Source organism: Lutra lutra, chromosome 11 (assembly GCF_902655055.1).
Source record: "Lutra lutra chromosome 11, mLutLut1.2, whole genome shotgun sequence".
NCBI classification, from domain to species: Eukaryota; Metazoa; Chordata; class Mammalia; order Carnivora; family Mustelidae; genus Lutra; species Lutra lutra.
Window position 1 is genome coordinate 69,154,978 of NC_062288.1, and position 288,358 is coordinate 69,443,335.

The 288,358-nt window shown below is 36.0% G+C and overlaps 1 protein-coding gene and 2 pseudogenes across 1 annotated transcript; all 3 read left to right on the forward strand.

Moving 5' to 3' along the window:
• Positions 1 to 4,543: 4,543 nt before the first annotated feature.
• LOC125080514 (V-type proton ATPase subunit E 1-like) lies at positions 4,544 to 144,671 on the forward strand (annotated as a pseudogene).
• Positions 144,672 to 194,409: 49,738 nt separating this feature from the next.
• On the forward strand, positions 194,410 to 195,992 carry LOC125081419 (TATA box-binding protein-associated factor RNA polymerase I subunit D-like). The gene has a single exon (XM_047696063.1). It carries the CDS (start codon positions 194,559 to 194,561, stop codon positions 195,366 to 195,368), a length of 810 nt encoding a protein of 269 aa, XP_047552019.1. The 5' UTR covers positions 194,410 to 194,558; the 3' UTR covers positions 195,369 to 195,992.
• On the forward strand, positions 195,913 to 196,014 carry LOC125081550 (uncharacterized; annotated as a pseudogene).
• Positions 196,015 to 288,358: the final 92,344 nt, after the last annotated feature.

Here is a 288,358-nt window from a genome sequence, read left to right on the forward strand (position 1 = left end):
ATTATGACATTAGAAAGTAGGAAGGTCATAGCTATTACATTTCAATATTTTTATTTATTTGTATTATTCCAAAAAAATGGGCATAAAGTTTCTGAGGCAGGGACACATTATTACTCATAGCAGTAACTGCATTAGTTCATTTTGTCTCATTTTTTCCCTTTCTTGGGTCATGTGATGAAAGCCAGATAGATGTGACTTTACATGTACCTGGCTCTCTACTCTAAATGAGGAACCCCCAAAATATGAATCTGAGTGTTTATATAGGAGGACAAATATTTCTCTTCTCCTGAGAGAGGAAAAGTAATCTTTACTCCCTCTTATATATACAAATTCTCCTTGGAAAGAGAAGGCAAACCTCCTAGGTTCTTACTCTTTGGAATGCGTGGAAACATCTGGAGGTGTGGGAATGGGATTAAGCAGACCTCTCCCAGTTTACAATCCCCATAATATCTCCATAGCCAAGGTTGCATTCCCCTTTGATAGACAACACACACTTCTAGGGAGATGACTCTCAAATCCTCCCTGAGGTAGTTCGTTTATTCAGTTATCTTTGTACTTCCAAGGCTTCTCCTTAACTCAAGTTGCAGTAAAACATGTTTCAAAAACCATAACATGAACATACTCACTTTCTGACAATGCCCTTAACCTAATTTTAACCCTGAAATTTTGCAATCTGCTGATATGTTTTACATATGTTTTACATATGTTTTACATATGTATTTTTCACACAAAGTCCTTTTATACAACTTAAACAAAATAATAGCTTTTTATTGAAAGGACAATTCCATTACAAATGTCAAAAGCTATTTATATTTTCCAAGAAATAATAGAAAAGGTTTGTGGAGTGATAGTTTAAGCTTCTAAAGGGTTATTATATTTCCACTGTGTATTATGCCATAATGATTGTATTAATGGAGAAAATCGATAAATGTACTCTAGTTATGGTATTATTTACTATATTAATTTTATGTTCATGGTTATGTTGGATTAACAAGAAAGTCCAGTAACTCTACATTTTCAGATAAGTCCTTTCTATCTCAGGGAAAGTTTGTATATATGCTTAATACACATTGATCATTAAAATTATTCAGTTGCTTTTTGAATAGCTTTGGATAGGTCTATGCCACAGTGACTGAACTTATTAATAAAAAAATTCTGTAATCTTTTCTATAAAATGTTTGATATCACATCTGAAACATGACTTATAAGATTATATCTAAGAGAAAAGCTATATTTATTTCCCCATAATGTCATATTTGATGAGATTTTCCCTGAGTATGAATTCTTTGATATATAATTAGTTTTGATTTACTGTTGAACACATGCACACTTTCAAATGTTCATAACATTTCATTCTTATTTTAGTTATCTTTTGCTCATGAGTGCTTGTATTTTGGTTCTTGAATTCATGTGCATTATCACAGATATGATGGAAGTCCTCTAGGCCTGCAGTCTACCACCCCTTCTCTTCTCACATCCAGGATCATCCTGCACTGTGAGGGGCATTTTGTGAGGGTGTGGGGCACCTCATCGTGTACAACCAAGCTCATTCCTATGCCCACTTCTTGTGTAGCATACAAGCTGAAGTGTTAACACACTTGCTGATCAACAGAGGACACATCTGAGGAACAGGCTCATGCAGGCCCTCAAATTGGTCCCAGGGCTATTTGGACAGGCAGTTATGAGATCTGGTGTACAAGGAGCATATTTAAGCAAGAATGCCATAGGGCTTTGGGTGGGTCCTTCTTTTGGTTCTGGACTTAGTGCCCCTGTGGAGAGATATGGCTTAAAGAGGGCCAGAATGGGTCTTTCAAATGGTTACACTTGAGAAAGCAATACCAGTTTCATAAGTCTGAAGATATTGGTGTGAGCGTTCTGGTAAATACTGACATGGAAATTTTTGCTGAAGGCGTTCCGACATTTAATGCTTATATCACTTTTCTTCCCGATGTGTGTTCTCCTATATAAAGTGACATATGTGTTCAAATTAATTTTTATAGTCATAGGTTTCTCGGTATGTAATAAAAATTGAGAACTGACTGCTGGCAGATTTTCCCATATATATCTTAAATTCATAAGGTTTCTCCAATTTGTGTTTGCTAATTTGTAGTGAGATGGGATTCCAAATGGAAAATTCTCAGGACTTTGGGAATTGGTTAAAAAGGTATTGAGGGACCTGAAAAACCAAAAGGGAATAGTGACATACCACAGAGATAATAGTTGTGGGAGGAAGCTCTCAGCTCTAGGACTGAGAACAATGAGAAGAAGATGAGGATAGATGTCATGAGTTAGAAATATGAAGGAGAGGCCTGACATATCTGAGGAGACACTTTTGCTGCTGGTGGTATATCAGATGGACTGTGATCAAGCTGGTCCTGAGAATGCCGGAAGAAATCAAGGACTGGGAACTAACTATTGCTTCTAAGATGAAGAACCGTGGTTGGCATGAAGCTGACTGGAAGAGGGAGCATTTAGAATTGATCACATCCCTTTTCTGTCCTCTTAAAGTGTCCTTCAAATTATAGTTCCCCTGTTGGTGGAAATCATAGTTTCAACATCAGGTAGCAAAGCGCAATGTGAACAACCTGTCAAAAGCTATCTGGCCAGTCCTCCAGCCACATTTAAGGAGAATGGTAGTTTTGGTCTCTGATGTTGATGAATTAAGTACCCAATAGTAGCAATAAAAGGATCAGATGAGGGGAAGTACATTTTTTGACTCATGCAGATTAGTCTCATTGGCACTTTTTATGTGAATCCATGGGTAAGACTGACAGGAATAGAATATGCTGTCCTTTCCATCTGATATTTGAAATTGTCCTCTACAATGAATGCCCACTGATGAACATTAACATGAATACAAAGATATTCATATTCTATGCACATTGCAAAAGTTCCTTTGCATATCTCTTCTCCACATATTCTTCTCACCAATATTCCAGTTGTTTCCATGTCACTCTAGATCCACTCAAACCATTGGCCACTGCCAATGTATCAGGAGCTATCTCTTAGTCCAGGCAAAATCAAATGTATTGTCTGAAATTCTTCTCTTGGGAGAAGTTCTCTTCAGTACTATTTTTCAAGAGCGTTACTGAATAGAACCGTGATGCTACAAAAGGCCACTCCTTGGTTTCAAGAATATAGTGCAGAACCATCTATAAAAGTCTGTTTTTTTTTTCCTCCTCAGTCAACTTGTCAATGGCATTTTCCATGAAGACATAGATGTAGCATGAGGGAAAATAGCCAGCATAGGAGGAGTTGTCAAAAAATAATTTTCTGGGGGCGCCTGGGTGGCTCAGTTGTTAAGCCTCTGCCTTCAGCTCAGGTCATGATCCCAGAGTCTTGGGATCGAGCCCTGCATTGGGCTCCCTGCCCTCTCCCACTCCCTCTGCTTGCATTCCCTTTCTCACTCTCTCTCTCTCTCTCTTTCTCTCTGTCAAATAAATAAGTAAATAAATCTTTTAAAAAAATAATTTTCTGCATAAGAGAACCATGGAATAATGCTTTGACTCTCAAGCCCTGTGTATAGAAACTGCATTTCTCCTATTGGAAATTGCCAGAACTGTTTATAATATTCCCATTTTAATATTTTTCTAATTATAATTCTATAACTTTCCCAGCAGACTGGCTTGCATTAAAACCTGGGCCACTTCAGGCTCCTCTGAAAACTTAATTTTATGGGTTTCCATAAATTAGTAAGAAAAGCACACTCCAAAGTCGTGTACATTGTCTCAGGAATTCAAAGAGAACTCCAACTACTGTACTTGTTTTTTAGTAGTAAAAAAGTGAAAATGAAGTAATTTACCTTTCACTTTGGAGGGAATGTCACAACAACTAGATCCCAGAAACATGACCAAAGTGATTAGCCCTTGAGTTTTCACAGGATTTATCTCTCTCATCTTTTGGCTCCTATGTATCTTATTGGATCATCGAAGACAATCCCTGGCTCCTGCTTATTTGGTTTAATTTTCATGAAGCCACCAATGTAGGGGAAGAAATGCCCTATTTTATAGGATTTTCTATGATGCAAACCTAAGCAGACTAGAGTTTGGTAGAGAAATGGAGAGTTAATTTGGTTCTAAACAACTTTCAGCTATGTTAGGTAAAAGCTGACTTCTCTTCATGTTTTTTCAAATTGTTAAAGAGGGAAAAAAAGCAATTGTCCTATTATTAGCTGTATACCAGGTACTCGCACCGTTCTGCAAAAGCCTGTTGAGCCTCTCGACATTCGCTTGCTCAGGTCTAGCCGTGCGGGCAAGTGCAAAGACCACGACCACAACACCTGTGAGCAGGGCAGCCCGTGGCAGGAAGGGGCCAGGGCCTCTTCCTGCACAACTTCAGTGGGAGGCTATGGGAGCAGTTCGCCCATTTTCCTGTCTTGCTGTGCGCAGACTTGGACTTGCTCTTCCCATGGGAAGCGACCACGCCGCACCTGTGCCACCTCGCCATGGTCACGTGTCACTGCTGTGACTCTGTGTGGGTGTCCATCTCCCCTTCCGAGGTACTTCCACAGCACCTCCATTGGCCTTGGCGCTGCTTAGCCCGGATGACCGACCAGCAGCTCCTCAGTTCTAACCTCAACACTGACAGTAACTTCGCATTACTTGTGGAGAAACAAGATCAAGCAAGAAATGGAGACTCTTCTGGAAAAGCTCTAGCGGAGTGGCAGAGGTGAGGATTTGTAACTCATGACCAATATATATTTAAATCAGTGGATTAAATGTCAGGGGGTGGAAAGTGAAGTTGACAGATTTGGAAATGAGAATACCGTAATGGTTATGAAGGAGGCAGTATTCAGTGAACACCTACATTGATCTCCTCGTCAGCCCTTCTTTATTCCCAGCTATGAAGTCCACGGTCCTGGACTGTGCCAGCCTGCCTTACTCGCTCAAGGGCAGCCTCCTCTGCCTTTGACAGAATATTGGCTATACTTGATTTAAACTCTGGGTATATCCGGTTTCTAGCAGAAGATCAACTACATAGCAGTGTGCTATTAGTAATCTTTAAAAAAACAGAAAGCAGAAGGTGCTAGGCCAGCTGTCTTCTGGACTGCTGTGGGGAGAGAGCAGGAATATGATAGAGTGTGGCCCAGGGGTCATCCCTGGCAAGGAGTCTGGCTCTGCCCCAGGAAGCCACAGGGCCTTGGAGGCCCTCTGGGACTGTGAGGAGTCAGGGCACCAGAAGAAGCTGGTAAACATTTCTTAGACAGCAGCATGACGCTCTTGCAACTCCCTCATGTCACTTGTTCTGTTGCCCTCAATGGCTTCATGCATACCCACTGTCCAGATGCTGGAAGAAGAATGCAGAGAAACTCGCTCATACCAGGTATCGGTGGCTTTGCTAATTTGTTCTTTAAAGATACTGTTTCTAAACTAGCAGCTGAAATTGGTGGAATCACTTGATTGAGTTTATGGCTGTACATAGTTACCTGCGGAGATCCACCTGTGTTCTGCCGGTGGCTCTTACTCCCAGCTTCCCTGGGTGCTTGGTGGAGGGAGAGGAGGTTCTGTGGGAGTCTCCTTGGTCTTGCCTTTCATAATAATAGCCCATATTCCATGAGGTAGGAAGCCAGTGTCTGCCAGTTGTTAAGTATATCTGCTCACACTATGCACCTGGGAAATGGGAATATAATCACAGGATGGGTCCTTAGGCCCACTGAGTTCACTGTGATACAGACTTGAATGAAAACACCATTTATCATATTATCACTATATGCTCATTTTGACTTGCAGAATATTGTGGCATTTTGGGGCCTTCAAGAATGAATACCAATTTTGAGCCTGTATTTAGTACCTTTTTAAAGGCATGGCTGTCTCCTCTTTCCCATGTACCAGTCACCAAAGAAAATGGTGGTAAATACCTTTGGGAAGACTAGGAGAAAACTTTACAATATGTGTGGCAGTTATGCAGGGTCATTCCTCCACGGGAAGTAGCCTTCCTATCAATCACAATTTGCATCTGTGAACTCTTGAATCTATAAATACTGGCTAAGCAGCTGTGACTTCAGTTTTGGTTTCTCAATTCTGTTTGGTCACCAGACCTATTTTTTTTTTTCCTGCTACATAGATAAAGTAATGTCTTATACCTGGGTAATTTATAAACAAAAGAAAGTTATTTCTCATGGTTACGGAGGCTGGAAATCCTAGATCAGGGTGCCAGATGATTTGGTTCTGGTAAAAACCCTTTTCCAGTAGACTTCTCATTGTGTCCTCACATGGTGGGAGGAGTGAGGGAGCTTTCTTGGGCCTCTTTTATAAGGGTATTACTGTCATTCATGAGGGTTTCAGCCTCATGACCTAATCACCAAAGGCCCCACATCCTAATATCATCACATCGGGCGTTAGGATTTTAACAGGTGAATTTTGAAGAGACCCAACAAATAATTAATATTTGCCACCCAGGCGCCCCATGGATTACTTCCTTCTGATATTAAAAATTGCTCCTCTGAACTTTCTTGCTTAAATTTTTTGTATACTTATTCATGTATCTCCTTAAGATATATTTTTAGTAATGAAATTTCCAGAAGAAAAAGTGCCTTATTTTCTTACTGATACTATGTGGGATAGATACTCTTCATGCTGTTTCTAATGCTAGGTATTTTTAGTCTTCATATTTGCAGGTCTAGAAGAGAAGAAGTGGTATTTTATTTTTTATGCTTATTAATTACAGATGAATTTAAACAAGTTCAATTGTCCTTGATGTGCCTTTTGGATTTCCTTATTCTTAAATTTCTAGTGATGTCCTTTGCCCAGGTGTCTCTTTTTAAATGACAATCTTTGTTAGATTCTTCCACTTGGCTCATACAATGATCCCCTGATGCTATAGTGAAAGAATCATGCTTGTAGCCAGACTCTTTTTTTTTTTAATGTGCATCTTTTTTTTTTTTTTTAAAGATTTTATTTATTTATTTGACAGAGAGAAATCACAAGTAAGCAGAGAGGCAGGCAGAGAGAGAGGAGGAAGCAGGCTCCCTGCTGAGCAGAAAGCCCGATGTGGGGCTCGAACCCAGGACCTGGGATCATGACCTGAGCCTAAGGCAGCGGCCTAACCCACCGAGCCACCCAGGCGCCCCTAATGTGCATCTTTTATGGGCATTTGGAGGCCTTGGTTCTGCAACTGATTGTCATTAGAATTTTGCCTTAGTTTTACCCTTCCTATTCTTCCCAGGTGTGTGAGAAAAATTAACTATAGGGGTGCCTGGGTGGCTCAGTGGGTTAAAGCCTCTGCCTTCAGCTCAGGTCATGATCCCAGGGTCCTGGGATTGAGCCCCACCCACATCGGGCTCTCTGCTCTGCGGGGAGCTTGCTTCCTTCATCTCTCTCTCTCTCTCTGCCTACCTGTGATCTCTGTCTGTTAAATAAATAAATAAAATCTTTAAAAAAAAATTAACTATATCTCAGATTAGCCATGGTCTTAAATACTAGTATAGTTGTATGGGTTATGGGATAAAATAACCCTGTGCTCCGTAAGGTATGTAGGAATGACATGTAGGGTTTTTGTTGGTTTGTTTCTTTTGTTGTTGTTGTTAATCTTTTTTTATGTTTATAGGACATACAGTCCATCTCTGATACTGGAAAAAACCTGTATTATTTCAGTTATTGATCTGTGTCTTTTGCTGACAGAATATCATTAATATTGAATGGTCCATAGAAATCTATAAAAGTATTTATCACAAATGGAAGTCTGTTCTGTTTTCATGATTTAACCTTTACCTATGGAACATAAAAGTGAACATTTTTAAATAACACTGTTTTCTTTTAAAAATAAGTCCTTGTTCTGCTGCAGATAGTTTTCACATTTTTGAAATTCAACTTTTAGCTTGCCAGATTAGTTTACTGAATGTACCTCCATGGTAAACCACACAGTATTATGGTGGTGGCTTTGAAGAGATGACTAATAATTTAGCAAGTATATTGTATCAGAGTTTTGGTAAAGAACTAATCTGGTCAATTTCATTCAAAATTATGAGACTTCTTGCTCACTGAGCCAATAAATATGATAGAATAATGGCTGATGTCTGATGCGAATCACATACATAGGTGTCTTCAGCCATCGTTCTGTTTCCAAAAGAAGCAGCTGTATCTTATTAACTCAGGGGATGGTTCTTTCTGTGCATTCCAGTTCACTTTAATGTATGTATCTTGCTGAAGAGAAAATGTTTTTTCTTTAAGATTATATTGTGGTCTCACATGTATTTACTTCCATTATTTAAAAACAACAAGGGCTTAATTTCTTTGGCACAGCCAAAGAAGAAATGTTGTGGGGTTTGATGTAGCTTCCTCATATGTATTATACTCTGATTCGTATAAAGGTCAATCTAATTCGACAATAAATCCTCGGAGATACTGCATTTTAGCAATTCATGTGAGTAGACACAGATTTGCTATGGCTCATTTAGATACCTCAGTTTCAGATATTAGCAACTAGATAGTATCATCCATCTGCATTTCCTCTACACTTACAAATAATGCCCACAATACTTTTACAAAATGTTTTTTTCTTATGGTATAGATTTACCTCCCTTATGTATTATACTTATTTTTGCCAGACCTAACTTTGATGGATTCCTTCTTATGTTTAAACACATATGGTGCTATTTTGTCACATATTTTTTACCAAGTATAACAGATGACTAAATTGGACAACTTATATTTAGGGAAAGTGACATTTTCATGTTGTACACTGTAAAACACATATTGGTGGCCTGTGGGAACTTTGGATAAAACATCTTGAGAAAGATCATGTGATTCCTTAGTCGACAGGAGGAAGTAAAATGTGTGTGTCTGTGTGTGTGTGTGAGAGAGACAGCCAGTGAGAGACCAGATGATCTTCAAGATATTTTTAAGTACTAAAACTGTATAATTCCATTATAGTACTCTAATCTCCAATCCTTCCTAGAGTTGGACCAAGTCATCTTCCTGTGGGGCCCAGGTACTAGTGATCAGTCATAGCAAAGTCTCCATTTAGAAATTGTGAGTTTTCTTAGAAACGTCCAGAACAGCCTTACTAAGATTCTCTTTATACTTCATTCTCTTTCCTATAAGAGGTGATACCATCTTAAGAGACGTATATAGGGTAAAAACCTGACAATTGGTTATACTAAGATGAGCCAAAGAGATGTGTTTGCTCAAGCTCAGATTCTTAGGCACAAGGCATGGTATGTTTCCAACTCCCAAGAATGGTATATAGTTTGGAAAAGAGTATAAAGGGAAGGTGTGAATTAGTACCATGTGGAGTGCATGTGTGATTACACACACACACACACACACACACACACACACACACGGAGAGAGAGAGAGATGTGCTTCCTACTGAAAGAACATAAACCTTTCTTCATGTGTCTGTGGAAATTTTACAAGAATATATGTCATCATCTTCATTATAAAGTAATCATAACAAAATTTTTAAAGCAGCGATCTTACAGGTGGCATTTTTATAATTCAATAAACATACATAAAACATACATCCATAAAAATGAAATACATGTTTCTCTTTGCTCACTTCTGAAGAGATTAGAATAGTAGGACAAATTAAAACATGAAGTCTTAAGGGAAGAAATAAAGCCCAAAAGTTTTAGATAGTAAAATAGGTATTTATAGCTACAGAAGTTATTAATGAAAAGTGTATACTCAGAAACAAATAGAAAAAAATTGAAAAAAATAAACTACCCATAAAAATCTTTGTACAGAGATAGGGCAAAGTGATCAGAGATGTAAGAAAAGGTAAATTCATCCATGTTAGTATGACTGAAACAAGATAATGTGAAACTCGAAGGAAAAGCAGCTTAGGTTAAGAAGGTAAGCAGGAAGAAATTTTGGAAGATTTAACTCATTGTAGAGCTCTTGCAGACACAAAAGTAAGAATATATATATTTTTTCTTTCTGTGGGATCAAGGCAAGGATTTAATAGGATAGCTGTCTGTTTTAACCAAAGGGTGAAGACATAGACAATTTAATAAAAGATTTTATGTCTCAGGGTTTGAGCCGTGGGAGATAGCTGTGGAAAGACCATGTGGGGCTTAGAGGTTCTGGCCCCACTGCAAAGCTCTATCCAAATCATAAGGCCTGTTGGGACAGACCTTTGACTGCCTTCTTCAACAGCACATGGGAGAAACGTGCAATTTCTGGCATGATAAAGCAAAGTCTATTTAACAAGGCATGGTATTTATATTTAATAATTGTGATAGAAAATATTAGAAACTAGGTCACTTGCATTTTTAGGGAGGTATTAAAGATTTTTCTAGAATTTCTCTTAACTGACACTGGGGGAAAGAGATGAGGGACTGACACAGAAGATGCAGTTCTTTTTAAAAAATATTTTATTTACATATTAGAGGGTTTGTGAGCTGGGAGAGATGCAGAGAGAAATAGAAAGTCCTCAAGCAGACTCCCTCCTGAGCACGGAGCAGGACATGGAACTTGATTCCAGGACCCTGAGATCATGACCTGAGCTGAAATCAAGAGTTGGACCCTTAACCGACTGAACCACCCAGGCGACCCAGAAGATGCACTTCTTAGGACAAATCAAAGCTCTGTCAAGGGAGAGAATTAAGCGGATGTTTACTATGCTATTTCAAGAAAAATAAACCCTGAGACTAGGGAAAAAAAAAAAAAAAGCAATAACTATCAGAACTGGGTTTTTTTTTGTTTTGTTTTGTTTTGTTTTGTTTTTGACAGACCCTTGAGCGTCATGTGGAGGGTCCAGGCCTTTGCAATAAGGCTAACTACCTCCCTAATCATTCTAGGAATCTACAGTTGCATCTTCTGTTTTGAAAATTAGTTTTCTTATTCACCATTATGTCTTTTGCCTCTCTTTTGCTCCTACTTACTGTGGGCATATCATTGGCTATTCTTGGGACTCAAAGGAAAAGCTCTTTTATAGACCCCCACCCAAGTACTAGGAGTATTGTTGGTTCTAGGTGGTGAGGTCTCCATCCATATCATTGCTTAGATGTACTACAACAAAACGTGACTTTTGATGAGCAGTTACTATGTTCCAGGTGTGATCCTAAGCATTTCATGTACAACATCTGATTTAATCCTCATGTTCCAGGGTATACTGTATCCTCTTATTTTAGTCCTTGTATATATTGTAGAATATAATTGCAGAATTAGAAGGTAAATTCACAAGAAGAAAGAAAGCTTGGTCTGACTGATACAAAGTTGTTTTTAGGGTGTGATGTTTTGGTTTTCATTATTAAGGCAGAAAACTTATGGCAGTGATTGCTTAAGTTCACATTCCTTCTACTATTATTGAAATGGGAGAAGAAAATATTCTACTAAATGGAACATTTTACAACAAAAAGCCAAACTATGAAAAAGACATTATAAGGATATTTAATCCTGAATGATTGAAAAGCTTGAAAAGGAGGAAAGTTATTACCCAGAAAGATGTAAAATATGACTGTGCTTATAAATAAGAAAATAAGTTTTATAAATGAAGTTATTAAGATATAAGGCAAAAATAATAATAAATTAATAGCCACTATTTGCTGAGCACCTACTGTGTGTACAACCTTACTCTAATATTTTTATACGTGCTATTTTACTTAACCTTTGCAATATCCCTACTAGGCAGGTACTTTTAAGGGCACTAAAATAAAGTAAATATTTCATGTGTGCTGTTTCCCACTCTGAGCAGTGGGTGAAGGTAACAGAAGTTTTGGGTTGAGAGCACAGTCTTAGCCTAAATGAAGGATATAGAGGGGAGATGACACCATGACATTTAGTATCTGACTTTGCTACTTCAAAAGGCTTTTAAAGGCTTTTAAAGCCAACTATCCGAGATCATGGAGAAAATGTGTAAATTACAGTTCTGGGAAAATTTCTTTGATTTCATGAAAAGGGAAGGGTGAGGAATGAAGAACCAATACTTTGAAGATACACACTCTGTCCAGTAGCAAAATATATAAATCTTATGAATATGCAATGACCTCTGCAGAATGGTCCAAAAGGTAGAACACATTATGTAATAAAGGAGGATGAAATAGATTATGGCAAAGTAATGAAACAGGTCTGTGTTGAGTTAATTAGAAACTACTGTGCAATGTTTGGAGGATTTGTATTGATCTTTGTTGGAGAATCATTAATATGTATTATATGTAAATAAATTTAATAATAACTTGTGAGAATCAAATGAATGATGGACATGGAGAAATTTGAAATGATATTAAAGCACTAAATAGATGTAAAGTAATTTTAATCCCCCTCTTTAATGAAATCAGTTATTTGATTAGATATTGCAACAGTTTTTTTGTTTGTTTGTTTGTTTTGTTTTGTTTTGCTTTGCTTTTTAATCAGTTCTACGTTTTCTTTAAAAAGACCAAGACGTGTCCAGCAGGATATGTGTGTGGGGTGGGGGAAGCGACAGAGAAAGAAACCAAGAAGGGAAAGGCTCTGGGCTCAAACTTCACTAACTAGTTGTAGAAACTTGGTTATTGCTCTCAGTGAGTCCCAGTTACCTCAATTATTGGAGAAATAAACAGAACTTATGCTTAGTAATTGTTTTGAAGATTAAGAGAGATTATCTTTGTAACGACAGTGCCTGGTCGTATCTTCATTTCTTTCACACACCACACGTATCTTGTATTGCATTATCCTATTTTATTTTCATAAATTTATGTTCACAGATGACATATATATATATATATATATATAAATTTTTTTTAAAAATGAGACTGGTTCTGAAAAACTGAAATAGTGAAGAAAACTGTGCTGAAATACAACAAAGTTTTCAGTTCAAAACATCTATTGGGTACTTTCCATAAGCAGGTTTTTACCATGTGTTGCATTCTGGCTGGGGATAAAAATACATGTTGTTATAGTAAATAATAGTAATATTTTATCAGTGCCATTAAATCTGGGCCAGAGGAAGCACATAGAGTATTGAGAGAGAAAATACTTTTTTTTTTCTTTTAGAAATTAAGGTAAGGCTTGATATGGAAATTAATGCTTGAGTTGGCTTTGAGGAAATGTAGGATTCTTTTCTTTTTTCTTTTTTTTTTTTTTTGGTCGAGATATTGGTGGGTGGACAATACAGTTTCAGGTAAACATTGCCATAGAGGAGATGTAGAAAATGTGGGATGTTTTTAAGGAATGGCATTAATTTGGTAGAATAATTAGTATCTTTAGTATCTTGTTAACTCTCATTTCTTTGTTCCTCCTCATAATCAAACTTCAATCTATTTATCTATCTATATTTATTTTTAGGTGGGGGAAGGAAGGTGGGAGGGGCAGATGGAGACGGAGAAAGAGAATCTAAAGCAGGCTCTATGCCGCACTGAGCCCAGTGTGGGGCTTGATCTCACAATACTGAGATCGACCTGAGCTGAAATCAAGAGTCAGACTGTTTTTTTTCTTTTAAACATTTATTTATTTGAGAGAGAGAGAGAGCATGAGAGGTGGAGGTAGGGGCTGAGGGAGAGGGAGAAACAGAATCTCAAGCATACTTCCCACTGATCAGGGAGCTGGACTCGAGTCTTGATCTCACAAACCTGAGATCATGGCCCGAGCCGAAATCAAAGTTGGCCACTTAACTGACTGAGCTACCTAGGCACACAATCTTCTCTCTTTTAATTTATTCTCCAGAAAATTTAAATACACAGCTCAGAAAGCTATTTTACCCATCATCTCTCAGATCACTTTTGCTGTACTTCCATGAAATCCTTTTTTTTTTTTTTTAAAGTAAAACCTTGTAAATATAGTGAAGAAACTCAGTTCCTCTTTCATATTCCTTCTCTTTCTTTCCAGGAGTAATTGCTATTCGGACTCTGGGATTTGTCTTTCCTAGTCCATATTTTTAAACACTTGTCACATACATGTACATTCATAAATAATACATAATATCGTCTAGCATTGCCCTTTTCGAACAATGTTTGGTACTGTGTGTTTCTTTTGCCTGTGGTGCCACATGCCACACCTTACCAACACACTATCAATGCCTTGTCAACCTAAACGGATCCCTTGGTCCTCCAGCCGTCAGTGCAAACACACCACGTAGGTCTTTCACTCTTCCAGGAGCTTTACTTAGTCAGCTGACAAGGAAACCTTTGTAGTAATCCTGTGAGAGCTTCTTTAGAGTTTTAGTTTCCTTAACTCCATATTCTATTAAATTCTGTAGCCTTTTTGTAATAACTTCCATTGGACATTTATTTAAATTATTTTGCCAAATATTTAATTGATGATTTGGTCTTGATTCTACCTACCTTTGTCAGACACCAGACCAAACTCATATTCTGGTTCACTAGGAAGAGACATTTCATGCCATCTTTTTCTGCTCATTATTTGTAATTAAATATTCACAGCTGAAAGCAATTTATTTTAATAGTGAATAATCCCTTCTGAGGGATATTTTCAGGATATCCTAGGGAAAAAAGAATGGGAAGTTACCACTTGAGAGTGCTGAAAGGCCTTCCTATAAACTTTTGAAATTATTTCCCCTGGCTGATACTGCCATAGGGGCTGAATTTCCCATGACTGGCATTTTTCCTTATAGATCCTTCCAAGAATCTATGTATATTTCTACCTGGCTAAAGCATGATGCTTTCTGGAAAATGAAGTATACTGGGTACCATTTTAACATGGGGAGATTTATAAGATTAAATAAACTTTGTATAGGTTTTTTACTGAAAAATGAGAACCACCTACTGGCTAAATTTTAGCAGAAAAATACATATTAAGCAAACTTGAGACCTGACAAACATATTTGAAAAGCTGTTCATTTTCATTCTTTTCATTGTTTTTGGAAAAATTTCACTTAGTACTTGACCATGTTAGGGATAATATCTGTACACATGTTATACAATCCATATGTTAATTTGAATTCTATCAAAATGGAAAAATCACAACCATAAAAGAATTGCTCATGTAACATAACATCTTTACACTATACATGTTTGTGTATCACACACATAATAAGCACATACACATGTATATATGATTGAAAGGTAATTAAACATGAGTTTTATATTTGCAAACTCAGATTATTCCTTTGAAGTCCATAATTTCCGAAATCTTTTGTGTAAAAAAATTTCATATTGAGTTATGAAACACATTTCAAAAGGGGTTCTGATTTTGTCACTGTGCCACCAATGAGTTTTTGTTTCTCTGTCCTGAAAATATAGTGATGAGAATTGGCAGGTAGAGTCTGAGTGCTAAGAGAAGGAACACATCATGTGTTCTTTTTCCCCCCATTTTCTTTTCAGTGTTCCAAAATTCATTTTATGTACCACACCCAGTGCTCCATACAGTATGTGCCCTCCATAATACCCACCACCAGCCTCACCCAACCCCCCCCACCGACCTCGTCCTCCAAAACCCTCAGTTTGTTTCTCAGAGTCCACAGTCTCTCATGGTTTGTCTCCCCTTCTGATTTCCCCCATCTCACTTCTCCTCTCCATCTCCCAATGTCCTCCGTGTTATTCCTTATGCTCCACAAGTTAGTGAAACCATATGATAATTGACTTTCTCTGCTTGTCCCATCCATGTTGATATAAATGTTGGGTATTCATCCTTTCTGATGGAGGCATAATACTCCATTGTATATATGGACCATATCTTCTTTATGCATTCGTCCATTGAAGGGTATCTTGGTTCTTTCCAGTTTGGCTACTGTGGCCATTGCTGCTATGAACATTGGGGTACAGATGGCCCTTCTTTTCACTACATCTGTATCTTTGGAGTAAATACCCAGTAGTGTAATTGCAGGGTCATAGGGAAGCTCTATTTTTAATTTCCTAAGGACTCTCCACACTGTTTTCCAAGTGGCTACACCAACTCACATTCCCACCAACAGTGTAAGAGGGTTCCCCTTTCTCTACATCCTCTCCAACACATGTTGTTTACTGCCTTGTTAATTTTGGCCATTCTAACTGGTGTAAGGTGGCATTTCAATGTGGTTTTGATTTGAATCTCCCTGATGGCTAATGATGATGAACACTTTTTCATGTGTCTGTTAGCCATTTGTATGTCTTCTTTGGAGAAGTGTCTGTTCATGTCTTCTGCCCATTTTTTGATGTGATTATCTGTTTTTTGGGTGTTGAGTTTGAGGAGATCTTTATAGATCTTGGGTATCAGCCCTTTGTCTGTAGTGTCATTTGTGAATATCTTCTCCCATCCTGTGTGTTGCCTCTTTGTTTTGTTGGCTATTTCTTTTGCTGTGCAGAAGCTTTTGATCTTGATGAAGTCCCAAAAGTTCTTTTTCGAATTTTTTTCCTTTGTCTTTGGGGACATATCTTGAAAGAAGTTGCTGTGGCCGATTTCGAAGAGGTTACTGCCTATGTTCTCTTCTAGGATTTTGATAGATTTCTGCCTCATGTTGAGGTCTTTAATCAATTTTGAATTTATCTTTGTGTATAGTGTAAGAGAATAGTCAAGTTTCATTCTTCTGCACATAGCTGTTCCAGTTTTCCCAGCAGCATTTATTGAAGAGACTTTCTTTTTTTCCACTATATATATATTCCTGCTTTGTTGAAGATTATTTGACCATAGAGTTGAGGGTCCATATCTGGGCTCTCTACTCTGTTCCATTGGTCTTTGTGTCTGTTTTTGTGCCAGTGCCATGCTGTGTTGGTGATCACAGCTGTGTAGTAATGCTTGAAATCAGGCAATGTGATGCCCCCAGTTTTTTTTTTTTTTTTTTCAACATTTCCTTAGCAATTCAGGGTCTCTTGTAGTTCCATACAAATTTTAGGATTGTTTGTTCTAGCTTTTTGGAAAATGCTGATGGAATTTTGATCAGGATGGCATTGAAAGTATAGATTTCTCTGGGCAGTATAGACATTTTAACAATGTTTATTCTTCCAATCCATGAGCATGGAATGCTCCTCCATCTTTTTGTGTCTTCTTCAATTTCTTTCATGAGTGTTTGGTAGTTCCTTGAGTACAGATCCTTTAACTCTTTGGTTAAATTTATTCCCAGGTATCTTGTGGGTGTTGGTGCTATAGTAAATGGAATCAATTCTCTAATTTCTCTTTCTATATTTTCATTGTTAGTGTAAAAGAAAAGAACTGATTTCTGTACATTCATTTTGTATCCTGCCACATTACTGAATTGCTGTATGAGTTCTAGTAGTTTAGGGGTGGAGTCTTTTGTGTTTTGCATATAAAGTATCATGTACTCAGCAAAGAGAGTTTGACTTCTTCATTATCAATTTGAATATATTTTATTTCTTTTTGTTGTCTGACTGCTCTTGCTAGGACTTCTATGTTCTTATGTTGAACAAGAGTGGTGAGAGTGGGCATCCTGGTCGTGTTCCTGATCTCAGAGGGAAAGCTTCAGCTTTTCCCCATTGAGGATGATAGTTGCTGTGGGTTTTTCATAAATAGATTTTATGAATTTGAGGAATGTTCCCTCTATCCCTATACTTTGAATTGTTTTAGTCAGGAACAGATGCTGTATCTTGTCAAATGCTTTTTCTGCATCAATTGAGAGTGCCATGTGGTTCTTCTCTCTTATTGATTTGTTCTGTCACATTGATTGATTCACGAATGTTAAACCACCCTTGCATCCCATATATAAATCCCACCTGGTCATGGTGGATAATGTTTTTCATGTACTGTTGGATCCTATTAGCTGGGATCTTGTTGAGAATCTAGCATCCATATTCATCAGGGGTATTGGTCTGAAATTCTCCTTTTTGGTGGGGTCTTTGCTCGGTTTGGGGATCAGGATAATGCTGGCTTCATAAAAAGAGTCTGGAAGTTTTCCTTCTGTTTCTATGTTTTTGAAAGAGCTTCAAGAGAATAGGTATTATTTCTTCTTTGACTGTTTGGTAGAATTTTGCAGAGAATCTGTCAGGTCCTGAGCTCTTGTTTTTTGGGAGGTTTTTGATCACTGCTTCAATCTCATTACTAGATATTGGTCTTTTTCATGTTGTCAGTTTCTTCCTGATTCAGTTTTGGAAGTTTATAGGTTTCTAGCAATGCATCTATTTTGTCTAGGTTGCTTAACTTACTGGCATATAGTTGTTGATAATAATTTCTGATGATTGTTTCTATTTCCTTGGTGTTAGTCATGATCTCTCCCTTTTCATTCATAATTTTATTAATTTGGGTACTTTCTCTTTTCTTTTGGATTAGTTTGGCCAGTGGTTTATCAATCTTACCGATTCTTTCAAAAAAAAAAAAAAACCAGCTTCTAGTTTCGTTGATGTGTTCTGCTGTGTCTCTAGTTTCTATCTCATTGATCTCTGTTCTAATCTTGATTATTTCCCTTCTTGAATGTGGGGTTGGCTTAATTTGTTGTTGATTCTCCAGTTTCTTGAGGTGTAAAGAGAGCTGGTGTATTCTGGATATTTCCGTTTTTTTGAGGGGGTCTTGGATGGCTATGTCTTTCCCCCTTAGGACCACCTTTGCCATATCCCATAGGGTTTGGACCAAAGTGTCTTCATTCTCATTGGTTTCCATGAATTGTTTGAGTTCTTATTTGATTTCCTGGTTGATCCAAACATTCTTAAGCAGGGTGGTCTTTAGTTTCCAAGTGTTTGAATTCCTTCCAAACTTTTTCTTGTGGTTGAGTTCCAGTTTCAAAGCATTGTGGTCTGAGAAATCTGTCTTTTGGTATCAGTTGAACCCTGATTTGTGGCCCAGTATATGGTTGTTCTGGAGAAAGTTCCACATGTGCTCGAGAAGAATGAGTATTCTGTTATTTTAGGGTGGAATGTTCTGTATATATCCATGAGTTCCATCTGGTTCAATGTGTCATTCAATGTTCTTGTTTCTTTATTGATTTTCTGCTTGGATGATCTGTCTATTACTGAGAGTGGCATGTTAAGATCCCCTGCTATTAATGTATTCATATCAATATGACTCTTTATCTTGATTAACAGTTGTCTTATGTAGTTGGCTGCTCCCATATTGGGGTCATAAATATTTACAATTGTTATATTTTCTTGGTGGATAGACCCTTTAAGAATGAGGTAGTGTCCTTCTGTATCTCTGACTACAGTCTTTAGTTTAAAATCTAATTTATCTGATATGAGAATCACTACCCCAGCTTTCTTTTGAGGCCTATTAGCATGAAAGATGCTTCTCCATCCCTCCTCTTTCAGTCTGGATGTATCCTTAGGTTCAAAATGTGTCTCCTGTAGACAGCGTATGGACAGGTCCTGTCGTTTTATCCAGTCTGCAGCCCTGTCCCATTTTATGAGTGTTTAGGCCATTCACGTTGAGAGTGATTATTGAAAGGTGTTTTTATTGACATCATGTTGCCTGTGAAGTCCTTGTTTCTATAGATTATCTCTGTAAATTTCTGTTCTATGAAACTCTTCAGTTCTTTCTTCTTTTATAGAACCCCCCTTAATATTTCTTGTAGTCCTGGCTTGGTGTTCACATACTCTTTTAAACCTTGCCTGTCTTGGAAGCTTTTTATCTCTCTATCCATTTTGAATGTCAGTCTTGCTGGATAAATTATTCTTGGCTGCATGTTCTTCTCATTTAGTGCCCTGCATGTCATGCCAGCCCTTTCTGGCTTGCCAGGCTTCTGTGGGCAGATCTGATGTTATTCTGATGGACCTCCCTCTTTACTTAAGGGATCTCTTCCCCCTAGCTTCTCTCAAGAGCTCCTATCTAAAATTATGATTCATCAGTTTCATAATCAGGGGTCTTGAGGTCTTTCTAGATCCTATGATCTTGGGGGGGGTGATCTTTCTGCTTCTGGGACACAAATGCTGGTTCCATTCACCAGATTGGGAAAATCTTCATGGAGAATTTGTTTAAATATATCTTGTAGTCTTCTTTCTTTCTCCTCCCCCTCAGGGATCCCAATAATTCTGATGTTGGAATGTTTCATGTCATCATTTATTTCCCTAATTGTTTTCATGGATTCTAAGTTGTTTGTTCCAGGCCTCATCCTGAGCCTTCTTCTCTCTCAGTTTGTCCTCTAGATCACTAATTCTGTCTTCTGCCTCGATTACTCTAGCTGTTAGAGAATTTAGATTAGAATGGATCTCATTGATAGCATTTTTAACTTCTTCCTGGGCAGCTTTCACTTCTGCCCTTATCGATTCCATGTTGTCATTAATGGTTTTCTCCAATCTAGCATTGCCTGAATAATTTTTACCCTGAATTCCCTTTCTGATATACTGTTTATTTCCATATCCAATAGCTCTGATGGAGAGGACACAGTCTCTGAATTTTTCCTCTGTTGGCGTTCCTCCTGCTAGTCATTTTGGTGAGAGGTTGTTGAAGGGATGTGTAGCTGAATGTATCAACTGCAATCTAGGCAAGGTGCACCCTGGAACACTTCTGAGCAATTGGAAGTCACCACCAAAAAGAAAGAAAAAAGAAAAGAAGAGAGAGAGAAAGAGAGACAGGAAAAAAAAAAAAGAGAGAGAAGACCAAGCCAGGATGGGCCATAAAGGTAAGATTTTAAGGTATATACAAACAAAAACAGACAAACAAAAAGACTGACAAAAGTAAATGACAAGGAAAAAAAAAGAAGAACCTAGCCAAAAAGAACCCCAAGGATAAGATTTATATACTACCAGAACAAAAACAAATACACAGAAACACTGACAGAAGAAAAAGATGGGAGGGTGGTTATAAATCCTCAGTGTGGGCAAGCAAGGTTATTTTGATTCTTCCTGGGTATATCTTGATATCTTTGTTGAAGGACTCAACTTCCCAGAGATAAAGGGAGATTAAAACTGGTATATATAGGGATAGTATTGATTAGGGAAAGAGGATTACCTTGAAGCTTATATCTATATGTGTATTAAAAAAATAGAAAAGAAAAACACAGGTATCTGTATGGAAAAAGTTTAAGTTAAAAGGTTATTATGGAATATGTTGTATTGAACCTCTCATTGCGATGTTACATTGTTTGAAAAAATTAAACAGAACAAGGATAGTGAGAACTAATTAAAAATAAAAATAAAAGTTTTAGCTATGAAATATACAGGTTTTAGGGCAATACTGGGAGCTTAATATATTGTTTCCCCCAATATTGGGGTTTTACGGGGACCCTGTGGTCGTTGTCCTCTTGTTCTTTTGGCTGGCTTTCTGGGGTTGGGGCCTGCCACATTGTTTTTCAGGCAGCCTCGCTTGGGTTGAGTCCTCCTGCCTCCGTCAAGGGGCTCTAGAAACCGGTTTTTCAGGCTTTGTTCTCTGAAGTTTTTTTTTTTTTTTTCTCTTTTCTTTTCTCTTTTTCCTTTGGCGGTGTTTTGAGGCATTTTGGAGGTTTAGAGGAAAGCAAACTGCACCGAGACCTCTGTTTCAGAGAGAAGCCTCAGTCTGCTCCCCTCTGTGTGGCCCAGAACACAGACTCCCTCTCTGCAAACTCCGCTGAGCCGTGCAACCTGCTGCGGGCAGAGCACACCCCAGCCGCCATCTCAGGGGTGCCCCCAGCTCCTGCTTATCTCTGCACCCCTGTGCCTAAACCGTGAGCAATACTGATCCAGGGAGCCCGCTCCTGCTGTCTGTCTCTTCCGGGACTGCAGACCTCAGGTTGCCGACTCTTGTGATTGCGCTGAGGCTGGGAGAGTCGCAGCCCTCTGCCTGTCCTAGAGACCGCATGCTAGGACGGAAGGACCAGGATGGCCCTGTCTCAGGGTCACCAGGGAGTGGGTCACACCTGCGTAGTGTAGTGAGTAAAAGTTCTAGGGAGCACAGGCTAACACTGTCATCAGATTGCCTCACGGGAGGGCTAGAGTGAGCCCAGCCCAGCCATGAAAAAAGCCGGCAAACCTGGGGCTCAGCTGTACGCTCTCTAGCACGGGTGGTTGCTGGCGGTGGCCATATGGGTCCATGGGCTTAGGCCCATCCCCATGACCACTTGGTTCCACCAGTTTCCCCTTAGGATCTTTTGCTCTTTTTGAGTGCTTTTAACCAGACTCCAAGGTAATGCTGGTCCCCAATCGCAGGGCACTTTCATATTGGTGTATTACTTTCCAGTGGGTCACTTCTGGTGGCTCCCTCCCCCTTTTATTTATCTTCCGATATCAGTCTGATCATTCCCAGTATGATTTACCTCTCCACTGGTGTCTTCTGTCCCCGTAGAGATCCAGAAGTGTGTAATCCCACGTCTCAGGCTGAGTTCATGGGTGTTCAGAGTGTTCTGGTAGATAATTAGCTCATTTTAGGGGACCGGTTGAAACAGGGGCTCCTACTTCACCATCTTGCCCCTCCTCTCCACCTCTATTCTTAATTGCTGTTTGCTTTGGTAGGTATTTTGGTTGGTGAGACAAGAAAGGTCAAGTATGAATACAATGGATATTCTGGGATCTAGGCCTTCAGTAACATTCTTTAGCTTTGGGGATCATGTAAAGACACTTTTTGCAATAGACCTGTGGCCTTTTTAGTAGATTGCTATTTCATATATTCATTACTAATACAATATGTTAACTGATACCTTTGGGCAACAAAATATCTTTTTTACTCACATATCTCTTCTGTCTAAAGGAACAAAAATTACGTACAAGGTTATCAAAATTTCAGTATTATTTCTTATTAGCTAGGGGGAGTGCTCTCAGTTTCTCTGAGTATCACTCATGGGGCCTAAATTGGAAGAGTAAAGTTTATGTTTAGGTATGTAAGCTTTTTCACTGAAATTAGGAAGAAAAAAATAGTGGGAGATTTCACAAGTGTGAAGATTTGCAGACATTTCAAATTATGGTTGATTAATAAATAACACATGGAAAGCACAATAATGAATAGAATATTCTCTTATAACTCACTGGAATCATGAGTTTGTATGGGTGGTATTGTAACATTTCATAATTTTTTAAAAAATATTGCCATTATTTCTCAAGTTATATTTTATATTAATTTAAGCATCAACTATGGTAAATACAGCACAGTGATAGATATGTTAGTTATATGGCCTTTTTTTTTTTTTTTAAGATTTACTTACTTATTTTTAGAGAGAAAGCATGAGCAAGAGAGGCAGAGAGAGAGAGAATCCCAAGAAGACTCCATGCTGAACGTGGAGCTCTACTTGGGGCTTGATCTCAGGACCCTGAGTTCATGACCTAAGCTAAAACCACGAGTCGAACAGTTAACCAACTGAAACACCCAGGTGCCCCATGTTATATGGTCTTCTTAAAATTTACATTAACTTTAGGTTTACATTGAAATAAAACTGGAGGACAGACACTCCGGTGTTTCACAGTTTGTGCTCTTGGCACCCTTAGGACAATTCATTGCTTATTAACCAGCAGCTACATAGTGGTCAACTTATGACTGTTCACTAATGAAGCAAAGTTATTTTGCTGCAACTGATTTTTATTGAAGAAAAGCCTAGGGGTCATATCTACAGTGGGTTAAAACTGACTGAGATTAATTTAAATTCATTCAGCCGTCCAGCTGAGACAACTCTGGTAAGGTGGTAGTCATAATTTATCTGTCTGAAAATGTTCTGACCTTATTTGCTTCCCAAGCTATGAATGAATGATTTTTAAATGGCTCAGCATTCAGGATGAGTGTTGGCAAGTAAAAATCCCATAACCCAAGAGGAATAATGTGACAGCAGAAGTTTAAAGCCTAAGTCCACAGCAGGGACTCTCAACATGAAATTGCCTCTTTCAAAGCATTCATGTTTAAATCTCTTCTCTAACCTCTCTTCCTCCCTCCCTTTTCCCTTCCTTCCCTCCCTCGTCCCTCCCTTCTTCCCTCTCTCCTTCTCTCTTTCTAGAACCAACTTAGTGTCTATCCTAGAAATGATTTGTATTTGTAAACAATATGCAAGAATGATTTCTATTTTAAAGGAATCTGCATTTCTAAAATAAGCAGAACAAGAGAACTAGCTCTGGACAACATATGAAAAAACTTGCATTTTATTTTTTCATTTAGTAAGTTAGTTTTGTTTCTTTTTTTTTGTTTTTGTACATTAAATCTCATGGCCATCTAGAAACAAAATTGTAGAATAGATGGAATTTGCTTTTCTTCTCCCTGAGAAGAGACCCTCTTCCAGTTTCTGTGCTCCCCTCCCTGAGCAGAGACCCTTTCCTGCTTTTCCTTATTTTGATATTTCAAATAAAGCTTGTGTGTATGGAATATGAATCTATTCCCTTTCCATCTGAAGACAGTTAGAAAACTAGTTAGAAAACTAGAGCTTACATGTTGATGGCACAAGTAGGTTTAAGAGTACATTAACTTGCATTATTAAATGGTATTTTCTGCAGCCACACCACAATGTAGTTAAAATGACTTTGTTAACTTCCATACATAATGAACCTTCAGAACATTTCTGAACCTTGGTTCAGAAAGGTCAGGGGACATAAACAATGCCAGTCAGTAAGTGGCCATGGCAGAACCAAAACCCCGGTCTTCTGTCTTCTGACACATACTTCGGCATTCTTTTTTTCTTTCTTTCTTTTTTTTTTTTTTAATTTAAATTCCATTAGCCAACATATAGTACATCATTAGTTTCAGATGTAACGTTCAATAATTTATCAGTTGCATACTTCAGCATTCTTTCCATGGCTTTACTTCAGAAAGGTATTGGATAGTTAAATCTTATGTGGTATTTATGTATGGTAAAAATGTCCTTCAGTTTTTATCCTAGGATACATTGTATTGGGGACAGTTTCTAAATCCAATGAGAAGAACATCAAGTGGTAGAATTTCGGTCACTAGCAGGAGTGTATTAGCTGTGAAAATACTGTAAGAAAGGTCTTTTTGGTATCTGCTCACCAGATAAGCTCTAACTAACTTCACCTGTATATAAAGCTGAGCCTTGCAAATCTGATCATTTACTTATACCACTTTTTGATAGAAAATTCAAATACTGGCAGTAGACATGAACAAGGAAATTGTAGACACATAGCACAATTATTTAGAACACAGGCTTTGATATGAAACAGTGGGATGAAGTACTGATTGTATCTTACTACCTTTATGACCAAGGTTTGGTTAATTAACCTTGCGCAATCTTATTTGCCTTAGTGGAAAATGGGAATGATTAGGTCTAATACTCAGCTTTTATGTATATGACTGTATTGATTGCTCACTCTTCAATTTTTTTGAGTCATAGTGACTCTTAAAAGTTATACCACTTTCCAGATGACTGCTTTTAGTCTAGTACTTTTTCAACCTACAACTTAATAAATTATCTACATTAAACATATTGACACTTAAGTTTCAGGCAGAAACATATTGACTAATTTTTTCAAAACATTGTCTTTTGGTTAGAGAATATTCTACAAAATGATTTCCAATCACTGTGTTAGCATGTTTGTGTGCTTCGAAGTGAAAGGTATAAAGAGGTAGATGCTTCTTTGACATTTCAGTCTGTTGTGAGCACACACTAGTTTCATTTATTTTGAAGTGCTCTCAGATTTTGTCTTTATTTTGTGCTTCAAGTTTTTTTTTTTTTTTTTTCCTGTGCTATAACTCTTTTCAAGTGCAATTGGAGTTTGAGTGCGGAATAACCATGTACCTCCCAAAAGGCTTACCTGTCTGAAAGTCAATCATGTGGCTCTTTCCTTTTGTATTTCCTTTCCTGATGTGATGTCTTTGTGCCCTTTTCCACCTACCTCTGCCTGCTATTCAGTAATTTTTTTTCCTTCTTTGGTCAATATAATAAGTTATCATGGTATTGCATGATTTTTTAGCTGTTCCAGTTTTTCTCTTTGAACATTGTTTGGGTGTCTTGAGTTGGGATGAAATGCACCATATTTTTTTTTCCATTAAGATTAATGGAACTATTTTTATTTTATTATTTAACAACTTTGCAATTAACAGCATGGTTTTTATAAACACATTAAAGTCATTTCATGAGGGATACCAGTTGGTAAATAATGAATGCTTGGAGTCCTCTAAATGCCCCCACTACTATCCTGGCTACGTGAGTCTTCCCCCAGAATATCCTCCCCAGATCTTCCCCAACATTAGACTGGACTCAGAAAAAATCCTTCAGAATTTTACTCCATCATTCATGCTGGCTTACATTCTGAATGGTCCGCATTCTTGCTACTTATTGCTTTTATTTAATATTGTGAAAATTCCTTTTAGTGATGACAATAATGGAACCTATCACAAAAGGTTGTTTTAGGAATGAAATTCTATAATTCAAGGAAAGAACTAATATAATGTTTAGTACCCCGTAAATATTCCATGAATATTAGCTGTAGTTGTTACATTATTATGATAATAATAATTTGAAAAAATCTGTGTATTTGTTACAAGTAAACACTTCAAATATATCAATTTTATAAACATGTGGTAAGTATAAGCTTCTATAGTGTCTTCAGCTATATTTTATCAGTGAGGAATAATATATTTCATTTTGAATTGGATATCCATTGGATTGTATGAAATCCAAAATAAGTGACACATAGTTAAAATTAGAAATCCTTGCAATTGGTTTATTTTTTTTTAAGATTTTATTTATTTATTTGAGAGAGAGAGAGACCATGAGAGGGGAGAGATCAGAGGGAGAAGCAGACTCCCAGCCCAGCAGGGAGCCTGATGTGAGACTTGATCCTGGGACTCCAGGATCATGACCTGAGCCGAAGGCAGTTGCTTAACCAATTGAGCCACCGAGGTGCCCCTGTAATAGGTTTATTAAAGAACCTAGGTCAAATATTAATGCAGAAAAATCCTCTGTATAAATATGTGTATATGTAATCAAACATCCTTCATTATAATCAATGCAAGATTATAAGTTTGTTGATAACATTTTCATGGAATCAGTATATGACTCAAACCTAGGTACATACTGGTTATCATGGCTGATTTAATTTATATAATGCTTGTATTATTTGTGTCATATTCACACAAAACATGTGAATATTTTTCTTTTAGTCCTCTGAGAGATAATTGGCCATCTTGAACTATGAGAAAAGCAAAACCAACCAATTCTGCCTGTTTTTAAGTTACATTCTTAACTTCAGCCACTTATTGCATCTACTCATTTACTGAGTATTCACTGAACAAAGAGTACCTATTAACCCTTGTAGACTACACGGGAGGGTAGGCATAGTTTTGAGCATCTTGTGTGTGCAGCCTCTGAATGGAGGCTCTCTGGATCTGATAGGACCCTGGGTTGGTTGCATCAGTTGAGTGACCCCTGAAGAAGTTACTCATGCTCTCTGTCAGTTTTATTATCTGTATAAAAGAGAATAAAAATAATATATACCTTATAGTGTTGTAGTGAATACTTAGTTAACACATTCAAAACTTTTAGGATAGCACCTGGCAAAGAGCGCATATTCTATTAAAGACCATTATTTTTTAAAATAACAGTTGTCATGTTATAGCCCATTGAGAAGAATTAAGTGATGTCAGTTTAGATATTGAAGAATATACTGAATATGTGTTTCTGATGCCGATATTTTTATTTTCATAAAAATAAATGTACTGTTAATTAAAAAAAAAGGCCCAATATATGTTGTTTAGTGTTAACTAGTATTATTGTTGAATGTAAAATAAATAAGAAACTCCTTATTTAGGATTATTCTGGGCATGAAAATGAAAACAGTTAAGATGGGATAGGGAATTATTGAAGATAGGACATATACCATAACTTTTAGATTGATCTTAAACTCATTAACAGAGTTTTAGAAATGGAGAGAAAGCTCAAATCTCTGAAATGTAAAATATTTCTGTGCAATGCATCTCTTCTGATGGCTGTAACAGATGCAATTACATGTGGCCTCTCAAAGAGCAGGAAATCAAATTAGGGTTGTACTTAAAAAATAGAGTTTTTGAGTATTGAGAAAGAATGAGCTCCAGTGTAACAGAAAGGGATACAAGATAGAGGAAGAGTTGCGAGTTCTGCTGAAGAGTGGGATACGGAAGGAACAAGAAAAAGATGTGACAAGTAATGTGGAGGATGCCAGAAAAAATGAAAAGTATCATAGGAAGGGTAGATGAGGAAGGATTCATAAGAACGACGCCAAGAAGAAATGAGAAAGAGGGTAAGGATGGAAGGAGAGTTTGCAGAACCTATGGGAATAGAAGTTTTATAGCATAAGACATTGATAAAGCACATGGGTGAGCCTCAGGCATAAATGAGTATTTTCTGAAAGAAAAAAAAAAAAGATAAAAAATCAAGGAAGAAAACAGAGAAAACTATAAGGAAACAAAGAAATGATAAAGCAATGACATTATTGACATCTAACTGTTAAATGTCTGTCAGTGTCTACCAAAAGCTTAGGTTCTGTTAATATTTCGATAAATTCATTACTTGGCCTTTAAGAATTATGACATTTATTAGCATTGTCCACCAATTTTCTAGTTTGAAAAACATTGTTCCTAGCTTAATCTATTGTTTATTTGTTCAAACACAACACTAATAAACAAGCAATTACTCTATTATTCTAAATAAATATGTTAATCACTTTTAAGGTCATCTTTTCAGAGTATTACTAGGAGTGATTACAAGATTAAAAAATGAAAAGAAATGATGCCAAGAATATGGAAATGAAATTTACATTAATTGCCTTGCAATGACAAGGATGAATGGTCTTACTTTTAAATCAGGAATCATTCCTGAAGTTGCAATCCACCATTGACACTTATTGTCGTGGTACTTCTAAAATGACATTTGAAAAGATCACTCTTATAATGTGTATTCTTTAAATGTACACACTGTATTAACTCAACCTTCCAAAATAATCACACTTGAAATGATATGCCTACAACATGTATTTGCATTTATTTTGTTGTCTGTGTATTATTTGAGGCTATAAGAATACAAAGACAATGAGACTAAGTTACTAATCCCGATAAGCTTCTGGTTTAATAAAACAGATATCTAAAACAACTTTAGCAAAATATATGTATGTGTTAGAACAGTTTGGTGAATGTGAGGCAAGGAGAGATGAAAATAAAGAATTAAGAAAGTCTCCCTGCAATGGGTGTTTTTTTAGAGAGGGTCTCAAAATACATATATGGGACCACTAAATTATTCCTCCCGAAGGAAGGGTCAGGCATGAAAAAGACAGGATAATGTACATGTAACAAGTGGGTCAAACAAAGACAATGGAATTCTTATTTTTTGAGGTAAATTATCAAGATTCTGAGTCTTGTTTTGTATCTATGAACGTTTATATCATGACCCAACCTGAAAAATTAAAAGGACTGGTGACCTAAGTCACTAGTGGCAGTGCAATATCATGACATGGCTTTTACACCTCTTGAAGTTTCACTGGTATCTCTGCATATTAATGGTAGAAAAGATGCTACGTCTGGCCAATACCTATGTGCTCTATGCTTAAGGGAAACAATCACTTCTAGCATTTTTTAGAAGATTTATTTGTTAGAGAGAGAAAAAGAGCATTGGCTGGGGGGGTGGTGGGGAGGTTGCTGCAGGGGGAGAGAGAGAAGCCGACACCCCGCTGAGCACGGAGCCCAACCCAGGGCTCAATCCCAGGACCCTGGGATCATGACCTGAGCCAAAGGCAGATTGAGACAGTTAGTTTAGCATTTTTTTAAGGAAATTTAAAAAAATTTTTATGTCTAACTACATACATTGCTACGTAGTTGTAATTGAATCAAATTATAATTAAATCTAATTATACAGGCCTGTGGTCAAATTGACAACATACACACAAACCATCTCCTGTATAAAAACTTTCACTCCAAAGAGAAAAATGAACCTCTTCAAAAATGTTTTTGTTCAACATATGGCTATTGAATATCTGGTAAAGGTGCTTGTCACTGATAGATGCTAAAAGATGGGCATAAACTTGGATAAGATGCTATCCGTTTGCATTTGTCAAAGAGTGCATAGAAAGCAGTATTAGGAAAAGATGCATATATATGAGGAGGATAAGGATAATAATCTAGTTGGAAAGGGAGCATCACTAGGTATTATTTCTAGAACTGTATTTGCATGGGAAAACTGTCATTCTTATATCGTATGCTTATTTGGGAGAGGGAAATTTGAAAAGGCTGATGGAGGTTTACGGGGTTGAACCATCCCTTGGTAACATCACTGACTATGACCAAAACAATTAGTTGGGGAAGAAACATTAAATTAAAAAGTACACTGGAAAGTCAACAGGTCTAAGACAAATCCAATTAAAGGATCCCATGGTGAAATGTTGGCTAGGCAAAGCACAAACACCTAAAATAATTCCACTAAAAAAGGCATTAGTCTGGACTAGGAAACACAAATGTGCAGCAAAATTATCACAAGAAGAGAAAATAGTATCAATTTTTTGGGAATTCCTAGGAGCAGAGGGACTTCTATAAATAAATGAATGATATCCTGAAAGTCACTTATCTTTCTTTATCTAAGAATCATACAGAAGATGTCTCACAATTAAAGCCCTTGAGTAGAGACCACAAATACAATTTATTGTGTACAGTTCAAAAGTATTATTCAAAATATGTGAGAAAGGGTGCCTGGGTGGCTCATTTGGTTAAGCAATTGCCTTTGGCTCAGGTCATGATCCTGGAGCCCTGGGATCGAGTCCTGCATTGGGCTCTCTGTGCAGCAGGTAGTCTGCTTCTCCCTCTGACCCTCCCCTTTCTCATGCTCTCTCTCTCTCTTCTCTCTCTCTCAAATAAAAAATAAAATCTTTAAAAAGAATATGTGAGAAAGATAAATTATTCTAATAAACCAGAGATGGACCTGATACAGAGGTAATATATTTAGTAAAAATATCAGAGTGGGCAGAATGAATTTTGCAGAGATCAAGCCATGCTGAATATTAATCCTAAAAGCTAACAGAAAACTCTGCCAAACTCCAGTGTATTTGTCAACTGTGTACTGTAGAGGAACTGAGCAACTGTCTTGAAGGAGATAGAAGTTTTCTGCCTCCATTCGCACATGCAGTAATAGCTAACACTTTAATCTTAGTATTAATCTTAGTATTTTGGTGCAGAGATACTTTCGTAGCTCTGCAGCCATTGCAGTCCCTATCTAGCACAGGATCTCTCCCCTTAGATCATTAGAATAGTATGCATACAATTTAGAGTTTAAAAGACTAGCAGAAACTGAGGAATTGCAATATATATCTTTTGCTTGCATTTGCATTGCTTCTCACTGAAGAAGCTAATACACTCATTAGCAATCCAACAAACAGAGTTTAACAACTGTTCTATTTAGGGGAAAGTAATAGAATGGTTAACTAATAATAGTATTGTTGCTAGGAAACAAAGAATTATTACCACATTAGGTTTTAACATAAGAGTAGAGCCCTCTAAGTCTACAGTGAATTCTTATTAATGATCAGATAGTTTTTGTTTCTTTGGTTGTTCTTGTTTATTCTTCTTCAAAGTAAATCTATCACTTACGTCTACCACCTGGACCATAAATACAATGTCAGGTTTTTGTTTTGTTTGTTTTGTTTTTTAACTGAGATTGAATTGGCTTTACATATGTTCTAATGCTCATCAATATTTATGAAAATACATAACACATTTTCTGAAAAAGACTTCAGTTTAAAGTTTAGAAGTACTTCCTGCCTTTAATTATTCTTTAGAATCCTATTTGGCATTCAGCAAACATTTATCAAGTGGTTACTGTGTTCCTTGTACTGACCTAAGCATTGTAGGGGAGTACTGTAGTTTCTGCTTTCATCTGAATTTGGGAGATAAGACTTGCCACCTCAGAGAGTCAAAGGGTTATGGGTATTCACAGGAGGGAGAGATTACTTTCAGTTCAGAAGTCAGGAAAAACTTTAAGGAGGATGTAGCATTTGTGTGGGATCTAGAAGGATGAGTAATTTGGGGTATTTGGAAAGATGGAGGGGTTGGGAGAAGTACATACATCACAAGTAGAACAAATAATATAAAAATAGCTCAAATAGAAAAAAGACAGGAAACACAATTTCTGTTCTCAAATTAACACATTTTAGATTGCCTCCCCACTTTAAGACTCCTTCTTTGGACCTAGAGTCATTTTGTGGGTTGGTCACCTGTTAATAGTAGTCTGCCTTTCAAAACTTGGAAAAAAGAAACAGAAGCACTGAGGTACAATGATAGAGACAGGTTCATAGAAATATAGCATGGAGTCAAGACAATGGAAGATATAATTGGTAGATTTGCTCCTGAGAAGCACAGAATGCTTTAAGAGATTGCTTTAATCTGTAATAGTTTCCTAAATTTCATCTCCACACTTCATGTGATTTAACTCTGTTTTGGTCCTGTTTAAAGATTTTGTGCCCTTTCTGTGCATGCAAACATTTATAGCAGCAATGTCCACAATAGCCAAACTATGGAAAGAACCGAGATGTCCATCAACAGATGAATGGATAAAGAAGATGTGATATGTACACACACACACACACACACACACACACACACACACACACACGAAATGGAATACTATGCAGGCATCAAAAGAAACAAAATCTTGCCATTTGCAACAATGTGGATGGAACTAGAGGGTATTATGCTGAGCGAAATAAGTCAATCAGAGAAAGATAATTATCATATGATCTCTCTGATATGAGGGATTTGAGAGGCAAGGCAGGGGTTGTGGGGGGTAGGGAAGGAAAAAATGAAACTAGATGAGATCGGGAGGGAGACAAACCATAAAATACTCTTTTTTTTTTTTTAAAGATTTTATTTATTTATTTGACAGAGAGAGATCACAAGTAGACGGAGAGGCAGGCAGAGAGAGAGAGAGAGGGAAGCAGGCTCCCTGCTGAGCAGAGAGCCCGATGCGGGACTCGATCCCAGGACCTTGAGATCATGACCTGAGCCGAAGGCAGCGGCTTAACCCACTGAGCCACCCAGGCGCCCCCATAAAATACTCTTAATCTCACAAAATAAACTGAGGGTTGCTGGAGGATGGAGGTATAATGATAGGGTGGCTTGGTTATGGACATTGGGGTGAGTATGTGCTATGGTGAATGCTGTGAAATGTGTAAGCCTGATGATTCACAGACCCGTACCCCTGGGGCAAATAATACATTATATGTTAATTAAAAATAATGATATTTTTTAAAAAAAGATTATATGCCCTTTCCATAGAATCTTCTTTATTTGGACTAGCTTGAGTTGGTTTCTGTTTCTGGAAGTCAGAGTCTTGACTAAGATATTATGATCACATGGTGAGTATAGATTGATTTGTGCCCATAGTACCTTAAGTGAATCAGAATGAACTGCTTGTGAGGTTAAGTGGGGCTCAGATTATGGAATTCCCTGATGCCAGTAAATTTTTCTACCCAGGGAATAGTAAAAGAAAGTTTCTAAGCAGGATGGTGGATTCATGATTAGAACTGTATACTTGAAAAGTTAACTCAACTTCAGTGTGCAGAGTGAATTGAAGGAAGAGTCAAGTAGACAAATTAAGAGACTAATTAGGTGGTGTAATTGTGGGCAAAGTGATGATAGTGGGAATGAAAAATAATTTGTGTAAGTGGAATTATCTCAGTGAGGCAACTGCTTGGATGGCCAGGGTAAAGAGAGAGGAATAAAGAATATCTCCAACAGTCTCTGCTTAAGTGTCTGCCAGAAAAGGAGGGACTTAGGACTGTACATTTAGAAATTAATTCCATGGAGGTAGTAATTTTGAATCATGGTATGAGAAGAGATCAATATGTGATGTAGTGTAGAGAGTTATGGGGATAGATGCTTAACAGCAAAACCTGCAACCTTGAAGAATGGCTATATTTTAGATAAGGATAAGAATGAGAAAATAGATAGTAAAAAGATTTCCCAAAGGAAGAAGAGTTAATGACATGAGGTTTATATAAGATAATTTCAGTATATTTTGCAGCAAGGTTAAGAAGAGAAAAGGTCAAGGACTGGGATGAGTGAATCATTGGTGAAACCGTATCAATACAATTTCAAATGAAGTGCATGATGGTGAAGGCAAGGCTCCCCCCCCCCTCAAAATATTGATAGCAGGGAAAGGAGAATTATTGCTTGGAGGGGTAGTAAATTCAAGAAGAGATTTAGGAGATGGACATTTGGGCTCTTTCCATAATTTGCTTATTGTACATAATGCTGATATAAACATCGGGGTGTATGTATCCCTTTGAATCAGTATTTTTGTATCTGTTGGGTAAATACCTAGTAGTGTAATTGCTGGATTGTAGGATAGTCCTATTTTTAACTTTTTGAGGACCCTCCATACTGTTTTCCAGAGTGGCTGCATTCCCACCAACAGGGAGTTCCCCATATTCTACATCCTAACCTGATGAATGGTTAAAGAAGATGTGTAGTATGTGTGTATGTGTGTCTGTGTGTGTATGTTTATATATGTTTATATACATACACAGTGAATAATACTCAGCCATAAAAAAGAATGAAATCTTGCCATTTGCAGTGTTGTGGATGGAGCTAGAGTATTAAGCTGAGCAAAATAAGTGAGAGCAAGACAAATATATGTTTTTACGCACGTGGAATTTAAGAAACAGAACAAATGAAGATGGGTGTAAAAAAAACAGGGAAACCAAGGAATACTCTTTTTTTTTTTTTAAAGATTTTATTTATTTATTTGACAGAGAGATCACACATAGGCAGAGGGGCAGGAAGAGAGAGAGGAAGGGAAGCAGGCTCCTTGCTGAGCAGAGAGCCCGATGCGGGGCTCAATCCCAGGATCCTGGAATCATGACCTGAGCCGAAGGCAGGGGTTTTAACCTGCTGAGCCACCCAGGCATCCCCAAGGAATACTCTTAACTGTAGAGAACAAACTAGTGGTTACTGGAGGGGAGATGGGCAGGAGGATGGGTTAGATAGGTGATGGAGATTAAGAAGGGCACTTGAGATGAACATCAAACATTGTAATATTGAATCACTAAATTGTATGTAATGTTAATCACACCTGTTGCACTGTATGTTAACTGGCTGGAATTTAAATAAAAAAGTGGAGGAAAAAGATTTAAGAGAGAAAAAACTGTATTGTGCAGGGAGATAGTATGGAAAGACTGAATATTCAAAAGCATAGTGAAAATAATCTTAAAGCATAATGATTGTGGAGATGACAGGAAAGTTGAAAGTAGTGCACAAGTATCAGAATTAATCTTGTAGACTGAAGGTAAAGAAAAGAGAAAATGTGAAAATACAGATATTTTAAAACCAGAAAATGGGATAAACAATTAATTCTGGATGGCCTCCGAAAATAGTAGACAGGATTTTTTGCTGAAAGGAATTGGGAACTTAAAGTAGAAAAGGCAATCAATTGGATATGAATAAATCATTGATGAGTTAGCAAGAGTTTGCAGTAAGACCTATTTGTCTAGTTTCATGACATATTCTATTAATTTGAAGAAAATAAGGGAAATACTAAATTGAAAGAATAGAGAATCCTGTGTTCTTTAAGTATAGAACTTCTTCTTTCAATACGGTGACCTAGATATTCTGAAAAATACTACCATTATAAATCATGTAGGTGCAGAAAAATTCAAGCAAACAGGCTATAAAGTTAATAGTTGAGCTTAAGCAAATTGAAAAACATAAACTAAAGAGTAAACAAATAGGGAATCTGTGGTTGCTTTGGGATCTTTGATATTATTAGGAACTAGATTTGAATTTTAAAGACTCTGTGGTGAGGGATGCCTGGGTGATGCTGTCAGCTAAGAAAGCAACTCTTGGTTTTGGCTCAGGTCCTGATCTCAAAGTCTTGAGATCAAGACCCGTGTCAGGCTCTGCGTTCTGTGCTCAGAGCAGAAACTTCTTAAGACTCTCTTTCTCACTGCCCTCCCCCTGCTCTTTATCTCTCTTCCTCTCCTCAGCCCTCTGTAAGGAAATAAATAAATCTTTAATTTTTTAATGAAGGCTCTTGGGTGAAACTAATATAATATCTAGAGCTCTTACAAAATTATGTTTGGAATTTAGACCCACATATAAAGCAAGAACACTTGAAGAGCTGCAGTATCAAGGAAGAGGTGATAGAAAATCTCTAAGCAAAAGAAGATGACAAGATAATTTGTCTATTTTTGGCACATTCAGAATGGGAAACCAAAAGACTCTTGTTGAGAATTTATAACCATAAACCTTCCTCACATTAATTGTAATCTAAATATACTCTAATTTCAAGGTCCAAAAAGTTCTAAACAGAAAAATTGAGGAAGAGTTGTTATAGAACTAGAAGATATGTGACAGATACGTAATCAAATAATCTTCCTTAAGAAATCCTAATATGAGTGCGATAATAAAGTTTAGCATATACATAAGAAATAAAGCCCACATGAATTAAACAAATAACAAACAACATATTTAGATTTCTAAGAACTCTTGATACTGAAATTAATTAACGTAGTATATAAAATAAACGCTTTTAAGTGGCCTGAAGAATTAAGATATAGATTTAAAAACCATAACCAAAAAAGGGATAAGAAACTAAAAATTATCAGACCAGTTATAAAAAAGAAAAAAACAATAAAAAGATTTGGAAATGAAAGAGATTATCATCAAATTTTAGAATGCAATTGATGGGTTAAATAGAAAATGACATAAAAAAAGAATTTGTGAAGTTCTGTGATCATTTGGCAGGGCAAACGTCTACTATTGTAATTGTTCAAATATAATATGAATAAACCCTGGACTAATGCAAGAAACAAACTAAAAAAGAAATACAACTACTTGAGGACTCCAGAGAGTGAACAAAAGCAGACTCATTTTGTTAAGAAGTTGAAATTTGAAGAAAGATACTGGCATAGATGATTCCCATTTTTACCATTTTTATGGGTTTGGTCTTGAGAGTGGGGCATACTCATAGCACAGGAAAAGACAACTGAAGCTGTAACAAAAAACCCATGGCCTATGCTAGAAAGTGAGAAGAAACTCCTGGAAAGGAGAGTATATAGTGTTCTGTGTTTAATCCCTACCTAAGTTTCTACCTGATCTATAAAGAGTACGTGCAAGTAGTGCAAGTAGCTTCGCTGAAAATCATCTTGAGAACTTGGTTGCTAAATTGCAGTTTGAGCCTAATCACGTGAATTGTTGGCTAAAAATAGATCAAAGCTTTTTAGTGCAATACGAGAATATCAAATTCACCACACAATTTTCACAATATCCAAAATAAATTCCAGAATTACTTAATATAAGAACCCAGAGGAGCTTATTTCTCCTTGCTAAATGAGATGCTGCCCAATTCATGAATCATTGAATAAAGCCAATAACAAGAAGGAGAAGGAGAACCACCACCTTCACCAGAAAAAAGTGACTGGGAGCAGAAAATCAGCTGAGACCAGCCTTAGATATCCCAGATGGTAGAATTACAAAAGAACATAAATTGAGTATGCTTAATATGGCAAAGGAAAATGTGCTTGTAATGAGTGAATGGATAGGAAATCTCAGCTGAGAAACAGGAATCATAATAAAGAAATCATAGAAAAGAAAAACATTTTAGGATTAAAAAATATATTTGATATTAAAAAAAATCAGTGGGCATAATAGAATAACGGAGATTACAAAGAAAAGAGTCAGTGAACCTGAAGATAGATAAACAGAAATTACCCAATTTGAAAAAGATGGAGAAAAATGTTTTTAAAAGGAATTCTAACAAGACTAACCTAAAAAAAAAGAAATCACAAAAGTTTCAAATTTGAAATGAAAGGGGGATATTATTGCAGATCCTATAGATATTTAAAGGATAGTAAGAGATTGTTACAGTTAGTTTTATGCCCTTAAGTTGAACTTGGATAAAAATGGAAAAATTCCTCGAAAGATACAAACTAGCCAATTCTAATGAAGATTAAATAATGTGAATGGTCTTATGTCTATTAAATCTGATAATTAAATATCTTTCAATAAATTAACCTTCAGGCCTAGATGGTTTCACTGGAAAATTCTAATGAACAGTCAATAAAGAAATATTACTATTTCTACATTAACACGTCCAACAGTAGGAAGGGAGAGAACACTTTCCAATTAATCTTTTTTTTTTTTTTGAGGCCAAAACCTGAGCGAAACAGAGAAGTAATACAAGCCAATGTCCCTCATTAACTTAGGTGTAAAAATCCTTTGCAAATACTAGCAAATCAAATTGAACAACATATAAAAGGATAATATATTATGACAAAGAGGGATTTATCCTGGTAGTTTATCCAGGTAAGCCTGATACACATCTCAAAATTATAATATCAACATGTTAGAGAAGAAAAATCACATGATATATGAAAACCAAAAATTTGAGTTAAGTTGGTTATAAGTTTTAACTAAAATGTTTGATAGAATTTATTACTGAAGCTATCCATTGAATGAATAAATCTTGAAATGTCTCTGTGGAAAGGGTTTTATTTATGGATTCTTTCCCTTAAAATTATGAAACATCTGACTTTCTACTTATTTTTGTTTTATTTTTAGTGTCTTTCTTGGAATTTGTCTACTTTACCAACATTTTATTTATTTTTTAATTTTCTTAACTTTTTTTTGAGAGACGGAGAGAGAGAGCAGGAGCAGGGGTAGAGGGATAGGGAGAATCTTAAGCAGGCTCCACGCTCAGCACAGAATCCAAAGCAGGGCTTGATCTCAATGATCCTGAGACTGTGACCTGAGCTGAAATCAAGAGTTGGATGGTAAGCTGACTGACCCATGCAAGCTTCCCTACTTTATCAACATTTTAAATATATTGGCAAAAATATTTATATAATCTGTATTAGTTTGCTAGGGCTGCCATAACAAAATACCACACATTTGGTGTCTTAGCAGAAATTTATTGTCTCACTTTTCTCCCTGCTAGAAGTTCAAAATCAAGGTATTATCAATATTGGTTTCTTCTGGGAAAGAATCTGTCCCATGCCTCTCTAGTAGATGCTACTGGCCTCAGTTGTTTTTTGTAAATGACATTCTCTCTCTTTCTTCACATCATTTTCCCTGTATCAGTATCTTTCTCTGTGTCCAAACTTACATTTCCTATTAGAACTTCAATAGTATTGTATTAGGGTGCACTATAATAACCTCATTTGACTAGATTTGCAAAGGCCTTTTTTCCCAAATAAGGCCACATTCTGTGGTATTGGAGGTTAGAATTTCAGCATGAATTTAGGGGGATATAATTCAGTCTATAACAATGTTATTTTTTAATATATGTAGAATATCTTTAATAATTACTTTTCTTAACATCTATAAGATGTACAGAGGTATCTCTCTTTTATATTGTAAAGTGGTTTATTTTTTACATTTTACATTTGTATTATTTACATTGCCACAGGTTTTTCAACTTCCTTAGTCTTTTCAGAGAACCATGCTTTGGCTTTGTTCCCTCTCTGAATATTTGCTTTCTAAGTTATTGATTTCCACTTGTGTCTTGTGCCAGTTTGCTTCTTTCTCTAGCTTGTTGATTTGATTTTTGAGATTTTTACCTTTTATTCTTTATAAGTATATCCATTTGAAGGCTATATATTTGCCTCTGAGCACAGCTTAAGCTTCATCCCTCAAAATTTTTCTTAAAATGTCACTTGAAAAATTGTGGAGATAGAGGCAAATTTTAAAAAATAGTTCAAGAAATAGATATACACATTTATAAATCGTTAAATTTTTGCCTTATTTGTGCTCTTTCTCTCATTAGTAGATGGAGGTGTATTTTCTGAACCATTTGAAAATATTTTTAGTATCATGGGGTTTTATTTTTAAATCATATATCCAATCTGCTTTCACACACCTACATACATTGGAAAATGATGTAAAATTTGGTTAAAATAATTTTAATTTTCTAATTCTTCATTGTCTTGGCTTCTTTAACCCAATAGATTATTTAGAAGTGCCTTGCTTATATCCACATTTGTGACTTATTTGACCTTGTACTTGGTCAGCATTCCTTTAAGTGGTTTCTGTTTCCAGAGAGTCTGGGAAATAGTTTGTATATTCTCAATCCTAGAATGACAGAGCAGAGTATATAAAATTGTCTTTTGGTAAATAACCAGTCTGCCAGGAAAGTTTTTTTTTTTTAAGATTATTTATTTATTTATTTATTTGGCAGAGATCACAAGTAGGCAGAGAGGCAGGCAGAGAGAGAGGGGGAAGCAGGCTCCCTGCTGAGCAGAGAGCCTGATGCAGGGCTTGATCCCAGGACCCTGGAATCATGACCTGAGCCAAAGGCAGAGGCTTTAACCCACTGAGCCACACAGGAGCCCCAGGAAAGTATTTTTTGTTATTGTTCTTTAATATTTCCCAGTCACACAGCTACACAGGCTATCTATAAAAACTCCATCCTTGACCTTTTATAATAAATGAACCTCTCTTAATCCCTAAGCAGATTTTAATTTTAAAATATTTAGAAGTACCTACTATGGTCAGAAAACTGTGTTCTGTGCTAGGCAAAAAGGATTTTAAAGATAAGCTATTGATTAAAAATGATATTTTAAATTTTCGTTCATCCCATAGTTTAATCCAAGTATCATGATTTATTCCCTATAAAACACAGCTACTGGGGAGCAAACATCTTAAACTTTTAAATTTTCATTATTAAATTTTAAATTTTCATTATTTTCCTAAATTAAAATAATGCTTTATGAAATACTTTTGGAATCCATCACCCTGAATCTAAAATAAAATGTGAAAAGTTTTTTCTTTTTAAAGATATTATTTATTTGTCAGAGCACAAGCAGAGGAGTGGCAGGCAGACAGAGAAGAAGACTCCTTGCTGAGCAAGGAACCTAATGTGGGACTTGATTCCAGGACCAGGAGATCATGACCTGAGCCAAAGGCGGATGCTTAACCGATGCTCACCCAGGTGTCCCTAAAATACGAACACTTATAATCAGACATACTTTGATACCAGGCAATATATCTTTGAAAATAAATGTTTTCCTAATAGTAACATAATTTCCAGACAACATTATAAATGATGAGGGATTGTGACAATTTTTCTCACTTTGATTGCTCAAGCATTGACACTTGTTCTTAATTGATCTCTCTGTTCTTGTTACTGAAGTTGCTTCCTTTTAGACATATGCAGTAGGAAATATAATTGCGACTTTATTTTGCATGAGATCTCAAAATTCTACTCATAAACTCATTCAATGAATGAAGAGACTTTGTGATTCTTTTATAAACCAGAACTTGAAGTCAATTAGAAATACCAATTTAAGTATTGACTGTTACTAAATTAAATTCACTATTCTTAGCAGTAGGGAATACAAAGGGATAGGATATGTGACAAATAAATAAATATTAAAGTGGTACAGAAAGTACAATAGGAAAGTATGAACAAATTGTCATGTTGGTCCAGTAAAATGTGATATTTTACCCATGTGTGAGGAAAAGAAAGACTTGTAGGTCCACTGGTTTGATGGAGGGGGCTGTGAACTGAGAGCTGCTGTGAAGCTTCACTTAGCAACTGTCATAAAATATGAGCCTAAGGAAAATAAATGCTCAGAGAGTTCTAATTTTATTGAAATCACAGAGCAAAGAGAAGGAAAGAGCAACAACAAAAACCTAGGCTAATTTGCTACTATAGATTTTTTTTTTCCCATTTGCAGGTGTGAAAATTTATTTTATTCATTAATATTTACCTTTGAAGCATGTGGATACTTCAGCTTTTAAAATTTTAGTTAGCATGCTATGAATAAAATATTTGCCCTATCTTCAATTTTATCCTGTACTGTGTCTCTAATAGGATAACTAATTTGGAATTTTTTCTTAAATCCAGGCTCCCCTATATAGTATGATTTAAAATCCCTTACAAGTCACTTTATAATTTCCAACTCTTTCATGTTCTAAGCAAATTTTATCCTGTTCTTCTTTTTGTTTGTTCCTTACACTTGTAAAGAGCATGAGTTATCCCATATTTTAATAATCTCTGTTCTTAAGCAATTATATGTAGCAGAGTGACTTTAACTTAATAACCTTAAATGATACTGCTGAATGGAAAAAATGAGAGACTCTTTAGAAGGATTAATATCTAGTTATAAGTGAAAACAATGATATTTAAACTTTACTGGCATATCTGATTTTTTAAGTCTTAAGTTTCAATATAAAAATATTAATTATTATGATAGAAAGATAGATTGTTTTTTAAATATGAAAAATTTCAGTATATGAAAATTTTTATATTCTCTTCTCGTTTGAGGTTTATAAAGTTAATAATGCCTTTTTTTTTTTTTTTGGTTGCTTCCAACTTTGTAATTTTTTTTCTTTTCCATACTTAAAAAATTTTAGCTAAGCTCGGGTTTGTTAAGTGGTCATTCTGATGACAATGAGGAAAACAGAAGTTCTGGTAATTATGCATCACCGTGTTCACTGCAGCATTATTTACAATAATCAAGATATGGAAATGACTTAACTGTCCATTGATGGATGAATAGATAAAGATTTGGTATATATATGTAATGAAATACTACTCAGCCATAAGAAAGAATGAAATCTTGCCATTTGTGACAACATGGATGATCCTTGAGGGTATTATACTAAGTAAAATAAGTCAAACAGAGAAAGACAAATACGGTATGATCTCACTTATATGGGAAAATCTTTAAAAAAAAATTAAGCTCATACTCATAGATACAGAGAACAGATTGGTTGTTGCCAGAGGCATGAGGTGGAGGGGTGGGCAAAATTGGCAAAGGATGTTAAAAGGTACAAACTTAATGTTATGAAACAAGTAAGTCATGGGAATATAATATACCATTCCCCATGGTCTTTCTGATGACAATGAAGAATATAGAAGTTCTAGTGATTAGATTACACCAGAGAGCAGTTTTTCTGCTCTTCTGTATGAAATCCATCAGAAGATATTTGCTGAAATGACCTTAAAAGTCTGTCCTTCTCGCAAAAAGTAATGCTGGAATTCATAAGATCTTTAATCCAAAGGTGGAATTATCCTTTATGTCTTTGATATCTGTTAACAAACCTTGAAATATATTGGTCCTAAAAGGGGGAGAATATGAGAAGTCGGTGAGAACCTAGGGATATAGGGAAAACTATGCAACATCTGTGAGTGAAGAGAAAGAAACGTGCTGTGTGGGAGTAGCTCCAAGATAAATTAAGATTCTGTTGGAGAAGGAAGGAAATAATGAACTAGCTTCATTTATGAACTTCATTATTTTTAGAAACTGTGTAGTTTTTCAGATGTTCAATCTTGAATATTCTTCTCTAGCTACTATAATATAAACCTATGGAAAACTTTAAACTTTGAACATTTTGTACAGATATATAAGACAGGGCAGAATTTGCTAAAAGGAATATAGGGAGTGGTATGGGGTTGTGGTCCACAAAGATAATGCCCAAAGTGGAAGTGAATATTTAAGGTATATGGAAAAGCAGAGGAAGGGGGATAGGTTTTTAGTGGAACATAATGTGTAAGTACATGGATTTTGAGTTCAGCTGAGAGATTAAAAGAAAAGATACTATAGTTGACCCTTGAACAATATAGATTTGAACTACATGGGTCCACTTATATTTGGATTTTTTTCTATAAATTCAGCATGTGTATATATATATATATATATATATATATATACACACACACACACACACACACATATATATATTTGTATAAATACAGCACTATAAATACTATAAATGTATTTTCTCTTCCTTATGATTTTCTTAACATTTTCTTTAGCTCACTTTATTATAAGGATGTAGTATGTAAAACATAAGATATACAAAATATGTGTTAATCAGTTGTTTATGTTATCAGTAAGTTACCAATATAGAAGTTGTATGTGGAGATTTGACTGCAAAAGGGGTCAGTCGCCTTAACCCCTGTATTGTTCAGGGATCAACTGTAGTTTGTCTGTTACATAAGCATGAAACATGCTTCAACAAATTCTAATTGAAAATTTCAGTTCATTTTCCATATTATCAGGAGTAATTGTATCCAGGAATGACAGTACCTATTGTATTGTAGGTACATTTTTTATGACTTCAAAATCCTATGCTAAATGGATAAAATTCGCTTACTCATAGTGATGCTATTTACATTCATCCAACATATCATTACCTTTGACCTGTAGCTTGTCCAAATACTTGAAGGTTTGTGTTTGCTCCTAATTTCCCCCCTTTGGGGTCAGTGTTTATTAAGACCGATCTTCCCGCCCCCCCCACTGGGCTTTCTCATGACGATTCATCTACATATCCCACATCACTTCATATCCCACATCACTTCATTTCTATGTGCTTGTGTGGAATCTACATAGCATCGGTCACAACTGAACTCTCAAAATGACCAGGATTAGACTAAACTTTCTCTGTTGTACCCCTCAGTTGCCTATAGACATTGGTGAATGTTCAGATGCATATCATCTATCATTTTGTAAGATAATGTGTAATTCTAGGGATATTTGTATCAAGAAGAATATTGGTAGGCATTTTTCTATTTTCACCTTCCCTTTTCCCAAGCATTATACTACTACATATATTTATATGCAAATTCTGAATCATTAGAAAACTCTTCTGTGAGCCATATACACTAACATCAAACCTTTTTCTTCGGAGAAGGACTATGAGTTTACCTAAGGAAACTAATCCTGATAATAGAAATTGTAAAATTTTTAAGAATTATTTAAGTCGTTGAACCTGATCACAGTAGATAGAAATTACTCTATTAATTTGGACTAGTATTTTTTTTTATGCTTCTTAAAGTACATGTTACCTTCTCTTTTCAATTCTTATCAGCAAGTCATCTGTTAAATTCTTGAATTCTTTCCATAGAAATTTCATGGGAATATATAGAAACTCTATGGAGAGAGATGAATCATTTTAATAAAAAATGATGAGTACAGGGGCTCCTGGGTGGTGCCATCAGTTCAGCCACTGACTCCTGGTTTCCACTCAGATGGTGATCTTAGGGTCTTGAGATTGAGCTCTATGTCAGTCTCTGTGCTCTGCCTTGTCTGTTTGAGATTCTCCCTCTTCCTCTGCCCCCTTCTTCCTCAAACAAACAAATAAATAAATATTTTAAAAATGATAAATTCAATGATATGTTTTCATTAACTGACAGAAAATGGCTTCTTGATATGTTATAATGTGGTATAATGACACCTTATGTTGTATGTATGTATATGTGTATGTTGAGGGGCAGGAGGGAAGTTGAGAGCAACCACTTTAGCATCCAGTTCTATATAACCATTCCCACTGAGAAATTTTCACAGGTTTCAGTATTACATGATTTTACTTCAAAAAGCTCTGTAATATATCTGTTTTCTAGACTGATGGGTGTGGAATCATCAGTGGCATTTTACTATGATTTTAAAATGATAAAATGTAGTAACAATTGCAGTGATACTCTTTTCTTTATAAATGCCATCATATTCCTTCCTTTCTTTTCCTTGAGTCTCTATTTATCTCCGCTGTATTAATTTTTATTTCAAGAATGGAAAATATTTAATACAGCTTTTTTTTTTAAAGATTTTATTTATCTACTTGACAGACAGAGATCGCAGGTAGGCAGAGAGGCAGGCAGAGAGAGGAAGGGAAGCAGGTTCCTTGCTGAGCAGAGAGCCCGATGTGGGGATCGATCCCAGGACCCTGGGATCATGACCTGAACCGAAGGCAGAGGCTTTAACCCACTGAGCCACCCAGGCACCCCTACAGATTTTTCTTTTTTTTTAAGATTTTATTTATTTATTTGACAGAGAGCGAGATCACACGTAGGCAGAGAGGCAGGCAGAGAGAAAGGGGGAAGCAGGCTCCCCTCTGAGCAGAGAGCCCAATGTGGGGCTCGATCCCAGGACCCTGAGACCATGACCCGAGCTGAAGGCAGAGGCCCAACCCACTGAGCCACCCAGGCACCCCTACAACTGTTTTTAATAGAAATTTTTATTAGCTGGATCAATAGTACATGACTGACCTGAACTATTATCCAAAACAATGAAGGAAGTCAGATGAGTAAGTGTTCACTAATATTTTCTTGTGGTGAATGCTAGTTCAGTTAAGGTCTTTCACACATTTATACATGTATTAATGTATAAAAACAACATAATTACAATAATTAGTAAGATGCATATTATTTTAGAAAATTTCTCAATCAAGCATCCTGATATCTTAAGAGGCTACATGCTTGCATTTATTTTCTAATACTATTGTATTTAAAAATCTCTTTCTAATCTACCTGCTCTAGACCAGACATCTAAGGCAGGCAGACAGAGCAACAGGTGTGGAATTAAGGAGAAATGGAAAGTCAGAGAATTTTAAAAGAAAAAAAAAAATACAGAAAGAGACTGGAGCAAACAAGAAAAGAAGTCAAAGGAGGAATGAAATATTCCCTGGAGAAAATGTGAAAGCTGTGACAATCATCAATTATAATTATGTTACTTTGAGAATGTGTAAACCTCATGTGCCATCTGTCACTGCCCGAGCTATCACATCAGTGAGCTGATAGGTACTGCTGTTCCCCCAGGGGGGGTTTCCTTTACTAACTCATGATAAAAGGATATGGTGGGGTATTTCCAGGGAATAGTGGATATTTGGGGGGCTTTTCTGTCGATCAGTGGAACATGTGGTTTCCAGCATCTCAGATATATGTCACTGCTCTGTAAGGAGCAAGTAGAATTTGATTATGTCCCATGCATTAGCTGCTGGTTTGAGTTTAGGAAAGTAATGCCATTGAAGGAATGGATATATATTATTATATTTATTTACATATAATTCATTTTATTATATATATATAATTTATGATTCTGAAATACTTTCATAAGAACATTATTACCAACATTATTACCATTATTGCTGATCCTGATTTCCTTTTTTTTTGGTTGTTGTTTCTTTTTCATTCTTTATTTAAATTCAAATAAGTTAACATATACTTCATTACTAGTTTCAGAGTTAGAATTGAGTGATTCATCAGTTGCATAACACCCAGTGTTCATTACAGCAAGTGCCCCCCCTAATGCCCATCACCCAGTTATCCCTTCCTCCTACTGATCTTCCCTCCAGCAACCCTCAGTTTGTTTCTTAGAGTTCAGTGTCTCTTATGGTTTGCCTCCCTCTCTATTTTCATCTTGTTTATCCTTCCCTTCCCTTCCCCTGTGTAAACCTCATTTCTAAATATGTTGACTAAGCAAATTTTACCTGTATTATAAATTATAACTGATAATAATTGATACATGGCACACATTATCTTAATAATGAGTGAACTAGGTTATTTTAATGAACTAGGTTTCTATGTGTTGATTAATATGCTCTTACTGTTCTTATTGTTCTTACTGTTTACTTATTGTTCTTACTGTTACTGTTTAATATGCTCTTTCTGTTCTTACTGTTTATAGTGCTATGAATATTTTTTCTATGAATATTTTTTAAAAGCATTTTGATATCTAGTTTTTGATAGGCATGAATGCTTTTTTGTTTTTAATATTTTTATCTTAAGTATATTTTGTTGCTAGTCATCTGAAACTACTTTTTAATAGGATGCTAAGATTGCTTATTTCTCACTTCCCAATAAATTTTGGAAATGTCTCTAAAGAGCAGGTCCTCCTGTTAAAAACAAAGGCAAAAAAGCTTTACGTAGAATGTCTGACCCATAAAACTACTAATTAACCACTACTACCTAACCACTAATTTCACATGAACAGATATTTTCTAAATACCACTATAGACATAAAGTTTTAGTCTTTTAATTTTCTTAACTGCTTCATGAATGTACTTTGGATCTCCTTATGGGAAGTATAAGCATCAGGAATGAGTCAGGAAGAGGTCAAGACAATCTCATTCAGTATCCCATTTTTGCCCATATTTTCTCATTCAGCCTTTAACACATATTTGCATCCTAAGTTACTTTTAATTTTCTGTATTTGCTGTTGCTCATTTGGTGTTTGCATACATGTATTTATGTTAATATATGTGACATTCATACATAAATTCTAAACTCTAAGTTATTTTAGTAGATAATATTTTACGATGCTTGGGTTTCTTTCCTCCACACTCCCTATACCTATTACTTTCCCCCTACTATTAATTTGGCAGTGATTACTTTTCCTAAGCTCCGTTGTGAGTTTTAAATGGATACAGTGTAAGACGAAGAAGTCAACTGCAAAATTTATATTAAAGAGCCTGGTTGTGAAAAATAAGTAGAAGTCTCTAAATCCAAAATCCAAATAATTTTGAAACTGATTTTTTTTTTTTTAGGAACAAAACTTGACCTAATTTAATTTATTTGGCTTCAAAATTTGACTAGAATGACACTAGTTTAGTTTTAGTCTTTATTTATCTTTCTTGCTCTGAATATCCGTAGAATTTCCTATAACATTATTAGTGTGTTTGATTTTGGGCTGCTACCCCAGATTCTGCTAGGATACTGTTTAATATGTAATAGTAAATGCATTTTGTTACCCTTTTAGTATTTAGAAAATTCTAATATTTGAAAGCCCATTTGACCCTAAGAAGTTCAAATAAAGGACAGTGGACTGAAAAAAATCTGGTGAGAAATATCAGCAACATATTTTTAAATTGAGTATTTAACTCATGCAACTTTAGTGTCTCAATGGAGTCAAGTCAGAGCTGTTACATCTTGTTTTTTTACACTACTTATTTTTTTCCTTCTTATTTCATAATAGGTAACATCTCAGCAGAGACTGTAGAGAAACCTGTTGCCTAGTGGAGAAAAAGGAGATGGAATAGAACACTCATTCTCTAGAGAATAAATTATTTTCTCTTTATTTATCCTTTTCTTCCTGTGTAACAACTTTTTATATTTCATGAAAAGAGTGTCTGGAAACAGCACTGTCTGAGATTTGATGATATTGTAACATATTGCAATTTGTGTTACAAAAAATTAAAATACTGTAAGCTAAAAATATACTTAATGTATAGTTTGATCAAATTAAGTTCAACAAGCATTTCCAAGTACCTATGGACCTTTCCTTTGAAAAAGTGCATGTGTTTGCATGAAATTTTGCATGCATTAAAAATTAGCTTCACTGAATCCTTCCAAATAATCTATAAAGAACCTTGGTCCTTTAATATCCCTGGTATTATGCAAAGGGTCAGTGTAGTTTCTTTATCATGGTTCTTATCATTGAAATGTTCCAAGTCTAATGAGGCTACAGACAGTTGGACAAATTACTCCAGTGCAATACAGCAATTCTTATAATCAACATAACTGCAAAGTGATATTGTACTGTAGAAGAAGGAATAACTGGTGCTTTACAAGGGCGCTTTGCTGGAGATCACATTTTAGTGAACAATCACAGAGGAACATTATAAAGAGATGTGAGAGAGGAAATCTGGAGGAGGTTGGAGAATAGTGGAACTAAATAACATTGTGTACTGTCTCCAAACACAATGTTCTAAATTCCCTGATTGCATTCACAGAAACAGAACAAAATTTTAGTTCTGAGTCTGGTTCCCAGGAATCTATGCACTTGTTCAATAAATATTGGCTGAATATATTTCCTGTTCTCTACTAGCTTTCAAAATATGGAGCAAAGTGGCACACTGTTTATTGTTAAGGAGCTCATTGTCTCATCAGAGAGGCAGGCAAATAAACAGCCATTGCAGCAGGATTATAGGAAGTGGGCACTGTGGTGACATTTTGGCTAATGAGCAGTGCTGAGCCATCTCCTAAGATTCCATTGAAATAGCCTTGGAAGAAGATACACAAATCCAAGCAAACAGTGCTATAAACTGAGGGGAAGAGCTAAGTTAGTATCTGGAGAGAATTACAGACATTCCTGTGCTATACCTGCTTCACCTTCTGACCTAGAACATTCCAAATTGCTGTCCCTAAATCTGGGACTCACGAATTATTATCAAGCAGAATTGCACAAGAACTCTCTGAGCTGTCCAGAATCAGGCTCATTCATTACAAATCTCTCTTTCTAGCATTTCTTGTTCTATAATGGTTTTAAGACTATAAATCCTAGGATTCAACACCTCTCAGTGTTCTTAGTGGCAAGCAAAAGAAATAATCCTCTTGTCTTAGGCAAAGACATCCTGTATAGAATTTTCTAGAAGGCTGAGAAACTTAGGAGATAACAGTGCTCCATGCACACTTCCAAAGTGCTGCTGCTACCACTTAGCACTGGACATTGGAGCTTGTACCCCCAACAGTAATGAAAAGGGGTAGTGGACACCAGCTCTAGCATCACTAGCACTGTAACCCACACTGAAACCCACAGAACAGCCAGAAAGTGTTCTCTGTGGTCCAGTTCTCTCTTTATCATGGCAACAGCAACCTTTCCAAAGTCCATATTAAGTGCCTATCAATGATGAGTCCTGAGACACAGACCTGCACCCCAGCTACAAAGGAGGCTGAATGGGGTAGTCAAGGTCTAGTTTGTAAGACCAAGAAACCATTTGGTCTTAAAACATTGTGGATCGGTAATGTAGGTGATAGAAGAGCTGAGTAGCCAACTGGAGGACTGTTAAAACCATCCAGAGATTAGCAATAAGAGGAAGCTATTAATACTTCTGGGGCTAGAGCAGAAATGAGTGTCACCAGAGCTCAGAAGAGAGGGAGATTTGGTTGGAACCAAAAATAAATTAGAAAATGCCTAGAGAATGTTGGGGCCATGAGGGAGAATGTGTCCCAGGAGATAGAGTCATGGAGGACATGGAACACATGCTGCCTGAGACAGAATGAGAGAGATCAGTACCATGACTACCTTCTCCAATCCTATGTATCAAACACCCATCACTGCCTTCCATTGATCTAACCTCTCCAGAAGTCTATTGTAGTTTCCTGTGATACAGAACTGAGCTGAGAAGGGGAGAAAAGAGGGAAGTTGTTAATGGAGGAGTTAATGGGGAAGCAAGTAGTTAATGGAGGAGTTAATGAGAAAGCAGGTAGCTATAACTGTCAACTTCAACAGAAATTATGAGCTCCGCCTATCACGAGGATTCGAAAGATGGGGGATTTCCATTCCAAAGAGTTGTTTTAGGTTCCATACAATAAAGGAATAGTGTATATGTACTATGCAAACCACCAAGAACAGAAATAGGTATTAATGGAATGGCAACACTTCCTAGGAGAACAAGTGAACACAGGGAGAACCTTGTCACAAAAAGTCAAGAGGAGTACTTGGAGCAGTATGTTTTGGTGTATGTAGTTCTCAGTTCATACAGAGATGAATTACAGACTGTATCTGATTCACTAGCTTGCTTTAAAAATTTCAGTCAGAGGTTTACTGAGCATTATGCTTCCACTCAAGGATTCAAACTGAGAGTGGAGGCTGCCAAGGCCAAAGTCTACAATGAGGGGGCCAGGGAATCCTCATCTTTCTACTGTCATTTTCTGCACCTCATTGCAGGATTAATTAAGGAAAAACAATCATGATTCTGTAGTACTAGTGAAAAGAAGCATTCCAAAGGATTTAAATGAAGAACAAACCTGAATCAAATAAAAAAAAAAAAAATTCTAGCCATTGCCAAATCCTAATATCACTTGTGGTTATTGAAGCTCTTTATGTATTTGTGTCTGTTAATCGCCCCTTTCTTCTTGAAACTATTCCTGATACCATGCCTCAGGCATCTATTATTTATTCTTTTTATTTTCTGAACATTTTTTCCCTCTGATCCTTAATTTGTGGTGTTCTTCAGATTTCTTTTTTCTGTTCATTGCCCATCTCATGTGGCATGCAGTTGTTGAAAGATAGAATTTACTATTCTTTTTAATGTTCGCAAATATTCAAGGGACTTCCAGATCTACATACTGAATCTTTCACCTGCTATTCTGAAGTTCTGCGTTCACAAGAACTTGTTTAACATCATCAGTTCTGTCCCAAATTCTACACATCTTTTCTAACACTGGTTTTTCACGTATTCCTCCATTCATTTGGTGATCTCATTATCTTCCATTCAGTCTTTCAACCTTCATGTCTCCCATCCCCAAATCCAATCATTTGTGAACTTGTACCACTTAACCTCTTCAAACTTATTTTTCCTATCCAATTCTAGTTCTAGGCCTTTATCATCTCTTACTGGATAATTGTTATAAACAACTAACTGGACCCCCCTACCTCCAGGCTCATTTTAGTCAAGTATATTCACATAGGTGCCAGAAATCCATCTAAAAGTTTTGTATATCACACTTTTTTTTCTGAAAACCCTTCAGTTGTTACTTGTAACATGCCACATAAAAACCCAATCACTCAGACTCCTCAGTTATCTTAGCTCTCCAGCCTGTCCACTGACACTTTCGGTTTCACACCTCTTTCATTATTTTGAAACTGGGTCTATTCCCCTTGCTGCACCATGTTGTTTTTACTTTGGGGAAAGAATCTTCTTCTTCCATTTCTATAGACTTTAGGTGATAGACTCCTATTCAGTCTTCAAGACTAAGATGATTGTTTTTACTAATCTTACCAGACCAGGTCAAAATGAATTAAAAGCTCCTACTATTTGTTCCCACCCAGAGAACACTAAGCATAATTCTGTGACGGTAGATTGTGGGGTCCTGGAGGGAAGACATACCTCATTCACCTTTACATCTCCAGATCTTAGCAGAGAGTGGTGCGTATTGAAAGTTCGAGTCTCAAAACCTGCATTTCTGTTCTTTTTCTGATATTTATCAGCTCAGTGGCTTTAAGAAAAATAATATTTGCTTTTTATAATCTCAGTTTTCTTATCCATAAAATGGTGTAATAATAATATCTAATTATTCCTCTTACGTATGTTATCAAGCTCAAATGAGATGTTATAGATATCTGTTCTATACTATATGAAATATGCATATATTGGTTGTTTTAACTAATAACAGATTATTAAGAATTTGAGCTTAAGCACAGCTTTTTAGAAAAATAGCATAAGCAGACATTTAACTTGGTATGAAAAACAAAAGAAATTTTGTTGTTGTTATTGCTATGATAAAGAGAATTACCAACAAAAAGTTAATAAATATAACTGATTAAAAAGTGAATATGAAAAAACATACTTTTAGATCTATATAAGAATCCTAGAAAATTCATGACAGAATACAATTTATAACTTGGTTAATTTAGATTCTAAGGAATGATTTAATTTTTCTTGAAATAATATGACATGCGACTTATGAAAAAGAAGCCAAAATGAGAGAACAAATGGAGCCAACAGCATTTTGTTTACTTGACCTAAAGACTTTGATATGAGAATATCATTTATCATAGTGATGGTCAGAAATTAATTCAGCTGTCTATTTACATATCCAAGAAGTCAGTTAGAGTCTTTTTAATATGCTTTTTGTCATCCATTTTATTTCTTGTTTGTACATAAAATTGCATGAGTAATTTAGGAGTGGCAAAATATCCAGGGCATCATTTTAAGGAATTAAGCACTCAAAATTTATCAATTAAAAAGCAAAATAAAATTTTTAAAGCTATTAAAAATAAAATGTACATTTGTCCCATTTGCAACAGCTTTAACAGGGTAAAATAGTATAATTTCAGGGGTGATTACTATTAAATAATTGGGGAATTTTTGTTTTCAGAGCCCCAGTGGACATGTTATAATTGTGACATCCTCAGCAAGCTATTTTTGCTGAGGTTGTGCAGAAACAGATTAGCAAAGAAAAAGAAACTTTATAATTCACCAGTTTTATCTGGTAAAATAAATAAATACATACATACATAAAAAGCCAGAGTTTTATCTTGAGTAACTAAATAACAGGCTAAAAAGCCAGAGTTTTATTTGGTTAAATAAATAAATAAATAAATTAATAAATTAATTAATTAATTAAAAAAATAGGCTAAAAAGCCAGATTTGCCATTCCATTTGTATTTTTTTTTAAAGATTTTATTTATTTATTTGACAGAGAGAGATCACAAGTAGATGGAGAGGCAGGCAGAGAGAGAGAGAGGGAAGCAGGATCTCTGCCGAGCAGAGAACCCAATGCGGGACTTGATCCCAGAACCCCGAGATCATGACCTGAGCCGAAGGCAGCAGCTTAACCCACTGAGCCACCCAGGCACCCTCCATTTGTATTTTTTAAAAGAATATGGACTAAGGGTAGCAACGTCTTCTCTTAATAAGTTCCACTATTAATGAATTGGTCTTACAGAATATTCCAGAGCAATATTCTTAGAAAACTAGGACAAGGTATTCCTTGGTTTTTCTACTAAGCTACTCTGAAGTCACAATTCAGCCTGAGGAAGGAAAAAGGATCCTATTTTCACTCTCACAAACATTTTTCATTTTACAATCTTCTCTCCCCGTAATAAGGCTTTACAGTGAAATAGGTAGGAAAAGGGAAATAAAGGGAGAAAGGGAAGGTAGAGGGAAAGGAAGAGAAGTGAAGAACTAGAGTGACAGAGCAAGTGGTACCAGGCATGATCTCCAACAGATTATTATCTATGTATTTTTATACACGAATCAATAAAAATAATTGCTGTTCAAACTGCAGCTTTTTATTTTACTTTTTTTGTTATTGTTGTTGATGCTCATGTTGCATGCAAGCAGTGAAGAAGGGGTAGGTAGAGAGGGAGAAGGAGCATCTTAAGCGGATTCCATGCCCAGTGCCAAGCCTGACGTGGGTCTCCATCTCAGGACCCTGAGATCTTGACCTAGAGGTTCTGACCTGAGCTTAAATCAAGAGCCGAATCCTTAACCAACTGAGCCACCCAGGCCTCCCCAAGCTGCAGCTTTGGAATTATGCTCCCCGAGTCTTGCTTATACCTACTGCCTCCATTACCAGTGGTCTCAAGGGCACATTTTTCTTTACATAAATAGCTAAATATGCAAGACCAAACTCATTATCTTGTTTTGTTACTAAACATTCCATTTTCATTCAAACTCATTCTCGTCATACTTATATCATCATGTATGCTTGCCTACTTGAATTGCTGAAATAGTCATAAAAAAGCACATACATGTATTTTGAAGTAATAGCAATGCTATTTGAAGCCCAGTTCCCATAGGGTGGTAGTTATCAGTGCCCCATAGATCACATGGATTAACAGGAGATTGGTCAGGGCAGATAATGCTGTCACTCTATAATAATACAAGGGATTCCAGTGTACAGTACATTAGCTGTTCTACAGTAATGGGAATCATGAGCAAACAGATGGAGTCCTAAAATGACACTGGTAAACAACTGGACCTGGTTGGGAAAGACATTTAATATATTTCCACTTTTCCGAAGCAGAGTACTCTCCAAATATTACCTGATATCTACTTGTTCTCCTGAAAAAATTCTGTTGCTTGGAACCTATTTCTCACGCTGCTCTCTTATTAACTTGATTCAGGAAATGGTGTTCTTGCAGCGGCACAGTCAGAGCTCTCAAGGAGCCCCTGGTGCCTTTTCAATTATTTCTGTTAAAAGTAAGGCTCTGCCTGTTATGGGGAACCGTTTTTAAATTTATTGGAGGGGCACATGGCAGCTGATAAATCATTGCACGTAAAAACAACCATACAGAAACTGTGGCTTAGAAATCAAACAGCCTTTTGAAAAGGAGTTCAATAAAGAACCACAAAAAAGAATCTAATACTTCAGAAGAGTTGACTTTGTCTAAGTCTTACAGATTCTTACTTAGAAAATGAAATGAAAATGAAATACAGCCTTCTATCAAGTCAAGACTAATCTTTTCAATTTGATAATGCTGATGGTCTTTCCACGGCATCGCTGGAAGATGTCAGATAACCTTTGAGGATTAAAGGAAATGTGGCCCGGAACCCTATGTGGGTCTTACAGAATTGTCATTCCACAAAATGCTGTCAAATTACTGCAAGCCATACTATTTCATGAGAGGACCTTTCACGGCCCAACTCCTTCAGCAAGACCCAGAGGGTTTGAGGACCCAGCCCCTGCCTCACCTCTGAGGCACTGGACAGGATTAACTCTGGGGCCAGAGGGCTGGGAAATGGGATGCTTTGGCAAAATTTTACTTGTTTGCCCAGAATACATACTTATGCCACTACATAGAGTCTGGAATTGTGCTGATTTCTAATTGTTCTACTTATTCTTATTTTCTTCTTGCTCATGAGAGCTATTGAATGCTAAGGCCAAACTGGCAGAGTCTTAGGAAAAGCTGGGGTTTTCTTCACTACTGTGAACATTTCACTGTGTCACATTTTCCAAGACCATATCCAAATGGTATTAGTAAATCATAATTCTTTTTAAAAATAATTTTTAAAAGATTTTATTTATTTGAGAGAGAGAGAGAAAGAGATAGAGGGGGAAAGCATGAGCCAGAGGGAGAGGGAGAAGAAGACCCCCCACTGAGCAGGGAACCCAACTCTGGGACTCAATCTAGGAACCCTGTGATCATGACCCGAGCCCAAAGTGGATGCTTAACTGACCGACTGAGCCATCTAGGCACCCCATTAAATCATAATTCTTATAGAATAAGATGGAATCAACATGTTTAAGATATTTTATTGATTTTAGGTGATTTATCTTACGATTACTTTCTTTAGATAATTTAGATATATGAATTTTTGTATCTTCACTGATCTTATCTCAGTGCCTTCATTTGAAAAGCTTACCATTATTCAAATACTAACTTTTTTATAGCAAATGAGAAATTTGAAGTAGATTATTTTTAATAATTCCAAACTATAGTTATGTTTCTATAATGTGATGATATAAGCAATAGGAGATTAATATATTGTTCTTCTATTATTTTAATTCTTCTACAGAAGTATTTGTAAACAAAAATGAGATGATTAACAATTCAAATAGTTGCTTTCTTTTTTTTAATTTTTTAATTTTTTTAAGATTTTTTTTTTATTATTCATTTGACAGAGAGAGAGAGAGAGAGAGAGATCACAAGTAGGCAGAGAGGCAGGCAGAGAGAGGAGGAAGCAGGCTCACTGCTGAGCAGAAAGCCCAATGCGGGGCTCGATCCCAGGACCCTGAGATCATGACCTGAGCCGAAGGCAGAGGCTTAACCCACTGAGCCATCCAGGCGCCCCTTTTTTTAAAATTTTATTTATTTATTTGACAGACAGAAATCACAAGTAGGCAGAGAGGCAGCCAGAGAGAGAGGAAGAAGCAGACTCCCCGCTGAGCAGAGAGCCCGATGCGGGGCTCGATCCCAGGACCCTGGGATAATGACCCGAGCCAAAAGGCAGTCTTTAACCCACTGAGCCACCCAGGCGCCCCAAATAATTGCTTTCTAAAGGGAATTTATAAGATGGTTGAAAAAAAGCTTTTTTTTTTTTTCTTCCTTTCCAAGGGAAACAATTGAAAGGTTTTAATATAAATAAGATTTACTTATAAATCTTAGTTCTCTCTCAAGTAAGCCCCAATAATACATTTATATATTGGGATCTGATATTCTGTTTATTTATTCAGTTAGTTAAAATGCCTGATTGTATCTTATCTTGTTCAAGGGCCAGGCACATTTAAAAGGCTTAGTATGAAAATGAATCTTTCTAAATGTAAAGCTATAAAACATTTATAGAGACATGTTAAACAAGGAAATTTTAGAGTTAACCCTAGTAAACAATCATCTTTATTCACTCATTCAGTCTCAGCATAATACACCAATCAAAGATGGATCATCACTTTTACACGTTCCCTTGCCTGGGTAATTGTACAAGTTAAAGCAAGAAAATTGTTGATAAAGTTAAGACATAAAATTCTGGGGTTCTTAGAATTGTCATGGTAGGGGTGATGGAGGACAGTTCTTAAGCAAAGGAAGAAGAAGTGTTAAAGTAGTCCATCTTCATCAGCCCTGTCTCTCTTAATGGAGCCCCAGTGTCATGTAAAAACTGACCTGTCCTGGGGAATCCTCTCTCCCTCTATGTACTTGAGCTTTAGCACATGATACAGCTCTTGATGACTCCCCACAAGACATTCTCCTTTGTGGTTCCTTACATACCAACCTACATTTCTAAATGGATACCACTAGTTACTCTTTGTATTTATTTTATTTTATTTATTTATTTATTTATTTATTTTAAGATTTTATTTATTTATTTGTCAGAGAGAGAGAGGGAGAGAGAGCAAGCACAGGCAGACAGAATGGCAGGCAGAGGCAGAGGGAGAAGCAGGCTCCCTGATGAGCAAGGAGCCCGATGTGGGACTCGATCCCAGGACGCTGGGATCATGACCTGAGCCGAAGGCAGCTGCTTAACCAACTGAGCCACCCAGGCGTCCCTGTATTTATTTTAAATAGATGGATCCAAGACTGGTCAATCCTTCCTTAAATGTTGTCTTACCTGCCCTTTACTCTTTGGTAATATCTGTGGTTGGCAGAATTCTTTGGTGTCCTCCAGGATTACCACTCCCTGTTATACACAGTCTACGAAATTGCCTCCTCTTCAGAATGGGTAAAACCTGCAAATATAATGAGATATCACTCTGTGACAATATTACTAATCAGTCCACTCTGAGTCAATCAAAAGTGAGATTAACCTGGGTGAGATTGACTAATCAGTCAAGCCCTCTAGAGGAAGGTGAAGCAGAGAGATGCCATCCTGCTGACCTAGAAGAAAGGGGCAACCTTGTGCTGACTTTTTATAAACTTCTTATAGGGAAGGCCAGGGATTCAAGATAAGAAGGTAGCAAACCTGAATAAACTTGGAAAAAACCCACAAGCTCAGAAAGGAATAGAGACAAGCTGACGTCTTAATTTTAGCCTTGTAAGACTGAAAGCAGAGAATCTCATTTAGCTGGACTCATAGTACAGAAACTATAGAAGAGCAAATGGGTGCTATTTTAAGCCACCAAGTTGATGGTGAATTCTTACACAGCAAAGGAAAATTAATATAATACTCCAAGTGTTTGAAAAATGAATTGTTAGTCCCTTTTCTTAGATTAGATTGGCACTCCAGACTTTTCTCTGATATTTAATTTTTTTTTTTTTTCTTCAGTGAGAATTTGAAGTAAATGAGGACTCAAAGCAGATGACTTGTTTTCTGGTGGTCTTTTCCTTTAGTTTTAAATCTCACTTTTATAACTTAAAATTCATGTCAAACCCTGTTTTTTTGTGGCTTAAAATATTTAGAATTTTCAATAGATACTTAATATAGTAGATTATTATCAGAATAGCTCTGCCTTGTTGGAATATCCTAACCATAGTGACAACTAAAATTTTGGTTCTATAAATTTTTCTAAATAAAATGTGCTATAATATTATCCATTAATTTTTCTACCAATGTTCCTTGGAAATAGGGTTTGAGGAATGTGGGTGGCATATGGTTTGTCATATGGTGAGCATTAATATGTTGTACTGTTCTCTTTTTTTCCCCATAATTTTCAAACAATGCTTTTGATAAAATCTCTGATCTTCCAGGAAGCCAATTGCTCCCACCCTTGAGATAAAAGTAGTATCTGCAATTTCAGGACATACTGGTATTACTTGGCATCCTTTTAGTATCACACAGATTCCTCATTTTTGAACAATCCTTTCCTTTTAAAAGCATCTGCTGATGGTTGACATATTTCTAATGCATTCTGCAAAAGCCTGAAATTGATCTTGCTTAATTCTCTAGGGAGTTAACCTAAATCTTCTCATACATTGTCTCTGGATTGACTGTTTTATCTTCATCTGTGCCAGTTGCTAGTTTGACTTAATATTTTTTCTTGGACAAAAGTAGTGAAGTGTAGTGCTTTTGTATAGTGCTTAGAAGGTTCTTCAGTGGGAATAAATGTTGCTGCTTTGTGATTGTGTGCCTGTGTGATCACGCATGCATTTAGATGTAAAAATCATGTTAGTATTCACAAAATCTAGGTAATTGGGGAAGTCTAGATTGTGAGTTTCTGGGTTTTAATTTGAGGATAGCAAACTTGTGGAAGTTGTTGTCTGAATATTTTCAGTCATCACTTGCATTTTTCCACTGTCATTTGTGTGTGTGTGTGTGTGTGTGTGTGTGTGTTGTTTTGTTTTGTTTTGTTTTTACTAAGATATTTTACATATGGATAAAGCCACACATGCCATCCCCTTTTTAATCTGGAAATTTTGTATCTTAAACAGGGAATTAAGGGAAAAATTAACTGTTCTTTTATAATGAGTTGCAAGTACTGATAAGAAGGTTTAGAATTATATTAAATATTGATGTTTTTCTATGCTTCCACAGTGCCAATCCAATGTTCTATTGCAAGCTAATATTGCTCTTGTTATTTTCTTCACAAAAAGTCTTTTCTACATACCTTGCCCTGCTGATCTTTGCTTTTCTTCCCCAAACCAAATTATTTAAAAATTTCCCCTGTATATTTTCTTTATGGTTCTAGGATTACAGTAGCTTTTCAGATTTTGGTCATATATCATTACTCCTAAGAGAACTCACTTAGTTTTTTTTTTTTTTTTTTTAAGATTTTATTTATTTATTTGAAAGACAGAGATTACAAATAGGCAGAGAGGCAGGCAGAGAGAGAGGAGAAAGTAGGCTCCCCGCTGAGCAGAGAGCCCAATGCGGGACTCAGTCCCAGCACCCTGAGATCATGACCTGAGCCGAAGGCAGAGGCTTTAACCCACTGAGCCATCCAGGCGCCCCTCACTTAGATTTTTTTTTAAAGTAATAACAGCTTTAGTATATGTCCATATATAATTTTTTGAGACAAAATTCACATAACATAAAATAACCATTGTAAAAGGAATAATTCAGTGATATTAAGTACATCCTCAATGTTATGCAACTATCACATCTGTCTAATTCAGAACACTTTCATCATCCCTAAATAAATCTTCAGACCCATTAAGTAGTTATATCACCTTCATCTTCCCTTTAGTGTCTGGCAACCAACCACTAATCTGTGTTCTGTCTATATATATATTTACCTAATTTGGATATTTCAAACAAATGTAAATGCTACAATAATGTGAACTTTTTGAAATAGACATGATATTATATTGGTAAAAATTAGGTCTCTCTTATTTCTATATCTTTCAAACAAATCAAAAGCATCAATTTAATTTAGATATTTGGGAAATCAGTATAAAGTAATGAAAAATGATTCATTTTCACCTTCTGTAGATTTCCCTGTGAATCTTATATTATTTAATTTTATTAAATCTGAGGTTATTGGCTGTATTACTATTTAGGATAAATTTAACAGTAAAAATATAATAATAGCTTCTGCCTTCCAGCCATGACAGAACAGTTTATATCATATTAGGTCTTTCACAAAGGTTAACCAGGACAGTGGGATACAAACTGTAAAAGAACTATTTCAATGCATAGGAGATTGACTAAGGCAGCTAGCTAGGGATTTCTTCTCTGCTAGAGAGAAGAGAAATACAATGAATGATTCCTTATTCATATATTCTTTTCCCTTAGGCAAATGATAATTCCTAATGGTCAGTCCAAAAGCATGTTGTTTAAGGTCTGAAGCATTCTTACTAGGTATAGAGGACAGGAACTTGGATTTCTGGGCAGTCAAAGCATCCAGGATTTTCAGGGGTAAAGATCTCAGGAGGAAGGAAACCATATAGAAATGAGAGCAAAATACTGTTCACAATATCCCGTAACATATTTGTTTTCTGCATATGCAAGGGGAAACTATAAGAAAATAAGTAGAAAGCAACAGGTATATGGATAAAGATATGATCAGATATATAAATAATCTCACAATGTTGGTAATATATAAGTTGAATTTCAGGACCATCCGAAATACAGAAGCCCTGCTGAATAACACAGGCTTCAGTTGAAAATGGAGGGCTTTGCTGAAACAGTAACTACTCTGTCTTAGGAATAAGAATAAACATTAATAGTGTGAACTGGATATAGTACAGTCCAATAACAGGCTAAAATCAAGCCTCAACTAGATCAAAGTGATTTCCTTTTTATTTCTATTTCTGCCAGAAGTAAAGTTAATACTAAAGGAAGATAATATCATTAAATATCTCTATAATATTTTTCCTACACAATATTATAGTAATTAAATAAAGAATACCAATAAAAATATTCAGTAAAGAATTATCAGCCTTACCAATAAACAAGACCAAAATTAAAAAGCAAAGAGAAATAAAAAAAAGAGAGCTATAAGAAATCTAGATATTCAAGTCATCACACAGACATTTAATAAAACTATGATAATATATTATAGAAAAGAGGGAACTTTTTTCCAAAGACCTATAATCTACTAAGAAATGAATCAGATGGAAATTCAAATATTGAAATATACAATAAATGTAATTAAGAATTTGATCAAGGAGCTCCAGAGCATATTAGATGTGACTGGAGAGAATAGAGGTGAAAGTTCAGTTGGTAAAAAATATCTAGATTATAATATCTAAGCAACAAAAAAATGAGGAAACAAAATTTAAAAAAATGACATATATGGGACTTCATAAATATTTCTAATTTATATTTGAAATCATAGAAGAAGAAGGAGAGAGATAACTTGACCAAATCAATATTTAATAAATACTGAAAGATAAATTTTAATAGTGATAACATACATCAATCCATAGATACTGGTGTAAACCCTAAGCAGGATAAATAGGAAGAAAACCATATTTAGGCATCCAAAATTTATTAGTGACAGCCAAAGACAGAAAATCTTAAAAACAGCTTGAGAAAAACCTGAAGTATTACTTTCAAAGAAGTAAAATAAGACTAATAACAGACTATTCAAGGTAGAAGATAATGGAATCACATATTTAAGTCACTTAAATAGTATCTAACCTTTAATTCTATTTTCACACAAAGAACAACTGAAAGAGTATAGGCCAGAAGACATGATTGTATTAAATATTAAAGGGATTTTTATTTTTTCAGTTAAGAAAATGAGCCTTTCAAGAAACATAGTAATGTAGTAAGGAATAAAAACAGCAAAAGTAAATACAGGGTTAACTCAAAGTGAGTATTGGCTGTTTCAGACACTAACAGTATGTTTTTTCTGAGTTTAAAACACAAATATAATTAAAATATATGACAATAATAGCAATAAGGCAGAAATTGTATAAATAGTATAATACTCTTACATTGTATGAGAAGTGTTAAAATTATTAAATTAATAAGTTAAAGGTTGTATTCTGAAATATCTACAGCAGCCACCAAAGGAATAATAAAAAGTTGTAAAACTAGAAGCCCACAGAGGGACTGAATGAAATAACAACAGTGATGATGATGATGATGATGATGATCACAACAACTTGATTAATCCAAAATAAGGAAAGGAAAAAAGAAGAGAAAATACGGACATAGAAAACAAAGGATAAAATAGTAAATTTAAACCCAAATATAAAGCCAAATGTATTAGTTATTACATTAAATATTAACAAATTACTTATGTCAGTCGAGACAAAGATTGATCAGACTACAATGAAACACACAAACGCACACATATCACAACTGATGTGACTTACTCCAGTAATGTAAAGTCAATTTAACATTTGGAGACCACTCACTGTAAATCACCTCATTAGCAGAATATAGAAGGAAACCCATATGATTATCTCAGAAGAGGCAGAAAACGTAATTTATGGTAAAATGTATCAACTTATAACAGTCAAACACTTTTTATCAGCCATTTTAATGTGAAGCAAAATAGGATTATCCGATCATATTTATATTAATCAAAAACTTTAGTACCAAAAATTTTCAAGGATACAAGCAATGAAGTGGCTCAGATCAAATAGAAAGAGTAACTTCATGTATTAAGTAATTTTAATGGGCACCCCTCAGAGCAGGAATTATTATTTAGACTATGAAACATCTCTATTTTATATCTCAGAGATTTAGAGCTTAAATGATATTCCACAGGGATCTATGTCTCATAAACTTATAAATAATAATTTAGTTTACAATATGGAGTCTGGAACCAACTTTACAGGATATGTTTATCTATGTAATATTGTTTATTGTGCATTACCCACCCTCCAGGGAATTGGGAGAAAAGTGAATCCCAGAATATTTCCTCTACCTAGTTCCTTCCAAGGGGTCTACCTACAGAATTCTTTGGAAAATTTCCAACATAACAGTGAAATAGTAAGCTTTCTCTGAAGTAATAAATTAGATGTAAATTAGGTAGGAATGTCCACTGTTCCTACTTCTATCCAAAATTATATTGAAAGTTCTAGTCATTGCATTTTGACAAGATAAGAAGTTTTGAAAGAATTTAATAAACTTGTCATTCTTTGCAGAAGACATGATTCTATATATAAAGAAAACTAAAAGAAGCTATAGAAAGATTTAAAGAATAAAACTTGAATTTTACAAGATTTATGGATACAAGAACAATGTAAAAAGTTAAATGTGTTTTCTCTACTGCAACAAACAATAGAAAGTCTGATTTTAAAAATACCAATTATTATATCAAAAAATATCAAGACTTAGGGCTAAAGTGAATAGCAGATGTTAAAACCAGAAAATATTCTTGAGAGAAACTTTTAAAGACCATATAAATAAAGGAATATTTCATTTTCATGGGTAGTAACACTGAATTGTGTAAATATTCCAAATGTTTCAAAATCAAAATATAAATTCTAAACAATTGTAATCAAAACTACAGAAGACTATTTATACCTTAGTTAAATGGGAAAGTCAATTTTAAAGTTTATATGTAAACTCAAGGGGCAAAATGACCATCTTGAAGAAGTAGAACCAAAGTAGGATAATTATATATTCAGATATAACAATTAAAACTGTACAGTGTAAGTATAAGCAAATATACCCCTGGAACTGAATAGAGAGTAGAGAAATAGTCCCACATTTACAAATCACTTGCCTTATCACAGAGTCATCACTACAGTTCACTGAGGGAATGATGTCTGCATTCAATTCACTATTTCCATTAAATTTTACAAAAAAAATCACAATAATATAAAAAGATTTTTATCCACTGAATATTTATAAGAACATTCAATTTAACTCATTCTTACTAATAACATTTTAATTGATTTAATAAACAAATTTCTTTCTAAATTTTATTGGTCTTTACTAGTATCAAAATTCCTATCCAATTAAAAGAGAGTAATGGTTGGACAGATTTCTTTTTGATCAATATAATCATTTTCTCCATTTGAGAAGTTGCTCCAATCTGTACTAAACTATACATTGAAAAATGGGCATCACAAGTGCTTTTTGGGCTGAATTATGTAAATCCTTTCTGGCCCAATTACATATTTGAGATGGAATTGAGGATTTTTTTTATCTGTTTGGTTTCAGTATACCTTACACTTAAGAAAGGAAAACAGAATTTATATTGGGTTGACGTGAATGAAAAGGAGGCAACATCACTACTAATTTCTCCAATTCTCTCATTCTTGAACCCAGAGGAAGATATTATCATATAGTCTCTGTGATATTGGCTGCCATATTAAAGATCTAGGTAAACTGCAGGTTTCATTAATATGATGGACATGATGGATTTCCATTGAAATAAAATAGTCCTAGTCTGTGATGGATTTCCATTGAAATACAATAGTCCTAGTCTGTGTCCTTTTTTTTTTTCCTCCAGGGAAATAACTTTAGCTATGTTATGATATTCTTTTCTCAACTCTGTTGTATCACAAAGGGAAGGCTTATGTTTTATTGACTTATTTTTTTTCCTAAATTGAAAGGAATAGGAGTTTAATTATTATGGCTGTTACTTTATTGAAAAGCAAGTTAGCAAGTGGAAAGATTCTTCTAACCAATTCTGGTCTGTTGTTACAGAGTTATCTCTGTTTTATGGCACATTACATTGTAGATCAAAATATACTGTAAAAAACCTCTGTGTTAAAGTTCTAAATGCAATCATTTTTCTGTAGTGATTGCCAACTTTTTCTACAGTCATCAGTAGACCTTTATGGTACCACCATGCAATCAGAATTTTGTTATATAAGTTGTTTTTTACAATGCAATGAAATGGCTCCAGAGCATGTGGTAAGAGGCCTCTCTCATTTTTTGATTCCACCTGGAGGAAGACTAAACTCTTAGAACCTTCTCTCCTGGGAAAGAATGAATGATACTAGGAGTGTTTTGTACTTGAGAAGAATAATTTCATTTATTGGAACTTCTTGGCCTCTCATTATCCTAAGTATTTCTGTTGATCAGTCTATGAATTCTTTTGTAAGGAAATGAGGAAAGAAAGGATGGAATTGAGGAAAAGAAGGATGGCAAGTTGAGCTCTCTATTATCCTGCAATCCTCCAGTGTCAGATCTTCCCCCAAATCAAGTCTTAACAATTCAAATAGATTTTGGAATATCTTAATATGATTTTTGGTTGTTTCTTTTTGCCAAATACAGTCAATTCTCATGACTCATGGAAGTTTTATTCTATGAAGTCACCAAGAACCCTGAATTAGTAAATATTGAATCATGGCTCCTATAGGAAATTCAGAGTTAAGTTCCTCCTATGGCACCATGTTCATCAACTAATCAATATCGAACTTTGTTTTGTGTGCGTCTGTTTAAAGACACCTTATTTAATATATATTGCTGATTTATTAGTGTCAAACTCACGGCCATTAGTGCTATAATCATGCCTGAAGGAAGCTTATCTAACATGCATATTTTCTCTGTAAAGCACCTCACAGTTTTTTGTGCTTAATAGCACTAGGTGGCAGGTCACCAATATGCTTCATGGTCATTTAAAACAGTGACATTACCAACACAATGCACCAAAAAATGTGAAAAATGTGGCACTAAATAGATTGTGAGAAAGACATTTATTTATAGAATGAAAGCTAAAACAAGAAGGCAGAGTGTTACCTTGTTGGACTTCAGCTAGGAACATTAAACATCAGGCAATTTAAATTTTTTTGCCACTCTGTGTATACCCACAAATGATCATAAAGGTGCCCCAAGTATTGATTTTGGAGTTATAAATAAATTTAGGCTAGTAGGTGAATTCACAGATACGAGATCTGTGAATAATGAGGCTCTACTGTGTTAGAAGCCTTAATGATATATTGTCTACTTCCTCAGAGTTCTGTCCCTTGCCTCCAAAATATTTAAATAAAAGTATAAATATATGTTTTGAAAGTGCTTAATATTTTAGCTCAATATAGGAGCCAGTCAAGTGAGGGTCTTTATAAATTATTTTTATTTCTAAGTTTATCTCTGGAGACATATACAACTAGTGAAAACAAAACTAACTTTATATGTGGAAGTAGAATCCCAACACAGTGCCAAAACTTAAAAGAATTCTGTGAAGTATTTAACCTGGCAGATTTTTTATTTCAACATAGTTTTGTTGAGTGATAAAATGAAGGAATTTTTATAACAGAGATTTTCTCTGGTGACTATCCACTTTTTATTTTCACTCTCTGCTATCAAGTAGAAACGTGATAGTTGTGCTGTGGTTAAATTACTTAGAACTATCATTTTCATGAGGTGATAGTTACCCCCTATTCTTCTCATGATTCCTTATATTAAACATTTCAACGAGACTACCTGTGCCCCAAAAGATAAAACAAATATAATATTGCAAACCTGTCACTCCTACTAACCTAATCAAAATAGTTAACAAATCACTTATTTTCAGTGCTGATGCAGAAAGCATTTTTCCTGTGTCTGTTCACTCTGATCATATATTCACCAAATCCTTAAAGAACAGCAGTACTGGGTTCTGTTTGATGTGTTAGTCACCAAATATAAGTCCATGTTAATATCAGAGAATGTTTTGTGGTTGTCATTTGCTGGTCTTTGTACCTGACTTGAATTATATACACTTTCTGAAATTCCTTGGCATCTCCTCAGCTACTTGCTTCACTTCAAGTGCCTAATCAACTCCTTTGCGCCCACAGATTTCCACCATATTGGTCTGACTAGTCATTCCTTCAGAAATGCTTGGGTATTTTTAGTCATCCCCATGTAGCGACAGCAGCCAGTTACATGCCCAGAGGTTTTGTCACCTTTCACTTTTGAATCTGGATGAAATGAAACACTGTAGAGCATGAAGCCTGACATCTGAAAAGACAGCTTTCAGGGCCCAGCAAGACAACAGGAAGCTGAAGGGAATGACTTCCTGTTGGTATCGTTAGACCAGTGGGAAACAGGAGGATGGGAAATCAGAAGATACAATGCAATTCTCTACAGCACAATTTCTTTTCTCTTCTCATGGATGACTCTGAAGCCGAGTGGATGTCTCTGATGGGTGACTTACTCTGCACTCCTTCATGGCTCACTGTAAGGAAGTAGTCAGTATGGTAGTATATTAACTACGCTTTTTTTCATATCTTCCCCCTACCTCATTTCTCCTTTTCCATAGTCTTCCTGTTCTGGGTTTACACTTTTGGAGTAAAGCATCTGTGCACCCATGTTCCCTTCCAGGTTAGTTTTCCAGAAACCCAAGCTAAGATCATTTTTAAACTTAAAGTTTCAGTTTTTCCTACCAAGAGATAGGACTAATATGGGTTTGTGGTTTCTCTATTTGCTATTTCTTTTAAAAGTGGAAAACCAAATTATGAAGTCAGTTTAGAAGGCTTCTAAATTAATAAGGAAAAAGTTCTCTTTGAAATTGAACGTATGGTTTATATACCGTACTAATATGTATTTCAATTTGTAGGGTTTCTGCTTAGGAATAAAAAAAAAGAGAGGGGCAGTTAATTTAGCTTGAAATGCAGCTGGTACATATGTGGAGTAAGGGCCTTTCATAAGAATTTTAGTGTGAATTGTGTTCCATTCATGTATTATTCAGCACAGCTAATACATAAAATCCAACTCAGGTGACAACAAGTGATAGTCACGCACACTTCCACCTTCTCCCCTGTATCATTTTATGAAATGCTTTTCTTTGAGCTGCGCTCAAAGAAGCAAAACAGCAGGGGCCCCCACTTCACACAAGCTCCCAGAAATGATGTTGTACACTTCTCATTTAGAATAAGGAATTTGGAATAAATCCGTGGAAATGAAAATCCATTAGATAATTGCTGCTAAATGCCTGGCATTTTAATTTGAGGATTTTCAGCATCACGTTGCTCTTGAAATGGCAGTATAGTTTACAGAGCCCTGTCTACCCTCTTGATGGATGTAGCTTTCAGAGTAGTCATCATTGCTGTTTTCCTTGTCATGTAAGTATTCATCCACTCTTCATGCCGTGACGGCCCTTTTGTCAAGGTGCCTTAGAGGGTCGTTATGAATTTTAAGAATATTTAGCCACTGTTTATAGTCGTTTTATAACTAGTGTGCATGAGACTGGAAGAATTAGTGGTGGATCTACAACTTCTGCCAGGACAGTAATCAGTGTTTGGATGAAAACTTTTTCTTTGCTTACAAGTTTCTGGGTTTTTTTCTTGCTAAGACTTCAGAAGTGTATGTATCGACTGCATTCGAGAGTGTCATCAAATTTGGCTCTTCTTGCTTCTGGCAGATGTTAGCTATTCTACTTGCCTCTTTCCATCATGTGCTTGCAGCTCTCACTCTGTACTTGGTTGTCTGTTTCCTACCACACCAAGTGCTATTGCCCTTGTCCCTCTTGGGGAGCGGGGGTTTAACAATATCTATTTCATATTTCTAATTTTTAAAAATACCTTTTTATTTTTTCCACATTCTTGAATAGCTACTCCCAATTTCACCTAAATACATATGTTTCCTCCTGATCCCAAAGCTTCTCTCATTTCCTCTGGCATTCCCAGTCTCATTCACAATTGCCATTACCCTCCTTCTAAATCAAATCAAACATTCTCCTCCACCTTTTAGCCTCCCTCTCATCCTGAATATTATATTCTCTGCCATTTATTTTCTTCAGACACTTTTTAAAAATTAATAGTCTATATTTCTTGGGCAAATGCTTCTGATTTCAGAGGTTTCATTACATTAAAAATGTGATTCATGAGTTAGAGATACGTGTGCTTTTTTCAAAAATAGAAATCTATCCTTATTTTTTTCCCCCATGAAACTGTTACCTCTTTTTACTTTTTGAGACTTTGCTTTGGGAGTCCTGGACTTGAAATATGTCTCTTTTCTCTGTGCTATACTCTGTGGCCATGGGTAGGTTATTTTGCTTGGATTGGATATGCCATCTACATAATAAGGACAAATATTATGTTATCTAGGGTGATTTGGAGGATTAAAGATATTTTCTAAAAATTCCTGTCTGTAATGTGTGGGATCTGGTATTCACTTGAGAAATGCTGACCATCATTCCTGGATAGTATGCCTTTGGGTCACAATTATATAGTTCTATAGGAAAGCTATTTAAACTACACATCTAGAAATCAGATGAGAAGAGGAATTTGGAAGAAGATGTAAATGTGTACAAGAGAAGTAGTATATGGCTGTATACTATGCCCATTTGAAATAGCTATTTTTTTTTTAACCTGATTCCTTGGAGTAGACATTGAAATGTGGTAGAAATATAAAATATTTTGTCATGAGAAGTTTGATAATTTCACTAAAGAACAAAGGAGAAATGTTACAGGAGCTTGTGAAGCAAACAGAGGCAGTTTACTAGAAGATCTTTCATAGTCTCTGCTTGCCTTAATTTATCTTTGAGCTGTGTTTGGGATAGCCTTGATAATAACACTAAAAGATAGAATAAGAGTTATCTTAATTACTTCTTAGAACATATGAGTTAACATGGTAAATGTGTGTGTGTGTGTGTGTGTGTGTGTGTGTGTGTGTGTGTGTGTGTGTTATGTGTGTATATAGACTTGTTTTAGGCCATTAGCCCTACTTCAAGATTACCTGATAAAAATTTTAGTATCAGATGTTATCTGAAAAATCTTTATTGTTAAACCAAAACAAACAAAGCAACACTTTTTATTCTCATTCATTTCCTTTGTAAATTTTAGTCAGTTCTTTAACTGAACTGTCTTATAGCCCACTTATATCTGGACCACAATAAGCAGTGATTTATTTAAAATTACTAACTGAAAGACTCAATTTATTTAACTTTACTACTTTGTTGGCAAACTGGAAGGATGCCAGATGGTAATTTTTTTGCTACTTATTTCCAAGAACATAGTAAATTATTTTTCACTTTTGCAAATGTTAATTTTAATAAGACTTATGATACCTCTTGGGTCCAGGGAAATACTTCCATTTTTTCCTCCATAAACAACTTGTGAGCTAGGAAAATATTAAAAATTGGTTAAAGAAGTCTCCCCAAAGGGCTGATGTTGTTGTAGGTTGTAGCTGTCATTATGTTATGTTTCATGCTGTATAACTCTGAAGGATTCTTGGAAATAGAAAATTCTTTCTCCTTCTCTTCTTCTTCAACTAATTTACCCTTCTAGTCACATGACCATAAGCATGCTCTGAAATCATTTTTACTGTTCTTTCACTATATTCATGACTATCATAATTAATAATTGTGTGATTACCCATTTAGTGATTATCTTATTAGATCTTAAAATCTGTAAGCACAGGGCTCTTACTATCTTATTCAAATCCCTATTACCAATGCCTAGCAAAAACACCACATGTTGGAAGCACAGAAGAGATTATCTAGTCTATCAGTTAATTAATCCATTGACACGAAAAGCATTGCAACACACATACCATTATTTGCATTGTATTTTGTCCCTGTATACCTTGGAAATAATGCTATGATCAGACAGATTTTGGGATGCTTTTTACTTTAGGGGCCAGACTATGGACAGTCTATACTTGAATATTTTAAATTTGTGACAGAAATTTTAGGAATTTGGAGGTATGAGTCAAGGGTTTTATATGTCTTTGAATTTTTTAAAAATTTTTTTAAAGATTTTGTTTATTTATTTGACAGAGATCACAAGTAGGCAGAGAGGCAGGCAGAGAGAGAGGAAGGGAAGCAGGCTCCCCGCTGAGCAGAGAGCCCGATGCGGGGCTTGATTCCAGGACCCTGGGATCATGACCTGAGCCGATGGCAGAGGCTTTAACCCACTGAGCCACCCAGGCGCCCCTATGTCTTTGAATTTTTAATCAAATAATTACTCATGCATAGCCTAGATAGTGCAGTTTCTGTAGTTGGTCCTTTGCACAATGGTAGAAATCTTTAATTTTCTATATGTCATGGCATGATGCTGGGAGCACATGACAAAGGAGGAGGATAGCTGTACTTCGGTTGAGATTTTCCAATCCTGATTCCAAATTGTGTTGAAATTATTTACAACTTCTGCTCAGTGTGAAATCAAATCATCTTGGTGAAAAATGATTACAATTAACTTTGTCTCACGTACACATACATATGCATGTATATCATTAAATATATACATATATACTCCTTTGTGTGTATACGTGCACATGCACATATATGTTTACATGTATATTTCAGAGTATGTGTAGGACTTAGGAGGATATAAAGGTATAGGTATAGAGGTCCAGAAGTTGCACTGCTTCAAGGTTGATTCAGGCCTCAGTGATATCAAGAATCTAGTATTTTTCCATTCTCAATTTAGTCAGTTTCAGTGTTGGCTTTAATTTTAAGTTTGTGGCAAGTTGCTGCATAAATTCAAGCATTAGTTTCAGATATGACAGTTTCTAGAGGAATAAAGTGGATATTATACCCTTGATTTTTACTTAGAAACTACAGAACTTTTTTGATAAACTTGTCAAACTTTCTTTCAAATCATATTGGTCACAATTGGGAAACATTTCTGTTTCATTAAACTTAGACCAACTAGACCCATTTCTCGAGATGTGTAGGAGTTTAGATTCCCATGAAACGATGTGGAGATGGGAGAATATCTGAAAACAAAATCAGATTTTTAAGGAGGAAAAGAGAAAAATGAATGCTTCATAAGAAAATAATAATATCTTTATATGTATGTTTTTCCCTATTTCTGGAATATACTTGATTTAATATTAGATAATTTCTCTTCATTTTGCAAAATTTAGTTTAAATGTCTTTCCTCTGTGTTATCTTTCCTGACTTCAAGTTACTTACTTCTTCCTCTGAGATCAGCTAGGATTTAGTGAATGCCTGTAATAAATTACTTATGTTTAAATGACATTATTTTTCTGTCTTTCCATCATCTAGAAGCTCTCAGAAAGTATCAACTATGTCAATCATCTTTATGTACTTAGCATACAGCATAGTGCCTAAATTTAGAGGAAGAGACATGAATGTTGAACTGGATTTTCTGCAAGATTATCAGTTTACATTGTAATATGTCAATTATAGGTATGAAATCCCTTGGTTCCGCATGCAATTTTTATACTTTTTATATGATTGGCTTTTACATAGGAGATGATTTACTTCAGCATGTAATAACTCAGAACTGAAAAAAAAAATCAGGACCATATGGATGTAAAATATTTCAGTCATCTGGCATACATAATAACTTGACAGAGAAAATGTCAGACAAAATTACCCTTAAATGATTCTGAGTCCCCTATGGAAATCATGTAACTCTACTGCACCTCTTTTAAAAATTCCATGCCTGGCTTTGATGAAATATTTATTACTAAATAAACATCTTATGTAGAATATTACTGAGAATTGCTGAATATATCATACAAATTGAGTCGGAATATAGATGATCTCTTCAGATGACAATTCTAATAGAACTCTTTAGACTTTTAAAATTATTTTAAGTAAAATTGCCTAAAAACTTTCATTTTTAATTTTATATACTCTATATCCACAAAGACTTTGACATCCTTCAAGTAAGTCTCTAAGCAAGAGGTGAATATTTGACTTTAAAGATTACAATCTATACATTGTTTAATGAATACGTAGAGTCATCAGTGAAAATGGCAAGGCAGAGATGTCAGAGTTCACTGCTTTGTACAACAATAAACAAACTGGCAAAAATGGTCAGTATGAGTTGTTAGAGAACTCTAGATATTAACTAAAGGCTTGCAACAACCCAGGAGCACTTAATTTTAAAAATGGTGAATTTTGGTCAAACCAGAGAGTTTTTTGGTGTTTCAACTTGCTAGTCCAATGCCCTGCTCCTCAGCACAGCACTAGCCTTGAAAAGTCAACAGACTGGGCACCTGGGTGGCTCAGTGGGTTAAAGCCTCTGCCTTCAGCTCAGGTCATGATCCCAGGGTCCTGGGATCGAGCCCCATATCGGGCTCTCTGCTCAGCAGGGAACCTGCTTCCTCCTTTCCCTCTCTCTGCCTGCCTCTCTGCCTACTTGTGATCTCTGTCTGTCAAATAAATAAATAAAATCTTTAAAAAAAAAAAAAAAAAGAAAGAAAAGTCAACAGACCATCTTTGCAGTCCTGGAAGGAGCAGTAACACAGAACTCTTTCAAAGCCTTATTCTGAGGAAGGAGTCATTATTTGATCATTATTTGTGGTTCTCTGAAAGATTCCATATGAAAGAACTGCTTTTTTTTGGCCTCCCTTAAATTCCCCCACTGTTAAACACTTCTCCTAGAGCCTTTGTTGAATGTTTTGACATTATAAGCCCTTCAGAGGCATTAGGGCAAACAACGGACTAACCAAAAAGCCCTTGTTGGTGAGGGCTTTGGGAATCCATTCTTGGGAATCCAGGGGCCATGTCTATATATAAGTCTGTATATATGTTCAGGAAATATCTGGGAAGGTTCTAAGCTCTTACTTCTGACTGACCTAAGTGATTTTTAAGAAGCAGGAAGTAGAGGGAGACTAAGAAAGAGTTGTATATTATCTGGGTGAGGGTGGAAAGCGTATCCTAGCACCCACTTAGAAGCCCTTGATAAAGACTTAAGGACTCATTGGTTCTAGATATTTAAGGAAATCTCTGTCCAATTATTAACTGGCCACTAAGCAAGCCAAAGACAGATGTTAGTAGCCATACTTGACATATACAGTCTTTGTACAGAAATGTCACTAAAATAACAACAATTACAATAAGTAGTGACACAAACCAACCTTGGGATGGGGGGATACCTGATGTCCTGAGCTGCCCATTATATTACTTAAAATGCCTAGTTTTCAAGAAAATTATGATACATGCAAAGAAACAAGAAAGTCTGACCCATAAACAGTGTCCCAGGATAGCCAAAACATTCTTGGAAGTAGGATTCACACTTGGAATTTAAAATGCACTACAAAGTTATAGTAACCAAGATAGTGTGATAATAGGATAGACATCATTGCTCAAGGAGTATATAGTGGTACGACTATAGAAAAGTTACATGTGGTTTTACCCTATGACCCAGCGATTCCACTCTTTGGTGTGTATCCAAATGAACTGGAAACAGGTGGTCAAACAAAAACTTATATGTAAACATTCACAGAAGCATTTTTCATAGCAATCAAAAAGTGGAACAGTCCGATACAAATGTCCATCAACTGATTAATAGATAAATGTGATGCATCCAACAATGGAATATTATTCAGCCCTAATAAGGAATTAAGCATTTGTACTTACTACAACATGAATGAGCCTTATAAACGTAATGCTGAGTGAAAGAAGCCAGCCACAAAAAGTCACATGTTATATGATTCTATTTACATTAAATGTGTAGAGTAGTAAATCCATAGAGACAGAAAGTAGATCAGTGCTTGCTGGGGTTAATAAAGGGGGAATGGGACGTGACTACTAATGGGTAAAGTGTTTCTTTCTAGAGTGATGAGAATGTTCAGTTATTAGATGGTGGTGATGTTTAAACTTGCAAATATACTAACAAACACTGAATTGTCTATTTTCAAATAGTAAATTTTATATGTGTATTACATAACGATATGTTTTTAAGTTATAGAGACTTCTGTCTTTCAAAAGTAGCCATATATAAATATATATGTGTGTGTGTATATATATGTATATACACATATATATGTGTGTGTATATATATGTGTGTGTGTGTGTGCGTGTATGTATATCCTAAATTTTTTTCAAGAAAGATTCTTTCTGCCCCATCTAGCTCTTTGACAATGTAATCTAATATTCTAATATATGCCCTTGGTAATATCAAACATCTTGCTGTAGGTCAGTTTGCTGAAAATATATTTGGTCAGTGATTAGTTGACCAGTGTTCAAATGATGCTCACACACAGATTGTAGACAAAGTCCTACACTCATATTGAAGATGGTTTACCACAGTGATTTTGCCACCAGAAGGGAAGATTCAGTTATAGGTATATAAAAATAGAAAGAAATGGTAACATGCTTCTAGGGAAACCCCATCCAACCACATGAAAAGCATTGAATCTGAGAAGAGTTTAGAGTCTAAAATGTAAAATACATGTGAAGTTAAAGTTGAACCAAGCTGGACTGACAAATCTCCAGTTAAGTTATTTTGGTGACATGGATGTACTTGAAGAAAAAATTCAACCATAACTCAGAGACTTGGCCTTCCAGTGAATTGGTTGTTAGCCAAATTGGTGTGTGGGGGAGAGTTAATTTGTGTCTGCAACACAAGACACAGTAAAGTTGTGACTAAGAGCTGAGGCGTGAGTGGATTTCTGGAAAAAAGAAAATTTTCTTCCAAGACGGAGGAGGGTTTGTATATAGAGAGTGAAGTGGACCACTCTTGGTATGGAAACCTAGAGAACACTGTACCCAGTATAATTGTTACTGTTGCGTTTTTAAATTGTTGTTTTTTATATGTCTAAAGAACCTTCATAAATGTTAAAACCAATAATAAACCACTGAGAGCCAGGAATATTCCATAACAAGTAGAGGGACTTATGTTCCCAGTTATGGAAAGCACGGGGAGAGATAATAAAAGAAGTGTGGACTGTCATTTTAAAATTAATACTTATTTAAACAAGTGGGCTCAATTAAAATAACATGGCAGTGGGAGATCATTAATTGTCCCTTTCAAAGCAGCAGTTATCCCTTTGTTTCTAAACAGCTGCATTCTGCCTTATTCACAGAGCCTTCTGTGGCACTTCAGTTCTATTTGTTGTGCTATGGGAGGAAGTGTGGCAGCATGCATAAACTCCAGAGGTCCACAATCTCAAATGGGGAGCAGCTGCTAGGTAGATAAAAGTGTTTGTAGAGCCTTTTGTCTAGGAGCCAAGGGGTTGGAGGGATTATGTCTTTGGCAGAAGGGTGGCAATATAATGCAGGGATATATGCCATGGCATAAAGTTAAGTCAAGATTCACTGCTCTCTTGGTTTAAGTGAATCAATAGCATTAGGCTAAATGTGCCACTTCTTCCTCCTAAAGGATGTAGAGCTGTTGAAAGCCTTATGGTGCTTAAAATATAACATTTTATGCTGAGCAAGTCTAGAAGAAAGAGAGCTGCTATAAAGTATCTTTAACAGATTTTCGGATAAAATAATAGTGGTATCATTATTTTTCTATACGATTTTATTAAATAAGTAGAAATAAAACACACACAAGGGAACTGATTTTTTTTAAATGTCATTTAGCCACAACATCTGAATAAGATGCAAAATACATGGCTTTAAAAGGCTCTTATGAATACCTGATTTCGTATTCACAAGATTCAGTAAATTCTTATAACTAACAAACAAAGAAATTCCTTTTAACTAAGTTTCGTAGGCTTTTTGGAAGAATGAACCTAGAGTAGTCCTTATTCTAGGGCAAGATCCTTCTATCCAAGGCATGACCTTTCTTAACCAACTGAGCCACCCAGGCGTCCCCAAGGCATGACCTTTCTTATCTCTGATTGGCCCATTGTACAACACTGATAATCAGAGGGGCAAATCAGACTCACAAGAAAAGAGATCTCACAAAGTATCAAAATTCCCTAGTATTCTAAAGATACATGTAATGTGAGACATAGATAAAGCACGAGGATGTCTGGGATCATAACAGAATCCCTCAGATCCATTTTTGTACATTAGAATTGCTTTGGCCTGGGTTTTATCTCAAAGGTCTTTGCATAACATAGGCTGAACATCACTTACATAAAAGGGAGTTATTTCAATTATTGAACATCTTCCTTTTATAATTAGATAGCTTGTGTGACATTTGCTAAAAGCCTGGACTCAAATTCTGTTTATTTAAACATTATATAGATAAGGGCACTCCTGCTAGTCCCTACCATTAGTATGTCTCCAGGAGTTCTCTGTTTCCTTTTTTACTAGCCTGTTTGCAGGGAGTCTGAGTTGTTTGGTTTTTCTGTTTGTTTGTTTGTTTTGTTTTTACCCAAGCGTCTTCTAGTAAAGGGAAAGAATAGATTCCAGTCCTGTTCTTATGCTTCCCAGTCTAAACTCTGACCTTTGCCAGTAACTCCTTGCTACATACTTCTCAGGTTTATTTTTACAATTTTTTATACCATTTTCTGAAACATTTTGTGCAAAAGAATAATCTTGCAAATAATCCATTAAAAACTAGTATTAGAACTATTCAATGCAGAGTAAAAATTCCAGCTTAGTTATTTTTTTAATTCTTTTTCTTCCATCGTCCTTAGTTACTAAAAACTATTAGTATGTGTTGTAGCTATTTGACTGTATGTGTTATTTTTCTAAGGATCCTTGGTAATACTTATATCTCCCTTAAATGTATTCCATCCTCATCTACACTTGGTACATGAAAAGGAGCAAATCAAGCTCTGACATTGAGCATGGAGCAGCAGTTTACTTCCTATCATCACCAGGCTACTGTTTAGCTACATATCATCATAATTTATGACTTGATAAAGAACAGAAGCTGTGTTGTTCAATATCTACCATCTATATAATTCACTGGTAATATGTCTCTTGGGTCATCGAGAAAAATCATCGTAAATATAGCCTATAAAATATTTGACTAATGATTGCTGTATTTGGGCACTAGAAGGTTGAATTATTGAAATAATTGAGTCACTCCTCTTCAAATACAACATGTGAATTTTTTTTACAAGTAGATAAGTTAGTAGGAGTCTCGGTCACCTTTTCTGAAGAAAACAGATCTGACATTGTTTTGTTTTGCTTTGAGCTGGGCTAGTAATCACTGCCAGATCTGACCGCTTGCCAAAAGTATTCTCTTACTCTGGAACATGCTTATAGGAATAGTGAGGGCTCATTCTGCCCTAGGGTCAGGTCTACTTATAAATGCCTCTTCTGTTTGCTACAATATCAGCCTATGTTCATTTGACCCACACTTACTCTGTCATGATCAGGTGGTCTGGCTTAGCGTAATGCTTAGCTGTAGGGATTACAGTTAACAGCAGACTCATTATGAGTTCTTGACCTCACCATTGGACTGATATCAGATGCTACAGGAGAAAATTCACAAGATTGTTTCTTACTGCTTGGTGATGGACTAAATTCACCATTTGTCCTAATTTGGTGAAAGGAGTAAAGTTTTGACACATCCTAAAATGCATTACGATTATTTGATGTCAAATTTTATGGTATGAATACTTGTCTGAATCATTTATATTGCCTTCTTTGGGTAACCTGTAACAGACCAAACTAAAGAAAAATTTTATCAGTTCTGAAAATAAAGCTATGCAGTTGGATCCTTCCCAGTCCCCTCATTTCCACCAACTAACTATAGAAACCTTATCAGTGGAGTCCTTATCTTACTTCCCTTTGTATTCAACCTAATGACAATCATTTAAACAATGGAGCCAAACCTTCCATTTTCTTTTAGCTCTAGTTTTTATAACTTTTACACTTGCCCATTTCAGTTTCCATTGAAACCACTTCTCTGATGATGACATGGAATGTGGTATATTTGTATGTTTTATTGTCCATTTGTGTACAGTGATATCAATAAATTATGTATTGTCATCAAAAGTGATACATACAGTTGGACAATACAGTTGTTGCACATTGTGAGCAAAGCCTTTGTAGTCACTTGAACCTAGTGGTAGAAAGGCAACAAAATTTACTCACTGGATATGCCAATTTTCTGATCATGGTAAGTTTGTCTCTTAGTACTTTCAAGCAACTGTTGTGCTAGCAAAAGACAGTAGAGGTTTTCACTAACTTTCCTTCTGCCTAACACACTCTATCTATCTATTTATTTATTTATTTATTTGACAGAGAGAAAGATCACAAATAGGCAGAGAGGCAGGCAGAGAGAGAGGAGGAAGCAGGCTCCCTGCTGAGCAGAGAGCCCAATGCAGGGCTTGATCCCAGGACCCTGGGATGACCTGAGCCGAAGGCAGAGGCTTAACCCACTGAGCCACCCAGGCACCCCTTAACACACTCTTAATATCTGGTAAGCCAGTCCCATGTTTCTAGCTCAATTTCCTCAAAATCCCGTTGGAAAAACTTGTTTCCATATTCTGCCCCTTTAAACAAAGACTTTGCTACTTTAAACAAAAGATTTTGATACTTTAAACAAAGGATATCTAGACAGCCATCCTGGAACAAACGCTCATGTTTTCATCCTTTTCTTCTCTTTGTCGAAAATGTCTGTCATTTCAATTCCTGAGACTGAGAGAAACTTCTGCTTTCAGTGCCAATTGGTGTTAACACAGAGACTGGGTTGTTGAATCAGATTCTCATGGTTGGGAATCTTACCCGACATCATTTTAATCATTTCAAGGATACAAGTACTTGAGAAAAAAAGATAGAGGGGTCCTGGTCTACCAGTGGTGCTCTCTAAATTCTTTCTTGATGCTCAAGAGTACATTTGGAGCTAGATTTAATATACGGAGTCTCTAATCTTCTTAAGGAGAAATTTAACTTTAGAAAAATACAGAAATGATTAATGAAAGTGAAAATAAAATTATTTAGTTAAAAAATGAAGTATGATGTTGGTATATAATATACTTTCTAATATACAGAAAATATCAATTTTATGGGATCTGTTTTATGTGCTATTTATATCAGCATTTGAAAGCTAGTTTGATTTCCTGTAAAACTGAAGCACAGAGAAGTTTTTTTGGAAGACCACTGGGAAGGAATCACATTCAATTCTGTATTTTGTATATGACTTTATTTGAAAATAGCACTGTTATGATAACAAAACTTCCATAAGATTGCAGATTTACCCATGGTAAAGTAAAATGAAAGCTCAATGCTCATGAGAAAAAGAAGTTTTCACTAAATAGATTTTAGATCATTTGGTTTAGAACTACAGTTTATGATACTGAGATGTGTGTGTATGTATGTATGAGCAACTCTTAGACTCAGGGCCTTTTTATTAGATAAATAATCTTCATATAAAAATGTTGCAGTGATACATCACTTATCTTAGGTGCATTCAACAAATGAGCAACTTGTATGTTCCACATGAGACCTTTAAATGCTTCAAAACATTTTATAAACCCTAGAAGGGCTGGTAACCAGGGAAAATGAAAGATATTTTGATATTAGGAAGGCCATCGAGTGATTCAAATGTTTACTGTTTCATCTTAAAGGGAAAAGAACTGACGGCTTCAAGACTGATAAACAGCAGTCCCTTAAATAGCAGATCATAAAGATCAGGTCATTTTCTATCGTTCTCTCAAGAGCCTTGCCTGACTACCTCAGTCCAACTATGAGATCATGTTTTGAAAAGAGAAGGCAATGAAGGCTGCATGCAGTTTCTACTGATTAAGGTTATCGTAACATTTTTGGAGTGCTTTCTAATGCTTTAATTTTAAATCTGTATGCTTTAAAATGTATTATCCCTTAAATAGATGTCATTTATTTAAAAGGCCTCAAAATCTATTTATTAAGGGATCTACTTCATTATCTACATCTCTTGCTGATTTAATTCATTATGGAGCTCTGTGATATGGTTCAAGGAATAATTGAACTTTCACCCAAAATGAGTTTGGGTTCCATATCAGTTTACAAGTACTGTCATAACAAAGTACCACAAAGTGGGTGGGTTACACAATAGAAATTTGTTTTATTATACTTCTGAAGGCCAGAAGTCTGAGATCAAGATATCAGTAAGGTTGATTTCTTGTAAAACCTCTCTCTTTGACTTGAAAATAAACTAAATTCTCCTTGTGTCTTCACATGGTCTTCCCTATGTGTGTGTCAGTGTTTAATATCCTCTTTCTGAGGACAGTAGTCATATTGGATTCAGGCCTACACATCAAGCTCATTTTACCATAATTACCTCTTTAAAGGTCCTATCTCCAAATATAGATACATTCTGAGGTACTAGCAGGGTATGGATTTGAGGAGACACCACTCAGTCCCAAAAAGGTCCCTGTGCTAATTCAGTGGTGTTCAGCAGCCTTTGAGTCTCTTGAGTTCTGTATTTAAAATTACATGCGCTTATGAGATTGATGTCTTCATCCATGGTGAAGTAAATTATTTTATCATTAAATGTTGTGCTGCTAGGGTTGTTCACAGAGACAGAATCAATAGGATGTGTATGTATGTGTAGACAGATATAGATGTAGTATAGCTAAAGATAGATATATAGGTATTTATTTTAAGGAATTGACTCATGATTATGGACACTGGCAAATCCAAAGAGTGCATGATGGGCCAACAGACTAGAGACCTGGGAAGAACCAATGTTGCAGTTCAGATCCAAAGGCTTTCTGTTGCAGAATTCCCTCTTGCTTAGAGGAGATCAGTCTTTTGTCTTATTGAGACCTGTATCTGACTAGATGAAGCTCATCCTTATTATGGAGGGCAACCTACTTTACTCCAAGTTCACTGATTTAGATGTTAATCTCATCCAAAATAACTTCACTAAAACATCTGGAATAAAGCGTGATAAAATATCTGGCATAATTATCTAATCGAGTTGCCACATAAAATCAATCATCACAAATACAGACTCCGAATAGGAGCTAATATTAATCCACTACAATATAGTAAACACTATGCTAAGCAGGTAAGATAGGTGGGTTAGTTGGTTGGTTGGTTTCTTTTTACAGTAGAGATGCCAGACTCTTGAAAACACAGTACAGACATACCACCCTTCCTGTAATACCGATTTCCTACCAAGGCTTATCTGAAGAAACATAACTTTTATATTAAAATAGAAGGGGCTGTATAGTAGAGTGCACTGCAGTGTACATAATTGTTTTAGTAAGCTTACAAAGCCATGAGACCTGTGGTTTAGTCTTATAGCAGTGTCTCAAACTCACAGCTCTTAATACAACATTATGACATTAATTCAGCATTGCTCCTTGAGCTACGTTTGCTCCTTTCCAGTGCTTTAGCATCTGAAAACTCTAGGGAGTTGCAGACTCAAAGAATCATTTTGTTCATGCCACTATGTCTCCATTATCTCTACCTCTGTCAGCTTTTTCATGCCATTCAAAGTTATGCATAATATGCTTCGTACAGTACACTTCATTGTGCAGTTCCCTAAATGTAATGACATAGTATTTCTTTGTTTTGATTGTTTTTCAAGTAAAATACTCCTCATAGGTATTTTATATTTATAAAATCTTTTATTCCTTATAGATCAGAGGAGGTAATAATAAAAAAAGTAGAAAATAGTGAAGATAAAAGCTGATAACTCCCATTAACTAATAATTTGTTATTCGATATTGATGTAAAAAATTTAAAACTTTAAAGAAATTCTGTATCTTGAATTCATTTTAACTCCTTTCAGAGGTCCATTTCCTCTCTTTTACTTTCAGGGGGACCATAGTGGAAAAGTTGGGAGCCTTGAACAGTTTATTCTTCACAAGTATCAGTAGAGAAAGTCATATATATTCTCATTTTACAAAGGAGAACACTAAGTAGTTTTGAAATTTATCCAGTTCTATGTTATTGATAATGCAGCCAAAAGTTGAACTCAAATCAGACTTTTCAGATAATGTTTTTGTTTGTTTTGTCGAACTCTCTATTTGTCAAACCCTATTGGGAGACACAATGGGACCTTAAAGAGGAAAAAATAAACCTATGTCTCATCTTAATTTTCTTCTTATTTCAAACAGAAATTACTTGTTTCTGTTTTTGAATGTGTGTGCGTGCGCACGTGCGTGTGTGTGTGTGTGTGTGTGTGTGTAGCAAGAGAGGTGGAAAGAAATGATAAATAGAAAATTTCACTATGAAAGCATCTCAGTAGTTTTACTGAAATAAAAGTATGTATTGGGGATGTCAGGAAGAAGAACCAAACTATTTTCTAAACTGAAAGTGAATAAAATTATAATCAGAGAGGAAAATTGAAGGAACACCTCAATGTTTCATTGTTCGTAAATGGGAATATTTCAAATTTTTTATTACAAACTAGAATTGTTACTCATTTTTTGTTACCTTAAGTAGTATTTTATAAATTCAAACCATATAATTAATTCAATAGCCTTGTGATAATCTTTTAAAAAATGTTTTTTAAAAATTTTATTTTATTTTATTTCAGTGTTCCAAAATTCATTGTTTATGCACCATACCCAGTGCTCCATGCAATACGTGTGATAATCTTTTTAATGAATTGAAGCTATTTAATGTTTTGTATTCCACCACTAGTCGCTAAGTCGAGTATTTAAATTACAGAAGACAAGACATAGGTGCAGTTCAGATGATGAGAGATATCTAAGATAAGGAAGCAAAAAAATTCATCTAGTCTTATAACTTATGTATTAAGCTTTTAGTTTCCTTGTCAGAAATATGTTTTTGTTAGCACATGAATATTAAGGAACATTGGGAAATCAATAATAATGATTTTTAAAATCCATCTGTTGCAGAAATCCTGCATGAGACTAAACACAAAAAAAGGCTGAAAGTTTCGAGCAAAATGATTCTGTCAGGACTTTGGCACAATTATTATAAATATCTTAAAGTTGTTAGTTTAACTGAATAGTAAATTGTATGGCATCTTATATTTGCCAAGATTGAGTGATAATTTTTAGTTTCCAATTAAAATGTATTTTTTATGATATAAGAAAATACTTGCCAAACTACCTATCCATAATTCAAAGAATTGGCAAAACAGCAATGTGATTTGGGATGTTTACATGGTTCTCTGTCCATTCACAAATTCATGAAGTTCCTCAAGTCATAGCACATTCTCAGAGCTTACTTGCTGAGTGATTATAGGGAGATGTGTCTACAGATGTATCATAGAGCAAAATAGCTCTAAGGAATTATTCACGGTTAAATCATTCTGTATTGACATATTTTATGAAGACTACAAGTACACTGGTGTCATGTTTTAGAGCAAAGGTTATCGAGTGTTTGGCCTATGTTAGTTCAGTTGTCAGTAACATTAGAATCTTCAACCTCACTTAAGATTTCAGCTCTCCGAGTGCTTCAGTGTCACCACAGATTTTGATTACAGATAACTCCCTGCTGCTTCAGTCTCCTGCAGTGGGAGGTATTGAGGAGCCTCCTAAGAGAGTTTGCCATCTCTAGGTCTACTCAATCACTTTGAACTACATCTTCTCCAATGAAAGCATCTATATTTTAATTGATTTATTTCTTCTAAGAGTTATCTTGGAAGTGCAACCATCCTTACTATCCAGCTTCCCTTCAACTATTGTCAGAAGTCTCTTTTATTGTCCATCATTATATGAACATTATCACTGGCCTTCCTTCCCATCCAACTTTCTTCCCTCACCCCCAAATCCTCTTAGGGTTCTCTTTGGACCTATGATTTTTCAATGTGCCTATTTCTTAAATTCTTTCTTTCTTTTTTTTTTTTTTAAGATTTTATTTATTTATTTTTTTGTTAGACATTGAGAGAGAGAGAGAACAAAAGCAAGGGGAGCAGCAAGGAGAGGGAGAAGCAGACTCCTTGAGGAGCAGGGAGCCTGATGCAGGGCTTCATCCCACCACGCTGGGATCATGATCTGAGCCAAAAGCAGTCGCTTAATCAACTGAGCCACCCAGGCATCCCTTTTAAACTATTTCTATTAATATTCTCTTTATCCATATACTATAGTTTAAGTATTGCTCTACTCTCAAGATATTGCTCCCCTGAAATTACTCCTCCCCTGCATTTATCTCAAGGTGTATTTGGGTTGGTTTGTTTTTCACTCACAGCACAATTACTCCAATGCATAATTTGGTGGTAATGAAAAATCTTTGTTCTTCATTGCTGCTTTTAAGTAATTTTTACTCCATACCTTAAAAATCCCAGCTCTTCAAAAAAAGAGCATATTCAAATTTTCCTCTTATTTTCCCTCCTTGTTGCTATCATTTGCACAAGTGTCTTCCTGATGACTCCCTCCCTGCATGAGTTCTCTAGAGAAACAGAACCAATAGAGATTTATTATAAGGAACTGGCTCATGTATTTATTTAAAAAGACTGAGAGGTCTCAAGATCAAGAAATGATAAATAGAAAATTTCACTATGAAAGCATCTCAGTAGTTTTACTGAAATAAAAGTATGTATTGGGGATGTCAAGAAGAAGAACCAAACTATTTTCTAAACTGAAAGAGAATAAAATTATAAACAGAGTGGAAAATTGAAGGAACACCTCAATGTTTCATTGTTTTTTTTTTTTTTTAAAGATTTTATTTATTTGACAGAGAGAGAGATCACAAGTAGGCAGAGAGGCAGGCAGAGAAAGAGAGGGGAGGAAGCAGGCTCCCTGCAGAGCAGAGAGCCCGATGCGGGGCTCGATCCCAGGACTCTGGGATCATGACCTGAGCCGAAGGCAGAGGCTTTAACCCACTGAGCCACCCAGGCGCCCCAATGTTTCATTGTTTTGAAACTGCAATAGAAACCTAGAGACCCCCAGTCTGATGGTGTAGTTCTACTTTGAGTCCAAAGACAGGAAAATACCAATGTTCTGTCTCAGGTACTTAGGCCAGAGGTGTTCCCTCTTAGCTTTTGTGTTCTGTTCAGGTCTTCCATTGAGTAGATGAATCCCACCCACAAAAGGGAGGACATTCTTTATTACTCAGTCTACCAATTCAAATATTAATATTATCCAGAAATATTCTCACTGACATTGAGAATAATACTTGACCAAGTGTCTGGGTGACTCATGGCCCAGTGAAGTTGCTATGTAAAATTAACTGTCACAGTCACATAACCAAACGTTTTAACTCTGGCTCAGTCTTTTTCTAACATTTTCTTGTCATCATTCTAGGTGATTATTCTAGGTGATCACTTTTCCACCAACATACATACATTGCTAACCTCCTAGCTTCTTATTTACTTAATCTCTTTAAGCATAATTTTCTTTCCATCCATTGAACTTTAACACTCCCTGGCCATGTTGATACCTTAATCCTGAGAATTAGATTTCTGTATTCAGATCTTAAGCAGTAGGCAGTGCTGCTCAGACTTTGATGTGTATAATAATTACCTGGGGAGCTGTTTAAAATGTAGCCCAATTTACTGGTCTGGAGTGAAGTCTTAGATCTGTGTTTCTAACAAGATCCCAGATGCACCTGTGCTGCTCCCATGGACCACAGTTAGAGTAGCAGGATGTTGTATATACTAGTAGCTAACTTGATTAAAAAAAAGCCCCAAACCTCCAGTACTTCAAAAGAAGTTATTTCTTTGTCATGTAACAGTTTAGAGGTGGACAATCTAGTTTGGAGGGATAGCACTGCCCATTAGGTCATTCAGAGATCCAGGTTTCTCGATGGTATCATTAGCCATTCTTTTTTTTTTTTTTTAAGATTTTATTTATTTATTTGACAGAGAGAAATCACAAGTAGGCAGAGAGGCAGGCAGAGAGAGAAGAGGAAGCAGACTCCCTGCTGAGCAGAAAGCCCGATGTGGGGCTTGAACCCAGGACCTGGGATCATGACCTGAGCCAAAGGCAGCGGCTTAACCCACTGAGCCACCCAGGCGCCCCTCATTAGCCATTCTTGATAGGTGTCCTGATCCTCAAGATGGGAGCTGGATCTTACATGTCCACCTTGTAGACTTTGGGAATTTAATTTTTGAGGTGGGCAGAATACAGAGTCCAGGAAAGCAGCTTTCTCTTATAGAGATGAACTAGATGTAACACCCATCAATTCTATAGCCACAGGTAGCCTTAGAGAGAGCACAGACATATAATGTGTAGCTTGGCATTCATGTGCCTAGATGGCATGAATCTGTTGCTACAAGAAAGGAGATAATGATTTGGGGGAACTCTGGGTAGTCTCCACCACTTCATTGTGATGGTTAACTTTATGTGTCACCATGACTAAGCTACTGATGCTTAGATAGCTAGGAACACATTATTTTGGGGTATGTTTGAAAAAATATTTCTGGAAGAGATCAGCATTGGGATTAGCAGACCAAGTAAAGAAGATCTGCTCTCACCAATGTGGGCAGGCATCATCCAATCCATTGAAGGCTCTAAAAGAACAAAAGGTGAGGGAAGGGCAAATTCTCTCTTTCTTCTTTAACTGGGAAACTCCTCTTCTGCTCTAGAACATTGGAGGTCCTTGTTCTTAAACCTTTAGACTCTGGATTTATACCATTGGTTCCCCTGCTTCTCAGATCTTCAGACTTGGACTGAATTATACCACTAGCTTTCCTGGCTCTCCAGTTTGTAGATGGCAGAAGGTGGGACTTCTTGGCTTCCATAATGTGTGAACCAATTCCTATAATAAATCTTCTCCTATATCTGTCTCTTTATCTATGTCTTTTTTTTTTTTTTTAAGATTTTATTTATTTATTTGATGGAGACACAACGAGAGAAGGAACACAAGCAGGGGGATTTGGAGAGGAAAAAGCAGGCTTCCCTCTGAACAGGGAGCCTGACATGTAGCTCAATCCCAGAACCCTGGGATCATGACCTGAGCCAAAGGCCGACACTTAAGGACTGACCCACCCAGGCACCCCTCTTTATCTATGTCTATACCTATATCTGTCTGTCTCCTGTTGGTTCTGTTTCCCTCAAGAACCCTGACTAATACAATTACCAGTAACAATACTGCCTTTGACATCTTGAATTCAACCAGTTTAGCACCTCCCATTTTTCTATCTAACTTACCACATTTCCAGTAATTCTCAGACACCCATCCTTGGCCTCCACCATTTTCATTATCAATACCAGCCCCCTCTAAGAGTTCCTAAATTTCCTCCCTTATCCATCATGTATTCTAAAATTCAGCATTATAATTGCTTTCTGTAAATGCTCTTGGTGACTTTTTCTTTTCTCCTGCTGTCAGTTATCTGAAAAAAAAAAAAAAAAAAAAAAAAAAAAAAAAAAGCAAACCAGGTCATTCAGGGCACAGTTGAAATGTTAGCTCATCAGAGAAGTTTTACTTGTTGGCCCAGTCTGAAATAATCCTCCCTGCCATGCATGGCTGATTCCCTAATCCTGCTTTTAATTTTTTCATAACATTTAAAACTCTACATTATATTATATATTTGTGCATTTGTTTGCTTTCTGCCTTTTTCATTAGAATTATAGGTGGATGAGATTTTATTCTGTCGATGGGTATTTCTCCATTATAAAAAATTACCTAGCCTGGAATAATGGTTAGTAAATATTTTTGAATGAATTAATAACATTGTGTAGGAAGGGAAGAAGGTGATTTTATTCAGTCAATTCAATTGCATGTTGATGTATAGTGTATATATACATTTACATATATATGTGTCTATGTGTATGTCCATTTATACCCACAATCAAAGAAAAATAGGGCTAAGGAGAACCTCGAAAATTCCTTTAAACTACTAATGGTACAGTTAAAAAACAAAAAAAAGTTGGATGAGTTTCTCATTGATATTGTTAAATAAGACAACTCTGAATGAAAGGTATACTGTGTTAGATCCTATTTCTTTTTGTGATAGAAATAGTGTAATAGAGATATGAATGTCTTTTGACTGGAATTCTTCAACCAAAATGACATTTAATACTAACCAAATAAGAAATCAAATTATTAAAACATAAAGTATTTGGTTACCTTGGGATACAATATCAAAAGCAACTCCCGGGAGGTAGGAGTTGAAAAACAAGGGACCCAACCAACCAACCACATGTGCCCCAGGACCAGGGAGGCTTCAGGTTTTGCCTCAGTTACCATCAGCTGCCTAATCTCAGTTCATTCATCTTAGCAGAGCAAGGATTTTGTGAACAAATGAGTCTGCTCCTACATAGAGATGGGGTTAATAGGTATTGGAGAACTGTGGCTGGTCTCCATTACAGACCTGTCTCCTCTGATGCTTCACTCAAATACCCTAAAAGACTTCAATTCAATATGAAAACCTCATATTGTAATAAGTATTGAAATTTCAAGGGATCCTCTGCTGAGATATACCTTTATTCTCTTAGCTATAGCCACAAAAGTCAACCTACCAATTTATAAGAAGGGAACTCCAAGGTATATTTCTACTTCTTCTCCCACCCACCTAATCAATATGACTTTTGCTGTTCCCGAAGACATGGTCCATCCTTTTGAGCCTCCATGCCTTTGCCTGGATTGTTCCCTTTGCATTGGCTTTCTTCTTTCACTCAACTTCATATTACTATTTTTTAAATGTCATCTTTTTACACAGAATCCCCAAGTAAAATGATTTGCTTTGTTGTGTTCACTTAGCACTTCTAAATAGACATTGTTTTGTCATTATTTGATTACCATATCTAATTTTCTACCTAGAACATGAATTTTTTGAGGTAGAAACATTATCTTACACTTTTTTTTTTTTTTTTTTTTGGTAGCAGAGCTCATTATCAAATTCCTTCAGTGGGAGAGCTTTCTTTTCATTTTATAATGAGAAATTAAAGAATTAAAAGTGAAAGTCTATTGATTTAAGGCCTAATACCTGTTTGAGATAGAACCTTGATTGGAACTAATTTATAGTGAAAAATTCTCACTTGGTTTCAAGCATGTCCAATTTATCCTCATTAGGAGATCAAGAGGATTCTAGGAGCAGAAGGGCATCAAGGACCAAAATGAGTGGGGAGAGGGCACAGGAGCATGTACTTTATTATACTGCCAGGGGATTATTTTCAGAAATTTGGTTATTCCTACCAAAAGGATTATTATTCCAGGAAGATTTTATAATCAAGGAATTAACCTATAATAGTGATATTGTATTTAAAATAAAGCTTAATAAATTTATCGATTAAAGTTTTAAAAGTGTGGAAGCACATAAAAGCGGGAAAAATAATAATTTCCATAGTTCCACCTCTTAGTCACTGATGTGGGTATTGTTTTTTGTTTTTTGTTTTTTTTTTAACTTTTAGTATTGCCGAGTTCATATTTAATGTGTAAGAATTCCCACTGATAGAACATTGTGAACTAACTTTTGATTTAATTTTGCCAAGTTGTTAAGCTGAATATTGCATAACTTTTAATTGATAGTTATTGAATTTGAATTTTCAATGTATTTTTGTTTGTTTAATTAGATCCTTATGCATACATTGTTCCAAATTATCCTGGTTTTTCAAACTTTTGAATAAGTTGCTACAAAATCTTCTGGTAATAAAACTTTAATTATAAATCATCTGAAATTAGAGTATACAAAACAAAAAGACAGTTGCTTAGAGTCTAGAAATTAATCTAAAATTGAGCTTCACAGAGAATAAAAGTGAAATCTAAGAAATACATATTATAGTGTGTTTGTAAAGCAAAGAAATTAGAAACTTCACCAGGCAATTATGCATTTCAATAATGGAAAAAAAAAATCTTTACCAGATGCCCAGTGGTTTTTTTTTTTTTTTTTTTTTTAATTTGACAGAGATCACAAGTAGGGAGAGAGGCAGGCAGAGAGAGGGGGGAAGCAGGCTCCCCAGTGTGTTTTATCTCCCACCTTTCTACACTATTCCAAAGGCTCGCTCGGTCAGAACCTCCCAGACAGTGTGTTGATTATAGTGATTCCCAAATCCCATTGAGAATCAGAGAACACTTTCTGATTAAACAAGTGAAAATGAAAAGATTCATGATTTCTTATGGTGCCATAAAGGTGAGTGTAAAGCAAGAATGTTCTACAACTTCAAAATCTTAGCCATAGTTTAGTGCTAGAGAGTCCCCTATATTTTCACTACAGAACAAGGAGTCTGGGATTTGTATAACTTTAGAAAGGAAGCACTGTCTCCTAATCCCTAATATAATGAATTCTAATTCATTAGAGGGGATCCTTGCAGATCCCCAGAGAAATAAGAACAAATATCATACCTTAAAATCGAACTTTGGGAGCACCTGGGTGGCTCAGTGGTTTGGGCGTCTGCCTTCGGCTCGGGTCGTGATCTCGGTGTCCTGGGATCGAGCCCTGCGTCAGGCTCTCTGCTCAGTGGGGAGCCTGCCTCTCTGCCTACTTGTGATCTCTCTGTGTGTGTCAAATAAATAAATAAATAAGTAAGTAAGTAAGTAAGCAAGTAAATAAATAAATAAAATCTTCAGAAAAAAAAAAAAAAATTGAACTTTGGATAGTTCCTAAGCAAGAAAGTAACTTCAGAGTCCCAGTTCTAAAACCATGCTGGTATTACTATGTTCAAGTGAAACAGCAAAGCTTTACAAACTATAAAATTTAAGTTTTTCCATGTGTTGATATAAGGGCTCATACCAAAGGTAAAACATATCTCAATTTAATCTTCTGACTTTCTAGTTAACATGGGCTATGTGAATAGTAAATTTATTTCACACATAAAAATAAATATACAAATAATTGATTATACTGGTAGTGCACTGATAATTCCTATAATATTTTTTATGATAGTAATTTTTATGTACCGCAAGTTTTCCTTTCCCAAGCAAAAAGAATCCAGGACCAGAAATTATGTGCCCATTGATGAAATGGTCAAATGTGAATGTACCTATTAAATTTTTACAAATAAACATCACAGAATGACTAATTAGAATATGTAACCCATGTAGTCCCTTCTTGGAAATCTGGATCATGTGAATTCAGGATATTGCTTTCGATGCTGATGTTATGTGCAGTCCTCAAATCATTTGATAATGTAACCATTTTCCTGGTACCGATTATATTCTCTGGAAATTATGTATAAAAGAACTAAAGATCTATGTTACTGGGGGAAGAGGAGATAGATATTTCTTGAATGGAGGGCAGTCTAGGGACTGAGACATATCTGAAGAAATTCCAGGGCAATATACCATAAAAAATTGTGATCTTCCTAGCATAAAATAGTGTTGAAAGGGGGAAGGGCATGAGGCATGGCAGGTGAGGAAAAGGGAGAGAGAATATGAGAGTCCTTTCCATCTTGCTCTGCCTGTCACCCTGTGGCAAGTTAAGTATTAGGCCAAGCAAAGGGATGTAATTGAAAAGCACCGGGCCAGCAAATGTGAACGTTCTGAGCATTAAATGTTGAGAGACCATGCAAAATGGATTGAGGAGAACGTCAACAAGCAGTGTCATGGAAAGATTTGGCAGTTTTTCACTCTCCTTACAGCACTTCCTTGTTGTGTTCATTTTTCACGGAGGGACATACTATTTCCTTGATAAGGTTTTCTGTTGTTTTGTAACCTTTGTGTAATGTTAGAATGCAAAAGCTGTAAGGCTAACTTATGTTCTTTACTCATCTGTTGGAAATTTTGTCTTTAGATTAAGATGATGGTATTTGCCCCCTGAACAACCTAGATTACTTAACAAATCATTCTTTTCTGATACAATCCCTATGACACAATATATGTGTATGGAATTTTTTTCATAATCTTTTCTGTTGCTCATTTCCAAGTGAAAGAATATATTTTTAATTTTCAAAGGCAGGACAATAACAAAACATATGATTTTCCTACAAGGAAGCCATGAATTTCACTGAAATATAGAGAAAGGATAAAAGCAGACATTAAAGTAAAATTATATAAAATTAAACATGGTGAAATAAACTGAGCATAACTGTAATATTCTTGTTTCCTCAAAATTGCTGTGCCTATAAGAAATCTGTCCATCTGCTTAAAGATGCCTTATTTTGCCTATGGTTGGCAAGAAGTCTTTCACAAATCATAGTTACAAAATTAAAAAATATATATATTTGCGGGGTGCCTGGGTGGCTCAGTAGGTTAAAAAATATATATATTTACGATATAGTGAAGACCTCCCAGAGTTACTTCATTTGAAAAGTTTTGAGATTCTTGTATTGCTGATGAGGAGGAGAATCTACTATTTTATCAGTTTTCCTCCTTTTCTCTCTGGTAAAATCTCCTTTATGAATAATTATACATTTCCCTTGCTGTATATTTTTCTGTGTTTCAGTGTGTCACAGACTTGTTTTTCATTTCATAGGCAATGATTATGAAAAAATGAAAACCTGATTTTGGAAAATATGCAAATGTAATAATCCAAATCAATTTAATATTCATGAATGCTGTATATATGTGTGAATGCATATATGTATGTCTGTATATATGTACATATAGGTTTTATATATAACTATATGTATTTTAATTTCTATATATATTTATATTTAATTTATGTATTTTAATTTTGTATATTACATTTTACTTTATATAAATATATATTTTCCTTTTATTGATCCAAACATTTTGTAGCTGCTTTCAGAATGAAAAATAAATTATTTTCATTATTTTTTAGTTAGAGCAAAGTTTTTAATTTTTATTATTTAAAAAAAATTTATTAACATATAATGTATTATTTGCCCCAGGGCTACAGGTCTGTGAATCATCAGGCTTACACAGTTCACAGCACTCACCATAACACATACCTGTCCCAATGTCCATAACCCAGCCACCCTATCCCTAGCCTCCACCCCCCAGCAACCCTCAAACCCTCAGTTTGTTTCATGAGATTAAGGGTCTCTTATGGTTTGTCTCCCTCCTGATCCCATCTTGTTTCATTTTTTTCCCTCCCTACCCCCCATGACCCCTAGCCCTGCCTCTCAAATTCCTCGTATCAGAGAGATCATATGATAATTGTTGATCTCTGATTGATTTATTTCACTCAGCATAACACCCTCTAGTTCCATCCACATGATTGCAAGTGGCAAGATTTCATTTTGATGGCTGCATAGTACTCCATTTTATACAAATATCACTTCTTCTTTATCCATTCATCTGTTGATGGACATCAAGGGGTCTTTCCGTAGTTTGGCTATTGGGACATTGCTGCTATAAATATCAGGTGCACATGCCCCTTCAGATCCTACATTTGTATCTTTAGTGATAATACCCCAGTAGTGCGATTGCTGAGTTGTAGAGTAGCTTTATTTTCAACCTTTTGAGGAACTTCCATGCTGTTTTCCATAGTGACAGCACCAGCTTGCATTCCCACCAACAGTGTAGGAGGGTTTCCCTTTCTCTGCATCCTTGCCAACATCTGTCATTTCCTGACTTGTTAATTTTAGCCATTCTGACTGGTGTGAGGTAGTATCTCACTGTGGTTTTGATTTGTATTTCCCTGATGCTGAGTGATGTTGAGCACTTTTTATGTGTCTGTTGGCCGGTTGGATGTCTTCTAAGAGCAATTTTTTTTAAATATCAAGCTTGTTTCCCAAGATGAACTTCAAGTGGTTTTTCATTGTTAAAAGAAATAAAAATTACATTTAAGTTATGCCATAGTATCCTTAATAATAGTCTAAGAAATGTACTGTAGGTGGTGTAAATAGTCTAAAATAATATTAGGATGTCAGGGTTTGGTCTTGGTTCTGCATTATATTACTTAGCGACTTTGAGTGAGACATTTAACCTCTGCTCTCAGTTTCCTCCTCTGTAAAGACAACAGAAGGTTTAATTAATTTGATCTATGCACCCACTTTCTATGATTCCAGGTGCAGGTATTCCCTAAAAAAAAGTCATAGGCCACATATCATAATCGCATCTTGGTTTTTTATATCCTAAAATGACTGTCTTTCCTTTTCATGTTGTCCACAGATGTTTAAAATTAACTGTCACATCTGTTTGTGTCCAGTGTAGTATATCGTTTGTCTGTGTAGGTGCCTAAAACATCCTGGGGTCATAATTGAATTTTAGTGAATACAGTGGTAATGTTGTCATAAATTACAGTATGCTCCTTCCTTTTTCTAGAGAGCTTTGCATTGTAGGTGTCAAAATGCAGTTTTAAATTAATATTTCTCTTTTGCTAAAGTACCTCACTTTGGTTAAACTGTATATTTTAGTAATCATATAGACCTTCTAATCATCTATGAAATACTCACCAGATAGATCCTTGTCTCTTTGAGAAGATGTATGACCTGCAGAAAATCATTGGTCTACCTTATCATGAAAAAGCAGCACTATTAATGTGAAAACCCTGACAAAGAACACTGGGCTTAAAATGCGGGAATATTTTAAACTCCACCACTTCATCATTCTGCTACTTGTTAGGAATGTGGGTGCCTGGCAGGCTCACTTGTTAAGCTTCTGCCTTCGGCTGGGGTCATGATTCCAGGGTCCTGGTATGAAGCCCCACATTGGGCTCCCTGCTCAGAGGGAGGTCTGCTTCTCCCTCTCTCACTCCCTCTGCTTATATTCCCTCTCCCACTGTATCTCTCTCTGTCAAATAAATAAATAAAAAATCTTAAAAAAAAAAAAAAGAATGCAGAGTTGCAGGGGATTTAGTGCAAGTGTAGCTGTCCCTAAATCCCCTACTTAATAATTTAAATAACTTAGATCTTTAAACTTATTCTAATCTGGAGTACTTCTGTAATAATTCAGTTCTATAGAGACACCTATGTGGCTCAGTCAAGCATCGGTCTTCAGTTCAGGTCATGTTCCTGGGGTCCTTAGATTGAGCCCTGTGTCTGTCTCCCTACTCAGTGGGAGTCTGCTTTCTCCCCTTCCCTCCGGTGCTCCCCCTGCTTGTACTCTTTCTTTCTCTGTCGAATAAATAAATAAAAATCTTGAAAAAAAATCAACTCTATAGCATTACTTTTTGTTCTCATTGCTAAATGGAAATTGGTACAGCTAACCACTGTTCCCCATCACATTTTTTTTCCATTTTATTTTATTTCTTTTCAGTGTTCCAAAATTCATTTATGCACCACACCCAGTGTTCCCATCACACCTTTGCACATTGTTAACAAACTATGACCACTGAAACCAACGGTAAAACTATATAAAGGGCAAAACTTAGATACTCATTTCCCACATATAAATGTTAAATATACCAGAACCAGGGAGTTCAGTTTGATAATATATCCCATCCTTATTTTTAGAATGGGTAAATCATTTTATTTAAAAAACACGGGTACAGAGCACCTGGGTGGCTCAGTGGGTTAAGCCTCTGCCTTCAGCTCAGGTCATGATCTCAGGGTCCTGGGATCAAGGCCCACTTTGGGCTTTCTGCTCAGCGGGGAGCCTGCTCCCTCCTCTCTCTCTCTCTGCCTGCCTCTCTGCCTACTTGTGACCTCTCTCTGTCAAATAAATAAATAAAAAATATTAAAAAAAACCAACAACAACACTGGTACAATAAAAAATAAGCTAGACTGTGAATATCCTATAATTATGAAAGACCTATGTTTAAGCTTTTCACTCTGGAATATCATCTGTTGGTGAGACATTTGCTTTTATGACTGGGAAATAAAAGTTGTATTATGTGGAAATGATATTAAAAATTCATAATGTTCACCAAACATGACTATTAATGAAAACCTTCTGATTCTATGAGAAACTATCAGAAGAGCACTTAATGTAGTTTTCTACATTCTGTAGATGTCTATTTAATTTAGTTATATGCTGTGTCTCACGGGACACATAATTTTCTAGAATGGTGGTCTTTAAAATGATGCATGCATGACTTAGAGACAGAGCAAAGATGTTCCATAAAGTACAGGAAGAAAATATTACAACTTTTCTTTTACTAGTGTTTATTTAAAATTTCTGCTTTTGGAAATCTTTTTGTATTTTATATTCTCATAAGAGCACTACATTTTATTATTTATAAATAATAAAGCAGAGTAGCCAAAACAAAGACTTTTTAGTAATGGGGTGCACAGTCAACCAATTTAGAGACTGCTGTTGTAGCAAATGGGAGATTAATGACATCCCATTTATAAAGGCTAGCAAGTGAGAAAGAGGCTGTCAATGAGAAGTTCATTGATCTGTTTTCCCATGTCTGCAATAAAGCACATTTACCTGAAATGTCATACTCTAGGAAGAGTGCCAATGCTAAACACACATAAATGCCTACCTTGTACTAAGTAGCTGTATTGATTTGAGAGGCTACATCAAAGCAATTGCCTATGTGTAATTATTGTCTTTCTTCCAAAATGTCTAACCTAGCACAATACAAAGTTTAAATACTTGGTGTGTGTGCTTTTTATTAAATATGTTCAATATTGTTGAACCTTTCTTTCTGTGTTTGATCTATAAACAAATGAATAGAAAATGAGCTTAATAAATCATTGGTGGCAGGTTCAAGAGAGTCCTGCTGTTTCTTTGGCTGAATGCTAAATGAATATGGTTTAAAATATAAAGAAGTAGAAAAAGAAGGTGAAGAAGAAAGTGAGGAAGGAACATTAAAGCCATGAACAGTTTGTAACCTTTGTAGTTCTTTAATAAATGTTAATGACAAGGCCATTGCTGTTGTCACAGTGAGATCAGTATAATCAATTAAATTGCATCCGGTTTAATATTTTTCCTTCAGGTGTTTACTTGTGTAGTGCATGATTCACTTTCCAAATACACAGTTGTTGAGAAAACTCTGTTTTGTATCCCTTTGAAGGGGTGATTTTATTGTTTTTTACTTCTCTGTGTTAACATCTTTACTGTAATTCTATCAAATCTGCTAATTCATATGTTTTTCTAAACCATTACTAAAATGTAAATTTTCCACTTTCAAAGTAGCATATATATCAAAGCCATAGTTGAAAAGAATTGCTTCCAAGTCTCATTTCTTTGTTATTTCAAAACGGCATTACATTAAAAAACCAAAACCAAAACCAAAACAAAACAAAAAAAAAAACTGCTTCCCAAATGCCTGCCTTGAAAATTTTAGTTACATAACTTTTTACTTGACATCACTCTTCATTTTTCATTGTTTTGAAATAAAGATTCTGTTTTTATATAGTATTTTGAGTTCTGATTCTCCCGTTTGAAGAAACAGATTATTCATGTTACTTTAACAATATAGCAAGAAGATCAAGTTTTCTCATAACTAGATCTTTAATTATAGATTTGACACTCAGAATGAATCAATTTTTATTAATGTTCAAAGTATATAGACAAAATAAATAATCTGTGATAGTGTGGTATGGTTGTGGGAGCAGACAGTAGGGGAGTGCTTACTGAATTCCATATTTCACTTGAGCTTTAAGGTAGTAAATTTCCAGCAAATGGGACTGGGTGGTGGATGGGGTAGGATAGTATTTCACACTGAGAAAAGAGGACAGAGTGAAACAGTATGAGGCTGATATTTAGGAGATATCACTTAATCTTGTAATCTAGAATATATGCAAAGAGATGAGCTTAGAATCATTTTTGACTTTACTATTTGATGCATTAACATTAGTACTGGCCATAATAAGAAAGTTAAATACAAAGTTAAGTAGAAACAAAGTCAAAACATTGTCATTTTAAAATAAATGATTATTGTTGAAAATTTTGAACTTCTTTATAGATAATGGGGCTGAATAAACTATATATACAAATACAGATATTCATTAAATTTATGTGTGATTGGATCATTGTAAACTTTTGCTTAGTAACAAGTGAGGGGAAGCTGTGCCTCTACAACTATAAACATGAAGAATGTACCCTGCAGATGTATCTATTGGAATGTCTGCCTAATTTGGCATTGAGTCTAGTTAAAGGAAGCAATAAGAAGTTTCCCTTGAAAATTCCCAACAACTAGCCTGTACTTACGCTGCTTTGGGAAAAGAATCCCATGAGCTATGTTGTCTGAAAACCTTAAGCAAAAATTGTAAAGAGGTCCAACATCAACATTTTTTGTAGGCAGCAGGTAGAAGCAAATTAGCACTTTAAAGCTAGTCCTAAAGAAAAAAAATGCCACAGATAAAATTCAAGAAGCATGAAATCACAAGGAACACTAAATATGTGAAAGGACAAGCCACCATGACTAAGAGGAACAGTACCAAAAGCTTTCAGAATCCATCCTACCGAAACTGTGGGTATAGGACAAATCACACATACGTACAGAATGTAAATAAGTAAATTTAATGTGATTAAAATAATAAAAAATAATTTAAGAACCAGAGAATACCATATGTTCAATTAGCTTTAATAGGAAACAACACAGGGCTTCTACAATTTTAAAATACATAATTCAGGTTTAATGGGTAGATTAAACATAGGCACAAAGAAAGCCATTGAATTTTAATGTACCTTTTTATGAAAATTATCCAAACTACAGGGGCTGAGAGATATAAATTAGGAAAGATGAAAAGACATGAAAAATAGCATAATGATATTCTTTAAAGATTTACTTAGATTCTACGACATTCAAGAATATATATAATATGATTATATAAATTGAAAATGTAAGTGAGTTTAGCAGACTAGATATAAGACCCATACACAAGTCAAGTGCATTTCAGTAATGCATGTATAGTTAGAAGATGAAATTTAAAATCTTACTATAAATATAATAAAAAATAGAAAAATGTCCACTATACGATGTAAAAGATACAAATAATTAAAAATATATTGGCATACAATAAAGAAGACCTAGATAAATAAACATTCATGGATATCATGTCAAAGATGAGATGTGGTTGCTTCTCAGCCTTTTGGCTAAGATCAAGTGTAGCAAAAGATGAGATGTGTAAGATCATGACTTTAATTATCATGAATTTCAAATTATTTAGATTAATTAAAAAAATTTTGTTCAACTGGGAAAAAGTGTAAATGAATGGATCATATACCTTCTCTGTATATTTTTAGATTACCTTAAGATTTTTAAATGTAGTCCATTAATTGTTTTTGTGCATTTGTCTCTATTGTGACTATCAGTGTACTAATTTCTATAGGTTTATAAGTCTTGATATTTGGTAGGCCTTGTCTACTTACTTGGCTCTCTGTTAACGATGCTTCAAAATTCTATTTTTTTTTTGTAAGATTTCTTTTATTCATTTGACAGAGATCACAAGTAGACAGAGAGGCAGCAGGGGCAGTGGGGAGAGCAGGCTCCCTGTCGGGGCAGAGAGCCTGATTGGGGCTCATCCCAGGACCCTGAGATCATGACCTGAGCCAAAGGCAGAGGCTTAACCCACTGAGCCCCGAGAAACCTCTGCTTTCAAAGAATTCTTATCACCTTTATATGTCTATATATACACTTTTGAGGTCTACTCATCAGGATTTTTGGAAAAAACGTTTCTTTAGTTTTTCTTTTTTTTAAGTAAGCTAAATAGATACTTGAAATTCATTACAATTGCATATCACCATCTTACGCATTTCATCTTTTGACGTCGTGTCCATGAGAGTCCGTGGCATAAATACATCAGATACCTCGGTTCAAATTAAAGACTCTTTGTCATAGTGAGAACCAGGATGATCTCACATTGATGAAAAAAATACAACTGAAAAATGACAACACTGAGATAATGGAAGTTATCTGACGAAGGCCTTAAAGCAACCATGAGAAAAGAAAAATGCTTCAAAGAACAATTACAAATGAAACGATTCATGGGGAAAGAAGTGTCAGCAAAAAAAATAGAAGGTATAAAGAAGAACCAAATGGAACTGAAAATAAAATAACTGAAATTTTAAAAATAATCATTGGATGAGTTGAACATCAGAATGGATGAGACAGAGGAAAAAATTAGTGAATTATGAGGCAGAACATCAGAAAACACAGAATCTAAATTACCAAGAAAATAGACTGAAAATATAAATGAGCCAAGGCCCAGAGAACCATGGTACTGTGACCAAAGATCTAATGTTTATGTCATTGGAGTCATTCAAGGAGCTTGGTTAAAGACATATTCAATAATAGTTGGAAACTCCCCATATTTGGCAAAAGATAGAAATACAAAAATTCAGTAAGTTTAGAAAATAGAAATAAATGTTATAAACTTATTCTATTTAAAATTAGATTAATATGCAGTTCTAAACAGATAACATCAAGAGATTCCTTGTATTGTTCACCCAGTTTTCCCAGTGGAAAACATCTTTAAAAACTGGTAGTTCATTACCACCACCAGGATAATCACATTGTTGTAGTCAAAATATAAAACATTTCTGACAACACAAGGATTCTTCATATCCCCTTCAATAGCAACATCTAACCCAAATCCCTGGCAATGACTAATGTGCTCTCAAACTCTATATTTCTTTTTTTCATTTCAAGAATGTTATATAAGTAAAATCAGGTAATTATAATTTTTTAGGATTGCCTTTTATCACTCAGCTTATTTCTCTAGAGATTCATCTAGTCTAGTGTGTGAAATAATACAGCAATTATTATGGAGTAGTATTCCGTGAATGAACCAAAGTGTAACTCCTCACACATGGAAGGATATCTGATTGTTTCCCATTTTAATCTGTGATGAGTGAAATTACTATAAATATTCTGTACATGTCTTTATATATGCATAAGTTTTGTTTTCTTTTTTTGAGTTTAAATTCAATTAGTGAACATGTAGTACATCACTAGTTTTGATATGGTGTTCAGTGATTCTTTAGTTGTGTATAACACCCAGTGCTCATCACATCATGTGCCTTCCTTAATGCCCGTCACCCAGTTACCTTATCCCCCAACCCACCTCCCTTTCTGCAACCCTTTGTGCCTAAGTTTTATTTCTCTGATAAATGAAGTGTCTTGTTTGTATAGCTAATGTTTATTTTTAAAGGAATCTGACAAATGTTTTCCAGAATGGTATATTTTATACTCTTACCAGTAAGAAAAGTGATCCAGTTTCTCAACATCCTCACCAGCATCTGATACTGTCACTATTTTTATTTAGCCATTTTGATAATTATGTATATAGGGATATCTTATTGTGGTTTTAATTTACCTTTTCCTAGTGGCCAGTGACATTCAGCATCATTCAGTTTTCTTATTTGCTATCTGTACCACTTCTTCAGTGGAGTTTTTTTTTTTTTTTTTTTTTTTTGGTCCATTATCGAATTGCATGGCGGTTTTTTTACTATTGAGTTTTAATGGCTCTTTGTGTATTCTAGATACTAGTCTTTGTTGGATATGTGATCTGCGGATATTTCTCCATTTCTCCAATTTGTCTCTTATGCTCTTAACAGGGCCTTTCATGTAGTAAATTTAAAAAAAAAATTTTTGATGAAGTCCAGCTTATTAATTTTTCCTTTTGTAGATCCTACTTTTGGAATCAAGTCTGAGAACTCTTTGCTGAACCTTACATCCCAATAATTTTTTAATGTTTTTAAATAAAACTTTTGTATTTTTTCCATTTAAATTTTTATATTACATTTAAGTCTGTGCTTCTGTTTTGAGTTATTTTAATATGTCAGACTTAGTTATCTAATTGTTCTTTTGTTGAAAGAGTATATCGAGTCTCTAACTGTAATTATGGATTTCTCTATTTCTCTTTCAGTTTCATTAATTTTTGCTTTGTTTAATTTGCACATCTGGATTTGGGATCACTATATATTCTTCATAGATTGACCCTTTTCTGTTTATATAATTTCCTTCCCTGTCTCTAGTAATTTTCTTTGCTCTCAAGTCACTTTATCTGATATTAATATAGTCACTCCTGTTATTTTTATTAATATTTTTATGCTATATCCTTCCCTTATTTTACTTTTAATCTGCCAATATCATTACACTTAATGTAAATTTCTTTTAGAAAACATATAGTGGAATCATGTGTTTTAATTCATTCTTCTTGTCTCTGTCTTTTAGTAGGTCTATTTAGACCATTTACAAATTATGTGATTATAAACATGCTAGGACTTAAGTATGCTGTTTTTTATATTTGTTTTCCCTTTTTCATTATTTGAAAACTTCTTCATTGTCATTTTACTCTTAAGAATACTTCACTGGATACAGAATTCTGTGTTGGGTGGGGTTTTTTGGGCTTTTTTTCCTTTTAGCTCCTGAAATTTTGTACCACTTTCTTCTGGCCTCCATGTTTTTTGCTAAGAAATCTGCTATTTCTCACAGCTTTCAAGACTTTTTCTTTGTCTTCCATTTTAAAAACTTTTATTCCAGTTGCTCTATTTATTTCTCACAGCTTCATATTCAAGTTAATTTATCTCAATATATAAATCTTAATTTAAATTATCTTAAGATTAAGAACATCAGCTTATCAAAATGTAATATAAAGAAAGTTTACAAGAAGGGGCACCTGGGGGGCTCAGTTGGTTAGGTAGCTGCCTTCAGCTCAGGTCATAATCCCATGGTCCTGGGATCGAGCCCCACATCAGGCTTCCCATTGAGCAGGGAGCCTGCTTCCCCCTCTTCCTCTACCTGGTGCTCTGCCTACTTGTGTTCTCTATCTCTTTGTCAAATAAAAGAAGTCTTAATTTTTTTTAAATAAAAAAAAAAGAAAGTTACAAGACAAAGCTCAACCTGTGAGAAGATACTTAAAATGCTAATAACTGAGAAAATATTGTACTCCTAATATATAAAATATTCCTATAGATCTATCAGAAAAAGGTAAAGTGACTCTAGAAAATTGATAGGAGGTATAAATAGGAAATTCACAAACTTTAAGAAACAAAGTTTAGGCTTATTAATATTAATGGTATTGATTAATAATGAAAAGATATGATTTTGCCTCACCAGAGTGTCAAAATTTACACTTTTTTTTTTTTTTTTTAAATTAAGTGTTGGTGAGGATGTGAACAAAGAGAAAGTTGCATGCACTGTAGGCTGGGTATGGTTTGTTAGCAGTGTTTTGGAAAACAAATTGTTATTACCTGATTAAGTTAAACATGCTCATATTCTACAACCATGAAATTCCATTCTTAGACAAGTATACCCTAGAGAAACTTTTGTGCATTGTACCAATACACAGATACTGTTCATAGCAGCATAGAGGAGGAAAAAAACAAACTTCACCCAATCAAAATGTCCACTGGCAGAATTAACAAATTATAATGTGTTTCACACAACTGAATGCTATACAACACTGAAAATGAAATGAACTGCATACAACAAGAATGCATCTTAAAAATGTGGTATTGATTGAAATAAAACTAATAGCATAATACATATGGTACATTGTCATCTTTAAAAGCAGGCAAAACTAAATGAGATGTTGCATAGAAACATTTATAAATATGGTAAAGTTATAAAGAGAAGCAAGATATAATTTAACAAAATTCAAAAAGAAAAATGCAATCACGAGGGAAAAAATTGGTATATTTAATACTTGTTTTAATTTTATCATTGTTCTTTAAATGGTCACGATTATTAAGATTTAAATATTCATAAAAGTATAAATTGCAATAACAATCTGAAGATCAAGTGCAGACTAATTCTTAAAATTATTTTCTTGTACCTTTTAATATTTTTGCTATTAGTTTTATTTAGATTTCTCAACAAATTATTTTTCTGTAGCCATGTGTGCATTTCTGTTAATCAAAAGTTCATCCTCCTTTAGCAATCTGTCATTTCTTTTTTTACTACAACAGATGAAATATCTTTTGACTGAATCACATTAGTGGAATGATCTCTCTGTGAAAATCTAACATATTTTCTATGGATCTATAATTCATCTTTTTAAAAACAACTTTGTGACATGTGGCGTGGAAAGGTAGAATAAAAGCACAATTTTTATCTTGGAAGATTTGAAACATACATTAGTGTACTCCTGTAACTTTTAACACTTAAATTCCTTTGCATTTATACCAAATCATATCATTAAATCTAAATTTTATAAAGGCAATGCATTCATTAGAACTTGGAAGGGTATTATGCAGAGGGTATAAAAAATCTAAGCACAGAAAAAGAGGTGATTTTTTTGTTGTTGTTGTGTATGTGTGTGTATTTTTGTTTATTCGTTGGCTGGTTTGCTTTGTGTGCCTGTTTGTTCTTTTCCTGTTCATTTGTGTGCAGGTTTCTCAGTATAGGGCTTGGTTTATTTGGTTGGTTTATTTCTGAATTGCTCCAAAATACTTCTTTTTGTGCATAGTGTCAACAGTGCAATAAGAGAATTTTTAAAATTTTATTTCTTTTAATCAGGAAATTGCATATTGTCACTCTGATCCTTTTAAAGTCTTCAAAACCTCTCTCAGTGGTAGCTGCAAACCAGTGTAAATATTAAATCTAGATTCCATGATTACTTCCTTCAGGTTAAAAGAAATTAGCCTAAGTCCATGTAGTATCAATAAATAGTAGTGCTGGAGAGAAGTGGGAGACTTATTTAATGTGTTTTTCCCCCTCCAAGAATAGATAGAACATGTAGATTTGAGATAAGAATTCTCATTTACTCCTTTCATTATTCTTTGTATTGAGATTTCTTAGACCTTGGAAAAATCCTAACAGATTCAAGCTCACTCAGTTTTTGAATAGAAGTTGCATGTTCAGTAAATTTGTATTCCTGCATTTAGAGTTTAACTTTCCAATACCTTCAAGTATGCCTACTAATTTCTACATTAGTTCTAACTTAAAATCCAAAGTACGTATATCATTTAAAGTGAAAGTTTTAAGAATCATTATCCTCCTGCCAGCCTCTCAGTAGTTACATTTCTGAATGTCCCTTTTTCTTCTCAAATATTAAATTGATTTACATAACTTTGCATAGAATCATTTTTTTAATCTTCCTCCTGTCCATATCACATATTTGATTATTAAGTGTTTTCAAACCATCTAGACATGATTGAGCCTTCTAATGAGCCTTACATCAATTGTGGCAGAATGAGGAGGTACTCATACCTCTGTACAATCTGCCATGGCCCTCAGTCTGGCTCCCTAACCTCCAATCACACATCATCAGAACTAAGATGATTTTGTTGATTATGTCATTCACTCCCATTTATGCCAGTTTTCTCAAGGCGTCAAGAACCCCCAGGTTAATTTCCTCTCCTAGAATGCTATCTCCCAATGGCTCTGTGTACAAGGAGGCATCTCCTGCCCCCATGACCCACTCCCTATTTTTCTTCCCTGTGTTGTTTTTCATTGTACATATGTCCCCCTCTGACATTCTGTGGTTTATCTTCCCATACCACCGTCTATTGGAATGCGAGTTCCAACAGCACAGAGGTATCTGTTTTGTTCCCTCTTCTATCACCAAAGTCTAGTATAGTTATAGACATATTGTAAGTGCTACATAAATATTTGCTAGATGGAGGCATAAATGAATGAATGTATGAAATATAGAGAAGAAGTACTATGCGTTTTTGGCACAAATTTTAAATTAGCATAACTTTTCTTTTAAGCTATTATTTTAAATTGAGGAAAACAATGTTCATCTGTTTTTCCTTGCAAGGGTCCTTTGGTGCTATTATTTGCTCCCTGTTACGAGTTTGTTTTCTAAGAACCAGCTCTTGAAATCATATCATTTACCATTTCGTATATTCTTTAGACAACTCTGACAACTGTAAAAAGACCTATGGTGACTCTACCTTGCATGAAACCGTATGAATGTCCTCTATTGGGTCCCAGGTGGGGGAGTGGAAGAGAAACCTGAAGGGAAATTTGCAAATCTGTATAAATGAATTACTACTGATTATATTCATATAACAGTTGGACCTGATACTGAATTGTGACATTTTAGAACAATAAAGAATTTCCCAATTTTAGAGATAAGAAAGTAGCTTCAAAAGTTTTAATAACAGCCATGAGGCTTAAACAGCTGGTAACAAACCTAGGACGGTCTGTTTTTCTTGACATAAAGTTCTGTCAATGGACCACAACTGTGGGTCTGTTCATTGCTTGAAGAGCTTCATAGATTAATTCCTCCTCCTTAAAAACTCTTCTTCACACTATGCACACTTTTATGTATCCCAAAATGAAGTCTTCTTGGGGCACAGAGGACATTCCAAGTAGGAATTGCTTAGTTGTATGTTCACAGCTCACGTTCCTCAACTAGATTTGAACAGGCCATTAACTTTACATGATTCTCTGCCAGAGCTTTCTGTTTCTGATGCTGTCCAGGATCTTGAGAAGCCCTTGACTCTGTTTTCTTTTGTTGTTGTTGTTGGTTCTTTTTTCTCCACAGGGCTAGTGTGAACTTATTTTCAGCTCTGTTTTTGGTAAGCAGCTTCATTGAGAAATCTGCTTTCTCATTTCTTTACTTCTCACTCCACTTTGAATCCACTAATTTTCTAACATCTCTCAGTCTGAGACACTCTAGTGCATGGGATGCCAAGAGATCTTGCCTTGTATAATTAGAAATATAAATCTTTTTTTTCTTCTGGACTTAACCTTCTCAATGTCATGTGTACATCTCATCAAACCATTTTTTTTTTTTTAAGATTTTATTTGTTTATTTGACAGACAGAGATCACAAGTAGGCAGAGAGACAGGCAGAGAGAGGAAGGGAAGCAGGCTCCCATTGAGCAGAGAGTCCGATGCCGGGCTCAATCCCAGGACCCTGGGATCGTGACCTGAGCCAAAGGCAGAGGCTTTAAAACCACTGAGCCACCCAGGTGCCTGTCATCAAACCATTTCAACATCACTGTGGGATTTCATCAGTTGAAAGTGATTTGGGAAGAGGATTCCTCTTTAGGTAGTGCATGGCGGGGGAGGGGGTGGGTGGGGTGGGGGAGCTCTAGAGTTTAGATTTCTCTGCTCAGGCACCTATTCTATTAAACATGAGAACTAATGACTTTCTTATCCTGTCTGGGGATCAAACCTGTGACATTGGTATTGTTAGCATCACATTGTACCCACATGAGATAACTAGCCACCCTCAAGCATTTTTTCTAGAAGAGAGGACCTACTCATTTACTAATTGGTTAATAATCTATTGTTACTTATGTAATTTTTTCTTCTTTGCTTTTATTTATGGGCCACTATTGGGGAATCATGAGAGCAATTGCAGGACACTAACACTAACAATGCCAAGATTGCAAGTTATCTTTAGTTCATAACATGTTAAGAATGAGGGTCAGAGGCACCTGGGTGGCTCAGTCATTAAGCATCTGCCTCAGCTCATGGTCATGCTTCCAGGGTCCTGGGATCAAGCCTGTGTCAGGCTTCCTGCTCTGCAGGAAGAGACTGCTTCTCCCTTTCCCACTCCCCCTGCTTGTGTTTTCCTCTCTCACTGTATCTCTCTTTCTCTCTATCAAATAAATAAAATCGTTAAGAAAATAAAAAGGGGGCACCTGGGTGGCTCAGTGGCTTAAGCCTTTGCCTTCGGCTCAGGTCATGATCTCAGGGTCCTGAGATCGAGTCCTGCATCGGGTTCCCTGCTGAGCAGGGAGCCTGCTTCCCCCTCTCCCTCAGCTGCTCCCCCTGCTTGTGCTCTCTCTCCTTCTCTCACTCTCTGTCAAATCAATAAATTCTTAAAAAAAAAGTAAAGAAAAGAAAAAAAAAGGAGGGTCACCTATGAACAAAGCCCTAAATCTCATAATAGTGAGGATTTAGGGTACATATTCTACATTCCATCATCTGGAAATAAAAGGTCTAAATAAATGGATAATTGGAAGCAAACAAGGGGTCTAAAGTCCTGATGGCATTGTATACATAGTACATCCCCCCAAATTGTCATGTTCACCATAGAGTGTCCAGAATTTCCTATATGTATTATCATTCAGAGTTGAAAGTAGTGACTCAGAATAGTCTACAGTCACCTTTGAATAGCATGACATTTTCATTTTCTTGTGTAAAGCAGTAATTATTTTTGAGGTATTGAGATATTTTATCTAACTATATCTTTGTTTTAAGAATTAGTGTTCTTAAAAAAATAAATATCTTAACTATGTAAATATGCCTAGTTATTTTCCCTTCAATTAGTAGAATAGAAATCTGTTTCTATGGAATTAGCTTTTCTCTATAACCCTGTCCCTGAAGCATATTTGTATATATTTCCCCAGCATTGAACATCCATCAAATTAATAAGTTGTTCTCAAGTAATTTAGTGGTCCCAAATAGTATGTACACCTACCCCTTGTTAAATGTTACATAACTGTAATTATCATCTTTATTTTACTTCTGGAAGAACTGGAGTTTGTGGTATGTGATTGTTAATTTTCTGTGTCAACTTGATTGGACCACAGGCTGCTCAAATATCTGGTTAAGCCTTATTTCTGCATATGTTTTTGATGTTTCCGGAAGTAATTAGTACTCGAACTGGTGATCTGAGTGAGGCAGATGCTGTTTCCAGTGTGGGTGGGTGGTCATCATCTAGCCACTGAAGAAAGTCTTAAATAGAACAAAAAAGTAGTAGATCTTGGATTTGTTCTCTGACTGATTGCCGGAGCCAGAGTATTGATATTCTCCTGTCCTCACTGCCCCTAGTTCTCAGGCCTTTAGACCAAGACTGGAATCTATAGCATCAGCTCTCCAGCTCTCAGGCCTTCATACTATACAACTGGCCTTTCTGGATCTCCAGCTTACAAGTGACAGATCATAGGCCTCCTTAGTTTCCAAAACTGCAGGGAACCAATATGTTACAATCTCTTTCTAGATCGATCGATTGATCTATCTATCATGTATGTCTTTCTATTGTATCCTATTGGTTCTTCCCTGGAGGACCCTGACTAATGTAGGGCGTATATCATCTAATACAGGACACCCTCATCTAGAAATAGTGAGCATGGGTTGAAAGGGACATGTATTTGCATAGAAAGTGACAGAATTAAGATTCACATGCATTTTTTAGTATTCTAAAAGAGACTGTAAAGCCCTTTTGAAGGAAATTTCTTTTCTTACTGTACACAACAACAGTCAGTCTTACGATTTGTATGTTGTGAGTGCCTTATTAGTGAATGATATGATAATGAAATGATAGAATGTAAGCTTTGGATGCAGTAGTTCAAATGTGCATATGTGTATATATCTGTGTATAATGCATTTATGAATATGCATGCATTTTCATGTACATACTTCTCTCTCTGTCTAGTATTTATAGTACTGGGTCATGATGGTCTTTGAAGGTTGGACTGAAGGGCTCAGTATAGGAATTTAATGTAGCAGAGACAATGCGGGTAGTTTAATACCTGTGTGATATGTTCTAATTTGGCTGAAATAAATGTTCCTTTCTCCCAAATACCAGCACACATAGACCATGTTCTCAGGTTTTTATTTCTATCTACTAAGTACATATTACAACCATTATGTTGTGTGCAGTGCGAAGCTATGAGAGTGATTCCTTTGCCAGGCATTTATTATTAGTAACCTAATGGGTGTTAAAAGTAAAAGAAGTTTTTGAATGTAGGATTTATTCAGTGTGAAAATTCTAGGCCATATAAAACATCTGGATTGATAGCATTGAAAGGGGAAAGGAGAAGAATAACCAAGAATATTGCTATTCTAGTGATCATGGAAATTAGCTTTAATTTGACTCAAGTTCTGACATACCTTGTAGCAACTGAGTAATAGGCTAGGTAATTGGAAGCTTCATTAATTGTCCTTCATATTGGGTATCATTTGTTGTTTGTTAATATTAATCTGGTGCTTAAAACCAGGATACAGATGAGAAAGACCTTGCTTGGTTGTCACCAAAGGAGCTGAGAAATAATTAATATACATCTCCCTCACTCTTCACAGGGCATTTTAATTCAATTTATTTGCTTTATTATTAGAACTATAAGGATAAGGAATTTCACAATAACTCTCAGAAAATCAGTACACTGCGTATACAACCAGTGAAATCTTTTCTAAGCTACTGGTTTGGGGAATTGAGAAATGGATGATTTGGGTAGTTTTTTCTAACAGAGGTTATGCTAGAGAGTGAGGTAGATCTAGACTTGAGTCTTGCCCCTTACACTTATAAGTCATGTGGCAATTGGGCCATTTATTTATTTTCTCCTATACTTACTTTCCTTTCCCGAGAAATGGACCTAAATATTCCTTTTATTTAGGACATTTTTAAGGATATCAGGTGTATTTTATTTATCATCCTTGAGAACCAAGTAGATTCTTATTAGAAGTATTATTACTGAAGTAGATTTTTATTTACTTTGCTTGCCAGTCCTACTTATTGCTAAGAGGCAGTTGTAAATGGTTTATGAATTTTTCTATATTGGATCCCATATATCATATACATTCTAGTAACAATAAATGGCAGTGTTAGAGATTAAATAACAAAGCCCATTTTATTTGATAATTAACAAATATACCTCAAACCACAAGTGAGCTTAAAGTGATTGAATTTAAAGAAGTAGTCACTACTATATTGAAATGTGTCATTGTCTTCATTTTTAACTTGTGTGTAAGGGACATTTCATGACAAACTTGACTTCTAACTAAAAGCTGCCTAAATGAAACTAGATAAATCATGCCCTTATTTTGTGCTTAACAGGAATTAGGCTAAATGCTTTACATATGTTATCTCATTTAATTCTCAGGAAAAGCCTTGTGAGATAGAAGTACTAAGATAAGATCTTGACATATTTATCTTCATGCTTTCCTTGTTTCTAGAACATCTAGCCTCTTCTAGTGTTGTCTCAAGGGAAATTGTCACAGCAAATATGCAATTATAAAGAAACTACTGATATTTTTTGTTTTGTTTTGCTTTTTTTCTAAATCTAATTGAGCTCTTGAGAAACAAAAGAGTAAGCCATAAAGCGATTTAGTAGAGAACATTGAAATAAAACCCCCTGAGAATATGTTGACCCATTCCCTCAATCTGTAGAAAATGAGGGTTGATGAAGTAGAATAGTGAGGAGAAAACAAGTATGGAAACCCCAAGGGCTCATTTCTTCTCCCTTTTAGATTCTTCATAAAAATCAGTCTTAGTAGGTTTGAATCAGCTCAAGGAAGCACTGGCAGATTCCAGTTGCTGATCTGAGAGGCTCTGCTTCTCCAGCAAGACCAGTTTCTCAAACAGGAGCATTCATTATTCTCTGGCAATAAATATGGAGAGTATTAAAATAGTCCCACCCCTGAGGAGCTCTTTCCATAGTATATCCATTACAGGTAAACCCCCCTCAAGCATGCCTCGGTCTGAAAGTGAGAACTGCCATGATGGTCAGTGCAAGGCTACTGTTCTGCTTCTAAATTTTTTTCTAATAAATTTTATTTTACATGTATGCTAATGGCTATAAAGGTTTCTGTCTCTGCACTCTTTACTCAACAAAAAAGGAAAGGGAAAGGGCTTAACTTTGGAAAAGTTGATATTGGAAGGGGGACCAGAAGACCTTGCTAAGTAGAAAAGAGGGGACCATACGAGAATCCTGCAGGGAGTGCTTGAAACCCAATCATGTGCCCGGATAAAAAACCTTTGAGTCTGATCAGCTGTCTTCCTCATTTTTCAGCTGGAACCATTTAAACCACCAGTGGATTATATCTGTCTACGTTTAAGAACTCAGCTGTGCTCAAGTCTGAGTTGTCCACTGTTCCCATGCCCTCCATTCCTCTTCCTAGTCCAAGGCTGAGCTCCTTGGTGCTCAGAAAAGCAGTGTTGGTGTGTAGGATAGATTGAGAAGATTACAACATAGTTGCTTTGGTAGTGATGCACAGTATGGATATCTACCCTCACAGATGCATAGTATGGATATCTACACATTTAGCTATTTAATTATTCCTTTTTCAACCAACAAAAAAAATTGAAGTTTGCAAAGATTAAAAAACTTGTCTATGGGCTTGTGTATAGGATCTATCAGGACTAACTTTTAGACTTACATCTCTGGAATTTGAAAAAATATCTTTAAAAGAAACTTATGTTCCGGGTACTGGGTGGCTCAGTGGGTTAAGCCTCTGCTTTTGGCCCAGGTTATGATCCCAGGGTCCTGGGATTGAAGCCCGCATGGGGCTCTCTGCTCAGCAGGGAGCCTACTTCCCCCTCTCTCTCTGCCTGCCTCTCTCCCTACTTGTGATCTCTCTCTCTCTCTCTCTGTATCAAATAAATAAATAAAATCTTTAAAAAAAAAAAAAAAGAAACTTATGTTGCTAAAAAAATACAAATAATGGAACTGAGTGTTTTATAAATTAATGATAATAATAAAGAAATGGTAAAACTAAAGCTTTAGAGTATAGTAGAGTAACCCACAATTTTCCCACGAGTTTCTATTACATGCTCATGGATTACAACGGATAATAGTAGCAAGTTTTCTTTTGCAATATGGATTTAATTGATGCCCACTTTATCTAAGAAGTTCCTAGACAGTCTGATGGACCAATAAGCTAATGCAGTATATCATTAAAATTAGTATAGTACTAATGTATCATTGGGTGTTACACGCAACTGATAAATTTTTGAACACTACATCTGAAACTAATGATGTACTATGTGTTGGCTAATTAAATTTAAATTTTAAATTTTAAAAATAAAACCAAACACATTTTTATATTATTAAAATAAAAGATAATATATTTTTGTATTAAAAAGTTAGCTAAAATTGATAGCAAATATATAATATTATACATATGCTTACATTTAACATTCCAAGGTAGCATAATTACATTAAAAATGTTTTGGTGTTTATAAAACTGAGGGAAAAGACCATCAAAAACATTTGGATATATATGGAAAGATTATGATTATCAATATAAAATTAAGTAACAGTTTTGTCACTATTGAACATTTCTTAGAAGATTGGTAAAGCCTATGAACACCATTGCCTACCTTTGGCCTAAATAGAAACCATAGAGAGGATAAAGGGAAATAAAAATATTTTTTAAAAGAGAAATAAAAGAACTTAACAGATATATTCAGAATATTCTCTCCAAAAATAGCAGCAAATACACATTGTTTCTAAGTTCACATGGAACAGCATTGGGCTCTGAGCTCAACGCAGAGTCTGCTTGTCCCACTCCCTCTCCCTCTGCTTCTACCCCTGCCCCTGTGCATGTGCAGACACTTTCTCTTTCTAAAATAAAGAAATAAAATCTCTAAACACACACACACACACACACACACGGAGATAAGTGAAAATGAAAACACAATGGCCTAAAATCTTTAGGATACAGCAAAATCTGTTTATAGCAATATTGGACTACCTCAAGAAATAAACAAAAATCTCAAACAAACTAACCTTATATGTAAAGGAGCTAGGAAAAGAAAAGCAAACAAAGCCCAAAGGCAGGAGAAAAAAGTGGCCGGGGCCAGGGGAACCACCGGAGCAGAAATAAATGAAATAAAGACTAAGAAAACAACAGAGCAGGGGCACCTGGGTGGCTCAGTGGGTTAAAGCCTCTGCCTTCAGCTCAGGTCATGATCCCAGGGTCCTGGGATCCATCCCCACATCGGGCTCTCTGCTCAGCAAGGAACCTGCTTCCTCCTCTCTCTTTCTCTGCTTGTGAGCTCTGTCTGTCAAATAAATAAATAAAATCTTAAAAAAAAAAAAGAAAAAAAAGAAAGCAACAGAGCAGATCAGTGAATCCAGGAACCGGTTTTTTTGAAAGATCAACAAAGTCAATAAACCTTTAGATAAACTCATCAAAAAAAGAAAGAAAGGAAGGAAGTATCTGTTGATTGGATATATTTGCTAAGCAGACTGTTCTTCACTACCCTGCTTTGTTTGATCTCTACCTTAAGTAGAGAATATAAGGAGGGATACCAGGAAAGACTCAAGCTTGTTGAGATGATGCCTACAGCCTGTCTTCCTGGTAGTTTGAAACATATGTTCCATGTAAAAATATTAGAAACATTATGACATACAGTTCTGGAAACATTTCCTCTGTGCATGGGGATAATTATCTACCTCTTACTTGTGGGCATTTGGGATCCCCTTTTTTTTTTTTTTTTTTTTTTTTTTTAACAGAGAGAGAAATCACAAGTAGGCCAAGAGACAGAGAGAGCGGGGAAGCAGGTTCCCTGCTGAGCAGAGACCCCAGTGCAGGCCTTGATCCCAGGACCCTTAGATCATGACCTGAGCCAAAGACAGAGACTTAACCCACTGAGCCACCCAGGAGCTCTGGGATCACATTTATAAAGTTCTTCCTGTAGTTAAGAATACCCAAGGTCCATCTAGAAATTTGGTTGCATACAACTAGAATACAAATTTTTTGTTTCTTGTTATTTTCCCAAACCCAGACCAGTTGTTTTGGGAGTTTGCAGAATAAAAGTTTTTCCTCCTCTCTTTTAGCCAGTGTTTTTTTTAGGTAGCAATTTTTGTTAAATCAGCTAGTAGATTTCAAGCATGTAAACTTCTAGTCCTTAAGGTGATGAGACAATAACATGATATGGGTTTTGAAATAGTGAATGAATGGATTTTAACTTAAATCTGCAAAATGAGAGACTATTAAATCAGGGTTCAGGTTTTGTTTGATGAGAGATACTGAAATAATATGAAGCCATGGCTTTGATTTTTAGTTTATTCACTGTGAGGTGATTTAAATAATTATTTACGTTTAACTGTATAAAAGAAGAAAAGGGGGGAAGAAATGGAGAGAAAGTACAGCAACAGAGGATGAGAAAGAGAAGGGCAAAAACAACAAAGCTCAGGCACATTATCATGGATGGGAAGCTTTCCAAGCATCATAGGTACTTCTCTGGATTCTAAGCCCATGAGTATGGCCTTGGACCCCTATTCTACAAGGGTTAGGGAGAAAAGTTATCACAGATTCTTTTCTTTGTACCTGAACACAGGCATAATCTTGTGGTAGTATAACTATGTAATTGTCATCTTGTGGTAGTGTAACTACTACTATGTGGTAGTGTAACTGCTTGTAGTATGTATCTAAAAAGCCCAGGCATCTTTAATTTAAGGCTTCATGTACATGTCTCAAAAATTATTTTTTTGCAATTCAGAATCAAAAGCATCAAATCAATTGTAGGGCATTGTGGTAATTGAACAAATGCTTTTATTTTTACTTTGCAACATTTATTCTCTACGAACTCTGGGATATTCTAAAGGATACCGTATGTGGTTTGAACTAGCAGCTAATGTGTGACACTGATTCTCCCATAGCTAGAAAACACAGGTCTGAGGATCAAGAGCTAGAACCTAAAAAATTACCTATAGAATTGTTGATTCCTGTTCTTCTAGTTTGGGGTTCTATTACTTTAAAAACTACCCTTAGATCAAGAGAGGAAAAATTATATTGTTATTCAATCACTAAACACCTCCATTGAGAACAAAGAGAGTGAGATTTCAGCTTTGATTTTTATAAGTATCCAGAATTGTGCCTGGCACATGGTAGTTGTTAGTACTTATTGATGGAGTGAATTCTGCTCTAAACATAACTCTGTTCTGTTCATAATTTAAATCATCCTCAGATGATCTGAAGTTAATATTTAGCTTACAGTTCTGAGCATCTTATCTTGCTTTGCATCTGTTGTGCAGTTTCACAGCATAACTAATGTGTCATCACATTGTATCGCAGTGTCGCCAATATCATGCCCACATCAACTCTGTGTTGATACCTGCGGACTGGTCTAGAAGCTGAATCTGCCAAGGCAACTGATGTACATATGTTCAGTGCCTTATTTTATCATAACCTCTAAAAATATACATTGAGAAATTCTTGATGACTAAATATTAACAAGTAGTCTCATTTAAAATAAATTAAAGTGAAAAAAGATGACAACAAAAATATACATATAGTAAGAAGCTGGAAAATATTTTTGTGGGAGAGATTAAATAGTTGCTACATTTCAAGTTTACCTCCCTAAAGCAGCTGTCATCATGGATAGGAAGATGAGAATTGCCATAAATCATTTTTAATATTTGTTAAACCTTATATTTCTAGCCTGTAATGTACACTTGAGAGTAATTTAGTTTCTTTGGGAAGTTCCAGTAATTCTTTCAATTCATCATTGAGCACAATAAAACAATAATTTATTAAGTGGTAACTTAATATACTCATATTAGCTGATATTTTATTACTAGGAGTGTTTTTAGAAGCAAATGCTAATTCTTAGTAAAATGTTATTGTCATTTGAAATGATGTAAATACCTTAATTGTTTTAAAATGCATGCTTTCGGGATGTCTAGGTGGCTCAGTCTGCCTTTGACTCAGGTCATGACTCAGTATCCTGGAATCCAGCCCCATACCGGCTCCCCACTTGGCGGACAGCCTGCTTTTCCCTCTCCTTCCTGCCTGTGCTCTCTCTCTCTCAAATAAATAAATAAAATCTTTAAAAAATAAATAAAATGCATGCTTTAATATATAGACTTTTCACTGAAAGTTGAACTACATATTTAAGGTTAGCTGGGAGCAAAATTTTTAAAATTAAGATACGTTTGGTTTTAAAACAAGTTTGGATGGAATACTTCCAATGTTTTCCTATAGCTAAGGAAATTTAGTTTTTAAATAACTGCTGTTATTTGTATGCATTTTGGTAAATATTTTAATTGTACTTGGCCCTAAGAAAGTTCCTAGTACTCTTGGGAAAAAAAAATACTAAGCAAGAAAAAAATTATAGAAACATTTCTGGTAACATGCTTATATTACAGAAATTTTTCACTAATGTAGTTTAATAGATACTCACTTTAAAGAGATATGAAGTATGTTTGGTCTAATAAGATACACTTATTTCAGTAGAAGGTACAAAATCCATACTACAGCAAAGACAGTGAGCAAGAGTGGGTAGGAGAGAGAAACAGAGGCAGGATGAAGCTGCAGAGTTGAATGGGGTCCACCATTATGAGTAGGTGAGGGTGCTGGCACAGCTCAGAGGGGACATACAGGGACTCAACCAGATTGTGAGTGGAGATGAGAGCAGAATTGCATCAGAGCATCTATCTTCTCAATTTTTTTTTTTTGTCTCCAATTGTCACTTGGTTCTTTTATATCCTGTTTATCTTCTTTATATCTCTTTTACTTCTCCCTTTTACCTACCCACCTTTGCCCTATAGACACCTGTTAACTTTGAAGGTTTTTCTGTGTGCACATCTCAGTTCATTAATAAACTCAACAAAGATGTACTGAGCACATATGACATGTCAGACATTAAGCAAGATTCTAGATGTAGAATTACAGAAATGTAGTCTTATCTTCCCTCAGGAAATTACAGTTCAAAGGGGAACAAATAGATAAATAGATCATGATAGTATAATGTTAACATAGCTATGATGGAAAATGATTAATAAAAATGGAAGCTAACCTTTAGTGAGCATATAGTATGTACTTATTACTGTGCTAATTATACACATTATTTCTTATTTAACTCTCAGAATGAGGTAATTTACACTATTGTCTATCATCCTTACTACAAAGTTAAAAACTAAAACCTGTTCATAGAACAAAACAAAACAACACAAAATAATTGGGACAGAGTGATAATTATCAAATTGCAGTTACCGTAAATCATCATTTAAATTACAACAAGTTCTAAATAAATAAATAAATAAATAAATAACCACAAGTTCTTAAAATGTGGATTCCAGAGTTCCCAACACCAGATCTACTGAATTCACATTTTCGAAGAAGGGTTTAGGGAATTTGACTCTTCTCATAAAAATTCTCTTCCTTAAATAAGACAACAATTTTCAAGGCTAAAGTAGAAATTCCCTTAGAAAATTTGGCTGTCTCTTTAGATAATATGTGTATGTGTATGTCTAAAAATAAATTTAAAATCACCTTAAGAAGATGATCATAACTATTATCTAATAAATAATAGAGGGTTTCTTAGAAAATAAGGTTCTATTTATGCTTCTAAGAGTGTATAATTTTATGCTTTTAATATAATTTTAAAATTTCATATAAAAGAAAACAGAAATAAGCTAAACTCAGGTATACCTATTATTTAACAATGTACATTGCATTTTATCTCCTCCCAGTTATTAGGTTATCATTTCAGATTTAGGTTTTGTGTTTGTACTCTTCCCTGATAATGGTCTTTTCAGCATATTCTTGATTCACACATCCCATTTTAATTAAACATTTCCATCTTACATTACATATATTTTCCATTGAAGGATACATGAAAAATCTAATTGAATTCTGTATCAAGCTCTCATATCTTTTCATGTATGTAAATATATATGCAAACTTTGTTTTCCACAAAAGCTTTAAAGCAACTTAATGGTTTTGAGGTAAAACAGATAAAATTTCAGTAACAAAAATGGGGTTAGGAAAACATTATATAAAGAGTTAACTAGGAGTGAGATCCCTTCAAATAATAAAGCAAAATTAAAAAATGGAATATATTTGAGGAAAACCAATGAAAATAAAAGAAATGGTGTCTCCAGCCATTCTTCAAGTAGTTTTGATGAATTTTAGACTAGTTTATTTCAATTGCCTGATACACACTTACTTTTTTCTGTTTTTATAGTATTATTTGCTAGACTTCTGTAAAAATCTATATTAAAAGAAGTAGATTTTTCTCAATTAAATGACTTCCCTTTTTGGCTAATTAAAAATTGTATTTGAATGTAGTTGACACATCATGACACATTACATTCAAATGTAACAACTACATTTTAATGTAGTTGTTATATCAGTTCCAGGTGTACAACATGGTAATTAGACAGTTTATATATTATGTTATGCTCGCTACAAATGTAACTACCACCCATCACCATACAATGCTATTACAGTATCATTGAGTATATTCTTTATGCTGTGCCTCTTATTCCAGTGACTTACTCCTTCTGTAATTGGAAGCCTATATCTCCCACATCCCTTGACCATTTTGCCCATCCCTCCACTCTCCTACACTCTTGAACCGTCAATTTGTTCACCATATTTATAGGTCTGATTTTTCTTTGTGTTTATTTATTTGTTTTTTTTAGATTCCACATATGAGTCAAATCATATGGTATTTGGCCTGCTCACTGTGCTTTATTTCGCTTAGCATTAAGACCCTCTAGGTCTATCCAATTTTGTCGCAAGTGGCAAGATTTCATCCTTTTTATGGCTATGTAATTTTCCATTGCATATATATACCACATATTTTTACCCATTTGTTTATTGATGGGCTCTTAGGTTGCTTCCATATCTCAGCCATTATAAATAATGCTGTATTTTTTATATATATATATATATATATATATGCACATATATATAATATATATGTACATATATACGTATACATATATATGTATGTATGTATATATGTACATATATGTACATATGTACATACATATATGTATGTATGTATGTATATATGTACATATATATTATATGTATATTATATATACAGCATTATAAATAATGCTGTAAACAGGGATGTACATATCCTTTCAAATTAGTGTTTTCATTTTCCTTGGGTAAGTAACCTGTAATGGAATTATTGGATCATGTTGTATTTCTATTTTAAATTATTTGAAGAAGTTCCATACTGTTTTCCAGTGTCTCTACGAATTTACATTCCTACCAACAATGGATTAGGGTTCCTTTTTCTTCACCTCCTTCCAACACATGCTATTTCTTGTCTTTTTGATTTTAGCCTTTCTGACAGGTATAAGGTAATATCTCATTGTGGTGTTCCCTGATAGATTAGTGATATTCAGCATTTTTTCATTTGTCTGTTGGCCCATCTCTGTATGTCTTCTTTGGAAAAATGTTTGGCTAAGTTTTTAAAGCTGTAGATAAAAGAGCAAATGACTACTTAATTTAGTACTTTAATTACACATGCATATTATGACAGTGTATTAATTTGGAAAGTTTATTCTATTCACTCACATGTTATGAAACAACTTAATTCAGACTCTTCCAGTGCATCTTTGACTTCAATAGCTTCATTAGCATATTACAGACACTTCTTGAGTCACCTAATAGAATTTTCCAGGGTGAATTCTCTTTGTTTTCTTCCAAAATGTTTAAGGTACAGTTGCAATGATTTCCCTGGTAATTTTATCCCAAACACAAGTATCTTGTCTCATAACATTGAAAGAGTTGGTTATTTTTTAAAAACTATAGTAATAAATGGGTTATAATTACATCTAACCATTTACTGTATTCTTTAAGTGATTTTTACAAGCTTTGATAAAAACTACATCTGTTATTTCCAATTGTGTGGTGATCATACAAGAAATAAACACTATGGGAATTTTTATTTTCAGCTTTTTTGATTGGGTCCACTGATACCCTATTCACCCAAAATATTGAATGGAGTTTTTTGAGATTAATAACATGTTTTCCCCAAACAGTATTGTATTCCTCAAACAAAAAGTGAGAGACTAGGAATAATTTATTATATAACTGGGAATATTATATATTATATATATTATATAACTAGGAATATGTATATATATATCATATATATTATTTAACTAGGAATAAATTATTGCTTCCCTGTTTTCTCAAACAATTAAAATAATGACACCCTCTCATTTTATTTGGTCATATATAACATTTGAAAGGTAACAGTTTCCTTATTCAGGAAGTATCAATGTGCATAATTCTTAGGACTCCTTTGATTGAAAGGATAATTGGTCAATTCAGAAAAAAATTAAAAAGGGGCAAGATAAAAGGAAGTCAAGTTAAGCTATTTATATCAGAGTAAAGGAAGTACAGAATAAAAGTTTTACCCTTTCATTGTGCTCCTATAGCACCTTCAATAGATTATTATTAGGACCCTTGCTATATTGTAATTGTTCTAATTTTATAAATTTTTAAATAAAAATATTTCAAGCATGAACATAAACAGAAAAAAAAACTGCTGGTCACCTCTAGCTTTGTAAAATCTCAATTTTTTGGTTGCTGTATTTGCTTCTGATTCATTCTTCTAAAGAACAAAACATAGTTTCAGTGGAAATTGCCCATGTAAACCTCACAAATCACATTCCCTTTCCTCTACTGAAATAACACCTGGGTTTGCTGTTGGTTCTATGTATGTTATTACTTCGCTGTACTTTCACTACATATATATTCCATGAACAATATATTTATTTATATGTAATATTATATGATTTTTAAATTTTATATAAATTATACAGGACTGGATATATCTCTCTGAGTTGTGCTTTCATGTCTATCCATGACTACTTCACTACTTATTTATTCATTCATTGGTGGATACTTTGATAATTCCATCCACTTTTAGCTGTTACTATAAACAGGATGTACAGAATATTTTTGTACGTATCTGTTATGTTTTAGGGTATGCATACCATAAATTTTTTTTAAAGATTTTATTTATTTATTTGACAGATAGAGATCACAAATAGGCAGAGGCAGAGAGAGAGAGGAGGAAGCAGGCTCCCTGCCAAGCAGAGACCCGATGTGCGGCTCGATCCCAGGACCCTGGGATCATGACCTGAGCTGAAGGCAGAAGCTTTAACCCACTGAGCCACCCAGGCGCCTCATAAATTTTTATCATTATAAAACTCCTCTTCAGAGCAATCAAAGATTTTTATTTATTTATTTGTTAGAGAGAGAGAGAGAGAGAGAGCGAGCACAAGCAGGGGGAGCAGCAGGCAGGGGAGAAGCAGGCTCCCCAACGAGCAGGGAGCCTGATGCAGGACTTGATTACAAGACCTTGGGATCATGACCTGAGATGAAGGCAGATGCTTAACTAACTGGGATACCAGGCATCCCCTCCTGAGAGAAATCAGTCAAACTTACTCACATGTACACATGTGCAAGCAATGCATTGCCTTACGTGCAACAATGGTTAAGGACAGCTATTGGATTTCTTATTTTTTGTTCACTTGCCACTTATAGGGAAATCTTACTGTCCTTTTAATTTTCATATTCAGTATGGATATTGGCTATTAATTTTCCTTGAAGCACCTCCTTTTTCTATTAAATGTCGTTTTATATATGTATTCTACTATACACACACACACACACACACACATATATATACTCTGCATATAATATGTATTTATATGTAAATATTCTGTGTAACAAAATATAGAACAAAATGAAAAGACAAACCACAGACTGTGGAAAAGATATTTGTAACATATGTAACAAAAGATTAATGCCCAGAAAAAATTATACACATAATATATGCACACTTCCATATTTTCTATATGAAAATATTTTATGTATTCTTTTTTCTGGATTTTAGTATATATGTATATAAATTATAAATGTATATTGCATAATTGCATATGTGAAATATATATATAATTATTTCTGGACATTAGTCATTGTGGTTACACATTTTTCCCAGTTCGTCTTTTCTCTTTTCATTTTGCTGTCTAGAATTTGTATTATGATATAGTCAGTGTATCATTATTTTTCTTTGTAGTTTTTGATTTTCGTGTTTCCTTTAAAAAAATATTTCTCATCCAAAGGCCATTTCCTTTGTTTTTTTACAGTTAGAAATGTTGTTTTATGCAATTAGCTGCCTAATCCATCTGTAATTTATCTTTATCTCTATCAATCTATAGATTGATAGGTTTTATAAAAACCCAGAACTTTGTGTACTCTTCAGTGATGCTATGTAACTTTTTCCATACAAGCCCCACATATTTTTGTGGCATTACCTACATACCATATGCATTATATTGATACATTAAGTGGAATTTTATATATCTCAATGTTATATGTAGAACAGTACTATTATGTTAAATTCCCCATTACTTCTAAGCATTTACTTGTTAATTTCTTACATTTCTATTTAGAGAATCATATCTAATAATTTAGCTAGTATTTTTTTTTAGTTTTTGCCTCTGTTATGAGGGGGCAAGTCTATATAATGAGAGGACATGTCTATAAATTTATACTACAGTATATTAAAATAACATAAGCTACTGATTTTTTTTTTTTCTTTAGACCCCATGACCACTAGATCACTGATGTGACACCAGGTTTCTCATCACTGATAAATTTCTTAATGTCTTTGTGAAGAGTGTTTTCTGTACTTTTAAAGGCATAGTTACGGGCTGTCTGAGCATGTTACTTGTAAAAGATCCGTCCTGCTATATCCACATCCATCAGAGTTTAGACTTCTTTTTACTGTGCACCAAGAAAGTTTTCAGCACTTCAAGCTCATTGAATACAGGTCATCACTGCATCCAGATTATAACAAACTAAACCTACAAATAATAAAAAATATATATATAAAGATAGGTGGGGTTTTTAAAAAAAGCTATAAGCTGTTTACTTGAAAAATATTTAAAGCAAAGTACTATGGTTCAAAAATAAAAGAGTTGGCAAAGAGTTTCTTAGGCACATTCAAACAGGAAGAAGGCAGAAGTTGTAGCATTAATACCACCGAAAGTGGTTTTTAAGGTTAATAGAACTAAACAGGATAAAAGGAAACATTAGATTATGAAAAAGATGGGAAGACATAGCAATTTGAATCCTATAGGCCACCAATAATTTGGCAAGAAAACCATCAGAGCAAACCTATTATAAATGCAAGGAGAACTTGATAAAAATACCTATATTTCCTTTAAATTTGAACAAAACTAGTAGAGATAAAAGCAAGTGAAGGAATAGAGAAATTGAATAACACAATGAATAAAGTTGATTTTCTAAATACATTTAGAACCTCCTAATACTGACAGAAGGTAGATATATTTTTGTTATGTCCAAGGAACTGTTAAAAATTTATGAATGGATGGCAACCTTAATAATATTTTTATGCTTTAAAGTTATACAGTAATGTATAACAATTATTCTCAGTAAAAGTAGAAAACTAACATTTTAAAGTAGAAGTCTTTAGTATATGTATGCTTATCATAATAAAAGAAAATAGATTAAAAAATTAAAAAGTGACCCAAATCTTTGAGTATTTGGAAATTAAGAAATATATGTAGATAAACTTTGGGTTAAAAAGGAAATCAAAACAGAAATCATAATTCCCCAGAAGCACTATGAAGAGCATCACTCTGAAACCTATAAGACACAGTGAAAGCTACTCTAAGCAGAATCTTTATAGCCATGAATGCCTTTTTTAATAACAATAATTTATTAATAATAAAGAGCAAAGGGGAAAACCAGATGAAATTTATATTCAAGAATGTTGAAATGAACCAAAATATATTGGGAAAGGAGAAGTGAAAAGCTGAATCAAATGGAATATAAACAACAAAAAATAATAGAAAGTTTTTTACCTTGAAAGTGAAATAAAACATATAAATCTCTTTCACACTCAAATAAGAAAGAAAGAAGCAGAACACAAGTAGATAGTCTCAGGAAAAGGAGGAATAGCCACATGTACATATGAAAAAATAAACACTTGTAAGTGAATACTGGAATCACTCTATGGCAACACATTTTGAAACTTTAGGAATGGATGCTTTTCTCTCTAGCTGACCTGAGAAGTGAAAAAAATAAAACACCAATTAAGAAGGAAAGACCACTGACACCAGGATAAAAACAAGTTCATAACAGAACTTTCTTTAAGCTTTAATATCAGATAATTCCAATATTACTTTGATTATTCCAAGCAGCTGAAAAATGTGGGAGGAACACTCAGTGAATTTTGTGAATCAAGTGTATTTAATGACAAATTCTTATACAGTAAAAAAGGAAAAAAAAAATATAAACCAGCCTCACTTAAACTGCAAAATTTTAACTGAAATATAAACCATTATATTCTAGTAATGTATCAAAAAAAACATTGTGCTATGACCAAGTAAAGTTTATTCCAAGAATGCAAGTATATTTCAATGTCAGGAAACTTACATAATCCATATATTAACAAGTTAATAATACAAATAACACAATCATATTATTCAGCATAAAAAGGAATGAAATCATGGGGTTACCTGGGTGGCTCAGTTGGTCAAGTGACCTGCCCTTTGGCTCTCCAGTCATGGTCCTGGAGTCCTGGGATCGAGGCCCACATTGGGCTCCCCGCTTGGCAGGGAGCCTGCTTATCCTACTCTGACTCTCCTCTCTCGTTTTCTCTCTCTCTCAAATAATAAATAAAATCTTAAAAAAAAAAAAAGGGAATACAATCTTGCCATTTATGACAGGATGGATGGACCTTGAAGGCATTACACCAAGTGAAATAAGTATACAGAGAAGACAAATACTATATGATTTTGCTGACATGTACAGTTTAGAAAACAACCAAGTGAACAAACAAATTAAAAAAAAAAAAAACAGATCCTTAAATACAGAGAATAAAGTGGTAGTTGCCAGAGGGAAGTAGTTTGGGGGAATGAGTGAAATAGGTAAAGGGGCTTAAGAGGTACAAACTTCTGATTATAAAATAAATGAGTCACAGAGATGTAAAGTGTAGCATAGGGAATATAATCAATAATACTGTAATAATATTGTAATAATATTGTATGGTAACAGATGGTGACTATACTTAATTATGGGGAGCTCTGAATAATTTATAAAATTGTCCAGTCATCAGGAGGTACATCTGAAACTAATAAAATATTGTATATCAACTACACTTCAATAATATAAGCACATAAATAAATAAATGAAGATTTTAAATCTCATCAAAACATCATATCAGTAAATGGTAAAATTAATTCAATGATATTCAGTAACCTTTTCAAAAATAATATACATGTATTGTACCATTTCAATTGGAATACAAAGTAGATTTTCTATGAAAACTGAGCAAATGATTTACAACTTACATAAAATTATAAATTTCCAAAAGTAACTGTGAGGAGTATGCAAATGAACAATAAGAAGGTGTAATTTGACAGATAAATATCACAAAAAAATAGAAAAACCACTATAATCAAATCAAGACAATACTGGCTTAGGGTTAGGGTTCAGAAAAGAGAATTCAGAAATAGATACTATAATATGCACATTTATTAAATGACAAGGATGGCATTTCAACTCAGTGAGAATAAAAGAGGTATGTCATAAACACTTTGCACAATTGTCTAGGTATCTGGAAATAAAGCTCTGTAAAATACAAATTTAAAAATACCCAAATTCTGCAAGAACATGTATATATGTTCAATTCAATATAGGATACAGAGATAAGAAAAATGTTTAACCAAGACTAAAAATTTAGGGACATCTGGGTGGCTCAGTTGGTTGAGCATCTGATTCCTGATTTTCGTTCAGATCATAATCTCAGGGTTATGAGATAAAGTACTTTGTCAGGCTCTGCACTCAGCAGGAATCTGCTTGAGATTCTCTTCTCCTCCTCTTCAGCTTCTCCTCCCACTCTCACATACTCACAGGCTCTCTGCTCTCTAAGATGAATAAATCTTAAAATAAAAAGAGAGACTGAAAATGTAGACTTTATGTGGGAAAGGAGGTACACGTTTGATACATCTTAAGAAGTCATACACAGGGGCGCCCTGGGTGGCCTCAGTGGGTTAAGCGCTGCCTTCAGCTCAGGTTCATGATCTCAGGGTTCCGGGATCGAAGTCCCGCATCGGGCTCTCTGCTCAGCAGGAGCCTGCTCCCTCTCTCTCTCTCTTTCTCTGCCTGCCTCTCTGTCTACTTGTGATCTCTGTCAAATAAACAAATAAAATCTTAAAAAAAAAAAAAGAAGTCATACACAGCACTTACACTATGTCAATCAAGCGCTAGTCGAAGCATGTTCGCAGTATGACTGAATTTTCTTAACAACTACATGAGGTAGTTGTTATCATTTCTCTTTTACAGATGGAAACATTAAGGTTTAGGTCACACAGCTAGCAAATTTTTTTTTTAAGATTTTATTTATTTATTTGACAGAGATCACAAGTAGGCAGAGAGGGAGAGGGAGAGAAGCAGGCTCCCTGCTGAGCAGAGAGCCCGATGCGGGGCTCGATCCCAGGACCCTGGGATCATGACCTGAGCTGAAGGCAGAGGCTTTAATCCGCTGAGCCACCCAGGCGCCCCGTGCTAGCAAATTTTGTAGCAAAAAAAAAAAAAAAAATCGTTAATAAGGCAATAGGCTAACAATAGATATGGGGGGAAATAGCTCACAACACAAAGGACAAGAGAGGATTATTATCAGGTATAGTATAAGAGCTTGTGCCAAATTGTTAAGCAAACAATATGAGGTGAAGCAAGTAGCCCAGCTGGGCATAAAGGACATAAATAGGCACTACACAGAATAACACATCCAAATGGTCAACAAATATAAGCAGAGACATTTGAACTACTGGTAATTAAAGGACTTGCCGATTAAGGTGATAACGAAATACCAGTTATACCTACACAAGTGCTAAATGTTAATAAGAACCATAGTACCAGTTGCCTTTACTTGCTACTGTTTGGATATTTTTCCCAGAGTTGAATTTTCCAGAAATCAAATCTCCTATTTATTCACCATTAATAAGTTTCTACATAGAGCTATAAATGGACACAATATTTCAATAGAAACCCATTAGGCAAGCACATCTAGTGTTTGCTTACTAGATTTGAGTATACTACCTGGCAAATCAGTGCAGTTAGTAACTCTGTTACTCTTTATAGATTCCATTCTTAGTGATATGTAACTTGGGAGGTGCTACCCAGGCATTTAATAGGCACTTTATCATTAATCTTCCCCACAAACTTTTTAGGTGGGTACTGTTTGCAGCTCCCATTTTAACTGTGATAGATATGAGGTTAGAGCTACTAGGGAACTTGTCCTATGTGTCATGCAACTGAATGGCAACCTCAGGATTGAACCCTACTCCATCTGACTTTTATTATTTATTTGTACTTACATTCAGTTAATTAACATGTAATGTATTATTAGTTTCAGAGGTAGAGGTTAGTGATTCATCAGTTGCGCACAGCAACCCAGTACTCATACATCAAGTGCCCTTCTTAATGCCTGTCACCCAGTTACCCCATCCCCCCCCCCACCGCTCATCCAGCAACCCTCAGTATGTTTCCTGTGATTAATAGTCTCTTATGTTTTGTCTCACTTTCTGATTTCATCTTGTTTTACTTTTCCTTCCCTTTCTCTATGCTTCTCCGTTTTGTTTCTTAAATTCCACATATGAGTGAAATCATATGAATATTGTCTTTCTCTGATTGACTTACTTCACTTAGCATATACCCTCCGGTTCTGTTCACGTTGTTGGAAATGGCAAGGTTTCATTTTTATGATGGCTGAATAATATTCTATCGTATACATATACCACATCTTCTTTATCCATTCATCTGTTGATGGACATCTAGGCTCTTTCCATAGTTTGGCTATTATGGACATTGCTGCTATAAACATTGGGAGCACAGGTGACCCTTTGGATCACTACATTTTTATCTTTGGAATAAATACCTAGTAGTGCAATTAGTGGGTCATAGCGTGGCTCTATTTTTTAACTTCTTGAGGAACCTCCATACTGTTTTCCAGAGTGGCTGTACCAGCTTACATTCCCACCAGCAGGGTGAGAGGGTTCCCCTTTCTCCTCATCCTTGCTAACATTTTTTTCCTGACTTGTTAGTGTTTTTTTTTAATTTTTTTTTATTTTAGATTTTTTTTTTTAATTTGTCAGAGAGAGAGAGAGAGCATGAGCAAGCACAGGCAGACAGAGTGGCAGGCAGAGGCAGAGGGAGAAGCAGGCTCCCCCCGAGCAAGGAGCCCGATGTGGGACTTGATCCCAGGACGCTGGGATCATGACCTGAGCCGAAGGCAGCCACTTAACCAACTGAGCCACCCAGGCATCCCTGACTTGTTAGTTTAACCATTCTGACTAGTACAAGGTGATATCTCATTGTGGTTTTAATTATATTTCCTGATGCTGAGTGATGTTGAGCATTTTTTATGTGTCTGCTGGCCATTTGTATTTCTTCTTTGCAGAAGTATCTGTTCATGTCTTCTGCCCGTTTCTTGACTGGATTATTTGTTATTTGGTTATTGAGTTTGTAAGTTCTTTATGGATTTTGTCAACCTGACTTTTAGATCCCAAGTTACACTTCTTGCATGAAACAAGTTGTCAAAGATGAATATATTATCTTAACACTGTACACCTATACAAATCCAGATTTTTTCTATTATTGTTAAATTTTGATATGTTTGCTGCCAAAATATTTTGTCTACTTGAATGAAAAAAAAAACCCACTATCTTTAAAATAAGCATTTCTACAGTTTCTGTTATCAGTAATAAAACTACACTTCATACCCTTAGGGAGAATTTAAGCATTATATAAAGAAAATAAATAGGATAAATGGCTATGACATTTTCTATATTTAGTAATATTTAGAATACTTTTTTATTTTTTAATTTTTTTTATTAGTACATTTTTAGAGGTAACTAGAATTGACAAAGTCTTGAGCTTAACTAGGTAAAAGTCAGAAAGACTGTTTCGATTATATAGTCTGATTTGCCAGAATAAAGTATCTTGGGTGATCATTGCAATTTGAAAAGGGGGGATTTCCAAACAATTCAAAGGTAACATTTTTTATTTGGGCTAGATCATGTGCTTGAGTAGAATTTTCCTTCAATGAATGAAAAGAAACAAAGCAGCAAAGTGAATGCCCTGCTACAAGGGCGAGAGTGAACAGAAGGGCTACACTGGAAGCAGCCTGTGCAGATAAAGAATGCCCGAGTGTTGAAATAGTCACCCAGCAATTATTTAAGGGAGACATGTTTATTAGTGTTTTTTAAAATGCAGATCAAATAATAATTTCAAGCTGTCTCCAATAAAAGTGAAACTCAATAAAAATACATTTTAATTTTCAAATGCGTGTGTTAAATGAATGCAGAAGTCACAAAGAAGAGCCCCAGGCTAAGTGGGAAAGTTACAGCTGTAGAAATTAATTTACATGAAAGAACCACAGAGCCTCCTTTTGCAATGGCTTGCTACCAGAAAACACGACAGAGCCCACATATTCATAAAGAAAGTCGAGAATTCAGACAGGAGGCACTGACAGCTGCAGTCATTTATTTTTCAAACTCCGGTCATGCTACGGCTTGCCTGCTAAATAATGAGGTAACACGGTAAAGGGGAAAAAAAAGAAAGTTGATGAAAGAAACAGCCAGAAGGCCCTTTAACACCTTTTCACAAACCTACTACTGTTCAGATGTCCTTGAATTTAAATCAGAATGTCAATGGAAATTAATTTCTTGTCATTAAATTCCCAAATAAATATTCCCTTTGGTTTAGCCACCTCACCTAATAAATCCTTACAAAGAGAATTTTAAAGTTTGAATTAATTGTAGAAAAGAAAGGACTAATTTCATGATGTATTTGTTAAAAACACTATGGTGCTAAGTGTAACTAGTTCAGGGCCGTTCACATTGTTGCAAATGGCAAGATATATCCTTTAATTCCATTGAGAAGTTGTTAACTCAGGTCCCACTATGTCTTAGGGCTTTGGGGATTACCAAAGTTGAGTAAACCGTAGACCAAACTATCACATTGCTTGTTTTTGCCTTCATTCTTTTACTTTGGTGTAAAATGATGTATCTGAAAGAATTGGTTCCTCAGCTGTACATTTCTCCATAGAAAGAGCTTCCGTCAAGGGTAGGCAGGTTAACCCAGGAAGTCCTAAATATACCATGTCCAAAGAGCTTTTAAGTCCAAGATTCATAACTCTGTAACTCAGGAATGTTTTTCTCAGGAGCATCTTTTAAAAATTCTGGTATTACATGACTTTATCCTTCAGAGACCCATTTGGTGCTAGATTCTTTTCTGGTTTTTTGTTTGTTTGGTGTTATTTTTGTTTTCTCATGACTCTCTTAAAATCTCTGGTGGTGGGGCACTTGGGTGGCTCAGTGGGTTAAAGCCTCTGCCTTCGGCTCAGGTCATGATCCCAGGGTCCTGGGATCAAGCCCCGCATCAGGCTGTCTGCTCAGCAGCGAACCTGCCCCCTTTCCTTTCTCTCTGCCTGCCTCTCTGCCTACCTGTGATATCTGTTTGTCAAGTAAATAAATAAAAATCTTTAAAAAAAAAAATCTCTGTGGTATTGACACAGAACTCACATAAAAATATATGTAAATATACATATACACATATATTTAGATATATATACACACATATATAATTTGTTATACATGTCACTCTATGTTTAAAGACTTTCAGTATTTATAAATTATTTTTTTCTGTTATTTCACTATCTTATCCTGGGTTTCAGTAATCGTCACCTGTTCTTAAATTTCAAATGATATATTCAGCAGAGTATCTGTGTAGGAGCTACTCTAAGACCTTGCACATATGAGATTTTTGTTTGTTTTTAGTCGTGAATAACAACTTGGCTGAATATAGTGCATTTTAAAAAATAAAACTTATCTTTGCTTACCTCTATTATCTGTTGTTTCTTCTCTTAATTGTTTAGTTGTTTAAATATAAAATCTCTGCTGCCTCCTTCTTTTCTTGTTGCCCCAAAGTGCTTTGCCTTTCATCCCCCAGTGGACGTGTGCGATATTGATCATCACAGTTGATTTCTCAGCAATAAGTCCCCTTTCTTTTCATTCAAGCATCATTATCCATGTATATCTATGGTTCTGATCTCCAGTTCTATATCTTCATCTTTTTTTTTCATAATCAATCCCTTTGGATAACCATTATGACCCCAAACTCAGCTTTTGTAAAGCAGATTTCCTTACTGCAAACATCCTTTTCTCAATTAATGATACAAACACTTTCAGTCACCCAGCATGAAAACCTGAATTATTCTGTTTTTCCCATTCCACCCCAATCCTTTACTAAGATCTGCCAATTCTTTAAAAAAAAATCCATTGAAAGTGTTGGGTCCTCCCAAATTGGGTACCCCAATAATGGGTCCGTGGGTTAAAGGAGTGAGACTGATACAAAGCGAAGGTCATGCAAAGCTTTATTTCACGCCAAGCATCAGGAATCATACCCATGGTCTAACAGACCAGTCGGGGCCCCCCCCTCCAGAGAGGACGACCCCTTCCTGCTTTCCAGACTAACTTTTATAGAGCAAAGGCCATGTGGTTGGGCCTGGCCACACACAGGTGGCCAATGAGATTGTAACACACACACAGGAAACTCCACAGTGATGCTAGGCGACAATTGAATTACAATTTACCCTAGTAGACATTTGAACCAGCCTATCACACCTTGGTTAGGATTGGCACCAAAAGGCTCCCAAAGGGCGGGGCCCATACTCCTTGGTAGCTAGGAGACAGTATGCGCCCCCACTGATTGAATACCTCCACCTGGCCTTACCCACCCTTGTACTTGGACTTTGTTACCTGGGACTGATTTCCCGGACTTGCTTTTAAATAAGTTCGCCTGGTGGGGGGCAAGGTCAATTTAAGTTTTACAACAAAATGGCAGTTCACCTGGGGTGGGTCTGCTCTGGCTGAATAGGCCCTTACAAAGCATTCCTTCCTTCCTTTCTCTTTCTTCCACATAGAGATGACACACAGGTCAGACTCTGATCACTTCAGTACAGAGTTTGAAATAGTCCCAAGCCAGTTTGTTGTTGTTGTTGTTTTTTAAATCTCTAGGTTGCCTTTCCCTAATGCTAATTCTCATATGACTGATCACAGAATTTTCTCCAGCATAATATCTTCTGAGAAAAAAAAAGAACTTGCTATGGTTTCTATTTCATATGAAATAATGCAGCCCCAAATTCCATAGCTGGGAGCACAGAGTTCTCTAGAATCTGAGTTTAATCTACCTTTCAAGTAGATCTTTCAATTCTTCCTTCTTCCTGGCAAGTCTAGTCTATTCCGATCTTTCAAAATGTCTTGGACACACTATATTTTAGCCCATTTCTTATGCTGTTTTCCAGATCTATTGGAGGGTGTCTGAAGCTTACTCAATTTTTTAAAAAGATTTATTTATTTATTTGAGAAAGAGAGAGAGACTGTGCAAGTGGGGGAAGGGGCAGAGGGAGGAGACTCTTCAAGCGGACTCCTCACTGGGAGCAGAGCTGAAGTGGGGCTTGACCCCAGCACTCATGAGATTATGACCGAGCCAAAATCGAGTTGGATACTTAACTGACTGAGCCAACCAGGTGTCCCGAAGTTTATTCACTTTCAGGCACAATCTGGATTTCCATATTGTTATTGTTAAGCTTTTCCTAAAATTTTACTTCATAGTGAAATATGCATAATCTGGCATTACTATTGCATTAGTGTCTAATCATGCTGAAAACTAATTTGTGTGTGATCTTATGTTACATATGTATTAAGCCTTGGTAATACATTGCACTGCACTTATTATTACATGTTTTATTTATGATTAACATATAATTTAACCTCATAAATTAAGTTAAAGCTCTTTGAGGAAAGCACTGTAAATAGCTTGTGTGCATTAGGATAGAGCCTTGCATACAGTTGATGCTCATTATATTCCTATTAATGAATAGTTGCTCTGAAATGCATAAAAATGGAAACTATAGGCCATTAGACAGTAGAGTTGATAAATTTGAAAGAAAATGGTTCACTGAGTAGCTCTTTAAGATAATGCAAGAACATAGAAGAGAAAAATTTTCTTGAATTTCCATCAAATGTAAACCTTAATCTTACAGAAAATAATTCTATAGCAGGAAGCTTAGTTGTGTTTTTATATCTAGCAAGAGGAAAAGTTCCTGACTTCATATGTTTTAAAAAAGAAGTAAGGTGATTTTTTTCATGCATTGATTATAGCTATAAAGAAAATGACCTTATATGTGAGCTTGATGATTCTAACTGTTGCTGGCAGCACCAGCTCTTCAGAGAGTGGCTTCTTTGACGATCTCTGAAAGATGATCACCATCATTGCTTGAATTTCTGTCTCCAGAGTAATTTTGAGTTCCTATGTACATACACATACCTATAATGTGCATATACTACAAAAATTTAGAATTGGAAAGAAACCTCACATATCACGTAGCACAATATATGTAACATTGAAGTATATAATTTGATTTCGCTTTGGTGGAAAATTGAACTTCATTTACTTATCAGGTTTTGTTTTAACAAAACTTTCTAGAGCTTGAATGGCTCTGCGGGAGAGAATCCTGTCAAGTCACCCATGCATAAAGATACCATGCTTTGAATTTCATTCTTCTAGGTGTGTCACTGATGCCTATAGAAATAAAGTGCAACATATTTTTAAGGCTTCACACTCCATGGCACAGCCTATAATGTGGCTTCAGTAAATACCTTCTATTAAATAAGATTCTCAAATGAGTGCTGCATCCAGTTTGGTCTACTTTTGCCTACTACATTACTCAGAGAAGATCTACCCAATACAGAAAATTTCTATAAAATTACCTGTAGGGCTTCTTTAATTGAAGGTTGTAAAGTCAAGAACAAAACAAAATTTTTGATGACAGGAATGAAATTTTATATATATGTGAACTATATATTATATATAATGATAATATTTTATGTACTACTAAATATTATAAAATAGTATAATATATAATGTTATATAATATGCATATTTTATACACACACACAAACACACATAGAGGTGTGTATATATATATATACACACAGCTCCTAAATGATATGTAGTGGGGAGAAATATATAAACTTCTAATGCCTCCACACTAATGAACTCTTGAAATGTCTTAAGGAACTAGTCTTGGGCCACCTGAGTGGCTCATCGGGTTAAGCCTCTACCTTCGGCTCAGGTCATGGTCTCAGGGTCCTGGGATCGAGCCCCGAATCAGGCTCTCTGCTCAGCAGGGAGCCTCCTTCCCCCTCTCTCTCTGCCTGCCTCTCTGCCTACTTGTGATCTCTCTCTCTCTCTCTCTCTCTCTGTCAAATAAATAAAATCTTAAAAGAAGAAGAAGTAGTCTTTATTAGGATCTGATTCATATTTCTCTTCTGTTTTTTTTTAAAGATTTTATTTATTTTATTTGACAGACAGAGATCACAAGTAGGCAGAGAGGCAGGCAGAGAGAGAGGAGGAAGCAGGCTCCCTGCTGAGCAGAGAGCCCGATTCGGGGCTCCATCCAGAACCCTGGGATCATGACCTGAGCCGAAGGCAGAGGCTTTAACCCACTGAGCCACCCAGGCACCCCTCTCTTCTGTTTTTGTGGGAATGTATACAATGTATATTCTGGCATTTTCACCCTCTCTCTCACACACACATGCACACACTCAGTCAAGAACTTGATTTTGCAATCAAAAAAATTTTTTTATGCACTTGTTCATTCTGAGTTCTAAACCTTTGTCAAGCTTTGCCATATAATGCATTCTCACTTCCAATTAATAGCAAAATCCTGGCCTTCTTGCTTGGTTCAGTACTACTCTAGGATGATTTTTCTATATTTAGGAAAACCCAGAGTTTCTTGTTTTTTCTCATCTTAGAGTTCTGTGTTATGGTCTGCCTTCTGCATTCTCCGATCTGTCTTGAATCTTTTGTGGAGGAAAGCTAGGCTTCCTGATGAAGATCTAGATTACAAACGATCTTCTACTTTGCTCCCATGTCATCGGCAGAATATCGGATTCTGTGACTCAGTAGAATGTCAGTAAGCTTCCTATTTGGCTGCAGCACTACACTTTAAGATACAAAATTCAGCCATTGTGCCCCCAATGTCACAAAGGCTACAGATGGTATAATTGGTTTAAACTGTAGTCTTCTAATCTCTCCAGCCTTTATTTTTTTAAAAAAGATTTATTTATTTATTTGAGAGAGAGAGAGCTGTGAGGAGGAAGAGAGGCAGAGAGAAAGGAGAAAATCATCAAGCAGACTCCTCACTGAGTTGCAGAGCTGCAGAGCCCAATGGGAGGGCTTGATCCCAGACCCTGAGATCATGACCTGAGCTGAAATCAAGAGTTGTGTGCTTAACCAAGTGAGCCACCCGAGCACTTCCATAAACTCTCCAGTCTTTAAAGGACTTTATAGCAGACATGGTGCTTTTAAGATAGAGTTAGATTCTTATGGGGTCTTCAAACCTTATTTTTATAGCCATCAGGTTATGATTGTAGGTTGTATTGTATATATAGATAGATGGATAGAATACTAACCTCAGACAGACAGTCTGTTTAAGGGACCTCAGTGAAAAGTCTAGTGTGGAAGGAAGACAAAGAACAGGGAGTCTAAGTGGTGCTCTGCTGAAATAGTGAAATTTCATCTGACAGACTGCTTCTGTCACACACAAGTGCTGAAAAGGGTTTGTTTGAATGTGAATCAACGAATACTTGGCTTAAGTTACTGCTGACCAGCAGGGGAGTTTGTCCCAACTGTGGGTTTAGATAGAACCCTATCTCAGGTTGCCTCCATTGATGTGGTGATTGTATTTGTCACTGTGAAAAGATTGAGCCATGCATACTGATGAGACTAAGTACCACACAGAGCATAATTCACAACCAAGTGCACAGAAAACTTTGCTGTTACAGCCATCAGAGATCTAAAGGTGAATGACAGGAGGCCTTGGCTTCAGAGGACCTTGGAGATTATTGGGGAAGAATGATGTGAGATAGGAAAATTAAAAACAAGGTATTAAATGCTACCAGCTCAATATAAACAAAACATCAAAAGACAACAGAAGATTAAAAATCACTGTCTTTGCCTGGTGGGAATGAAGTTGAGAATTATTCTTTGGCCAGACATGAGAACCCAGCTGTTTATAGTTGTGAGTGTAAGAAGGTGTTAGGAACTATAAACAAATATTTTCAGAGAACTCTAGGAAAGTTGTGGCTTGAGAGTGTTAGAAATGTGTGCTGGATGGTGATTTGGGGTAGAAGGTAGCAGTGGGGTTCCCACTGTGTGAATGGAATCAACTGTGTTAAAATGATTTATGTAAGTATAGGAGCCAGCTGAGGATATAGTCTTTGTAAAGTATTTTTATATACAAATTCAGTCTGTATTTCTCTATACCTTTTTATCTTTTACCAATTTTAATTTCCATGTACTTGCAGATTAAAGCTTGTAATTCTCCCTTGTTCTGGGGAGCTCCAATTCTCTGTAAAATATGAGCTCCTTCCAGCAGCAGTAGTCACGGGGAAACAAAAGCATGGGTGTTAAAACAGTGGAATTGGGAGATGAGAATGAAGAGGGATGCTGAAGAAGAAGAAAAAAAATGACAGTGCTTTGTGCTGTCTCTAGGTTAAAATGAAAGTATTTCATTAACATGTACTGAGGATATTACATTCTTATAGTGCATATTTAAATTTGGATTTGAAAAAAACTACCTACATCAGAAGATTTTGCATCATCTAAAAGAATATCTTAATTGGTCCATCTGGCATTTGAAATAATACTCTACTTATTATAAAGCAGGTGTTAGACATTTTTGAATATTCCATCCTTAATTAAAGCTTAAAGAAACTAAGATTACACTTTCTATTTTAAAAAGTTAAAAATCTGAAGTTACTGGACATGAATAACAAAATGTATGGAATTATATGATTTTTCTAGATTAGAGAACTGATTATACAATATGAGTCTTTTTCTTTAAAAGATTTTATTTAATTTATTAGAGAGAGAGAGTACGTGCAAGCAGGGGAGCAGAAGGCAGAGGTGGAGAGGGAGAAGCAGGCTCCTTGCTGAATAGGGAGGCTGATGTGGGGCTTGATCCCAGGAGCTTGGGATCATGACCTGAGCCAAAGGCAGATGCCCAACCAACTGACCACCCAGGCGCCCCAAGATATTAGTTCTTGAACTTTAATTTTTAACTAACTTTCGTTTTGGATTTGATGCATGTAATAGTTAAGAGTCAGTGTTTGGAGATCGTTTATTTTCAGTTTTATCCTAATTGAGGAAAACTAGGATGATGTAATTCTATAAGCACTTGCTTTTGAAAAGAGAGCTCATGACAGATTTGACTCTTTGTTTTAGGCACTTTTTCCAAAGACAATGAATCTATTATTTGGTACTTCAAAGCAAAAATGCATTGAAAATGTGTGCCTGTATTAATAAATAGATGCTTTTTAGAAGATGCTTTTGGGATCCTCTAAGCTTAGTTTCTGCCACAAATGCTAGGATTTTGAAAAGAATTTAGTGATCATTTAGAAGCCTATAAAAATGAAATCTACTTGGTTTGAAACTTTCATATGACCTATGTGGAGACGATCAGAAGGACTAAGAAAGAGAAGATAGTCCTACTTGGGTATACAATAAATTAAACAGCAATATGTGAAAAAACTGTCTGTGAATCAAATTTAGGAGGATTGAAAGCTCCCAGTGGAGCTTTCCTCCAGGGTTATTTTTGGCAACTCTATTCAAAACATCTATAATGTTTAATTAAGTAAATGGAATACAACAAGGACCAGTTCCTATGCTAAAGAACATTTTAAGCACTCAGCTCTACTTGTGTGCATGAATTATCTCTACAAATTTGCTCTGCAAGTGACAACAAGCATCAAAATAAAGCAGACCTTAAGCAAAATTCTGTCCAAGGAAAAAGGCACCTTAATGGTATGGACATGGCTTCTATTCTCTAGAATCTTATAAAAAGTAATTAGAAGCTCCCATCGGTGTTTTTGGATATCAAAGAAAAAAATGAAAATATTAGCTCTCTGAGAAATAAACCATGTATCAAATGTATATGTAATATAGAAATGGCATTATTAATTTAGAGTAGATTATACAGTTAAGATTCAAAATAATTTTGATAGGCTTTCAAAATTTAATAAAGACTAGATTCTATGTAATGACAGCAAAATACAGCATTAGGAAAGAAGTAGTTCAAGAGAAGCTTTTGAGAATAGTATCTCGAGGGGTGTTTAAGTCAATTAAGCTAGTTCATAAGAATACAATGAGTATTTGTTGACAAGTAAAGCACTTTGCTAAGTGTCTTAAAAATACAAAAATGAAAGGGTGCCTGGGTGGCTCAGTGGGTTAAGCCTCTGCCTTCGGCTCAGGTCATGATCCCAGGGTCCTGGAATAGAGCACCGCAACAGGTTCTCAGCTCGCAGGAAGCCTGCTTCCTCCTCTCTCTCTTCCTGCTTCTCTGCCTACTTGTGATCTCTGTCTGTCAAATAAATAAATAAATAAAATCTTTTAAAAAAGTACGAAAATGAGAATACACTAATTTTGTCTTTAATGATTTATATATAAGCACCGAAATTCATAAAGTACACAGTATCTGTCTTGTGATTGATTGAAGGAAATAAAGTTAAATCAATGAATGAATAGAGACATGTGACAAAATTAATTCACAAAAAACCTTCTTTTTCTAAGATTTATTTATTTATTTGAGAGCAGAAGGAGGATGAGCAAGTGGAGGGACAGAGGGACAGAAAGAATCTCAAGCAGACCTCCACTGAGCACCTAGCCTGACACAGGACTTGACGCCATGACCCTGTCATGACCTCAGTCGAATTAAGAGCCAGATCCTTAAACCAACTGAGCCACCCAGGCACCCCAGAAAGTTAGCTTTAAGATAGAACTTAAAAGAAAAAAAAATAGTATTTCAAAAACTAGATATAAAAAGAATGCTCCAGGCCAGCTCTAATAGAACTTTCTGTGATGATAGAAATATTTTATATCTGTATTGTCTATTATGGTAGCTACATAATTCTCAGGTTGAGAACTTGAAATGTTTGAATTGAATTTTAAATGTATTTATTTTTTATTAATTTAGATTTAATATAGCTACTGTGTTGAACAACACCCCTCCAGGCAGAGAAAGCACCATGAGCATAGCACTGAAGATTGATAGAAAATGGGAACTTGCTTTGGAGGTGGGCCATTTCTCTGGTCTGGCAGGAGTAAGCTGGGTAATAAAGTACAAGGTAAGATTAAAGGAAAACAGCTCAGTAGGTTTTAGAAGATTATGCCTATTTGGCCATTATAGAATAGCCAATGAAAATTTAGGAGCAGGTTTGAGTCAAGTCCAACCCTTGTGTTTTAAGAAGAAAACTGGTGGCATGTGGGTCAAACAAAATTGATCAAAAAGTGGTTACTACTGGGATGCCTGGTAGCATACTTGGTTAGTGCCCAGATCTTAGTTTCAGCTCAGGTCATGAGATTGAGGTCATGAGATTGAGCCCTTCATTGATTGATCTCTGTGCTTAGCAGGGAGTCTACTTGGTATTCTTTCTCTTTTCCTCTCTCCTTCCCTCTGATGCTCCCCCACCTCTAATATAAATAAATTTTTTTTAGATTTTATTTATTTATTTGACAGACAGAGATCACAAGTAGGCAGAGAGGCAGGCAGAGAGAGAGGAGGAAGCAGGCTCTCTGCAGAGCAGAGAGCCTGATATCGGGATTGATCCCAGGACCCTAGGATCACGACCAGAGCCCAAGGCAGAGGCTTTAACCCACTGAGCCACCCAGGTGCCCCAATAAATAAGTCTTTTTAAAAAAGTAATAACTAAATGTTTATACAAGTGATTTTCAGATATTTAGACAAAAAAAGAGAAGACAAAAGGACAGTTCAGAGATATATTTACCACTTTGCTTAATTTGTTTTTCCCAAATTAAGGAGGAAACATCTGAGTAAAAATTACAAGTCAAGTGGCCATTTTTGAGAGTTGGTGGAAGAGGGAGGAGGGGGACCAGGAAAAGATGGCAGCCAGTATTGGGAGTGACCAGGCCAACTATCCATCTAGATAGGTAGCTGGAGTTCATTACTACAGGAAGACCCTGGGCCTCAAAATTATTTCAACAAAAGAGGAAGGGCTCTGAGACATTTATACACTATTACCATCCATCTCTGGTTGAGAGCTATTGCCAGGGGATGCTAATTCCCCAGGACTTCTGGCCTATTGTACACTCGGAAGGAATGGTTTTTCCATATTTTAAGGGAAAAAAAAATAACCCTCAGGAATAGAGATGCAGCTAATGGGATTTGGAAACCCTCAGGGAAATATTGAAGTGGTAGCATCCAGAATATGTAGTCAAGATTCTGATAGTGTCTGCCTCACATATGAGTTTCATGCTGGTTATGCCACACATTTTATAAAATGTTAAAATATCTGTAAACATACTAATAGGTTTACTTCTTAAATATGAAGATAGATGGCATTCAAGTAAAAAAAAATCTAAGAACAATAAAAAATACATTTACGTTGGAAAAGAAATATGTATGAAGAATACTAACACAAATTTAGTCAGAAGTACATAGATGAGATGATAGACCATTCACAATTGAAGCAAATTATAGTTTTTTGTTTTGTTTTTGTTTTTGTTTTGTTTTGCTTTGTTTTTGGAGCCAGTGGTTCTCAGAAAGTTTTCCATGGTCCTTTGGTGTCTTGCCAAGTCTTCACAGTGTGCCCCACTTTTGATAAATATGTAAGGTTCACTGTTGGTATAATTGAGTATATGTTCTGTTATGACAATATCTGATGAGCTGAAAAGTGAGAGGAGATGAGACATAGCACACCATGAAGCCAGGCATTTGAAAATGTCTTTATTAAAACATGTGAGAGCTACGTTCCATGAACATAGGCAAAATTTGGTCAGTGAAATAAAGATTTTAACCTAAACTGACACACTGTAAGACAGGCAAGCTTAATGATTAGGCAACTGAAGATGCCTTCATAGGCACTAGGAGTTATTATTGTTCTGTGGTAATGACCATATTTTAGTTATTCCTAACATGTTGTGATTTGGATCCCATTATCACTTTGTCACGAGAACTGTAATATACTAAAATATACCAGTCAAAAAACAACACAAAAACACTTTGAGAAATGTAGGCTAAGTGTGGAATGTGTATGTCTGTTTGTGCTGATATATCATTAAGTTGTGAATTTTTTATGAATAATAATACTGTAAAAACATTTTTATTATTATTGAGTATACGATAAGTAAAGCAGAAATTTCTTGGCTACTACTGATTTTACCAGCAGACACAGAAATGTTAATAAGATAATTCATTACAAATTAATTGTGAAATTATGGCCAGTACTGGACTTACATCCTCAAAAGTACACTTAATAACCAGGGGCATACCTCTTGCAAGCAGTATATTTTCCAGCCAATCAAAGAAGCTGTTTTACTAAAATTAGATAGTAAATGAATATTTTATTATAAATCATGAGTCATGATTCATTATTGGTTATTAATAGTGGTGCTCTGGCACTTTCCGTATCAACTCTGTGTGAAGGTAGATGAAGACTTTTATAGATAGTAGGTGCATCATTTCTATATAAATTTCTTCACAGTTCATCGGCTATTAATGCATGTTTCTGTCTTAACCTGCAACATTGAGAAAGTGCTTCAGAAATATCTAAAACTAAAATAAATATGTCAAACTTACTACATATTAATAACCACCAAAAGTTTAACTGGTCTAAATATTATATATGAAAGATTGCTTGAAGGATATGATAAGCACATTTTCTCCATGTTGTTTAACTGTCATTTATTTGCCACATTCACATTTTTCCCATATCAAACTATCACCTGTGCTCAATATATTTCTTTAAAATGGCTCTATTTATTTATATTAATTTATTTTAAAGGAAATGTATGTCACTAGTGAAAATGGACCATGAAATTAATTTACTAAATAAAAAGGAATTTGTAAGAAATATAAAACACTGTTACTACATTTAAAATGAAAAATGAAATAAATTTCATATAAATAAGAAAAAATTTATTCAAGCTACAAAATTAAGTACCTGAAAGTATGTACCTAAATGAGAAGAATGTAATCATTTATAAGCAGTCAATAATAAGTGAGATGTGCCATTTAATTTGCTTAGATTAAGAAAAAATATATTCAAAATGAGCTATTCTTGTCCTTTATATTTGTTTGTATAGCATAATGTTAAGAATCAATATGTATTTGTTGAATAAGACAAAGATATTAACTCCCTTCTCTAATGATGTTAGATGCTTAGAATGCCTGAAAAAACTAATCCCCTTTGATTCAGAAAGCCCTCTAAAATGATCTTCAGAATCTTTATTCTATATGTATCAAGTTATTAGGAAGTGTCTGCAAAATAAGGGGAAATGTGGTTTACCTATTCAGCACCACCATCCAGTTTGGAAATATACAAAGAAATTTTAGTACTACTTTTATCAGGTATTACAAGGGTCTCTTTTTAAATATTTTAAAATATTTTTATTAAAATTTTTTTATTAAAATATTTTAATGAGTTTTTCTGGTGAAGTTATCCAGACAAGAAGATGATCCAAATTCTCAAAGTCAAATAATCTCCTAAGGCAGATAATTTTCCTCTTTACATATTCTTTTTTTGCTTCAGCAATTGATCTTCCCACTGATTCCTGTGTGTACAATTGTGCAACCTAGGACTGTATTTCTAGGCCTCCTTTGCAGCTAGATTTGCTATTTTGACTGCTCTGAGCAGTGGAATCCATGTGGAAGAAAAAATGTGTTTAACTTCCAGAAGATGTACTTAAAGGAAGGAGAAATGTCCCTTCCCATTATTTTTTCTCCTTTCTTCTGGCTGGCATGCAGGTGTGATAGTTAGAGCTGGAGTAGCGATCCTGGACTACGAAATGGAATCTGTGATGCAAAAATTGTCTGAGAGGAACCAGAAGCCAGAGTTACAAAGCAAAGGAAGCCAAAACCTGCATTGGGTTTTCCTTTCCCCTTCCTTCGACTTCCTCTTTCAAACCTAACCTGGAGCCAGTTGCCCACCAGCCCAACATCACCTTCACCAGGCCCTCAGTGCTACTGATGTGCAAAAGTGGATGAAGCATGTGATGGCTTTTGTTGAGCAAGAAGCTAGTGAGAAAGCCAAAGAAATAGATGCAAAGGCAGAGGAAGAATTCAATATTGAGAAAGGTCGTCTTGGTCAAACCCAAAGACCAAAGATTATGGAATACTATGAGAAGAAAGAAAAGCAGATTGAACAGCAGAAGAAAATTCAGACATCCAATTTGATGAATCAAGCAAAACCCAAAGTCCTCAGAGAGGTGACCTTATTACAGAATTACCAAATGGAGTGAAACAAAGGCTCAGCAAAGTGATAAAAGACAGAATCAGGCACGCAGTACTGTTGGATGGGCTTGGTCCTCCAGTGTTTGTACCAACTGCTGGGGACCCGAATGAGTGTACCTTCCAGGACACAAGGTTTCCCTCTGGTAAAGCCTGCAGTGCCAAAAGCAATTTCTGTGTATAAAATTCCCACCAAAAAAGATGTTGATGTCCAAATTGATCAGGAAGACTAACTGCCTGAGGAGGTAGTGGTGGAGTTGAGATCCATGATGGAGCTCATAAATATAAGTTTCCAGTACTTTGGAAAGCCAGCTAGACCTCCTAGCCTAGCAAATGCTGCCAGAAGGGCAGGGAGACTTATATCGTACAAATGCCCACAGGTAGTTTTTGGACTCAGCCTCTGGGGAGGTGGACTTGATCCACTGCTCTACTGCCATGTTGTAGAAGTTTCTGATATTTGAAAAGACAAGATATCTGTGTAGCTTCTTCACTGCTCTAATATTCTATATCTATCCGTGGATACCCTTCTGTAGCTAATGCCCTTAGCCTAACTGTTAACAATGAATGAATTTTTTCACTTAATATGATCAGGAAACCTCCTTCTAGTTTATGTAAAAGTAGCAGAGCTTTCCTTTGCTTCTCTAGCATGAAGGTGAAGGTATCACATGATGGTTCCATGAACTTCATCAAGTCTCTTTCTCTGGTTTCAGTTCTCTGATCTAGAGGGTGATGTATTTGGTGTTCTCTGATATTAAGCCTCTGCTTTTGGCTTAAAATGCAGGTGATGGGGGGCACACATTCCTGCCAGCAATAGTCACTTCACTGTTCACCTGTTTGGACCTAGAGGGGTTCCTTATCTGTAAATACGACTTAAAATCTAAGCCATGTTTTTTTTTTTAATCAAAACAGAAGGTTTACATGGGAAAAAATGGTGTGAAAATGCCTATACATCTCTCTTACTGATAATTGTGGAGTACACGTACCAGTTTTCTGCCTGCAGTTATGCATGAGGACAGTTAGCATTTATTTTTAGCCAGTATTATTTTGATGTTTTCTGTCACTAAGATTAAGTCAAACAATCATAAGAGGAAAAACTTTCTTTCCATTTTGCAGTTATTTCCTACACATAGCTGTGTACTCAGAATGTTGATATGAACTTGCCTTAGGAGGTAAAGTAGAATTTAACAAATGACCAAATAATATTTGTAATATGTACACATGTCGGGGTCTATTCCTTTTATGTGAGTGGTTATGGAGATTCAAGATTTCATCTAAAAAATTATAAGATCTTCTTACAACCCACATAGATATTGCCCATGAAAATCCAAGGAGTTTCAGTATGGAAGAAAACAATTGTATATTCTACTGCCCGTATTTCTATAGAACTGAGAAAAAAAAGGTTAAACATTCAGGAGACTTCCTTTTATGTTATTGAAATCTATAGCAGATTTATTATATACCAAATTATTTCTATTAACTCTTCATGCATAGCTTACATTGTAAGGACTTCTCACATATACAATATAAGGAGTAGATTTTTATAGATTCAGACACAAAAGCTTCAGTACATGGGACTCTTTTAAAGTAACAGTGTCTTAACTATTAGCACTACTTGGCCAATAAAATACTCCCAGCCTAGACTGTTAATTGTTATGATCCTATCACTACAATAGTTTACTGATATTCTGGGTATAACCTAAATGTATTATAGCATAATTGAGAAAAAAAAATGTTGAATGAGATAAAATAATATTCTTGGAGTTCTGTGGCCATGAGGACTTTCTGTTAGTCTTTTTGTTTAGGGTTCAGATTGCTAATATTTTGCTCTGGCTCATTCTGTCTAATCAGAGGCAGTGACATACAACCTGATTAGTGACTTAAAGCAGAGAATTTAAGTCTTGCTTATTCTACTATCCACCACGTCTTTTTCACTTAGAACCAAGGATAATGGTGTAACCTTTACCTAGGATATTGCTATTCTCTTGTTAGAAAGACATAAATGGCAAACCATAAGCTGGTTCTTAAAGCTTTGTTCAGAAGCTTCCCAATTACTTCCCAATTACTCACATTTTACTGACCAAAGCAATGCAGGTAGACAGATCTAAATCAATGACATTGGGAAATATAATCCTTTCCCCAAATAGCATTATAAATATGGAAAAAAGGTATTTAAAAATCTAGTCTAGGGGTACCTGGGTGGCTCAGTGGGTTAAAGCCTCTGCCTTCAGCTCAGGTCATGATCCCAGGGTCCTGGGATCGAGCCCTGCATCAGGCTCTCTGCTCAGCAGGGAGCCTGCTTCCCCCTCTCTCTGCCTGTCTCTCTGCCTACCTGTGATCTGTCTGTCAAATAAATAAATAAAATCTAGTTTTAAAAAAATCTAGTCTGTGCTCTAATCAACCTGTTCCCACAGGGATGCTTTGGTCATATCTCCTTGATAACATCATAACTGAATCTCTTAGTCAATAGACTAATGATATTTGTGAGGAAGAAGTCCTTATCTGGGGAAAGTTCTTAATGGGGTGCTCTTGGCTAAAGACAGCTTATAACAAAAACAGAATCTATGAATTTTTGAGGCATGGCCCTGGAAAATATCACACTAGCTGGTGGGAAATTAGAGATGTTTCATAAACACAATGCTCCCTAATATCCAAGATATGGAATATCCTTGGATAACCCACATACCTCACTTAGAGATTTTGTCTATTCTTGGCCAAGAGTGAATGTTCACTGTGGGAAGGAAAGAACCCAGGGGCTGCTCAGCATGTCTTAGAAGTCTCTTGGCTTTATCTGAGTCTCTTGATTATCTGTATCCTTGAAATTACTAGAGGAACCTCATTTTGAGTATGATGTCTAACCCATTTAAGTTTGATTTGATAATTCAGTCCTTTGTGTTACTCAGCAAATCATATGGCCAAGCCTGATACCAGTGCAGTGAAGGGGAAGTAATTACTTTGAACACTAATGTAATCTACCATGCTCATTGTGCTTATTGATGTATTTAAATTTATTAATGGCTTCTTAATTTGTATTTTAAAATGCTTTTCTTTGTGTGCGTGTTTTCTGTTTGCTTTCTATTTCATCAATATTTATTCCCATAATACTCTTTTTTTTTTTTTAAAGATTTTATTTATTTATTTGACAGAGAGAAATCACAAGTAGGCAGAGAAGCAGGCAGAGAGAGAGGAGGAAGCAGGCTCCCTGCTGAGCAGAAAGCCCGATGTGGGGCTCGAACCCAGGACCTGGGATCATGACCTGAGCCGAAGGCAGCGGCTTAACCCACTGAGCCACCCAGGCGCCCCCCCATAATACTCTTTATTGGTTTGCAATTTATATCTCATTTCTGGGATTTATTGGCAACCAGTGATTTTTTTTTTTTTTTTAAACTGGCTTCATAATTTTACCTTTTCCAGAATGTCATATAGTTAGGATCACATGGTATTCAACCTTTTCAGACTGGCTACTTTCACTTACTAATCTGCCTTTAAGATTCCTCCATGCCTTTCTGTGACTTGATAGCTATTTATTTTCAGTGTTGAATAATATTCCATTGTCTAGATATACCACAATTTATTTATCTGTTCACCTGCTGAAGAACATCTGGGTTCCTCTGATTAACTTTTTTTGCTCAGCATAATACCCTCTAGTTCCATCCACATGATTGAAAATGGCAAGATTTCATTTTTTGATGGCTGCATAGTATTCCATCGGACATGCTGCTATGAACATTCGGGTGCATGTGCCCCTTCAGATCACTACATTTGAATCTTTAGGGTAAATACCTAGTAGTGTAATTTCTGGGTCATAGGATAGCTCTATTTTCAACTTTTGAGCTATCTCCATACTGTTTTCCAGAGTGGCTACACCAGCTTGCATTCCCACCAACAGTGTAGGAGGGTTCCCCTATCTTCCCCTATCTTCCTACTCTCCCTACACTTCAAAGAGTTTTGATCAAGAAAGGATGCTGTACTTTGTCAGATGCTTTCTCTGCATCTATTGAGAGTAACTTGTTCTTTCCTTTATTAATGTATTATATCACATTGATTGATTTGCAGATGTTGAACCAACCTAGCAGCCCAGGAATAAATCCCACTTGGTTGTGGTAAATAATCCCTTTAATGTACTGTTGGATCCTATTGGCTAGTATTATGATGAAAATTTTTGCATCTGTGTTCATCAAGGTTATTAGTCTGTAATTCTCCGTTTGATGGGGTCTTTGGTTTTGGATCAAGGTAATGCTGGCATCGTAAAATGAGTTTGGAAGTTTTCCTTACATATTTGTTTTTTGGAATGGTTTCAGGAGAATAGGTATTAATTCTTTAAATGTTTAGTAGAATTCCCCTAGGAAGCCATCTGACCTTGAGCTCTTGTTTGTTGGGAGATTTTTGATGGCTTCTTCAGTCTCCTTACAGGTTATGGGTCTGTTCAGGTTTTCTATTTCTTCCCGGTTCAGTTTTAGTAGTTTATATGTCTCTAGGAATGTATCCATTTCTTCCAGATTGTCAAATTTGCTGGTGTATAGTTGCTCATAATATGTTCTCATAATTGTTTGTATTTCTTTGGTGTTGGTTGTGATCTCTCCTCTTTCATTCATCACTTTATTAATTTAGGTCCTTTCTCTTTTCTTTTTAATAAGTCTGGCCCGGGGCTTATCAATCTTATTAATTCTTTCAAAGAACCAACTCCTAGTTTTGTTGATTCTTTCTACTATTCTTTTATGTGTCATTGATTTCTGCTCTGATATTTATTATTTCTCTTCTCCTGCTGGGTTTAGGCTTTCTTTGTTGTTCTTTCTCCAGCTCCTTTAGGTGTAGGGTTAGGTTGTGTACTTGCGTACTCTTGTTTTTTGAGAAAGGCCTCTATCACTATATACTTCCTCTCAGGACTGCCTTTGCTGTGTTCCAAAGATTTTGAACAGTTGTGTTTTCATTTTAATTTGTTTCCATGAATTTTTTAATTCTTTAGTTTTCTGGCTGACCCATTCATTCTTTAGTGGGATGCTTTTTAGACTCCATGTATTTGAGTTCTTTCCAACATTCCTCTTGTGATTGAGTTCTAGTTCAAAGCATCATAGTCTGAACATATGCAGGGAATGATCCCAGTCTTTTGGTACCAGTTGAGACCTGATTTGTGACCAGGATGTGGTCTCTTCTGGAGAATGTTACATGTGCAATAGAGAAGAATGTGTATTCTGTTGCTTTGGGATGGAACGTTCTGAATATATCTGTGATGTCTGGTCCAGTGTGTCATTAAAAGCCTTTATTTCCTTGTTGATCTTTTGCTTAGATGATCTGTCCATTTCAGTGAGGGGAGTGTTAAAGTCCCCTACCATTATTGTATTATTTTTGATGTGTTTCTATGGTTTTGTTATTAATTGGTTTATATAATTGGCTGCTCCCATATTAGGGGCATAGATATTTAAAATTGTTAGATCTTCTTGTTGGACAGACCCTTTAAGTATGATATAGTGTCCTTCCTCATCTCTTATGATAGTCTTTGGCTTAAAATCTAATTTATCTGATATAAGAATTGCCACCCCAGCTTTCTTTGGATGTCCATTAGCATGGTAAATTGTTTTCCACTCCCTCAATTTAAATCTGGAGGTGTCTTTCAGTCAAAATGAGTTTCTTATAGATAGCATATTGATTGGTCATGTTTTTTATCCATTCTGATACCCTGTGTCTTTTGATTGGGTCATTTAGCCCATTTTCTTTCAGGGTAACTGTTGAAAGATATGTATTTAATGCCATTGTATTGCCTGTAAGGTGACTGTTACTGTTTATTGTCTCTGTTCCTCTCTGGTCTGCTATTATTAGGCTCTCTTTTCTTAGAGGACCCCTTTTAATATTTCCTGTAGGGCTGGTTTGGTGTTTGCAAATTCTTTTAGTTTTTGTTTGTTCTGGAAGCTTTTTATCTCTCCTTCTATTTTCAGTGACAGCATAGCTGGATACAGTATACCTGGCTGCATATTTTTCTTGTTTAGTGCTCTCAATATATCATGCCAGTCCTTTCTGACCTGCCAGATACCTGTGGATAGGTCTGCTGCCAGTCTTATATTTCTACCATTGTAGGTACAAACCTCTTCTCCTGAACTGCTTTCAGGATTTTCTCTTTGTCACTAAGACTTGTAAGTTTTACTATTAGATGACGGGGGGGAATGGTGGACCTATTTTTATTGATTTTGAGGGGAGTCCTCTGTGCCTCCTAGGTTTGGATGCTTGTTCCTTTTGCTGTATTAGGGAAATTGTCTACTCTAATTTACTCCAATTTACCTTCTGGCCCTCTCTATCTTTCTTCTTCTTCTGGAATCCCAATTATTCTAATATTATTTCATCTTATGATATAACTTATCTTTCAGATTCTCCCCTCGTGGTCCAGTAGTTGTTAGTCTCTCTTTTTCTCAGTTTCTTTATTCTCCATAATTTGCTCTTTATCACTTATTCTCTCTTCTGCCTTATTTATCTTAGTAGAAGAGCCTCCATTTTGGATTGCATTAATAGCTTTTTTTACTTCAACTTGGTTAGATTTTAGTTTTTTTATTTCTCCAGAAAGGATTTTATTTCTCCAGAAAGGGGTCCTCTAATATCTTTCATGCTTTTTTCGAGCCCAGCTGGCACCTTGGCAATTGTCATTCTGAACTCTATTTCTGACATATTACTAATGTCTGTATTGATTAGGTCCCTAGCCATCAATACTGCCTCTTGTTCTTTTTTTTTCTTTCTTTTTTTTTTTTTTTGTGGTGAGTTTTTCTGCCTTGTTATTTCATCCAGATAAGAAAAATTGAATGAGAGAACAAAATACTAAAAGAGTAGCATGACCCAAGAAAGCTATATACTAACCAAATCAGAAGAGACCCGAAAGTGGGGGAAGAAGAAAGGGGAAAAAAAGAAAAAAATATATATTAGAGTGTTGAATAGAACAGAGCCACACACTTGATTTTGGGTGTGTTTTTGTCTGTTAGAAGAAACTATCTCCCAAAATTTTAACGAAAGAAACACACACACATGGGTAAACATGACGAAGGGATGGAATATGCCTGTAAAGATGAAAATTAAAATAGACTCTAAAAAAGGAATTGATAAGAAGTTGATTAAAAAAAGATAAGAACGAAAAAGAGGAAATAATGTGATCAGGCTGGAGACTAGAACAAATCCATGTGCTAGATTTAGGGTTTATTTTGATCTATTAGAAGAAATTGTATCCCAAAATTTAAAAAAAAAACACCCTGTATGTATATAAAAATAAGGTTAAATACAATGAAAGGATAAAATATAAAATAAGAAAAAATAGAATAAGAAAAGATAAAATTAAAAAAAATTTAACTGTGAAAGACTAAAGGATCATGGGCAAAAAGCCATGAATTCTATGTGTTTGCTTTCCCCTAGCTCTGGAGTTCTGCAGTTCTCATTGATCAGTGAACTTGGTCTTGGCTGGATGTTCTTGCTGATCTTCTGGGAGAGGGGCCTACAGTGATTCTCAAATGTCTTTGCCTGAGGTGGAATTGCACCCCCAATTGCCAGGGGCCAGGCTAAGTAATCTGCTAGGTTTTGGTCTCAGGAGATTTTGTTCCTTGAGCACTTTCTGTATAGCTTTGGAGGACAGGATTGTATGGCAACCTCCCAATCTCTGGCCCATAGGAGCTAAGGCCCCACTCCTCAATGAGCCCTCAGAGAAAAGCAGTCAGTCCTGTCTCCCTGGTCTCTGGCTGTACTCTCTACTCACCAGCCTATGACTGAGCATTACTGTCTCTAGCACACAGCCCCCTTTAAAGTCTCCAAACCCAGCGCTGATTACTGTAGCACGCTCCCACACCACTCCTCCCAGAGGAGGAAGGTGAGTTTCCCCTGATCAGCTACTTGTTTGGTTCCTGCCCAGCAGTGGGCCGACTGTGCTGCGGATCCCAGTTTAAGGTAACCCCAAGCTGAGAGCCTACTCCTCAGCTCCATTTCTGCAGCCGGCTTCCCCTCTCTGATACCTGGTTGCTCTGCCACACTCAGACATCTCTGTTCTTTTTATGACCTTGCAGGTTCCGAGACCACACTGTCCCTGTGAGGGCCCCACCCCCTGCTTAGCCTCAGGAGTGATGTTACTCAGTGGAGCAGACTTATAAAAGTTCCAGTTTTGTGCTCCACTGCTCTACTGCTTGCTGGGAGCCAACCCCTCCTCCTGTGGTCTATCTTCCTGAATGTTGCCTCAGATTCACTTCTCCACACAAGCTACCTTCCAGAAAGTGGTTGATTTCCTATTCCTAGAATTGTTGCTCCTCTTTTCTTCAATTTCCTATTGAGTTTATAGGTGTTCAGAATGGTTTGATAACTATCTAGCTGAACTCCCAGGACCTGATGATATTTAGGTCTCCTACTCCTCCACCATCTTGCTCCTGCTCTTTGAGGTTTTTTGTTTGTTTGTTTTTTGTTTGTTTTTTTGTTTGTTAAATGTATAAGATCTGGGTCTAGATTGATTGATTGATTTTTTTAAATTATTTATTTATTTGACAGATGGGGGAGAGAGCAAGAGAACACAAGCAGGGAGAGAAGCAGAGGCAGGGGGGAGAAGCAGGCTCCCCATGAAGCAGGGAGCCCAACATGGGGCTCCGTCCCAAGTCTCTGAGATCATGACCAGAGCTGAAGGCAGATGCTTAAAGACTGAGCCATCCTGGTGCTCCTGCTTGATTGATTTCGGACATAGTTGATTCTCTCTGTTGACTTATTTTAAATACCCTTTAAAAATGTTCATCTGTACTATTATCATCCTAATTCTTCTAAATTGTGTCTGCCAGCTTTTTGTTATGATGGTCCATTTTAGTGTTCTCTTTTGTGATTTTAAAATTTTAATGATGAGTTTATTCTCAGAACACCTTGTTTTTCTGAAAGAATGCTATGTCTTGGAGTGGTGACATTATTTCTACAAAGCACATTTACATTTGCCTCTACTGGTGTCCTATTGGTTTCCTACTTGTAGAACAGTTTTCATGTTGAGTCTTTATTTGGGTCACTGCTACATTCTCATACTCATAAATAGTACCGTCTAGTTTTTATTATCCCATGGCTTATTCTTTTATTCTTAGAATCCTATGAAGGTGATAGAATTTTTTTTGACATGTTTTGTTCGAGTAAATAATTATTTTTGTCTCCTTTTGTTGAAGAGAACAGTCCTTTGATACTCTTGGCTTTATAAAATGGATGCTGTCTTTGTTCTCTTCCTAGCTTGAGCTTGGGGCTACCCCTCTTACAGGCATTATAATCTCAGCCCCACACCTTTTTTTTCCCCTTAGGAGATTTTAATTTAAATTCAGTTAATTAACATATAGTGTATTAGAGGTAGAAGTTAGTGATTCATCACTCTTATACGATACCCAGTGCTTATTACATCACATGTCCTCCTTAATGTCCAACACCGAGTTATTGCATCCCCCCCCACACCCCTCCCCTACAGCCCCACACTTTAAAGTTGCTGTATGAATCATCCCACATCAGCCGCCGTGGGAATTCCCACTGATGGCTCTGGCTTTCAATTCCTTATATTTTCGTAAGATTTTTGCTAAAGAGTCTTTTTTTCTTCAGTGTCAGCTCTTCATATAATTCTTTTAATTTTATATTTTATTCAATATTCCCTTGTGTTTGGAGTGGGAAAATGGTATATCTATGTCAAGTTGGTCTACCATATTTAGCAGATTACATAAAAATAATGTTTTTCTTATAGTGGACTCTAGTGATTTACTCTTTTAGAACTAGCACTGAATTTATTGCAGATTTATGTCATTCAAAAGAAAGTGACATTATTACTAAACATCTAACAAATTATGGATTTATTTATTCCAGTTACTTTCAAATGTATTAAATTATTTACTTGTTATATCAACTCAATAAGGTAAGTCTATTATACAAGTAAGGAAATTGAAATGTAGAAAATTAATTTGTTTAAGTCACCATAAAATCCATGGAGAATCTATAATGTCTCATTCTGGATTCAGAGACTTTAAAAACAGTATGCCAGGGGCGCCTGGGTGGCTCAGTGGGTTAAGCCGCTGCCTTCAGCTCAGGTCATGATCTCAGGGTTCTGGGATCGAGTCCCGCATCGGGCTCTCTGCTCAGCAGGGAGCCTACTTCCCTCTCTCTCTCTCTCTTTCTCTGCCTGCCTCTCTGTCTACTTGTGATCTCTCTCTGTCAAATAAACAAATAAAATCTTAAAAAAAAAAAACAGTATGCCAAAGCAATACTAAATTAATACCTATATTCCCCCCTCAAAAAAATCATAGCATTTCTTGTTAAAATGCTAGAAACAGCAGAATGCCAGAAGGTTCAATGGCATAAAAAATCATAATTGCTAAAATTAGCAATTGACATTCATAATTGCTTAAACAGAATTTATGTTTTACTTAGGCAAATAGAAAGTTTTTTGATATTTTAAGGTCTTCATAGTGATAATTATGGCATAAGTTAGGGCAGTGTAATGCACATGTTTTGGATGATCTTACTTAGTATATTTTCTATTAAAAAGAAGTGAAAGCAACACAAATAATAGCATGAACTTCTATCAAAGAGTATTTTAATATTATTACTTAGAGAGTAATTTCTTGAGATAATAAATTCTAGATGATAACCTATAGAATCAAAACCTACATAAACAATTTAAACCTAGAATATCAAAATAATCTTTTGGAAATATGCTTGAAATATATTATCACTATTTAATTTAAAATCTGCTACAGAGTTATCAAAAAATATGTTTTGATAGTACAACTCTAACAAAAAAACTAGCATCTTTCAGGAAATAGATATTTCAGTAGGTTCTTAAAGTTCTGAAATGTAATCATCATAATATTCACAGTTTGACATCAACTCATGTGATGATGTTGAGGTTCATTTAGGTATATGATCATATTTGTACTTCTGTGGGGTCCACAGTTAGTTAAAAACAGTCTTTAAGAGAGGCTTTATTCTCAGTCTAGTTTTTCTCTAAGCCAAATTCGAGACTTAAATTCTACCAAAAACAATCTTAAAAAAGTTTTTTCTCTAATCAAGAAATCACAGGCTTGTTACTTTAATCCAGATGCCTAAAACTGGACTTAAACCTGTTTAAACAGAAAGCCTATAAAGTAATTATGTTATGTAATATGGAGTCTGATAATCTTATAATCTTAAGTGTGAAGTCCCAGCAATTTTGTGCAATTCGTATCATAGATTTTTTATTTTTAAGATTTTATTTATTTATTTGACACACAGAGAGAGAGCACAGGGAGTCAGAGCAGCAGGCAGAGGGAGAGGGGGAAGCAGGCTCCCTGATGAGCAGAGAGCCTGACATGGTGTTGATCCCAGGACCCTGCGATCATGACCTGAGCTGAAGGTAGATCCTTAACTGACTGAGCCACCCAGGCTCCCTTGTACTGTAGATTCTGATGAAAATGGTACCCCTTGGAGTGAAGCTGATAACAAGCTACATAGTTGTTCAAGGCAACTTTGTGTGAAGGAAAGACCATTTACAGTAACCCACGAGAAAGAGGGCAAAGAGAATAAATATGAAGACATATCAGCACTATTGATGGCTAAGGCACTGTGATTAAGGGGGAGCATCTTATTTATTTTTTAGGGAATATTAGAAAGTACAAAAACTATCCAGACAGAAAGCTGGCTGTAGACCATTTCATACCATATTCTCAGTTCTCAAACCTCCTCTGGGACGGACACTAAGGTTGCCGTTACTATAAGAGTGGTACTCGGCTTGGGGCTTCCTAGGCTGGTTCAGATTGTTGAAATCTGTGCTAGGTGGTTTGCACATACTTTCTCATATAATCATCATGACAAGCTTGAGAAGCATGTATTATTCACCCTGTATATTTGCTGAGGTAGCTGAAATTTAGGAATGTTAAGGACTCGCTCATGTTTGAGGATCCAGGTTTGCCATATTATCTTTTCTTTCTGCTCTGCTTCCCTCATGCATTTGTGAGCACTTAAGAATTAGTAGGTTTCACTTTTGCCTACTATGCTAATGAAACAGAAATTAATGTTATAATATTGACAAGTTTTTTGTAAAATAAGGTCACCTTTCATACTGACGTCATTTTTATTTCAGTTATTCCTCATGTCTTTGCTCAAACTCACTTTTATGCAATTTATATCTAAACTCTTCTAAATCAGGCAATCTATACTTGTCACAAACTATTTCTTTGCCACTCCCTTCTTCCTGAAATTTGATTTCCAATTTCAATGACTTCCTCAAACAGTGATTTTTCTTCTTCATCCTTGTTCTGCTTGACTTTTCTATAACATTAAACTTATTGATCATCCATTCCTGATTTTAGCTCCCTTTATTTGCATGACCCTGAAGAGGTCCTGTAACTGTCAACTGGCCTTTTAATTGCTGACCATGCATGCATTCCCTAGCCTCCACCTTGTTTGGCTCGACTTCACTAAGCCCAGTTTCCCAGTTGTCTTCTCATTTTAAGGAGGACTTCCGAAGCTTCATCTTAAACCATTAAGTACTTCTCTTGCTTCTGTGTGCTTCAGTTACATTATCACCTAAGTGATAGTCATTAAATCATTTTTATGTTAGAAACTCTGTTGTTGTCATAATAAATCACTACAGTTTTAGGTGTTTAAAACCATATTCATGTATTATCCAGGAGTTCTCCATGTCTGAAAGTGTAGGCACAGTGTAGCTCATGAAATCATGGTTGGTTGGTTCATGAAATCATGTCAGCAGGCTGTATTCCTTCTTGGAAGCTCAGGGATGAACCTTCTTTGAAGATCATTCAGGTTATTGTAAGAATTTATTTCCAAACATTTGTAGGGCTGAGGTTCCCTTTCCTTGCTAGCTGTTGGCCAGGAATCATTTTAGTTTTTAGAGACTTCTTCCATTCCTTAGGATGTTGCCTCCATTCTCCGTGTCAGCAATGGTGGGTTGAGTCATTCTCTTGTTTCCAAAATCTCTCTTCATCTTCCCATCTGCCTAACTTATCCTCTCCCTCTCTCTTCAGTGGTATCTCTCTAACTCTTCTGCCTCCCTCTTCTGCTTTTAGTGGCTCATGTGATTACATTGGGCCCACCTGAATAATTGAGGATATTCTGCTTTATCTTAAACTGAATTGATTAGTAACCTTAATTCCTCTGCAAAATCTCTTCACCAAAGTACATAGATTACTATTCCATCCAATATCCAGGAAACAGGAATTGAGGGGTATAGCACCTCTTAGAAATCTGACATCTCAGTTACTTTTATCTTTAGCCCAACACCAGTCAAATATTTTCAGTTATTAATAGTATTCCACTTGACTGTTCCCCAAATCTAATTTTTCACACAAAAAATAACTTTTTTTTGCCTGTTTTCCTATTCTGTATTCTGCCTACATAACCACTCTGAAAGATAGTATCTCAGACTCTCCAATTAGAATTCATTTTACCCTTTTACCTTTTTTTCCCTATATTTCAATCTCCTGCATCAGAATTAGCTAATTCTTTGTGATAGCTTTCAACTTAGCTCTGTCTTATTTTTGCATGATATCATCCTTTCTCATGTTAACATTGATTGACTAAATGAATTTAATGTAAATGCTGTCATCAAATGCTAATCTAGTATCATATAAATAAATATGTCCTTAGTTAAATAAATAAAATGTCCTTAGTTACCATTTAATACTTGGGAACATTAGCACAAAGTTGATTTTATAGCCATAGTGCTAACCATGTTTTTAATTTGCCTGAGCATGTGCATCTTTCCATTTATTTCCTTTTGAAAATCTGACCCTATGTCTTTTAAACTACCCATGAAATTTATGTGTATTCTACAAATGGCTTTTTCCATTTTTCTGCTCAGGAAAAAAAAAATACGTTATTGCTTCTAATAGATGTCCAGTCCCTAAAGATAATAGAGCCTTGGTCCTCCCTTTTAAATTTATGTAAACATGATTAATTAATGTAAATGATACACATTTCATTATTTCTATAAAACAACTACTGATTTAGGATAAGGCTAGGATGATGAATAATTCTGGAATGTTCCACTTCTGGTGGAAATTATAGTCATTAGAGGAAGACAAATTATAAAGCTACTTTCAAATACCAACAAACAAAACAAACCAGAAAATACACACATGGCTTTTTAGGCTATAATAGCAGAGACTGCATTTTATTCTGTACGTGATGAGAAGTAACTGAGGAATTACTAAATACATACACACATGTGCACTTGCAATGAGTCAAACCTATGAGGAAGTGCAAAAATTAGTTAAAGGATTGGCTATGTATTCCCAAAAACCATGGTTCTGAGTTGTTAGAGCAATTAAATAATTGATATATAGAGATTTAAAAATTAAGTGGAGCCATTACTTTAGGCAGGATGTTAGTGGGTTAGTGGTATCATCTCAGATCTCAGGCTTTAATCCTTTGTTCATCCAAAGTGATTGCAAACTGAAAGTTTGACTGAGGTCAATGACACTAAGTTGTGATTGATTACAATTAAACTTCTAGTACGGTAACTCACCATGATAAATGTCTTTCACTTGAGAAACGGAATATCAAAGGCCATGTCAACATAGGGGGAAAATCAAACCAAGGTAAAAATGGTGCAAATGAGAGAGTGAGCAAATGCCAGTTATAAATGGAGTTAAGTATATATTCAAGGGCCATTTTAATATTTTAAATGGTTGAGGGTACTAGGCAATTTATTTTCTATTTATATAATTGCAACTGCATCTTCTACTTTGATCTCTGGAATATTCACAACTAGAGCCCTGCAACCCTATGTTAGAAATCTTACTACCTGGAGACTGCCATGCTGTGAGGAAGCCATGCCACATAAAAATGGTATGTGCAGGTATTCTGAACAGTGGTCTTTGTGTTCTTGTTATCCTGGCCTAGTGCTAGACATGGGAGTCAATGAGTTTGAAATGGTTCTAGCCCCAGTCATCAAGTTGCTCATCATCTTAGAGTCTTTCTTTTTGAAATCTCAGCAACCATGGAGCAAAATCCAACAAAAACAAGAACAAAACTTCTTATTATGCCTTATTTGAGTTCCTGACCCACAGGATCTATGAATATAATGTAAAGGGTTGTTTCAAGCCACTAGGTTTTGGAGTAATTTGCTATACAATTAAATTAAGGAAAAAGATATAATAAAAATTGTTTCAATTTTTCTCGTAAATCACTGTGACTATGTTATGGTAATATGCTGTACATTTTCACCTTAACTTGTGTTTATAAAGGCATCCACCAAATAAAGTGATAAAAGTAAAATACATGCATAAGATAATTAGAAATCTCTTTATCAGAATATTTTATTAATCTTTAATTTAAACTTGAATAACCCACATCATTATCTCATATTTCTTCCTATTTTCAGAATGTCTAGTACAGTGCATGGCACATGAGAGCTCAGTACATATTTGAATATTCTTTTTTTAAATCAGCTTTTCTATTCATTGCTAGATGGCACAAATTACACAGAGGCAAAAATTGAAAGGTGACGCTTACAGAAGAATGGCTTCTCACTTGGAAATTATTGGGAAACTTCGTTAATGGAATAGATAATTAATTTTTTCAGGTATTAACTATTATCTACATCTCTCCATACTAAAAAAGTGTCATGCAACTATAATTACACTGATTTCTTATTTTTGTTTGAAAAATGAATAGAAAAGCCCTATACTATTTAAAAGGAAATCAACTGTGAGCATACTAATCTAACTTACAATCAGAATAAAGAGAAAACATTTCTGAGTACTTAATATTAAGACAAAAGCAAATTGTGCTTTTAAGTTCAATTGAATTCATATGCAAGGTTATTATGCAATAAGGAGAAAGATGATTCAGACCCTTTCAATATTGTATGGGATTCTTCTTTGACAATATTCTTTAAACTGTATCCTGCTCATTCATTAGAGTATATTAGCTATATTCAGAGTATTGTAGGCAGCCTTATTTTAAGGCAACAGCAACCTTAATTAAGGAACTCTTGATCAGACTCTTAGTTAATTTTGAATCATGTTAAAATTATTATTCTGGGTAGTTTCCTTTCTCTTTGTCATGGGTAACCCTGACTATGTTATAGAAAAAGTAGGTGAATAGGTTAAAATGGGGAAGATGTTACTTTTATTGTATTTATGGATAAGTTAAAATTGCAATATTCAATTAATTGGTCAAACACATTCCTGGTCACTCAGCTTTTAAGCTGAATGCTGCAATTAGTGCTGCTGGACCTATGTCTAATAGGATCAGTCAGGGCTATAGATAAAGTAGAGTTGAGCAGAAAACCTGCAGCCTCCTGTTGTTTACTCTACGATAAATAGTAGAGATAAATCAACCAGTTCTTTTCACAATTGCCGTTGTACCCTCAAGAGAGTCGACTTTTCATTGTTAAAGTGACAACATGATGAATCTCAGTATGAAATGTCAGTCACACCTCATTACTTTATCTCATTCTTCTGTCCAGCCTTTGGAAGGCAATCTTTCCTTTGGATGCGTTTGCTGATATGGCACCTTATATTCATGCCAACCTTTAAGGAAAACTCCTCTTTCCTTTCCTCTCAGAAATAGGACGTGTGCCTTTATAAAGTACGTGGTGAATTACTTTCTTGGAATGCTAGTACTATGTCATCTTAGTGAGTTTCTTTATTGGTTCCCAATACTTCTCAAGGAATTTTGCAAACCTTAATTTCCTCTCTCTATGTCTCTCTACCTCTCTCCTTGTCTCTTTGTCTCTCTCTCTCTCTCTCTCTCTCTCTCATACACACACACACACACACACACACACACACACACACACCAGTGCATAGTGATTCACATTCACTTACATGAAACATGATAGAAAAATAAACTGTATTTCCCTGTTTCAAGTTTTGACAAAACATGCTTAAATTAATTCTGTAGTGTTGGTGAGAAAGGAAAATAAAAGCACAGAAACAAATGGTTTGAGCACATTCTGTTAGTGCTGAAGAATAATTTGCGATTAAGCATCTTTAAAGAAACTCCTTACTAAGTCTACCAAGCACCATAATCAAAAATGAGTCTCATTCAACTGCCAAAAACACCCCAGATTTAAACCCTTTCTTCTAAAATGAACAAAAGACTGTGAATTATTTTAAAAAGTATGCATGCAATCTGTTACTGAAATATCTCTCATTTGTTTACATCGATGTTAAAATGGTAAATAAATGGGAAGAAAGAGTTTAACAAAAAGTCTATAAAATTGGCTCACCCTGCTGGTAATAACTATGTTTATTGCAATAGTCATATCAGCTACACTTGCTTAAAAGATTAGTTCTTCACTTATGGATCTTATCTGAACTTTCTATGCCATGCTTGTATTCTTAGACTCATGAGAGTCATTGGAATGTATAGTATCTCATAAAATTATTGCCACCAAAAGTGTTCCCTTTGCTCAAAATCCTATTTTCTTTTCACAGCTAGCATTGACTTTCTCTCCATGTTTTATTAGTTTATAGATCCATAATGAAATTAAAGAAGTGGTTTCCTTAAAACATCAGCTTTTGGCATATTAAAAACAATAACCTTCAATAAGCAAAGTCTCCAAGCCAGCGATACGGAGTTCCATTCAGTTTCAGTCCTTTCTAGAAGATTAAGTGAACAACCACCAAAAAACAAAAGAAAAGAAAAAGAAAATGAGCAGCAGTTAAGATAAAAAAATTTATTTGGTGAGAATGATGAGATTTCTTGTATTAATTCAAATATTAGGATTTTTTTTTAATAACTGAAGGGTAAAATTACTAGATGGCCTCAAATTACATAATAAGTATTTTTAGGGAGAAAAAGAAAACATTAGTTGGATGCAGGGTACCTATCATTAGGCCATTAGCCCAAATTTTGACAAATATAAGAGAGGTCATTGCCCTGTGTGATTTTGACATAATCAACTTTGCCGTGTAAATCAGGTTGGTTTAAAAAAGGTGCCTCAGTTGTGTTGAGCTCTTAAAAACAACTTTAAAGTCACAAATGACATGCTTCATCCATTGTTTTCTGTGTGTAGGAATGTGACGGGTTAATAGTAGGTATACTAACATAAATGTCATCCGTCTCAAAATATTTTTTTTAAAAGTGTTCATGATTTGGTGCTTGATTAAACAGCATTACAATTGTAACTTCACTCTCTTTGCTAAGCTCCCCATCAGTTTTTACGTATTATCATTTTTAATTAGTCTAAATGATGTTGGAAACAACAGCTCCAGTGTTCAACCCCTTCTCTAACAGGCTTGCCTGTCTTTGGTCGGGTGGGAGAGCACTTCACGCCTGGCGGGAAAGCAAAGCTGTGTCTAAGCTTCTCCCACTGGCCCAGCGGCAACAGCAGGCTCTGCTCAGGAGGCCAGGGAGGAACTGCATTCGGGGTGGGAGGTGAAGGCCAGTTGAAAAGCCTTTGAACTGCATTTCTTCCATTCACGTTTGAATGCATTCAGGGCCCTTTTACCCAGTGCACTGCTCAAACAGTTCCCTGATAACATTCATTCGTCATTTAGGCAAGGATGGGCCTGACGGTGAGCTGGATATCTGCCTTTATAAGGCAGGAAAAAGTTACATGTGTTTACTTAAGTAATGCAGACTCATCCTCTTTAATTCAAATGATATATTTTTTTTATTAAGAAATATAAGGCAAACTTAATATATCACCAACCACACCTAAGTAATTTGGCATAGACAGTATTTTAAAACACACTGTTAGTTGTGGGGTATATAAATTGTAGTTGGAGAGAGCAAGATATTGTGAAGTGAGGGTGTACTCATTATGAGTTAATTACCCAGAGATTGATTTTTTTTTGGAAAGTTAATAAAATCTGATTATACCTGTGTCCTAAAACTTTGAATATAAAATATCTTTTATGCTCTTTAACAAATGAATTAGGCTAATAAAATGTGTGCATAAATATTCTCAGACTAGAATTAAGTAGAGCTGCTCAGAATGTCCATGATGTGCTGGCAGTTTTACACACACTTAGGGCATTGTTGATCAATGCAAAGCATAAGCCCACTCTAGTCAACTTGGTGTTTGGGGTTATCTTTACAACTCATTCAAATTACCTCATAGCAGAATCAATCATTATGTATAAAATGATCATTAGTGGTTTTAACTATCATCATTGTGCTGCAACCAATTTGATGACGCCTTTGCCAGTTATTTGCACTGCTCTTTGGCTGTGGTTCTCAACCAAGGATGATTTCAGCCTCTCTGCCCCCAGGAGATATTTAACAAAGTCTGAAGGAAATTCTGACTGTCTCGTGGGGTAGGGAGGAGAAGGGTGCTCCTGGCCTCTAGTGAATAGAGGTCGGTGATACACCAGACCACCTCTGACAGTCGTGAATTATCCAACCCCAAACACCAATAGAGCTGCCGTTGAGAAACCATGGCCCATAGCAAGCATTGTTATTTTGTGGAAACGGAACCTAACTGTAACTTACTGGCTGACTTTTCTGAGTCTCCATTTCATTATTTGCAAGATAGATCTAGAAATTACCTTATAAGGTGTCTGGAAAAAATTTAATAATTGTAGTGATCAGTCATTTTTTTTCCTTGCTGTTTCTCAAACATGTCAGATGCAGTGTCACATCAGCAGTTTTTCATTGACTCCTCCCTCTGCCCAGAATGCTCTTCCCACAGATTTTGTTAGGGCTTCTCAGCTGCTTGGTGTTTTTGTGTGAACATAACAGTCTTAAAGCAGCCTCCCCAGATATGCCCACTGGCAATTCTCATTTACCCCTCTTACTTCCTGCACTCCCTCTTCTTATTCCCTACTTAAATGTTCTCCATAGAACTCATTATCACCTGATAAACTATATATGTTTCTCATTTTGTTCTGGTTAAATCCCAGCACACAGGAACTTAGCATGGGACCTTGAATATAGTTGTGCTTAACATTCAAGATCAAGTCAATGTTGAAATTCTGGTGTGTAAGTATATCCTTCCTAGCATAGGCAGATATGAAAATTGCCATCTACCACAGGTACTTCATTTTTAATGTAAAAATGATTTGAAAGTAAAGTCCTAAGGAAACATATAATAATAAGAATATTTCACTTAATATTAACTTGAGCATAGAATGTATGTAATTTATCTTTACTAAATGCTTATAGCCTAGTTGAGAAAATTACATACATACATACATTATATTATATGCACACGTAGCACAAATAAAGACAACAGTATTATATATCAGTATGGCAATACTGCATTTTTAAAAGGTTTTATTTATTTTAGAGAAACAGGGAGAGCGAGAGAGAGTGAGAGAGTACAAGCAGGGGGAGGGGCAGAGGAAGAGGGAGAAGGACACTCCCGGCTGAGCAGGGAGCCAGATGCCCAGTTAGATCCTGGGACCCTGGGATCATGACTCAAGCCAAAGGCAGATGCTTAACTGACTGAGCCAACCAGCCACTTGGGCATATACTGCATTTTATGTGCATAATATACATATATATGTGTCAGCATGCTATTTAAGCATACTTTATTAGAAGAAGAATAGATTTTAGAATGTACATTTGAATCCCAGTTGACTTCTTGCTGTCTGTATGACTTAGGGCAGGAAACTCATTTAGTTTCTTTGAGTGTTGATTTTCTCATCTGTAAAATAATGATAATTCTTACTTGCAAGGAATCAAAGTTCAGAGACAAAGTATGTTTGACATATAGGAGCCTCTGAAAGAATTATAGCTTCTATTTTTATTTTATAACCTAAATATATGATACTTCCTACTCTAAACAGTATAGAAAGTATCAGTTTATAATTATTTTTATAATTTGTTTGTTTTTTAATTACCAATCTCGAGTTCATCCCCAAAATGAGATGTGAAGAAACTGTAAAACTTGCTTTTAATATGGCCAAATATATCTAGTCCATTCTTTCCATTTTTATTACTGGGGAGCCCCCTGGCTAAAGTACTTTATACTCCTACCTCAATCTAGACTTGTTCTAAACAAGTCTTTCTTTTTTCTTTTTTTTTTTTTTCCTCTGTCACCTTGGAAATCCCCTTCACACCTCCCTTCTGGGGCTGAAATTTTTACATTTTCTTGACCACATGTTGTTCTGCTTTCTTAGTTTATCTGCTTATTTTGGTGGAATATAATTACCACGTATATATACTGGTATAATTACCAGTAGCTTTCTGACAAAAGTAAGTGCAAGGGAAACATACTTTTAAAGAACTTGCAGATCTGCAAATACTTTAAAAAATTTACACTTGATTAACACACACAGAGAATATGGAGTATGGAATTCAAGACTGGAAAATATTTTCATTCAGAATTCTTAAGACATTATCCAATGCCTTTTGGCTCCTGCTGTTGGTATAATGAGGATGTCTGATGCTCTCTAGTTCTTATTCCTTTATATATGATTTTTCCTCTCTTTTGAAAGCTATTAGAATCCTCTTTTTATCAGAGACCTAAAATCACATGATAATGTGTTGGTTACAGCTTCTTATTATTGGCATTTTTTCTTTGATAATTTTTCTCTCATTCAAATTCTGTTTTCTTGGAAATTCCATTAGGATAGTTGAACTCCTAGATTTATCCTCTGATAGTCCCTAATTCTTCTCTCCTATTTTCCATCTCTTTATCTCTTTAAAATTTTCTGGATCAGATCAACAAATGGATCATCTGAACATTAATCTTTTTTTAATTAAGAAATTTAATATTTAATTACCAAGACCTTCTTATTATTTTTATTTTTCATGATTCCATTTTTTAAAAACTTATGTGCATAGTTTCTTTTCTCATCTCTTTGCTGATATCAATTATAGTTTGTTCTTGGTTTTGCTTTTTTTCTTTTTACAGTTGTTTTTCTCCGTATGGCTGCTTCCCTTCAGTTCATTTTCTTTGCCAGTTTCTTTGGGTCTCAGTCTTTTCTATTAGAGCTTCCAACAAAGGTTTGGTGACCTTCAACTGTCTTTTTATTTAAGAGTAAAGTATTAAAGGACTCTTGTAATGTGAGATGACTTTGCCAACTGGTTGGCTACACTATTCATAATCCAGGTGTTGTTGGGAGCCATCATTTTCATGGAGATACCATATGTCAGCATCTGAAGATCTTTTATCCTTGGATCAGTTTCTTCTGAAAGGATCCTCTCGTCTCCCACTGGGGATTATAAATATGGCAGCTAACATCCTGATAACTGCGAGGGTAAAATAGTCTTCCCATTCAATCTGTAAACTCTCAATTACTATTTTTAGAATGAAAGCTCATCAGCTATGGCACTAAGAGTCTATGGTTTAGTTTCTTCAAAATTAAGGCTGTTGGTGCAGGGTGGAGGCAGTAGGGTAGAGAGACTAAGGATGTTCCAAAGATGATTTGGTAGGTTTTATTGCATTCCTAAGCTGCTGTATTTAAAAAAATAAAACCTGAAAATGTACTTTCTAGAGAAACATTAAATAAAGTGAAGAGGAGAAAAGAAGTATTTAGGTAATACTCCCAAGGTAATGGGGTATGAAAGATTCTGGCCGGAGGCCTAAGACTGAACTGACGACTTCCCTAATCATTAATGCTACATGACTACAGCATCAGGATGCAATGATCTATGGACCATTGATTAAATTTTCCCCTTGGTTGGATTGAACTGAAAATAGAGATAATACAATAGCAATTCAATGATGTTATGAAATAAATAAATGATCCTGTGCCAATGGGGAAAACAAGCAGAACGGTCTGAGTAGTGAGCATACCAGAGAAACAAGCTCCCCAAATAAACAATTTCAATGTATATTTTCAGAAGGCTTTTCTGTCACCAAACCAATTATATAATCAATCCCTAAGCTAAAGCTTTTTTAGAAGACTGAGATCTCAACCGTATTATAAGGCTTGATTTTCTTTCTCCTGCAAGGGAGAGGAAAACTGGAGGGCCTGAGGGAATCTGCATTGCCTCTTCCTACTGGAGCTCAGAAAATAGTCAAAGTCAAGTCTCAGATTATCACAAAGATACTCTTCTTATGATAGTCATGCATTTGCAAATTTAAAATTGTCAACGTAGCTTTTTTTGAGGGCGTCTTTTTGTTTGTTTTGTTTTTACTGAGGATATGAATTTAACACTCAAACTGTCTCATTCACATTAATTAATATATGTCCCTTTGTAAGTTTTTTAAAGTGGACTTAGTACAATTGTAGTATTCTTATTACAGAGGAGGAGACTAGATTGTATAAGTAACCCACTCAAAGTAGAGCTAGAAAAGAATCTGGACATCTTTAGCATAGTTGTAAAGAACTTTATATTGATTGATTTTGTAATAATTTTGGACATTAAAGTCATGGAATTTGCAATGAAAATATAAAGTAGGTTCCACTCCTTATTTTTCCCAATATAAGTCCAGAATCCTCTGTATTCCCAAGAAGTGGCAAAACCTTATTGATAGTGTATTTGAAGAGTTGTATTTAAAAGAAAGATTTTCCTAGTTAGAGGTAAGAACAATGGATCATAAAAGTCCCTGAGATAAAATACTTATGAGGTCCCAGCAAAAGTAATTATAAAGATGATTAGAATTGTGATTAGACTTTATTTGTACCTGACCTAATGTATTCCTGATCTAATAATACAATGAGAACTATGACTGAGAAGAAGCTACTCTAGGAGGACATTGGGATATAACAAAGATAAAGTGGAGAGAAACTCAGTGGCATAGAGACCATATAAGTGACGTGGATATCTAGGGAAAATAAATCTATGGTCATTAGATATTTTAATATTATCATTGCTGTTATCCCATTTTCCTGAAATACCTTCTCTGTATTTGATTTTAAATGCAATTAATGTTCATCTATTCCTGCTTCTTTTTTTGGTTAGCTTGCTAAATAAAACCTAGTTCTGATAATCCCTATAATGTTTATGTGACCAGCAATCAAAAATAATGGGAGATTGTTTGCTTTTCAGTCCTGTTTTCAGTCCATTTCATGCTCCTATCAGTTTTCTTAATTTGACGTCTCATAAAGAAAGAATGAAATTCTTTACTCAGTTCATTTACAACTGCATATAATGGAACTGTTCCTCATCTCCCATATTATTTATCCTATAAATCAATGATGAGGAAAGGAAGTTTATTTGTCTGAAATGTAGCTAGCTACACTTTTGTCTGGGATTTTTATCTGTGATAAGCAATACTTATATCAAAGCTATAACTCTCTATGGTTGGAGGATATGCTACAGCTCTTCAGCATTCTACCGATCTGCAGAATGGTTCTTCCATCATTTACCCCATTTTCTTTAGCTTTTCAGCCAGGTTATTGAATATCATGTGGGGTGGGTTGTGTCACAGGTGAGATTTCTCAGGAAATAGACTGAAGCAGAGTTGCAGGAAGTTTATTGTACAGAAAAGGGGATTAAAAGAAGCACAGTTGAAACCAGGGTTTGGGTGTGCCTCACTGCTCAGTTCATAGCACAGGAACTCCTTTTCTGGAATGTCCCTTCTGGGTTATCTAAAATCAAGGAAAGGAGACAAGCTTTTATGCCCTATAATGTCCAGTCATTAGTTGTGGGATTTCCCCAGTGAAATAATGGTCCCTGGGTAAAGTGGTCCCTGCGAATGAGGCTGCACTCAGGTAAGAGCTGTCAGCTTCCAATACTCCCAATAATGGGAGAACAGATATTTCAGTCCTGTGGGTGGGGTGAGTAATCTGCATAGCCTATAAAAGCATCTGCCATCATCCATTCCTTGTACTTTCCAGGTACATGAGTGTTATATAAGTTCTTGGAGATTTCCTTCATTTCCATATTTTAGTGTGCCATTTTTCCTGGAGAAGCACACGGAAGGAAAGGCTGGTGGACTAAACTACAGATCTTCTATCCCCACCCCATTGCAGCTTGTTCTGAGGTTGCAAATTATATTCATTTTCTCTTTTCTCCATCACCCATTATAGATTGCCTTCACCTTTTCTGTTAGTCCTGCTAATCTAGATGCCTTAGTGGAATGACCCAGAATTTTGTATCCATGGTTCTGAGTCATTGGGCACCACTGACCTGTTTAGGCCATGACTTCTGTATTTATCTATTTATTGACGAAATTGGGCAAGCATCACTACAGGGGATCACTTAGAGGCCAAACGTATGTTTCTTTGCTCCCACTTCTTTGCCCTGCCCCCTGCCAATGACCAGGGTAAATATTATCCCTTCTACCTTCCTGTTCTGTTTATCTGTTGGTCCATTTTTGGCGAAGGACAGAGGCTGGCTGACATCAACCAGCTGACTTCTCCAAAAATCTTCACACCCTTTCCTGTAGATTTTCTCAGACCTTCTTATCCCTGATCTACCAATATTTCTCCTTCTAAGCATTTGACTAAATAACCAGGTCATTATCTACTCCCATTGGATATTTAAAAAGCTAGCACAGTCTACTCCATTTTCCACAAAAAAGTGGATTGTTAGGAGCACCACTCAAAGTTCTTCCCATTGTGAAAATTGATCTAAATCAAATTTTATTCCTGAGCTGAATTTTTGTACTTTTCCCTCCTCTATCTGCTGATTATAAGGGATTCCTCATCAGGTTATAGGTATGAAGGAGAGGAAGGTGCTGATTCAAGAGGGGTGGATATCATAGGGATCTGGACCACTTGATTATCCTACTTACTTGTGCCTGCCCCTTTTGGTGACTTTCTTCTTGTCTGATCTATCATTTTCATTGAACCTGTAACTTGGTGTGACAGAAAACAGCTCTTGATAGGCCATTTTGGCTACACGGTCACTTGATGCCCCATGGTTAGGTGATCTATTTTTTTTCCAGACCCAGTAGCTCACAAGGAACTGGTTTTCAAATGGTTTTCCATTCTCCACTATGGGGGACTCTACATCCTGAACCCTGTGGATCTTTGTTGTGGTTCTTCTGTGGGAGCTTGCCATAAAGTCAAAACTAGTTCCATACATTAGACCTGCTGCAGAGCCTTTCCTACTCTAGGCGCTTTTCAAAGCTGGAAGCCTTTCATATTATTTGGAAGCCTATCAATTATTTCATATTGCTCACAATATTTCATATTATACTACAGTATGGGTTTGAAAGACATTCCCAAGTGAGAGACATGCTGCTTCTGGTATCTTAAGATATTTAGCAAGTATTGTTCTTCTTTCGTCATGGTCGGAGGTATCATTTGTCATGCCTCTTATTATGTAATACTCTAAAATTTAAAAAATCTTAAATCACTAGCGTAAATTTTGCTGTTCATCTCTATATTGTGCACTGTCAGTTTTAAAAGCAAGTATAAGAATGTTTTACTCATTTGCAGAATCATCAGAATGACATAATTAGTATTTTGTAGCTCATATATGCATATGCATTTTAGTCTTACCATAATACTGGAAATACTCTGTACAACTAATTCAATTTCAACTGTTCATTTTACTTCTTGACATGCATACATTCTACCAACATTATCTTCAAGTTGTTGATGAGCAGGGAAGAACTGAAGGAGAAGGAACTTAAGTTGCCCTGCCATTCTCTTTCCCTCTCTGACATTTTCAGCACAAGTTGTTGGCTAATATAGGCAAGCAACAAGAGTAAGAAAGGATGTGATAATCATTTATGTTTCTTAGAATGTGACTGCCTTCTTCCTGAATTCAAACAAGTTCTAATTCAATTGAAACATGTAGCCCTTCAGGGATTCTGTTTACCTAGTCAAAAGTATAATACACCTGTACTCTGGGTCTCACCAAATTCCCATGCTTCATGAGTCCACCAGAATTCTGTGCTCATGGAACATTGTGACATTATATGCAAATGAAATAGCAAGAATGGGAGGGCTTACAGATTGTTCGTATCAGTCTCATCTGATCACCTGTGTGCTCCTCTGTTAGATCAGACTTCACTTACAAAACCAAGTTCAAAGATAAAATTAAGAATTTCAAGATAGTGGGACACCCATGTGGCTCAGTCAGTTAAGCGTCTGCCTTTGGCTCAGGTCATGATCCCAGAGTCCTGGGATCAAGTGCCACATCAGGCTCCTTGCTCAATGGGGAGTCTGCTTCTCCCTCTGCCTGTTGCTCCCCCTGCTTGTGCATTCTCTCTCTCTCTCACTCTCTCCTTGGCAAATAAATAAAATCTTAAAAAATAAAAAAAAGAAGAATTTCATGACAGTAACAATAGACATTGAACCAAGGGGAAGGCTCTTTTGAGTGCAGAGGATGATCACAGGCCCATGAAGCTTGTCCTGACCAGAAGTCTTTTTGAGAAAAAAACTAGGGCACTCATTACCATAGATACTTGCTGTAGCACTGCAAGTTTCTACCTGTTTAGGTCCTGCCTTTTCTTCAGACCCCTTGTTTCCAGATCCAAGATTTGGCTCAGGTCCTGAAACTGGACAAGATATTGTGACATTTTGTTGAGATAGCTGGTCTCATGTTCCAGATGATCCAGTCTTGATTTCCTTGATGTATTTTGTTATTGCAGACGAGAAACAACCTTTGTTATCTGTCCATTTTTCTTGTCCCTAGGAAATCCATAGCTTTCTGCAGGTCAGGATGTCCTGACTGCATCTCTGACTCTGCGATTCAATACAATAGTTGTGCACAACCTTCCTTCTAATAGTTAACTACGGACACTTCATCTCTATTATTTAGGGGTCCTTTACTCCCCATTGCTATCAGTGAACCCAGTTCTATAAGAGCATTTCAACCACATATCCAGGCTTACAAAAGATAGCTACCACTGCGCTTCTCAGTGATGTTGGTGCCCTTCTCATTAGTGTATACCAAACCACCAGTAAATTGAGTAACATAGTATCTCGCATGTAATATAGTTACCTGGTGCCTTACTCTATATATCCCTCTAGAACCCTCTGCCTTTTAAACCTTCCCTTTACTTCCCTTATTTCACTGGCTTTAACAAGAGTCCTGGTACATCTGTTTCACAAAGATAAGCCGTTACTTTCTTAAGCTTCTAAGAGCCATCTTAGTAATATGTCATCATTGTTTCCTGGATCCTTTCTAGGATGTGAATTTATATAATGGAAGGGTGCACCAGTATTGGTAAACTATTTTCTTTTTATCCAAACTAAATGTTTCACCTCTTCTTGATTGGGTTATATTGGTGGCCAGAAGATCAGGTGGCAGTATATCCTGATGGAGTATGTATTTTCTTGCAAGGAAAATTTGTCTGCATCATCTTTGGGAATTAAAGTATTTCTGAAGGTCAAAACATTCATTTGAATTTAAATTTTCAAATGCATCAACACAGATATCCCATTTCCAAGTTCTAGGATCTCACTTCTTCTTAAGGCATAGAAGACTTTCAGAATTGAAAATCCAATCTGCTCTCAAGCTTTTCTATCTATAAAAGTTAAGATATGGATTGCATCCTTAGATTTGTCAGCTCTCGAGTTATAGGAGATGAAAATCTCCTTATATGCTTGCCAAGGTTTTCACACTTAATATTTAATTGGTGATTAATAAGCCTCAGTCTTGTACTCTTTTTCTCCAGCACTTTGAATAACCCATTCAAATCTATATATTCCCTGAAATTGCTACTCACCCTGAAGTATCACATCTTCTAGTGAATTTGCTTCCACCTATGAAAGTCACACCACTACAACATGCCAGAGACTGTTAGTGCTCCATGTGTCATTGGTGATGGATTCCTCACTGCCAGGCAGGTAGAGCGTCATTCAGTTCCAATATCTCCTTTTAGAGTCTGTTTTCCTTGAACCCTCTCTGGCCAAGTTTATAGGTCAGGTTTCCAGGGAAACAGACTCTGATGTAAAGATTTTCATGCAGTAATGTATTCGTGGCTACTCTTAAGAACAATATCTGGGGACACTGAAAGAAACAGAAAAGAATGGGTGCCTGGGTGGCTCAGTCAGTCAAGTGGCTGCCTTTGGCTTGGGTCATGATCCTGGAGTCTCAGGATCGAGCCCTGCATTTGGGCTTCCTACTCAGTGGAGTCTGCTTCTCCCTCTGCTCTTCACCCTACTATTGTCCTTTCTCTCACACACTCTCTCAAATAAAACATCTTTAAAAATAATAATAATAAAAAAGAAACAGAAAAGTAAAAGGGAGAAGTCCAACTCTGAAGCATTTGTAACAGAAGCCTCAGCTGATACTACCTCAACGTCTAAAGCTCAGAGAGCCTTTCATGTTTATTCCATTATGAGCAAGGAGGCCAGACTTTTATACTTCTTCACTAACCATTCACTAGATGTGGTCTGCCCTTGAGGAGTGGTCATGAACTTAGGCAAGGCAGCTTTCTTGAATGAAGGGAAATTCCCAACCAAGTGGCTTCTTAGACTTCCACAGCTGGAGAATTAGTGCTATAATTCAGGGAGATCGAGCGTAGGGTCACTGTGAGCTGTGTAGAATGGCATTCACTACCTATGGTTCCAGAACTGTTCCAAAAAATGTTGTCAAGAAATGATCCCAGTTGATTCTAGTGTTCTTTAATCTATTATTCGGTCATTTGTAAAACTGAAAGGTATAAAGTGAAACAAAGATCTGATATTCTTTTCCAGGAAACCTAATTGAGAGAAACCAAATTACTTAGATTTTCACATATCAGTACTTTTTCACATAATAAAGCTGTGTTCAAAATTCTGAGGCAAAGCTAATAGTGGTTCAAAGACAGTCTCCTCACTAGCTGAAATAACAAGATTTGCCTGGTTGTTTAATTTGTCTTAATGGTCTCACTGTATCAAGCAGTAAATTAGAGTTTTTGCTTGCCGGCAAATCAACTTGACCCCAAACAGTCAATGTACTTTGGCATTTAGAGATAGCATTTGGACATTTCAGCTTATCTTTTTTGTTTTCTTTCTTTTTATTAATACAAAGTACCAGTTTTATAGGCAGCCATTTTAAAATTTATTTTTATTTACATGAAGTAAAATTCTTCTGCTGTTCTACTAGTTTACACAATGGTTGTGTAATCTACACATAAACAAGAAAGAACAGTTAGATCACTTCCAAAAAATTATCTCATGCTCAAGAGGGTTATGATACCCCTTCTTTTTTGTGTTCAAATTCTATTTATTTTAGATGCATAGGGAGAAGTACCAGAAAGGAGTGATGAGCCTTTGAAAAGGCCACATCTAGCATAGGCTCTGTCTGTGCATGTGATCAAGGCTGAACCAGCAACCTCAACCAGTCATTCTTGTGAGGAGAGAGTGTGAGGGCAACCTGGGCAGAGGTGAATCTTCCAGTGTAAGCTGGCTCTGGGTGCCTGTGGTGAAACCTGTGGCCAGCAAGCACCCTTTATCCCCAGCCCATCATCTCTGCAGAGCCTATAATGAGGGAGCATCCAAGGCAGCCAGGCTTCTTAGGGCCCCTCTTTTCCCCTTCCCATTAATGCTTGGTGAACACCAGTCTATTCTCCACTTCTATAGCATTGTTTTTTCAAAAAATATGTGGAAACATACATATAATGTGTAGAATTTGGAGTCTAGCTTCTTTTACATGACACAGAACATTTGAGATTCATTTGTTTATGTATAGTTCACTCCTTTTCATTGCAAAGTCATATTCCTTTGCATCAACATACCAGAATTTGTTTCTCCATTCCTTTGCTGGGGAACATTTGACTTGTTTTCAGTTTTGGTGATTTTGAGTAAAGCTCCTGAAACATTAGCATGCAGAATTTTATATGAAGGTTTGTATTTTATATGAGATACTTAAGAATGTGATTACTGGGTCATATGGTAAGAATATGTTTAAATTTATATAAACTGCCAAAAACTCTTTTCAAGAGCATATCCCTATTAGCAATGTGTGAAAGTTCTACTTGTTACACATCCTCATTAGCTCTTGGTAGTGTCAGGTTTGTGGCGATTTTAGCAGGTAAGTCTATTTAGGTTTACGCTGCAAGTTGTGTCACCTCATTCAGCTTGCAGTGTCAGATTTCAGAACTTTTGCTATGCTCTTTGGTTCTTCCCCTGGTATTCTTTCAGGTGTTAGTTTGTGACTTAGGAGGTGATTCATTTTGTAACTCAGTTTGCAAAGCCTTTGTTATACCTCCTGGTTGCATGACATCTGTATATAGGCTAGGGGCGGGCCCAAGATTTAGATACTTTTATACACAGACTTAAGGGACCCCTTCTTTATATCTTTCTTCTCCATTATTTCCTTCACATTTGCAAGCTCCCGGGGGTGCTTTTCCCCAATTTCTCTAGCAAGTAGATATTTTTCTTTCAGCGTTTTATTCTCCCACTATGTTGTACAATGGAAAGAAAAGAGAGCTAAAATAATAATGATAATAATAACAACAATAGCTATTCTTCCAATGGTTTTTGCACCACAGAACTCATTTCATATTTCCTTTGCAAAGAAATTGTTTTCTCCTGAGTTTTAGGTGCCAACACCACCAACAATGGAACTGTGCAGATCCAGAACCTTGGGCAGAACCAGTAGAGAGGGAGAGGAGAGTGAGAAGGAGAGAGAGACAGAAAAATGGAGAAACAACAGGGACTTTTAACATACTCCCAGCAGATTCATTTCCCAGTTCTTCAGCTGGGAAGATGTTTCTCCTGGATACAATGTACTATCAGAGTTGCTTTGTGTATTTTATCCCACGGGGGGCTGTGGTAGGCTTCCTCCATCTTGGCCACCTCTGTAAGTTCTGGATCCTCTGTCCACTCAAGTTCGTGGTAGGACCACTTTGCTGCTGTGGTCTGTGTGACTTCTCACTATAGCACACCATGGAATCTAGAAGGATGGAGATGTATAGACACTGCCCCAGGAAATGTTTGAGCATCTGAGCTATTGGTAGGTAAAGTAGTTATTTCTCTATCTTCTCTGATCCACTTAGGCTCTGGGATTTAGTTCCTATTGCCCTCATTCAGCATCTTTTTTTTTTTAATATTTATTTATTTATTTGAGAGAGAGAGTGTGTGCATGTATGCATGCAGTAGGGAGGAGCAGAGGGAAAGGGAGAGATAGAATCTCAAGCAGACTCCACACTGAACATGGAGCCTGATGTGGGACTGGATCCCACAACCTTGAAATCGTGACCCAACCTGAAATCGAGAGCCAGATGCTTAACTGACTGAGCCACCCAGGCACCCTCATTCAGCCATTTTAAGACATGTTTAGCTGTTTAATCTTTTTCTTTAATTTCAAAAGTAGCTTTTAAATGCTGAGCAATCAATTAGTTTTCGTTCATCAAATATCTACCACAATTATGTACTTTTAAGCTGGATAAAAAGTAACTGAAATTAATGACCAATATGATTTTACAGTTATTTAGAAAATAAGTCCTAAGTATCATTCCCTAAATAAAGAATATGCAATTAAGTTAGCTTGCAAATGTCACCATTACTGGGAATGTGTCATGAGCCAAAGGTGAATGCATGATTAATGAGCTTGGATGAAACATTTAATTTCCTGCCTAACTTTTCTGAGAAGTTCTCATATGTGTCTTCCATCACATCATTTCTTTTTATCATATGAAGTCTCATGCTTTATTCTAAATGAAACTACTCCTTTCCCCTTATAACCTGAAGTCTCTAATCCAAAAATAAATAGACCTCACTCTTTGAGAAGATAGTTTTAAAATATTAGGTCAAGAGTGTTTAGAAAGAAAAGCTCCATTCATATCAGAGAGAGAATAGCCTACATGCCCTTATTTCTTGTTGCAAATGACAGCACGTAATGTATTTACATACACAAAATTAGAGGTATACACTGTGGAATTTTCACCACAATACCTGATATGGCTGACATAACCAATAACATACAGAATAAATATGTTAACAGTAGGATGATCTCAAATAAATGAAGACATAAAACAAAGACCTACCTGAGTTTAGCTACCAAACCAATAGTTCAGATAAGGCTGTCCCTGTTTAAGGTGTTAGGGTAGCTGACTTTGTGTTAGGATCTCTTTGGTCTCCTGTCAATACTTCAAGGTACCCATTGCCATAATATTTCCAGGAAGATTTACTGTGATGTGCTCCGTCAGCAATAATGCCCCAAGCTATCGAATCGCTAATACTTTGAAACTGCCTCTGAGCAGTAGAATTTAAATCTTTGTTTACTATTTTATTCGGTGAAGAAGCTAAAAGACACATGGAGGAGAGACAGAGAAGGAAAATCTCTACTGGTGGAATTTCTTTTCTGTTACAGCCTGAGGAATGAAGATTTAAGGCCATTTTTTTTCCCCTCCACTAGAAAACACAAAATCACACCAGGTTACCAGTCGTATATGGTGAGTTTGAGAATTTCAAGTCTGATCAAGGAAGAGATAGGATTATAAGAGGTAGTAACACACAAGCTTTATTGGGCAGTATTTGGACAGGATTACAAGATCGGGAGTACTTCCTCGCAAGAATGTTTTAGAGACAATAAGGCAAGGCCACCTGCCACCCAGGAGGGGAATAAGGTATGGAAAGTCTCAGGGGAGAAAGGGAAACTTGGGAGGGGCCTATGTGTCTACTAATGAAAATGTCTAGGTGATGCACATGTCTAGGTTATATCAGGCAACAGCAAAGTGGAGAGCCTCTGGTCAGAGAGCTCCAAGGGCAATAGCAGTTAAGGGCCTTTTATTGGTATAGTATTTATCTTATTAGCAGACATTGGGTACAGTTTCACAGGATATTTAAAGTAGGTAGGCTTTAAATGGCTCGATTATATTTATTTGAACTATATTTGAAGCAATTAATTGGTAATTAATTGACACCAGTAGACTGTTGGTTAATGGCCTAGCCTGCTGCAAAGAAATGGGCAACATAGGGACCATTTGGTGCTATTACACAGGGGCCATCTTTAGCCTATTTACCTAACATTATCCTCCTAAGAATTCAGTTAACAGCATAGTCCTTGAAGGAGTGTCTCTTCCCTACCTGCTCACCATTCCACCCAAAGACCCGGACAGTTTTTTAAATGGTGCTGGGGATAGGTTGCCTGGGTGGCTCAGTGAGCAAGTGTCTGACTTCAGCTCAAGTGATGATCCCAAAGTCCTGGGATGGAGCCTCACATTGGGCTGGGTGGGGCCTCTGCTTCTCCTTCTCTCTGTGCCCCTCACCTGCATGTGTACACAGTGCAATATTAATCACACAGCTATAAAAAAGATGAGATCATGCCATTTGGGACAACATGGATGGACCTAGAAGGTATTATGCTAAGTGAAATAAATCAGACTGAGAAGACAAATGCTTTCAGATTCCACTCACAAATAGAATATTAAAAAATGAATAAACAAAAAGAATCATAACTATAAGCAAAGAGAACAAACTGATGGTAGCTAGAGGGGATGGGGTGGGAAGTTGGGCATAAGCAGGGCAACTTTAGAGTTAATAAAAATAACAAACAGAGTTCATGGGTGGACCTGTTTAATAAATGAAGATCAAAACCTTGTAGATGGAGCCAAAACTGAGTTAGCACATCAATAAAGAAGATATATTCATATTTTGCTAGGAAGGGAAGGGCAATAGTGGGCAGGAAAACCCAATATTCTGTATTTTTTTAAAGATTATTTATTTATTTATTTGACAGACAGAGATCACAAGCAGGCAGAGAGGCAGGCAGAGAGAGGAAGGGAAGCAGGTTCCCCGCTGAGCAGAGAGCCCGATGTGGGGCTCGATCCCAGGACCCTGAGACCATGACCCGAGCCGAAGGCAGAGGCTTAACCTACTGAGCCACCCAGGCGCCCCCCAATATTCTGTATTTTATGTTAAAAAAATGTAATGTAGAAATATTCTCAGGGGCAATTTTATAGCCCATAGAATATAAAGGTTTAGAAAATATATTTTAGAGTGAAGATTAATGGTAAATGGTATATCTTGTCAGAGATTAATATGTTAAACTAATTATTGAGGATATTTTTCTAATCTAATGAAAAATTAATATTGATATTAAAGAAGAAAGTACAACCTATTTTTGTAGTTCTCTTCTGCTCTTAGAGATCAACAACAAAAAAGAGTTTGCAACACCATATATGCATCTAAACAGATTTTTGTTGTGCAAAAGCATACCATCTTTTGAAGTAGAAAAGTTATGGCAGAAGGGTTAGTAACCACTGGCACCAGCATTTTAATAACCATTGGCACCAGTATCCTGATTTCTGGAAGAAATCCTCCGAGCTCCAGCTGAATGGGCTCCTGGAAATCCTTCATATGTGATCTTAGACAAGGCAATGTCTCTGAGGCTCAGCTTCCTCATCTAAAAAAAGATGATGCAGATTATAATAGTACCTATTCTCAAAGTGTTATTGGGATTAAATGAGTTAGTGCATGAAAAGATTTAGCAGATTTCCTGGCACAGAGTAAACACTATAAACATTGACAATGACGTTTGAGTAAATAAGAATACTCAATTATGCCACTATCTCAAAACCACACAGAGTTCTAGCACAGAGATATATGCAAAAGCAGCAAGCAGACAATCTGTTGAGACACAATTTCCTGATGGCCCATAACCACCATACTCATACTACTTGTGAGGAACTGTGTATTTCTCTGTCTCTTTGATGATGGAGATTTATAATCAAAGAAACCCAGAATACATCACCAAATTTACTCTTACAAAAATTAGAGCACCCATGCCACATCTTATTACTTGACAAAAAAATCACAGATCTAACAAGTTTACTACCAGTGAAAGGGTTATTTTATCTGGTTTTTATCTAATCATATGTTATGAACATATCTTCTGGGGGAAAAAAATGTGTATTTTAGTATTCTAAACACCAAGACTTGTTTCAGTTTTTAAATTTATAGTCAAATTTTCTAAGCAAAACTGACACTAATTTCATTTTTACATTTCATTTAGCAGAGAAGTTGCTTAGTATTTTCTAGAGTAGACAAATAAGTTGGACTGAATTTTTCAGTTTTAGTGCTAAAAAAGAAACACTACATTTTATTGTTTGCCACTAAAAAATATAAACATAATTATTCTTTTGTTTTAAATAAACAGATTTATGTGTGTATACAGCTTTGTAATTATTTTAGTGTAGTTTAGTATGATTTGTAACGTGTCAAAACTAAAGAGAATTAAACAGTCAGTGGTCTGTCTTAATTTTTTATGAAATGGAACACTGTGGTCCAGTGAACAGCTATTAATTAAGACAATCACTCAGTTGGCATGTTTCAGCTACCAGTAAGATATGCAAATTTAGCAGAATGTGCTATCTCATTAATTAATATTATAAAAAGGAAACTTTTTTCTCTCAATTAATTCACTTCATAATGGGTAGTATAATATAGCAATATTTTCAAATAGATTATGGAAAAATTTACTATACTTGTATAAATGTATTTTTGTAGTCTATAATGGAAAAGCAACATTTCCTAAGGTCAAGAGCAAAAGAGGCTGACAGGTCTTGTGACAATCAAGCAAAAGGTATCACCTCAGAAAAGGAAAGACATTCAGTAGTGCAGAACTAGGAAACACAAAAGTGAATAAATATGTTGTGATTCCACTTATATGAAATGTCTAGAATAGGCAAATTCGCAGAGACAGGAGTGTTTAAGATTACCAGAGGCTGGGGAAAGGGAGATATGGGTGAGTGTTTGCTTAATGGTTGCAGAGTTTTTGCTAGGATTTATGGAAAAATTGTGGAACTAGATTATGATAGGGCTTGCACAATGTTGCAAATATCATTATCGCCACTGAAGTATATGCTTTAAAATGGTTGAAATGACAAATTTTATTACACAGACACACACACACACACACACACACACACACACAGTCAAAAGATCACCTAATATGGCCCCTGGAAATCATAAGATCTGTAAGTCCTGTTAGGTACTTATTTGTGTGATACTATTTAATTATTACAACAATCTTTAGAATGAGAGTAGCCAAAGGAGAAAAATGGGAAACAGTAGACATCATGGAAAGCCCTCTTTGCTTTCTATCCTTGCAATAAGGGAAGTAACGGGTTCTACTTGGAATCTAAGTATCTCTACTTTTTCAAAGTTTTTAAAAATTGATGAGACCAGGTCCCCTTTCCCACAAACTGAATGTTTGGGGGAGGAAAGTAAATTGTAGCAATAAATATTCACCAGATTTTTCAGCCACACAAATATGCCTTGAAAGCCAAACAATATGGGGAGAGGGGATTTGCAGGATTATTTGATCTTTTTAATATATTAAGAGCCAAATCCGAAGCACTCTGATTATAAAGTTACTCTATAGTGTAGATTCTGATAAAGTCCTTGCCCACCGATACAGCCTAGCTAAAATTGGGAAGAAAAAGAGTAGGTTAAAAAAAAAAAGTGGCATTTGCTTGTAACACCCGTTGCTCCATGCAATCTGTGCCCTCCTTAATCCCCATCACCAGGCTCACACATCCCCAACCCACCTCCCTTCTGAAACTCTGTTTGTTTCCTGGAGTCCATAGTCTCTCATGATTCATCTCCCATTCCAGTTTCTCCCTCTTCATTTTTCCCTTCTCCTAATGTCCTCCATGTTATTCCTTATGTTCCACAACTAAGTGAAACCATGTAATAATTGACTTTGTCTGTTTGACTTAGTTCCCTTAGCATAATCTCCTCCAGTCCCATCCAAGTTGATGCAAAAATTGGGTATTCATCCCTTCTGGTGGCTGAGTAATATTCCATTGTGTATATGGACCACATCTTCTTTATCCATTCATCTATTGAAAGGCATCTGGCTTTTTCCACATTTTGACTAATGTGGACATTGCTGCTATGAACATTGGGTTGCATAACTTACAGACTTTAAAAGGTACCCTAATTCTGTTCCTATGTTAGAGTGTCAAATGTCACCTATGTTTTATGAGCTACTCAGGTAAACTGATAAGGGCTCTACAGTAATAAGCAATGAAGTCCTCACCAGTTGGCTTATCTTCAGCATATTGTTAGATATTGCAGTAATATGTGCCTGATAAGTGGATTTACAGTTACACCCTCTTACCTCAATCAAGTACAATCCTTACAAAATAGATAAATTGCGTAAATAATTAGTGCAGTGAAGCCATGCATTAAAGGTAATACCCACAATGCATGTACATGTAGACCACAAAACAAATACACAACAAGAATTCGACAGCATAAATACTCCTATTTTTTGTATGAATCCACTCTTCACTGTATTATAAATGAAGAAATGGCAGTCTATTGACCTCTGACAAGAAGCTAAAAAAAATGAAGACTATCTTAAAAATAGATATTAGTTTTAGTCTCTAACGACTAGCCTTTAGGTTTTTTGTGTCTTGAAAAAATAGACATTAAATCACAATGCTGTCATTATTGGCAGATATCTTTAAAAGGTCAATCATTTTATATTTATCTGATGTACTATTTACGTTTGAATCACTTTAAATAAATAAATAATATATATATTTTTATGTATGCAAATAAATATATAAGATTATATGTGTATATATACAATAAATAAAATTTATTTCTTATTATTATACTCTACTAATATAATTTATATTAAGTACATAAACATTTTCCTGGAATGGACAGTGACCATTTAACGTTGGTATGTAGTTGGTAAGCATAGATATATATTATTGTGGTACTCAGTAGATTCTCCCTTTTATAATGAATATTAAGAAGCCTCTAAAGTAAACCCCAGAGACATAATTTTAATACAGAGAATAGCCAACTATTAGGTTTTTATGAACTCGTATCCTATGATTTGCTGGAATATTATATCTCTTACTTGTATACCAACCTGTCTGTTAAATTTTTTTTTTTCTGTCTGTTCATTTGTCATATCAGCTTTTTATTTGTTAGTTGATTTTCTTGAAGTCCCTGAAAAGGAAAAAAAAAAACAACAACACATTCTTTTGGGCTGATTTCTATGCATTCCAGCCTGAATTGTTTTTTAAAGCAGTGCAGTGAATTGAGAATGAAAATTTCCTTTTTTTTTAATCCCTCCTCCATACCAACAAAGCAGTTTTTTTGAAGTTTCATGAATTTCCTAAGTGTCAGTAATAAACCTCAAAACTTTTGTGTGTGAAGTATAGTCTAAATCCATGTCTTTTTATGTCTTTCCATGTTTTCCCACCACAACATACACTGTGGGATATAGTGGGCACACTGGTGCCCATGCAATCCCTTTGGATTCCCTTTATTATTTTTAGATTCCTCAGTTTCTATCTATGTTTTCTTTCAAAAGTGCACACCTGTAGCTTTCTTCAGATGGTAGCTGCTGCTGGAGTTTCTTTGCCTGCTGGAATAGAAAGCTTAGAAGTTTTGGGAATTTATCTTCCCTCTGCTCCATCCCCCAAGAAGCCCTAAGACCATTGATTAAACAAGGCAAGATTGTACAAACCCAGCTCTGCTGCCTTAAGCCGGGACAAATTCTTGAGGCATAATTTACACTCCAGGGTGTCTCTGCAGGGTCAGGCTAGAACTGTACCACCAAGACTACCTGAAGTTGCACTTTTGCTTGGCCTCTCTCTCTTTTCTCTGTATTCCTCCCCAATCTAATCATTTTTGTTGTTGCTGTTGTTGTGGGGTGCATTTCCTTAATAAACACATCGCACATGAATTTTCAACATTTTGTTTTGCTTTGTTTTGTTTGAGGAGTATTAGATCAAAAATGTTTACAGATTATCGGTATAGAGGAGAGAAACCAGTTTACCACTAAAGCTTAGATAAGATAGGAACAATAACCTAAGAAAATACAGCAAAAACCAATGACAATGGAAATTGCCCAGCATCAATCAACAGCACCACCATGACCATAACTACATGTATTTATAGCCCATAAAGATGTGATAAGAAAACAGAGGTAGTTAGAAATGCGAGGAGACACGTGTCCCAATTTTCTTCTTTGGCTTTTAAACAAGAGCAACTTTCCTGCTTTTCTGTTGCTGCAGGACATACCCTCTGAAAGCATGCTGACTTACTTGGTGAGTTATTGTTATGTCATTCGGTTTGTAGGATGATAAGCTATTGTTATGTCATTCGGTTTGTAGGATGGTTCTCCTTTGAGGTTGCAAACACATGAAGGCTGGGAATAGAGTATTTGAAGGCCCCTTTCACTACATGTCTGAAGCCTGCTCTAGAATGGTTGGGACAGCTGAAGCTGGTGTGGCTGCTCAGCATGGCTAGTGTGAACTTTCTCACGGGGCAGTTCCAAGGAATTCATATTTCTCATACAATGGCTTGCTTTCTCCTGAGAAAGCATTCTGAAAGACTAGGACGGAGTATGCCATGCTTCTTCTGGCCTAGATTCAGAAGTTTGGAAGTATCATTTTTGCCACTACTAAGTAAGTCATATGGATAGCCCAAACTGAGTGCTCTGAGATCTAGTTCATTTGGGGCCATTTTTGGATATGTGTTTAATAAAATGAAGGGAGTACAAAAAGCATGAAGCATTCATCTTGTTCCAGAGTGGATTAGGACACTGGGAGGAGACCCTGAGCAGAAACCCCACTATAAAATGGGATAATGCATACTAGATGAGAGAATAGAGTATAATGGTCAGGCTCTAATAGGCAGACCCGAATCCCCCTCAGTTCTTTCGAGATGTGGATTCAGAATCGTAGAGCCTATGGGTCCGTCAGGGGCCCCGTTAGGATGGAGATAAATGATTTCGCAGCAGAGGTGCAAGGTGGGTGGATAATCTTAGCAGAGCTAGAAGGAGGATATAACAACCCTCAGATATCTTCAAATGAGTAGGAGTCAAGGGGAAACAAATTTAGCAAAGAGGAGTGACCAGAGCTCCCCAAGAGCATAGCATAAGACAAATGAATAGATTGGCACAAAAAGCAAAGCAGTGAGTGCAGGGATCCAGCAGCCAAGAAACATTGCCTTGGACATAGGGAATAGCCAGCTAGTACACACACAAAGACAACTTAGTGGCCTAGGGACCTCATTTGTCTTTGTAATCAGATCTTGCAAGCCAAATATCCCTCTCCTCTCTACCCACTTTGCCCACCCCCCCCAAAAGCATGTGGAAATTTAACATCCTAATTTCCATCCTCAAACAACTATTTTCTCTCTTATTGAGTTGAAAATGGGGTTTCTTATTGCTCTAGATAGCCTGGATTTGGTGAGAAAGGAATTATATTTCACAGATGGGAAATACGAGGCTTGGAGAGGTTAACTATTCTGTCAAGTTCACGTAACTAGCAACAGGAAGGATCTGGTATTCATATTCAAGTCTGCTGCCTCACCCTGTGTTCTTTCCACTTTACTATCTCCAATATTTACTTCACTGAAAGGTGCAATTGAAATACAGTTTTCAGAAATTCATCATTTTTTAATCTTCACTTTTCACCAACAAATACATTTTCTGGTTGTGATAACTGTAATCTGAAAACTGCTACATATTAATAAAAACTGACACTGATTTGTGGTTAGGTGTTCATTTATGCAGTGCGAATGAAGTCAGCTGTGTAAAAATGACAGGAGAAAGAATTTCTTATGGCTCATTAGTAGAACATACAGCAACAATCAATTGTTGTATTTAATAGTCACCACACATGTAGAATAAAGATTTACTTCAGCAAAGGAATTAAACTTGAAAAAGAACAGGCAAGACACAAGGATTGGAGGTGGTCATAGCAAAAAGAATCAAGTTTTCACCAAGTCACATGGATTTTAAAATTATATGCATGTTTAAGTTAAACCAGAAGTATTTTCAACCATGTTCCTGTGTTCTCCCCTTCCAAAATCCTAGTTTTACTATGATTTTACTAGTATAAAGTATCAAAGATATTAGTTACAAAGTTGACTTTAGAGAGACCCTTGCAATGCAGCAACAACAAAATGATAATTTAATAGCTAACACCTTTTAAGTACTTTCTATGTCCTACACATCATATAGATCTCTTTATACTAAATAATTCATTCAATTTTAACAACATAAGTTAGTTATTAATATTTCCATGATGAGAAAATGAAGCATAGCAAAATTAAATAAATTGTATTAGATGACACATGTCTTCTAAATGGTGGAGTTGGAATATGAACTCCAGTCGTCTTGCCTCACAGTCTGCTCTGTCGACCCACTGAGATGTACTAGACTACTTTCTATCTAGACTATTGTTATTTGAGCAATATTTTAATATGTCTTTCCCCTAAATCTGATCAGCACATTCATATGCACAAATATGTAAATATTTTAAATAATTATTTTGCTACTTAAAACAATTACTTTGGGATGCCTGGGTGGCTCATTCAGTTAAGCATCTGCCTTCAGCTCAGGTCATAGTCCCAAGGTCCTGGGATCAAGCCCTGTGTCAGGCTCCTTGCTCAGCAAGGAGCTTACTTCTTCTCCCTGCCCCCCACTCATGCTCTCTCTCTAAAGTAAATAAAATCTTAAAAAAAAAAATAAAATAATTACTTGGCATTTAAAAATAAAGTCTTAGGCAATAGTTAGAACAGGTCCAGAGAGTAGACAGGGTAAGCACACAGATATGCCAGTGAAGACTCCACATCTTCTGTAAGATTTGGAAAGCCAGAGAAGTAGTGTTGATATGTCTTTGGACAGTAGCATAAAGGGAATGGCCTTAGGATGTGTGGTAACAATTTTCACAGGCTTCGAGCCAGACATTCTTCTCTGACCAGATATACTCTTCATAGAAACCATACCACCTACCTTGAAACAGGCTTTGAAGAAAGAACTTAAGGTATCCGAGAACATAGAAATACGTTGGATTTTTAGGAAAATATGTTCTGTTAATACTATTTCAAGAACTATTTGTGATAGAAAGGAAACATGGAACCTACACAGTAGCTATTTGTTTTACCTCTAATTGAAACTGCCGTTTTCACAAATTATTACTCTTAGAGGGTCTTAGTGCTACCAAAATAGGACTGTTCCTCTCTTCAGTTGTCTTAAGGGCCACTGCAGTTATATAAATTATTGAGAGAACATTTTTTAACTGGAGGAGTTATGCTGAGTGAAATAAGCCATGCAGAGAGAGTCAATTATCATATGGTTTCACTTACTTGTGGAGCATAAGGAATAACAGAAGACCTTGGGAGAAGGAGAGGAGAGTGAGTTGGGGGAAATCAGAGGGGAAGAGAAACCATGAGAGACTGTGAGCTCTGAGAAACAAACTGAGGGTTTTGGAGGGGAAAGGAGTGGGGGATTGGGTGAGCCTGGTGGTGGGTATTAAGGAGGGCACGTATTACATGTAACACTGGGTGTGGTGTATAAACAATGAATCTTGGAACACTGAAAAAATTAAATTAAAAAAAATAAAACAGATGAAAAGCACAGTTAGTTCTCAAAAAAGAAAAAAAATCCTCAGTCTCTAAACTACTAATGCATTCATTCATTCAACACAAACTTACTGAACACCTACTTTGTGCCAAGCAATGTTCTTTGTGCTGGGAAAACATCAGTGAACAAGGCAAGACAAAAATTGTCTGCCTTCATCAAGTTTATACTTCTAATGGGAAGGGGAAGACTGTTAGCAATGAAAATATATTTAGAAGATGACAAGTGGGGCGCCTGGGTGGCTCAGTCAGTTAAGCATTTGCTTTCTGCTCAGGTCATGATCCCAGGGTCCTGGGATCAAGCCCTGATTCGAGCTGGGCTCCCTGCTCAGTGGGGAGCCTGCTTCTCCTTCTTCCTCTACTGTTCCCCCTGCCTGTGCTCTCTTGCTCTCTCTGTCAAATAAATAAAAAAAATCTTTTCAAAAAAAGAAGATGACAAGTGTATGAAAAATTATAAAGGAAGGCAATCAGGTGCGCTGAGGGTAGAAGTAGGAGGAATTTAAAGCAGAGTGGTCAAAGTAGGCTTACACATTAAATGATGCTGAGGCAGATAAAGTGAAAACAGAGCACATGGGAGTAGTATGAGAAGAAGTTGAAGAGATAATGTGTTGTATATTTCAGTTGCCCCTCTAGATATAATTCCCACTGTTCTTCTTCCTGATATATTCCCCTAACTTACAGACTACATTGTACTAACTGTTCCTTCCACCTGGAATGTTTTTGTTCAATGTTTTCTACATGGCTGATGGCCTCTCACATCCAGGCCCTTGCTCAAACATAACTTCTTCAGAGCATTCCTCCAACTCTGGTCACTCTCTCTCATTACTCTTTTTAATGGGTTTTGTTGTCTTTTATCCAAACACTTTATTCTATGTTCATATTGTTTATTGTAGGGGATAGTTTTTATTCTCCTACTCGAATATAAGTTATGTAAGATCAAGTGTCTTTATTTTTCTAGTTTCCCCCATACCCAGACACGTGTCTGAGACTAGCAGATCATGAATGAATGAATGAATGGAAACATGTTGTTAACCAAGACTATTATTTCACTCTGCATCCAATATGTATTATGCCTTTTATATCCTCTAAATTGGTAATATAATATCTTCATAGTAAGTACAGAGATAAAATCACTTTTTAAGTAAAGCTCATCAAGGTTCATTATGCTTACATCTCACACACACGGTCAGAATTAAGTCATTCTCACATTAAATTCAACTAAACATTTTGGACATATTGTCAGAAACGGGGGCACATTTAAAAATATAATATGTATATATTGGATGTATACTAAATTTATACTTAAAATTGAATTGGAACTACCAAGAAGAGGTTGTATGACTTTAACATTTCAGACATTAAAATATTTAATATTTTAGGGGGCACCTGGGTGCCTCAGTGGATTAGGCCACTGCCTTCAGCTCAGGTCATGATCTCAGGGTCCTGGGATCGAGCCCCACGTTGGGCTCTCTGCTCAGCAGGAAGCCTGCTTCCCCCTCTCTCTCTGCCTGCCTCTCTGCTTACTTGTGATCTCTCTCTCTGTGTCAAATGAATAAATAAAATCTTTTAAAAATTTTAATATTTTAATCTAGGTGTGATTTAAGTCACATTTGCTGCAATAAACAACTTCATTAGATAAATGTTTGTATGCCAGTATGAATAATGAATATTTATTATGTGCCATGTAGTATATGGAACAGTTTAGAATATTTTACCTAATCCTTGCAAAGATCCATTGAGGTAGGTACTGTCATTTTCCAGTTGCATGGAAACATGCAAACATGTTTCTCTGGAAACAGAGACTTAGTAAGGTGATCTGCTCGAAGTTACAGGTCTATTAGGTGGTAGATTTGGAATTTGACTCCAGGTTTCTCTGTCTTTAGACTTACACAGTACCCCTTCTTTAATAAGTTTATTAGTCATAAATGGCTCCATCCCTCATCCCCTTTGCCATTAAATAAAAAATGCTTTTTCTGTTGTTTTTTTTTTTTTTTAAAGATTTTATTTATTTATTTGACAGAGAGAGATATCACAAGTAGGTAGAGAGGCAGGCAGAGAGAGGAGGAAGCAGGCTCCCTGCTGAGCAGAGAGCTTGATGTGGGGCTCGATCCCGGGACTCTGGGATCACGACCTGAGCCCAAGGCAGAGGCCCTAACCCACTGAGCCACACAGGCGCCCCTTTTCTGTTGTTTTTAATACAGCTTTAAGCACTTTACTAGCCAGTCCCTCCTCCTATCTATCTGATACTTTCCTCTCATATGCTAACACAGTAATATTTTTAGCCAATTAGGATTTAAAACCTATTGATCATACTGACTTTTTCTGTTCCTTACCAGTCTTATGCCCACTTTCCCACTATTATCCAACATATATTTCATGAGTCATTACTAATATCACTCCCTTAAATACATCCTCAACACCTTTGCTTGCCTCCCTTCCTCCCTCCCTCTGTCTCTCTGTCTCTCTCTCTCTCTCTTTCTTTCAGTGCTCACCTAATAAAGCCCAGTGCTCGTTAAATAATACTCTTGGGCTGGACTATACCTGCAGTCATACAGTTAAACTCATGCTAGAGAAAAGCACACGACCACTTTGACTGCTATCATCTCTAATTCACAGTCACTAACACCAAGTTGCCTCTTAGTAGAGTCAAGCAGTTTTACTACATTTTTCTATTCCTTTCATCCTTCCACTCTTCTAGAAGTCCATCATATACTTTCTTCTTTCTTCTCAAATTTCTAATTCTTTTACCATCCTCACTCTAAGAAGAAGACTTCAATTCCTACTTCACTTAGGAAGTAAGAGCATCCAAGAGATTTTTTGCCAGGCTTCCATGAATGCATCTACCAAAATTATCAGAGGCCACTCTATCTTCCATATTGTTACTGTCCCTAAATCGTCTATGCTCTTCTCTTAGTTCTTTATTGGTGCACAGGATCTCATTTTCTCCTGCCCAATTTTTTTTTCTTAAAATGAACTGTAGATACTTTCTGCCTCCATATAGTCTCCAGTGACTTCTTGTCCCTATCACTCCATGAAAAATACCCACCTGTGACTTCCACATTGTTTAATTTTTTTCTCATGTTGCTCAACAATGATTAAAATGTAGAGGCACAGTTGAGCCCTCTTTCTTTTCTTTCTTTCTTTTTTTTTAAAGATTTTATTTACTTACTTAGAGAGAGAGAGACAGAGCACAAGCAGGGTGAAGGGCAGAAGGAGAAGCAGACTCCCTGCTGAGCAGGGAGACTGAAATGGGACTCAGTCCTTGGACGGGGATCATGACCTGAGCCAAAGGCAGATGCTTAATGAACTGAGCCACCCAGGCTCCCCTTGAGCTTTCTTTCTTTTATGTACTTGGCTTTGAGACAACTACTCTATTTCACTTCTCCTCCTACTTCACTCACCACTTACACTTTCTTGGTTTCCTCCCAAACTTTAAACATTGGAATGACCCAAGACTTAGTCTTTGGATCTCCTCTTCCTTTGTCCATATATATTCTTTTGATGACCTGATCTAAATCCGAGATTTTCAATATCATCTTTATCCTGATGCAAGCATATTTATTCTCTCAGCCAGGACTTCTCTCCTAAACTACAGGTACGTGCAGTGGTCTCCTTAGCATGTCTACTTGGATTTCATATATCCATCTCAAATTTAACTAATACATAAACAAACTCATGCTTTCCTCTACTGTGAAATGCTTTTAAGTATTTCCCATCTCAGTAAGAGAACTCCATCCTTTTAGTTCATTAATCCAAACATTTAGAATCATGTGTCTGTCCCCCTTTTTTAAACAATATATCAGCAAATTCTGTTGGCTCTTTTTTTTTTTTTTCAAAATTTGTCTAGTTCTTACATCTTTCATTATTATTTACCAGCCACCATCATCTTTTACTTAGATTACCTGATAATATCCCCTATGATTTTTCTGACTCCAATCTCTTCTATTTTGTTAGTAAAGGTCCTGAAAGGAAATTAATGTCACACTCCAATTTGGAATTTGGGGAGAGTTTAACAAAAGAGCTGTTTACCAAGTTATTGACATAGTTTGAGAAAAGCAATAGAAAAAGTTGCAGTGGTTGTGGGCTAGTAATAGAAAGGAGCTGTTACCACATCTAGGTTTAAAGGGTTTAGGAGGAGGAGCAAGTACCAGAACTGTGGGAGAACTATAACAAGGTTTATAGTTTTAAGAAGTGTTGGGGAGATATAATTTAAAACAAAATCTCCTGAGTCACCTGGGTGGCTCAGTCATTTAAGCATCTGCAGGTCATGATCTCAGGCTTGTGAGATAGAGCCCTACTGGCTGTGGATCCTGCTTGGTATTCTCTCTCCCTCTCCTTTTGCCCCTACCCCATCTCTAGGGGAAAAAATAAATCTGACAACCCAGAAATCATCTTGACAAAAGTAGAAAACAAAATGGTTTTACCATTAAATAAGCATTAAATTAGAATTTGATGTGCATCACAGATAACCTGCTAAATGATTGCAAAGAAAGACATAAATCTCATCCCTGTATAGCCAGACACAATCCATTACATACATATTCTCAGTATAAACAATAACTAGTCCTCAGCTAAGGGTGCGTGATACCCCTATTTGTTCCAAGTAGTTCATCCTCAATTTACCTGGTATTTAGAATGATCATCTGTATTGATTAATTGGCTTTACACAAAGGAAACATAAACTTCTTATATCTTTATAACAGGAGATAGTTTTGCAACTTGGAGCAAAGTGCCTACTGAAGTTAGGCTCCTACTCTCCCATAGAAACCAGGAAGTAGGGGAACTGTCTTCCTTAATTACATTCAAAAAAATGGCTCAGAGGTCCTGAGAAAGACATGCCTGGGTTATAAAGGTGGCAAGAGCCTTATTTAGCTCCTAAAAAGATTTACATACATTTCGGAGACAGAAAAATAACTTAAAAGTTTCTAAAGTAAATACTCTAAGAAAGGGAGAGGAGAGAAGTCTCTTCTCTTATTTTCAGCAGGAAGAATTAAGCCTCTTATTTTATATTTGCCTTTACAGTAGCAGGATAGAGTAAACCCACAGTGACTTGGTAGAAAAGCCAGAAAAATAGGCTTTTACTCTTCTTATAATTTCTAAATCTCCTATCAGTCCCTCCCATCAGTGTCTTAGCCTGGGTTTTCTAAAAGTAAAGATTGAAACGATTACTCATGCAGGTATATTTAGTAGGTGACGGTGAGTGTGAAGGAGGACTAGGAAAGAATGAAGTAAGATGTAAAGTCAGTACAATTATGGATTACTGAGTGTTTCCCTCTAGAGACAGCTGAAGCTTGATGCTTCTTAGAACCTCTCAGGAATGTAAAGAAGGACTTTAGATGTGTCAACCAAAAGATTATCAGGGAAAAGCATTCATCCATCTTGTCCTATCCCCTGTTGTTTGAGGTTAGTCCAGGGGCATTAAAGATAAGTGAGTCAAAGTCTTTAGGTGAGTGTTCAGCTGCAGCTGAAAAGGAGAATGCAAGGCTGAAATTAAAGAGTATCTGATGCACCTATATTGGGCATATCCAACTAGAAGCTGGAAGAAAGGAAGTCAGTTGATATCACTCATATTAAGTGACCTCCTAGGTCATGAAGTAGGGGGACAAGGATGGGGAATAAATCTGGAGGCACAAGTGGAAGATCTTCAGTACACCCTTTTATTTTTTTTTAAAGATTTTATTTATTTGATAGAGAGAGAGAGAGAGCACAGTAGGCAGAGCAGTAGACAGAGGGAGAAGGGGAAGCAGGCTCCTGACTGAGCAGGGAGCCCATGAGTCTCAAAGCCAGGATCCTGGGATCATATTTAACTGACTGAGCCACCTACGTGCCCCCAGGACACCTCTTTTAAAGACTACTCTCAAAACTGTAGCCAGAATGATCCTTTTAAAACCTAGTGGAGTCTGCTTGTCATTTCTCTGGTCAAAACCCTGTCTATTTGCCATCCTCCACTTTATATTTTTTGCACATAACAAATTGAAATCAAGTTTGTTAAGGAAGCAGATAGGTTGTCAGTTGGTAATACATAGAGAATAATTGCACTGTGCTAAACTGAAATACTGTATAAATATTTGAAGCATGAATATTACACTGAAAAGTGTATTTGAGCATAGAATTAAGTTGTTGTTACTATGTAGTTTTATATCTTTGAAAGCATGAGAGTATTAATCAGCTCTGGAATGCTAGATTAAGCAGATATTAAATAGTAAAAAAAGAGAACAATCTTAGGTGAAAACTAATAGAATCTGTGATGTCTTCTTATCAGTAACATTTGCCTTGACTGTGAGTGACATTTTAAAAAATTATTATTCACTTGTTTAAAGACAGTATATAGTCCTTTAAATTTGAATCTTTGTTTAATACCATGTTCTCACTATGGATGGTTAAATTATTTTCAAATTCTTCTAGAAATATCTACTGTATAAAACAATTTATTTATTCTGTAGATATTTGTGCATCACTGATAGATAATAGGATTTCAAATATACAAAGATGGAATATAATTCCATCTCTCAGTGAGCTCTCAGTATAGTATATATATATACAGAGTATGTGTACTCTGATAACTGTTAAAATGCAGGTATAAACTAGTGTGATATAAATACACAGGGCAAAAAATCTAATTCATTCTTTTTTTTTTCCCCTAATTCATTCTTATGGAATAAATTCTAGAACTCCTATATTGCTTCCCAAATGGGATAATTTATTCACATGGATCTTGAAAGTCTAGTAGGATATAGCAGAAGGACAGGTGAATACATAAGCACAGGGATTTTAGAGATAATTGTTTAATGTACTATTGGTACAGCAGATTATTGAAAATTTAGAAAAGCTTATGATGGAAATGAGACCAAGCAGACAGTAGGAGTCATATTATATGAGCTTTAGTTGCTCCCTTAAAGAGTTTACTCTTTATCCTGAAGATGATGATTAGCTACTGAAGGCTTTTCAGCAGGGAACTAATAATGCCATATTTAACCTTAAAAGAAAAAAAAAAAAGTTTTCCTAACATAAAATACGTGTCTGACTACAAAGCAACTGGTGCTAGGAAGATCAATTAGAAAGCAATTGCCATCTTTAGATTCCGCGAGGTTGTGGAGCTCTGTGGGCATTGTTCAGAGAAACTACATCACGTTTACTGAATTGTCAGAATTCTGAAGCAAATTACAAGTGGTGAATAAACAATTTGGAGAAGGACTTGGGAGAGTATGTAACGGGAGTGAATTTTCTCAACTCTGTAATGGCATCTAATTCAGCTGTGGAAATTGACAGTGAAAGTGATAGCTCTTCTTCTGGTAGCAGCTTATTTAAAACTCAGTGTGTCCCTTACTCACCTAAAAGGGTGCAAAGAAACCGTACTAGAAAGTTTGTTCATTCACCTAAAGTTGCTCAAGCAAGGGATTCATCTAGTGATTCATCTTTTGAACCAAGACCATTGACTTTAAAAGCTATTTTTGAGAGATTCAAAAAAAGAAAACGTAAAAAGAAGAAATACAAACCAACAGGAAGACCAAGAGGAAGACCAACTGGGAGAAAAAACAGTAGACGTTCCCAAATAAATAAGAAACAAGTTCAAGACAAAGGATCTGGGTTCCCATTTTTAGAATCCGAGAATGCAAGAAAACCATTACCTTGGAGAAAAATTTTAACCTTTGAGCAAGCAGTGGCAAGAGGATTTTTCAACTACCTTGAAAAACTGAAGTATGAATACTACCTCAAGGAATCCTTGAAACAAATGAATGTTAGTGAAGATTTAGAAAAAGAAGATTTTGACAGTCGTAGATACAAATACTTGGCTGAAGATGGAGCTCTCTCGCCTATTGAAGAGTCAGAAACAGAGGATGGGTCTGCAACAAATCTTGAACAAAATGACAAATGTGATATCAAATTGGTGGACCATAATGATTTCATTATAAGTTCTCAAGTACCAAAGATGAAGAATGTGTATTTAGAACAAGAGGAATGTACTGAAGAAGCTGCTTTGTCTAAAAAGAGAGCATCAAAGTCTAAAAACATTGGACAGAGGATAGAATGGTCTGAAAAGAGATAGGAATATGAATGTTAAATAGAAGAGAGAAAACAGCTTTTCATAGAAAGTAAAGATGATAAATACAAATACATATGTTGGTGTAGTGATAAAAGAGAACCTGCTAAGGAGAGAAGAAAATCTGAACAAGTTAGTGAAACTCCTAAAGAATTACTAGAAAAAATACTTTAAAACACAGTGAAATTATCACAGAAAATTGAGGCTTGCATAGCAGAAATAATCACTTGAGAAATCATAAACAGAAGATCCATTTTGCCTATACTTGTTCATTTCAGGGTAAGCACTTCCAGGTGTTCATTGTGCATTCAAATCAAGGAAGTACAGAGATTGTAATCCTGAAACAGTAATCACTAATGATGGACAACCAACCATCCATTCCTCAAGAGTACCCGAAACCATTTTGCTGGCTATTTCACTCAAAAAAGTGACTTTTAGCTTCAAATGTGTAGTACTGTAATAACTTACTAGTTATCTAGACTCTTTCAACTACCAATTTTCATCACTACTGTATATTGCTGAGTGTGCCACTAAATGTCTATTTTATGATCGCACTTTTGCTGTTTTTGTTTAGTTTGTGAACAAAGACTTAGACAAAGTGCAAAAAATAAATCCTCTTTTGCAACCCAGAAAAAAAAAAAAAAAGAAAAGAAAGCAATTGCCATCTTTAGAAGGAGAGATCTAAGTGCCTGAATTAAATGTCTGGCTATGAAAAGGTAAAAGAGTGAAGAACTTCTTGAGCTAATAGGTAAATAGGTAATAGGTAAATAATAGGTAAAGATCTATCAAATTTGGTAAATCCAGCAAACTGGCATGAGGGAGTGAGAGCAATCTAGGAAACTCCCTTTCTTCCAACTTAGGTGGAAGGATCCATTGGCATTCTTAAATATAAGGATGTGTTCTTAACTGGATTAGGTAAGAAAGCTGAGAGACAAGCTAGGGCTTCAGTTATCTATCATTGCTGTAGAATAAATCTTTTAGTGGCACAAATGAACCACCATTCTTTTATGGTCATGGTTTCTGTGGGTGAGGAATTCAGAAAGGACATAGCAGGAATGGCTTATGTCTGTGGCCCTGGAGGGAAGATTTGAAAGTGTGGGGTGACTGGAATGTCTGGAATCATCTGGAGCAATCCCCGCCCAGGGCACTTTCATATGTTTATAAAATTTATTGAGGATGAAAGAGCAGTGTTTGTTTTCACAGATTATAACACTGATATTCACCATTTTGAGAATTAAAACAAATTTTATAACTGTCTTTATTTAAAATAGTTATAATAAGCTCTTAAATTGATATCATCTATAACTCTTTAAATAAAAAGCTTATTTTCCAACAGAAAAAAAAAATGTGAAAAGAGTGGCTTTGTTTTACATTTTTGTAAAACCTTTCAATTTCAGACTTAATAGAAAACATTGTTTCTCACATCTGCTATGTCCATGCTACAATATGTTGTTTTAATTGAAGAATTTAAGAAAATCTGACCTTACACATACGTGAAGTTGGATAAGGGGGGAGTATTTTAATAGCCTCTTCAGATAATTGAGAATATTTTCCTTCAATACTGTACCAAAACTGGGCAAGAGGTATTTTCTTCAAGTTCAGTTGCACTGTGGAATCTGAGACTATATCAGTGAACTTTTTGCACTGTTACATTAAAATCCATTGTTATATATTGTACTTTGAATGGATCTTTTACCTTTGAATTATTTTGATAATATGCTCAGGTCTTAAGAAAAATATGGCGTCACTGAGCTGTGCAGCTCTTGCAAATGTGGATACATTTCCTTATAAAAAATAAAAAATGACATTTATTAAAATCATCACCTATATCATCAGAAAAGTCTCAGGAAGCTATTAAGCTGATAGGGGCAGATAAAAACTCAAAATTTATCAGTGACAATACTGTCAATGTGTTTTTGGAAATGCTTTTACCTTTTTTGAGAAAATATTTTTCAGAAACTTAATCATGAGTAACCATAGTTTTTTCAGTCATTCATCCGTGGAAAACGGTGCTGCATGGAAGAAGCACATAGTTCAGCCCACAGCTCAGTCACCCAAGTGCTTTTCCTTGAGACAGGTATCACAGTTTAGTATGCATATTTTCCATCTTATCACATAGAATATTAAAAAGATGTGTACTAAATGGTTGTGATATGATAAAACTAATATTTTTTTCTGCATCACCATAGATATTCTTAAGTGAAAATGACTTTTTTTTTTTTTTTTTGCCCTGTAAGTGTATGGTGGTGAAGAATTTGGAGTATTAGTGGTGTGGTGCTTCTGCCTTGATTCATGCTAAGACATCAGAGAGTCTTTGTGCCACTTTAAATGTCAACACCACACAAAAGGCAGCCATGTGTTAGCATTATTAAAGAAATAATTTTGAGCCCACAGATTCCTTGAAAGAATCTCAGTGGCTCTTAAGAGGTCCATGGACTAAACTTTGCGGACCACTGATCTTCATTGACATTATTGAGCCGCAATGATTTGAAGACTTGCTCAGCTGAGGTGATTGACTGGTATGTCTCGACTTGGCTTCTCCACAGAGCTGGCTTTCCTTGTAGCATGACAACTCCAGAGGAGTTGGGACACTTTAAATAGAGTCAGTGAATGTTACAACAAGCAAGGCAGAAGTTAATGGCCTTTTCTGATTTAACCTCTTCAGTGACATAGCATAATTTTTATCATAACCTATTGTTTAAGTAACCTGTTGTCACAAGCTCAAGGGGAAGAAGCATATACCTTCACCTTTCCATGGGACAAAGAATTTGCAGCCGTGTTTTAAAATTTCCATAGACTGATTTTGGCCATAAATTATTTACATTCCTCTAAAGACCTCTAACAAAATCTTATCCCATCAGAAAATCAAGTTCAAGATGCAGAATCTTATCTAAATCAGGTGTAGGTGCGGATGAGGTTTGGTTGTTTAGTCTGATGCCTCTTGATTTGAAAACTGACACCCTATAGGGAACAGTTCTCTGTTCCACGATGACCTTGCACACAATAATTGTCAGATATAGGATAGTATTAAAGAAAATTAACTAAGTAAATTTGGAGGTCAATTTGGCTTTATTAAACGATTCATGAATCAGGCAGCATTCCATTTAGTAAGTATAGCGCAGCTCTAGGCAAGTTGTACAAAATGAAAGGTTTTTATAGGAAGAAGGGTAGGACAGTTAAGTCATTAGCAAAAGAAAAGGATTTTTTCCAGCAAGATTTCTTTTCCTTCCAGGAGAGAGTGGATAGTCTGATCATGCAGATTACCTCCTCTGCCTTTGGGGGAATGGAGAGGGTGCAAGTGGTAGATTCATTCATCCTAAAATACTGGACTGACTAGTGAAGACTACATTTGCGGGGGAGGGGTGTTGAAATGGCAATTCTCTTCTGTATTAAGCCCCAGTTTGGGGACTCAGCCTAAGTGATGCCATTTTGGGCCTGTGGTTTTCTTTTTAACACTAGCATAATTGATATTTCAGTTTAAAAAAAGGAGAAATGAGGGGCGCCTGGGTGGCTCAGTGGGTTAGGCCTCTGCCTTCGGCTCAGGTCATGATACCAGGGTGCTGGGATCGAGCTCCACATCGGGCTCTCTGCTCAGCAGGGAGCCTGCTTCCTCCTCTCTCTCTGCCTTCCTCTCTGACTACTGGTGATCTCTGTCTGTCAAATAAATAAATAAAATCTTAAAAAAAATAAATAAAAAATAATAAAGAAAGAAAGGAGAAATGAGAGGCACACAACAATCACTCATCATGCTGAAACTTGATGGCATTCTCTCAGCAGTTCCTTGATTAGGGTCTCTTAATGCTCCACTGCTACTACTCCTCTGCCCACTACACTTTTATCATCAGTTAATCTTTCCTTTTCCACAGGAAGTGGTCTGTATTTGTAGCTGGTTAGTTTTCTCAGCCTTTTTCTTCCCCATAGAAATTTTGGGGTTCAAAGGCTTCTTTTTATTCTATTTTATTCCAAGTCTGGCTTTTCAGCTATTTAATAATTGATAATTATATGGAATTATCAAGTCTGTACCCCTAAATGCAATACTAGACCCTCTCTTTCTTGAGTGCTTAGTATGCGATGGCAATGTTAGCCACTGCAATATAGTATCTAATAGGTTGGGCGTGGCTCCTGCCCTCTGAAGAGTAGAATCTAGTTTGACAGCTTCCATCTTTGAGAATCAGGCCATGAAAGAAAAATACAGTTTTCTGCAGAACATAGATCAGAAGAATAGACCTATTCTGGAGAGTCAAAGAAGGTTTCCTTAACGAGGTGACACTTATGCTCAACTCTGAGGGATGAGTAAAAATTAACTTTGAAATGTTCACTGATTAAAAAAAAAATGTTTGCTAATACATGAAAAAATTCACAACAGCATTACTTGTCAGGAAGCTGCAAAATAAAACAGTGTGTGGGATGCCTGGGTGGCTCAGTCAGTTAAGTGCTTGACTCTTAGTTTCAGCTCAGGTCATGATCTCAGGGTTGTGAGATCAAGCCCGGAGTTGGGGCTCTGCACTGGGTGGGGAGCCTGCTTAACAGTCCCTTTTCCTCTGCCCTTCCCTCTCCCTCCCCCATTCACACTCTCTTTCCTTCTTTCTCTCAAAAAATAAATAAATAAATAAAAATCAAAGTGCAATACCAATACACAATGACAGCAATAAAATCACTGCACCAATGCCAAGTGTTGGTGAGGGTAGAGAGTAGCTAAACTTACATTCACTGCTGTGATTGTAAACTGTTAAAACCCTTTTCAAAAACTCTTTGGTGGTTATCTTCTTAAGTGGACTTGCATACACCTAATGACCCAAAAATTCCTCTTTTAGGTAAAAGCCCAATAGAAATGCCTATATATGTTTACCATGCAAAAGAATGTTCAGAGAAGCGCTATTTGTTAATTTTCTAAACTTGAAACTACTCAAAGGTACATTGATGATAGAAAGGATAATGACAATGGGTTACATTTTTTATAATGTGTTGTTATAAAGAAATAAAAATGAATTACAAGCACATTTGAAAATATGCTTGAAATTTACAAACACAATGAAAGAAGCCCATTAAATAGTACATTCTGTATGATTCTGTATGAATAAAGTTCAAAAACGAGAAAAACCACAAAAAAAACATGATCTGTTCCTGTATTGGTGCTATATACACTTGGGCATTAAACTGATGCCTTCTGATAGCTCAACATGGCATTTTTTTAAATTTTTTATTTTATTTTTTTTTAAGATTTTATTTATTTATTTGACAGACAGAGATCACAAGTAGGCAGAGAGGCAGGCAGAGAGAGAGAGAAGGGGAAGCAGGCTCCCCGCTGAGCAGAGAGCCCAATGCGGGGCTCGATCCCAGGACCCTGGGATCATGACCTGAGCCAAAGGCAGAGGCTTTAACCCACTGAGCCACCCAGGCGCCCCGGCATTTTTATTTTTTAATATAAATCTAAAACAGCCCAAAAACTGTATGCCTTTATCGTAATCTCACACATCAAGCAAATGTAGAAAGGAAAGATTTTCTTCTCTTTGCATTGTAAAAGTAGTCATTACTATAATTTCATGCTTATACAACTAAATCTGTATGCAGCAGTATTGCCGTGATGGTATTGGTAAGCACACATATGCTCACATGAGTGATTATTCCTCATCATTTGATCTCTTCCATAAAAAGAATAAAAGTTACTGTTGAAATAAATAAGAATAAGGAACACGGCTTCTGGTTATGGGCCTAGATTAAATATTTAACAAGGTTCCATTGGAAGCCTGCATTTTCAGGGATTTATTGTTCTGATATAAAATTCACTGGGATTAAACTAGGCAGAGAGCAACTTATTTTCTAAATCTAGTTTGAATTGGTTTGCCTGTTTTATGTTATGAGAGTTTAAAGGGAAAAAAAATAAAAACATGGTATTTCTTTTCTTCCATTATATCTGAGTTTCTTTTACCCAGAACCTGTCTGAATTTAAAAAGTAAAAATATAATAAAGTAAAAAGGTAGGTTTATAGACATGCATTTCATGATGGAAAACAAGAGAATGAGATAAGTTTCTGGTAATTGGATGGGTTTTCAACTAACTGTATTGGCTTCTTTTTCACCAAGAATTGTGTGCCATGTGTAAACAGGGGCTTATTGTGATACAGAGTATTTAGTACTGTTTCCACTCTCCATCAATTGATTTTTATCTCCACGAGTAGGTTGATTGATCTTTCTGTTTTAGGGTATTTGCAACTCCTGGCTTTTAATTTGGCTTAGCAATAGAAAAGATATTTGTAATAGTATGGATTTTTGTTTTGTTTTGCTCAGAAATTTAACCCTTCTATAGAGTGTCCTTTTTATTTTATTTTTTTAAAGATTTTATTTCTTTATTTGACAGAGAGATCACAAGCAGGCAGAGAGGCAGGCAGAGAGAGAGGAGGAAGCAGGCTCCCTGCTGAGCAGAGAGCCCGATGCGGGGCTCGATCCCAGGACTCTGAGATCACAACCTGAGCAGAAGGCAGCGGCTTAACCCACTGAGCCACCCAGGCGCCCCTAGAGTGTCCTTTTTAAATAACTAATTCCAATAGCTCTGAACTTAAAAAAAAAAACAATTTCCTCCCTTTATTTTTAATAAAAACTATAAACTAGGCAGGACAACTAAAGAGCATTTTGACATTGTTATTATCTATAAAACAAAGGAGTAAATACAGGAGAATCAAAAATATGATTAGAGTGTGTATAGACTTGTCACCAATTCTCACTATCTAGACCAAGGTGCTCACTATGATATTTGGAAGTGTAAATGTACTATATAATAATAATTTCTTACACAGTAACAAGTGTATGAAGCTCAATAGGCCCAGAAATTTTATCAGAAAATGAAATTAGAAAGCTGAAATAGATTAAATATAATGGTGCATCACTTGAGAAGAGAAGGAAAAAGAGTGAAGGAATCAAGCTCATTCTAAAAGTTTGAGTTCAAATACTCATTAAGATAGTAGTAAAAAGTCATATAGAAAAAGAAAAGAAGCAGACCTCCAGATGAGGAAGGAGATGGTGGGTGGAATTAATTTGACAGAAAGACTATCCTGTGTAGCCAACATGTAGTTGGAAAACTAGGAATGAAACTTGGGAGAGGTCAAGACTGAAGACGTAGAGTTGGAGGTCACCTGTGCAGAGGTGACATTAGATAAGCTGGCCCAGGACCTGAAAGAATCAATTACAGAGAAGAGCCATTAAATGAACTTATTCATTCTAGGATGTCTTATGTTAAACATTGGGAGAAGGAAGGAAGAAAAACTAAAAAAGTTAGTCAATAAGTTTATCAAAGAATGAGGAGAGTTGAGAAAACAAAAATTTTGTTCAAGTGTGTGCTACCATAAGTCTGTAAGGTAGGCTGGCATAGATATGTGGAACATCTTCTGTACAACAGATTCTGCTAGGTGATGCCCAATACAGAATGATGAAAATAGATTGTCCCTTATTTAAAGAAGCTTATAATGACAAAAAGAATTACAAAATAAAGATTTTCTAGATATAATTTCTTCATAGAAATCATTTGATGAAGACCACATTAGAAGAGATAGCAGGGGAAATACTAGATTTGAAAATGAGGGAGGGTTTACTCTTTTTAAATGCATAGTTTGTAAACCTATTTTCCTTATAGCAAATGTGAATTTCATATACAATTTCCTGAGTCAAAGCATTTTTCCATTTGGCTTTAGGGGAGATAATTGAATGCAAAGATCAACTGAACTCTGGAGGCAATTAACATCTGATTTAAATTTAGTCTTCCGTGGAGTTTGTGTGATTAGACTACCACTTAGCGGGGAATATATCCATCAGATATCCAGGGGGCAAGCACACCTGTTATCACTACAGCTGGTTTGCAAATGTCATTGCTGCTTCATATAAATAAAGCAATGAAATGGATAAACAGCATTTGAGAAGTTTATTATGATGTCATTGTAGGGTGTTTTAATGATTTGCAGATTTCTTCAGAAATTAATACAGTATATTCATTAAAATGACATAGTAACATTTAAAGAAAACATGCTCAGCAAGTAATTGACTCATTATGGAATGTAACATTCATGTACAAATTAAAATGTTTTTCCTTATTATGAGTGTAAAACCTTTGTCTTACAGAAAATGAGTGAGCAGGCTGGAAAATGAACAATACAAATGAACAGTTGGATGTTACTCATAAAAACGATGCCAAAAAATATAGAAAATTGATTTCTTTAAAAAACACATAATATTAGGGCGCCTGGGTGGCTCAGTCAGTTAAATGTCTGCCTACAGCTCAGATCATGATGTCCTGGGATGGAACCCAAGTCAGGCTCTCTGCTCAGGAGGGAGTCTACTTCTCCCTTTCCCTTGCCCTCTGCCCCACCCTGCCCCCACTTCACTCATGCTCTCTCTCTCAAATAATTTAATTAAAATCTTTAAAAAAACAACAGATAGTGGTAAATTCAAAAGACAAGGTAAAAAACTATATATTTTCATCTTCTTTATGTTATAGTTGAATTATAATAGGGTATAATCTGTGCAACAAATGTTTCCTATGAAGGCCAAGGGAAATATTTTTTAAAGTCACCATTTCTTTAAAGATTGATTTACTTATTTGAGAGAGAGAGGGAGAGAGGTAACATGCACAAGTGGATAGAGAGGCAGAGGTAGAAGGAGAGCATCTCAAGCTGACTTCCCACTGAGCATGGAGCCCAGGCAGAGCTTGAGCCCCTGACCTTGACATCTTGACATCATGACCTGAAAAGAAACCAAGAGCTGGACTTTCAATCTATTGAGCCACACAGGTGCCCCTAAAACCACCTTTTCTTTTCTTTTCTTTTTTTTAAGATTTTATTTATTTATTTGACAGAGAGAGAGAGAGCACAAGCAGGAGGAGTGGCAGGCAGGCAGAGGGAGAAGGAGAAAGCAGGCTCCCTGCTAAACAGGGATCCCAATGCAGGACTCAATCCTACGACTCTGGGATCATGACCTGAGCTGAAGGCAGACGCTTAACTGAGCCACCCAGACTCCCCTAAAACAACCTTTTTATAGAATGTGGAGGAAAGCTGTTGATAAACAACAATGATAAGATTATCATCAAATAGAACATGTATTCAACATTGGTTGTTATGAACTATTTTGTGTGTACTGTACTATCTCTTTAGAGTCTATTTAAGACATTAATTATGGTAATATGATAAAGTAGAAATAAATAAGAGAGCCTATGAAACTTTTTATTTAAAATGGTCATAGCGTTAAGCCAGATGCAAACAATATATTACATGAGGTCCCTCACACGTGGCTTCTTTTAACACAAGACCAATAAGAAATGACATATCAGGGTACACAAAGCAAGGCAGAATAATAAAGTTGAGTGTTAAAGCAAAAATGCACTGGACAATGTTAAATAAGCAAAGGAAACTTGATTTAAAGTTGTTGTAATAGAGGAGGGAGACTAGAACTCAGTCTAAATGCAACTCGGCTAAAATAGAGTCTGTAGGGTTTTTAAGAGCTTCAGTGAGATGAAGGCCATAGACCATTTGTGTTTGCCAATAGAGTTTATCCAAAGGAAAAGTAAACTTTCTCTTATCTTTATGACGGAGATAATTTAATAACTTGAAGCAATAAGCTCTGCAGAATTTAGGCTCCTTACCCTCCCCAAAGCTGAGAAATAGAGGTGTTATCTTCCTTGACAATTACATTGGAAATAGATGGTTTCCAGGTTCTTAAGAAAGACATTCCTGGGCCATAAAACTGGTAAGAGGTGTTAAAAAAGATTTGCATCTTAAAAGGGTAGAGAAGATTTATAATTACAAGTTTTCTAAAGTAAATGCTCTAAGGAAAGAGAAGTCCGAAACCTAGAGTCTGGAAGAAGCCTGTCTATGTGTTCATGAAACTAAGGGGAACATTATAAGGCCTTCTTGGTTATCAGGAACCCACATTCATAAGGATCCAGCACCTCAGATGTTCCTAAAGTGAACATTTCTTGAATGAAGGAATGAATCAAAAATCAGGAAATTGATTCAATGTTGCTGCTATTACATAAAGAAGTGTTTATCACCCCTTTTCCATATTATGACACACATAGAAAGTGCTAATATTTGAATGTCTCTTTGGATTAACTCAACTCAGAGTCACATTAGACCTACTAAACCCAACTTAAGTGAGGTTACACAATTACACCCCTACAATTTCTATCAAAAGTTTAGGGTAGTGAAAGGGTTTTTTTTTTTGTTTGTTTAATTTAAAAAGGTAATGGTTGGAAAGATGAAAGTTGATATCCTCAGATTTAGTCCAACTTCTAAGAGGCAGTGAAATCCTTAAGCAGCCAGAGTACAGGGTTAGGAAGGTTGCTTCACCATCCAGAATTTATAACTAGATCCTACACTTAACAGAGGGGAATACAATTTATATAGTACAACCAGGGAAAAGTGTTTCCAAACCTGATGAATTTTTCTATCCCACTGGACGTTTAGATGCAGGACTAATTTTCCCTTTCCCTTTTATCATCAGGGTCGTTGGGAAATGTCTTTGACGATAGCATGATACTGGGATGAAACGACTGATACCTGAATTCACCAGTTCATATGTGATTGAACTTTCAGTGAGAATACTCAATAGGTATTCCTCAACATTCCTTAATTAGAGAAGTAAGAGTAGAGGCGACTTTGCAAGTTAATGGAAATAACACATTATCTTCCTCATCCCTATTGCTCCTTTGTAAGTAGAATGATGCCTCAACTGTCCATCTTATTATTGGTCCTCACTTTTCTTCCTCCAGTCTGGCTTCTTCCTATCGATCCAGACACCTCTTCTCATTCTCTCTTGGTACACACTATCTGTTCCACCTACACACAGATCCTCAGCATATACTTACACACAGTCTTCATCCCTAGGCTTTGTCTTTTCTGAAACATTTTGCCCTTTCCTTCAGCCTATCCAAATGTCAACCGTAACTCAACACCTGGACTGACTTCCTTCATGAAGCTTTCTTTCATTGTTCCGTCTTTCACTGATCTCTCTTCTTCAATGTTTTTTGGCTGTTACTGCCTATAGAATTTGTTTTAGTTGGATTAAAAACAAATAAGAAAAAATGAATGACATCACAATAGATTTACTTTAATAAAATTTAGCAATAATAGCACTCTGATGAATAGTCTTAAACTTAAATAAAATGGTCTTTCTGTTCAGCATAGGGCTACATTAATATACCAGCTATGTCCAAATAAATACAGTTGATATGTAGTTTAATTAGGTACCCTGATTAGTAAAAAATCTAGATGGCCAAATCAAGTGTAACTATGTAATAGTAATTTAATAAGCCTAATTAATATTCCATGAAGATATAAACAAAATTTCTTCCTCTTCACCCTTTATCCATTTGTTATGTGAAATTATTCTGTTCTTCCTATAATGTGAGTTATGTTCTTTCCTTTGTTGGCAAGGATGTCATATGCCTAACTATAAATTTAGGGGTGGGAACTCTGACTACGGTGCATCCAAGATGCTCAGAAGAATGAGATATAAAGGGATAGACCAGTCTGCCTATTTTCTCACCTCTTTCAATGACTGAGTAAAGCCAAGTTTCACTCCCTGAATCCAATGACCTGTAAATATGTTTTGAGGGTTGAAAATTAATCCATATCTCATATCTTACTATAGTTTTTATCCATATTAAACCCACTGTGAATTGGTATATCTGTTATGCTCCTTTTAAAATTAATTTCAAATTATATATTATCTATCCACACTGTAGCTTTTAAAGAAAAATCATTTTTTAATTATGCTAGATTAATGATTGCAATATTTCCTGGTTAAGAATTTCATTTACTCCAAATGGAAATTAAATTATATGTTAAAATGAACAGCTTGTGTTTTATAGAGAATAGGAGTCTGAGTTTGGTAACATTAGTCTTTGGGATATAGCGAAAGGCCTTATAACAAACACTGAATATTAAAATGTGCTCTTATTAATATCACTATTATTACTGTTTTTTACCATCAATATGGCATCTAAAAAGCTCCCTAATAAATTTGCAAATGTTTTAATCTGTCAAAATTGTTACTTTCCATAATAGTAATGAATGTGCTCTTAAACATTCCTGAATTTTGCTATTTTTCAGTTGGAATAGAAATACTATAAAAGAAATATTCCTTTGATTATTCTTGCTCAAACTGAAACTGTATCTGAATATACTGAAACCAGAGTCACTTGACGATAAATTGTCAGTTTCTTTTGGTAGAAAACAAAGATGTCATAACCAAGTTTTCTTAAACTTGTATCTTACTGATTCATAACTGCACCTGGAAGATTTGGATCCATGTGTTCCTGCTTTGAGGAATGAATATTATGTATTTTGTTAATGTTGTTGACGTGATTTTATTGTCATTTAATAGATACAGCTTCAAAGTGTCTTGCTACAAAATATTGTCAGAACTATGGTTAAAGAAAATGTTTCTAAAATTAAGTCATCCTGTGCATACAGCAATATCTAACCAGTCTTTTTCCAACTTCTCTTTATCAAGCTCATTTGTAATTAATCTATGTGAAAATATGATCCAAGAATTCATATTAATAAACAGTAAATTTTGGTGGGGTACATTACTGAGATTTTTAAAACTTTTAATTTGGAAATTGGTAATATTTACTTTGACTTTTTTCTAGACAAAAATAATAGAGATTTGTCTATAGGCAAATAATTCAGCCATTTTATCTGTGTGTTAGAATAGACTTGACTATATTCTGAAGAAAACATCAATTATGCTCAAGGCTTACTGCAGAGATGATGTAGACTATCTCATCAGATATCAGGTCATAGTATGTATATACAAAGATGTCACTGTTTTCTTCACTCACAGTATGGTTTTGCCCCCAGTTGGCAGCAGAAGTTAGCTGCACTCCAGGCTTCAGCACAAAATAGTATCTCTGACTGAATGTCTGAAGTGAATATCAGTGAGGATGTCTACTCATTTCACTAGATCATCTTATAATTATTTACTTATTTAATTAGTTATTTCAGTTTTCCTAAACCATCAAAAAGTCTTGTGGAATATTTATTTGGCCGAAAGGTGTGACTGTGTATCACCTTGCCTTAAAAAGAGTGCTGTGTGTTTCACAGGATTGTCTTTATTTTGGACACATGGAAGATATTTTGTGGGTCTCAGTTCGGGAAAAAATACTTCATCAGAACAATTTTTAATATGTGGGAAATAGTAAAAGCTTATTATAACTGACTTGTTCATCTTTTAACTTTGGCTGCTAGGAAGCTGAGAGACAATTATTTACCTATTTCTAGCAATGTGTGGGATGGATTACTATACATTCTCCTAATATTTCCTGATAGAGTTTTGTTTCCACACCCTCAATTTTACTTTGACCTGATTTCCACATCTGTTTGTTTTCTCTAAATCTTTTGGAAACAAGTTATAATTTGATAAAATCACTATTTAAAATACTTCAGAAATTCCAAAGTATCAAAACTTAGTTTAGAGGGGCGCCTGAGTAGCTCAGTCATTAAAACGTCTGCCTTTCTCTTAGGTCATGATCCGAAGGTCGTGGGATTGAGCCTAGCATCAGGCTTGCTGCTCAGTGGGGAGCCTGTTTCTCCCTCTCCCTCTGTCTCCTGGCTCAGCTCCTGGTCTTGCTCTCAATCTCTTATCTCAAATAAATAAAATATTAAAAAAAATAAAAACAAAAAACCCTCAGCTTAGAAATGAAGGAAGAATCAGTTCCAGTTAAGAGGAAGAAAGGAGAAATGACATCTGTGGAGTTCGAATCATGAAAGGCATTCTTCTAATTGTGTCATAGTTTCACATAATCATCACCTCAACCATGTAAACAGTTAAAATATTAGCTATTTTTACTGAAAACTTATTCTTCCAAGTATTCATTTAAGTTCTTTACATATATTTAAAAGTTTAACTCAATAGTCTTCTGAAGTAGGCAGTAGGATTATCCATAGACTCAAATAGGATAAATATCTTGGCTTAGATCATACAACTAGTATTAGAGAAAAATAATCCGAACCCAGAGGTTCCAACTCCATAGTGTCTAATCTTAACATGCCATGCTTTTCCTTATTATCCCTCATTTAATCAGGAAGGAAGCTGTGGCTCTCTAAATCTGTAATTAATTTGCTATAGCCCATGCGTGCTGGGGCTTAGCTTCAGAGCCAACGTATTGGCAATAGAGTCTGTGCTTTTGTTCTCTATATCACTCTGCCTTCCAAACACATGTTATATTCCAGGAATTACCCTATGCCAGTGTTTCAAAAATACCTTCCCATGAAACTTTAGTTAATGTAGTTATTTCAGTAAAATTTCCCAAGGTAAAAGAAACGTGGGAAATACTGAGTTCAACAGTCATCTACGCTTAGGAATAACTCAGAACCTTTAGCATACTAATGAATTTTCCCAAATATACTGACAAAGAGTCATTCTCATTTCTTTTAACTAAGTATCTTCCAAGATGAGTAACCTATTTTGAAAACACTGATTTTTTTTTTTTTTTGCTGTATTTCAGATTATTTTATGTTTCTTAGGACTTAGGGGATTCTCAGTGGCTTCATGAGGATCATACATAAAGCCTGGAGTAATAAGGCCTATTAAACAATGCAATAATTTAGAATATGTGAAAATTTAATCAGATGTCACGATTAAGCCAATTGAATTATTTGTTGATACAAAATGATTTTCTGATATTTCTATAGTCATTAAAACAAGATTGGAGTAAATTTTAGAGATTAAGTAAATTTTCTTGTATGTTGAAAGGATGAAAAAACAGCTACTAATGAAGCAATTCTCAAAGCATGTAATGGGTGCTTTCTAGAGAAATATACTAAGTCATATTACATGATAAACAGAGAAACAGTCTTCCATTATGTAAGTCCAATTGTATTTCACCTTTACAAGTGGGTATTTCCCTTGAATCATCTCAAATCATCTTTTATGTCTTCCTTAAATTTAAGTCAATATCCTTTGGCCAGGCTTCTTATGAAGCTAAATTGATTATCTCAAACTTTAAAAATCTTTTTTTTTAAATTTATTTTTTATTTTTATTTTTTATAAACATATATTTTTATCCCCGGGTTACAGGTCTCTGAATCACCAGGTTGACACACTTCACAGCACTCACCCCAGCACATACCCTCCCCAATATCAATAACCCCACCCCCCTCTCCCAACCCCGCTCCCCCCAGGAAACTTCAATTTGTTTTGTGAGACTACGAGTCACTTATGGTTTGTCTCCCTCCCAATCCCATCTTGTTTCATTTATTCTTCTCCTACCCCCTTAACCCCCCATGTTGCATCTCCACTTTCTCATATCAGGTAGATCATATGATAGTTGTCTTTCTCCGATTGACTTACTTCGCTAAGCATGATACCCTCTAGTTCCATCCACGTCGTCGCAAATGGCAAGATTTCATTTCTTTTGATGGCTGCATAGTATTCCATTGTGTATATATACCACATCTTCTTTATCCATTCATCTGTTGATGGACATCTAGGTTCTTTCCAAAGTTTGGCTATTGTAGACATTGCTGTTATAAACATTTGGGTGCACGTGCCCCTTCGGATCACTACGTTTATATCTTTAGGGTAAATACCCAGTAGTGCAATTGCTGGGTCATAGGGTAGTTCTATTTTCAACATTTTGAGGAACCTCCATGCTGTTTTCCAGAGTGGTTGCACCAGCTTGCATTCCCACCAACAGTGTAGGAGGGTTCCCCTTTCTCCGCATCCTCGCCAGCATCTGTCATTTCCTGACTTGTTAATTTTAGCCATTCTGACTGGTGTGAGGTGATATCTCATTGTGGTTTTGATTTGTATTTCCCTGATGCTGAGTGATATGGAGCACTTTTTCATGTGTCTGTTGGCCATCTGGATGTCTTCTTTGCAGAAATGTCTGTTCATGTCTTCTGCCCATTTCTTGATTGGATTATTTGTTCTTTGGGTGTTGAGTTTGCTAAGTTCTTTATAGATTTTGGACACTAGCCCTTTATCTGATATGTCATTTGCAAATATCTTCTCCCATTCTGTCAGTTGTCTTTTGGCTTTGTTAACTATTTCCTTTGCTGTGCAAAAGCTTTTGATCTTGATAAAATCCCAATAGTTCATTTTTGCCCTTGCTTCCCTTGCCTTTGGCGATGTTCCCAGGAAGATGTTGCTGTGGCTGAGGTCGAAGAGGTTGCTGCCTGTGTTCTCCTCAAGGATTTTGATGGATTCCTTTCTCACATTGAGGTCCTTCATCCATTTTGAGTCTATTTTAGTGTGTGGTGTAAGGAAATGGTCCAATTTCATTTTCTGCATGTGGCTGTCCAGTTTTCCCAACACCATTTATTGAAGAGGCTGTCTTTGTTCCATTGGACATTCTTTCCTGCTTTGTCGAAGATTAGTTGACCATAAAGTTGAGGGTCTATTTCTGGGCTCTCTATTCTGTTCCATTGATCTATGTGTCTGTTTTTGTGCCAGTACCATGCTGTCTTGATGATGACATCTTTGTAATAGAGCTTGAAGTCCGGAATTGTGATGCCACCAACTTTGGCTTTCTTTTTCAATATTGCTTTGGCTATTCGAGGTCTTTTCTGGTTCCATATAAATTTTAGGGTTATTTGTTCCATTTCTTTGAAAAAAATGGATGGTATTTTGATAGGAATTGCATTAAATGTGATTGCTTTAGGTAGCATAGACATTTTCACAATATTTATTCTTCCAATCCAGGGGCATGGAACAGTTTTCCATTTCTTTGTCTTCCTCAATTTCTTTCATGAGTACTTTATAGTTTTCTGAGTATAGATTCCTAGCCTCGTTGGTTAGGTTTATTCCTAGGTGTCTTATAGTTTTGGGTTCAATTGTAAATGGGATTGACTCCTTAATTTCTTTTTCTTCTGTCTTGTTGGTGTAGAGAAATGCAACTGATTTCTGTGCATTAATTTTATATCCTGACACTTTACTGAATTCCTGTACAAGTTCTAGCAGTTTTGGAGTGGAGTCTTTTGGGTTTTCCACATATAGTATCATATCATCTGCAAAGAGTGATAGTTTGACTTCTTTGCCGATTTGGATGCCTTTCATTTCCTTTTGTTGTCTGATTGCTGAGGTTAGGACTTCTAGTACTATGTTGAATAGCAGTGGTGATAATGGACATCCCTGCCATGTTCCTGACCTTAGCAGAAAAGCTTTCAGTTTTTCTCCATTGAGAATGATATTTGTGGTGGGTTTTTCATAGATGGCTTTGATAATATTGAGGTATGTGCCCTCTATCCCTACACTTTGAAGAGTTTTGATCAGGAAGGGATGCTGTACTTTGTCAAATGCTTTTTCAGCATCTATGGAGAGTATCATATGGTTCTTGTTCTTTCTTTTATTAATGTGTTGTATCACATTGACTGATTTGCGGATGTTGAACCAACCTTGCAGCCCTGGAATAAATCCCACTTGGTCGTGGTGAATAATCCTTTTAATGTACTGTTGAATCCTATTGGCTAGTATTTTGGTGAGAATTTTTGCATCTGTGTTCATCAAGGATATTGGTCTGTAGTTCTGTTTTTTGACGGGATCCTTGTCTGGTTTTGGGATCAAGGTGATGCTGGCCTCATAAAATGAGTTTGGAAGTTTTCCTTCCATTTCTATTTTTTGGAACAGTTTCAGGAGAATAGAATTTAGTTCTTTTTAAATGTTTGGTAGAATTCCCCTGGGAAGCCGTCTGGCCCTGGGCTTTTGTTTGTTTGGAGATTTTTGATGACTGTTTCAATCTCCTTACTGGTTATGGGTCTGTTCAGGTTTTCTATTTCTTCCTGGTTCAGTTGTGGTAGTTTATATGTCTCTGGGAATGCATCCATTTCTTCCAGATTGTCAAATTTGTTGGCGTAGTGTTGCTCATAGTATGTTCTTATAATTGTCTGTATTTCTTTGGTGTTAGTTGTGATCTCTCCTCTTTCATTCATGATTTTATTTATTTGGGTCCTTTCTCTTTTCTTTTTGATAAGTCTGGCCAGGGGTTTATCGATCTTATTAATTCTTTCAAAGAACCAGCTCCTAGTTTCATTGATTTGTTCTATTGTTTTTTTGGTTTCTACTTCATTGATTTCTGCTCTGATCTTTATGATTTCTCCTCTCCTGCTGGGTTTAGGGTTTCTTTCTTGTTCTTTCTCCAGTTCCTTTAGGTGTAGCATTAGGATGTGTACTTGAGACCTTTCTTGTTTCTTGAGGAAGGCTTGTACCGCTATATATTTTCCTCTTAGGACTGCCTTTGTTGTGTCCCACAGATTCTGAACCGTTGTGTTTTCATTATCATTTGTTTCCATGAATTTTGTCAATTCTTCTTTAATTTCCAGGTTGACCCATTCATTCTTTAGAAGGATGCAGTTTAGTCTCTATGTATTTGGGTTCTTTTCAAATTTCCTCTTGTGATTGAGTTCTAGCTTCAGAGCATTGTGGTCTGAAAATAAGCAGGGAATGATCCCAATCTTTTGATACCAGTTGAGACCTGATTTAGGACCCAGGATGTGATCTATTCTGGAGAATGTTCCATGTGCACTAGAGAAGAATGTGTATTCTGTTGCTTTGGGATGAAATGTTCTGAATATATCTGTGATGTCCATCTGGTCCAGTGTGTCATTTAAGGCCTTTATTTCCTTGTTGATCTTTTGCATGGATGATCTGTCCATTTCAGTGAGGGGAGTGTTAAAGTCCCCTACTATTATTGTATTATTGTCGATGTGTCTCTTTGATTTTGTTATTAATTGGTTTATATAGTTGGCTGCTCCCACGTTAGGGGCATAGATATTTAAAATTGTTAGATCTTCTTGTTGGACAGATCCTTTGAGTATGATATAGTGTCCTTCCTCATCTCTTATTATAGTCTCTGGCTTAAAATCTCTTTGATCTGATATAAGGATTGCCACCCCTGCTTTCTTCTGATGTCCATTAGCATGGTAAATTCTTTTCCACCCCCTCACTTTAAATCTGGACATGTCTTTGTGTTTGAAATGAGTTTCTTGTAGGCAACATATAGATGGGTTTTGTTTTTTTTATCCATTCTGATACCCTGTATCTTTTGATTGGGGCTTTTAGCCCATTAACATTCAGGGTAACTACTGAGAGATATGAATTTAGTGCCATTGTATTGCCTGTAATGTGACTGTTACTGTATATTGTCTCTGTTCCTTTCTGATCTACTACTTTTAGGCTCTCTCTTTGCTTAGAGGACCCCTTTCAATATTTCCTGTAGATCTGGTTTGGTGTTTGCAAATTCTTTCAGTTTTTGTTTGTCCTGGAAGCTTGTTAATCTCCTCTTCTATTTTCAATGATAGCCTAGCTGGATATAGTATTCTTGGCTGCATGTTTTTCTCATTTAGAGCTCTGAATCTATCATGCCAGCTCTTTCTGGCCTGCCAGGTCTCTGTGGATAAATCTGCTGCCAATCTAATATTTTTGCCATTGTATGTTACAGACTTCTTTTCCCAGGGTGCTTTCAGGATCTTCTCTTTGTCACTAAGACTTGTAAATTTTACTATTAGGTGACGGAGTGTGGACCTATTCTTGTTGATTTTGAGGGGGGTTCTCTGCACCTCCTGGATTTTGATGCTTGTTCCCTTTGCCATATTGGGGAAATTCTCTCCAATAATTCTCTCCAATATACATTCTGCTCCCCTCTCTCTTTCTTCTTCTTCTGGAATCCCAATTATTCTAATGTTGTTTCGTCTTATGGTGTCCCTTATCTCTTGAATTCTCCCCTCGTGGTCCAGTAGCTATTTGTCCCTCTTTTGCTTAGCTTCTTTATTCTCTGTCATTTGGTCTTCTATATCGCTAATTCTTTCTTCTGCCTCATTTATCCTAGCAGTGAGAGCCTCCATTTTTGATTGCACCTCATTAATAGCTTTTTTTATTTCAACTTGGTTAGATTTTAGTTCTTTTATTTATCCAGAAAGGGCTTTATATCTCCCATTAGGGTTTCTCTAATATCTTCTATGCGTTTTTCAAACCGAGCTAGAACCTTGAGAATCGTCATTCTGAACTCTAGATCTGACATATTACCAATGACTCTATTGATTAGATCCCTCGCCTTCGGTACTGCCTCTTGTTCCTTTTTTTTGTGGTGAATTTTTCTGCCTTGTCATTTTGTCCAGATAAGAGTATATGAAGGAGCAAGTAAAATACTAAAAGGGTGGCAAAGACCCCAGGAAAATACGCTTTAACCAAATCAGAAGAGATCCTAAATCGTGGGAGGGGAGAAAGGGGATAAAAAGAGGTTCAGAAAAAAAAAAAAGAAAAAAAAAGAAACAATTAAAAAAAGAAAACGAATAAAGAAAAAATTTAAAAAAGAAAAAAAATATATATATATTAGATAAACTAGTTAAACGTTGAAAAAGAAAAGGGTAAAAGTTAAAAAAATTAGAAGAAAAAAAATTGAAAAAGAGAAAAAAAATTAAATTAACTGCAAGACTAAAGAATCATAGGGAAAAAGCCATGAGTTCCATGCTTTGCTTACTCTTCCTCTGGAATTCCGCCTCTCTCCTTGGTATTGAACCTGCACTCCTTGGTAGGTGAACTTGGTCCTGGTTGGATTTCTTGGTGATCTTCTGGGGGAGGGGCCTATTGTAGTGATTCTCAAGTGTCTTTGCCCCAGGCGGAATTGCACCGCCCTTACCAGGGGCCGGGCTGAGTAATCCACTCCGGTTTGCTTTTGGGAGCTTTTGTTCCCTGAGTGCTTTCTGTAGAGTTCCAGGGGGCGGGAATGAAGATGGCGGCCTCCTGGTGTCCGGCCCAGAGGAGGCAAGAGCTCGGGGCCCCACTCCTCAGCGCATCCCCAGAGAACAGCGCCCTTCTACTCCCACCTCCCTGGCCCCCAGCCACGCCCCGAGCTCACCGAACCTGCGACCGGTTCAAGGTAACCCCTAGCTGAGCTCACTCCTTGGCTCTGTCTCTGTAGCCAGCTTCCCCGTTCTAATACCTGTAAGCTCTGCGACACTCAGACACCCCCGATCCTTCTGTGACCCTGCGGGACCTGAGGCCACACTGACCCCATGTGTGCTTCACCCCGGTTTAGCCTCTGGAGCGATGTCCCTCAGCAGAACAGACTTTTAAAAGTCCTGATTTTGTGCTCCTCCCCCCGCAGTCTATCTTCCCGTCGCTTTGGATTCACTTCTCCGCGAGTCCTACCTTTCAGAAAGTGGTTGATTTTCTGTTTCTGGAATTGCTGTTCTTCTTCTCTTTGATCTCCCGTTGGATTTGTAGGTGTTTGCAATCTTTAGATAAGCTATCTAGCTGATCTCCTGCTACCTGAAGTAGTCTCAGCCTGCTACTTCTCTGCCATCTTGACTCTTCTTCTCTCTTTGAAAATCTTTGCTAAGAACTCATTTATTTAGAAATACAAAATGCACAAAAAAACCTCACTTAAATTTTACATAATAATAATTGATTCTAAGTAGCAGAAGAAAGAGGAAAAAGCAGAATGCTGACTGAATTTAAACTGAAAGATACTTACTTAAAACGTTTATGACTTTCTAGCTTACTACTTTCAACAACTACAGACTAAAATATAAATTAGTGTTAGTAAAATGAACTGAGTTAAAAAAATAAGATATACAAATAACTGATATTGTGGAATTGTATCTCATAATATTAAATTTTCAGGTTATTTCATTAATTTTAAACTTCATGTACAATGAGAAACATGCAAACAATGCTGAATTCATCATATGAACCCTGAATCAAGAGGGTTCAAATTGATTTTTCTCTAGAAATGTTTTAGCTCTCATATTCTCAGGGAAAAATCTTTTGGTAGTAAACTAAACAGATGTTTCATCTGACCCATCAGCGACTTAGATTAATGGAACTGTACTAATTCTATTTAATTGACATATGAATTTAATCGTAACTTCCCTAGGCCTCAGTTTTCTCTATTATGAAATGGCATTAATTTTATGAGAATTGTGTTAGAATTATATTGCTGCTTAACAAATTACCACAAGCTTAGTCACCATTTGTTCTGTAGGGGAGAAGTCTGGACACAGCATGGCTCAGCTGGTTCTGGCCTTAAAAGGTGAAATCAAGGTGTCAGCTGGCCTGGGCTACTGTTAGAGATCTGGTTAAGAATCTGCTACTAAGCTCATTCAGGTTGTTGACAAAAATCAGTTCTTCTCAGTTGTAGGGCTTCACAATTTTAGGTGGCTGTTCCCCTTGCTCTTCAGAACCAGCAGCCATGCTTGATGCCTTTTCCCATGCTTTAAATCTCTCTGACTTTCTCTCTCTTAGCTTTTCTGTTTTCTTTTCTTTTTTAATTAATAGAATTTACTTTTTAGAGCAGTTCTAAATTTATAGGAAAAATGAGGTAGTACAGAGAGTCTCCATATACTCGCCTTCTTCCTGGTTTCCCCTTTTATTAACATCTTGTATTAGTGTGGTATATTTGTTATAATTAATGGACCAATATTATTGCTATTTATTATGTAGTTAATTTTTATTAACTGAAGTTTATAGATTACATTAATGTTTACTATTTATATTGTGGTATTTTAGTTGTTGTTTTGTACTGTAGTATTCTATGGGGTTTGACAAATGCATAATGTGATATCTCTGCTATTACCATCTCATTTAGAATAGTTTCACCTCAAAAAAAAAAAAAAATTCCTGGGCTTCACCTATTCATCCCTCTCCTCTTTTAACCAAACCCATTAACCGCTGATCTTTTTACAGACCCCATAGCTTTGCCTTTTCCAGAATGTCATTATATTGAAATCATAGTTTGCATCCTTTTCAGATTGACTACTTTCATTTAGTAATATGCATTTAAGGTTACTCTCTGTTTTTTCATGGCTTGATAGCTTGACAGCACATTTCTTTTTAGTCATAAATAATATTCTGTTGTCTGGATGTACCAAAGTTTGTCCATTCACTTACTGAAGGACGTTTTGGTTGCTTCCAGGTTTGAGCAATTATGAATAAAACTGCTCTAAATATTGGCCTGCAGGTTTTTGTATAGACAGAAATTTTCAGTTCATGTGGGTAAACATCAGGTAGGATGATTGATGGATCATATGGTAAAGAATATTGAGTTTAGTAAGAAACCACCAAACTATCTTCCAAAGTAGCTGCATCATTTTGCATTCTTAGCATCAATGAATGAGAGTTTCTGTTGCTCCACATACTTGCCAGCGTTTGATGTCAGTATTCTGGATTTGAGCCATTTTGAAAGGTTTGTTGTGACAGGGCAGATATTTTTAATTTTAATGAAGTCTAGTTTATCAATTATTTCTCTACTGGAGCTTCCTTTTGGTGTTTTATTTAAAAGTTATCACCATACTGGGGTGCCTGGGTGGCTCAGTTGGTTAAATGTCTGACTCTTGATTTCGGCTCAGGTCATGATCTCAGGATTATGAGATCAAGTCCCATCTTCGGCTCTGCACTGGGCATGTAACCTGCTTAAGATTCTTTCCCTCTCCCACTATTCCCCAGCTTAAAAAAAAAAATTATCACCATACTCAAGGTCATCTAGTTTTTTACCTATGTTATCTTCTAGGAATTTTATAGTTTAGTATTTTACATTTAAATCTGTGATTCATGTTAACTTGTGTGAAGGGTGTAAGGATTGTGTTCAGAGCCATATTATTGCATCCAGATGTCCAATTGTTCTAGCACCACTTGTTGAAATGACTGTTTTTGATCCATTGTCTTGCCTTTGTTCCTTTGTCAAAGATCAGTTGACTCTATTTATAGGAATCTCTTCTGGGCTCTCTATCCTGTTCCTTTGATCTATTCGTCCATTCCTTGCCATTACCACAGTGTCTTGATGACTATAGCTTTAAAGTGTTTTTTTTTTTAATTTTTAATTTTGTAAATTTCTTTTCAATGTACCAGAATTCATTGTTTATGCACCACAACCAGTGTTCCATGCAATACGTGCCCTCCATAATACCCACCACCAGGATCACCCAACCTCCCAGCCCCACCCCTTCAAAATCCTCAGATTGTTTTTCAGAGTCCATAGTCTCTCATGGTTCATCTCCCCCTCCAATTTCCCCCAACTCCCTTCTCCTCTCCATCTCCCCATGTCCTCCGTGTTATTTCTTATGCTTGGCAAATAAGTGAAACCATATGATAATTGACTCTCTCTGCTTGACTTACTTCACTCAGCATAATCTCTTCCAGTCCTGTCCATGTTGATACAAAAGTTGGGTATTCATCCTTTCTGATGGAGGCATAATACTCCATAGTGTATATAGACCACATCTTCCTTATCCATTCATCCATTGAAGGGCATCTTGGTTCTTTCCACAGTTTGGCAACTGTGGCCATTGCTGCTATGGACATTGGGGAACAAATGGCCTTTCTTTTCACTACATCTGTATCTTTGGGGTAAATACCCAGCAGTATAATTGCAGGGTCATAGGGAAGCTCTATTTTTAATTTCTTTAGGAATCTCCACACTGTTTTCCAAAGTGCTACACCAACTTGCATTCCCACCAACAGTGTATGAGGGTTCCCCTTTCTCCATATCTTTTCCAACACACGTTGTTTACTGTCTTGTTAGTTTTGGCCATTCTAACTGGTGCATGGTGATATCTCAATGTGGTTTTGATTTGAATCTCCCTGATGGCTAGTAATGATGAACGTTTTTTCATGTGTCTGATAGCCATTTGCATGTCTTCATTGGAGAAGTGTCTGTTCATGTCTTCTGCCCATTTTTTGACATGATTATCTGTTTTGTGTGTGTTGAGTTTGAGAAGTTCTTTATAGATCCTGTATATCAACCTTTTGTCTGTACTGTCATTTGTGAATATCTTCTCCCATTCTGTGGGTTGCCTTTTTGTTTTGTTGACTGTTTCCTTTGCTGTGCAGAAGCTTTTGATCTTGATGAAGTCCCCAAAATTCATTTTCACTTTCATTTCCTTTGCCTTTGGAGATATATCTTGAAAGAAGTTGCTGTGGCTGATATCGAAGAGGTTACTGCCTATGTTCTCCTCTATGATTCTGATGGATTCCTGCCTCACTTTGAGGTCTTTTATTCATTTTGAGTTAATCTTTGTGTATGGTGTAAGAGAATGGTTGAGTTTCATTCTTCTGCATGTAGCTGTTCCAATTTTCCCAGCAGCATTTATTGAAGAGACTGTTTTTTTATCCACTGCATATTTTTTCCTGCTTTGTCAAAGATTATTTGACCAAGAGTTGAGGGTCAATATCTGGACTCTCTACTCTGTTCCACTGGTCTGTGTGTCTGTTTTTATGCCAGTACCATGCATCCTGGTGATCACAGCTTTGAAATCAGGCTACGTGATGCCTCAGTTTTGTTTTTGTTTTTCAAAATTTCCTTAGCAATTCGGGGTCTCTTCTGATTCCATACAAATTTTAGGATTGCTTGCTCCAGCTCTTTTAAAAATGCCGGTGGAATTTTGAATCAGAATGGCATTGAAAGTATAGATTGCTCTAGGCAGTATAGACATTTTAACAATGTTTATTTTTATTATCCATGAGCATGGAATGGTCTTCCATCTTTTTGTGTCTTCTTTGATTTCTTTCATGAGTGTTCTGTCGTTCCTCGAGTACAGATCCTTTACCTCTTTGGTTAGGTTTATTCCCATGTATCTTATGGTTCTTGGTGCTATAGTAAATGGACTCAATTATCTAATTTCCCTTTCTGTATTTTCATTGTTAGTGTATAAGAAAGCCACTGATTTCTGTACATTGACTTTGTATCCTTCCACATTACTGAAATTGCTGTATGAGTTCTGATAGTTTGGGGGTAGAGTCTTTTGGGTTTTCCATATAAAGTATCATGTCATCTGTGAAGAGAGAGAGTTTGACTTCTTCATTGCCAATTTGAATACCTTTTATTTCTCTTTGTTGTCTGATTGCTGTTGCTAGGACTTTTAAATACTATGTTGAACAAGAGTGGTGAGTGTGGGCATCCGTGTTGTGTTCCTGATCTCAACGGGAAGGCTGTGAGGTTTTTCACATTGAGGATGATATTTGCTGTGAGTTTTTCATAGATAGACTTTATGAAGTTGAGGAGTGTTCCTTCTATCCCTATACTTTGAAGCATTTTAATCAGGAATGGATGCTGGATTTTGTCAAATGCTTTTTCTGCATCAATTGAGAGGACCAAGTGGTTCTTCTCTCTTCTCTTATTGATTTGTTCTATCACATTGATTGATTTGTGAATGTTGAACCATCCTTGCAACCCAGGGATAAATCCTACCTGGTCATGGTGGATAATCTTTTTAATGTGCTGTTGGATTCTATTAGCTAGGATATTGTAGAGAATCTTAGCATCCATATTCATCAGGGATATTGGCCTGAAATTCTCTTTTGGTGGGGTCTTTGGCTGGTTTGGGGATCAGGGTAATGCTGGCTTCATAAAAAGAGTCTGGAAGTTTTCCTTCTGCTTCAATTTTTTGAAACAGCATCAGGAGAATAGGTGTTATTTCTTCTTTGAACGTTTGGTAGAATTCCCCAGGGAATCCGTCAGGTCCTAGGCTCTTGTTTTTTGGGAAGTTTTTGCTCACTGCTTCCATCTCATTACTAGATATCAGTCTATTCAGGTTGTCAGTTTCTTCCTGGATCAATTATGAAAGTTTATAGTCTTCCAGGAATGTATCCATTTCATCTAGGTTGCTTAACTTATTGGCATATAACTGTTGATAATAATTTCTGATGATTGTTTCTATTTCCTTGGTGTTGTAATCTCTCCCTTTTCATTCATAATTTTATTAATTTGGACCTTCTCTCTTTTCTTTTGGATTAGTTTGGCCAATGGTTTATTGATCTTATTGATTCTTTCAAAGAACCAGCTTCTAGTTTCATTGATGCGTTCTACTGTATCTCTAGTTTCTATCTCATTTATCTCTGCTCTAATCTAATCTTCTTGTGTGTGGAGTTGGCTTAATTTATTGTTGATTCTCTAGTTCTTTAAGGTGTAAAGACAGCTGGTATATTCTGAATTTTTCAATTTTTTTGAGGTAGGCTTGGATAGTTATGTATTTCCCCCTTAGGACCACCTTTGCTGTATCCCATAGGTTTTGGAGCAAAGTGTCTTCATTCTCATTGGTTTCTGTGAATTGTTTAAGTTCTTCTTTGATTTCCTGGTTGATCCAAGCATTCTTAAGCAAGGTGGTCTTTAGCTTCCAGGTGTTTTAATTCCTTCCAAACTTTTCCTTGTGGTTGAGCTCCAGTTTCAAAGCATTGTGATCTGAGAATATGCAGGGAATAATCTCAATCTTTTGATATCAGTTAAGCCCTGATTTGTGACCCAGTATGTGGTCTGTTCTGGAGAAGGTTCCATGTGCACTAGAGAAGAATGAGTATTCTGCTGTTTTAGGGTGGAATGTTCTGTATATGTCTATGAAGTCCATCTGGTCTAATGTGTCATTGAATGCTCTTGTTTCTTTATTGATTTTCTGCTTGGATGATCTGTCTATTACTGAAAGTGGCATGATAAGATCTACTATTAATGTATTCATATCAATATGACTCTTTATCTTGATTAACAGTTTTCTTATGTAATTGGCTGCTCCCATATTGGGGGCATAAATATTTACAATGGTTAGATCTTCTTGGTGTGTAGTCCCTTTAAGAATTATATAGTGTCCTGGGGTGCCTGGGTGGCTCAGTGGGTTAAAGCCTCTGCCTTCGGCTCGGGTCGTGATCTTGGGGTCCTGGGATCAAGCCCCACATAGGGCTCTCTGCTTGGCGGGGAGCCTGCTTCCCCCCCACCCCCCGCTGCCTGTCTCTCTGCCTACTTGTGATCTCTGTCTGTCAAATAAATAAGCAAGTGAATTTAAAAAAAATTTTTTTTTAATTATGTAGTGTCCTTCTGTATCTCTGACTACAGTGTTTTGTTTAAAGTCTAACTTATCTGATATGAGAATTGCTACCCCAGCCTTTTTTTGAGGCCCATTGGCATGAAAGATGCTTCTCCATCCCGTCACTTTCAGTCTGGATGTACCCTTAGGTTCACAATGGGTCTCTTGTAGACAACATATGGATGGGTCCTGTTGTTTTATCCAATCTGCAACCCTATGTCATTTTATGGGTGCATTTAGGCCATTCACATTGAGAGTGATTATTGAGAGATATGTTTTTATTGACATCATGTTACCTGTGAAGTCTTTGTTTCTATAGATTGTCTCCATATATTTCTGTTCAATGATATTCTTGGGTTTTTCCTCTTTTATAGAACCCCCCTTAATATTTCTTGCAGTGCCAGCTTGGTGGTCGCATACTCTTTTAAACCTTGCCAGTCTTGGAAGCTCTTTATCTCTCCATCCATTTTGAATGTCAGCCTTGCTGAATAAAGTATTCTTGGCTGCATGTTCTTCTCATGTAGTGCCCTGAACACATCTTGCCAGCCCTTTCTGGCTTGCCAGATTTCTGTGGACAGGTCTGATGTTATTCTGATGGGCTTTCCTCTGTATGCAAGGACTTTCTTCCCCCTACCTGCTTTCAAGAGCTCCTGTCTAAAATTTTGATTCATCATTTTCACAATCAGGTGTCTTAAAGTCTTTCTAGATTCTATGATCTTGGGGGGAAAACTTTCTGCCTCTAGTACACTAACGCTGGTTCCATTCACCAGATTGGGAAAATTTTCATGGAGAATTTTTTCAACTCTATCTTCTAGTCTTCTTCCCCCCCCCCCAACCCAGGGATTCTAATAATTCTGACGTTGGATGTTTTATGGAGTCATTTATTTCCCTAATTCTGTTTTCATGGCTTCTAAACTGTTTGTTCCAAGCTTCCTCCTGATCCTTTTTCTCTATCTTTTTGTCCTCCAAATCACTAGTTCTATCTTCTGCCTCAGTTACCCTAGCTTTTAGAGAATTTAGATTGGAACTCATTGAGAGCATTGTTAACATCATTCCTGGTAGCTTTCACTTCTGCCCCAGTCAATTCCATTTTGTCATTAAAGGCTTTCTCCAACCTAGCTATTGCCTGGATAATGGTTAGCCTGAATTCCCTTTCCAACATACTGTTTATGTCCATATCCAATAGTTCTGATGGAGAGGGCCCAGTCTCTGAATTTTTCTTCTGTTGGGCATTTCTCCTCCTAGTCATTTTGGTAAGAGATGGCTGAATGGATGTGTAGCTGAATGTATCAACCATGGTGTAGGCAAGGTGCACCCTGTAATGCTTCTAAGCAATTGAGAGTCCCCATCAAAAAGAAATAAAAAAGAAAAAAAGAGAGAGAGGGAAATAAAAGGTATATAGATTGGAAAGAAAAAATAAAACTGTTTTTATTCACAGATGACATAGCCAATTACATAGAAAATCTGAAAGAAATGACAAAAATAATACACTCAGACTAATTGGTGATTAAAGCAAGGTTGCAAGATACAAGGTTAATGTACAAAAGTCAATTGTTTTCCCATATACCATTAAAGAATAGACTGAATTTGACTTTAAAAACACAGTTTTATTTACATTAGTACTCCCAAACATGAAATACTTAGGTGTAAATCTAACAAAATATACAGAAACTGTCTATGAGGAAAACTACAAAACTTGGATGAACTAAGTTAAAGAAAAATAAGTAAATGGAGAAATATTCCATGTTCAAGGGTAGGAAGACTCAATATTGTCATAATGTCAGTTTTTCCCAAGTTGATTTATAGATTCAATGCAATCCCAATAAAAAATCCCACATAGTTATTTTGTGACTATTGACAAACAGCTTCTAAAGTTCAGACAGGTAGGCAAAAGACCAAGAATAACCAACATAGTATTGAAGGAGAAGAACAAGTTGGAAGGCTGACACTACCCAACTTCAAAACTTATAAAGCTGGTGGGGAGGAGATAAGATGGAGGAGAAGTAGGAGGCACTGTTTCAACCTGTTTTCTAAAGTGAGCTGATTACCTACCAAAGAACTGTGATCACCCATGAAATCAGCCTGAGATTAGAATTATACACTTCTGGATCTCTACGGGGCAGAAGACATCAGTGGACAGGTAAAGTGGAGTGGGAACATCAGACTGATATCAGAAGATAAACAAAAGAGGGAGGGAGCCACCAGAAGTGACCCATTGGAAAGTAATACCCCAATATGAGAGTGTCCTATGATTGGGGACCAGCATTAACTTGGAGTCTGGTTGAAAGCACTCAAAAAGAGCAAAAGATCTTAAGGGGAAATTAGTGGAATTTGGTGGTTAGGGACAGGGACTTAAGCCATGGACCCAAGATGGCCACTACTGGTAGGGAACCAGAGAGCACAGTGAAGAAGCCAGGTCTTGGTCCCTGAGCTGCCAGCAAGCCTGAGAGCATCTGGGTGGCGGCGCCCGTGAGGGTGAGGGAGCCTGCTGTGGACGCCAGCCGGCAGAACCACAGCCTTTTGCACTCTGCACACGTGCTCCACGACCGGAGTCTGAGTCACACCCTACACCCTCCCCTGAGTGAGGTCCATGCAGGTGCTAGCCAGTGCTCTCTAGGACCCGGAGAGTCTGAGCACTCTCAGTCCAGGCCAGCATGAAAATCTCAGTGCACTATCTCTGCTTGGAACCTCTCTGGCAGTCTGGAGCTGCCCAGACAGCAGCAGCTAGTACTTCTCCTGGTTTTGGGTACAAGTGAGAGTTTCCGTGACCCCCCAGACCTGACTGGGGATGTGCTCTACCAGCGGCAGAGGGAGAATTTATGTGCTCTGGAGCACCCAGAGGGGAACAGACTGAGGCTTCTCTCTGAGATGGAGGTTTGTTTTCTCTAAACCTCCAAAGAACCACCAAAAGCTGCCACGGGGAGAAAAAACAAACTAACAAAAAACCCTCCAGAGAACAAAAGTCTGAAAAACTGGTTTCCTCAGAGCCCACCCCCTTGATGGGGCAGGAGGACTCAACTCTAGCAAGACTCCCTGAAAAAGCATGGGGCAGGCCCATCTCCCAGAAAACCAGCCAAACAACAAGAGCAAAAACACCCAAGAGGACAACCACCACTACATTATGACAATATTGAGTCTTCCTACCCTTGAACATGGAATATTTCTCCATTTACTTACTTTTCTTTAACTTAGTTCATCCAAGTTTTGTAGTTTTCCTCATAGACAGTTTCTGTATATTTTGTTAGATTTACACCTAAGTATTTCATGTTTGGGAGTACTAATGTAAATAAAACTGTGTTTTTAAAGTCAAATTCAGTCTATTCTTTAATGGTATATGGGAAAACAATTGAGTTTTGTACATTAACCTTGTATCTTGCAACCTTGCTTTAATCACCAATTAGTCTGAGTGTATTATTTTTGTCATTTCTTTCAGATTTTCTGTGTAATTGGCTATGTCATCTGTGAATAAAAACAGTTTTATTTTTTCTTTCCAATCTATATACCTTTTATTTCCCTTTCTTGTTATATTAGCTAGAACGTCCTGTACAATGTTGAAAATGAGTAGTGAGATTAGACATCCTGCCTGGTACCTGATCTTAATGGGAAAGTTTCATGTTTTCTTGTTATCAAGTATTACATCTCCACAGATATGGTTTAATTTTCTTTTATCAAGTTGAGAAAGTATTCCTGTATTCCTAGTTTACTGTAAGTTTTTATCATGAATGGATGTTAGATTTTGTCAAGTATTTTTTCTTCATATATTGGTATGATGATATGATTGCTTTTTTTTTTTCTTTTTTAGCCCCTATTGTTGTGATGGATTACATTAATTGCTTTTTGAATGTTGAATCAGTCTTTCCTACTCAGAAAAATCCTACTTGGTCATGGTATAAAATTATTTTTATATGTTATTAGATTCTTTTTTTTAAAAGATTTTATTTAGTTATTTGACAGAGAGAGATCACAAGCAGGCAGAGAGAGAGAGAGAGGGAAGCAGGCTCCCTGCTGAGGAGGGAGCCAGATGGGGGCTAGATCCCAGGACTCTGAGATCATGACCTGAGCTGAAGGCAGAGGCTTAACCCACTGAGCCATCCAGGTACCCCACGTTATTAGATTCTATTTGCTAATATTTTTGCACCTATATTCATGAGAGATATTACTGTATTTTTCTTTTATTGTACTATCTTTGTTTGGCTTTGGTACTAGGGCAGTGCTTGACCTCATAGAATGAGTTAGGAGCTATTCTCTCTGCTTCTATTCTATGAAAGAGATGGTAGAGTATCATTATAATTTCTTCTTTAAATGTTCATTAAAATTCACCAGTGAACTCATTTGGGCCATGTGCTTTTTGTTTTAGGTTATTAATTATTGATTTACCTTTTTAATAGATGTAGTCTCATTCATATCATCTGTTTCTTATTGCATGAGTTTTTGCAATTTGTGTCTTTTAAGGAATCATCCATTTCATCTAGGTTATCAAATTTATGGCATAGAGTTTTGTTCATATTATTTTGTTGCTGTTGTTACCCTTTTAATGTCCATGGACCTGTAGTGGTGTCCTGACTTTCATTTTTAATGTTAGGGATTTGTGTCCTCTCTTTTTTCCCAGCCTGGCCAGAGGCTTATTGATTTTATTGATCTTTTCATAGAAATAATTTTTGATTTCATTGATTTTCTTTGTTGATATCCTATTTGCAATTTCATTGATTTCTGCTCTAATTCTTTTTTTTTTCTTTTTTTCTGCTTGCCTTGGATTTTATATGCTCTACTTTTTCTTGTTTCCTAAAATGGAAATTTAGATTATTGATTTTGTATTTTTCTTTTTAATATATGTGCTCAAGTCTATAAATTTGCCTCTGAACACTACTTTCACTGTATCCCACAAATTTTTGTAAGTTTTGTTTTCATTTTCATTTAGTTCTCAATATCTTTTAATTTCTTTTGATATTTCTTCTTTGACCAATGTATTACTTAGAAGTGTGTTGTTTAATCTCCACATATTTTGGGATTTCCCAGTTACTTTTCTGTTAACTTCCATTGTAATCTGTGAGCAGACATTGTGTGATTGCTCTTTAAACCTGTTAATGTATGTTTAGTGGCCCAGAATGTGGTCTGTCTTGGTGAATGTTTCATGTAAGCTTGAAAAAAAAAATGTGTATTCTGCTGATGTTGGATGGAATAATATATAGATGTCAGTATATTCAGTTACTAGCATCAGTAAATTCAACTCTCTGATGGTTCTCTTTTTATCATTTTCTATTCAAATAATTGCTTTTGCTCAATTTCTCTCTCTCCTTCTGTAACTCTAATTACCCATGTGTTATCTATTTGATATTGTCCCACAGATATCAGCTATTTTTTCTAATTTTTCAATCTTCTATCTTTTAATGTTTGGCTTTGCCAATTCCTATTTATCTCTTTAAGTTCACAGAATTCTTGCTCCACCCAGTGTTCTAGAAGACCATACCAATATTTTCTGATATATTTTTTCATTTTAATATTTATAATATTTGCTTCTCTCTCTATGCATATGTATACCCATTTTCTTCCTTTTCTGTTAGATCCTTTAACTTATCAATCACAGTTATTTTAAATGCCTTGCTTAGTATTATTAAGTTCTGGGCTATACTTCTTCTGACTGATATTCACATTTTCCTGCATTTTTACATATGCTGTAATTTTTGGTTGCACAGCAGATATGGTTGTAAAAGAATAATAGGGAGAAAATAAAATAATATTTACCACTAAATACTTACCCATTTTTCTGTTAGACTTTTAATGTATGAAATTGAGTGAATCTAATCTGAAGTTGATTTTGGTCTATATCACTTCAGTTTTACCACTGTCTGCAAAAATGTTATGGGTGTATCATACTTTCCCTGTAGCAGAGTTTGGATCTGAATATCAGCCAGAATTTGCATACTCTGTATAGCCTACCTGCCAGCTCTAACTGTGGAAGAGTTCTACCTGCTTTATAGTTGGCTGTCAATTTTTGGTGTGATCTCTTTGCTACCCAATTATACTCTCCAGTTTTCTGGCCTTCAGGTGATTTCTGCTCTCCTGCTACCTAGATGTCAGTCTTTGGAAAACATTTGTTGTGCACTTAGAGATGGCCTGGAGACTCTTAGAGGAATTAGTATCATTGTTCTCACCTCTTCCCCAGCCTTTGGAAGGCAACTAATATGGATAGTGAATGCTTAGAGATTAAAGATGGATTTCTCAGCTCTCCTAAACAGTTCTTGCCTTGCTCTTGGTGATGGCATAGAATTCCATGGACTAATTTTTCTTAGTTCTCCTATTTTGACCACAACCATTAGCAGATTGTTGCCTTGCACTTGATGAAGGCCCCATCTACTTTGTGGAGCTCTTTCAGCTCTTCAGATCTATTCTCAGCCTTCAACTAACCCTCTGATGCAAACCTTGAAGTTCCACAGAAAGGTATTGTTGGATGGGTGCAAAGTCATTCTGAGTTTGAGGTTCAGTAAGGTTCAAATTCATCATTAATGGCCACACCACAGGTTTTCCAAAATCACAGTGATCATACAGTTGAAATTTTAAGATTGGTTTGTAACCACCTTGTGTGGCTGCTTAACTGAGAACGTTTGCATATTGCTAGGGACTCAAAACAAGAAAATAGAATTCTGCTGAAAACAAACCTCAAAAACAACAACAGCAGCAAAATACCAAGAGTTAAAAGAAAATAGTAGCTTGAATTAGTCAAGTAAGAATATTTACTTTGATTCCTACGTCCATAATTTCATGATCTGAGAAGGATGTTTGTTCAGAACTTACCTATATTGAGTAGGTTTTGATTACTCCTTGGTCATTTTAATATAAAATTGCTAATAAATATAGCATAATTTGTGTATCTATATTAATAAAAATATTTTCAAATTAAAGGGATTCCTCTTAAAATTAACTGAAAATTAGTCATTTTCAACATTGGTATGTTTTCTTAATATTTTTATAAAACTGTGGTAGAGTTTGGCAAGACTGAGATTAGGGCAGTTCACTTTACACAGTAGTTACCAAGCTTGTCTGTTCATTAGAATGACCTGGTGAGGTTTTTGAAAAGCAGAAATTTGTTTAACCACCCCCCAAGCCCAGCCCCCCCTTTTTTCAAATAGACTAGATCCCCAACATGGGGCTTGAACTACTGAGTTCAAGAGTTTCATGCTGTAGTGACTGAGCCAGCCAGGAACCCCAAGCTTTTTAAGTTATAATGCCATGAAATGGAGCAGAAGAGTTATCTTTTAAAAAAAAAATCTCAATTCATTGTGACTGAGTAGGTAGGTGTTTGAGAAACACTCCACTAAGGTTGTTATTATTTATTTATTTATTTATTTATTTTTTAAAGATTTTATTTATTGATTTGACAGAGAGAGATCACAAGTAGACAGAGAGGCAGGCAGAGAGAGAGAGAGGGAAGCAGGCTCCCTGCTGAGCAGAGAGCCCGATGTGGGACTCGATCCCAGGACCCTGAGATCATGACCTGAGCCGAAGGCAGCGGCTTAACCCACTGAGCCACCCAGGCGCCCAAGGTTGTTATTATTTAACATCAAGAAGAAGGAATCAGAAAAAGCAATTAGTTACACAAAAGGTAAATTCATCAATTCTCAGCTGTTTGGCCTGATGAATTTCTTATATCTAATTTGACTGTAGTAGTTGAGGTCATGGAATTTTATTTCAAGTGTTTTGAACTTTGTGTCTTATTTTTCATATTCTCTTTGTCGTATAATACTCAAGAAACCACGTAAAATATTTTAAGGTATTATTTCCTTTCCTGCACAGTATCCCTACGAAGAGAGTGGCAAGGTAGTTCTATATTTGTTTTAACAGGGCTACATGGTTAAAGATTGACATCTTAGCATTGAGAAATTTCTCCTCCCTTTAACTGGGAAGAAAGTTCAGGGACTAAACATCCATTCCCAAATATGAAAAATAAACGTGAAGTTCTATGAAACTTTGGGGAAAGTAGCATCTAGGAATGCAATGAAAGTATCATGTTTTTTTTTTTTTTTCTTCTCAGTAATAGAAGCCTGAACTGAGAACCAATTTAAGGGCAAGGTGAACTTTAAAATGATCTGTCATATTCTCCTCTCTTTAATAGGAACTAGAGATAGAGATAACTATGGCCAGGACAAAATACTGGAAACCTAACTTAAGTCACACTCAGTAGTAGATGTATTTGGGGACATATATTTGTATATTTGGACATTGTTTAGATTGAATTATAATTATGTACCCTAAAACATGGAAAGTGATACCATGAGGACAGTATCCTGAGTTTGATCACTTTTTTTTTTTTTAAAGATTTTATGTATTTATTTCCAGAGAGAGAGTGAGAGTATAAGCAGGGTGAGCAGTAGGCAGAGAGAGAAGCAGGCTCCCTGCTAAGCAAGGACTCCATCCCAGGACACTGGGATCATGACCTGAGTGAAAGACAGACATTTAACTGACCACGCCACCCAGGAATCCTAAGTTTGATCATTTTATCTTGCAAATGTCTATGAGTTCCAAACTCCAGACATTTGGTTATCTAACCAATGTGTATCACATCTGACAAAAGGTTTCACATGAGAGATGGTGGATATGTACCAACTTAACAATCACCTAATACAAATGTATAACTTACTAGCTTATTGTGGACTTCTTATGTAAAAAAAAATAGTGTAAACATGTAAATATTAACTTATTATTTATTATTTACATTGTTTACATATTATTTATATACATAAATAACAAGTGTTCTTGTAGGATAGAGGTAGAGGAAGCATTCACACAAACAGGAGAAGGCAAAGTACTCATGGAGACAGAGATTGGAGTCAAGTGGCCATAAGACAAGTCATGCCAATAGTCACCAAAAGCCAGAAGATAGAAGGAACAGATTTTCCTCTGCAGCCTCCAAAAGGCATTGGGCCCTACAGACACGTTGATTTCAGACTTCTGGCTTGGAGAACTATGAGACATTCATTTCTGCATTTTAAGCCACTCAGTTTTTAATATTTTGTTACCGTAGCCAAAAGAAACATCCTGGAAATAGTCTGGAACAAAAGAATTTGTTCTGTTTGGTAGGCATACAAAAATGCAAGAAACTTCCAACAACATCCATAACTCATTTTTACACTGCCTTGACTTACAGAGAATTCTTCCGTAAGTATGACACTTGGTCTGCCACTGAATTATATGATAAACAGAAGCTAAACCAAACCCATTCAATTTGCCTCATATGGCATTTAATTAAGGATACTATCAGCAGGACTCCAAGCAGCAGAATAAAGCCAGTCTCTGGTAAACATGGCCACCAAGGTTTAAGACAAACCAGCTGAACAAAATCCATACATTATTAGTGTCTGCTTTGGAAAGATAGGTGGCTTTCTACTTACGTTTCTGCATTGACATTTCAGTACAAATAAATGTCAAATAAATAAGGAGTCAGTTATCTCTCCATAAATCTACCTTGAGTAAACAAGGGCATCTTTGTTTTGGAGAGATCTCATCAGTCTTCTGAGGCCCCATAGTTAACTCTTGGTGTTTCTTTAATAATGTAAAGGTCTCTTAAGACTACCTTTAAGAGGTACCTGGGTGGATCAGTTGTTAAGCATCTGCCTTCAGCTCAGGTCATGATCCCAGGGTCCTGGGATCAAGCCCCTGCACCAGCCTCCCTGCTTGACAGAAGGCCTGCTTCTCCCTCTCCCTTTGCCACTTCCCTGCTTGTGTTCCCTCTCTCACTGTCTCTGTCAAATAAATAAATAAAATCTTAAAAAAAAAAAAAGACTACCTTTAAGATGTCAACTTCGGGGATGCCTGGGTGGCTTAGTAGGTTAAGCCTCTGCCTTTGGCTCAGGTCATGATCTCAGAGTCCTGGAATGAGCCCCACATGGAGCTCTTTGCTCAGCAGGGAGCCTGCCTCCCCTTCTCTCCCTCTGCCTGCCTCTCTGCTACTTGTGATCTCTGTCAAATAAGTAAATAAAAATATTTTTTAAAAAGATGTAAACTGCAGTGTGTGTGTGTAAAATATGTATAAATATTACACAAAATAGGATAAATATATAACAATTATATAAAGATATATATTATAAAATGTATAATAATTTTTGTATATGGTATGAAGTAGGAGTCCAACTTCATTCTTTTGCGGGTGGATATCCAGTTGCCCTAAAAGTCTGTACAGTATTATACATGCACAATTTTGTGTAACCACCATCTTAAGAAACTTAACTTGTAATTTAACTTAACTAATCTTAATGTAAATGGCCATGTGTGACTATTGGCTACTCTATTAGACAGCCCAGACCTAGATAAATATCACTTCATTGAATTACATTTTTAAATGAAAGAAAGAGGGGCGCCTGGGTGGCTCAGTGGGCTCACTCTGTGCCTTCGGCTCAGGTCATGATCTCAGGGTCCTGGGATCGAGCCCCACATTGGACTCTCTGCTCTCTGCCTAGTAGAGAGCCTGCTTCCGCCTCTCTCTCTGCCTTCCTCTCTGCCTACTTGTGATTTCTCTCTGTCCAATAAATAAATAAACCTTAAAAAAAAAAAAGGAAAGAAAAAGAAAAGAAAAAAAAATTGTGTGCTATAAAAAATATTCTTGAAGAACAGGAGGAATATATATATTACTGTCCTGAAGATTTGAAGAAATTAATATGGGTTTCTGAAAATTGTTTACTATTTGGACCAGAAGAAATTTTTTTAAAGATTTTATTTATTTATTTGACACAGAGAAAGAGACAACAGGAGAGGGGATACAAGCAGAAGAGGGTGGAGGCTTCCCTCTGTGCAAGGAATCTATTGTGGGGCTAGATCCCAGGCCCTGAGATCATGACCTGAGCCAAAGGCAGACAGCAGACGCTAACTACTGAGCAACCCGGTAGCCCCTGGACGAGAAGAAAATTTAAAACAAAACAAAAAAACTTGTTATCCACAAAAAGGTGAGTGTGACAGAGAACAGAAGTCAACCTATGGATTAAAGACATTACTGTTATGGAAGGGTACAAACTGGAAAGGAGCCATAATGAAAGATAAAATAATTTAAAATAATCTCTCTTGAGACTTAAAAAGTCATGAATAGGGGCGCCTGGGTGGCTCAGTGGATTAAAGCCTCTGCCTTCGGCTCAGGTCATGATCCCAGGGTCCTGGGATGGAGCCCCGCATCGGGCTCTTTGCTCGGCAGGGAGCCTGCTTCCTCCTCTCTCTCTCTCTGCCTGCCTCTCTGCCTACTTGTGATCTCTATCTGTCAAATAAAATAAAATAAAATCTTAAAAAAAAAAAGTCATGAATATGTAGATCAAAAGAGCTCATTAAACTTTAGATCAAATTAATGAAAAGAGACACCAAGAAAAATCGTCTTACTCTTTCTATAAAAGATTAATGAAAATAATTCTACAGTCACTCAAATTGCCTACAAAAGAACAAAATCAAACTGTTGGTTTTCTATTTGCCATAAAATAGGAATGAGCTCGCAATATTTATAGACTTTTGAGAGATAAGAGTTTGGTGACTCAAAAATTCTCTAATAACATAATTGGTTTTGATATTTCAAGAAAAGGGTAAATATTCTCAAAAATCTCAAGGGCTCAAACAATACTGGCCATGAATATTCCTCAAAAATAATGTTTGGAAAATAAGAATTTAAGCAAAATAAGAACACAAAAATATAAAATTATTATTGAATTTGAATAGGAACTAAGCATTTAAAATAGTTAAATAAAATTGCATCTAAAAATACATTTATTTGGAGACATCAGTTTTATGGGAATATGTTTAAATATAAATCATTTAAGATGAGGTGGATGTTAAGATATATTATGTGTACAAAAATAAGAGTGGGTAAAAGTGAAAATACAGCAAATATTTCATTTTTTAATCCTATAGCTAAATAGGATAATAAATGTTAAAAATACTTTTGAAAATTTTAAATGGGAGGGGTGGGAGGGATAGGGTGGCTGGGTGGTGGATGACTGGGGAGGGTATGTGCTATGGTGAGTGCTGTGAATTTTGTAAGACTTTTGATTCACAAACCTGTATCCCTGGAACAAATAATCCATCATATGTTAATTTTTAAAAAAAGAAAATTTTAATGGGAATTATTTGTAAATAATTACTCTATAAACATTGATAACATTAAAATCACTAGAGAAACAAAGATAAAATCAACACAGCAAAAGTTTTTAAAAATTGAAAAAGTAAAATAAGGTAGCATGGAAATTAGAAAGAATTAGATCCAAGGGAAGTATAGGCAAGCATATCTATTATGATAGTAAATAAAACTTTTCTTTTCTTCCCCTGTTATAAAATAAAATAATCTTAAATATAAACTTACACTGCTTGTGTGAACCAAACCTGAAATAAAATTTCTAGGAAATGTCAAAAATAAAAAAGGTATAGTTTTACCAGATAAATTTAAATCAAATGTAAACATCACTAATTTTATGCAAAATAAAATACATATCAAAACACTAAATGAGGAAGAAGTTAATTATATACTCCCAAAAGATGCAGTGTACAAAGAAAATGGAATATTGATGAAGCATTGTGGTTTAAGTAGCAAGAACATTAAGTGAAATAAGTCAAAGACAGATACCATATGGTTTCACTCATATGTGGAATTTAAGAAACAAAACAAACAAGCAAAGGGGGATGAGAGAGAGAGAGAGGCAAACCAAAGACAACTATAGACAACAAACTGATGTTTACCAGAAGGGAGGTATGTAGGGGATGGGCAAAACAGGTGATGGGGATTAAGGAGGGCACTTGTATGAGCACCAGGTAATGTATGGAAGTGTTGATCACTATATTGTACACCAGAAATTAATATTACACTGCATTTTAACTAACTGGAATTTGAATAAGAACTTAAAAAGTAGCAAGAGCATTAAAAAGGAAAGCAAATATTAATAAAAATATAAGGAGACAACACCAGAAACATAACTGTGCATTAATTTAACAGGACATTATTAGCTTTCTGACAATAGGTGCATAAAATAAGTGATGGCAGATGATTTCACATTATAGTTAATAATATAATTAATAAAATTACTTTTTACCATAGTGAAAGCTAGTATTCCTGCAATAAGAAAGAAAAATAAATGAAAGGTATAATCATCAGAAAACAAGAATCAGTATAATCAAATGCAATCACTAAAAAACATAAAAACAAGAGTCAAAATAATCAAAATAGTGTCTTCTATAGAGAATATAGATATTTACATAGGATGTCAAAAAGCATTAGAATAATTTTGAAATATAAACACTTATGAAAGTGACAGAAAAGAGCTGAATACACAAGCTTGAAAAAGCAAGAAATCCGGAAAGAACCTAGATGTCCATCTACAGACGAATGGATAAAGAAGATGTGGTATATATACACAATGGAATACTACGCAGCCATCAAAAGAAATGAAATCTTGCCATTTGCGACGACGTGGATGGAACTAGAGGGTATCATGCTTAGCGAAATAAGTCAATCGGAGAAAGACAACTATCATCTGATCTCCCTGATATGAGGGAGAGGAGATGCAACATGGGGGGTTGAGGGGGTAGGAGAAGAGTAAATGAAACAAGATGGGATTGGGAGGGAGACAAACCATAAGTGACTCTTAATCTCACAAAACAAACTGAGGGTTGATGGGGGGAGGGGGTTGGGAGAGGGGGGTGGGGTTATGGATATTGGGGAGGGTATGTGCTATGGTGAGTGCTGTGAAGTGTGTAAACCTGGCGATTCGCAGACCTGTACCCCTGGGGATAAAAATATATGTTTATAAAAAATAAAAAAAAATTATAAAAAAAAAGCAAGAAATCCCATTGGCAATAGAATAATTGAAATTCCTCAAAATAACCATAATGGGAAATGGGTGGGAACTGTATATAAAAAGAGAGAGAGAGAATCACATCCATTTACACAGGTTTAAAAGGATCCTTTTAAAAGTGAAATAAATTTTAAGGTGGGAAATTTACCTTAAATTTATTATATGATTAATGAAGCTTCCATTGAAGTCCTAATTGATTTCTTTATAAGAGAACAGTTCTAGATTTAAATTTTTAAAAATATGTCATCATGAGTTTTGAAACAAAAGTGATGAGTAGCACCTCTGCCTATTATTCCATATAATACTATAGTATTGCCCATGCCATGATACCATTGCACAAAGAAATGAATCAAAGGAGCAGAATAGGAGTTCTTGAAGAGAACATTGAAATATATTCTAAAATACTAATGTTAAGCAAGGAATGAATTAGTACATAAAAGATTTTTGGAAAATCGACTATATGAAAATAACCAGGGGTGTCTGGGTGGCTCAGTGGGTTAAAGCCTCTGCCTTCAGCTCAGGTCATGATCCCAGGATGTTGGGATTGAACCCCGAGTCAGGCTCTCTACTCTGCGGGGAACCTGCTTCCCCCCACTCCCGCCCCTGCCTGCCTCTCTGCCTACTTGTGATCTCTGTCTGTCAAATAAATAAGTAAAATCTTAAAAAAAAAAAAAAGGAACCACACTTGCACACTTGACCCTTACCTTATAATAAACATGAAAATAAACCCAAAAAACATTAAAATATTAATTATAAAACATCAGGTTGTGAAAACAAGAAAAATTCAACAGTCTTAATATTAAAAACTATATAACATAGCTAAATTTATATAAAATATACATTTATATATAAATATGTAAAAATAGAAATTCTATTATCACAAATGAAAATTAGAAAATAGCCAAAGTTTCTACATGTAGAAAATTGGAAATGGTACATATAACCAATAAAACCACAAAAAATATGTCTCTCCTATCCATGGAAGTAAAAATGAAAACAGGAAAACGTGATTATCCTGATGGGTCCACCGTAATCGTATAAGGCTTTAAAAGCAGCAGCAGAAGGCAGAAGAGTCAGAGAGATGGGACAGAAGAAGAGACGAGTGATGAAACACAAGGGGTGTTCAAAGACAGTAGAGGCAAAAGGACTCAAACTGTCTTTGCTAACTTTGAATATGGACAAAAAGGCTCTAGCCAAAAAATTGGGTGGCCTTTAAAAGCTGAGAGCCAACAGCTAGCAAGTTTTCTAAGACTTCAGTACTACAACTACACAGAACTGAATTTTTCCAACAACCTGAATGAGCTTAGAAATGTCCCAGAACCACCAGAGAGAAACAGAGCCCTTCTAACACCCAGATTTCAGCCTTGTGAAACCGGGAACAGAGAACCAGCTGAGCCACTGCCTAGACTTTTGGCCTACAGGACTTTAAGACAATAAATAGGCATTGTTTTGTGCCTCTCAATGTTTGGTAATTTGCTATAGCAGCCATAATGAACCAAAAAATAAAAATTTTTTTCCTGCTGATTTGACAGAGATTAAACAAACAAAAAGTCATTACTGGAAGACAGGCAGCTATATTTAATATGGACAAAATATAAATTATTTCTGATTTTTCTGAAAAACAACATGCTAACATGTATACAGAGCTTTAAAGATGTCCATATACTGTAACATGCTATTTCTGTCTTTAACATTCTACTGTAAGGAACTAATTAGAGCTAAGGACCAAAATTCAAATATAAGGGTATTATTCATAATAAACAAAACATTTGGAAATCATCTTTTCTCCCAAATTAATAAATGATCATAACTCGTATGTCGGACTATCATTAAGGCAATAATAATCATACTACCAGAAATGAATAAATGTGTTGATATGCCCAAATATACCCAAAAAACAGTTCTAAATGAAAACATGTGCTTCAAAAATAAACAAAACCTCTCCCCTCTCTCCCTGTCTCTCCTAGCTAGACATACACACACATGTGCACACACACACACATACACACCAGGGCAATGAAATCATACCACATATTAAATGTTTATGTAAATTTTAAAAAATTTACTTATTTTAATTCCAGTGTAGTTAACATATAGTGTTATATTAGTTTCAGGTGTACAATATAGTGATTCAGTGGCTTCATATATTATTCAGTGCTCATCAAGATAAGTGTACTCTTAATCCCCTTCACATATTTCACCCAACACCCACCACCTCCCCTCTGGTAACCATCTGCTCTCTCTCTATAGTTAAGAGTTTGTTTTTTGTTTTTTCTCTCTTCTTTTTTGTTCATCTGTTTTGTTTCTTAAATTCCACATATGAGTGAAATCATATGGTGTTTGGATTTCTCTGACTGGCTTATTTCTCTTAGTATTGTATTCTTTAGCTCCACCCATGTTGTTTCGAATGGTGAGATTTCATCCTTTTTTATGGCTGAGTAATATTGGATCATATATCTATCTATTGATCCAGAGATAGATCGAATAGATGGACAAAGAAGATTCAGTATCAAAAGCTCTCAGTTTTCCCATGGAGGATGATGTTAGCTGTAGGTTTTTCAAAGATGGCCTTTATTATGTTGAGGTGTGTTTCCTCTAAACCTACTTTATACAAGGTTTGTTTTTTTTTTTATCATGATTAGCTGTTGCACTTTGTCAAATGTTTTTTCTGCATTTATTGATATGATCATATAGTTTTTATTTTTTCTCTTATTGATGTGATGTATCATATTGATTGATTTATGAATATGAACCACCCTTTTATCCCAGGAATAAATCCCACTTGATCATGGTAAATGATTCTTTTAATGTATTATTGGATTTAGTTTGCTAATATTTTATTGATGGTTTTTGCATCTATATTCATCAGAGATATTGGCCTGGAGTTCTCTTTTTTTGTGGGGTCTTTATGTGGTTTCAGTATCAGAGTAATGCTGGCCTCACAGAATGAATTTGGAGTTTTTCCTTTTTCATTTTTTGGAAAAGTTTGAGAAGAATAGATATTATTAACTCTTCTTTAAATGTTCTGTAAAATTTGCCTGTGAAGGCATCTGGTCCTGGACTTTTGTTTGTTGGGAATTTTTTGATTACTGATTCAATTTCTTTGCTCGTAATTGGTCTGTTCAAATTTTCTACTACTTCTCGCCTCAGTGTTTGTAGGTTATATGTTTCTAGGAATTTGTTCAATTCTTCTATGTTGTCCAAGTTGTTGGCATATAATTTTTCATAATTTTCTCTTATAATTGTATTTCTGTGGTATAAGTTGTTATTTCTCCTTTTTCATTCATGGTGTGTGTGTGTGTGTGTGTGTGTGTGTGTGTGTGTGTGTGTGTCCGGGTAGATGTTTATCAGTTTTATTGCTCTTTTCAAGGAGTTAGCTCTTGGTATCATTAATCTGTTCTATTGTTTTTTGGTTTTTGTTTTAGTTTCTGTGTAATTTATTTCTGCTCTAATCTTTATTATTTCCTTTCTTCTCCTGGCTTGGGGTTTTGTTTGTTCTTTTCTAGCTCTTTGAGGTATAAGATTAGGCTGTTTATTTGAGATTTTTCTTACTTCTTGAGGTAGGCCTGTATTACTATAAACTACCCTCTTAGAGCCAATTTTCTGTGTCCCAAAGATTTTGGACTGTTGTGTTTTCATCTTCATTTCTTTCTATGTAATTCTTCATGTCTTCTTTGAACATTTGGTCGAGCTATTCATTGTTTAGTAGCATGTTATTTAAGCTCCTTGTCTATGTGCTCCTCCCAATTTTTTCTTGTGGTCGATTTTTAGTTTCATACCCCATGGTCAGAAAAGATGCATGGTATGACTTCAATCTTTTTAAGTTTGTTGAGACTTGTTTTGTGTCCTAATATATGATCTGTTCTGGAGAATGTGCCATGTGCGCTTGAAAAGAATGTGTATTCTGTTTTAGGATGGACTGTTCTGAATATATCTATTAAATCCATCTGGTCTAGTGTATCATTCAAACCCACTCTTTCCTTGTTGATTTTCTCTTTGGTTAATCTGTCCATTGACATATTTGGGATATTAAAGTCCTGTACTATTATTGTATTATTTTTGATTAGTTCCTTCATGTTTGTTATTAACTGTTTTATGTATCTTGGTGTTCCCATGATGGATACATAGATATTTACAATTGTTATTGTAAGAATGATAGCCTTCCTGGATAGAGTATTCTTGGTTGTAGATTTTTTTCTTTCTGCACTTTGAATATATCATGCCACTCCCTTCTGGCCTTAAGTCTCTGCTGAAAAATACACTGATAGCCTTATGGGACTTTCCTTGTATATAACTGTCTATTCTCTTTCTGCTTTTAATTTTTTTTTTCTTATATCATTACTTTTTTGCCATCTTAGTTAATATATCTCTTAGTGTGGACTTACTTGGGATGATTTTTTGGGGGTATCTCTGTGCCTCCTGGATCTGGATATGTTTCCTTCCCCAACTTAAGGAAGCTGTTATTTCTTCAAAGAAATTTTCTGCCCCTTTTATCTCTTCTTCTAGGAACCCTATAGTGTGAATGTTTTTCCCCTGGTGAAGTCACTAAGTTCCCTAAGTCTATCCTCATTTTGCATCATTTTTTTCCCTCTCACCTGCTTACCTTGATTACTTTCTATTACTCTGTCTTCCAAATTGCTAATTTATTCCTCTGCTTCCTCTAGTCAGCTATTTATTCCATCTAGTGAATTTTTAATTTCTTTTATTGTGTTCTTCATCTCTGATTGGTTCTTATTTATCTCACTGATGTCCTCCACTCTTTTCTCAAGTCTAGTGAGTACCTTTGTGAACATTTTGATAAATTATCTATCAGGCATTTTACTTATATTTGTTTCACGTAGGTCTCTTGCTATAGTTTTTTTGTCTTGTTCTTTCATTTGGGATGTATTTCTCTGTCTCCACATTTGTCTTAGCATCTGTGTCTGTTTCTATGCATTAGGAAAGGCAGCTAACTCTCATGCTCTTGAAGTAAGAGCCTTATGAAGAATAGGTCGTGTAGTGTCCTGTAGCACAGCGTCCCCTGGTCACCAGAACCTGGTGCATCGGGGGCTGTCTTCCTATGTGTGTTGTGTGTTCTTTGCTGTTGTATCCTGGCTACCTTTTCCTCCAGTTGTCTGCACAAGCTCTCTTTTCCTGTTGTGGGCAGTGTTTGGTCCCCAGCTGAGTTAGGGCATGCAGCTTAAGGTGTGCAGGTCTGCTTACAAAATGAGACCTGCAGGTACTACCCCTGGGACTAGCCCAGCCTGTGTGGATCCATAAAGCACACATGGGCAACAAGTGCAATTTTAACCAGGTGCATTTCAGGCTTTCACAGGGCCCACTTCCACGGCTACCACTAGGACTGAGCCCCTACGAAATGCGTGGGTCAGGAGACATGGTGTTGGCATGGTTTGTGCTAGTCTTAGGGGATCTCGAGGACTAAGTCAAATGTGACTGGGAAGGTGGATCCACCAAAGTGCTGGGTGGTTGTGCTCGATATAAGTAAGTTAAGTAGTAAATGTTGGCCCACACTGGTTCCAGAAGGTGGCCATGTATTTATACTTGGGAGTGGGAGGGGGAAATGGTACCTGCCAGCTTCTTTGTTCCTGGAGAAGTCCCTCCAGTGAAACCTGCCCCTTGGGATTTTCCAAACTGATGTTTGTATACTGTAATCCCCAGGAGCTGTTTGTGGCACTTTCTTTTTAAGGGCAAGAACTCAGCTTCCTGTTGCCCTCCAGGCTCTCCCAGAGTTGAGCCCACTGATTTTGTTTTTAAATTCCTGGCTTTATGAATGGCCTAGCTTCTAGAAGGAAATGTAGATAGAATTAAATGTCCTTATAACCTGCCTCCAGTTGAAATGGGCAGAGTGTATTGTTCCTCCAGGAAGTTCCCAACTATCTTCATTTCATGTTAATGACTTGCTAGAGGGAAAACAACCTTAACTTGTCAATGGCAAGGCCTCTGGTATCCTGCCAGTCTTCTTTAACATATGAAAGTTCTTTCTCAAAGCCTCCCATATTCCTTACCTCCCCCAATGTCATAGTATATAAGCAGCCCATGCCCCACAACCCTGGTGTAGCAGCTCTTTCTGCCCATGGGTCCTGTCCCTGTGCTTTAATGAACCACCATTTGGCACAGTGAATGAATGAATGAATGAATGAATGAATGAATGAATAAATAAATAAATAAATAAATAAATATTTAAAAAAAAATCCTGGCTTTAACTCCTGCTGGTTGTAAGGTCTCTGCTTTGAAAGTCAATTGTTATGGGGATTCATCTTCCCTGGATGGGCTCCTCAGTGTTAATAGTCTGCTTCTCTCCCTTTTCTGCGACTGTGACTCCCTCCCCATGCAGACAGCCAAGGTCTGTGTGTGTGTGTATGTATGTGTGCGTGTTTTAATTAACATATAATGTATTATTTGTTTCAGGGGTATGGGTCTGTGATTCATCAGTCATACACAATTTAGAGCACTCCCCATAGCACATACCCTCCCCAATGTCCATCACCCAGCCACTCCATCCCTTCCACCCCCTCCCCATCCAGCAACCCTCAGTTTGTTTCCTGTGATTAAGAGTCTCTTATGGTTTCTCTCCCTCTCTGGTTTCATCTTGTTTCATTTTTCCCTCCCTTCCTCTATGAACCTCTGTCTTGTTTCTCAAATTCCTCATTTCAGTGAGATCATATGGTAATTGTCTTTCTCTGACTGGCATATTTCGCTTAGCATAGTACCCTCTAGTTCCAACCATGTCGTTGCAAATGGCAAGATTTTGGGGTTTTGATGGCTGCATAATGTTCCATTATGTTTATATACCACAACTTCTTTATCCATTCATCTGTTGATGGACATCTAGGCTCTTTCCATAGTCAGCCAAGGTGTGTTTAACTGCCCACTGTGTCTCTGCCGGTCCTACTCTCTTCAATGTGGCCTCTTCTCTACCTTTATTTGTGAAGTTTGTTCTGCCAGTATTCTGGTCATTTTCTGGGTTATTTACACTGATGTGACTGTTATCTAGTTGTATCTGTGGGATGAGGTCAGCTTAGTGTCCTCTTATCCTGCCATCTTCTTAGCCTATACTTATGTAATTTTTTTAATACTTATGTAAATTTTTTAAAAAAGTTAAATGAAGTAGTAGTATGTCAGAATTACCATCAAACCTATCTGTCACATCAGTGATGGTAAATGGGTTTAAGGCGCTTATGGGAAGAAAATATTTTTTAGTTCTATCACTAAATAAGACACTATTCTCTTTAGAAAAGATAAATCTAAACTAAAGTAATTCATAAAGCTTAAAAATAAAAGGGTATACTCCAAACCCATGAATATACACAACTAAGAGTGAACACTAAGATAAACTGTGGACATTAGGTGATTATGATGTGTTAATATAAGTTCATACTTGGTAAAAAAAAATGTATCATTCTAGTGTGTCATGTTGATAATTAGAGAGGTTTTACATGTTGGGGGTCAGGAAGTATATGGGAGATCTCTGTATGTTCTTTTTAATTTTCTTGTAAACCTAAAACTCCTCTAAAAATAGTTTTAAAAAATAATAGAAAAGAGTATACAGAAATAGAGTGACCAATATAAACCAAAACAGAGCAGTTTCCAATATAAATATTGATGTTCAGGCTAGAAAGTACTGAATAAGAAGAGCATTCTGAAATATTTCTATTCACCATACATTTCTGATGGTCTTGAATATCTATACATGGAGTGCCACAGTTACAACATTCAGAAAGCAGAAATTGTAAGAGATAAAAGGAGAAATCAATAAGAAAACATAGTAGGAGACTTAAAGCATCTTTATCAATGTAGTAAAATATCAAGGGAGCAGAAAAAAATAATGCTACAGAAGGCATAGAACAGATACAGACAACCAAGCACATGTGCATTGTTCCCTAAAATGGAGAATGTAATTTCTTCTTAAAGTTCCTGGGGAACAATCACAAAGAAAATAAAAAGATATATTAGAGGCCCAAAGTCAATAAAGGTTTTACAAAAGATTGCAATGCAATAAAACTAGAAATTAATGACAAAATAAAAACACAAAAGCTCTTCTATTGAGAGACTTTTAAAAAACTCATTCATATAATTTGTTGGTAAGAGAAGAGTAGAAATAAGGACTTTAGAGTGATTGAACATAATGATGAAAATACTGTATAAGTGAACAAGTGGAATATAGTTAAAATTGTGTTCAGAGAAAATTTCATAAGTAATTAAATAAATAAAAAGAGAGTGAGCACAAAGGAACATTAAACACAAGCCCCCAAAAGAATAAAATAAACAGAAGAAAAAATATGAGGGAAATAATGACAATAGACCCACAAATTAATCTTTAAACAAATTAATCACATCTGAGAGAAAATGAGTTAGAAGTCCTGCATTCTTATATATAGTTTCTTGGCAAGTCATTTTTCTACTTTTATTGTCTATTTTTGTTTGAAACTTCCTTCAAAGTAAAACTTTATTCACTGGAAATACTCCTCTCACTTTCCCTTGTCATAATGCCAACGTGCAGTTCTGCATTCCGATCAGCCTTTCCCACGGAGGTAGTGAGTGGTTAAGGAGTGTGATTTGAAAGGTGCCAATGTGGCTTCTGACCCCAAACTTCTCTTTTATGGGCTGAATTCTGCTTTTAGTAATTTATTTCACTGGGTGACAGCAGTGCATACTTGAGAGATCATGAGGAAGGAGGGTAAAGCATTAAAATGAAGAATCGGGAAATGAAAGAGAGCTCCAGTTGCTTGACAAAACCTTCTTTCCAAAGCTGCTAATTGATAGGCCCACATACATCTGTTAAGAAATAATTGGCTCGCATATCCATTCTGAAGCGACTAGATAGAAAACTAGTCCTGAATTCCCAATGCTTATCACCTTCAATCTAGTTAGTCAAATCACTAAATCTCATCTGTTTAGAATTTTAGGAAAATAGAAGCTGCATTTACCTATAATTAAATGTTTTGGTGTTATCTCTTGCCAGAACAGACCTGGCAGCACTCTGGAAGGAGCCATTTGAATATTAAATCTTCTGACTTCCCCGGAAGGTAGCCTTGATTTGTTTTTTTAATCATAAATTTTTTTCTCACATTTTTACTGAAGGGTAAAACAGCTAAAGCATGCCTCAGAAAATATTCATGTATGGGAGGATGTTTAGAGAGGAACAGAAATCTTAGCTTATGATATAATTTTTCTTGAAGGATTAATTAGAGGTCTCCTAAACTGAAGCTGTTATTGATTTTAAAATAATCTTATTTGTAAACAAGAAAATGCAGTTTTGTTCCCACTATTCTAGCCATTACTAAGAGATTGGAAGATAAAATCCTCCATCCTGAAAATATTTATGTGTTTATAAAATCCCCCATCTAGGCAGATAATTTAATAGATTATCTGAAATATGTTTTTGTATTCATACTTAATAAAAAGAAACTGGGATTTGTTTCTGTTTTCAATGCAACCCAAGTGAATATTACATAGAGTAAAATAATATATATCAATTACCTTCAGGTTGTGTAACAATTCTAATCATCAAAATGGCTGAGTTATAAGGAATACTGAATTGTTCAAATGATTATTTTTTTAAAACTACTACAATATGGGGATATTTCAATTTGATCTGCTTATTTTGATTACTGTTTAAAAAATCAACCTGCATAGAAGCAATTCAATTAGGGATATAAAACTAAAAATGATTCTCTATGTTAATTATATCATAGAAATGAAGAATTAAGACTTTTTGGAAACTTGACTACTCTTTGGTCAGGAATAATGATCTAAAGGATAGACGAGGAGAATAAAAATTTATTGTAAAATTTTACTTCCAATTTCCATTACTCGAATGAGACATACTATATAATATAAATAAAAACAAGAAAACATCTCATGAAAGGTCTAATGGTTTATTCTCTCCCATTTAATATTATTCTCATTCCTTTCCTTAAAAAAAAATTGGATTATCCTCAAAAGAAACAATGCATCCTTTTTATATTCTACGTCTCTACTTTGTTTGTTGAATTGCTTTGGGATACTTCAACCAAGATTAATTCTTTACAACATAAAATTAGTCAAGGTAAGTAGCTTATAATGAGCCTTCTAACTTCCTTACATTTATGATACATTATTCCTTCACTAATACCAAAATGACTGAAAAGGAGAAAGACTGTGTCATTTATTTCAGTCATAATTATCCAGTTGGTACCACTTTTAGCCAATCTGCATATGCCTTTAGTTGTTTTAGTTTATGGGCCATCAAATATCTATCAATTTTTATACATTAATATACCATAATATCATGATATACCAGAATATCAAAGTGCTTAGAATGGGGATCTAATTATATGGTACAACTTGAGCTTGGCAGATGGTGTTCTAAGTAATAATAATGGTAACAATAAACATCTCTGCAGCATAAACTCCCACTCTTTAAGCTTTCACTCATTTGTATTAAATATTACTCTCCCCAGACACACTCTTCTTCAATGCACGTACTGTGGAGAGTCTAGCATCCAGAGTGTAGATTTAAAGAATCTTTAAGGACTCTCATTTGAATTTGAAAAAGTTACTTATAACTGAGAAATGGCAAATGGAGATTACATGTATGATATGTATAAGTATCAAATGAAATATAGTTTTGTTTTCACAAAAAGGTAAATGCTTATTTTTAGGATGAACTATTTTTCCACTTAATTTTTTAGTGCCCCAGACACTAAATAAAGGTGGGGGTGGGGTGGATGGGGGGAATTCAGGGAAAGAACATAAGGAAGGAAATGAGGCAAAGTCAGAAGGAAGAATGCAAAGAAATATATCTTGGGAGAAGCAAGTAAGCAAAGTGAAAATTTCACCTAATTCCTAATCTGACTGGAGTCAGCCTTGTGTGGAGTTATATCAAATAATAAGAGAAACATGTTGGTCAGAACCTGAATTGTGTTGATTAAACCAATGAAAATTAGTCATCGCCATCCTTTTTGCTCATGACTGTCATTATGGTCAAATGAGAGTGTGTCTACAAAGCATGAGCGATTCTAAGAAAATAACCACATTTTACCTAATAGTAGGTAAGGATGAGGCTGATGGAGCCTGATGCGTAGAGCTCCAGGAGCATAGCTGCCATCTGCTAATTTAGGCACATTTCATCTGCTGAGAGTGGTAAGCAGTGCAGGTTAAATGACACCTCAAAATTTAGACTCATGTAATTAGACTGCTGAGATCTGAAGCTGAGGTGTAAAGCTATTTTACACATGACCAGCTAACATGAGAAAACAGAACAATTCAATAGGAATGATGTGATGATCTTAAAGAATTTGTTCTTGACTCAGATAACCCTACAAACTGGTGGAGTTATTGTTTATTCATTCACCCCCAATGGCCTTTGAGTGGTTATTTGACTTCCTTATTCCAGAGGTCCCTCTTCTTTCCAGGCCCTTAGAAACTACTGGAATTAGGCATATTTATATCCCAGCCTTTTCTGGGTTCTGAGGAGAATGTTAGCTATAATCCAGTGGATCAGGGTTCTTTAAAATTAAAATGAACTCCATGACAGAAAGGAAAGGACAGATGAGAAAGATCAAGGCAGAAAGTGGCTGTCCCTTAGGGACAACAGTCTTAAAATGGCAATGACACATAAATGGTGAACATAAAATGATTGTAATGTAACTAAATTATTAAAATGAATTTATCTCTCTATGAAGGAAAAGGCTGGCGTTGCATTAAAATAAATGAGGAAATAACTTTGGACATTTTTTCCACTTAAATTCAGGGCATGGCATTTAAGAACTGACACTATTTCAGGATGTTTACTATTCCAATATATTTTTATTAATAATTCTGCAGGCACCCTTTCTTTATTGAAAAATTATATATATTTTGACCAAGGATATGTTATTTTAAATGGAGAGGTAAAGTGCTTTTGAAATTTCAGGGATTTTTTCTGAAATGAAAATATTTGTGTTCAAAACCTACAAGAAAGATTCATAATTTATAGGCCCTCCAAGAACCACTGTTTAAAAATGAGTGTTATATACCCCAAAATTTAAAACAGTTGTTATGGGTGATTACAAATATGTTTTCTGTGCATGTGGAATAACATGTTAAGAGAGAAATTTCTCTTCCTTTTTAGATGAAATGATTCCCCCTACCATGTCTTCCTATGTGCCAGACTTTAAGCCCTGTACCTATCTTCAGTGAAGATTTTGACGTCACATAGCTAACTTCTCATCTTTTAAGGTATTTGGAACTACAGCGTTCAACATTAAAATGAGGTTTTACCTGTAACATCTCAGAGAGGCTCTGCTTCTTTTAGTTTATTTTAATATTGCATCCACACACAGAGGCTAATTTCTGAGGTTCTTTTTTGGGTCACCTTGTGGAGCAGTGCACACTCCCAGGCGGGCAGTGGTGGTCTCAGGTAAGCTTTTGCCATGTAACATGGCTGGGTCAGCTGTGGAATCATGATTCAGTTCATCTAATGAGCATCCGGGTATTTGATCTGAATGTATGACACAGAAGCAACATTCCTAGGTTGCCGTGGTTTACAGTCTCTGTAAACGAAAAACGAGAAATTACAATTATGTAGAGTGGAATGTTATAAACACTGCTGTTAGTCTAGAGTGCACAGTCTTCTAACTTTTGCCCTTTATGTCCACATTGCATTTTTGCTCTTTTATGGCAAATACTGTTTCCTTAACTCATGGAGTTTCTGTTGATACTCGGCTGTTTTCATTTATTTAATTCAGCTTCTTACTTAAAAGGAAAAAGTGTACTATCTGACTAAAGTCATTTTATAGTAAGACTGCTTTTCATTTAAGAGCCTTTCTCTTCCTATTCAAGTTAAAGAAACTAGAAATTAAATTAAAAAATTGTTTGAGTCTTTTGGCTAAACAATAATGAGTAAATTATTCATTTTGAATTAGCATAAATAATATTTATAAATGAGTATTTTAGAGGTACCTGAAAATAGTTATCATGTATTCCTGCAAGTATTATTTAATATACTTATAAAAATATATGTCTTGGTAAACTTGAGCTGTCGTTTTTTTTAATTACAAATACCAGGAAAATAAAGGTGAAATTTATTCCTTTTTATACCATTAATATGGTATTAAATTTGAACAACTAAATGCACATGGGAAAACAAAACATATAATAGTGTCTTTCATGTTTGATATGGTCAGATATATTTTAAGAAAATGACATCAAGGATCACAAATTGTTGGTTGAGTTCATGATTTTGACTATATAAGACTTGAAATCAAATGAATCACAGAAGAGGGAGAGAAAATTGAGGATAGTGAATATCTGTTTTCACATATCTAAATGGGTATAACGTGAGGGAGGTATTATTTATTTCATAGGATGAAGAACTTGATTATACTTAGGTATTGCTTATAAGATGATAAAAGGAGATGGATATAAAATGATAAAATGGAAATTTTGGGACTCCAGTCCAGAACTACTGAATAAGAAGCATTAAGAGTGGCCTTTGAGAATTTGTATTTTTTAAAAAAATCTCCAGGTAATTGTAATTAGACAACCAAGACTGGGAACCCCAGTTTATGTGATTGATGATAAAGTCAAAATTAATCAGTGGACTGTCACCTACCTGGGAGCAAAAACAAGAATTGGATTAATTTCTAGCCTCTTTGTCCTATATACCGTCCACCACACATTAGTTACTGAAATCTTTGTTAGATGAGTGAATGCAGATTGTGGGAGGCATGTTTCATTCAAGTGCAATGAAATCAGTTAGAATTGACTTCCCGTGACTGCAGCTGTCAAAGCAAAGGCCAGATGATGACTTATTGGGTCTGCTGATATCAGAAAAGTACAAGGACTGGCATATAATAAACACCCAATTCATGCTTCACAAATTAAGGCATAAACTAAATATGGGTATCCTGTTTCATGAATTTCTTAATCAAATTACATTAACTGTGAAGCAGATCAATGGTGGAAATATAATCAGATTAATAAGAACAAATGAGCTTAGTAAAAACTCATTTTATAGAACATAGGAGATATAAGTAAATGACTAGCCTTTCTCAAAAAAGAACAAATCTTCAGTTTCAGTGATTCATAAGCTTCTTTAAGATCCCAAAGTTCAAGGCCAAATTCAGTCTGATGATTCCTCAGCAACATTCCTGGGAAAAATAATCATTCACCACAGTGTACCATCAAAACACCTTGTATTTACTTTTATCATTTTTTATTTATTTGAGAACGTATCTGTTAGCATGTTGTAAAACCGACCTTCCTTGAGCATGAGGACACTGCTATCGTTTTGTCCTCCTCCGACCCCCTCCCAGTGGTGAGCATAGGTCTGTTTAACTTGATTATTATCGACTGTTGTTCACTGTTTAATACAGACTTGTGCTTCATTTCACTGCACCAGAGCTGTGTTGTTAATTGTAACAGTGCATGGAGCATTTTCAGTAATAGCAATTTTCTTGACTGTCAGTCAGTGCTAAGCTTCTGTTATCATATATTCAGGCATGAAAATTGTATGCTGATTTAAAGACAAAGATCCAAGTATGAATATTTTATGTCTGATTCTTTACCTCATTACAGCACATGGATCTTATTACTTTTTCTTCTCCTTTCGGCAGAAAGGAGTATCAAATCTCCTCTTCTTACGTGGAAGAAAAACATAAGTTTGGCTCGTTTTAGGACATAGCTGAAGATTAACCCAGATAACCAGGAACTGCAACATTCACATAAAAACTGACCCTTGAGGCTTTGAAGAACCCAGCTGCATGTTCAGTTTTCTTTGTTTCTATTCCTTGGGATTTTCTTGAAGAAAAAGGACATTTGAACAGAAACTGCTGCCATCTTGCACAAGGTTATATGGTCTTCAAATTTTTTATGGATTTTATCTGTTCTTTTGGGTAACAGGGTTGGGTCAAGTTACACAATATGCATTTTAACAGTGACTGTTTTATGTAGTTCCAGGAATGATTGATTGGTACATTTTTTTTCAAGTGTAAGGCCCACTTCATTTCACACAATCTATTTTCACCATTGTCGGGTGATATTCTAACGGAAATTTGAACCATTTTTTTTGTTTTTCAGCTTCATTCTCTCTTCTTATTCCCTTTCTTTATAGGATTGGTGAAAAATTTTGGCAAATCCCTTCGAAGACAGGTTATCATTGTTTAAGTTTTAAGGTACCCAGGGCTCTAGAATGAATCTATGTTTGGGGAAAACCTTCCGGTTGGGGGTATTGATGGCACACAAAGTGATTGCGTGGTTTTTAGTGTAAAAGGAATAGTACAGGTGGTGGCTGGAGCTGGTTAAGTCAGCAAGCTCTCTTGAATCATATCTTTTCCATATCTTAGCCAACTATTCACAGTATGCCTCTTGAATATAGGTTTGGTAAATGGTCAGGTAGAGAATAGACACAATTTTAGGGTGTTTCTGTTATTTGTTTCCTGGATTTTCTCACACTCCAGTGGCTGTGATTTGCCATAATATCTGTCAGGATTAACGCTGAAAAAAAATTGGAAACTCACCCCCAATGTGAATCCCTTCATCATGTTTTAGGGTCACCTCTAGAATCTGCCTGTTCTGCTGCTGTGGACTCTAGGGCCTTCAAGTAATCATTTATTATATTTTGCCCAGATTTTGTAGTTTTTTATCTGCAGGGAAATTGGTCTCTCGGGAGCTTATTGAGCCATTCTGGAAGAAGGCATCTTTGAAATGCTCTTCATTAAATTTTAAGTTAAAATGGCAGTTTATCAATCCTTCGTTTTACTCTATGTTCTTGCTTTCAGAAGAACTTTTCAGCCCACTTTGTATAATTAACTCAGCATACCATTTTACAGCGTAAGTTATAAACTGAATTAATTTAGATAAACACAGAGTAAATCAGTTGGCCAGGTCAAAACTCAGGGAGATGGTTGGGGGAAGATCCTCAAGTCTGAAATAATTTGGAGTAATCTGCTAGGGTGTAAGACAATTGACAACTGAGGATGATGGAAATTATTAGAGTTTGTGGAGTCATGGAATCCTGGTATTGAACAGGACCTTAGAATTATCTTATACCTAAAGTTTTACACCTTAAACTAAAATCCTTTCAATGGAATTTCCTTACAAGATAATTACTATTGACTATGAAACCAACTGTGAGAGACTATGGACCCCAAGAAACAATCTGAAGGGTTTCAAAGGGGAGGAGTGGAGGGAGGGGGTAACAGGCTGCTGGGAATTGAGGAAGACACGTGCTATGTTAAGCAATGGGTGTTAACACTTAACTAATGAATCATTGAACACTACATCAAGAACTAATTATGTACTATACAGTGGTTAACTGAATATAATTTTTTTAAAAAAGTGAACTGAGAAGAATGTTGGGTTTTGCAATAAAGTAAAAGGAAACAGTTGCCTAACAATGGTGAAATATACAAGTTTTCTCACATAAGATAATCTGCAGCATTTGTATTTAATTTTTGAACTTCAAATTTCTAGGCTAGCCTTACCATTATATATATATATATATATATGTTTTTTTTTTTTTCTTTTTCAGTAACTCCCCATCTTGCTTAGAGTAAAGCCAAAGTCTCTATAAGCCTCAACAAGATTCCACATAACCCACTCTCTTCCTTAGCCTGTTCATCTCTCTCACCTCATCACTAAAAATATTTGCCTTGCTCAGTCAGTTGTCAGCTTACTTGCTGTATCCATTGTATAGTCTTTTACTGAATGACGGTCATACTTACAAATAAAAAAATCAGGGCATTTCTGGGTCAATAATGTCATATATCTCAGAAATTAGCATTATCCCTCTTTTTTGGAAGGGTAAACTAAGTAGAGTCAATTACAACAGTTTTCCAATAACAAAATAAGAAAAGGAACTTTGGATCACTTTGGTTCATTTTGTAATGCATACAAAGTCAAGCCCAAAGAATTTCCCAAACATAAAAACAACTTTTAAAAATGTATTGAGCTAATGTGAAAAGCAAATTGAATGACTATTTTCTGACCATGTATCAATGTCATAGAAAGCATAAGAATCCTTATTCTGGGGCCTTAAATACCAACATAAAAGAACATTTGAAATGAACCTTGAAACTTTCAGGCCTTTGCCCAAAACTAATTAATTCTTATCTGAAAGAATTATAAACACTACATCAGCACAATATGCATTAAAACATTAAATGCAAATTAACATGTACAAAATACTTTTTGTTTTTCAAATATCCTTAGTATTTATCTAGTATGTTACTGTCAAGAACAAATAGACAGGGGCGCCTGGGTGGCTCAGTGGGTTAAGACTCTGCCTTTGGCTCAGTTCATGGTCTCATGGTCCTGGGATCGAGCTCAGCATGGGGCTCTCTGCTCAGCAGGGAGCCTGATTCCCCTTCTCTCTCTCTGCCTGCCTCTCTGCCTACATGTGATCTCTCTCTCTGTCAAATAAATAAATAAAATCTTAAAAAAAAAAAGAACAAATAGACATAGTAAATAATTCTTATAGGGAATTGCACAGTATATAAGGAGAAGAACTGACTCTAATCAGAGATTCATAATCTATTTTCTAAAAAGAAATTTAATGTTGCATCCATACATTCCCTTAGGATCAGCGAGGCACTGGTATTTTATATCAGTAAGAACTTAGAAAATGATCTGCCTTCTTAGTGCATAATTTTAAACAAAACACCACTGCACCTCACCACCACCACCACCAGCACCAAACTCTGTGAAGAAAAATAAGTAGCATAAATGTCGTTAATCTCAAAATAAACCTTTCTTTCTGTACTATTATTCAAAAGAAACCTTTCTTTCTATACTACTGTAGGATGAATATGGAATACCCACTATTTTTTAAATGCCAACGTAGGGAATCATGGTTTTGCATCCTTTCCTTTTTACCTGGATGTCATTCTTGTATATTTAGTCTTATTGTGAGTCTAAGCTGTAGAGTAAACTCAGTGGCGGAAATTTCAATGAAAGTCCTCTTAAGCACTGTCTTTCATGAAAGTAGACATAAGATCCATATCCCTTTAGTATTTTCCAGAGCTAGTTTCTTCACTTCAAGTGAATCAGTGTTTTGGTCCCTTCTAATGTGTAAGAAGTCACTCATTATCCACTTTCACCTTTCTCTTCAACCTCTCCCTCTCAACTTTTTCCTTTTAGTTTATAAATATGCCCTAGTGCTACCCCTCCATAATCAGCCAAAAAAAAAATTATATATATATATATATATATATATATATATATATATATATATATATATTTCAAGTCTTCTCTCCCCTATCCTGACACAATACTTGTCTCTCCTTTCAAAGAGAACCAGGCCACTCAAAAATACAAGGTACAGTTTGGAACTCTTCTTCACTTTCCTGTATTCCTCAGCACTTTACAGTTGGGATTTTGCCCACATCACACTCTTATCGAAATGACTCTTGCCAAGGTTCCCAGTTAGTGCCCATGATGTCCACTGTTCCTTCCTATTGGGAACTTTCATCCTCCCTAGGCTTCAGGTACATTTTTTCTTTTTTCATTTTCTTCTTCCTCCTACCTCTTCTGAGTATTTTTCCTCACTCCTTTCTGTAAACTCTTCCTTCAATACTTCTTGCATATAAGCTACTGTTTTCTTAGATTCTGTCTCTGAATCTTCCTTATCATTCTTTTACTCTATCAAGACAGGATAAGTTAGTTACAACTGACAACCACTATGATCTCAGTGGCTTAAGACAATCAGCATTGATTTCTTATACATATTATATGTTCATCTCAGTTCAGCCGAAGATCTTCATCATGTCATCTTCATTTAGATGCACAAGTTAACAGATTCTCCATCACTTAGCATAATCCTGGTCACAATTGTAGGGGGGAAGAGAACATAGAAAAACGTGCACCAACTTGAAAGTTTCTGCCCCCAAAAGGCATAAATTCTTGCCTTTCAATCTTGTTGGCCAAAGTGAGTAATACAGTCAAACTGAACTTCAAAGGGAACAGGACAGTATAATCCTGTAATGTGCACAAACTAAACCAGAATATCAGAAAATAGCAATAGTGACCATTATAGTTTCTGGACGACTTCATCAAATAAATGTGGTTTAAATTACAACATAAATGCTAATGACTTGCAAAGCTATATCTTGGGCTCATATCTCTTAGTCTTTGTACCCATATATACAACTTCCTACTTCACTTGGCTATCCAAACCTTGAAGTCAACCCTCCCCAAATGAAGTCAACACTAAGCCTTCTCATCTTGGTCACCCTCTAAGAATGCAAGTTAGCCACCTGGGGGATATTCTTGATGCGTTCCCTTCCTTAATGCATGTATCAGTGGTAACCTACTCAAGTTCAATCAATGGTCTCAATACTGTTACCTTTCTTTCTGTTCACATTATTGTTTCCTTAATGTAATCTCTCCGTATTTATTGCTTGGATTGCTGCAACTGACTCTTGTGGTCGTTTTGCTGCTCAGCTTAATCTCTTTCAAACTTTCCTCATCACTGCTGTCATATTATCTATCCACATCACAAATTTGATCACTATTACTTTAAAATCATGAATTGTTGGGTACTTGTTGACTCAAGTAATATCCAAACTTCATACATCACACCAGACCTTTCATCTCTCTCCACTTTCCCCAGCTCATCACCTTCCATGATCTAACAGTGATGATCCAGCTCACTCAAAGGTAAAAGAGAAGTGAAAGTAAAAGATACCCTCAGAAGAAAAAAAAAAGAAAGAAAGAAAACTTCTAAGTTGGGTATAGAACCTGGGATAGCCTATAGTCCCCAGGAGGAAGTTTCTCTCTATTCACTGTCTAGAAAGTGAGCAGAAGGTCAGCAGTGCGGTGGAACAGCCCTCAGCCAGACACAGATGTGTACCCCCACAGTTGACTGCCAGTGACTTCATCCTTCCAAGACAAGTGTGCCAGGCTCAGCGTGTATTTAGAGGATGCCCAGAGCTCAACTAGACTGGGATACCACATTATTCTTGCTCTCTAGCTGCCAGACTCCCAAGCTGCCACATCAAAGAAGTCTTCACGACATACTGCCAAGGCAGTTTTAGCACTTGAATCTCGTCTAACTTGCCTGGCATGGTGAATATGATGTTGCCTCTTTAGCCAACATAATACAAGTCAAAGCTAAGGATGAAAACCAAATTAATGCAAATGCTGGAAAAATCAGCAGTATTCAGAGCTAAATTGCAAGGTGGTGTCAGATGGTTTCCAATTTGCCACACTTTCATTCAAATTGTAGAAATTATATATTTTTTTAAAAATTAAGTTTTGAAATCCTGAAATGACACTATGAGATAGGCAAAGATGGAAATCAATAATAAATGAGCCACTTATTTATCAATAAAGGGAAATAGTTTATTATTAAACTGAAAAGCTTAAACATTCCCCAATTGCTGTTCAGCTGCAGAATCAATTAGATTTAGATTCCTTCTTTTTTTTTCTTTCTTTTTTTTTTCATTAACATATGTTTTATTAGTCCCAGGGGTACAGGTCTGTGAATCATCAGGCTTACACACTTCACTCATCATAAAGAGTCAGATTGCTTCTATAGGGAGAGTTTTAATTTTAATTTATGCTATAGAAACAAGATGCGCTAAGAATGTAATATGGGGATAATATTATATAGTTATTCTAGCTGAAATATTCTGTGATGTGTTTAGTTATAATTATTTCAGATTACTGAAAGTCATTTATATATACTACACATCTATGTACTTGTTATGTAAATTATATATTATATATACTATAGAACATAAATAATATATATTATGTATGTGTGTTATGTTATATCCACCACATACTTATTTTGCCTAAAATACTGGAAGTATTATCTGAATATGTTGGAGTTATATGCCATCTCAAGACATCATAGCCTTTATTTCTTATTTACTTATTCTGTAAAAGCAAAGTAATATTTTACCACTGAACTATTTTTTTTAATTATAGAAAAAGAAAGAGAAAATGTTAATGATTCAAGAGTGAGTACCATTCATGGAATGTGAGGAATAGAATCCAGGTCAGATGATTTTTTTGTTTGAGATTAAACGTTTGCAGAAAATAATCCTTTAAAAGTAATATTGAGGATTGATAGTATTCTTTTTGCTCTAACACTATAATTAGTGTAGTGTTTTCCCCAGTTTCTGTAAGTGAGTCTTCTTCTGGCTTTTCCAAATAGTGTGCCATCCCATTTTCATTATCTCAAGATCAATTGGTGTTTCTGCACCTTCACGGCCCATCTTTCATATCCTGAACCTGCTGCCATCAAAGACACATACCCCAGGCCAAGCTGTATAATAGTGGTTTCCAGCAGTGACAGCAGGCTTTTTGGCTAGTTCTGTCTAGACAGCTGGGGCGGTGGCTCACACTTCCCCTGCCAGTCTGTCAGACAGACCTTAAGTTTGAGTGGTTCTGGAAGCCTGTATCTTAGGTTGATTATAATTTGCTGTGAATTCAAAGAAGTTTCACGTAAAAGACAAAATATATTTTTTTCACAGTGATATAAAAAATATGTGTGTGGATATATATATCCATCTATCTATCTATCTATCTATCTATAGTACACACATACATATGTTTAGTTCAACTCCACAAATAGAGATCTTCTGTATGCAAGTAACTACATTCACATACCTTTATAAACTTAACATTTAGAGCTTACAGTCGACTACCAGGTAAGCTATCTTAGGTTAGAAAGTTGCCCCCCAATACATACACATACACAAACACACAGAAATTGCCCCACGTCGTTTTATTTTATTTCTAAAATAGGATATAACTTAAACCTAACTACAGAAATGCATGGTGCAATTAGTCAAAATAATGAATAGATTTTCCTGTATAAATCTTCCTATCATTTGTTGAAAACATCTAAATGATAAAATCCTGATTTCCTCCAAATTCATTCACAGGCATGAATAGGTTTCTTTTTTATGCACAAACCAAAGCTTTGAAGTGTTGTGCTGCTCATTAATTTTACATTGATCTATATACCTCACTTGTTGAGACATCTGGCATATTAGTAATGGAGAAGTTCTTTAAAACTTACTCATTATTAGCCATTCTTAGTCTCACTAAGCCAAGAATGTCTCCTGAACTGAAATGAATACTTTTTCTATTGTATAGTTTCCAAATTACTTACCAAAAAGAAAAACTAAGGAAAAAAAAAAAAAACAACTGAAGTAAAACTGGAAATACTAAATATGGCATAAAATAAATTCATAAAAATAGGTGATGAAAGCAAAATAAAATTCAAGATTTAAAATTATATAATACTGTACCATTTGTTTGCTGACAAAAAATTTAATTACTAAAATATTGTGCGCTACTTTCCCTACCCAGTCTTCTTTCTCTCTGTACAAACCAACTTTCCTTAGCCAGCTAATACTCAAAAAACAATGCATTATGTCTTGCTCACTTCCCCCCTTCCCTACTGAAGAGTTGGTACACAAGAGCCTGCCAGTCGGTCCTCTAGTATGACACATTTTCTCTCCACTCATAAGCTACAGCATCATATAAGCTAACTCCTGACTCTTTCCCCAACTCCCCACTTTCCATTTATCTTCCATTCTTCGGTCGCAAAATCAAGCATATCCCTGAATCATATTCATTTCCCAGAGTACTGTAGTCAGTAGTGATTCCCATTCCCCTTGGTCATCACATTAACTCTTCATCACAGACTCTGTGGTCCTGCTCAGTCATGTAGTACTGCCTACACATCAGAAAAAAACCTTTCCAACCTGCCATCCCATGTATCTCCTGATTTTATATCTGTACCAACTCTCACAATTCTAGTCTGACCTAAAGATGTGTCTGTTTGGGTGCTTGGGTGGCTCAGTTGTTAAGTGACTGCCTTTGGCTCAGGTCATGATCCCCACTCCCCCTGCTTGTGTTCCCTCTCTAGCTGTGTCTCCGCCTGTCAAATAAATAAATAAAATCTTAAAAAAAAAAAAGATGTGGCTGTTTAATGTCATGAAATATAGACACAAAGCCTTGCTAGTTCACCTACTTTGATAAGTCTATGTTTCTAACTATGTAAGCATAAATATGGCATCCTTGCAACTCTGTGGGCCAAAACCCAGAGAACAAAAGCATTTCAGAGCTAAAAAAGAATCTTAGAGTTTACTAAGCAGGTCCAGTTCTTCTTTTTTTCATGTTAAGCTCATTAACTGATTATCTCAAATAACTTGTCTAAGGTCACACAGGTTGTGACAGAGCTGGTTCCAAAATCATAGCTTCCTAACTCTGATTGACTATCTTCCTTCCCAAAGAGACATGCATCAAAATAGATTCTTGTGGTTGCTCTCTCCTGAACACCCACTGCACTCTTTTTTCCATCCTTTCTTATCCCCATTATTTCACCCTCCTCTAACTTCTGACTTCTGTGCATGTTCCCTTCTCTTCTGTTAGCTGGTCAAAAGTTGGTGGTATTTATTTCCTTTCAATACCTATAGTCTTTCTTTTATTCTGTTGAATTTATCATAGTCTACCATACATAATAGTTATTTATATTCTTGTTTTATCTTGCTATAAGTAAGTCAGTTACTTAAGAGAGAAGTCATTGTGTCTTACATATCTTTGTAGCCCTTGTATTTCATAATAAATCATTGTTGAATAAGATTTCATCTCTCACAGGATATAGCTGGTTGAGAAGCAAATTGGTTATCATCAACATTTACTCTATCTGATTTGTCCTGATTTAAGATGGTTTCTTGAGTTCAGTATTTTTTTTTAAAGATTTTATTTATTTATTTGACAGAGAGAGATCACAAGTAGACAGAGAGGCAGGCAGAGAGAGAGAGAGAGAGGGAAGCAGTCTCCCTGCTGAGCAGAGAGCCCGATGCGGGACTCGATCCCAGGACCCTGAGATCATGACCTGAGCCGAAGGCAGCGGCTTAACCCACTGAGCCACCCAGGCGCCCCTTGAGTTCAGTATTTATTTATTTGTTTGTTTGTTTGAGAGAGGGACAGAGAGAGGATGAGAGCTGGGGAAGGAGCTGAGGGGGAGGAAGAGGGAGAAAATCTCAAGTGGATTCTGTACATTGAGTGCAGAGCCTGACACCAGGCTTGATCTCAGGACCCTGAGATCATGACCTGAGCCAAAACTGAGTCGGATGCTTAACTGACTGAGCCACCCGGGCATCCTAAGTTCAGTGTTTCTTACTTTGTCATTGTTGTTATTTGTAAGATCACAGTAATAAGCTGTAACAAGAAGAAATTCAGCTTCCTCTGTTACATCCAATCCAGCTAAGTTGTAGATTGTATACTCCCAGAAAAAACCATGTCTTTATGTCATCTATAATAGAGCTACCTCCAGAAAAGGCTCTGTGTATATATTTATGTGAATACGAGTGCTAATGCTGGAATAGTGAGGGACTGGGAAACATTTGGGCTCAAAACTATCAGAATAGCAGTATCTGTTCAGAATTCTGAATTGTGATTATTCAAAAGTTTTATTTTGTGCTTGTCTTGACTGCCAGAAAAAAAATTTAAGTGACCCCAATTTTGTGATTTTCTTTGTGTTGTCTTAATAGTGTGTGGTCACCTATGACACAGTAAAAGTGACCACGATTTCAGAATATGCATAGCAGAGTTCAGTGTAGAGTTGATTTTGAGTGAAAGCCAAATTGAATGAGTCATTGCCTAATTTATACTGAAATTATTTTTTACATCATCTTTCAGATTATTTTCTATATGAGAAAAATTTAGAAACTTATAGTCCATTTACTTTGTAGTAGGTGAAACTAATGTCAACAGTTTTCCTCAAGCACAATAACTTTTTTTTTTAGAATATCATACAGCTGAAATACTTTCTGTTTTTCTTAACAACATTCCTGGACAATCATCTTAACAGTTGGGTTTCCCATTGTGCTTAACATTCTGTGAGCACAAGCAGCTGCTTCAGGATATATGCTACCACTTTCTCACTCATATATGTCAAGTCCACATCATCTCAACTGAGTGTGGGTAACCCTCATAAGAAAGAAAATGTTCTGTAATCCGCATAAACCAAAGCACTGCTTACATTCATAGCCAGATTTTCTGGAGGAAAAAAAAATTACCTAAAAGGCATTGTGTTGTCAATAGCTCCATATCTCAGATAATGAGAAAATATGAAATATGTTCACACTGGTCGTTTATAACCTGTTGTGCGTGACATGTTTATTAGCATAGGCAATGTATTTCACCATCCAATTACTTTTTGATTGTGCCCTCATTCCTATCTGTGGGTCCACTATATTTACAGTTGTTTTCGTGGCTGACTTTGTACTTGCTGCATATTATCTTACTTTGTGTAAAGTAAAATTAAGCAGGTGTCACTTGGAATAGAAGAGCCTCATAAGCACAAATTAAATACTTATAACTGGGACTCAGACCAGAAACCTCATTTGCAAATGACATTCCACAAAATAGCATATGATATTTGGAGCGCAACAGCCTATGGCCAATCTAAAAACAAACTATACTGTCATGCTATCTCCATGGCAATTTACTCTACCTTTACAAATATTTAGATATTAATTTTTTTAAAAAATATGTATTGAGATGCATACTAAATGCAAGGCACTGTGCCTTACATTAAAGTGTTTAATGTAAAAGTACCTTGACATTATGTATTTAGAACACTCAGTGAAACAAGGCGCTTCTTTAAGGTAAACTTCAATTATAATGGAAATCCATTTAGAGGTTACTCAGGAGAAGTTATTGAATCAGGAATATCAGACTTCTAAATTCATGAATCTGGCATATATAAAGAGAATTATAAAAATAAATACTCAATATCAAAAGGTGTGTGAAAAACATTTACTCTTCTTTGAGTGTTGTAATGTGTTTCTCCAAAAGTTATTTTTACCACCTCACCACTCCTCACACCCACAGAGCCATAGAACTGACAAGTTATTCCACCAACCAGTCAAAGGCTCTCATTAATTCAAAGCTTAGAAAAGGCTAAATGATAATTCATTGTAAACATCTTCCCTAGAGGTTAATTATGGGGCAATAATACCTGCATCCACAGAGTCTGTGCAGATGCAAGGATGAGTTTGATTATGTCTAGAATAAGTCTTTGAATTGCTAAGTTAATAAGCTATAATAATTTGCAGCAATATTGTTATTATCTATTGCCATGAGATTGTTAATTTGTGTTTATATAATGTCTTTCTTAGATTAATTGGAAATGCTTCATTTGAAATCAGAGCAGTCTCTAGAGAATGCTGCTAAAATGTTTTATCCATTAAAAATAATTCAAAGCCAGTTAACTGGCCAATGAAAAACATTAATGCTTTAGGAAGTCTCTTCTACACACTTATTTTGGGTCACCATGCATGTCTGTATTTGGCTTTTAAATTAAACCTCTGCGTAGTGCATTCCACATTAGGCAACAGCAGCAGAAATGAATATACTCTTTGTGACGCAAGGGATTATACAATGATTGAAATGATCCAACAGCTCTTTTCAGTGTGTGTGCATAGAAACAGCTTGTGGGAGATTGGCTTCAAAAGGAAACAACCACCTTATATTTTAATTGTGTATTTTATGGTATTTATTGATTATTAAACAATGTGCAGGTAATCCCATGGCTTCTCAGAAAAATTCTATGAATCCTCATAATAAATAATGATAGTGATGATGATAATAATAATAATAGATACTGTTTATTCAGTGACTGCAGTGTACAAAGTATACATGGAATACACACAGATCTTTTTCTTTTTCTTTTTTTTTTTTTAAAACAACTGTAGCGTAGGCTGTAGTGTGCCACTCAGTGTGTGCCCTCTTAAGAACAAGGCATTTGTTTGCCAGCTGCTGGAGTAGCTTCTGAGCTACTTCCTAGGAAATTCCTATGGCCATCTCTCCAAAGAGAACTGCCTCCCTCAAAACTGCATACCCTTTTCTCAGGAGAGCCTACATCCAATGATTTGATGATACGTTACAAAGGCCTGAATAACTTACCTCAATTCAAGGCATCTTAATTCAATGAGTCCTATTACAGAGTCCTCCATGGTATTGGCTGACAGCTTTGGTGCAAACACATACAAGATGAACTTCTCTTGCTTCCCATACTTCTTCGCAGATATTATTCCTGAGAACACCTTCTCTCTCCATTGAACCTCCTCCACCTCCATGTGTTTCCTGTCTAACCTGACCTAAGATTCTACATGAATCTCAACATTATGGGTGAGAAAACTAAGAGTCAGAAGGAATGTAAGAGATAAACTTCAAACCCACAGCGTTTTGCAACTCAGTGCTGTCTGGCTAGGAAGATACAGAACCAAACTCTTAGAGCTCCTGTTTTCTAATGAAGAATTATTTCAACTGTGGGAGTAGTCCTATCTATGTGAGATTGATAAAACAAATTCTTTAAGAATTTTAGAAAAAGAAAAGTTTATTAAAATGTTATCCACATCACATTTTGAAAGTAATATGATCTAAGAGCCCCTGGGTGGCTCAGTCCATTAAGTGTCTGACACCTGATTTCAGCTCAGGCCACGATCTTAGCCTCAGGGTTGTAGATCTCAGGGTTGTGAGATCCAGCCCTGCCTTGGGCTCCATCTGGCATGGAGCCTGCTTAAGATTCTCTCTCTTCCTCTTCCTTTGCCCCTCTCCCCAACAAGTAATAGGACCTAGAATTCTAAACTCTCTACTCAGTTTGTTTATGAAAGTAGCAAAATTTCATTCATTCATGTGCTGTTCCATTAATTTGAAATTTTGCAAGGTTTAATACAGAGAAATAGTGAAGATTTACACTATTTAGAGATACAAGAAGGAAAAGTAAGAAAATAATGGAGATTTGCACTATTTGTTCCATCTCAAAGATATATAGCTACTGGTTGGACTGTTAGCTTTAGAACATTAAGTGCAAATGACAGAAATTTGGTTAATATGTTTTTAACTTTTGCTTTCTGTCTTCATGCTTATTTAGAAAGAACGTTTATTAGTCTGTCAATAGAAGTATGTTAGTGACAGAATAAATAAAAAATATCCTTTTCCTACAAAGTTTACATTCAAGAAGCAAGGAACTACGCCTAGCATTTTGTTTTACATAAAAATCATGGCCCTCCATAAAGTAGTCCTAGAAATTCTACACAGTACCATTCCTAACAAGGATTTTTTTTTAAACTCTAAAATTAGAGCAGTAAAGGTCTTCCATAGCAATAAGCTATTACAATAATATGTAGGTCATTTGCATAATACATTTGGAAACTAATACCCCCACATATTTTCAAGAAAAGATAATCATTTTCCTACATGTCCTTAAAACAACACTCTAATGCTGTACAGCATTTCAGATTTGTATTACTTATAAAGGGTTCTATTACTTACAAGGCTCATATCCCTATGTGAGATAAAAGTCTTCGTATTCTAGATCATGTTATTTTGCTCATTCTTCTAATGCCTCAGACATTAGCCTCCTGAACCCAACTTTCTTGGAATTAAAAATAGGAAAAATTATAACAGCAGTGCAATGAAATAATTTGGCTGAAAGCTCTTTGGTTTGTTTTCTCTGTTTTTCTGCATAAAATACAAATTGTGGTGCATGGCAGAAAACAAAATATAATTAGACAAAGAAAAGTCAAAATATATAATAAATTCTGAAAAACACACGGAATTTGAAAGATGCATTTTGCCATACCACCAAATCACTTATCAATCTCAACCACATTTGAAAAATCAGAGGTTGAACATATTCTAAATGAACCAACTTGTCATTTCAACTAAATTATTGCTCAGACTCGTTCTTGTAACCCAATTCAAGAACCATGCAAGAGTAGTACTCTTGCTCTAGGTGCAGGACCTATTCATTACTTGAACCTGTGATGATGAGATATTTGATATATACATTATTTTTTACACTAGTTCTGGGTCAAACCAAGGGCTGTTTAGAGGAAATATGCTCATTTCTACTTTATGACAGAAGTACCTAAGAAAGACTCAAATTTGACAGTAAAACGATTCCAACTGATAAATACAGCTGGAATATGACTCCTCATTGGTATTATAAATCATAACTTGTGGACAGAGCCAACATTTTCCATGTAGTAACCCTTGCTGGACACTTAACTGAGAAGTTTCTATTCTAGGAAGCTTGATGAATATAAGCAAAAGAATATCTGCACTTATAATGGAAATAGATGTAAAACCCATGCAACCAGTGATTAGACTGCTTGTCCTTTTTATAGAATCATTAAAATCACTGTAATCTTAACAGCCATAAAATGAGCCTTTTAGCATTTGGAACTTTCTCACAAGCCTGAACTCTGTGCTGCCAGCTATGCTCAGATGGTAGTATCTGGTTATATGAAAATAATGAGCACAGTGATTTAAACAAGAAAAGAGCATTTATTGCTACATATTAAAACACTACTATCTTTGGTTGCCTATTAGCACCACCAACAAGACAAATTTTCTAATTAGGATCTGGGCTATGAGAACCGTTGTTGGTAAGAGGTAACTTGTAGGTTGCATAAATGGAATACAAAGTTAAAGAATCTCTAAATTCTCATAGCAAAACTAGGGAATTGCTAAGAACAAGGACACAAGAAATACCACCGTCTTTTCAGATACTGAAGACCATTCTAGGTTTGTGTGTAGAGAACTGGTGTGTGTGAGAACATCCTTAATCTAGCCTCACTAAAGCTAAAATAACAAGGGGCATCTGTCTATAGGTTTTCCGTCTCTGTGTCTTTTTATTTATTTATTTATTTTAAGATTTTATTTATTTATTTGACAGAGATCACAAGTAGGCAGAACAGGTGGCGGGGGCAGGGCAGGGCGGGGGTTGGGGGAAGGAGGCTCCCTGCTGAGCAGGGAGCAGGATGTGGAGCTCTATCCCAGGACCCTGAGATCATGAGATCATGACCTGAGCCGAAGGCAGAGGCTTAACCCACTGAGCCACCCAGGCGCCTCTCCTATCTCTATGTCTTAAGTCTTTAGTATTTAGGTTTGATAAAGGTAGTTATAGAAATTACAGAGAGGTGAACACAGTATCATGTTGCCCCTGCCTGGGACAAAGCACCTCCTCCCCTAAGCCACTCCCTACACCCAGAAATCTCAGAACCTTTTCTTGTGTAACACAGTAACTAGAGGATGAAGATGGAACTAACTTTGCCCTGCGGTTTTTGCTTGTTTCTATCAGGCTGCTTAAGGGAATATTCTTCCCAGTGGGCACATTTTCTGGGCAAGAAAATTACCTACATTCATTTCAGAGAGAAAAAGAGAAAGAAACAAATCACAGAGCCAGGTAACCACTGTCCTGAGGGAATTGTTGTTGTTTGTCAACCTCCCAGTTGTTCATCTGTTTGCACAAAACCTGTGAGAGACCCGTTCCACTTTCAACTGGAGGAAGAGTACATCTTTGGCAGCTTATAAATTATCAATGCTCTATACATACTTGATGCCATTTTTTTGTCCTTCCCTTCAAAAATCTATCAGGTCTGTCATGCTTGAAGGCCACAGATTTAAGAGGAAGGCGGGAGGAGGAAAGAGAAATAAAAGGATAATAGACCAGCAGCAACTTTATAGTACATTCTCTTCTTCCATTCCCCTGCAGCCAGGCATGTAGGACCTCTGTCTTCAGAGTTCTAAAAAATCAATAATACATGGTTGTACCTTGGTGCAAGGTGCAGAGTACTTGAAAGAAGACAAAGGTACCCTCAGAGAGTTTACAAACAGGCAGCTGATAAAGCAAGGATGATATTTTAAAAAGTCCTACTTAGTTTAAATATATATGTGATATTTTACATATGTAAAATGTATTGATATTATGATCCGTTGGATCAATATTGAAAGCACCAGAAAAGTCTGGAAGGAGTTGAGGTTTAAGGGAAGCTGTGTATAGGGTCACCCGGATGGCTCAGTCAGTTAAGCAACAAACTCTTGATTTCGGCTCAGCTCGTGATCTCAGGGTCATGCATTCAAGCCCCATGTTGGACTCTGCACTCAGCGTGGAGTCTGCTTGAAATTCTCTCTCTTCTTCTCTCTCTGCCCTTCCCCCCATCCATGCAGGCACGTGATTGAGCACTCTTTCTCTCTCTTAAAAAAAAGGGGGGGGGGCTGTGTGTAGGGTAGGGTTTTGATAGGAACTACAAAGTAGTAAAGCTGAAAGTTTGGGCTTGAAGGGGAAATATGAGGAAAGGAATAGAGGAGAGAAAAGTCAGAATGTTTGTGAGGAAATACTCATGATGGAAACATCATCAGAGCACTACATTCAGTAAAATATTAAGCCAAAAAGACATTATAACTAGCACTGAGTGATAAAAGAAGAAGCTTAACATAATGCAGTAATTGAGAAGTCACTGAAGGAATTGTATCAGAGAAACAAGGCAACTGAAGCTGAACCTTAAGACAGGAACTGCTCTTAATGTATAATATGGATTGTAGAGCAGAGACAGAGAAAACACCAATTCATTGGAGGAAGACAGATCAACCAGGGTCGTGACATAATTATAAAAAGTTGCCAAAAGATGCACAAGTCAAATATATATGACTTTTGGAAATGGTTCGAATGTAGACAGCAAAAGAAAGTGTGGAAATGAACATGATCCCCAGGTTTTGAGCCTGGTTTACTGGAAGAATGCTGGTGGCAAGAGGAGGAAGTGAAAGTTCAGTTCTTGATATGTTGACATTAAGGGGCTTTCAAAACAAACAGTTGGGAAGATTAAGTGTGCAGGTTTGCACTTTAGAAACAAAGTTGGGGGACGCCTGGGTGGCTCAGTTGGTTGAGCAGCTGCCTTCGGCCCAGGTCATGAACCCAGCGTCCTGGGATGAAGTCCCACATCAGACTCATTGCTCAGCAGGGAGCCTGCTTCTCCCTCTGCCTCTGCCTGCCATTCTGTCTGCCTGTGCTCGCTCTCTCTCCCTCTCTCGCTCTGACAAATAAATAAATAAAATCTTTAAAAGAAAAGAAAAGAAAAGAAACAAAGTTGGAATCAGTCTTACAGGTATGGGAATTATGTGCATAGAAATGGTAGGTAGAAGATGTACAAATGGATGACATTCCCGTGAGGCAGAGAATGAGGAGCCACAATTCAGGAGGACCAAGTCCCGAATTGGGGGCAGGCACACATTCCAGAGTTGGAAGGAGAACAAAGCAGCAAAGAAGAAAAGGAATGTTCAAAATGCAGAAGGAAAAAGAAAAAGGTAAAGAGACTTTTCATATTCTCATGAACATGGGACTCAGTATTGAGGACCTATTGGTAGCATTCTAAACCTAAGAAGATAAAAATAAATAATTGATACACTAATGAAAAATGTCAGGGGAACAAATCAAGACCAGAGTCCCTAAAACAACACTTCCACACACATTAAAGTAGCAGGTGTCTGTTTCCCTAAGTCTTGCAGGGATTTGGCTTTTGACCAAAAATATTTTCAAAGAATTTTGGGACAAGATTTTTATTAAATATTTTACTCCTCTTCTTCATTTGTCATTAGCAGTCCCCAGGTCATATGGCTGAAGGTGAATAAAGGAATGGTAAAGAGTGCTGTGGAATAGCACAATGTGCTCATTTCATTTCTCTTTCTTCAGGAGAAGGTAGAAAATAACAAATTATAGGGCGCCTGGGTGGCTTAGTGGGTTAAGCCGCTGCCTTCGGCTCAGGTCATGATCTCGGGGTCCTGGGATCAAGTCCCGCATCGGGCTCTCTGCTCAGCAGGGAGCCTGCTTCCCTTCCTCTCTCTCTCTGCCTGCCTCTCTGCCTACTTGTGATCTCTCTCTGTCAAATAAAAAAAAAAAAAAGAAAATAACAAATTATATATATATATATATATATATATATAATATATATATATATATCACTTTAGAAAATAAGAAAGAAATTTATCATGAGACTGGGTAAACAATAGACAAATCAGTTGACGTGAATTTAAATTTTCTCCTTAAAAATTATAAAGCTACAGCTCCAGTAAGGTGTGCTAATAGATAATATTTCAATATCTGTCCTTTACAGAGATGTTGCAGGAGCCGACTGAATGCTCAGTAAGATACATGATTCTCCCGACCACCAGAGACTCATATTCAAAAGCACAGGACCAAAAAAATATATATATATATTTTAAGATGCAAACTTGATTTTAACACTCCGTGGACCAATTACCTATATCTCCTTACAGTATTTGCCAATGTTTGAGATAAGATTTCTGACAAAGTTGCAAATATCAGCCAGTCTTTTGTCTTTGGTAAGAGGAAAGGACTTGTAATTAGTGTCAAGAACCTTTGCTGTAATATTTTATCCAACCCCAGAGGACACCATTATGGTGGCATCATTTCTAAAGTTTGATTTAAATCCACCTAAGAAAATTTACATGGGGCTTGAAGAACCTCTAATTATTTACAATATGCAAAAGGCAAGCATGTGCAGCTACTTGTGAACATATATTAACAGAAAACTGGGCAATGCATTAGAATGGAAACCTGCAATTTTAGAGTCAAAAAAGGGAGGAAATAGTTTGCTTTTCAGAAAGGGACAGAAACACTTGTAAAAGTTTGCAAAACAATTCTATCCTTGAGAAACCAGTAGATATAATAAAAAATATAATTTAATTTTAAAATTGAATTTTTTAATTTCTCAAACCTTGAAAACTAATTAATTTGGAACACTTGATCACCAGTCTTAGCAAATATTTAGTAATACTATTTAGCTTCTTATAGCCATGAAAATAACTATTAATAGGAGTTAAAAACAAGACAACAGGTGAAAAATGGAATTGTTTATGCTAAATCCCACATCACCAAACCAAGAGTTAACTATAGTTTTGACTCTTCCAGAAGTGGAACCTTAAACCAGTCATTCAGGAATTATCTGATCACTATGACTTAGGTAACCTGCCTAATAGAAACCTGCCACCTCCTAAAGGAAAGTAACTTTGCAATAGCCAACCTGCGTTCTTGCTAGTGTAACTTCCTTGCTGACTATTAAAGTCTTTCATTTTGTACAGCTCCTTGGAGCTTATCTGCTAGAATGTGTGCTCCCTTATCCAAATCAATTTTTGCTCAAATAAATTCTTATAATTTTTAATAAGCCTTAGCTTATCTTTTATCAGCTCTGCTGTCAGAAGAGGGAACTGAGGGAGACCCCAAGAGCAACGAGCAACAAGATGGCAGAACCTGCTGACCCTATTTCTCGCTGCATCTGAGGTGGCGGGAAGTCACTCACAGATCTACTTTTTTGCTTTATGGGCTTTCAGACTTTATTTGAGCATTTCTTTTTCCAGAACTGGATGTAGGATCTGGCTACAGTTGGACTGGGTCTGATTTAGAAATTGGATGCATTTTGAGGTCAGACTGTGTTCCTCGTAAGTCCTCAGGTGAGTAAAATTTTGTTTTAGGGTGGAACAAGTAAGCAAACATTACGAAAGATAATTTTGAATTATAGTGGCCACAGTGCAGAACTTTCAACTATCTTTAGATAAGCTTGTACATTTATGAGGGAACCTAGAGAAAAAGGGGTCTCAGGTAGGCACCCAACTTTTAAAGAGTAGAGGGAAAATTATTTTTCCTCCTTTCTGGTTTCTGGTAACCAGGATGAGACCTGTAGGTATGTCCCACTTGCTCTGGAGCCTTCCAGTGTGATCCTGGGAAAAGTGGCAGGAGCTGGCAAAGGATGAGAGTCCTTACTAAAGTCAGGTTTTCCAGATCTCTATCTATGGTGCATGGTCAAGAGAGGAAAGTAAAATTTCATGCTGTCCTTTCCTTCCCAAATTCGGATTGGCAAAAGAAAACATTTGTAAGAATTAGATCTTTGAATTGTGACTGATGAATTTGCTTTTGGGTACCCATTGGTTATCAGTCCTTACTATTTTAGGGACAGCTATTGTCTTCATGTTTGTCTCATTTAGTATACTGAGACCTTGGCTTGGAGGCTGTCAGGTTGGGGGCCCCCACAACATGACCAGACAGAATTGTATTTCTCCATTTGTGGGTAAGGCTGTGTCATGCCTTAGACTCAGATGTTGATGGCAGTGCTCAGAGATATCCATGATCACTGCTGCTTCTCTCTTCCAGCCAACCCCTCCCCAAAAAACCAACAAAACAAAATAAAAACTGGCTAATTCAAGCCCTTGATGCTCCAGTTATGCCAAGATACCCATTTAAACCATAAGGATGAATGGGTGGTCCCAGCTGCATGCAGGAGAGGAGAAGAGCTTTGCTGTGCCAGTGCTCTGCTGGGTGATATTTAATAGCAAGCTCACAAGGAAAACAAAACAAAACAAAATTATTTGTAGCATTTTCTTGTCCTGTAGCATAAATTCTCCCACCTTGGTGGAGGTCGTGCTACTAAAGTGATGTCACTGAATACAGAGCTGGGAAGATATGCACACAACCAGCTTCTGTGAGCATCGCATGATAGCCCCACTTCTCTTGTCTAACCATTTCATTCGTCTCCAGGAGTTGGGCCGTTTTGGGCTCTGAACAGTATGACATTGAAGGAAAAAGTGAACTAGGATGGTTACACATGTCCTTCTAGACTAACTTAAGGCCTTCAAAGAATTACAACAGAAGAACTAAAAACTATTAAACATGTGATTACAAACTTTCCAGACAGTTTGTCTGGTTTGGTATAGAGTATCAAACCAGAAAAACAAACACACACCTGTACCTTCTTAAAGGCAAAGTAGAAATCAAAGGCCCCTTCATCATTGTGGATGCATGAGGCTGAGGTGCACATCTGCAAATAAGTTAAATGGAACACCCAGTACCATGTTTCTGCCATCTCCTCATTGCCATCAACCTTCCAGGGAAAGAGGAAAATCACTAAAGTTTCCTTCCTGAGCCTAATCCCTTCACCAGTGCCTCTTCTGAGAATTTCGACCTATCAGCTGCTCATGATTTCTCATTCTTGGCCCTAATTACATGCATCTTAACTTTCTTTTTTGTTTTTAAGATGTATTATTTGAGAGAGGATTAGTGGGGAGTGTTGGGGGATAAGGATGGGAGAGAGAAATTCTAAGGAGACTTCTTGCTGACCACAGAGCCCAAAGTGGGGTTAGATCTCACGACCCAGAATCACAACCTGAGCCAAAACCAAGAGTCAGACACTTAATCAACTGTGCCACTCAGGAACCCCTTAATTTTCTGTATACCTAAGAACATATGTTATTTTTTCTGGTATCTTTGATTTAATCTTGGGGAAAGAAAACTTTAGTATTCATCAAACCAATAAAGGAAAATGAAGGAGAGGAGGACATAATCTTTTTCTAGCTTGTGTGAGTCTACACAGTACCCTTGGGTCTTTCAAGAATCTTAGACTTTTCTCTGCTTCCAGAAAAAGCAGGTAGAATCTGGCAACTGCATATGATTTTCACCGTATTAGGATTTAGAATGAAGGAAGATGTGGCTTGGTAGATACGTAAAATTTACAATTAGCCCAGAAATAAGTCATCCAATGAATAGGAAAAGTCATTCAATGAACACATGTTAGTTATATAATAAGCTTAATAAACAAAGAATTTGGTAGATCAAGATCAGTACTTTGAGAAATGTGAAAGGAAGAAAAATCGACCAGTTACGAAATCTATTACCTGTCAATCTTGGTTTTCACTTTGTATTACAGCTACATGCAGCCTGTTCTGAACTGCTAAGTGAGCTTCCTCTGCATCTCCAGTTAAGTCTGGCAGCATAGCCTTGGGATCCTGTACTCTCTAGCATTCTTGTCTTGGGTAGATAAATCCAGCTCTGTCTCACCTTCATCAACATTATCTAATGAACAGACATGATCATATTGCCAATAGAAGCATTGTGTAAAGTATGTATGAAGTAAGCTTGTGTCGGCCTATACATTTTATTATTTAGTCTATAAATAATAATAAAGCCACATGTAACCATTAGTATACCTCACAAGCTCCCTGAGACCAAGGAGTGTGTTGTGGCTTTTTCACAGACACATCTCCAATGAGCACATTATAAAACTTAGATAACACAGCATATTCCATACAGTCACTAATGATTGACACTTTGGGGAGCTGAAGTGTTATTTAAAACATTCATTCATTGAAATAACATATTTTATCTGGAATGAGATAGACCGACTCTTCCCAGTCATCATAATGTTTCCCACCTTGGTCTGAGCATGGGAGTCAACTAAGGGAGATACATATATTTTTTAAATACAGTTTCTACCCTATTGATTCAGTATTCTTAGGGATTGACCCTGGGAATCTGCATGTAACAAGTGATTGTTTTGATCTAGTGAGCTAAGGAAATGCTGCCTTATCAAACTGGCTCACCATAACCAAGCCAAGTGGAGGACTTTGAAAGAAAGAAGGGAAGCCCAAACCAGAAGGGCTATTCCAGCGTGACAGACCTGGTTGAATCTTGACAATGAAGCAGAAATTAACAGCCAGAAGAGAGCTATTAGTTCATAAGAATCAATGATACAGTTGTAAGTCACTACTGCCCTGGACCAACTGCCTGTTCTTATACGCATTGTTATGTTGAAGGATTATGCACTTTTTATTTGAAATATTTTATTTATTTTTTTATTATTTATTTTTAGTAACATATATTATGTTGCAGGGGTACAGAAGGTTTTGTTTACTTATTTGAGAGAGGAGCGAGCACGAGCACAAGCAAGGGGACAGGCGAAGGGAGAGAGAAAGGGAGAAGCAGGACCCCCTCCTCCACTGAGCAGGGACCCCCCCTCCCATGTGGGGTTCAATCCCAGGCCCTTAAGATCATGACCTGAGCTGAAGGCAGACGCTTAACCGACTGAGCCACCCAGGCGTCCCAAAGGTTCATGCAAGTCTGATCCCACAAATGTGATTCTTATCATTTCTACCCTAATTCATGTAGCAATGCTCATATCATCTGTGGTGTTTACTATGTTGCTTTTTATAGTCTAGGTGTTCATTAAACAGTCAACTGTTGACCATTTGACCAATGATCAAAATTTACTCAAGGGTCTATACATCTCAGAACACACACCACCTCAGATGGTGTGTGCCACGGCATGACTCTAGAAGAATAACCATTATCCCTCACATCCTGGGAGCTTTGCCTATTTCTACTTAGTACCGATCAGATCTTTCTAAACTTAAACTTTTTGTCTAGCCTCCTAATGAAAGTCATATCCCTCCTGACAGAATCATAACTGCCCTCTTCTCCTCGATATTTATTTCACTTAAGATGTATTGCTTCCCTAGTTACAATTTAAAAGCAGGTATCCTTGTAGAAATTTTGCTATGTACACAATTTTCCAGAAAATGAAAAAAGCAGTCTAGATTTGCTTATGATAATTACGTGAAGAGTTGCTCATCTGTACACCTCCACTGCAGGCTTTACGCATAAATGCTTCTATAAGAATTCTGAATAGCAAGAGAACACCAGCTATTGCTCTAAGGACTAAAGGCAACTGCTTGGCAGACATCTATTAATATTCATCACTGCTCCAGAGTCCTATAGGTCTTTCAGCATCTGATGGCACACTGATCTGGGCAAGTCAAAATAATATAGCAATAAGTGCATCAGCCTGATGCAGAATTTAGGCATTCCAGGATAGGTGGTTTCAGAGTGAAAGGTGTATTAAAGAAGGGAGGCAATTAGACCATGATCTAATTTTGCCTCACTGATTTTCCTTTGAGTAGTTTTCTACCTTATTGTTCTTAATGCTGATAGGGTCACTTTCCTCTCATTTGTCAGGATCACATCAAATGGAATGAGAAGATTTTTACCTGTTTGTTGATTGGCTATATCAACCTCTCTCACTAATAGGCTGTCTCAAACTACAGCTAGCTGTATTTGATAATGTAATCAGCAGTATGTTCCTGCTGTATCCAAGTCATCCAAGATGACTTGCTGTACTCCCCTCTCTGGTATGGGAGCTTTGAGAAATGTTAGGCTGCTTTATGTTTGCATTTAAAAACAAATGTTTATGGTGTTTATTGAAAAGAATCACTTCAGAGGTGTATAATGTTATGTTACTCTGGTATAAAAGAAAGTGATTTTAAACATTTTGTGACTGTATAAAGAAAATGAAAAAAATATGGGAAAAATTTCAGAAGTTTTCTATTTTACTTGTGATGAACAGGTAACTTAAATGAGCTAATAGTTAGTCATAAGCCAACACCAGTATTAAAACTGGCTTGAAAGTTTTAAAACTGGCTTAATCATTTCATTAAATCATTTCATTTAATCATTTCATTAAACCTGGCTTAATCATTTCAAACCATTCAGAGCCTCTTAAGAAATATTTACTTAAAGCCACAAGGAGGAAAAACGTTTTAAATGTTGGAGAGAAATCATAAGAAAAATTAAGGACCTAGCTGGTTCACTGAAACATTTTTGAAAAACTCTTTAAAGATCATTAAATATAGTTTATAGGGTAAGATTTAAAAGCTTTCATAGAGAGAAATGATTTCAGCATGTTACTATCAAGCTTCATTATCCCCAAGCTAACAGAGAGGGCAAAGAGCTAAGCAAACAGCTCATATGATTCATTTATGGTCTTTCCGAGTGATGGGAAAATTCCCACTGAACCAGTTAAATTCTGACCAAATTGTTGTTTGGGGAAGCAGTGAGAACATTTCAATTCCAAACCACTATTCCCATATTGTGGAGACATTAAATGGGAAATTTGATCTTCTGAATTATGTATATGAAGTATTATTTAGAAAGCTAGGAATAAATGCAGTGACCTTTTTAGCAGGTTCTCTTCTTTGGTAAATTGGGGTCCCATCACAAATTTAGATGCAAGGAGGAAGATGGAAGAGAGTTAACTTACTTTCCACATACAGACTGGATTTAGATACGTGTCTCCTTCAAACCTCTGTCTTTTTTTTTTTTCCTGTGACTGAAAAGAGGGCTTAGCAGAGTAATGAGAGGCACATACAAATCATTTGTCAAGGGACTGCTGAAAGATATTGCAAGTTATTAGCAGGAAATCTGGACAAAAGAGTAATATTGTATTGATCTTCCATCTGAAACTGTGTTCCAATGTACCCCAAACATAAAAGTAATTAAGAATCTTATCTTTATGCTTAATTTTGAAATATTAGGATTTATTTAGTTTTAAAATAAGCTTATTAGCATTTTTAAATGATCAACATAATACATGTACATGGTCTTAAAAAGAAAATAATGATAAAAGTCTTCATGGAATCATTATTATCTAAAATATTTTTATTTGTTTTTGTTTTTGTGTAAAATCTTAGAGACTCTTCAAGAATTTGGGTATATGGCTCTTATTCTAGCTAAGTACCATTTAATTTAGGAATTTGCTTGTAATAGGAAGAAGTAACCCAGAGAATCTGAAGGTGACATATAAGGAATATATTCCTGCCTAAATACATTGCATTATTTTATGAAACTCTAGTATTGAAGAGAAATATCAGGCCCAGGGAATGTTCTAACATAACCAGGATCCTAACCACAGGATACATGGAAAAGGTGGTACTACTGGGTAAGAGACACTTTTCTAGAGAGTTTGATGTGACCCTTATTTTCTCAGACATAATTGTGAGATATTCTCCCTGAGTTGATCTTGAAAGCTTAGAATTTGCAGCTGTGTCAACATTCCTAATCTTCTGAATTATTCAGAGAAGTAAATAAATGTATAATTTATGAGCATGTTTATATCTGATCACATTCTCAATTCTTACTAACCTTTGTGAAAATAGTGATCATGGAAACCAGCAGTGCTTCACCCCACCCCATCTCCACCCCATCTCCCTTCCTTTCTCCTGTTCTTGTTAATATGATTTTTCCTGTTGTTGTCAAACCCATGTTTAGTGTTAATAGGACTATGCTTTTATGGTTGATCACTGATCCAAGTTTGTACATTATGAGTATATTTCCTTTCTATGTAATTTTTATATCTCTCAGAATAACTACAATGTTATTTTCCATGTGTTTATTTTTCTTCAAATCTCTTGCAAAGTCCTTACATCGAAATGCAGACAATCTGTCACTTCCGTTTCTTTTTTCCTTCTGTCCCCATGTTCCTATCTTGCCTAATTACTTACCAAGCCCACTACAGTAGAACTACGCCCTTGGAATGCTTACTTCTTTTTCCTGTGTCTGATCCCTTGTTTCCTGAATTCTGTATTTTACTCTGTTTTTGTTTTCTTCCTCATTTTTGTAAAGCATATCCTCCACTGGATTCCTAAGAAGGAGTTCAGAGAAGCTAAATATTATTGAGAATTTGATTTCAACAAAATGTCCTGATACTACCTTCACACTTGACTGCTACTTCGACTGGGTATAAAATTTGGATGAAAATCATTTCACGCAGAATATCGGAGGCATTATTCCACTGTCTTCCAGTTTCCAATACTACTTTTGAGAAGTCTGATGCCATTATGATTCCTAGTTTTGTATGTGTGATTTTTTTTTCCTTTCTGAAATTTTTGAGATCTTCTCTGATTCCCTGCTGTTTATTTCCAGTGTTCTCTCATGCCTTCAAGTAGATCTTTGTGTTAAGCATGCAGTGAACCTTTAGAATGCATAACTTTATCTTTCAGTTCTGGGAAACTTTTTTTTTTGTATTTTTGTATAATACCCCATCCATTTTCTTTGTTTTCTCTTTATAGACCTATTATTAAATGGATTTGTGATCTCCAAACATATACCATAAATACTATATCTCTTCTTTTCTTTAATCTGTTTTTAATTCAAGGTGCTAATATTTTTAATTAGAAAAGCTTTCAATTAGAAGGATAAAAATATATTTAAAATTGTTACATATTGTTGGGATGGGAATAGGAAGTGTGAGAAGACAAAATATATCTTTGTATGTGTCATGTGTATATCTTTCTAATGATTTGACATTTGAATACTATAAAGAGGTATGGTTAAAAATAGATGAAATATACTTCAAACATAAAATACAATAAAGAGCAGTACTTGCTACCTAGTATTTTATCAATCAAAGATCTGTCAGGAAAACTCTACTAGTTATTCCACTTAGAAATGTATTTAATTCAAAGAAATGGGTACTTAAAGTTATGAAAAGGCTATAAAACAGCCACCCCTAGATTTCAGGAAACAACATACACCAAAGCAGTTTTCATCAGAGAATGCTTGAACATCACTGGCAGACTACACCTGCAGCCTGCTAGAAATCACATGCTTGCTTTCCAATCCTAAAGTAGCCATAACAGCTTGAGTTGTTCTTTTGCTTTCTGAATCTGAAACATGAAAGTGCCCCTCATTGGCATTGAAACTTCTGGCCAATATTTTGAGACATAAGGTTCCCCAGCTTTCAGCTCTTATGTTACAGGAGGAAATATGAAGGGAACAGTACTGCTTTTAAAATGTAATCTGACACTATTATGATTGTGATTTTTTTTAAATATTAATATTTTCCCTTTGAAATATTATCTGGCCCCCTACACTTTTTGTCTGTTCTTCTTTCTCTGTTTATAGCCTTTTCTGTTGTTTATTTCCTCAAATGCATGGTAACTCTTTTTTACTGAAACACTAAAACATCCAGAAGCTCTGTGGATGCAGGTGGAACTTGTTTCCAAGTGGATGGAGATTATTTCCCGGTGTTTTGTCAGTGCGTGCATTATGGCTGCCAGATAGATTTTATGGTGGGAACTACCAAATGCCAGTATCTTCCTCTAGGTTAGTTTGGTTCCTGTGTAGATGAATCCCCAGACTTCTCAAAGGAGTGGATATCCTGAAAGACAATAAGACTGTCTTATTCATTTTTAATAAGTAATGTAATTTCATTTTTAGTCCCATGACTCCACTCCTACTCTCCTCTCTGCTTCCTGAGTTTGGAGCCCTTTTGCAGAGACAGCTTTATGGGTATGCCACATGTGTAGTTGCACAGGGCACTTAGAAGGGCCCTGTATTTTGTTTAATTCTGTCCCAAAGTCTTCTTGGAAATTCTTAATTGTTCAACAGAGAGTGTCACATTTTTATTTTGCACTAGGCCTCACAGATCATGTAGCTTTCCTTGGCTCTATTTCAGTTTCTACAAAGGCAGCCTTCTGACTTCTGCAGGGACTACAGATTAGTGGTTGCCCTTCTTTTCTGAAGATGGGAGAGAAAAAGGGACATGAAGAGCAGGATTCCAACTTTTGCCTGTGCTGCATGCATAGGCTTACACACACACACACACACACACACACACACACACACACACACTTAATTCCCCTGGTGCCTGATAACTTCAAGTCCATGTCTTTCCAAGACTTCCTGAATAGCCTCTTCCAGAGACACTGAATCAGAACTTCTGCTTGCTGAGTCACTCAGTAACTCTATTGGCTCTCATATCCTATGGTTAGGGATGCTTATGTCTTCTTTTTTATTGAAGATGAGCTTTGTGTATCTGTTTCTTTTTTGTCTTCTTTATTACTTTCGGGATTATTTTAGAGAGCAGAAGAGCACCTTGAAGCCAGAAATACATGTTATTTTTACAATGGTGAACAGAGGCTTCCTCAAGATGATCATAAGATTGAAACATAGGGTTTTGAAACATGTAGCCAAAAGGTGAGGTCAGTCATCTTTTTTTAGTATATCAGCTGAATATGTTACTTTTTCATGTTTTAAATAGTATTTTTCTAGACATACTTCTTATTGAAGTTAAATAGCTAACACGTTATTGCAGAAGAAAAGTATTTCTTCGCTTATACAAGTGGTTTTTGCTAGCCTTACAGTTAATTATTTCCCTGTTTCCAAAATAAGGACTTCAGCCATTTGTGGCATGTATTTTTTATTTTGTCATTTATAGCCCACATCATTAAAAGGCCAATTTAAAGTATTTATGATATACAAAATGTAAAGTAATTTAACAAAATATTAAAATTATATTCACAAAAAGAACGCAGAAGATTTAATAACTGTGAAAAGGATTTCCAATGATTGACATCACAGGATCCAAATGTCTGGCAAATCAGGGCAAAAAGAAAGACAGTAATTTGCAAAGTTCTAATTAGACTCTATGACCATGGATGATTTGCTCTTTATGTAGCCAACTCCATTCCAGTACTTTTTAGTAGATAACACTCAAGTCCACAAGTGGGAAGAACTATATATTTCTCTCTATTTATGGAGGGGCATGTTCCTCACTGGCTGTCTGCTACTTCACATTCCCTGAGCCAAAGACAAGCACTCTGATGTGGGCAATTTGTTTTTAGCGTGCCTCAGTCTAAACTTTGAGTTCTTTCTCTTTTCTTCTATGCATGTATTTATTTATTTAATTATTTTAGACTTCTAGTGTACCAGTCATCTCTGGGTTAGTAACACAGCATAATCCATGCATTTCCATCTGTTTAGTTATTTAGTTATTTGTAATATTGTAGCAGTCACCCTTGAAACCAGTATCCAAATAGAGTCTAGAACCTTAGAAATAGCCTTGATTTAACAGAGAGTTCATAAAGTGACCTCCTCTGATTCATCTACCTGCCTCTCCTGGAGCCTGAATCCTAAATCCAACATTTCTTTGCTTTCCTTTAACGTACTGCAAATATATTTGTTCCTAAAAAATGAATCATAGAGGTAGGGGTGTGTGTGTGTGTGTGTGCGCGTGTGTGTACTAGTTGTCTTAATTTTATGAAAAGTTAATTATGCTATACTCAATTTGGAATACTTATTATTTCTCCTTAATATTATATAGCCAGGATTCATTCATGTTACTGCACGGCTCATTCATTTTCAACCAGTATAAAATATTCCATTTCCCAAAATATACTCCTTTATCCCTTCTGTTCATTCATTCAGCCAATATTTATTGAAGGGATAGTCCCAATGAGTACTATATATGCAATGGTAAACAAAACAACTCTTTTCCATCATTTCAAATCCCAGTTATATGACCAATGCTATCATGTCTCCTAATTTCTCCTCCTTTATATTGATAAAAAATTGCCTGGTAAATCCTTTTAGACTAAACTATTAGTATCCTCATGAACAATAGTCCAAACCTATGCAACATCAGCGGTAGAATTTCAGGTTATGGCACAGAGTGAAGAAGGTGCTTGACCGCAGAAGTGTTCCCATTGCCCTTCAGAACTCACATCTTAGGTGACCATCTATCTATATGCCGTGTTCTTTTAACCAATCTTACCCAGAGCAAAATCTTTAAGATCACACAACTATAGATGAATTGGGGTTATGTTTATGAGATCTTGGAAAGTATGCAATCCCTAAATAAACCCTCCAAACTGAAAAAGGACTTCGAATCTAGAATCTGACATATAGGGTAGAATACGGTATCAGGTAACAGTTCCTGATAATATGAGCCCATTTCAGAATTCATACAAAATGAGAAATAAGGAATAATAATATGTTCCTTTGAAGCTGAATATATCTTTCCTCAAACAATGTACTACTTCACCCTCCCTCATTCTTGATCAGTCCGCTGAAGAATTGTGCATATCCTAAATCTTAGCTTCAGAATATTTCATCAAAATGACAATTAGTTTTCTCCTCCTTCACTAGAGTTGTCCTTACTCCTGACTATGTATTTCTATATTGTTTGTGTCCAGTAATTCTCTGGTTCTCCTGCACAACTGTCACTTAGTATCTTCCCATAGTATCTTCCCTCCCACCCTTGCCTGGCTTCCACCTAGCAACACCTATCCCACTCTGGGAATGTTTGCAACAATACCAATCTCCAGTCCTGCCACGGAGATTACAGAGAATTTTGGCTAAGACAACACATATATTTAAAATGTATCCAGAAAAAAAAAGAAGTTTTGGCTTTCCAGACAATGCCTGGCATCAACGTCTGGCCAAGTACATAACTACATAACACATTCTTTCACTCTTCACTGTCATTTCTGAGTTTCTTTCCTTTACCATTATTATTTTCCTGATGCTTTCTTAAATCTTGTGTCTCAGGTCCTGCAGGTCCTTTTGATTTTTCCATTATCTAAGTTGTAGTCCTCTTTTACTAGTTCTGCTTTCTCTTTCCCTAAAAACCATTTCTTCAGCCTGTTCTCATTCTACTACATCAGAAGTAGTTTTTCCATCTTACATAATCGTGTTATATGAATGCTAAATTATTTTTAAAGGATTTATTTTAAAAGTGGACATATTGACAATGAGTATATTCTTCTGAAGAAGTGTATTTATAGACATGAAAATTTCAAAACTGCTTGAGAAATCTCTCAGAGCCATAGGTTGAATTTTTATCGTCTGTGTTGAAGTTAATGTTGAAATGATTCAAATCTAAATGAATTCTTTTTATGAAAGTATTACATATGTCTCATTAAGAAAGGGAATTCTGTTGAAAGAAACTATAAATAAAGTAGCAATATTTTTTAATAAGAAAATATAATGCAGTATACATCTTTATAACTTAATCATCACTCTAGGTTACTGTGAATAAGATAGATACTAATTAAGGTTTTAGAGTTATTTTACACTTTGATATGTATTGATTTAAGTACTCATCTCTCAACCCAGCTATCCTCAGAGCTCTAGGGAGATAAAACTGAAACTCAAATATGGCAAAAATATATTTAAATTTATATGTTCTTCCAAAATATTGTTGACCTTTTAGATGACTGAAGTTTGTGAGCCTAAAACAGAACAGTTTTATATCTATATTTTGTGATAAAATATTTTAATTTTTATGTGGTCATATATATTCATTATGTGTGCATTCTTCTAATTCCCTCCCTTTAAACCTAAAGTATTTTAATATTTCTGGATATATTAATGTTCTAACATATTTCCATCAAGTCGTTTTCTTATTTTAAAATTTATTTCAATGAAGTTCAATTTGTTGGATTTTCATTTATGGATGATGATTTGGTGACAAATCTAAGAACTCTTCACCTCACCCTACATTTCAAGGATGTTCTCGTATTTTTTTTCCAAAAATTTTTATAAGCTTATGCTTTTACATTTAAGTCCATAAACCATTTTCAGCTAATTTTGTATGAGGGGAGAGTCCATATGGACATTTAATTACTCCAACTTTATTTTTCGAAAAAGCTATTATTCCTGTATAAAATTGGTTTTGCACCCTTTGTCAAGAATCAGCATATTTTTGTGGGTCTATCACCCACAAAAGAACCCACAGTTCTCACTTCTGATCCTTTACTTAATTCTTCTTTATCAAAATTGTATTAGTATTATTTTGTTTTAAATGAGGCATGTCAGCTGTTTTAATTTCTGCTCAGTATTGTACTAAAGATCCTAGCCAATATGTAAAGATTAGAAAACAAAATTTAAAGTACAGGAATTTTAAAGGAATGGAAACTTTTCCTTATTTCAAGATGGTGAGATTATTGAAAATCCAAGTGAATTTGGGGAACATATATAAGAATTGGCAGGAAGCTTCAGCAAGACCAATTGGTATAAGACCAACTATGGAAAGGTGGTAGAGCCTCCCTCTATCTAATTAAGAAATAGAAAATGCAGTAGAAAATGATACTATTCTCTGTATCAAGAAAAACTCTGAAGTACTAGAAATGAACCTAACAAAATCATGCAGTCCCTTTCATAGAAACATTATAAAGATTTCTGAAGAACAGACAGGAAGCTTAAAAAAAATGGAGAAACATGTAAAAGATGATAATTTTCTCCCCAAGTGACCTATTAAATGCAAATGACATTTTAATCAAAATCCCAACAGTTATGTATGGAATTTAGAAGTGGGTCCTTAAACTAGTATAAATGAGTAGAGGACAGAAAATAGCCAAAATAATGGTGCAGTTGAAGGGCAATATGGGGACAAATGTCCAATCAGATATCAAGCCTTACTTACATAAACTATATTAATTAGGAGACTACAGTACTTCTGTAGGCAGGGACAAACACACTTCTAGAACACAAGAATAGATATTTTCATTAATAAAAACTCAATGTGTTGGGGTGCCTTGGTGGCTCAGTGGGTTAAGCCTCTGCCTTCGGCTCAGGTCATGGTCCCAGGGTCCTGGGATTGAGCCCTGCATCGGGCTCCCTCAGGGAGCCTGCTTCCCCTTCTCTCTCTCCACCTGCCACTCTGCCTACTTGTGATCTCTGTCTGTCAAATAAATAATATTTTTTAAAAACCTCGATGTGCAAAGAAGTGGCAAAATTGATACATGGCTCAGGTAGCATTACGATTATGTGGAAAAAATAAACCAATTTCAATATTGCAATTGCAACCAATTGCAACAATCGGTTATCTATATGAAAATAAACAGACTTTTATCTCAACTCACATTATGGACAAAAATAAGTTCTAGTGAATTAATAAATGTAAAAAGCAAAATGTTATAATTCTTAAAAGAAAATATAAGAGCATATTTTATGACCTTTGGGTAGGAAGAGCTTCTTAAGATACAAAGAGACTATAAATTCTACATAAGGAAAAAAGATTAGTAGACTTAATTCCTTTAAATGTATATTCTAAAATATATACCACAAAAATTTTTTTTAAAAAAAGACAAAGCTTTCATCTGCAAGAAGATATTTGTTAGTGTCTTAGTTAGAATACTAATCAAAGGATTAGTATTCAGAATTTATGAAGGACTTCTAAAATCAATAAGAGAAAAAAGAAATACAATCTATTGGAAAAATTTGAGAAGTTTAAGAACAGGCCATTTACACCAGAGAGAATCCAAAAGGGGGAAAAAAAAAAACTAAACTTCCCAAGGAATTATAGATGTACAATTAAACACATACACACACACACACACACACACACACACACACACACACACAAGTTTTTTGGTCACAGATTACCAAAAGTCTTTAAGTCTGACAAAACAAAGTTTTGGAGAGACTATGGAGAAATGAAAATGCTCTATAGTGCTTTTGTGTTTGTCAGTTGGGACAAATATACCGTAGAGCATTTTGATAACTATAAGCAAAGTAAGTGTGCATTAAAATGTGTGCCCATCAATCAAGCACTTCTACTTCTGGGTATGTAATGCAGATAATTCTTGCATATCTGTGCAAGGAAACTTACTACAAGAATTTTCATTGCCATGTTATTTCATAGTAGCAAACATGTTTTAAAATATATATTAACAGAAGAATAGACATAATAATGTAAAGGATAAAAAAGATGTGGTGTGCATATATACAATGGAATATTAGTCAGCCATCAGAAAAGATGAATATTTACCATTTGCATTGACATGGATGGAACTGGAGAGGATTATGCTAAGTGAAATAAGTCAATCAGAGAAAGACAATTACATGGTTTCACTCATATGTGGAATATAGGAAACAGCACAGGTCATAGGGGAAGGGAAGGAAACTAAATGGTAAGAAATCAGAGAGGGAGACAAACCATGAGAGACTCTTAACTATAGGAAACAAAGTGAGGTTTGTTGGAAGGGAGTTGGGTGGGGAGATAGGATAAATGGATAATAGGTATTAAAGAGGGATGGGATGAGATGAGCACTAGATATTATACTTAACTGATAAATTGTTGAACACGGCATCTGAGAATAATGATGTTGGCTAATTGAATATAAAAAAAAGAAGAATAGGCAAATAAATTGTTGTATAGTAATACCAAATATAACAATTAAAATGGTTACATAAGTTAATATAGATAAATCTCAAATACGATGCTAAATTAAAAAAAAAACAAATTGCCTGGCAATGAATTCAGTAAACCTGCAAAACAAAGTCATATAACTGTCTATGGTTATTTGAATTTAGTTTTTGATATGAAATGTGGATAGCATGGTAAATCTCAAATTTAAGAAACAGCTACTGCTTGGGAGGAAAGAATTGGCACCAGGGAGGTGTGCACGAGGGAACTTTAGCACTATCAATAATGCTTTAGTCTGTAGAAAAATTTTGAAGCAAATAAACCAAAATATTAAGATTTGATCAAGCATCTAAAGGCAAAATGAAATGGCTGTGACAAACCATCAAAGCAAGAAGTCAGTTAGGGAGATGGAATCAAGATATAAGTTTTATCATGAAACCCAAAAAATGTGAAGCAATTTCTGACAGAAAATGGGAAGAGAAGCCAGGAAAAATTCCCTGAGGCATGAAAAAAAGTACCATAGACTCTTTGTGTAAGGTACATGTGATATCTATTAAGTGAAGGTTCCCTTTGCCTTCACACTTCTAGAGATAGATAGGGTACCAAAGTATCTTGCCATGCAACTTTGTCATTTTCCCAACTTTTGGGGATTTTCAAGACTAGGGCATATTTTGGCACCTGGGAGTGTGTGGGAGATACTAGTATTAGACATTTATGAATCTGCCTGCATGCAGTCCATCACTTCTGTGAAAAACGTGAAAGCCTCTGACATACAACAACTAGGAAATTAGGAGGAATACACTATTCTTTTATTCCATCACAACAATCATAAGTAGAGGGGCCAATTGACTATATGTCACTAAAATTGGCTAGTACTGTCTCGAATTGTTTGAATTCAGACAGAAAGACAAGCCACTTAAGGAAATTTGTACATAATTCATCAAGCTCATTGCCTTACTCCTTTTTATGGCTGTGAGACATCACAGGAGCAAAAGTTCCTTCATGAACTGTTCTGCCTCCTCAGGTGTTGGCTTGAAGTCCTGAGTGCTTTGTACAGTGTGGAAAGGCCTAGGAAATATTCCAACTATCTCTTGCTTTTCTCTTCTCCAAATAGTCTCTAGCTGCAGTGCACTTGGTGAAAGCCTTTTCTGGAGAGATGAATGAGGTTTGGAGATGAGTTAAGTTATTTATTTTTCTATTCCATCATGAAAGGGTTCATTACCTCTTTCAATAAGTGGCCTAATTGATCATGTGACCACTGAACGGTCCTGGTTTTCTCTCAGCATATCTGATTTTATTCATGAAGGCAGAAAGCATCATAGAAAGCTTCGGATGAGACTATATGAAATTCAATAGGCCTGACAATGCCTTCCTTAAAAGGCTTCCTGTATGCCCTAAGTTGCATATACATTCTGCAGGATAACTTGTAATACATAGGAAATGTTGGCATTCTGTTTTGCTACCTTAGAGGGGCTACTTCAAGGCCTCAGTCCTGAACACAGACCAGAAAGACCAAGACAGTGTTAAGAGGAGGTTACTGATACTCTCACAATGTCTCTATCTATATATCTAAATGACTCTGACTCTGTCTCAATAGGTATAATTTAAATAGATTTTTCAGAAAATATTTCAGGGAAACCTACAGGAATTAGAAAGGAAAAAATAGGGCCAAATGTCATACCATCTCTTTGTATTTCTCTTGTGTTCAGAATCTTAACCCTCCCCCCCCGGGTCCTTGGTAATGCTCAGTTAAATACACTATTTAGATTTCTCATTCTAGTTGGTAGGAAGATTGGAGCAAAGAAAGGCGCTCTGCTGTTGCAAGATATAGACTCCTATATTTATGGATGTCATGTGGACTTTGGAGGAAGGTGGGAGGGGTAAATATGCTGGCATAACATTTTAGAGCCTTTCTAGAATTTTGCAATCCAGAACAACATTCCAGAATCTTGTTAATATATATTACTTGTTTACGTCTTGTTTAATACATATGATTATAAGAAAAATGTACATTTAGATATTAAAGTGATGTTCAAATTACTAGATGTTTACATATAGTTTATATCTCCCCAGATTATCAGAGGA

What these genes read in the sequence shown, in the direction of transcription:
- LOC125081419 (XM_047696063.1), top strand. Translation starts at nt 194,559, where the DNA reads ATGGCATCTAATTCAGCTGTGGAAATTGACAGTGAAAGTGATAGCTCT.